The sequence below is a fragment of the Bos grunniens genome, chromosome 23 (genome assembly GCF_055505025.1).
Source record: "Bos grunniens cultivar Pamir isolate PY7600 chromosome 23, Bosgru_T2T1.0, whole genome shotgun sequence".
Taxonomy (NCBI): Eukaryota; Metazoa; Chordata; class Mammalia; order Artiodactyla; family Bovidae; genus Bos; species Bos grunniens.
Genome location: NC_141187.1, coordinates 41,132,570 through 41,355,001, shown reverse-complemented (window position 1 = coordinate 41,355,001; position 222,432 = coordinate 41,132,570). Strand labels below are relative to the sequence as shown.

The 222,432-nt window shown below is 42.5% G+C and overlaps 1 protein-coding gene, 1 long non-coding RNA gene and 1 other non-coding gene across 22 annotated transcripts; all 3 read right to left on the bottom strand.

Annotated features, from left to right (window-relative positions):
- Positions 1-6,141: 6,141 nt before the first annotated feature.
- On the bottom strand, positions 6,142-11,305 carry LOC147347692 (uncharacterized). The gene is made up of 3 exons (XR_015152488.1): positions 11,050-11,305; positions 9,415-9,513; positions 6,142-6,269 (listed from the first exon to the last, which is right to left on the bottom strand). It is a non-coding gene; the product is annotated as an uncharacterized LOC147347692 (long non-coding RNA).
- Positions 11,306-11,480: 175 nt separating this feature from the next.
- On the bottom strand, positions 11,481-214,406 carry KIF13A (kinesin family member 13A). 20 transcript variants are annotated; one of them, XM_086370162.1, is made up of 42 exons: positions 213,882-214,098; positions 213,498-213,588; positions 129,293-129,305; positions 113,090-113,150; positions 96,588-96,680; positions 95,385-95,565; positions 92,710-92,797; positions 90,648-90,782; positions 89,636-89,748; positions 76,123-76,234; positions 75,528-75,740; positions 72,963-73,073; positions 70,437-70,571; positions 68,669-68,799; positions 64,602-64,688; positions 64,336-64,502; positions 63,026-63,145; positions 57,825-58,038; positions 55,139-55,301; positions 53,791-53,931; positions 52,587-52,736; positions 49,730-49,891; positions 48,641-48,814; positions 45,234-45,385; positions 43,629-43,761; positions 43,299-43,445; positions 39,219-39,257; positions 37,535-37,634; positions 35,841-35,967; positions 34,469-34,524; positions 32,755-32,879; positions 32,316-32,492; positions 30,281-30,373; positions 29,983-30,135; positions 28,592-28,669; positions 26,343-26,390; positions 25,235-25,340; positions 23,683-23,834; positions 23,066-23,170; positions 22,680-22,721; positions 15,758-16,549; positions 11,481-13,044 (listed from the first exon to the last, which is right to left on the bottom strand). In XM_086370162.1, exons 1-42 carry the CDS (start codon positions 213,934-213,936, stop codon positions 13,024-13,026), a joined length of 5,556 nt encoding a protein of 1,851 aa, XP_086226288.1. In that variant the 5' UTR covers positions 213,937-214,098; the 3' UTR covers positions 11,481-13,023. The 20 variants fall into 20 exon arrangements, with proteins under 20 accessions (XP_086226288.1, XP_086226268.1, XP_086226274.1 ...); XM_086370142.1 differs by lacking the exon at positions 22,680-22,721 and having other exon boundaries at positions 25,229-25,340; XM_086370148.1 differs by lacking the exon at positions 23,066-23,170 and having other exon boundaries at positions 25,229-25,340.
- LOC147347691 (U6 spliceosomal RNA) lies at positions 194,445-194,551 on the bottom strand. Its single transcript, XR_015153333.1, has one exon. It is a non-coding gene; the product is annotated as a U6 spliceosomal RNA (small nuclear RNA).
- Positions 214,407-222,432: the final 8,026 nt, after the last annotated feature.

The following is a 222,432-nucleotide window of genomic DNA, read 5'->3' as shown; positions in this document are numbered from 1 at the left end:
TACTGTCTAGGGATGTTGTGTGTTGTTGTTTAGTTGCTAAGTCGTGTCTGACTCTCTTGCAACCCCCTGGTCTTATAGGGTCACAGACTCCTCTGTCCATGGGATTTCCCAGGCAAGAATACTGGAGTGGGTTACCATTTCCTTCTCCAGGGAATCTTCCTGACACGGGGATCGAACCCACGTCTCCTACATTGGCAGGCGGATTCTTTACCACTGAGCCACCAGGGAAGCCCAGGACATGCTGCCTGCACACATGAAAAGCAATAATTTGTGGATCTAGCTTGCCCCTGAAGGGACAAGAAAACTCCCCTGCTCAACCTGGAGGAGGAACTGATGATGGAAGCATGATGTCTACTCAAAAAAAAAGAAGGAAGTTCTTCTCCCCCTCCCCACATTTTTTATTGTAAAACTGTAGCCCGGTAAGTTCTTGGGACACAGCATTTCTCACCCACCCACCTGTCAGCCTCACAAACGTCCTATTCTAATAAATCACTTCTTATCTACCGCTTTGCTCTTGCTGAATTCTTCTCTGCGCTGAGACATAAAGGACTGTGGTACCAGAGCTCTTTGGAGCCTGGTTTCAAAACTATTTCCCAGAGACCTAGATGCTGCTTGGTTCTTAGGAAGAATCATCAGCAGATCTAAGCATCCCAGTTTTTCACAGCTTGGGGATACTTCCAGAAGAAAGGCTTATACGATTAAGATGTATTCCCAACACATGTAAATTACAAAGGAAGGTTCTTAAAAAATTGCTTGTATTGATTTGTTTAAATTATTGTTAAACATTGTTAATTTATTTGGAGAAACCAGTTCACCTTTCTAAAAAGTGAATATGGCTAGGTAGGACATGTCAGGTTGGCAATGTCATTGGCCTATTTTTTTCTACAGTGTGATTAGGAGTACTGAGCTAAGTTGGGGCTCTTATAGGATTACATCCTAGGGAGTGATAATAGATACACTAACTGAAAATCGTTCACAAGTAATGATGGGAAGCACTCACTCCCTGGGATGGTAGTTAATATTTGTAAAAGTCAGCTATGCTTATTGACTTGATTCAACAAAAAGTCATGTACTGTTACTATGACAGCAGAATATCACTCCACATTAAATAACAGGACAAAGGTTCTGAAAAAGGAGGAGGGTGGGCAGACTGAGCAGAAGCAGAGAAGTGAATGTAGTCTAAGCAGATACCCATGATTCCTTTTTCTTGGGAAAGTAAGTTTACACTGAATATCTCATCCCAGGTTTAAATTATTGAGAAATGTATCCTTCCCTTTAGTGTTGATTAAGCAGAGCCTTCCCTGGTGGTCCAGTGGCTGAGACCCCACGCTCCCAAGGCAGAGGGCTCAGATTCAAACACTGATCTGGGAACTAGATCCCACAGACCACAACTGAAGACCCCACACGTCACATCTAAGACCTGGCACAGCCAAATAAATTAATTAAAATAAATAAAAGAGATTAAGAAATGAAAGAAAAACACAACTATTGTATGATTTCAATTATCAGTGGAATCTAAAAAATAAATGAATTAACAAAATAGAAACAGAGTTATGTATAATAGAGAACAGTCAGTAGTCCCTGGAGGGGAGGGAGGAGAGGGGAATAGAAAAATAGGACAAGGAGATGAAGAGGGACAAACTTCCAGTTGCAAAATAAGTGAGTCCTTGGTATGAAATGTGCAGTATGTGGAATACGGTCATTCCCCAGAGGATGAGATGGCTAGATAGCATCACCAACTCAATGGAGATGAATTTGAGCAAACTCCTGGAGACAGTGGAGGACAGAGGAGCCTGGCATGCTACAGTCTATGGGGTTGTGAAGAGTCAGACACGACTTAGTGATTGAACAACAACATCTTTGTATGGTGACATACTGTAACCAGAGTTATGGTGGTGAACATTTTGAAATATCTAGAAAAAAATCACTGTGTTGTGTAACAGGAAATAACGTAGTGTTGTAGGTCAATTATACTTCAAAAACAAATACATATACAAACTCAAAGGGATCAGATATGTGGTTACTAGAGGTGGGGATAGGAGTATGGAGAGAGGGGGAATTGGATGCAGGTGGTCCAGATACCTCAAACTTCCAGTTATAAGATACATAAGGCCTAGGGATATAATGTACAACATGATATATATAGATAACACTGCAGGTGGCACTAGTGGTAAAGAACCACCCCCTGCCATTTCAGGTTAGACATAAGAGATGCTCTAGCATCCCTGGGTCGGGAAGATCCCCTGGAGGAGGGCACAGCAACCCACTCCAGTAATTCTTGCCTGGAAAGTCTCGTGGACAGAGGAGCCTGGTGGGCTGCAGTCCATGAGGTCGAACAGAGTTGGACACAACTGAAGTGACTTAGCACACACGTTATATAAGACTGTTGTTAAGAGGATAAATCCTAAGAGTTATCATCACACACACACACTTTTTTCTGTTTCTTAACTTTTGTATCTGTATGAGATGATGGATGTTCACTAAACTTTCTGTGATATCCTTCATGATTTTAGTCAAATCATGGTGTACACTTTAAATTTACACAGTGCCATGTATCACTCACATCTTGATAAAATTGGAAGAAAAAAAGTCAATTAAGCAGCAGTATCTGTTCAAAGCTGATTGATCAGGAAATATTATAACAGATACTGTCTACGGAGCACACTGCTAGATGCTGTAAATAAAGGAAGCTAGCTTTCCTGCACAGAGTATCCAATTCTTTCCTAAAAGGTCGACACAGACATGGAATTAGGAACGAAAGAAATCAGACCTCACAGGTTGAAACCAACCATCAAGTTTTGCTTAAGCCAGTCGCACGAGTGGACTTTCTTCAACTTTGTAAGTGTCCGTTGTACTGGGGCTTTATTGTTTACAGAAATGAAGATCCGTGCTTCCTGAGGGGTGGAGAGTGGCCCTGGCTGGTGACAGCTGTTATCTCCAGTGGGAGTTGGGAGGAAGAGGGCCACTTGCTGCTCCTTGATGAGCTCTGGACCTGCTCTGGGGACTTGGCCTGGATGGACCTAATCTCCAGGGAGACTTCATCAGCAAGTCTTGCCAACAAGTGCACTCTTTCTCTCAATACTTGCGTTGTTTTATGTATTTACACTTTAGATATATAAACTTCGCTCTCTGTGATGGCTTGCCAGATTTTGAAGCATTTTTTCCACTCTGTTATTTATTCATATGTTTTTTTTTTAATTGTGTTTCATTATAGGAAACTGAGATCCACACTGGTTAGGCTATATACTTGAGGTCACAACTTTGTGACTTAGTAACAGGATGGATGGAGAAGGCAATGGCACCCCACTCCAGCACTCTTGCCTGGAAAATCCCATGGACGGAGGAGCCTGGTGGGCCATAGTCCATGGGGTCGCTAAGAGTCGGACACGACTGAGCGACTTCCCTTTCACTTTCACTTTCATGCATTGGAGAAGGAAATGGCAACCCACTCCGGTGTTCTTGCCTGGAGAATCCCAGGGACGGGGGAGCCTGGTGGGCTGCCGTCTATGGGGTCGGGCAGAGTCGGACAGGACTGAAGCGACTTAGCAGCAGCAGTAGCAGCAGCAGCAACAGGATGGATATCTCCTGACTCAAATTCCAGTGAGTTTTACACTATTTGGGATATGTTCTTACTTTGTTTTCATTGAGTAATTAAAAAAATCTTACTATTCCTTTTTTATTAAATTTAATTGGGGAATACTTTACAGTATTGTGATGGTTTTTGCCATACACCAATATGATTTGAGAGAATAGCACTGAAATATATACATTGCTGTTTCTTCTTAACATTCGTCTCTTATTTCTCATCAGTGCAACAGAGGATTAACAGAACTGGTAAGTTTAACACTTGTGCAGTCCATAGGGTTGCAAAGAGTCAGACATGACTGGGCAACTGAAAGAACGAACAAATATTGTGATTATGGATTTATTTAGATTTACTCTTACCATCTTGTTTTGTTAATTATCTACCCTGTTTTTTTCTATGTTGCTTTTCCCTTCCTTTCTTGCCTATTAATGGATTAATGGCTTTGTTGTTTCTGCCTATCCTCCCATCTGTTGGTTGGAAAGCTGTAACATTTCCTTCCTTCCATTTTAACACAGATCATATGAAATCGATCAGTCTTTCCTTTCCAGGACATATAAGCATTATAGAATGCTTTCACTCTAATCACTCCTCTCAAATGTTGACCATATCTTTATCCCACATCATTTTCACACTTCCACACAAGTTTTGTTCTGTTGATGCTTTGTTTTTCCTTTTGTTTTCTAGCCATACCACGCAGCTTGTGGGATCTTTGTTTCCTGACCAGGGATCACACCTGGGCCTCCTACAGGGGAAGCCGGAATCCTAACACTAGACGACCAGGGAAGTCCTGGCTGATGCTTCTTTAGATTTAACCATGTATCAGCCAGTTTCTTTGCTCATCACTTTCTTAGCTTTTATTCCTTCCTTCCGGTTTAATTTTCTTCTTGAAGTACTTCCTTTAATCGACTTTCAGTGGGATTGTCTACAGGTGGTAAATTCTATGTCTTGGCCTAAAATGTTATTATTTGCCCTTGTTCTTGAATTATTAACAAACCAGAAACTGAAGCACAGATTGACTTTCTCTCAGAATTTTGAAGCTATTCCACTGCTCTCTTCATGAAAGAGCATGAGTCTTGGAGATCTAGTTAAGCATGGTTCAGATAGTTAAACACAGCACAGGGGCCCCGGAGCAAGGGTATGACCAGTGAGCAGTAGACCTGAAAATGTGTTTGGGGTCAGGTCAGACAAGATTAACCTAAATCCACAGAAAGATCTGGGCTTTTTTTGGGGGGGGGGCAGTTGTCCCCCACTGAGAATATAACTCACCTCTTGAAGTGAAGTATTAGTCATTCAGTCGTGTCTGATTTTTTGCAACCCCATGGACTGTAGCCCACCAGGCTCCTCTGCCCATGGAATTCTCCAGACAAGAATACTGGAGTGGTTAGCCATGCCCTCCTTCAGGGGATCTTCCCAACCCAGAGATCGAACCCAGGTCTCCTGCACTGCAAGCAGATTCTTTACCATCTGAGCCACCAGGGAAGTCCAGAGCTGGGCTTTGACATCAAACAGACATCAGGTCTGGAGCTGCCATTCACCTGCTGTCTGACCTTGAGTGATTTTAAACTAGAATAAGCTTGATTATGTCAAGTTTTGTAATTTGTTGGTTTTTTATTTCTTGATGAATGATCCAACCTATCCCTTTACAGAATCATCAGGATGTCCCAACCTTTAGTTAAGAGCTCTGTTTCATTTCCTTGGAGACTGGAGATCACCAATGATGGTGGTACAGATGGCAAAGTCTCTGACTAGGAGAAAGGAGGAATGCCACACCACCTGTAGGTTTCCATTTTCCGCTGGAAAGTCAGAAAACTGGGAGTCAAATATATCAGGGCAACCACTATACCAGGATTTGGGGACTGACAGCCTGATTATGACCATCTAGCTGGATCTGAAGCTCACACAGCTCCATCATTTTCTGGCCCTTATGATCTTGACAAATGCTTAACCTAAGATTATGTTTTTCATCTACAAAATAGGGAGTGATGACAGTATCTACCTCACAGGGTTGTTGACATGATTTCAGGAGACACTACATGCATAGTTCTTTATGCTCAGTAATGATGCAATGGGGATGTTTGTTAATATTAAACAGAGGTATCATTTTGCCTACAAATCATGGTGCCCTCTGGTTCTCCACTGTCTGTCAGTGCCATGCCTTCCTTCACAGAGTGGTGGGTGGTATCCTGAACACAGCTTGGCTTTCAGACCTCACCCAGGTATATAAGTAACCTTGAGAGCCGAGTTTCACTGAATGAGGAAAGAGTTGTTTTAATTCCAAGAGCCTTCCTTTACATATTCAAACCTAGGTGGTCTGAGCATTTTGTTATGAGTTAGAGTGTAGAGAGAATGGCTCTGTGGTATAAAGGCGGTTCCTGTGAGACCGGAAGGGAAGGAGAAAGGAGGAATTAAGAAAGGGGACGTGAGAAGAGACAGAGACAATTAAATGTTGAGAGCACTGTGGGGATGCCTCTTGGTCTGTGAGAAGAAACCCAGTCCGCCAAGCCTTCGGGATAAGACATTAGGAAAACCAGTAGACGTTAGGACAGCATGAGAGGGAGTTTGAGACTGGTGAGGCTGACGTCTGCTTCTCCCCGTTGGTGCCCTCCCAGCCTTGCCTTGGATGGAGGGAAGTGATGGGCTCCAGAAAGCACCCCGCTGGTCCTTCTTGCGGCACAGGTGGTTTCTGAAAGACACCACGAGTAATGCAGAAGCATTAAGTCGCTGTGAGCATCCAGGGCTCACCTGCCATGCATGGGCATGGCACAGGAGTGCCAGGGCAGGGGCTGTGTGGTGGACAGCCCAGCCCCTGGAGCAGGGGGAGCTGAGCCTCACATGTTCCAGGGCTAGGCCAGCGAGGGAAGCAGGCCAGTAGAGAACATTTGCCAGGCTTCCTGCGAACAACCATCCTGCAGAAAGTCTCTTAGAGGACAGACCATCGCTGACAACAGCGGTGGATGAAGACAGAAATCTGTGCCCCAAAATTAAAATAAAAGCTACTCTTCAGCTGGGGTATGGTGGCCCAGATGGTAAAGAATCTTCCTGCAACGCGGGAGACCTGGGTTTAATCCCTGGGTTGGGAAGATTCCCTGGAGGAGGGCATGGCATACCCACTCCAGTATTTTTGCCTGGAGAATTCCATGGGCAGAGAAGCCTGGCAGGTCACAGAATCAGACACTACTGAGCAGCACACGTGCGCGTGTATACACACACACACACACACACACACCTGGGGCCAGCAGGAGGCAGCAGAGGGCAGCAGATTACAGGCGCCTCTCCTGGCACCCGGGCACAACTGAAGCGACTTAGCAGCAGCAGCAGACCCTTCTGGGGACTGGAAGGCAGGGTCTGGGGACAGAGAGAGGGAGAAACAGCCCTAAAGCAGTGTTTGACCCTACTCTAATTTTAAACTGGAGAGGGACATGGCAAACCACTTGTTTTCTTGCCTGAAAAAAAACCCCACGGACAGAGGAGCTGGTGGGCTACATACAGTTCATGGGGTCACAGAGTCGGACACAACTTAGCACACGATTTTAAACAGGAAGAAACCACGCAGCATTCCTTTTCTACACATCTGGACCACTTTTTGTTCACCTTCTTTTACTTTTCTAAACTGTTTTTTCTTTAAATGATTTTTAAAAGTCCCTTTATTTAAAAGTTGTTTCCCCCCCACCCCCCTGTCATCCTCTTTTGGACTTAAAGTTTTATTTTATAAGCTTCAAGAGCCTTGAACCAACCACTTTGCATATTTCCAAACATTTGGATATGTGTGACATTTTCATAGTAAAATAATGTTACCTTTCTCAGTATCTTCACTGAAAAAAAAAAAAAATCCTAGATTCATTCCTAGATTCTTTTGCTGGCAGTTTGATTTCTAAAGCTGCTGTTGCTGCTGCTGCTACTGCTAAGTCGCATCAGTCGTGTCCGACTCTGTGCAACCCCATAGACTGCAGCCCACCAGGCTCCTCTGTCCCTGGGATTCTCCAGGCAAGAACAACAAGGAAATGGCAACAAGTGGGTTGCCATTTCCTTCTCCAGTGCATGAAAGTGAAAAGTGAAAAGTGAAAGTGAAGTCGCTCAGTCGTGTCCCACTCTTAGCGACCTCATGGACTGTAGCCTACCAGGCTCCTCCGTCCATGGGATTTCCCAGGCAGGAGTGCTGGAGTGGGGTGCCATTGCCTTCTCCGTTCTAAAGCTAATCACTAATATTGCTTGCTTTCATAAGTAATGTATTTGAATTTCCCAAGATTCATTTTCTATTTTGAGCAAAGCCATCAAATGTATTCATTGTTCCTCTAATGAAGCAAATCTGAAAAGAATCAAAGGTGAAAATATAACTATAAATTAATAGTTATATTAATTTATATATAAACTATATATTAATATTATAATTAATATAACTATAAATTAATATTAAGCATAATTAATAGTTCCTGATCATTTGCCAGGAACTATCTACCAGAAACATTGGTGCAGTATGATTACTGGCTATAACAGATATATTCAGATAATTCTAGTATTTTCCCTTTTTATTCCATGTGACCTCACTGTTTATAAATGAGCTGGATTCCCACATTCATTTATAGGTTCTAGTTAGCTTCGCTTTGGCCCCATGGTCTCAGCCATATAACTCCAAACAAATTATGGCCATTTTAAAATATGCCTACAAATTCTTAGATGTTCTCTTTTCAAAAGGGAGTCTGGGAATTCTCTGGTAGTCCAGTGGTTAGGACTCCATGCTTTCACCGCAGTGGGACACGGGTTCTATCTCTGGTCGGGGAACTAAGATCCCATAAGCTACACGGTGCAGCCAAAAAAAAAAGATGAAGACATGGAACAGCCCACCTCCCTACCCTGGATTCCTGACTCATTTAAAACGAATAGAACATGGTATGATTGACAAAAGATGATGTCTGAGGCTCTGTGGCTTGTGTTGGTGGGGAAGCCACCATTGCACCATGTGATCAGGACACTCAAACAGCCCAGAGAGCCCTGTGCGGTGAGGAAGACCAGCTCACAGGCTGCGTGACTGGATCACCAGAAAAGTGGGTCCTGCCAGCTCCAGTCGAGCCTTCGGATAACTGTGGCTCTGGCTGACATGTTGACGGCAACCTCACGAGCAGGCAGAGGCAGAACCACTTACAAGTGCCACGCCTGAATTCTAGACCTGCAGAAATCGTGAGATAATAAATTTTTATTGTTTTAAGCTGCTGAGTTTAAGGGTAATTCATTTTGCACTAGACGTTAATGCACTGGCTTTCTCACAAATATACACCAATACATATAGAAGAACTGGAAAAAATATTGGTAATTTGGGATTCTCATACCGTTATTAAGATGGCCTTGGATACAAGTGCTACTGAGGTTAGATCTGAAATCATTCTCGGTGAACTGCTCTCTTCTTGGGTGTTGCTGTGGCTAAGTACTTTAACTCCAGTGTTTCTAAGTAGCTTGGATTACTTGTGGTTAACCATACACTTGGTAAAGATGATGCTGATTCAACAAGTGTAACTAATCAGTCACGTGAAGGTGGGGCTTTTGGCTCAGATTCATTCTCCAAGGACCTTCAGTCAAAGAAAATTACATCTACTCTGCTGGGACAGTTCCCCAAACACATGCTAGATTAAGACAAGACAAACAATAACAAACCTAAGAACATCTCTTATAAACACCAACGTTCTCTGGGTTTAAAACGTAAACAGTTACAAGTGTTTTAGGTATCATGCAAGGGTCAAGTTGGTCTGTGCGACTCTAATTCTAAACCAAACTGGACTCCCCCCCCAACCGCCCTTAAAGTTGATCTTCTTCCCCAGACTCCAGTTCTAACTTACCTTTTGTTGTGTGTGAAACATTTATTGTTCTATTCATCTCAATGTCTTCTTCACAAATAGGGTTCCACGATTTGAGAGTTCCTTTCTCGGAAAGGCCACCTGGCGACGAGATACCCACAGTAATAAGCTCCAAGATGGTGGCTGTGACCAGCTGGGTTCAGATTCGAGACTGAGCCATCCCAAGCATCTTCTTGAGCTCCAGTCTTAGAACTGAACACAATGATCCAGGCACCCCTCACAAAAGGGAGAATAACTTGTCTTTCCAAAAAATACACAGAGGTGAGTGTGTGCCTGAGAACATCAGGAAGATGAAGACTAAGTTTTATTTCAACCTAAATTAACTCAGTGTCTGCAAAAAAAAAAAAAAGACTATTATGTGGCACTCAAGCCTACAATTAATTATATTTCCCCTCAGCTCAGGGGATTAGAAACAAAGGATGAGCAGGTTGATTAGAAGATTTTAGGATTTTTCCACTCCTGTTAGCTCCAGTTCATACTGTATTAAAGGGCAGAAGTTGCCTCCTGGCATTTTCATGGTATCTTCCACATTCCAGGTTCCCCCGCCAGCAGGATGCTGTCCACCCCCAGCTGTCTGGGCATGAGAATAGACTGCCTTTCCTCCAGGTTAGGAGAAACCCTGAGACAAACTGCTATACATTACAGACTGACTTCCTGTTTGCTTTTTAATTCAGGAAGTAGGCTCAATATTACAGAAAGACATTTGTGCTAGGGCAGTAAGTTCAAGGCTTAATACAGAAATCTCTGTGTGGCTGTGTACTGGTAGCATCCTTTTCTACTTTTATCTCTTGGTCTAGAAAAAGAAGCAAGAACTCTTACTCCATTACGTCTTCTTTTAAGACTTTTCAAATGTACGTGACCAGGAAGCTTTACTTTTAAAAAATAAAGAGTAACCATGTAATTAGTCGCCTTCCCCCTCCGCCACACACAGTTCTAAAGCTGAATATTATAATTTTCAAAATAAGTATTGGCTAGAAAAGGTAATTTTTAGAAGACCATATCTAGCCCTTAGCTACCCTAAAGGTACTTTTTTCTTTATGAACAGGTTTTCTTCCCACAAGTTGGTGCCTTAGAAACACAAAGCTAAATTTTTGCTATGATATGTGTGTCCAAACAATGATAAACATATGCAATGACAGCAGTGTACTTTGGAAATGAACTGGTAAACACAGGCCTACATTTAACTATCCAGTACATCTTAAAACCAGTGTGCCATCCCATAGCCAATGAGAAATGACAATGCCCATGACCAAATACCACTTATCTCATACTAGTAAAGGCAGTTGTGACAATTTGCTTATTTTGTCTTAAACTGTATTTGTGGTTGTCATGATTTAAACATTAAACAGCTGCTTCCCTCCCCCAACTCCCATTCTATAAAATGAAAATAATTTGAATTTTCTTCCCCATCTACTTTCTTCTGGAAATCTACAAAAGTCATGCTCTGTCCAGAACAGGCTAGAACTAGTTCCTGATCACATCAGAAAGGCTCTTGTGAATGGAAGTTTTTCTGAAAGGATTCTGGAAAACCATTTTTAGATAACTGCTTTCCAGGGTGGCAGGCCCTGCTCCTTTCTCTAAAGAAGTGCTGGAGTGTCGGGACCTCGTGTAACCCACCTCGGCCTGTCTGCCGCAGTGGCTCCTTACTAATGTTGGTCAGTTCCAACCTGGGACTCTCGCCACAGCCCTCCTGCTCTCTCCTCCCTTCGGAGGCTTGTCCCTCAACGCCACATCATCAGACAGAGCACCAGGAGATGCTGCTGGAAGCGTGGGTTGATTCCTGGCTTTGCCACTTGCCCCTGTCACCAATCGTTGTACTTCTGTTTTCCTTTCGTCCAACACTTAATAACAGCAGAACCCATGGCATCCGCTGCTGTGAGGATTAAGCAAGATAAACATCAAAAGGTGGGAATAGTGCCTAGTACATAGTAAACCCTCAATGAATGTTTGCTGTTACTATTATTTAAGCCACAGGGACTTGCATACAAACAAATTTGGAAAATTGATCTGAAGCTAGTGGCAATGTTATTAAAGACAAACAATGGATGTTTTAAAATCAGAATTAGACAGTCTGTATTCTAAAACACACACACGCACACACAATCTGTACCAATTAAATACAATAAAGTTGAAAGGGGATATAAATTACAGTCTTTCTCTTTTTAAACAGTCAATAGGAAAATACTACAGTCAGCTCACTATACACAAAAATCATGAACAGCAGCTTCGCATTAAAATCTCCAATATCTTACTCATTCACGGATGCTACGAACTTCAAGGGAAAAGGTACAGCAGGCTGTACGCCCTCGCTCGCTCCCACGACACATTTATTGCTGTACATCTGGACCAACTGTACAAGCATCTACACAATAGGTACAGAGAGTACTTTTGTAAAAACTTCCACACACATAATTCTTCAGAGTCTCCACCGGTAAAAGAATTTTACCGATGAAGACACGCAGCAGGGCCATCTGTCTTCAACCATCTCCTGCGAACACTGTGAAGCGGGCACCTGTGGACTTCACAGCTCCTGTCATCCCTTTAGCGTCTTCCAGAAATGAAATAAAAGTACGGCAGAACCACACCACAACAAAAACCTACCAACCCCAAACAAAACCACAGAGACGAAAATCCCCCCAACCCCACTCTTGGTTTGTCCCTGTGTTTTCTGTAATACTGCTGTCTGCATCCCACCTGCCTGGCTGGGCTGAGGGACAGGGAAGACTGGGATCAGAGCCCCAGTCACTGTCAATGGTTCCCGGACCACATCAAGTCAGCAGGCGGCGGACCAGGTGGAAGACCAAAGAACGGAGCCGTGAGATTTTTCAGTGTGCTTAGGAAACACGACAGAGAACGGCAGCACGTGGCCTGGGAGCCACAGGGCATATGGCACCGAACTTGCAGTCAAACACGTATGTACACATAAAACAAGAGTGGACAGCAAAAACATTCAGTCTTAGCTAAGTTCTTTGGTTATAAAGAACGGCATTCTGTAACCCCTGCTGCAGAGAGGGATTTGCAACCTCATTCTCAGGCAAGACCATCTCTTTCATCTGCTTGTGTTCTGAGAGATCGCCCGAGCTGCTTTGTAAGAAAGTCCAGTACCTTACGATTTTCTACAAACTACTTTTATCCATTTCAGTGTGTAGTCCTGTCTCTCCAGACATACTATAGATATACATTTCATATACATAATATATATTATTTATAAAAAAAAAATTAGAGCATTGACTCCAGATTCTATAGTAAGAACTGATTAAAATTGTACAAGAATAAAGTCTGGTTGACTCTGTGGAGGTTTCTACACCGTGGGGGTGTGTAGTGAGTGCAAACAAAAATACTGTCACTTTGTGAAGCCAGGATTTTCGGTTCTCTGGAAGGAAGCAGAGGCTGCCGAGTCGCCCGAGTGACAACGTGCTGCTTCTCCGGGCTCGGGAGGGGAGAGGGGTGGAGGTGGCCCCGGAAGCCGCGGCTTCTCTGTGCTGGTGTGAGGTCCGGCTGAGCTGCAGCGTGTTTGATAGATGGGCTGGTGCTCTGGGAGGCGACCGGAGCAGAGATGCTGTGGCCTTCGGAGGAAGTGCTCACTGCCTCTCACCGAGCAGTGCCGCTCCCCTGGAACGCAAAGGCGGGTGAGTGCAAGCTCCCGTCCCCACCTGCCCTCCCCACCCACGGGGACCACCCCCCATGAGGGGCTCTTCCTAGAGGAAACCACAGGATCCAGTTTACTGTGGAATCCAGTTCTGGAGCTTACACTGTACCGGAAGACTCAAGCTCCAAGGTGAAACTTCTAGGAAAAGTAATGACCGGAAGACCCAAAGTGAGAGTGAAAAACACGTCACTCCTGGGTCCACACTTGAAGTCAGACCAGGGTGAGCACAAAAGTCAACCTGAGGACTTCAACAGTCCTCAGGTTTTAACACAGTTAAAACTGTGTTTTAATGAGAAACAACTGATTAAAACCAAAATAATGAAAATACTAAAGCAATTAAAAAAAAAAGATAAAACTCACCATAGTTCCAACAGTACCCTGATGCAATAACTATTTTTGTAAATTTCACTTTTAAACCAAGACCTTTGACAGGGGACCTTTGACAGGGACACGCTATTCTGGAGCAGAATTCAGGCACTGCTCCCATTACTGGCTTCTAAATAATCGAGGCAACAAAACAAGAAATGGGGGGTGAGAGGGGTGCAGTCCCCTTCCGTCTTCTCTGGGCCATGCCTCAAACAGTGCGGCCCTCAGACAGCCTACCCCATTTTCCTCCAGCAGAGGGTTTGTGAAAAGCTTATCCCTCCCCCAACCTGGTACTGAAGCACAATCTGAGGTGTGCAGGGCAGCCACAAATGGGAATCTGTATTTGTTTTTTTTGCTGCTGTTATAATTTTATTCACGCGTTTATTTTTGGCTGTGCTGGGTCTCCGTTGCTGTGTGGGCTTTTCCCGAGTTGCCGCAGGTGAGAGTCACTCTCCAGTCGTGGTGTCTGGGCTTCCCGTGGTGGTGGCTTCTCTCCTTGCAGAGAACAGGCTCTAGCACACTCGGGCTGCAGCGCTCTTGGCTCCTGGGCTCTAGAGCACAGGCTCAATAGTTGCGACACATGAGCTTAGCTGCCCCGCGGCATGTGGCGTCTTTCAGGGCCAGGAATCAAACCCGTGACCCCTGCACTGGCAGGTGGACTCTCTACCACGAAGTCACCAGGGAATACTTAGTCGCACAGTCATGTCCAACTCTCTGTAATCCCGTGGACGGTAGCCTGCCTGGCTCCTCTGTCCATGGAACTCTCCAGGCAAGGATACTAGAGTGGGTTGCCATTCTTTTCTCCGGAGGATCTTCCCGACCCAGGGATTGAACCTGGGTCTCCTGCATTGCAGGCAGATTCTTTACCAACGGAGCCACCAGGGAAGACCCTGGGAATCTGTATTTTTAAGAAGTTCCCTACAACCCCCAGTGGGTCTATTGTGCATTTAGGTTTGAGAAGCACTGTTCCAGACTGAAGAATTAACCCCCGGACCACATTCTTCCTGGACTTCTTGGAAAAAGGACTGAAAAGCTGATGTACCAGCAAAGCAGATTCTGCTTTCAGTGTAAAAGGAAGCTGAAGACTTTGAAACAAATGAATGTTTACCTTGTTAGAAAAGTAATGAGTGACTTTATGCTTATGTTGGGCAAAGAAGTCTTTTTTGAGTTGTAAAAGAGAGCACTCTTGGGTATTTGCAGTTTATTTATGAATACGCTATATATTTGACCACATACTGAAATTTTAAGGGCTAATTCGGAAAACTTGGTGGGGGGGCAGGGAATAGCACCAAACTGGGTTGTTTTGCTTCCTCCACAAAACAGAGAGACTGAAGGGCATCCCGATCATCTTTGCCTTCACCAGCGCCATTGTAGTTCTGTCAGCTCTTTGCTTTGCTAAGCCTGGTGCTCCCATACCCTTTACACAGCTGCGGCTGGGGTCTGGGACCAAAACAATAGTCCTCAGAAGCACATCACCTCTTATTTGCGTAATTCACTGGTTTCCTTGGGAATATTAGCAAGACCCCATTTTTTTTGTTCCACTATTAAAACCAGCCTGGGTAACTTCCAAAGCCCAAACTTTAATTTCTCAGGGAACCCATCTCTGTTTTTCCAACGCATTTCTTATCCAATGGGCACCAAATGTCTATATTCTATCAAATCTGTGAGGCATACCTTCCCCCTGCCTGCGCTTTATAACTCTGAAATTGCTGATATGATTTTAATTGGAAGTATTTTTTTTCTTAATGATACATAAAATAATGGTGTATCTTGGGACTTCCCTGGCAGTCCAGTGGTTTAAGACTCTGTACTTCCAGTGCAGGGGGCGTGGGTTCGATCCCTGGTTGGGAAACTAAGATACCACATGTCTCACGGTTTAGCAAAAAAAAAAAAAGTGTACCTAATAAAAGAAATCATTGATTTGATGAAATCTACCATATTTCATATCAGAATCCTTTGAGATAGCCAGGAATTAAACATCTCAGGGAATGGATATGAGATCAATCCTTATCCATGTGAATGCTTAATTCAACAGGAACCTATACGCCAGGTAAAAAAGCCATGGGTCCTATGTAAGTCATAGTTCTTCTCTGAAACTAAGAAAGTAGACTTACAGACTTGTTCCCCCATAGCCAGCTAGCTGGGCAGCATGTAAGCATGGTCCAAGAGGGCTCATCTACCCTGTCAGAAACACCTGGATGAATCTCTCCTACTAAGTCACTGTGAGGAAGGGCCTCTGCGGGTTGGGGCATAGTTAGCGGTCATCACTGATACCACCAAACCCAAAGGACCACCCCTGGAATTTATCACCTGGTCATTCTCTGCCGAGGAACACAGCTGGCCAGGGTCCTGTGGCCCATGTGAGAAACTCCTACTGTCCGCTGTATTTGGTAGGTTCCTCCTACTCGAAAGTTCTCCAGCAGAAGAATCCGTCAAACCATCAAAATCTTTCCCATCTGACACACCCATAAACTCTGTGAAAGAGTGATCCTCGAGGATGTTTGTGGTGTGTTCCACGGTCACCTCCCTGGGGCAGAATTCCCTGGCCGGCTGGCCGTTTTTGCTGGAGCAGGCATCCTGCTCTGAACACGAGCTGGTCCTACAGAGGGTTCTGGAGTTTTTCTCCGGGATACTGGGGGACAATGGGCTCCCTTTGGCTAAGGCACTGTTTTCCTTGAGTGGCACCACGGTCATCTTATCCTTTCCCAAGCCTCTTTCTAGTTCTGTCAACTCTTTGTTTGAAGATGGTCTGAAATCCTGCCCAAGGGACGGTCCGGGATGCTCGCTGGAATCTGTGTCCTTCGTTGGAAGGGCCAACTGATCTGAGCTGTCACTGGAAGGGACCACCATGTCAGACAGGGTGGCGTTGGAGGCACTGTGGGAAAAGTAGCCGCTGGTGATGCTGCTGGTGGTGGGGCTGCGGGACACCTCCTTCTCTAGGACCTTTGAGTTCGTCAGATCGCCTTTAGACGAAAACCACTCTCTGTTCTCCAAGCTGGCATTGTAAACGCTGAAGTCAGCGAACTCCACAGGTACATAAGGCTGTGAACTTATCAGCTTCCGGCTGAGACCTTCTAGATCATTTTCCTCCTCCTCAGAGTCCTATAAAAACAAACCAAAAGTCAGCCATGAGCTCCTTATAGCGACTGGATGGTTGAGACAAGTTTTAAATACTTAAGTGTTAAAGACACTTGCCTTCACAGGTTTAGGATTTTTTTCTTTTTCCTTCCTGAGTTTGGTTAAATCCCATCACCTATTTGTGGACACAGGTACCTTATCCTCAGAGATCTATGAGCATGAAACTCTTACCATTCAGGATGAAGGAGATTTATTTCTTTGGTGCTCACTCAATGCTGATAATTAGAAACCTTTCCTGCTTTAAGGGCAAGGATGGAAGGAAGTGCAGTGGACTTCTGATTAGTTTCTCATGATTAGTTTCCAGTTGGAGGTTTTCCCTTTTCTAATTAAATGAGCAGAGGGACTGCCAGAGGCAGGGAAGAGCTGCTGTTTTATTCTTACAATCCTCACCTTGGGGAGCAAAATACAGAAAAATAAGATGATTTGCAAACGGTTTCTAGGCTATATTATGAGAAGGAAAAGCAGGAAATAAAGACCCCCACGATAGCAAAAGGGCAAAGAACACAATTTCAACAGCCATTCTCAGTATACCACCAAACACTGTAAGTCTATAAAATACTAAATCTGACAATGACTGTTTTCCAGGGTTTTTGAGAAGCAGGGATAGAGCCTTTGACTACAAGATGAGGAAGACAGTAAGAATTATATGAAAATCTCCTTTGTCAAACAGCTTTAGGATTCTGTTCATAAAGGTTGGTAAATACGCAAGAGTAGGTATTATCAACTTCCAGTCTCTCTTCCCAAGTGAACGATTCTTTTATATGAGGTGGAGAACAATGTAGAACACTTTTCAAATAAAAAATAATATTCCTATCTCATTGTTGTTCAGTCGCTAAGTCGTGTCCAACTCTTTGCGACCCCATGGACTGCATGCAGCATGTCAGGCTTCCCTCTCCTCTACTATCTCCCGGAGTTTGCTCAAGTTCACATCCATTGAGTCAGTGATGCCATCTAACCATCTCCTCCTCTGTCGCCATCTTCTCCTTTTGTCTATTACTATTTAGTCATTTCTAACTAACCTTATAAACATCTGGTGACACAGCAAGTATTCCTTTTCTCTTCTAAAATGTGACTTTCGTTCAACAAACATTCATTAAGCATCCTCTCTGTGCCAGTTGTTGTCCTAAGAACCAGGAATACCAATGCTGAGTGAAGACAGGTATGGCCCTGCCCTCGGGGAGTTACAGCAGTGGGCCCTTGCTCTTAGGACGCCCCTGGACGCTGCTGGGTGGATGACATTCCACTCAGTATAACAACAGGGTGACTGTAAAGGCCTGAAAACATTACCCTTATTCATTTCAAGAGAGCGAAGAGGTTGGGGAGAGAGAAGGATGGGGAGGGGAGGAAGAACACACTCCACAGATACGGCAGATGGAATTCACAAATGAACATAAATTTCATCCACTGAATTTCACAGCAACATTCCCTATCTCACAAGATGCTAAATACCTAAAAAATAGCTTACTGTGTTTTAATGCTTCTTAGATTTTAAAACAGCCTGAATATAAATGATTTAAAAGTATCACTAGTCTTCATTCCTTGGCTGTTAATCAGAGGTGACTATTACATATCAGTGATAAAATTCCAGAAATTAGCAAACCAAATTTTTGGCAATACTAACCTTGCTATCTTATTTTTAACTACATTTTAATTGAGTATTAACAGCACTGTTTCAATGGGGGGTGGGGTAGAGCGTTCTGTCCCCGGGGGCTAGGGGGAAACGTTTGTAAAAAAGGGCACAAATTGGACAGAACTGTCTGAATCTGTACCTTTCGCTCTATTTTCTAGATTCTCTACTTGACTTGATTCCCAGATGGCTCAGTGGTAAAGAATCTGCCTGTCAATGCAGGAGACACAAGGGATGAGGGTTCTATCGCTGTGTTGGGAAGATCTTCTGGGGTAGGAAATGGCAACTCACTCCAGTATTCTTGCCTGGAAAATCCCACGGACAGAGGAGCCTGGAGGGCTACAGTCCATGGGGCCACAAAGAGTCGGACATGACTGAGCAACTGAGCTCACACACTACTAAACTTGTTCAGATTCCAAATTGGATTTCAAGTGTTTGTTTCTCTTATAATTCCTTCTAATTGAAGCTGGCAAAGAAGTGTAATCCCCAAGCCCAAGAGTACATGATGCAATTGATTACTAAAAAGTTAGTTGTTGCAATGAAAACCAAATTTGAAGATGAGAATTAAATAATCTGGGTCCCTTTTTATGCTTGAAGCTATTTCTTCTGAACGCTGAGGAAAGGTCAACCTAAAATATAACTTTGCTGAGTGAAATATTCAATCACAAATTTAATGTGTGGAAGTAGGTATACATATATTAAAATCAGAAAGATAAACGATTTAGAACAACCTTAGTAAGACTGAAGGGTCTACAAAAACAAACAGGGATCAGGACAAAGTTAGGCACTGGGGTTGGGGTTGGGAGTGGGGGAGTGACCTAAAGAGAAAGGCTAAAGGAATAGGAACACCTAGTTCCAGAAAAAATACAAGTGAGTAGAGATTAATAATTTTCAACATGTAAAAGGAGACGGAAAGTTTATGAAGTTATGGCTTCCAAGGAGAAAAGAGGACATAAGTGGCTTAAACTGCATTTTAAAGGAATTGGGTTAGACAGACTTTTTTTTGGCAGTATCTCTTCACTCTGTATATTTTATTAAATTTTAAATGGAAGCATAGTTGATTTTGGGCTTCCCTGGTGGCTCAGAGGTTAAAGCATCTGCCTCCAATGCAGGAGGCCCGGGTTCGATCCCTGGGTCGGGAAGATCCCCTGGAGAAGAAAATGGTAACCCACTCCAGTATTCTTGCCTGGAGAATCCCACGGACAGAGAAGCCTGGTAGGCTACAATCCACAGGGTTGCAAAGAGTCGGACACGACTGAGCGACCTCACTTTCACTTTCATAGTTGATTTACAATGTTGTAGTTTCTGTTGTACAACAGAGTGAATCGGTTATACATACATACATACATACATATATATATACACACATTCTTTTTTATATTCTTTTCTATGATAGGTTATCACAAGGTACTGAATATATTCCCTGTGCTATATAGTAGGACCTTGTTGCTTATCCATTTTACATATTAGAAACATTTTATGCCAGATATATTATTTATCATTTTGCCTTAAAGGAGACTAAACTAAGCACCTCCCTACTATGTCCTGAGGACAGAGTGAAAACTCATCCTAAAAGTAGGACACTTCTCTATGGCTACAATGTTCATGATTTGATTTTTTGAGATTCAGTTTGTGCAGCTGATATTTACCTCTAGACAAAACACCTTGATTTTAAGGAGGGATCAAAACTCACATCAAAGCAGGGACCTTCTGTAAGGACCTTCCCCGATTAAAGTCATTTTCACTCCCATTCTCATCGGATATCCATCAGAGAGATGGTCTCTGTTTTCAGAAAGACTCCATCCACCAAGGGGCCCTAGTACTTCTGTCCATGGTACTAAAGGAAGGGTGGACCCTTTGAAGAAACAGCAGCAGCAGGGCGATGAAACTGCCCTGTGACAGGAGCCCCGGGAGTCACTGGGGTCAGCCCCATTCTAATGATGGATGGGGCTTCTGTTCACATGTTCTCGTTTCCTGTGAGACCTTGGGTGAATCACTCAACAAGTCTCGCGTTTCTTCCTCTGTAAGAGGAGAGACCAAAGCCATACACTGTCTGTGCAGGACCCAGGAGAGGGAGAGTTGACTTTGTGCTCTTCTGTCTGCTTCGTGACTTTAAAACAGAGACTGCCAAGGCCCACTGTTACTTTATCTTAGTCATGGAAGACACAGAGTGCATGTGTCTATCTTCCCAGGCTGATGAGACAACAAAACATTGCTTGAAGAATCAAGCACAGCTATATTTACTGTATTTTATGTGAAAGGAAAGGTTACTTTGGTAATTGGATGGGCTGAAAAATAAAAGGAACAATGTCCTGACGTTGCTTCTCAAACATGATTTCAAACTCCTTTGATCAGAAGGAACCACTGATTTGCTCTCTACTTTTCCAACAGTGGAAAAGGAAAGAAAGTAAATAGGAACTCAGGAAGGAAGCAGTTTATATCCACTGATAAGAGGAGAAACAAAATGAAAGCTTCCCAGAGAAAGCAAGTAGTACCCTTAAAATCTACTGAAACACCCCGGAAGAGCTGCTATCTGAAATAAATTAAACGGTTCAATAGTTTCAGAGATGAAAAGTGTGTGGTGAGCCAGATTTCTAAGAAAGTACATGCAAGTCTCTCAAGTAAGACCCCAGCAAGAAAAATGGCTCCATTGAACCCTGATTAGTGGGTTTCATGGTGTATCTGATCACAGAGAATCTAACTGCTGATCAGAACTTCTTGGATCAAGAAAATCTGGTTCTATCCTACTCTCTGTTAGCTAACAGTTCTGAGATGGGTTTTATTTTAAAATAATAAAAGGAAAGTGAAGAAAATAACTACGAAGCAAATTGTGAACTGTGAGACTATCTGCAGGGCAGCCCGGAAGGGTCATCCAGCAATTTCTTGATGGTGTGTTCTACCAAAACGTATGGTTCAAATAGGTTACAACATAGTACCCATGCACCATATAGATGGGTGCCATGTCAACAAACAGATAGTCAGCCAGCCAGAGAACTGAAGGAGTAACAAAATTAGACCCTGGTTCCTTTAACCTGGGCCCTCCCAGGTGGCACAGTGGTAAAGAATCCACCTGCCAATGCAGGAGATGCAGGTTTGATCCCTCGGTCGGGAACATCCCCTGGAGAAGGAAATGGCAACCTGCTCCAGTATTCTTGCCTGGAGAATCCCATGGGCAGAGAAACCTGTTGGGTTACAGTCTATGGCATTGCAAAGAGTCAGACACAACTGAGTGACTAAGCACACACACACACACACACACACACTCTTTGGCCCATGCTGCTACTGCTGCTGCTAAGTTGCTTCAGTCGTGTCCGACTCTGTGCAACCCCATAGACAGCAGCCCACCAGGCTCCCCCGTCCCTGGAATTCTCCAGGCAAGAACACTGGAGTGGGTTGCCATTTCCTTCTCCAGTGCATGAAAGTGAAAAGTCAAAGTGAAGTCATTCAGTCGTGTCCGACTCTTAGCGATCCCATGGACTACGGCCTACCAGGCTCCTCCGCCCATGGGATTTTCCAGGCAAGAGTGCTGGAGTGGGGTGCCATTGCCTTCTCCTTGGCCCATGCTGCAGCACTTATCAATTAAGCAGGGGGAAGTCAAGTGCGTGACTGGAGAGCTCACTAACATCAGGGGAGACAAGGAGCAGCTGTCGGCGTGCATGCTCTTCTCCAGCAGGGATTAGGGAGGGGAAGAGAGAGAGAGATGGAATGGGACAATGGTGCCTTTTCTTCTTTCCTCAATGGACATGCGGAATGAGCAGCTCATTTCTCATGATCCCCGAGCGCTCCAAGCATGCAGGAGCCTGGCTTGCTGCACATCCAGGGGGAGGTTCTAGTTACCATCACACCATGTGCATCAGCAGCATTTTCTAGAATCTAGAGGTTCAAACAAAAGACCCCACGCTGATGACACTCTGGAATGAATCTGACATGGCATAGCCAGGGAAGGCCAGGGCCCACCCTGCAGAGCCGATCACATGCAGATGAGAGCAGCAAGCAGACCCCTCCTGCTCCAAGCTGCCTCCCGTTTTCAAAGCCTGGGAAACCACAGGAGAATGAAAGCTGAGACACAGAATCTGAGAATTCTCCCCAGGCCCCAGAACATACACTTCCGTTTTTAAATTAAGGTAGCGTTTATGATCTCCAGTGCCTAGTATGTAGTGTTTTAAAAAAACATTTCTCAAATTTGAAATGTGAAAACCGAGCACTAGGGAATGAGGTTTTTCAGGTAGAGTTTCAACCTACCCGTGGTAAAAACAGAGACGCCATCCTGAAAGCAAGACTGACACCAACAGAGCTGGAATCTATTTTGCCAGCAAAGGTAAAGAGGCTACCTGAGAGGTCCAGATGATGGGGATGGCCAGCGATGGATGGCGGAGCAGCTACAAACTACAGGATAATCTTGGCAACAGCATCAGGCAACACAAGAAAAGCTACCACACACCCACACCTAAATGCACGATTACTTACTCCAAGTAAGTGCAATTCCTCAAGGTAGATTAACTTCAGAATCTGGGCAACGTGTACAGGCTCATTAGAAAGATTCAATATTAGTTCAAGTTATTGTTACACATTTGAAAGACTAGAATCATTAAAGGTGCCTTTTTCTTTCTAAGCAAATTTATACTAAGCAAAATAATAATAAATCAGTAAATGGAACACAGAAAAATCACAGGTCACGGCCACATTCATGCAAAATTTCATTACTGATGGTCACATGTGTAAGAAGAAGAAAAAAAAAAAAAGCCAAGACTCAATACATCTCTTAATTTCTTCTAAAGTATTTGGATGATTGTCTGTGAAAGGGCCTTAAACCCACCACCAGGCAATAGGACAGAAATGGTTCCAAGACTTACAATCTTCTTCTCACGTTTGCTATTGAGTTCTACTGGCATGCTGCTGCCATTGCTTCCCGAGGGCACAATGCAGCCAGGATTATGTGCCTGAGATGGAGACATGCTCTGCAAAGGTTAAGACACACAGATGCATCACACAGGAGACGGCGATGGCCGAGATACACCTTAAGTACGTACGTGCATGTTAGAAAAGCAACGCAAACCCTTGTATTACGTGTGAGTAGTGCAGCCAACAGCTCTGCAGGCTTGAGGTCAGCTACTGATGAAATCTCCCAAGACTACACAGATTCTATGCAAACAGTGTAACTGGATTTATCACATTAAAAAAAAAGCCTTTTCTATAGGCAAAACACCGAGGGAACACCTCTTTCTCATTTGAAATACTCTGAAAAAAGCTATAAGCACAAGGAAAATAATAGCAATAACAACAAACAAGAAATTCTACCATGACCCTGTGTGCTTGAGAAAGAGGTTATTTATTCCTGAACAGGATCCATGGAGCGATAACCCATACATGCCAACCTGTGGCATCTGACTGTGTTAATGCAAAGCGTTACTTCTGCAGGGCACAGCGTGTCCATTCTATTGTACACGGTACAGACAAGTCAAGCATTTACCTCCTGGCTTAGAAGAGGCCTTGCTTCAAGCGCTATCCTTTTCTTATGCTCCTCTTTTACAGGCATTAGGGGCTTGAAAAACTTTGGTGGCTGAGGAGAGAATGCTTTGAAAGGGCTGACTGTTAAGGCATGAGGATTCTCTGATGTACAACCTGGGGAAGACAAAAGGCACGGGTTTACAGGCACAGAGCACTTTAACCAACCCACAGGGAGCGAGGCAGGGATGGAGCCAGAAGGAATATCTGGCGGAACAGAAGAATTAATGTGTGAATGCAGTTGACCTTGAACATCGCAGGTCTGAACTGCTTGGGTCCACTCACACATGGATTTTTTTTCATTAAATGTACAGTCGGCCCTCAACAGCCTCAGGGTTTTGCCTCCAAGGATTACGGAGGACTGACTATGGGACTTGTATGCAGGGGCTCCGGGAACCAGTGGCCCTCAGATACCGAGTGATGGCTATATTTGGTCGAGCATTAAAACAGGTCGGCAAGAATGGAGATGTATCTACAAAGTTAAAAAGAATCGTCATAGGCCTGGACAGCAGCAAAAAAATCAGGAACCAAATTTTCTACCTTCTTGTCAAGATCTAGCTTGAGCATCACTTCACAGACCAATTTCAACTCACGCTGATTTTCTATTTCTCTGAATTCTCAGAGCCCGTATTATCTGTAAATGCATTTTGGCACTTTCTGATTTACTGGCTTATTTTCTACATATCTCATTTTCACAGCTGGATTTTAAGATCTTGGCATCTTTTGGTTTCTGTCCCTGCATAAGGCAAGGAGAGGCTCAATCTTAACTCAGTGACTGAATACTTTAAAGTTCTCTCGCAAGCCACTGTTCCCTCAGGCCACCTTGCCCCATATGACTAAGGAAGGACAAATCCTCGTTTCTTGCTTTTACTCATTTTTTACTTTTTGGGGCCTCTACTTCTCCTTCTATATTTTTCTCTTCAATTCACTGGTACAAAGGAACATAGTAGGTAAAATATAAGGTGTAGGTAAGGTAATAGAGCAGATTGACAAATTCTAAGAATGCTATTCCTTTCAGGGCACTAGGAAATTACATATTTAGGCAATAATGTTGTCACTGACCAAATTCATTTCTGGTATCATTTTTTAAATTTCCTTAGGAGTCAGAGACATATTCTCTTAAAAACGTACTTTGATTTGAGCACAAAACCATGATGGAAGTGGATATGCTTTTGGTAAAGAATGAAATCTAACCATAATGTAATAATAAGATTTGTATGTGTCTCAAAACTGATTTCAAAATCAGGAAATGATACATGAAATGTGACTTGAAAACTATAAGTGCTACACAAAAAGCCTATTATTAATTGGATGATATAATGGATACAAAGAAAAGAAAATCAAATAAGTGAGCAGGATATGTTCTATTCAAGAAGACACTTTTGGATCATCTAGCAAACTAGAATTTCAGCTTTCTGTCTTATTAAAGCCATCTAGAAAAGAATCCTGCCCCCCCCGCCCTACGCCTTTTCTATGAAATTATAAACAGGTAACACAGAAAAAAATCTCACCACTACCTTCTTTACTCCTTCGAGGTGAATCCCTAGGCAAAGTTCCATAACATGATACATCCTGGTAACTCGGGCTGTAGTCAGACATGTCTAACTGGTTCTCTGGCCAACCCTACAAGGTATAAACACGGGTTAACTGTAATTACGTTCCTCTAAAATGAGAAAAGAAGCCTGATTGGAGTTTTTTCCTATTTCTTTTTATGGCAGTATGTGCTCTTCTTTTTTTAAATTATAAAATAGATCTAACATGTAGAAAAGTACTGAACGATATGACAAGTGCTATCGTAACCAAGTGAAGAAATGTTGATAGTTTATTCTATTTGTTCAGGATTTAATAAAATCATTACAGATTTAGTGAAATCCTCTTTTGGACCCCTACAGGGCTCATTAAAGCTCCACTTTTATAAATCTGTTATGTACCCAAGATGACCAGATAATTTAAAGATCAACCTACAACACTTGAGAGTGAAACAGTTCCATTGATAATTTTTCTAGGTGGCAGGCATAAGCTTGGATTGCCCCAGGCAAATTAGGTGGTATGGTTACTCTGTATATACTTGATATGTAAAACTTCCAAGCTGGCAAAGACATTGGTATACTAAAGGGGGAAACCTCCTTTTTATCATATACACTTAGCTAATCTCACTTCAGCTTCTCAGGAAATGTCATCTCTAAGGACTAGATTTTAAAATGCTTGAAGGCATAATCTGTTTTGATATTTTCTGAATCTATAGTCCCCAAAATAATAATTTACATATGAATAAGATAATGCTGTACAATATCCTTAATTTCAAGTTCCTAATTTTCCCCATTTGAAATAATTTTGATTTTGCTATGGTGGATGTAGTCATTTAGAGTTAGATCCATAAACACATATTTATTTGATTATGTATGCAATGATCCTGATATGGAACATATCATGCTAAGTAACACTGTAATCCTCAGAGTGCATAGCAATTTCACATCAAGTACTTGAACTTGGAAATGGACACGTGGAGACAATGATCTGCATCAGGTTAAGGTGGGAAGTTCAGAGATTTTAAAAACACCAAGATAACCTAAATTTCCAGACTTAGATCCCATTAATAACCTGGCCATGCCCACAGGCACATACCTTATCATCATCGTCAAAGCCAGAAAGGTCTGGTCGACTGGAAGAGACCTGTAAGAGATGAATGGTTTCATCAGTGTGGTTTATACATTTAACATAACTAACTAGATAAAATATCACACATACAGTTGAAGGTTGTATGACCTTCTCCTTCCCCTCATTCTTTCTCCTAATATTTATTATTTCCTTATTTATTTGAATTTATCATAATTGTGCTGTAATATTTATCATTACCTTTTAAAAAGTATTCAGATTTTCTTTTTCTAACTTAAAATTTTTTATCCATAAATATTTCTCTATGACTCTCTAGAAGATAAGGAATTCCTATTCTCTTTGTGAAACCATAATACCATTATTGCATCTCAAAAGACTCAGCAATTCCTAAATAGTATCAGATATCCCAGTAGTGGTTAAATGTCTATAAACACTATCAGAGCTAATTCTGAGTCAGGATCAAAGCACAGCATCCACTGCAACTGGATGATATATATCATAAGTCTTTTTTAATTTATGAGTTTTCCTTTTTTACCCCCTAATAATAGCTATAGTGCTCTCATTTTTTCTACCATCTAGCATTCTGCAATACAAATGAAATAACAGGAAAATTAGGGCTAAAGATGGAGAAGGAAATGGCAACCCACTCCAGTGTTCTTGCCTAGAGAATCCCATGGACAGAGGAGCCTGGTGGGCTGCTGTCCATAGGGTTGCACAGAGTCGGACACGACTGAAGTGACTTAGCATCCATGCATGCATTGGAGAAGGAAATGGCAACCCAATCTAATATTCTTGCATGGAGAACCCCAGGAACAGAGGAGTCAGGTGGGCTGCTGTCTATGGGGTCGCACAGAGGACATGACTGAAGCTACTTAGCAGAAGCAGCAGGGCTAAGGAACTCCCTCTTTAACTGCATCCCTCAAGTACTGGTATATGTATCATTGGTTTTTTTTTTATCATTCAGTTCTAAATACATCCTAATTTCCATTATGATCTCTTCTTTGATGCCTAAATTAATTAGAAACTGTGTCCCCCCCACCCCTGCAATTTGTAACTTTATGAGTCTCATCATTAAAAGAACTGAAATGTGATCAGAAAAAGTGATCTGTTTGAAAGTGACTATAGGGATTTGCTTTTCGGTCTACTGTAAGGCAAGTTTCATGAATGTTCACCAAGGGGACTTCCTTGGAGGTCCAGTGGTTAAGACTCCACACTGCCAATGCAAGGGCACGGGTTCAATCACTCATCAAGAAACTAAGACCCTACACGTCACGCAGGATCAAAAAATATTAAATAAATGTTCATCGTGTTTGTAACCATTATCTGGCAATTCTTGAGAATGGGAAAGCAAATCAGTTTTCCTTGAGAGGATCTGTCTTTCACTCTCTGCTGCTTCAAGAAGGAGGCTACTTTGAAGTGGTCCACGCACTCCTCTGTCCTTTCTTCCTACGACGGTGCCACCTTCCACTAGACACAGTGTCTGTCAACTGGGTTTCCTCGCTGAAATGATTTGTTGAGGAAGGTCATCAACATGAACAGCAGGCACCACGGGAGGGTCTACATGGAGATGCCTGGCGCCCTATCACACCGACAGTGAGATCCCTGGGGCAGCTAGAAGCAGGCACAGAAACAGTGGAGAGCAGTACTCAGAAGCGCTGGCACGGGACCTCTGACCCCACCATCTTTAAACCAACATTTAGTGCACATCCCAAGAAACTTCTTCCAAGGACATGCACTCTATGTGGAGAAATTTGCAAGATTCCACTAAAAGCTTGGGGCTTCCCTGGTGGTTCAGATGGTAAAGAATCTGCCTGAAATGTGGAAAAGCCAGGTTGGATCCCTGGCTTGGGAAGATCCCCTGCAGGAGGGAATGGCAATCCACTCCAGTATTCTTGCCTAGAGAATTCCCATGGACAGAGGAGCCTGGTGGGCTACAGTCCATGGGGTCACAGAAGAGTCGGATACGACTGAGCAACTAACGTAGACACATACACACCACACTCTAAAAGCTCAGTCCTGTTACCTGTAATAGCTTGTGGGCAACATACACACATATGAAGCTCAGTCCTGTTACTTGTAATGGCCCTCTGGTGGGCATCTCCAGAACAGAAGAACAGGCTTGGCACCCTGGGAGGCCCACACCTGAGCCAAATGTAAATCTCCCTGCCGACACACCCTGACCTGGTTCCCCTGACACGCCACACCCCAAACCCTGAGATGAGTCACTGGGACGACAGCCCCGCCGCGGGTGAGCTCACATTGTGAACGTTGGGCGTGCTGAGGCTTCGCCGTAGGTGCCGAGCTTTGGTGGAAAGCGCTTCTTTGACCGTCACCGCCTGCAAATTTGAAAATGACATTGATTTTTCTTCCTCCCATGACAAAAGGAATATATGTTTATTGTGAAAGATTTCAAAAGTATAGAAATAAATGTCATTTCAAGCCTATATTACCAGCCCTACCCACCCTGTATTTACAAAACTGGAATCTTATTGTTTTCACTAATTTTTTTTTTTTTTTGCTTAATTTATGAAAAATATTTTTCATAAATAAAACCAGGAAGACTGATGAACTAAAGGTATTTTATGTTGTAGCTTTACATATAGGTGCGTAGAGGAAACACGGATGAAATACCACTAACTATATATGCTACTTGTGAAACTACAATCAACTTTCATGCTGCTTGTGTTTCACTCCGCCACAGTTTGGGTGGGACTTCCACTAAAGGAAGATTTTTCTGAGAGATGCCCATCTGGATCCTCTTTTTGCTCAAAGCACACTTTTCATGACTTCTACTGCCTCTATGGGTGACACCTCCTCTGGAGTTTCATGACCTAGTGGATTCTTTTCACCTGGCAATATCTTGCCACAGAGGTTAACCTTGGTCCAAACACTAGGGGGAGAGAGAGAATGTGGTTAAGGATGTGGACTTCAGAGTCAAGCCTCCTGGGTTTATATCTGACTTTGTACCGATTCTTAGCTGGGTGCCCTTGGGCGAGGTGGCTCACAGCTGTCAGCCTCAATTTTCTCATTTACAAATGGAAATGATGACAGCATTTACCTTGCAGGGTTACTTATTTATTTTTAGAATTTCTTTATGGTACAGTCACATAATATACAACATACTATCTTACCCATATTTAACTGCACAGTTCAGTGGCACAAAGGACATTCCCATTGCTGTGCAACTCCCCCCATCATCCATCTTGAAGATGAAATAATGGGGCTTCCCTAGGAGGGTTCAGTAAAATGCACTCGTCTGAATTTGTGTCACTCTTTTGTCAAAGTAACTATTTTGTCTAATGAGATGGCTACTCAAGTCTTCCTTCTCTCATGGGTTGAGAGAGAAGGTGTGTTGGTAAGTAAGTTCATCTTTATCCATTTGGGGTGAAGGCTGGTGATCTGTCAGATGGTACAGAATCTGCCTGCAATACAGGAGACCAGGGTTCGATCCCTGGGTTGGGAAGGTCCCCTGGAGGAGGGCATGGCAACCCACTCCAGTATTCTTGTCTGGAGAATCCCACGGACAGAGGAGCCTGGTGGGCTACAGTCCACGGGGTTGCAAAGAGTTGGACAGGACTGAGCAACTAGCACCATCAGTTTTCACTTGCTGGTGATCTCACCCTCCCGTCCAGACCCTGCAGTTACTTGCCTGCCGGAGTCGTTCCAGGCTCAGAATGTTCTCCACCTGCAGCACGCCCCGCGTGTACTTCTCGATGTACGTCTCCCCATCCGACGTGCCTTCATTCTCACTCCTTGCAGCCATGAGAGCCAGCGTCTCCCGGTCCTCAATCTCCTCTGTTGCCTAAGGAGACAAGCAGACACTTACTGTTAGGTGAACAATATTTCTCTCAAAACTGTGGTGAGAAAATGGTTTAAAAGTTTTGAGACCTAACTCCTTCTCCAGTACTCAGATTCTGACATTTCAAAAAAGTAATATGTGCTTTTACCTTTGGTATGTTGGATACTATTTCATAGGTTACACCACAGGAATAAAATATATTCTTCAGTGATATTCTCCTCTTCAAACTCTGGGTGAAACTCTGGTAGAAAAGGAAAGTTGAATTAAGCAATGTGGAAAATACAAGCTATTTAGTATTATATAAATTACATAAAAAAACCAATGACTATATTTTTGATACATATACACTACACAATAAAACAGCAGAACACTGAATGGAAAAATCTTTGTCCTCAATCCTGAAGGACAGTAACATCCAGCTATTAAATCTGGGGATTAGATGACAGAATCTGCAGTCCAGCCAGGGCTTTCTGTGGTTGCTTCTCTTTACCGTGTGTGTATTTAGTCGCTCAGTTGTGTCCGACTCTTTGCGACCCCATGGACTTTAGCCCGCCAGGCTCTTCTGTCTATGGGATTCTCTAGGCAAGAATACTGAAGTGGGTTACCAATTCCTACTCCAGGGGATCTTCCCCACCCAGGGATGGACCCCAGGTCTTTTGTGTCTCCTACACTGGCAGGCCAATTTTTTACCACTGAGCCACCTGGGAAGCCCAGGTTATACATTAACATACTATACATCATCATGATATATAATTAACATTGCCTATCAACAAATTTTACCACTGTTTAAAAAAAAAACCTGAAAGTGATTTTTACGCTGTACATTTTCTTCAAGAAAAGAGATTCCTAGCTTTTACTCCAGGGGAAAAAGTCCAGGGGAAAAAGTACATTTGGAAAAGTTTCTTAGGAGAAATCTGGAATTCACTGCTTCTCTTTCCCATCCCATCTGCTATCTTTCTTCTTGATGCTGTCAGGGTTTAATCAGTCCATCCTGGCAGCATCAGAAGTCAGCTCAGAGCACCTGTTCTGCTGACAGTGCCTCTGAGATGAGATCCAGGGAGGCGTTAGGAGACGGACTTGCATGCAGCCTGCCTTTGTCCTGGTTTTGTCATTAACCTGCTTAAGCCAGGCACTTAACCTTTTTCAAACAGAGAAATATCAAAAGTTCACTGCCTCCTAGGATTATGGGTCTCAAACTGGTCAAGGCGGAAGAGTTCTTTGCTGGATGGCATTTAGTTCTGCTATCCTCAGACCCTGTCATCTTAGATAAATGAGAATCAGATTATAACCTGGTAGCGACTTGCACAGCCACTGAATTAACACCCCAAACACCACTTTGTGATAGCAAGGAGCAAGAAACTTAGTGCTCATACAAAGGTGGCGCTAGTGGTAAAGTGAAGTGACAGTCGCTCCGTCGTGTCCGACTCTTTGTGACCCCATGGACTATACAGTCCATGGAATTCTCCAGCTCAGAATACTGGAGTGGGTAGCCTTTCCCTTCTCCAGGGGATCTTCCCAACCCAGGGATCAAACCCAGGTCTCCCACATTGCAGGCGGATTCTTTACCAGCTAAGCCACCAGGGAATCTCAAGAATACTGGAGCGTAGCCTTTCCCTTCTCCAGCAGATCTTCCCGACCCAGGAATCGAACGAGGGCCTCCTGCACTGCAGGCGGATTCTTTACCAGCTGAGCCAACAGGGAATCTCAAGAATACTGGAGCGTAGCCTTTCCCTTTTCCAGCAGATCTTCCCGACCCAGGAATCGAACCAGGGCCTCCTGCACTGCAGGCGGATTCTTTACCAGCTGAACTACCAGGGAGCTGTCAGTAAAGAATCTGCCTGCAATGCAGGAGACGTAAGAGATGCTGCTCCATCCCTGGGCCAGGAAGATCCCCTGGAAGAGGAAATGGCAACCCCCTCCAGTAATTCTTGCCTGGAAAATCCCATGGGCAGAGGAGCCTGGCAGGCTACAGTCTGTGGGGTCACTAAGAGTCAGACACAACTGAGCGACTTCACTTTCACGCATTGGAGAAGGAAATGGCAACCCGCTCCAGTGTTCTTGCCTGGAGAATCCCATGGGCAGGGGAGCCTGGCGGGCTACAGTCCACGGGCTTGCAGAGTTGGACACGATTGAGCGACTAAACAACAACAACACGCAACGGCAGAATCAGGCCCTGTCACTACCTGTTTGTTGTAAATGTTGGCTGCAATCCGTTTTCGTAAGACCAGCTCCATAGCCGCCGGGTGGCTGAGCTGGACTGTGGTCTTCACTATCAGGTAGATCCTCTCATTCTGCGGGGTGACCCTGTTCAAGTGAACGGAATCATGCACCGAGGAGTCCCAGGAGGCTGTGGCTGAAACCTAGGGACCCAGGAAGGAGGGGGACATGGAAATAAAACAGCTCAGCTGTAGCAGTTTTACATCATGAGCTAGAAAACCACACACAACTCTATTGAATCACAGATGCTTTCCCTCACCTTTTGGATAACACATATATTCTATTTTTTAAAGTTCCCAGTCCACTTCTCCAAAAGCCCAGACCACAGCAGCTTAATGGGCAGACAGGCCCACAGGCATGTGCATTAATCTGAAGCCCTTTAAGAGACTCTTTAAGGCCCATTACCTCCTCGTCACTGTGCTTTATGATGGGCAGGTAGAAAAACTGGCTGCCGTGCTCCTTGGGGAGGATGGAGTTCACGCCTGATGCGTGGGGGCCCACGAGCTGCTCATTGGCACTGAGGTCATCCGCTGACGAAGTCCAGGGAACAGATACAAAAGTGGGGGAAAGATCAGATTTCTTTTAAGCAAGCACCCCAAAATTTTAAATATGCTTTTTACTGATGAAGTTTATAGCTAATGCTATTTATTTTTTTCATCCCTTATTCTGCAGTTAAAACAGTGATTCCAGTGCCCACAACAGTTTCTATCTTTTACAGAAATAACTGTGGGAGCCAAAAGGGTGTCTTTGAGACTCTTCTATAAAATGGACTGAATATATACCATATGTAGTCCCGGAAACAAACATTTTTACTACGTAAACATACCTTACAATTGTACTGCTTTCTGATGTCAGTACCTCTCATAACCTAGTGTTAAGTTTATGGTCCTACTTATGTAATTTACACTAAATTAGAGATTTGTTGGAGAAGGAAATGGCAACCCACTCCAGTACTCTTGCCTGGAAAATCCCATGGATGGAGGAGCCTGGTAGGCTGCAGTCCATGGGGTTGCTAAGAGTTGGACACGACTGAGCAACTTCACTTTGACTTTTCACTTTCATGCATTGGAGAGGGAAATGGCAACCCACTCCAGTGTTCTTGCCTGGAGAATCCTAGGGACGGGGGAGCCTGGTGGGCTGCCGTCTATGGGGTCACACAGAGTCAGACACGACTGAAGCGACTTAGCAGCATCAGCAGCAGAGATTTATTTGGTTAAATTACCAACTTAGCAATAAAGTTCTATGCATTTGGGAGAACTTTGACGGCCATCCTCTCCAATGCCCTACCCAGTGTAGGATTCACTCTTTACAGATCTCTGGATACAGTTATTCAGCCTTTCCTTGTATAATGGGGAACCTCCAATAATGGGGAACTCACTGCTTCGTGAAGTAACAGTCTACTTCTAGGCTTTTAAAAAAATTGCCTGCATTTTTTTAAAAGAGACAAAGCCAACCTCCCACGTCTTCATCGGTTACTGGTCTTCCCTCCAGAAGAGAGGTTCTTAGGCTGTGCTTTGAGAATCCCAAGGGCCCTGCAGAAGGGCCTGCCTATCCCTAAACTCAGCAGCTCCACTCTCATATTCCACACGTGGGGTTCCATTCACGAGTTCATATTGAAAATAGATTTTGCAGCTAAAACACATTGAAAACACTTGCCCCAGGTTCACCCAGGTTCAATCTAGATGCTATAATAACGGACAGCCCTTCATGTAGGGTTACAAATCATCACGGTCTAGGAACACCACCATTGGCGGTGGGGAGCAAAGGGAACCAGTCAGAAATGCAGATTCCAGAGCACCGGCAACATAGAAGGATTCAGAACTGTAAGGGTGATGACTTTCTCATGTAATTTCCATGTCTGTTACTGTTTCCCAGCAATAACTCAACTGCAGTTTTTGTATGCAGCTCTCAATCTCTCGAGTGTTCTTTTTTGAAGAATAAATTTCTACATCTGTCTTTCAGTGATTCTATATGTCATGGTTTTATACATTTGGTTGTTACCTCGATAAGGCATGTGAGTGATCAGACAAGTCATTTAAGGGCTAAAGTGCTGTGGGTTTGACTAGATTGCAAACCTCATTTAGGGTGACAAGCCTCGGAACAATAGGTGTCTACTTACCGTTCAAATCAAGGAAGAGAACCGGTATGTGGGTTTCCATTCCAGGTGGTGGGATCCTAAATTTAATAACAATATTTCATCATAACAAAATATGGGTTTTGCCCCTTGTTAAATAACTAAACATCACAGAGGCAGGGAAGCAGAAGAGAATCATTGTGGAGACAGATACAGCTCTTACAAATGAAACCTTCTCACAATTCTTATCATCCTTATTTAACACAAATCATGGGATTTGTGTGATTTCTATAGAGAACTACCAGTTATATGAATTACACGTAATTAATTGAAACAAAGATTATTTTGTCTTTCTGAGAATAATTCTAGTGATGGGAAGAAGAGAAGTCACTATTTTAGAGGTGGTACAGAAAGCTGGATTGATTTGCCTAGCTTCTTTTGAGCATCAGGACTGATAGAAAATCAGTGCTTAAGTGTTGACTCTATGCTAGTGACCAAACTAAATAGGCATGAAGACAAAAAAGAAGACATTTCTGCCCTTTTCAAATATGCTCAAGAAGCACCCTTCTTTTAAGTCAAGATATGAGAATTTCTTGACTGCAGTCGTGAAATTACAAGGCACTTGCTCCTTGGAAGAAAAGCTAAGACAAACCTAGACAGTGTATTAAAAAGCAGAGACACTACTTTGTTGACAAAGGCCATCTAATCAAAGCTATGGTTGTTCTAGTAATCATGTACGGATATGAGAGCTGGACCATAAAGAAGGCTGAGCGCCGAAGAATTGATGCTTTTGAACTGTGGTGTTGGAGAAGACTCTTGAGAGTCCCTTGGACTACAAGGAGATCCAACCAGTCTATTCTAAAGGAAATCAGTCCTGAATATTCATTGGAAGGACTGATGCTTAAGCTGAAGCTCCAATACTTTGGCCACCTAATGTGAAGAACTGACTCATTGGAAAAGACCCTGCTGCTGGGAAAGATTGAAGGAGGAGGAGAAGGGGATGACAGAGGCTGAGATTGGATAGCATCACCGACTCAATGGACATGAGTTTGAGCAAGCTCCAGGAGATGGTGAAGGACAGGGAAGCCTGGTGTGCTGCAGTCCATAGGGTCACAAAGAGTCGGACATGACTGAGCGACTGAACAACAATGAGAATTTCTGGAGATCAGGAAGTTGTGTCCGAGGTGCTCATTCCGGGGAACCGAGGAGCGTGGTATCTGATTCCTGGCCAGTGATAACTGATCTCTGGCTTCCTGAGAGAGGACAGTGGTTGCAGCAGGCAAGGACAAGAGGGATGGGAGCACTGGGGCTGGGCGGCCCTTCCCTGGGCAGCTTGTAGTACTTAACATTTTCTGTGACAATCTCAGCAGGTCACTCGCCTGACCCGCCCCAGGCCACCACAGGAGAGGGGTCTCACCAGTCAGCAGGCGCCCCGGGGATCCCGCTGCCCGGCGCAGGCACCAGCACGGCGTTCCTCTCCTCCGTCAGCCCCACCCACTGCTCCACCAGCCGGGCTTCCCGCTCCACGTCATCCTCCGTCTTCTCTGCGGGCAAAACAGGGGCATGAGCACCAAGGGGGAGGAGAGACGATTTCTAAATTTAAATCGGTTTGCACTGGGTGGTATCCAGGAGTGGCTTAACCATCCGTGATGTCCTCCCCCGCAAAAAAAAGGATCTGAGGCTCTGAAGTTTAAGCCTGAGCAGCTCATGGGGGCTAGAACACCGGACTAGCAGAGCCTAAGCTAGGAAGAATGGAAAGAGCAGTGGAACAGGAATGAGAAGACTCGGGTTTTTTTAAGAGTTCTGTCATTTGGGAAAGTTATTCCACAGACGGGTCTTCATTTCCTACTTTGTCAAATAGGGATCCTACAAGTCATGTAGATATCATGCACCTGTCAGAAGGATCCAGTGCAATAATGGAGAGGGCACTGCTTTACGAAACCACACATCATTTTACAGAGGATTAAACATGGTCTCTTGCACTCTGCAAAATGAACTTATTCTCCTTCAGACTTGTAATGCAAGGGATTTTATTTGATCTATTTTGCAATCCTCTTAGCCTAATTTAACTCTGGAGTGAGTTTGTTTTTTAAAGATATGTTGAAGTTCTAACTCCCAGCACTTTATCATTTTTTGAAAAAATTAATTTATCTATATTTGGCTGTGATGCGCCTTCATTGCTGTGCTCGGGCTTTCTCTAGTTGCAGTGCACAGGCTTCTCATGCAGTGGCTTCTCTTGGTGCGGAGCATGCGCTCTAGGGAGCTCGGGTTTCAGTCCTTGCAGCTCCTGGGCTTTAGGGCACAGACTCAGTAGCTGTGGTGCACAGGCTTAGCTGCTCCATGGTATGTGGGATCTTCCCAGGCCAGGGACTGAACTGGCATTCCCTGCATTGGTAGGCAGACTCTTAACCACTGGACCACCAGGGAAATCCAAAGTGGGCTTTCATTAGCAGGCTGAGCGCATACAAAAACTGACACCAAGCTGTTTTACGGAGAGAGGATTTTTGCTGCCTTCTGTGTGAAGTGGACTCACATTCAAGGACATGTCCTTTGGTGGAGAATCAACCACACTGAGTGAAGCACACAATCTGGATGAGAAACTGGCGTTTTAAGAGCACATTTCTGCTCTAGAATCCGAATGGCTGTTGCCGTTGGAAGCAAATGGAATCCTGGAGGTTGGGTAGTGGTAAGCAGAGCTGCAGAGCTGACTTCTGGCTACCCTCAACAAGCTGAGCACATGGTTTCCAACCAGTGGTAGCCAAGGCCCACCTGCCACGTGTCGTGGGTTCAAAAGTGACCCTTTCACTGCAGTTCTAGGATCTGGGCCTGGAATACCTCATATGGACATGTTGATATTGATGGCATTTGCATTCATCAAAATGAAAACTGAATTTAACATTTAATGTCATAGTCCACTCAAGTAATGAAACTTACTACTTTCAAATTTAAGGCCTGTTTAAACCAACCTTGCACAACAACAATTCACTAATATCTATAATTGTAACAGGGTCAAAAATCTGAGATACTGTTGTGTAGCTAAGGGAGGAAAACAGCCTACCCCCACTATCCAATGGAAAGGCAACTCCCAGCCAAGAGTTACATCTCATGTACCTTTTTTGTTGCTGACTTTTTTAATCTGTTCGTCTAGGTATTCTCGCCGTTTAATGAGGGCATCCGACCACCTCTCTCTCACGCAGTTTAAGTCTTCTTCCTGGCATCAGGAAGGGAAAACATTTTCCTGTAAAGTGCACAGATAACTCTTTCTTTTTTTTTTAACAAAAGGTGTTTCAATTGATTAGGAATCTTTTCATTAGGAAAGGCCATTAAACGTTGCCGTGTGATTAATATGCAAGAAAGCACAGAAGCCTTAGGAACCCTGCATGCTGATTGAGGATCCTGATTTTCAGAAAATCAGAGCCCCTGGACTTCCGAAAGGATAATTATACTTAAAAGCAAGAGAAGCTCCAACTATACCAGCTGTTATACAATATGTGCATCTATGTATTTAAGTTGTAGCTGTTTGTTTGAAGAGGTTTGTGATTCTAAGAGGAAGGGCACCAGAAACAGACCCCCAGTTTCAAAACAGCAAATGGAGAATCACATTTTCACCATTCATAGCTCAATGGCTTGGGTAACATGTATTTTCTGAAAGGCAGAGAATAGATCAGCGGAGAACCTCTCGCACTTGCTGCAAAGATCTTACCTCTACCTGCTACCATGAGGCTAACCAAAAACGCCCCATGCAAAAAGCCAACATGCAGTCAGCCATGCTGAGAAATCCCGGAAGCGGATGCTGGACCTGACTGTGAACCACAGGGCAGGAAGTGCACAGCCAGCCACGGGACGTTAGTTAATGGCGTTGCTAGATTCAAGGGGAGACTGGTATTTACCCTAAGATTTGTTTTTACTTGTTTGTTTTCTTTCTCAGTAAAGCTACGAGGCAGGAAAGACACCTACCAACCCTATTCAGAAGGCTTTGACTGCCTAATTCCAGTCTAACCCATAAGATGGTCCATTAAGAGCAGACACCTGAGGACTTCTGAGGTGTCCCCTATGACGGATCCACACTTTACTTAGAGGAAGGCACACCAGAAAACATGCTCTTGACATTTATGTAGAGAATCAGTACAGAGACTGGGAACCAACCCAGAAAGCTTCATCTTGGTTCGTCACCTTGACCATTACTGTAATCCCACATTCCACTGACTGCAGGATGGTCAGCGCTACTTCACCTGTGCACTTTTTCCTCTAGATTTCCAGAAAGAGTTAAGGCTGAGAGTTAAGTTCTCCAGGTTATGAATAACTAAGTTTGGCTTTACAGAAAGAAGAAAACTGGCTAAACAAAACCATGTGCTTAAAATGTCTCCAGTTTTTCTGTCTGGCAAAAATCTTTAAAAATCAAATCGCATGTTAGAACAATGTAACTCGCTCGGATGTAAGGTGCTAACTGCAGGTTCACATAGGAAACAGGTCTATTTAAAGATTATGGATGGATAACTACAGTTCTTAAGATCAATTTAATACAGCGATTGTGGTCTTGTTTAGAAAGGCTTTACAAGCTAGCAGTTCGAGATGGCATGGCAAAACGAACTATCTGCAGATACATTTTGAACTGATGGGGAAATCTGTAGAAACAGGATTGTGTCCCTGATTACGCTGAAAGCAAATCAAAAGCGAGTAAAAATGGCATATTCTTGCTCTACGGCCCTTCCTCCTCCCTGCCCTCGGCTTTGCGGATGCTGGCAATTAGCAGCAGCTGTGCCCCATGCCACAGGATTGACAGCAACAGTAATACCTGATAACTATCCATATCATCACCATCCTCATCATCTCTCTGGTAGGAAAAAAATAAACACAAAGGACATGCATTTTGGTTCTCAAACAGCACACAAGGAAAACAGGTCTCTAAGGTTAACACACACATTACAAAGGACAGCACACACGAACAGCATCGGCATAATAAACATTGAACTGAATCTCAAAAACTGGATTTCATTCACTTGCCTATAGTTAACTTAGCGAATTTAAGATTCTACTTTTTTTTCTTTCATCGAGAAAGCAGTCATTTAAAAATAGGAACTGTCTTAGATTCTCTTAGCTGGGGAGAGGAACCAACCCCACTGGGTCAAGACTTACCCCACTGTTATGCAAAGTTGCTATTAGTTTCTGGGTGAGCTGTCAATTGAGATTTAGAGTGGGCAAAGTTAGAAAGGACTTTGGAGAGTTTCTTGCTCAGTCTCTTGGTTTTAGCTATGAGGCAGCTGAGGCCTGAAGGATGAAATGATTGAACCCAAGGCTCACACGGAGAGTGGCAGGGGTCAGGACTGAGGCCAGGTCTGTGCCCTTGACCTGGCACCACACCTCAGTTACTGTGACATGATCCCAGGGGAAAAACCACTGGGAAGCTAAGACTCCACGTACAGTCAGTGCTCTGTATCCACAAGTCCCCCATCCGTAGATTCAACCAACCACAGAAGTTTCCTCATACAGAGGGCGGAATGTACCGGGCCATTTTATGTAAGAGACTTGAGCATTCTCGGACTCTCATATCCAAAGCAGGGTTCTGGAATCAATGCCCCTGGATACCAAGGGAAGACTGGAGAGATTCTGTATACTAAACTGCTACAGTAAGAGTTTATGACTACGTGGGGCTACCCTGGTGGCTCAGATGGTATAAAGAATCTGCCTGCAATGCAGGAGACCCAGGTTGGATCCCAGGTGGGGAAGATCCCCTGGAGAAGGAAATGGCAACCCACTCCAGTGTTCTTGTCTGGAGAATTCCATGGACAGAGGAGCCTGGCAGGCTACAGTCCACGGGGTCGCAAAGAGTTGGACAGGAGTGAGCAACTGTTACTCACTCATGGTAAGAGCACAGCCCACGATTTTGGATACACAGCTCTATCATCCACCACTGTAGGACAGACCAGTATTCATGTATCAGTCAGGTGAGAAAAACCAAAACTGTCTAGACCCATGACAACACTTTACAATAACTACATAAAATAAGCATTTTTGGCAAAAACATTTGCCAAACAAAATGATTGTGTTGAAAATAAAAGGGTTTTAGTTGAGACGATTTTCCTTAGAAACAAGAATAAGGAGAGAAAAGGAATTCGCTGGTGGTTCAGTGGTTGGGACTCTTGGGCTCTCACTGCTGAGGGCCTGGGTTTGATCTTGGGTCAGGGAACTAACATCCCAGAAGCTACGAGGCCAAAAAATAGAGAAAGAAACAAAAATAAAGAAATCCCCATTTGTAGAGAATATCCATCTCTATGGAAGCAGGTTCTACTTAAAATGAAACATCCTTCTTTCATTTTTCTGGGGTTATTAGAGGGTTAATGTTAAAAAGGAAGTGGAGTGGCCTGGTCATATAAAAGACTATTTTTTCCAAGCACTTTAAAAAATATGATTACACTGTTTTCATATTGAAGTATACTTCAAAATATACTGCTTTTCAAAAGTGCTTTAAAAAATACTGTTAAAATTATTCTCTGTGTAGACTTTAAAATAAACTTCAGCTTTAGTTTAGTAACCATCATTTTCATTTGGATAACTAACTTATTAAATGCAAGCCAATACTGAAATAATTTTCCTCGAATTAATTCCCCATACTAATGAATAAAGTACAAACAGCCCTAATTTATCATTATTTCTTAGACCAAGGAGATACTTTTATTCGCTGAAAACCAGCTTGAGCTTTCATGATGTAGAACTATTGTGAAATCAGCTTTTTCTGGACTGGCTCCAGCTATCACATCAAAATAATTCTAATGTCTTATTCCACCAACAAAAACAGTACTGGACATGACTTGAAGCATGGTGCAAAGAAAAACAAAAGCTTTAAAACTGTCACGGCTTAAATTTGCATGGCAGGTACTATATTCTTTGAGGTTTTAACTCAAGGGGTATAGCTGCTCTAAAAAGTGCAAATAATCAACCCTTATAGTGTCCCTTTGGGCTCCCCTTGTGGCTCAGCTAGTAAAGAATCCGCCTGCAATTCGGGAGACCTGGGTTTGATCCCTGGGTTGGGAAGATCCCCTGGAGAAGGGGAAGGCTACCCACTCCAGTATTCTGGCCTGGAGAATTCCATGGACCGTATAGTCCATGGGGTCGCAGAGTCAGACACGACCGAGCGACTCTCACTCTCACAGTGTTCCTCAAATGAGAATAATCAATCAGTTAACGATATCCATCAGTTAATGATCCATGTCTGGAGTCATGGTTCAGGACACACAGATTCAAGGTTTTATCTACGATCAGAGATTCATTAAGCCACAAAATCTTATGGCAGAAAGGGACCTCAGAGAATTATCATAGTTTTGGAGGAAAAGAAAAGGGAACTCAAAAAAAAAATATATATATATATATTTTTAATATTTATCTATTCGGCCGCATTGGGTCTTAGTTGTAGTACGTGGGATCTTGGTTGCATCATATGGGATCTTCCGTTGCAGAACGAAGGCATGTGGGATCTTGGTTCACCGACCAGGGACCAAAACCCGTGTCCCCTGCGTTGTAAGGCAGATTCTTAACCAGTCAACCACCAGGGAAGTCCCAGAACTCAAAGTTTAAATGACTCAGTTAAATCAAACAAAACTAGGTATCCTCACTCCAAGTCTGAGCTCTTTCTACCAGGCCCTGTAGCTGCCCTCAAAGTTAATGGCCAAGTGAGGGAGAGCCTATTAATAACATCTACTCCACACACAGGGAAAAGTCTGGTTGAGAAGCCTCCCAGAAACAATAGACTCCAGCCTCACAGCTCCATTTACACTCTTCCCAGGCTTTGAGTCTGAGGCAGTTTTGGCCTGGGGTGAAACTCACAACTCACAAAGTTGTGCCTTCCTTTTGGCCGAACAGTCCAAGTCAGTGTCCTTTTTAGCTTTCAGGAAGAAGCCAAAAGGAAACTGCAGGAAGATGAATCATTCTCAGGATAGTCTGGGCTTCTGCCCAGACTCTATAGAGAAACTTTTTCTCCCCATCATGACACGGAGCATGTTGCCTTCACCTGTGGCAGTGAGGGAACCAGGATTCAACGATCTGATTCTTCCAAGTCTCTAAGTTGCTGTTGTTGAGTTGCTAAGTCGTGTCTGACTTTACGACCCCATGGACTGCAGCCTGCCAGGCTCCTCTGTCCGTGGAATTCTCTAGGCAAGAATACTGGAGTGGATTGCCATTTCCTTCTCCAGGGGATCTTCCCCAACCAGGGATGGAACCTGGGTCTTCTGCATTGGCAGGTGGATTCTTTACCACTGAGCCATCGGGGAAGCTTTTCTCTAATTATAATTGATAGCAAGCCAGGGACTCAGTGAAGCACGTGAGTTCTTTCAGGCCCCTGGGGACAAGTCCCTGATCTCAAAGTTTATTGTGATTGGCAAATGTGATGAACTCTTAGATGGTTCCACCTTTTAATTAAAAAAAAAAAAAAAAACAAGATTTAGCAAAAGGAGATTTAATGAACATAAACGATCATGAGGACAACTTTCAATTTAAAAAAAAGGAAAGCTTTCAGAGAGCTTGTTAATTATGACAGCATCTGGGGGCAATTTTATATTAATAAAAGTGGAATCAGGCCAAAGCCAGCAATGTCACATACCCAACATAATTTGGGCCTGATGTAAAATAAAACCTGCCTAAAATAAACAAGCACAATAGCGTCAATGTGTTTTTATAAATAAAATTATTACTACGCAGCACTAAGCCAATATGGTATTTTAAACCTAGTAAAAAGGCAACGGATGGACATATGAATGGGGTGGGGGTGGGACAGATACATGGTTACAGATACAAAGAGCTTGGTTATATTCCTAAAGAAGACTACCTTAGTTCTGTATTAACCAATCTTTGTTAAACTCTGCTTCAAACCTGTTGGTCTCACCTGGTAACTGTCCAGCCCTCTCTGGAGCTTGGTTGACCTGGCAGTGATGCAGCCGATGGAGATGGACAAGATGGCTTCAACCATGAGCGGCAGTGTCCCGGAATGCTGGACAGGCTTCACTGTGACTTGGACTCTCCGGGAATGACCCTGCAGAGGCGGGGGTAGGATGTGGAAATGGGTGCCAGGAATGGGAACCGGGAGGGACAGGCGAAGAGGATAAAGGAAAGGGGGAAGAATGAGGGAACAGACAGGCAAAGAACTAGAGCGCTCCAGAAACTGTGAGAAGGGGACAGGGAGAAAGCATGAAGCAAGCTGAGGCAGACCGAGTACCTGTCTGAGCTGAAGGACGCCGCCTGTGTTGACGTCCTTGGCCTGGTGAAGCTCCACGGCGGCGTACTCCCCCAGCTCGTTCAGCTCCAGGATGGAGATCCACATCTCTATTCTGCGAGTAACTTCATTCCACCTGCAGAAACACGTCCCAGCAAACAACCAAGTCATTATTCTTTTAACATTTATTTATTCTTATTTATTTGACTTTGTTGGGTCTTAGCTGCAGCATGCGTGTGTGCTCAGTTGCGTCCAACTCTTTGCAACCCCGTGGATTGTATTGGCTGCCAGTCTCCTCTGCCCATGGGATGATCCTGGCAAGAATACTGGAGTATGTTGCCATTTCCTCTTCCAGGGGATCTTCCTGACCCAGGGATCAAACCTGCACCTGCTGCATTGGCAGCTGAATTCTTTAGCAGGGCACCACCTGGGAAGCTCCTTAGTTGCAGCACCTGGGCTCAGTAGTTGCACAGAGTCTCTACTTGTGGCTCATGGGCTTAGTTGCCTCTCAACATGGTGGAGTCTTACTTCCCCGACTCTGGATTGAATCCATATCCTCTGCACTGGAAGATGGATTCTTAACCACCGGAGCCTCAGGAAAGTCACATCCATGACATTATTAACCAAAGACATTATTAGCAATAGGAAGAAGCCCCTAGTCACTGAGCATTTATTATGTGTAAGGCACTGAGCTATGTGTATCACAGGTTATTTTCCTATTTAGCTCTCAGAACAACCTCGTATGGTATAGGTTCTTTTTATTTGATTGAGGTATGACACAGTGAACTGTCTAGCTCTCAAGTGTAGAGCTGGATGAGTCGTGACAAATGCACGCATCTGTGCCCCTTGTCTGGCCATGACCACGGCAGGCTTGCTCAGGCCCCTTCCCACTCAATTCCCACACCATTCGCAGTAGCTGTATAACCTCAGATTCGTTTTATCTGCTCAAGAACTTCATATAAATGGAATCATGCAGTAGTGTGCTCCTCTAGCTCTGGCTTCTCTGATTCAGTACAATGTTTGTGAAATTCGTCCAAATGGGTAAGAGTGGGACACAGTCCTTTTCCTTTTTTTTGTTGAGTAATATTCTATTGTGCAACTACTAACACAGTTCATCATTCTCACACTGAAGGACATCTAGGTTGTTTACAGTTTGGGGGACATTATGAACAGAACTGCCATAAACATTTATGTACCAGGCTGCTTATGGACTTACATTTTCATTTTTCTTGGGTAAATACCTAGAAGGAAGATTGCTGGGTCATGGGAGAGGCAAAGAATCAACTTTAAAAGAAGATACCCTCCTGTTTTCTTCTATAAGCTATATAGTTTTATCTTTTACATTTAAAGTCGTGCTCCATCTCCAATTAAGTTTTGTGGAATCATGTGAATTAAGATCAAGGTTGTTTTTTCCCAAGTAGGTACCCAGATGTTTCAGCCTCGTTGAAATGATGTTCCTTTGCCTGTTGAATTTTCCCAAAACCTGGTAGTTCCTTTCATTATTCCCATTTCACAAAGCAGGAAATAGGCTCACAGAGTCCTAATTCTCAACCGCTGTCCAAGCGCAAGCCTTGACCCCGCGCCTGAAGCCCTCAGCCAAGCACACACCTGTCATGCAGCGTTCTCGTCTTAGCATGAAGGGAATCGACTTCCCAGATGGAGCTGCCGTTCCCGGTACACCGGTGGCCCCACACTTCGATGGCCAGTGCTCCATCTGAAATGAACTCCAGGAATTCTTCCGTTACGTTGACCACGTAATCCTGGGATAAGTAGGGAAAGGGAACAGGACAGGAATTATGCAGAAAGGAATCTGTGAAATTTCCTTGTTACCTTTCACTTTAGAGTATGTAAGCTTGATCCCAACCTTAAACCCATCACTGCTGCTGCTGGACAGAAAATGGCAAAGAAACCAGCATATTAGATGGGAAGGGATACCCGAGATAACTGAATTGAGTTCCTTTCTTTAATACAAGAGGACACTGAGGAAAGTAGCCGCCCCATATTACACGGCTTGCTGTTGCAGAGCTGAACCTATCCTCCCTTCCTTGTGGTTCGGTCTCTTTTCCCCAGACCACTCCGACTTTCAGCTGGAACAGACCAATCAGCACAGCAAAAAAAAAAGAGGAATTTATGATTGTTCCTTGCTATGGCTTAGGAGACTAAAAACAGAATTAAATCTTATATGATTATCTCCACCAATCTGCACTCTTGCTCTTAAACGCTCCCACTCCAACTTTTCAAGAAATGTTTGTTTATTTATGTCAGCGCTCGGGCTTCTCACTGTGGTGGCTTTTCTTGCTGTAGAGCACAGGTTCTAGAGTGCACAAGCTTCTGTAGTTGTGGCTCCCACATTCCGGAACACAGGCTCAGTAGTTCTGGCGCACTGGCTTAGTTGCTCCTCGGCATGTGGGATCTTCCTGGCTCAGGGATTGAACCCATGTCTCCTACACTGGCAGGTGGGTTCTTTACCACTGAGCCACCAGGGAGGCCCCACCCACTCCAATTTTTCACAAAGAGATGAGTGAAGAGATAGACACTGAATGGACGGAGCAGTAGAGCAAATCACCCAGAACAAAGCAGCAGGCAAGGAACCACTTTCATTTCCTTCCCATTAGCAGGAAAGGGAAGGAAACGGAAGGGCTGTGCTGTGCTGAATTGGTTTAACATTATACTACCTAACTTTTTATTTTATTTGGAGACCAGTTCAGTTCAGTCGCTCAGTCTTGTATGACTCTTTGCAACCCCATGGACTGCAGCATGCCAGGCTTCCCTGTCCACCAACTCCCAGAGCTGACTCAAACTCATGTCCATCAAGTTGCTGATGCCATCCAACCACCTCATCCTCTGTTGTCCCCTTCTCCTCCTGCCTTCAATCTTCCCAGCATCAAGGTCTTTTCTAATGAGTCAGATCTTCCCATCAGTTAGCCAAAGTATTGGAGCTTCAGCATCAGTCCTTCCAATGAATATTCAGGACTGATTTCCTTCAGGATTGACTGGTTTGATCTCCCTACAGTCCAAGGGACTCTCAAGAGTCTTCTCCAACACCACAGTTCAAAAGTATCAATTTTTCGTCACTCAGCTTTATGGTCCAACTCTCACATTCATACATGACTACTGGAAAAACCATAGCTTAACTAGATGGGCCTTTGTCAGCAAAGTAATGTCTCTGATTTTTAATATCCTATCTAGGTTGGTCATAGCTTTTCTCCCAAGGAGCAAATATCTTTTAATTTCAAGGCTGCAGTCACCATCTGCAGTGATTTTGGAGCCCAAGAAAATAAAGTCTGTCACTGTTTCCATTGTTTCCGCATCTATTTGCCATGAAGTGATGGGACCAGAAGCCATGATCTTCGTTTTTTGATTGTTGAGTTTTAAGCCAGCTTTTTCACTCTCCTCTTTCACTTTCAAGAGGAGTTCCTCTTTGCTTTCTGCCATAAGGGTGGTGTCATTTGCATGTCTGAGATTATTGTATTTCTCCCAGCAATCTTGATTCTAGCTTGTGTTTCATCCAGCCCAGCATTTCACATGATGTACTCTCCATATAAGTTAAATAAGCAGGGTGACAATATACAGCCTTGAGGTACTCCTTTCCCAATTTGGAACCAGTCCGTTGTTTCATTTCTGGTTCTAACTGTTATTTCTTGACCTGCATACAGATTTCTCAGGAGGCAGGTCAGGTGGTCTGGTATTCCCGTCTCTGGAGGAATTTTCCACAATTTGTTGTGATCCACACAGTCAAGGCTTTGGCATAGTCAATAAAACAGATGTTTTTCTGGAATTCTCTTGCTTTTTCTATGATCCAGCGGATGTTGGCAATTTGATCTCTGGCTCCTCTGCCTTTTCTAAAGCCAGCTTGAACATCTGGAAGTTCTCTGTTCAGGTACTGTTGAAGCCTAGCTTGGAGAATTTTGAGCATTACTTTGCTAGAATATGAGATGAGTGCAATTGTGTGGTAGTTTGAACATTCTTTGGCATTTGCCTTTCTTTGGGATTGGAATATTTGAAGATAGAGCCAGAATTTTAAAATGAAAATAAATTTAATGACCAATTAGGACAAACTGCACATTTTAGGGGTGAAAAAAAACTCCAGGTCACATAGTGAGTCCAAGGCCTCTGATACTAGTACTTATTAAGCCAGTTTTTAACTAGGATGTATCTTAAATCCAGGTTTCACCCTTCTAAAGGAGCAACTTTTTGACTGTAAAGAAATATGAGGAATATTTAAAAGAATATTCAGAAAACAACAACAAAAGATTAATAAAGAATTAACAAATAGACTTGGTAAACACAGCTTAAAAAAAGTGGGCTACTTGTTTTCATAAAAATAATGACTTGACAACTGATGAATTTATTTACAGGGCAGCAATGGAGAAACAGACATAGAGAACAGACTTATGGACACGGGGAGAGGGGAGAAGAGGGTGAAACATATGGGTAGAGTAACATGGAAACTTACACTACCATATGTAAAATAGAGAGTAGGAATTGCTGTAGGTCTCAGGGTACTCAAACAGGGGCTCTGTATCAACCTAGAGGGGTGGGATGGGGAGGGAGATGGGAGCGAAGTTCAAGAGGGAGGGGACATATGTACACCTGTGGTTGATTCCTGCTGAGGTGTGACAGAAAACTACAAAATTCTGTAAAGCAATTATCCTTCAATTAAATAAATATACTAAAAAAGGCACACACGAAAAATAATGACTTAATAGACTTTACATATGAGAAATTTTACAAGTGGTGATATGGATGTGTTTTCTAAGTGTAGAACCAGAAAAAACGGACACAAATTTGAAAAAAAAGTAATCTCGAGAATCTATTACAAATTGCCCATGGAATATAATTGTAATATATATAGTGGAACTGTATGTAAAAAATAAAGTACACTTGGAGGTTAAAAAGCCTAATAAATGTGTTATGTTTCATAATGGGGAAAACCTCTAAGTTACAAGTAGACTTCTGAACTGAGTCCCAGCCGGCAGCCTCCCAAGTAGTTCATTTTGGAATGGCATTTGTACCTGACAGTGGGAGAAGGTCACGGTGTACTGGGCGTCCTTGGACTGTGGGGAAGGCACCTCAGGATCCACGACAGGGGCGGCCACCGTGGGCTCACACTGGTCCCAGAACGTGTATTGACAGAAGACGAAATTTGAGAGGTTTAAGGGCAGCCCAGTTGCTTCTTTAATTTTTACCTGAAGAGGAAAAAACAAACCAACCACAAATATAACTCACATAAAGAGAACAAACTATGCATGCTTTTCACAGGGATGAAATAAATCAGGCATCCATTTGACATCTGAAATATTCTTGCCTGGGAGATTCCATGGACAGAGGAGCCTGATGGGCCACAGTCCATGGGGTCGAAAAGAGTCGGACATGACTGAGTACACATGCATACAAGAGCATCTGTAATGAAATCTGTACCACAGTTTTGTAACTACAGTATATGAGCACAGCGACAAATGCACACATCGTTCTCAAACTTTCCTAATGACCGAGTTTCAGATACAGCTGCAACCTTTACTAGAAAAGCATGATTCACTAAACAATATACACTCCTTGCAGCTCACATACATAGAAACTTTCAAAACTTCACACAACTGCCATCATAAAGTGTGCTGTACTTCTGGAAAAAGTACTATCCATCACCATGTTTGCTGTCAGAAAGTTTAACTTGTGCCATGTTTTATGCAGGGGCTTCCCTCATAGCTCAGTTGGGAAAGAATCTGCCTGCAATGCAGGAGGCCCCGGTTCGATTCCTGGGTCAGGAAGATCCGCTGGAGAAGGGATAGGCTACCCACTCCAGTATTTCCAGGCTTCCCTGGTGGCTCAGCTGGTAAAGAATCCGCCTGCAATGTGGGAGACCTGGGTTCAATTCCTAGGTTGGGAAGATCCCCTGAAGAAGGGAAAGGCTACCCATTCCAGGATTCTGGCCTAGAGAATGCCATGGGCTGTATAGTCCATGGGTCGCAAAGAGTCGGACACGACCGAGCGATTTTCATTCACTCACTCACTCACGTTATATGAAAAATGCCCAAGATGTTCCATCAAATTGTTTTGAATGGAAAAGGTCACTCATCCGAGCCTCCGCAGCCCCGCCCTCTTACCCGGCATGTCAGCTTCTTAACTCGGTGAATGATTTCCCCGGTGCTGTCTACGACTTCAAGACTCCCGCTTTCACTGGAGTTCTCCGAGGAGTCGTCCTCCGCCATGCGCTCCGGGACAGCGCCTGTCACTCGCATCACTTCCACGTGGAGACGCCCTGCAACCTGGGCCAAGGAGCCAGAGCACCGTGGGGTTAAAAGGCAGCCTGTGGACAAAACCAACCTGAGACGGAAAGCGTGCAACCATAACCCAAGTGAGCAGCTCCACTGGGACTACCAGGCCGCCTCCAGCAACAGGAAACTTCCAGAGCTAGTCCACTCCATCACCTGCTCTGTAATCACCGGGCTTTCTTGGAGCGAAATCTGCCTCCTGGAATCATCTTCATTCTTACCCTTCTTCTACAGGACAGTTCATGAACAGCACAAAGGCAGCCAACACATGCTACTTGGTGTCATCTATTTCCCTTATTCATATTCATTCATATTATTATTTATTCATATCATTCATATTCATTCACATACTCATCTGATCAAACACCTGGCATCGTGGGGAACACCAAGATAAAGACACAGGCTCTGCTATCTGGATGTTCACAGTCAAAAGAGGAGACAGCAAATTAAAAACCCAGGAACAACAGTATAGATTAACTGCTCTAACAGAGATATGTGTGGGTTGTCACAAGATGAATGTATCCACTCGACAAATATTTACGGAGAAGTGACTAGGATGCCAGGGAAGGACTAAGCACTGCGTTTACAACAGCAAACCAAACAGTCAGGCCACTGGGCTCATACAGCCTCTATTCTCTTGGGAGCAGAGAATGTGAACAGACCTCACACGGTGGCCAGAAGCAGGGTCAGGGGTGAGACCTACTCCAGGAGGGAGGACAATTACAAAGCCACTAAGTTATAAGGAAACAGTTCCTTTAAGATGGTTTTTCTAAACAAAAGGGTGGGTGGGTGGGGTTTGAAGTCTCCAGAATATCTTAGTGGTTCTCTGCATCATTGAGAGTTTAGCAGCGTCTCTCCTGTAACTTGTAGCACAGAACTGAAATTAACAGGAGGAATGACCCCGACCTTCGCAGACTTGGAGGGTGGTAATCAATCAGGTTTATCTTGGATACCGCACTTTAAGGCTGTAACGACAAGTTGTGAAAGGGATACACGCGCTGGGGGTGCTGCTGTCATCTTAAACAGTGAGGCTCATTCTCAAAGATAGCTCAGAGCACCTTCTGCAGAGCCACCGGCCCTGGCACCCAGGCCCTGTGAGAAATTAGTTGATGGCATTTGACATGTGAGACAAATGTGGAGGAAGGAATACGAGAAAGGGAATAAAGGAAATATGAGAAATCAGTTAGAAGATGGTACTTCTTAAGCTTTTTACTCCTAATGTTTTTTGAGAACCTAATACATTTTTAGTAAAATTTTAGGGGTATCAATGGAACACTCAAAGCCCACCATGGACCCTAGCTAGCTTAAGTAACCCTGACTAGGGACTCAGCTACTAGGTCTCTTTGAAATTGGAGTTGTGCCCATTTTTAACATGGGAAAAAGTAAGTTAGCTCACTAGTCTCCCACACCATAGTGTTCACAGAGGGGGTTACACATGTGGGAATATGAGACATGTATTTACACATCACAGCTGGGAACCTAGGGTTTATTTTCTGGGTTCACTTCAGGCAGAGTGGAGCCCTATACTCAGCCTGCTCTAAGAACCACCATGAACCATATGTAAACTACATAGTCAGAGGGAATTTGCTATATGATGCAGAGAGCTCAAACTGGTGCTCTGTGACAACTTAGAGGGGTGGGACGGGGTGGGAGGAAGGTTCAAGAGGGAGGGGACATATGTTTACCTAAAGCTGATTCATGTCGATGTATGGTAGAAACCAATACAATATTGTACAATTATCCTCCAATTAAAAATAAATTTTAAAAGTAAAATAAAAATGTAACTTAAAAAAAAGAATCATGAAAAACAACTTAGTATTTCCAAATTTGCATGTTATTTAAGAACAAATTACTTTTAAATTTAGTAGCATCATGAAATATTGATGCTACTAAATTTAAAATGAAGACATTCGTTGATGAACTGGGTAATAAAAAAAAATGTTTGAACTTGAACATTTTCTGAAATGTTTCAGGCTGACATAAGGCCAATATAATGAAATAACTGATATACAAGAGGCATTTTTTTTAAGAGGTGGTAACAATGGGATGGTTAAGCTTGTTTGCTTTGAATATTTCAGATTTCAAAATAATCCCCTCAAGTTACATCTTATAAGGGCTTCCCTTGTGGCTCAGATGGTAAAGAATCTGCCTGCAACGCAGGAGACCTGGGTTCAGTCCCTGGGTTGGGAAGATGCCCTGGAGAAGGGAACAGCTACCCACTCCAGTATTCTAGTCTGGAGAATTCCATGGACAGAGAAGCCTGGCAGTCTATACAGTCCATGGGGTCGCAAAGAGCTGGACATGACTGAGTGACTTTCACTTTCACTTTTATATTTTGTAAAGACCACTTAGGGGCCAGGAAGGAGCTAAAGGGTATTATGGAGGTAAGAGATTAAAAGAGAAATCAATGGGGGGCACAGAGCCGAATCTGGTTTCCAAAAGATTTCTAACTTGATTAAAACAAAGAAAATCCTGTGAACCACAAACAAAAAACATGTTCTAATAATCTTTTAAAGCCATGAATTAATGTTGATAGTTCCTATTCATATTAGTAGGGAAAAAAGAACGTGATCCTGAGGCTTCACCCTAGTTTCTGGATGTAAATCAAGAACATAACTTAAATCGAGTTAAAACAACAAAATCCTCACTTGGGCCATAGTCATTTTCTCCCAGCCTGGCTTGTCCTTACCTCCCCCTGCTGGCTGATGATAGGAACTGCATACTGAAGCTTCACATCACAGAAGAGACACTCCAGGAACACATTCGCCACGCCAATCAGGTTGTGATTCTCTTGGGCTTCATAGAAAGGGTCACCTCGTTTCCCGCAGAGTCGCTTCGCCTGAGTGGCAGGACAGGTTGGGGGATTGGGGGTAGGGGGTGAGTAGGAAAAGAAAACATCAATCTAATACTATTTAAAACTAGCTATTTTGAAATGTTTCAAAAAGAAAGCATTTATCCACATTGATTAAAAGTAAAATCAGAATCATGTCATACAAATAAATCAAAACTAGCACACGGGAGGGGCTTGTTAGGGCGATAACTGATGAAAAGGCTGGAAAGCCCTTCTATCAGTTATAGCCCCACCTACGACACACCCCACCCCAACCCTCCCCGTCTTCCCTGGCACACCCTACCCTGCATGGTTCTACTCCCTGAGCTCTTCTTCATTTCCTTCGTTGAGTCGTTTTTTCCATTACTAGTGTACGAACAATGGACCACGCTCTCTAAAATTATTCTTAGCATGTACCCAGCCATGAATACCGCTAGGACAGCATGAGCATATGCTGATGAACACAAAACCCATGCTGGCCCATCTAAGCTGATTTTTAACACCACCGACAAAACAGCACAAATTCACTTTGTTCCACTTCATTTCACTTGAAATGTACTAAAGATGCAGAAGGTGCTAGGTGTTCTCTTCACGTAGTTCCTATCTGTGTGAGGATCACATATTTTATGATGCATCCAACTGACTTTCACTTTACATTTCTAATATAAATGTCCCCAGCATCACTGCAGATATTCAGTGATGCACATGTGTGTGTTCTGACAACTGTGTGTTAGTCACTCAGTTGTGTCTGACTCTCTGTGACCCCGTGGACTATAGCCCCCCAGGTTCCCCCATCCCTGGGATTCTCCAGGCAAGAACACTGGAGTGGGTTGCCATTTCCTTCTCCAATGCATGAAAGTGAAAGGTGAAAGTAAAGTCGCTTAGTCGTGCCTGACTCTTAGCGACCCCATGGACTGCAGCCTAAAGGCTCCTCCGTCCATGGGATTTTCCAGGCAAGAGTACTGGAGTGGGGTGCCATTGCCTTCTCCAGTTCTGATGGTTAAGTTACTCATATTCTGTCCTTTTAATGCAACCAAACGCCTTGACATTTTGTCCCTTTTACCTCAGGAATCTTTTCCTTCCATTCTTGATAAAGGTCTCTCATATCAATTAATTTATTCTCCAGCTTCTCAATGGTCCACACTTGGGTGCTCTTTCCTTTCCTCCTCACTTGAATAGCTGGCTCACTCACTATGGCTCCTCTCTGTAGAATATAGGAAAACAAAAACAAAAAAACAAACACAGCAAATCTTGTTATAACGTTTTTGGACTGCTGAAGCAATGTGCGTTATCACCAAGTAGAAAGTTTAAAAAAGACACATAATGTATACAAAGAAAGATGAAATCTACCATATACGGAATATTCTAGTTTATTTTCAATCTTCTTTGTAGGGCCGTGCATGCACGTTTTATTTTTAATCACACTTAGAACCAAGCAAAAATACAAATTTCCCATCCCAATTCTTTCTCCACAGTTAACCTTTTTGTGTGGTTAAATATTCTTCAGAAACATAATGTTTAATAGCAACAAAGTGATCTGTTATGGGGATGTATCACTCATTTGACTAATTAGTCTACTGCCCAACATCATGGCTGTTTCAAATGTTTGCTGTTACAAAGGTAACTATGATAAGCATCCTTGTACAAAAGCACATAAACCTTTACAAACACTTCTGTAAGTATGGATTTACAGTAAATTTCGCAAAGGAGAACTACTTGGTCAAAAGACTGAAATGCAAGAAGGCCGATGAGATACCCTCTGACTCATTTCTCACTCACTTGTCGGAGGGAAAAATGAATGGAGAAAAAATTACTTTTCAAGGTTTCTCCCTAAAGAAAAAAATCTTGAAGTTTACTGATGGAAACTTCCAAGTGGCTGCAAAGAATCCTTCTGTGTATATAAAACAAGGATCATAGGAGTTTTCCTTTCTTGTCACTCTCTCAGAATTGTACTATTATAAGATATTTACACATCCCCCATTTTCAGGAGGCATTTATATGAGAGAGAAAAGCAAGAGGAGTTAGTTATATCCATTTCTGGTTTCAGTGTTTTCTTATTTATTTCTGGCTGCAGCGCGTAGCTTGTGGGATCTTAGTTTCCCAACTAGGGAGTGGACCCTGGACCACAGCAGTGCAAGTGCAGAGTCCTAACCACTGGACCACCAGGGAATTCCCAAGTTGCAATGTGTTAAAGAAAGCATTTAAACTAGCAACTCTTTCAGCCCTCCAGATTCTCATATTCTGATCATATATACCCAAAGAGGTTTCTAGAGGGGGTCTTTAAAAGAACAAACCCTCCGGCTCACGTCAGGGTCTCTTCACAGATGTTCTGCGGATGTCAGGGTGATGTTCTACCTCTCAGAAGCTACTGCTGTGCCTCTTGCCCTCCTCCGCTTTGAGAGCATTCTTACCTTCCTGTTGGCACTGAGGTTCGCAGCAGGGATCTGCAGAGTCACCTGGTAGTCGGTGAGCTTGCTCATCTCCTCGGCTAAGAAGTTTGCCTCTCTCACCAGGGTGTTGGCTTTCACCAGCTGCTCCCGCAGTTTTGCCAGACTTTGGCGAAAGAGTTCGTCCCTGTGAGCAACAGAGAAGGAAATGAGAGCATCTGGAGGAAAACTGCAATCCCGTTTTCCAAGTGAGTCATATTATTAGAAAGTAGTAAGAATCTCCTCTCAGACAATTATCTGTCAACCTATTTTTGGCAACTCACCTCTTATCCTCCCCTCTTCCCACCAGGGTTCCATGGGCTATCCACTGGTAACCAGGGATGAGGAGCAAAGGTGTGGGTAACTTAACTTCCAACCATGTTTTAAATCATATAATATTTGAAAAAGAATAGATTTTGATACGAAAATGCAAAATAAAAGCCCAATAAAGCATTCCTTTAGGAAAAAGAAATCATTATGACTTTTGTAAGCTTTGTAGTAGAGGAGCTCTAGCATAAGGAGAAGTGTTTTATGTGATTTCTTCATTTGGTAGATGTGAGAAGTAGGTACTTTCCGGGCAGCAGCAGTTTGCTTTTCAACTCTAAATGAGTGCTTCTTGATAAATATGTCTCTAACATCCTGACTGAGGAGGCAATGGCACCCCACTCCAGTACTCTTGCCTGGAAAATCCCATGGATGGAGGAGCCTGGTAGGCTGCAGTCTGTGGGGTCACTAAGAGTCGGACACGACTGAGCGACTTCACTTTCCCTTTTCACTTTCATGCATTGGAGAAGGAAATGGCAACCCACTCCAGTGTTCTTACCTGGAGAATCCCAGGGATGGCGGAGCCTGGTGGGCTGCCGTCTATGGAGTCACAGAGTCGGACACGACTGAAGTGACACAGCAGCAGCAACATCCTGACTAGATCCAAACCCTATTCCATGTTTTCCCAGAGCCACATCTTTTGCCTCAGTAGTCTTTGTCATGTAGCTCAGCTGGTAAAGAATCCGCCTGCAATGCGGGAGACCTCAGTTCGATTCCTGGGACGGGAAGATCCACTGGAGATGGGATAGGCTACCCACTCCAGTATTCTTGGGCTTCCCTGGTGGCTCAGCTGGTAAAGAATCTACCTGCAATGCGGGAGACCTGGATTTGATCCCTGGGTTGGGAAGATCCCCTGGAGAAGGGAACAGCTACCCACTTCAGTATTCTGGCCTGGAGAATTCCACGGTCTATTCCATGGGGTCACAAAGAGCTGGACACGACTGAGTGACTTTCACTTTCAGTCTTCGTCATAGTTTCAGTTTTTCACTTATTTGTATAATTATTTGACTAATAACATCCATCTCCCCTATGAAGCTGTAAGCGCCCCTAGGGCAGGAACCATGTCTTTTTTTTTTGCTTGTCACTACACCTAATTCCTGGCCAAGTACATGGCCCATCATAGAATATGCAAAAATTACCCACTGAATGAAAGAAAGAGTAGAGCTGACCCTTGAACAACATGGGTTTGAACTGCACAGGTCTGCTTAGATGTGGAATTTTTTCTTTATGATCCACGGTTGGTTGAATCTGTGGATGTGGAATGTAGATATCAAGGACCAACTGCAAAGTTACACTCGGATTTTCTGGGGTATGGAGTGTCGACACGCAATAAATGCTTAAGAAATGTCCAGTGCTATTATTATTACAACAGAGGAGTTATTAATGGACTGTCAACAAAGCCTGGCCTTTACATTTACTGAATGCATGACTGAGAGGGTATTTCGATTGATTGAAATAATATTTCCCATGACTTGGTGCTGTTGGGATCATAAAAAAGCACCATTCCTAGACTGTGGCAAGAACACAACAGAGCTTTGTAACAATTTACTATCTTTACTGTTGTTACCATTTCCTCCACTACTGCCTCAGTTCTGATACAAATATTTTAAAGTTGTAAATTTAAAAAATTCACAGATTTCTTAACATTAAAACTGCATTTAAATTGACTCCAAAGTAAGAGAAATAAAAGAACAAGAAACGCTTTTTATGCTTTGAGTGAGTGAAAGTCGCTCAGTCATGTCCAATTCTTTGGGACCCCATGGACTGTAGCCCGCCAGGCTCCTCTGTCCATGGATTTCTCAGGCAAGAATACTGGAGTGGGTTGCCATTTCCTTCTCCAGAGGATCTTCTGGACCCAGGGATCAAACCCGCGTCTTCTGCATTGCAGGCGGATTCTTTACCGTCAAAGACACCAGGGAAGCCTGCTTTTATGCTTTAGAACTATTCAATTGTTCTTTACTTCAAAACCAAACAGTGATATTCTAACTTGGCACCATTTTCACTGAAGGGTAAGAGGGCAGGTGTAATCTTTAACAACTGACGTCACAGTAAACATACTTGAAAGTGAAAAAGTGAAGTCTCTCAGTCATGTCCGACTCTTTCGGACCCCATGGACTGTAGCCTGCCGGGCTCCTCCATCCATGGGATTTTCCAGGCAAGAAGACTGGAGTGGGGTGCCATTTCCTTCTCCAGGGGAACCTTCCTTGAAAGACAAGGCAACCACTAACAATTCAGACATGGAAGTAAGATTTCCCTCTTTGCTAGGTTTGTCCCCCTTTGACGTGCCTTACAATAGCCTCCCTGAGGCCCCGAGGCCTTGCCCCGGGCCCCTGGGTCCCCTTCCTACCTCTCCTCGGCCCACTGGGTCACCTTCTGCTGCGCCGTCTGGCTGCTGTAGGCCAGGCGGTCGGGGCCGCTGATCTGGGGCTGCCTCTCCGGGGACAGCTGCTGGCGGAGCTGCTCCAGCTCCCGCTCGTACATGAGTCGCTGCTCCTCGAGGGCGCTTCGCTTTTCTTCCAGGTACTGTTTCTCCAAGACCTGCACCACGTTCTGAACTGGGTCTGGCAAGCCAAGAGAGAAGGCAAGGGGCCCTTCAGCGGTGGCTCGGACCGGCAGCGCCCCCCACCCCCAGCGAGGCTTCTAACGAGGACCGTCTCCTCCCCCAGATGGAGCCTTTCAGTGCTCTTGTCTGGGAGCGGCCGGCCGGGCCCAGTCAGGTGGAATTCTCTCCATTTCCTTTTTCTTAACATTTCAGATTAAACACGTTGTATGGAAACATTCCTCACATCTACTATTACGTTCTTCAATTTGATGAGCTCGCCCTGATGCGTAGAAAGGTGGCTCAACTACAAAAAGAAGAGGGTAGAGGAAAAAGGGATGGTATTCTATCCACCGAGAAGAAAGACTCAATGAAATCTAAGGTGATTTCAAAGACAGAGCCACACAAGATTTTGATTTTATGTCGTCACTTTTTAGGTGCATTTAGCATTGGTTTTAGTTGACAAAGGGTTTATAGTTCCCATTGACAAACCCATTGACAAAGGCTTTATAGTTCCGATTTGGCTAAAAATTTGTTTCTCCTGAATTTCTCTAATGTGGGAGGAAACTTACAGATTACAGCATCTGTTTGAAAATATGAATTGAGTATATGGTCTGCCAATTTCTCAGGTGTTAATAGCCAAGAAAGCAATTCACTTACAAAAACAAAAGTCTACTGCTTTTTTGCTTTTGCAGATTGAGAGATGACCAACATACATGTGGGTGAACAAGTATTAGAAATACTAATAGATCTTGTTTAAAGGGGCCCTGACTATGACTAGCGGTGGTTATGGTGTAGGTAGGACTCAATCCTAAAGAGCTAATTGGCTGTCCCGGGACATTAGCTTGGTAACGGCCAATGACCTGGATGCAGTGCACAAAGTTTAAGGAAAGCACAGACCATGCGTACAAAAGAGAAAACTATGACACATGTAAGTGAGGAGGCCATAATGGGGAAACAGTATGTTAGACAATCTGGATGGTAAACAAAGAAATTTACCATAACGGTAAATATTTCCTTGAAGTACATAAGACCTAGGAGATTTACTTGTATTCTCAGACTAGCCTGCGATTTACACACTTGCCTATTACTCAGCGCAGTGTCCTATTTCTACAAATTGACTCTCATTTTAATTTCTGGACTAAGAGAAGGAAATTAAGAGGAATCTTCACATCACCTGATGATGGATACTGACTGACTAGACCAGAAGACCCTATCAATTTGTGAAATAAGCATTCATATTTTACTAGTTTTCTATATGAGAAGGGGGGGGGGTGGGGAAACAGTACTTTAGCTTAAAAAAGAATGAAAGAATACAAAACAGAGTAAAAGTAATTTTAAAAATCACTAGATATACACAGTATAGGTGAGCTGTTTTAATAAAAATGATGACCACAACAGCAATAATAATTCTACTATCTGTTGGCTTATGTCTCAGGGTAGAGGCACTATATGCTTTTCATGCATCATCTCATGAAAGCCTTGCAACAAAGCTAGGGGTGGGCAGCATTCCCATTTTAAAGAGGAGACAACTGGAGCTCAGAAAAGTTAAGTGGCCAACCCAAGATGGCACAGCTAATAAGCAAAGCAAAAGAGCCGGGTTTTGAACTCAGACCAGAGTTAATTATCTGGGGTAGGAAACAAACTTAGTAATAAATTATACTCTTACCTCCAATGTTTTCCTCAGAATTAGTACTCTGCTAAAGAACAGATGTTTAAAAAAGACTGTTCTTTGCTGATGTAAAATTCTAAAATTCATTTCTTTTTTCAAAGAAGAATACTTTTCTTCATAGAGTCCTGACATAAGAGTCCCTGAAATGCATCACCTGAAAGGCCAGTGGAAAATGGACTCCAAAAAAAAACCCTTCTTACACAAAGACAGACCATGGCTGGGCAAGACCTCTCCCACAGTGAAAACTGATAAACTCCAAAGGATGAGAACTTCTGATACAGCCTTAGAGCCTCTGGAAGAAAAATTGTAAATAATATAGTAATGTTTTTTGAGAAAGTTTTAAAAAATTTTACATTTAAGGGCTAGAGAAGTTCTCTCAGAATTTTATATATATATATTTCTCAAACAGTGATATATATATATATATTTTCTATTTAGGCTCTAGGTGTCAAAAAGAAAGGACAGGGTCCTCACCATCCATTTACAGGGCCCTAAAATAACCTCAGATATGCAGATGACACCACCCTTATGGCAGAAAGTGAAGAGGAACTCAAAAGCCTCTTGATGAAAGTGAAAGTGGAGAGTGAAAAAGTTGGCTTAAAGCTCAACATTCAGAAAACAAAGATCATGGCATCCGGTCCCATCACTTCATGGCAAATAGATGGGGAAACAGTGTCAGACTTTATTTTTTGGGGCTCCAAAATCACTGCAGATGGTGACTGCAGCCATGAAATTAAAAGACGCTTACTCCTTGGAAGGAAAGTTATGACCAACCTAGATAGCATATTCAAAAGCAGAGACATTACTTTGCCAACAAAGGTCCGTCTAGTCAAGGCTATGGTTTTTCCTGTGGTCATGTACGGATGTGAGAGTTGGACTGTGAAGAAGGCTGAGCGCCAAAGAATTGATGTTTTTGAACTGTGGTGTTGGAGAAGACTCTTGAGAGTCCCTTGGACTGCAAGGAGATCCAACCAGTCCATTCTGAAGGAGATCAGCGCTGGGATTTCTTTGGAAGGAATGATGCTGAAGCTGAAACTCCAGTACTTTGGCCACCTCATGTGAAGAGTTGACTCACTGGAAAAGACTCTGATGCTGGGAGGGATTGGGGGCAGGAGGAGAAGGGGACGACAGAGGATGAGATGGCTGGATGGCATCACTGACTCGATGGACGTGAGTCTGAGTGAACTCTGGGAGTTGGTGATGGACAGGGAGGCCTGGCGTGCTGCGATTCATGGGGTCGCAAAGAATCGGACACGACTGAGCGACTGAACTGAACTTGGTGTGTATGAACCTTTTTTCAGAGAAAGAAAACTGGAAAACACACGATTTTTTTTTTTAATAAAATCATAGTCTAGGGCTTTGGCTAAAAGACACTGAATAAGATGTTTAATTCTTATTTCTACTTGCTGGTCAATGGTGTGTGGAAACACACATATCCCAAGTGGCTGAGGAGGGAGTTCCACGCCAACGCACAGGTGATGCGACTGGCCATGACACAGCACCCCTACTGCTCACCAGGCCTTCTCAGAAGCCACAGAACAACACACAGATGTGCCAGAGAGCAACTCCAAGCATCCTTCCCCTCGCCTGCCATGGACCAGCCCGGAAAGCCCTGCTCGGGGACTCCAGATGTAGCCGGCATACATAGAACCCAGGAGATGTACAGAGGCTGAGGTTTCTTTTTCCCTCTGATCCCAACACAAGTCTGGAAACACTTTTCTCTGGATAACATTTTCTTTCCGAATTAATTGACCTGTTTTAAGCCTTTCTCAGTATACAGCATATTCTTTTTATTTTGGCCACACATCACGGCTTGTGGGGTCTCAGTTGCCCGACCAGGGATTGAACCCAGGTCCTTGGAGGTAAAAGCATAGAACCCTAACTGCTGGGAATTTCCTGTACAGCATATTCTTTTTTGTTTGCTTGTTTTTAAATTCAAACTTTTTATTTTGTATTGGGGTATAGTCAATTAACAATGTTGTGACAGTTTCAGGTAAACAGCGAAGGGACTCAGCCATGTCTGTACATGTATCTGTTCTCCCTATATCGCATACTCGTAAAAAGATCATTCCAATCAGCATGTCAGTCTGACTCTGTGATATGGGCAAGGACAGAAACCAAAGATGCTCTGGCCTGTTCTCAAATCACCAGTCCACTATCAAGAGTGTTAACAGTTTCCTTCATTTCCTTATCACTTTGTTCCTCTTGAATGAACTGTTTTAAAACTCAGTGAGCCTGGAGCCTCAGGCCAAGAAACCAAAGGGGTAAGTGTTTTAGGAGAGAAAGGACCTCTTTTCCTTTGGGCATAGCATGCTCCCTTCTTCCTTACTTTATTCTCTGCCTGGTACATAACTATGCAATGAGTGCAAACTTGTTTGTCCCGTGTATGGGAAAGAGAGAGGGTGATGGTGTAAAGGTTGAAGGGCATTTACGTGACCCAGAGGAAAGTGAAAGTGAAAGTCACTCAGCTGTGTCCGACCCTTTTCGACCCCATGGTCTATACAGCCCATGGAATTCTCCAGGTCAGAAGACTGGAGTGGGTAGCCTTTTCCTTCTCCAGGGGATCTTCCCAACCCAGAGATCGAACCCAGGTCTCCCACATTGCAGGCGGATTCTTTACCAGCTGAGCCATAAGGGAAGCCTCAGGATCCAGAAAATTAAAAAAAAGAAAAAAAAGTGACCCAGAGAATTAGAATTAATTCGTATCAAGATGCCTAAGGCACTGAATCAAAGGGCAGAATAGATCCTTTGAGGGAAAAAGGAACCTTTGAATTCCAGATGGAATAAGCTCTGGGACCATTCAGCAGACCCTCAGTTCTTCTTTACTTTAGAGCTGCCACTGACTCTGTGAAAACAGTTGTTGTCGAGAAAAACATATTATGGTCTAAAAATACTAGGTTTGCTTTTACTCTTAATTCAAATGAACTGGGTTTTAGACCATTAATTATTCTAGAGATTTGAAGATACGCTATTTTGGTTTATCACTGAGATAATGCAGGTGACTATTTACCCAGGAGTACCATATCCTGAACTCCTGTGCTGTCAACAGAAATAAAAATACTAGAGACACTTCTTGCTGTCGGATACATGAAGAAAAGAACAGCCACCAGGTTCTAACCATTGGGAAGGCCATGGAATTTGGAAACGGGGAGGAAGCGGTCATAACTGAAAAGGGAACATTGCTCCAACAAGAATTCAGAGCACCTCTGCCAGGCAGAAGACTGCGGTGTCTTCCCCGTCATGTTAGATCTGGCCAAAGCATGAAGCACAAGCACCAACCAGCAGCCCTGCTAAAAACCAGTCAAGCTCCTTCAAGCTAAAGCCAATCAGTTAAAACCTTTATCCCAGTGTTTGTGGAGGAGCTTCGTCTGAAACCACATGAGAGGGAAGAGAATCTTCAAATAGGACCACCAAGGGGACGACCACCAGGCAGACAGGCTTATGATCGGGAAGCCACCTAAGCAGTAGAGGTGAAGAGTATGAATTCTGCCCGGCCGCCAGCATTTCAGCATCGTATCAGAGCACGTCGATGTGCCCTACAGGGGAGCTTCACTTAGCAAGGGGAGTGGGTAAAGCAGAGTGACGGGGAAATATTGCTTTTAAATGAATGAAATCAACACTAGAGATCAAAGTCTGATCTAGAATACAAATGGATACTTACATTAACACCACGAGCCAGGCCACTGATGACCAACTGCTCTGCCTAAGAAGACTGGAGGGATTAACAAATACTACACACTCACTGGTTATCCAGGGGGACCGTGTGTGTGTGTGTGTGTGTGTGTGTGTGTATAAATATATAAATAAATATATGATAAGCAGGTAGTGATTGGAGAAATTAGAAATGTGTGCCATGGGATGGTAGATGATTAAATGGATACCACTTAGATGCTTCGCAGAGTTGGAGAACAGAGACATCCAGAAGCCTGTAACTGCATCGAAAGCAAGAAGCTCTCTTCTAATGAGCGTTCCTTCACCTGGAGTTTGGAACTGCACTCTCCTGTCACACCCTGCACCTACTGGGGCTTCCAAACAACCGCTCAGAGGAGACTTGCTGCTCAGGCATGTTGTTAACCGACCCACTAACGTGATCCTGTCTGAGCATGAAATGTCTGTCGGGACTCCTCCCAACTTGGCGAGCAAGTGGCAGAATGGGCTGGAGCTTGGGTCCCGGCTGTGGTCCTCCCTGTGCTGCGCTGTCAGGAGCCCCCGTAGTTAATCTTAATCTCTAATCTTTTTTTCTTTTTAAAATGTTTGGCCACAGCATGGCACGTGGGATCTTAGTTCCCCAGCCAGGGATTGAACCTGTGCCCTCTGCACCAGAAGGAAGAGTCTTAACCATTGTCATGGAAATCCCTTAATCCCTAATCTTAATGATGCTCTTTTCTGTTGTTCTATACTCTACATAGTAATACATCACACTTGTTTTTTCATCTGGCCTTTTCTTGATACTTCATTTTTATAATTAAAAAGAGAGGTCCTTGAAGCGAAAAATCCAGAAATAAACAAAAAAGGTCAAAAGCTTTATTCCTGCAACAGAATACCCAATTTGATATGCCAGAAATCTGACAATTCTCTAGTCATGCTCAAATTCCTCTTGGAGTCATTTAAAGAGGAGAGAGAGAAAGTAACTGTGTAGGGTCTCACCATTGCTATTCAGCGTTTTCATGATAACCTCCATCTGCGCAAATTCGTAGTTATAGTCTGGTTCTGAGGAGGCTTCACTGGCCGCGTCCAGGTCGTGCTCCGGCGGGCCTGTCTCTTTCTCAAAGTCTTTCAACCAATCTCGCCGTTTCCTCTTGGGCAAATTAATCCTGTGGGGTTTTGGACCATTAGAGAAAATCAGTGTGTTTCACACTCAGGTAACAGAAAAGACATGTCAGTGAACATAATCGTGAGCACAAGGTGCTTACCTGAAGAAGTGGTTGTTTCCCCACAGGATTCGGTCCCCATGCCACAGCTGGGTGGTGCTGCACACGAGGGTGCCATTGACACAGGACCTGGGGGACACGACGTGGGGGGATGTGTCAGCTCAACAGTAAAGAGCAGAAAACTCCGACCCAGGGGCTCAAGAGGTAAGCGGGGGAGCTCTCTCTAATAGACATAATGGGTCATGCAGTGTCCTTTATTATCTAAAATAATTATTATTTTAAATAATTTTAAAGGATCACTACTGAATGATCCTTCTAAAAACTCAGTTTCTCATTCTCACTAGCCATATGTCAATTCTCAAGAGCCCCACCTCAGTGTGTGCGCGCCTGCTCAGTTGCTAAGTCATGTTCAACTATTTGTGACCCCATGGCCTGTAGCCCTGCCAGGCTCCTCTGTCCGTGGGATTTCCCAGGCGAGGATAATGGAGTGGGTTGCCAATTCCTACTCCAGGGGATCTTCCTGACTCAGGGACTGAATCTATGTCTCCTGCATTGGCGGGTGGATTCTTTACAGCTGAGCCACCAGGAAAGCCCACACCACCTCGATAGTGGCTACCAAAATGGTCTCAGGAGACAGAGAACCTTTCCATGGTCTCAGAGAGTTCTACTGAGCAGTGTTATTCTAGAATAAAACTAAAAACAGTTCCAGAGTAAATCAGAGAGAAATATAATAATATTTACTTCTTTTACTTATTACTTCTGTGATCATCTGCATCTTTAGATACACTATTCTAGGTGCTCGCTTATACACACACATACACAAACATACACACAAACATATCATGCTCTCACTACAATAACATAAAAAAGAAAAAGTTATGGAAACTTTTGGCAATGTACCAAAGCCAAGAAATTAGCATAGAAGTAATTTCCACTTGGACACATGCCAGGGGTACATGGAGGAAGCAAATATAAAATCTCTTCGCAGGAAATTATGTAGCCTCATCCAGGCCACAAGACTCCTACAAACCACTGAAGAGGAACAAATCTAAAAAATCATGAACTGCTTTAGGAAGCAAAGTTATCAGCAGATACAACAAACAGTTGGACTGAAGCCCCAACAACATCAAAGAAAAGCATTTCCAAATAAAGGCAATGAAATAAGTAAAAATAAAATTACTAAAGCATATAATGGAGTAAAAACAAAATTCTACCAATAGAGACCAGGCATATCTTAAAAAAGACTTCTTAGACTTCTACAAGTGAAAAACAGAGACACAGATTAACACTCAATAGACTGTAGTTAAGCAGCAGGTAAGACATGCGAAGAGAGACCTGCGGAAGATTCAAGGAAATAATGACTATCCCTTCACCCCACCTCCTTCTCTTGCTATGTCTCCAATCCCATTCCCATCTTCACAATCAAGATTCTCCACCCACTTCCTCACCTCCTAGTCTTCCTTCTTTGTTTACTTTCCTTCCATACCCACAACTGCCTGGTACCCAAACATCCACTGGCTGTTAATGTCTTCCTAACTGCTATGTCCCACAGAAGCTCTTTAGCTTCTATACTGACCTCTTCTTTAAATGTGCTCTTTTCTTGGATCCCATCATCGTACCTTGCCTGACTCCCTGTCTCAGCCCCCTTCCTGGATTACCTTCAGATCATCCCACAGACATTGGTTTAACGCTTCCACTATTCATTCTAGATCCACTTTCAAAACAGGCAACACATAACGCCCAGCTGTGTAACTTTAGTGTAGGGTCTACAGTGCTAAATCCAACGTGCACCTGGAAATCTTCACACCGATATCCCAAGGACAGCTCAAACTCAACATATCCCAAACTGAACTCATTACTACTCATTACCTATCATCCTGCAAGCCTGTTCCTCCTCTAATATACCTTATCTTGATTCAGTAGCACCACTGTTTACCTCATTTCTAAGACAGAAACTTAATAGTGCTGACTTCTTTTCCTTTACTGAGTTCCTATGCTGTCTCTGAGCATATCACTAAATCGCGCCAACTCTTACATAATTCTAAAATATATTTTGTTCTTCACTTCTTTTGCTACTGTGCATTCCCATGACAAGAGCATATTCTAAGTCCTGCAAACCCCACATACTTTTATAGTGATCATATTTGCAGGTTATAAAGATCACTTTAGAAGGAGCGCTTAGCTTCCTGTAAAATAACTGTTGTTTCTATACATCCTCCCCCACTAGGCTTTGAGTCACTATTCTTGGACATTCCCAGCACAGAGCCTAGAGCAAGTATACTGAATGAACGAACCACTGGCCTCAGGTCATAGGAAAGGAGGAGACTGAGCATGGTGGGAACGGAAGAAAAGTAGGGTAAAAAGACTTGGAGGTAAAATCAGGTACGAGGAAATCTCCTGAATAAGATCATTTTCAGATATAGAGTTGAAAGAGAAAGTGATTAAACTGTCACGTTGTGTGTGTGTGTGTGTGTGTGTGTGTGCATGTGTATATACACACGTAATTTTGTCAATTAAAAAAGTAGGAAAAAAACTCCAGAGCTTCTAATGGAGGGGTATAGCACAAAGTTCAATTTTATTTGAACTTGGAATAAATAAAAATTAAGGACTAGTATCACCTTATCATTAAATATGTTAACAATATATCACTTTAACATAAGACCTACAGATTTCATGAATCACGCATGTTGATGGTTTCAGTCTCAGGTTTTCATCACTTGGAAATGTATACGGCTGATATTAACAGAGTAATTTGACAAGAATGTCGTTTTCTTCATAAAAACGTATGTTCTGAATTATAATGCTGTGCGTTAATGAATATTGTTTTAAGCCTTCATTTTATACGTGCTTATAAAATAATGGAAGACATCATTTAGTAGAAAATAAAAAGTAAATATATTACCCTGTCGAATCTCAAATTTTTACATATTATAGCTTAGCTTAGGAATTCTTCATATAATGGGGTTATCTGATTTTAACTGCTTTTCATATAATGCATTATATGGGTAACAACTAACTTTATTCAATATTTATGTGTGTCAGGCACTGAGGGAAGTGATTGGTATGTTTTGTCTACCATTAGCCTAGGAGTCGGACACGACTGAGCGACTTCACTTTCACTTTTCACTTTCATGCACTGGAGAGGGAAATGGCAACCCACTCCAGTACTCTTGCCTGGAAAATCCCATGGACGGAGGAGCCTGGTGGGCTGCAGTCCATGGAGTCACTAAGAGTCAGACATGACTGAACAACTTCACTTTCACTTTTCACTTTCATGTATTGGAGAAGGAAATGGCAACCCACTCCAGTGTTCTTGCCTGGAGAATCCCAGGGACGGGGGTGCCTGGCGGGCTGCTGTCTATGGGGTCACACAGTCGGACACGACTGAAGTGACTTAGCAGCAGTAGCAGCCTTATTTATCACATGAGGGAATTGAAGATTAGATAAAAGAGGTATCTTATCTAAGATCACCCAGCTAGTAAAGGCAGAATCAGCCACGCCGAAGCTGGTGCTCTAAATTTTGCTTACACAGCTCTCTATAAGCAGAAAGCAAAACCTAGTGTGGCCTTAACTTTGATAACTGAACAAACAGAAAGGGGCAGTCTACTCCTGAAAATGAGGCACTTAAGCTATGTTAAGGTACTTTTATTTTTTTGTTCTTCTCTACCATCTCTTTATTTTTATTATTTTAAAATTAATTTTTATTGGAGTCTAGGGCTTCCCAGGTGGCTCAGCAGTAAAGAACCTGCCTGCCAATGCAGGAGACACAAGTTTAATCCCTGAGTCTGGAAGATCCCCTGGAGAAGGAAGTGGCAACCGAATACTCCAGTATTCTTGCCTGGAAAACTCCACGGACAGAGGCGCCTGGTGGGCTACAGTCTATGGGGTTTAAGGAGCTGGACAGGACTTAGCTACTCAACGACGACAATAGTTGCTTTACAATGTTCTGTTAGTTTCTGCTGTATGGCAAGGTAAATCAGCCATGTGGATACATATATCCCCTCTTCCTTGGACTGCCTTCCCATGTAGGTCCTCACAGAGCATTTAAGTAGAGCTCCCTGAGCTACGCGGTAGGCTCTCATTAGTTATCTATACGGTACTTTTCTTACCGTGCATTTTCTTTTGGAGTGAGGCTGACCTCTCCATCAGAGCCAATGTCGATCTCACAGTGCTCAGGCTGAATTCCTATCCCAAAGAGCTGGATGTCCTGAGAGGTGTCGGCACCTACCCTGGTGTGGTCCTGGTAACAGATTGTTCAAGACAGAAACACCTACACTTGCAGGTAACTCAGTAAAAGTTTATCACAGTCAATTTGAATAACCCAACAGACCACGGATAACAACATTAGGTGAACCAGACAGGAGATGCGAGATCTGGTGCATTGTAGGTCAAAAGCTTACCTTAACACTCTAAATTTAAAACATGTTTAAACACTATAGAAAAAAATACAAAACAAAACCCTAATCAACAGTGATTAGCTAATATTTTGGAACATAAAGAAGTCAGATTTGACAATAGAAAACCTTGAGCTCCAATTTTAACTTGATAACTGTTTATGTGACCATGGCCAAGCCATTTCATTCTAAGCCTGTCCCCCCCTCCTCCCGCAAAACCAAAACAGTATTATTATGATCTAATGAATAGGATTCTTTCTCAAGAATCACTTGAATTAACAGTGAAAGTCTTTGAGAAAAGCTATATAAATTCAAGAAACACTGAAAATAGTTTCATGGAGAATCATATTTTCAACTTTTAAAATGATAAACAAAAGTTGAGTTGCTAATACTAAATTACAGAGTATTCATGCCTGTGGGTTATACAGTGTACATGTTAGCATGATTCTTAAGTACTTCAAAACTCAGACATGTGAGGACTGTGATTCCTGCTGGTTGAGCCCAGTGTGCAGCCCCTTTGCCTGTTCTGTTGCTCTAAAAGTCATGCAGTCTCTGTGACAATAAAAAGACTTCCCTGTTCAACAGAGAAAGCGCAGTGCATGGTCTTTCAAAATCAAGAATTCAGAAACAATCCCTTACCGCTTCATCCTTTCCTAAATGAACAGATCTTAAGTCTGTGAGCGGACTCTCAGTAAGTCAGGGGCTATTTATGTCATATTTGTTTCTGGAAAAAGTAGAATAACAAGGATTCTAGAAGACTGAGGCTCCTTTCTTCACTTCAAGTTTATTCTCCACTGCATTCTGCATATTCACGAGGCAGCTCAGAATCCCTAACGAAGGAGTTTGACAACCGCTGCAGTGACTGCTGCAGTATGGTCAGTGACATGACCTTGAGGCCACAGGGCCAAACCCCAAAGCACACACCCATCTCCACACCTGAGGGTGATCATGGGACCAAGAGTTACTTCCTAAGGACGCAGGTTTAGAAGGGATGGATATGGAAGAATCCTAGGGAAAAACCCTAGCTGTGTAATTTCCCATCATAGTCCGCTTTAGGCTTGTGCTGACCTCAAGATCCCCTTAGGATTACTCAGACGCATAATGGTGACTCTCCAGAGCTTCTCAGAATCCTGTCGCCATAGCCAGAGATCACCCTGACACCCCTGGTGGCTCCCCCTGCCCCTCTGAAATCAGCCCAGCTAGGCAGCCCCAGTATAATATTGGTTGGTCCAGAAGTTTGTCGGGGGTCTTTCCATAACATCTTATGGAAAAGATGTTTGGCCAACCCAAACTTTTTGGCTGACACAATACAAAACAGCTAGTTCTCGCTCAGTGGTAACTCGACTGAACTACCATTCCTCTTACTTTTAATGAGAGCTAAGCTGGATACAAAAAGCAAGATCATGGGGACAGGTACCCAGACCCAAGTGGGATCGTACACGAAGGAATCAGGATGGCAGCTATCTGCTCATATACTTCTTACCTTTAAATAATAAACCAGAAGTTCGTTGAGAGCAGGGTCTGCGTTTAGGTTGACCAAGTAGCACTTGTCATCTCCCACTTTGATACCAGAAGTCTCCAGGGAGATCCCCATGCTTTCAAGTTGCCGCTGCCTCTCCTGTGCAGAGACACACAAAAGCAGGAAAGCTCTGTGTGTTGCTCGAGTCAGGAGATGTACCAATGGAAAGTCACTATTTCTGGGGACAACGCCAGTGAAACGACACATTCTACTCAGCTCAACCAAGTTTCTGAGCGTCTAAGACATGTGACATCTTGTGTCAGTGTCATAGGAGCACCAAGGGTAAACCAGGTACCGGCCTGCCCTTAAGGGGCTTCCAGTCCAGTGGAGGGGATGAGACCACAGGGCTAGAGATGAAAGAGGAGAGCCCCGAGCCTCTGAAGAGGAACACTGTGCTGCGGGACTTCAAAGGACGGAGATTGTGATGGGTTAAGAGTCCAGGAAAGGCTTCAGGAAGAGAATACATTTGAGATGGTTCTTGAGGCACAAGAAGAATTTCAAGAGGAAGAAACAGGGGAGTTGCAAGGTAAGGGCAGAGGGAAGTACGGTGAGGACTCAGGATGTGGTGGATGAACGCAGGTGTCAAGAACCCCTAGTCCAAGGACCCCACGTATAACACAGGGAGCGCTGCTCAATGTTATGGGCAGTCTGGAGAGGAGGGGAGTTGGGGGAAAATGGATACGTGTATAAGTATGGCTGAGTTGCTCTGCTGTGCACCCGAAACTGTCACAACATTGTTAATCGGCTAGACTTCAATGTAAAATAAAAAGTTAAAAAAAGAAAAGAATCCCTAGTCAATGTGGGAAAGTAGTGGGAGATGGGGCTGGAAGAGCAGGCCTCTCCTTTTTGCAGAGGGCCTTGAATTCATTCGGGCTTCCCTGGTGGCTCAGAGGTTAAAGCGTCTGCCTCTAATCCGGGAGACCTGGGTTCGATCCCTGGGTCAGGAAGATCCCCTGGAGAAGGCAATGGCAACCCACCCCAGTATTCTTGCCTGGAGAATCCCATGGACGGAGGAGCCTGGTGGGCTACAATCCATGGGGTCACAAAGAGTCGGACACCACTGAACGACTTAACTTTCACTTTCACTTTGAATTCATTCAAGTTATTCATGAAATGTTTTTTGTGTTAGGTACTAACCTAGGGCTGGGAATACAAGAGCAAACAAAACATAGTTACTTCTTTCACCAAAAATTATATTCTAGTGGAAGGACACAGACCATAACAAAATAGACAGGTAAAATACAGAATTTCCTAAGGTGATATGTGCTATGAAGAAAAATAAAGCCAAGTAGGAGTTACAGAAAGTTAGGTGTGTGCTTGTGATATCTAAAAAAACATATAAGCAGAAGGCTGGCCCAGGTTCCAGTTACTGATTTCCAGCTACCTGATTGGGATGGTTCAATACTTACAAGTGGTCAGTGAGATGAAAATGTCATGAAATGCACAGTGTAGAATTCACATCTCACGCATACAGACACTCACACATGTGTGCATGCTCAGTCCTTGCTTTTTATCTCAAATAAATTTCATAACAGCATTTTCTAATGAGCCAAAGAATCAAACACATTGAAAAGCCTATGATGTGCTGCTGCTGCTAAGTCACTTCAGTTGTGTCCGACTCTGTGTGACCCCATAGACGGCAGCCCACCAGGCTCCCCCATCCCTGGGATTCTCCAGGCAAGAACACTGGAGTGGGTTGCCATTTCCCTCTCCAATGCATGAAAGTGAAAAGTGAAAGTGAAGTCGCTCAGTCGTGTCCGACTCTTCACAACCCCATGGACTGCAGCCCACCAGGCTCCTCCATCCATGGGATTTTCCAGGCAAGAGTACTATTATAAATTCTCTGCCAATGCTTTGCCAGGTGATCTGAAATCACAGATTTTTGTTTAAAATGTGAAAAGCAGGACACATTAAAGATGATTCCTATACCATGCCTGCACAAATTTTGAACTCTCTTCTAGCAAACACAGGGACCAAGTAGTAATTGATACAAGACAATGAAGTCAGTGTCTAAAAATGGATTTTTGTAGGCTCTAGTTCAGTAGAAAAAGCTCCTTAAGGCTTTTTTTTTTTTTTTTTTTCCTGGCTGTCTTTTTTTTTTTCTGGCTGTCTCGGGTCTTAGTTACAGCGTGCAGGATTTTCAATTGCAGCACGCAGGGTCTAGTTCCCTGACCAGGAATTGAATCCGTGTTCCTGCATTGGGAGCACAGAGTCTTACTCAACGGACCACTAGTGAAATCCCCTTAGGATTCTTTGAGGATGACAAGTCGTTTTACAGAAAAGATGGCAAATGAAGAAGAATCACTGTAGCACAGGGAACGATACTCGATATCCTGTGTGATAAGCCATAATGGAAAAAAAAATTTTTTTAAAGAATGTCTATATGTGTATAACTGAGTCACTTTGCTATATGGCACAACACTCTATGTCAACTGTACTTCCAAAAAAAAAAAAAAATCACGGTATTTTAGGCCCGGGTTATTAAGCTACCTGTGCAATTTCTTCTGTTTTCCTGAGCTTCTCTTCCCAAGTCACTGTTAGCTCTTTTATCAGCTTTTCAGACTCTTCCAGCTTCTCTTTCAGTTCAGGGGCCTTCATAGCCTTTAAAATGAAAGCAGAGATATCTGATTTTCTCATTTGTTCCACCATTATGTACAAGACAATCCCTTATTTTCCTTCTTAAGAGGTTATCAACTGTCTGTTGGAAGCAATTAAGCCACACACTGTCAGGGGGGGTTTTAGATCTTTATTAATCAAATGATGTGAAAGAATAAATGGCTGCTCTTCTTAAAGCCAGAAAAAAGGAATTCCAGTGCCCTGAATTAAAGTGATATAAATCGTCCCAGAGTAATTTTATCCATCATACTTAAATTTCACATTTAAAGACCTCAAAGATGCTAAAGTTCACCTTCAAAATAGCAAAGTATGAGAACAAATTACTTGACTAGATTTGTTTTTCAATAAAACAAAGACCAACACACATCACTAATAAACACATCCCAGTTATATTAACCTACCAGCAAAGGTAGAGACTCTTCTCAACCATTTTAAAATTTGAGTCTGGGCCATTTGAACTACTTTTCTTACTGATGGTAATAAACTTAGCATGCTTATTACTCACTTGGAAATAGGACATCTGGTTAAAAAGGCAGTAATTTCCCTCTGAGTTTGCTCAGTGAGAATAATTAAGAGGTCTAAATATAGACATGCAGCTTAAGAAATCTCAGGGGGCCTTTCCTTGGCCCCCATATGTTTTTATGACACTCTGTAGTAACATGAAACATGAGGCTCTGCAAAGGATAACCCTACAAACAAGAAAGATGGCAGAACTCGGACTGGAAGCTGAAGTGGCAATGATGTGGGTCTGGCTGAGGATGTTGTTAACTGTGTCTCACTGTGTTAACAGAACCTGAGAGTGATATTCAGTGCTGGGTCCAAGGGGACACACATGAAAATTCTATGTGAAGTCTAAGCATCAAAGAATTGATGCTTTTGAACTGTGGTGCTGGAGAAGACTCTTGAGAGTCCCTTGGACAGCAGGGAGATCAAATCAGTCAATCCTAAAGGAAATCAACCCGAATATTCACTGGAAGGACTCATGCTGAAGCTGAAGCTCCAGTACTTTGGCCACTTGATGCAAAGAGCCAACTCATTAGAAAAGATCCTGATGCTGGGGAAAGATTGAAGGCAGGAGGAGCCAGGGACAACAAAGGATGAGATGGTTGGATGGCATCACTGACTCAATGGATGTGAGTTTAAGCAAACTCCAGGAGATAGTGAAGGACAGGGAAGCCTGGCATGCCACAGTCCATGGAGTTGCAAAGAGTCAAACACGACTGAGCTATGACGTGAACCTGCTGTGGTTCCTCTGGTCTACCCCTTTGGCCAGGCACTGTTCTGGCTACCAGGCCTGGATTACAGGGTCACAGCAGAAATGCAGATTCAGAGACAGTAGGGAGGACAGAGATGATCCACCTACAGACAAACTCCAGAGTCATCACGCTCCTCCGAGGAACGACTCTCATCACAGTTTATCAGCATTTTAATTTTCCAAGTGTTCTACCACCCTGCTTGGCATCAATGAAAAACAAATTAAGCTTGAGGCTCTCAGTGATGATTAGAATGATAATAAAAAAGAGCACCATTTATTGAGCACTTCCCATGGGCAACCCATTGTGCTAAGTGCTTTCCAGTATCGCTGTTGTACTAGGGATAAACACAATTAATAAAACATGCTTCCTGCACTTGAGGAACCGGTGGCCCAGAAGAGGAGAAAGACATGTAAGCAAACAGTTACAATGCAGCTCCATGATCAGCAGTAGGTAGAATCTTCAGGTCCCTAGCTCTGACCTCCCTTTGTTTGTGGGGTCAGAAGACAGCAGTAGGAAGGAAGGTGAACTCAGAAGCCTGGGGTACACACCCGAGTCCTGGCAGGCAGAAGCATGTAACCGAAGTTGAGGCACTTGGCCCCCATCTAGTGCAGTGAGACAGTGCCTCCCCTGGCAACAGCTATTGGGAAGTGGGTATGATTATGAAGTCTGGGTAAAGCCAAGGAAAGATGGTAACAATGTAAATGTGATTTGGTTCCCTGTCAGGAGCTGATACAAATGAACCAAATACAAAATGAATTACTCCTAATGCTAATTATTCTTGACTACCTTGTCTGCCCGACTTAATAACGAGATGATACAGAGCTAACCTCTCTGAAAATGGCAAGGCCACGTGGAAGTTGTCATCTACAATGTTAATCAAAGCAGCATCTTTGGGTCTTAGGATTTCACACTGGAAGAGTGTGAAGGGCCAACTGACTGCCTGAAACGGTCAGGCAGTGGCAGCAAGTCTCTTAACTGTCTGCTTCCTCGACTGTCAGTGCCTAGGATGCAGCCTTGCATTTCATGTTCGTTGTCCTCCCCATGCTTAGCACGGAGAAGATGCTCATCGGCTCAGCACTGCTGAAGGACATGAGGGGAGCTGAACTGCGAGCGAGCTCATCTTCAACACTCAGATACCAGGAGCCAGGGAGCCGGATCACAGGGAGTGCTGGGCTCACCATACCTCAGCCTGTGAGAGCTGCTCCCTCAGTTTCTCCACCTCTTCCCGCAGTTCCCGGATGACCTTCGCGTTGGGATCCTCATTCACGACGGCATGGTTAACGATCCTTTTGGCCCGATCTGCGTATCTCAGCGTGGAGAGGGTCTCTTCGTAGTTGTCTGCTGCTGGGCTAATGGTGGCGATCATGGAGGTCTGGCTGTTGCCCCCCAGATTGTCCTGCAACATATTTCAAATAGCATCTTAGAAACAGGGCCTGTTCCAGGCACAACGCAAGAGGGAAGCGGCAAATGTGTGCAGATGACCTTCTCTGTGAAGAGAACCTGATGTGGAAACGGGCTTGTATTTCACAAAAAATTTTGTGACAAGAGAACGGTGATCTCTCTCTATTCACATCAAAGCACAATGCCTGTCAAACAGCCTTACAATGGAAAAATGGCAACGGGAACGAGCCTTCGTCCTTGCGTGTTTAGGGATCATAGTAACACTACTGTCAGAAGTTCGCTGTGTTGTCTTTGGTTAGCTTTGCACACATCTCTCAGCTGTCACCACTGAAACAGCCAATTTCTAGTTGGAAAAGAACACGAGAGCAATAAATTACCTTAAGCAGCCAAGTGAGGACTGAGTCGCGATAAGGCACAAATTTGTTTTTACCCTTGCCAGCTGCCTGGTCAGCCAGCGATGAGATAACCAACCCCAAGGTTGTAAGTGATCTGCCAAGAGAAAAAGAAAAAAATTAGTTTTATGGAGAATTTATTTTGTTTATATAATAATCCTTCCAGGTACTAAGTATAAAATTATGCAAAACAGTAAGTCCTTAAAGTTGATCTCATCAAGTCTTCATTCGTGGAGAAGCTGAGAAAATGAAAAACAAAAAGTAACTCCTTTAGTTTAAAAGAATGAATTTAGAATCCCTGTAGAATCTATTTTGTTCAAGAGACAGGAGCTGTGAAACATTTCAGAACCTGGAAACATACATTTAAAAGATTCCTCAAGAGAATTATAATTTACTCTGAATATTATGTTTAAAGTCTCAACCATCTGCTCTTTGAGTCTAACCAGGACTACTCTGGCCTCTGATTTTCTAGGAGTAACCACGTAACTTGTAAAGCATACTTCCATCACAGGTTACAAGGTATATCCTGTTCATCTGCTTAAAGCTGGCAAGCTTTTTTCAATGTGGAGTTACCACAGTTTAACAAAAACAAAGAACCACCCAAACAGAATCCTGGAAGCCTTCCCAGGCCTACTGAGTCACAACCAGTTAAAGGTATCTCCAGGCGATTCACGTGCACATTAAAATTTGAGAAGCGCTGGCTGAACAATACCCAAAGTGATACATACATTCAGCTGCCAGACCTATGAGTCTCAAAATGGTGCTGGGACCAGCAGCATAACATGACCTGAGACCTTGTTAGAAACACACTATCTCCAGACCCATGCAGACTGAGTCAGGAAACTGAGCTTCAACAAACCTTCCAGAAGATTCTAATGCAAGTAGAGTCTGAGAACCACTGGTGTAGGCTAATGAACTTCCCTTGGTGGAAGTGAAAGTGTTAGTCACTCAGTTGTGTCCAACTCTGTGACCCCATGGACTGCAGCCCGCCATGCTCCTCTATCCATGGGCTTCTCCAGGCAAGAATACTGGATCGGGTTGCTGTGCCCTCCTCCAGGGGATCTTCCTGACCCAGGGCTCAAACCCACCTCTCTTATGTCTCCTGCATTGGCAGGCAGGTTCTCTACCACCTGCGCCACCTGGGAACCTCCACTGGTGGTTAATACATATTCTCTGTACTTCGAAAAAAGATTACCATGGAAACAACAGATTGTGGTGTTGAAGAATGAAGGACAGCCTCATATCATAGTTAAGTATTAACTGTTCTTTTAAAAGAAATCAACTGGACTCCAAGTTTAGCAGCCAGAAAAGATCAGTCTCAGGACATCTCTTGGGACTGCTAGGAAGGTAACATGATACCACAAAGACAAAAGGTTTTGTAAATGATGAAAAAATTAAATGCTATTACTTATTTATAAAAACCAGGAAGATCAGCAGGCGACTAGAGGTTAGCAAGTGAACGACAACACAGCTTTCTTCCTAACGTTAACAGTAGATTTCCATTAAATAAGCTGAAGGGAGTAAAACTGTATTTCCCACAAAATAACATTCCCCAAAGGTGAGTCACTGGAGAAGTCACTGAAATACAAAGCAATGCAGAAAATGAGCCAGAAATTTAATAACTAACAGCCGTTACTGCTAAGTGACATAAAGATGTACATCATAATTGACAAATTTAAAAGTTAAACAAATCCACCCCAAGAGAAACAAAAACATATGTCCATACAAAAACTTGCATAAGAATTTCATAGCAGTGATAGTCACAACAGCCAAAAGTGTGGAACCAGCTCAAATGTCCACTGAATAATGAAGGGAAGAATAAAATGCAATATGTCCTTGCAGTGGAGCAGTATTCAGCCGTATGAGAGGAATGACGTTCTGACACGTGCGATAACATGAAGAACCTTGAAAATGTAAGAGAAAGAAGCCAAACAAAAAAAGCCACTGTCCTGGGTTATACAGTGCTCCCCACCATCCAATTCATGTCCAGCAGAGCCTCAGGTGCGTCCTCTTTTGAAAATAAGGTCCTTGCATAGTTATTGGGTTAGCCAGAAAGTTCATTCAATTAGTGACTACGTTGTTAAATAAAGTTCTTGGTGAAAATGTCTTTTACTTTTCTTAAAGCTGAATGAGGAACTTCCCTAGTAGTACAGTGGATGAGAATCTGCCTGCCAATGCAGGGGACATGGGTTCAATCCCTGGTCCAGGAAGGGAGGTCCCCAACCAATGGCTAACAATTTTAAGAAAGAAAAATGTGCATGACCTATATGAAATAGAGGAAAAAAGAGTTCAATATAAGGCAAAAACATGTTTCTGGCTAGATAAAGAATATAGGGCATTTTTCACATTTTGCAACTATTGAAATGGAATTCTCATTTGGAAGCAATCCTTTGGACTATCCTGATTTTTAATACCCAAATGCAGCAGAAATTACTTTAATTCATACCATCCATAAAGAGCTCAGTGACTCAAGAGTCAATATCAGCAACTCTGAGGTTAACAGTGGTCCTACAGCTCTATATAACTGAACAAGTTTATATATAAGCTCTATATAACTATACAAGCCAACAAAGGTCCATCTAGTTAAAGTTGTGATTTTTTCCAGTAGTCATGTATGGATGTGAGAGAAAGGAAGGCAGGAGGCAAAGGGGATGACAGAGGATGAGATAATTGGATGGGATCACCGACTCAATGGACGTGAGTTTGAGCAAACTTTGGCAGTTGATGATGGACAGGGAAGCCTGGCGTGCTACAATCCATGAGGTCGCAAAGAGTCGGACACAACTGAGCAACTGAACTGACAGCTCTATATAACTTGCTCAGTTAGAGAAGCTTATCACTCACAGAGGCCACACTCTTTACCTAATAGTGTGGACATCCTCAAAACAAGAACTTCATCTAAACCTATTATGCTCTCCTTGGAACAAAAAGAAATAAGCTGCAGAGTGAGTGGGACTCAGTGATGACTGAGAGGTCACCAGATCACCAGTGACAAGGGGTCCGTGCCAACACTCCCTACCAAGTCTCACCTAGAAGCAGTGATCTAGGGGCTTCTAGAATCCTAAACACCATTTGAAAGTCCAATGTCTGAAAGTTGGACACCAGGCTTATATATTTTAATGGGAATTTTACTTCCAGGGATCTTAAAATATAACAAAATCACTAATTATGGATCCTGGTAGTCCTGTCGTCTTAACCTGGAGGCAAATGAACAGCTCACAGATATCAGAATGGGTGGGAGTTCCTTGGTCAATTTTAGGGGCTGAAAAGGAATCTTTCTAATTCTAGCAGATCACTGTTCCTTTTCTGAACTTGCTGGAGGTACAGATGGTGTGTGTGTGTGTGTGCTTAATTGCTTCAGTCATATCTGATCCTGTGCTACCCCATGGACTACAGTCCGCCAGGCTCCTCTGTCCATGGGATTCTCCAGGCAAGAATACTGGAGTGGGTTCCCATTCCCTCCCGCAGGGGATCATCCTGACCCAGGGACTGAACCGGCATCTCTTATGTCTCCTGCATTGAGTGGCGGATTCTTTACCACTAGTGCCACCTGGGAAGCCTGGAGATAGTGAGGAAGCTCCTAATCGGTAAATCTCTCACCATAAATTCTTGGCCATGGTGCTGGGGAGGAGAAGGGAGAGGGGCTGGCTGAGAACAAGGAAGACTTAAGCCAGGAGATGACATCTATAAACAACTATCTATAACAAGGGAGAATTCGGGACCAAAAAGAAAGTAAATAAAACTTAGGTGGATCAAAAGCAAAATAAAGTAACTCATTGAAAAAAAATTGTCATATTCCAACTTTTTTTTTTTGCTTTTCTTTTGTCTAGTCAAAGCTATGGTTTTTCCAGTAGTCATGTATGGATGTGAGAGTTGGACTATAAAGAAAGCCGAGTGCTGAAGAACTGATGCTCTTGAACTGTGGTGTTGGAGAAGAGTTTTGAGAGTCCCTTGGACTGCAAGGAGATCCAACCAGTCCATCCTAAAGGAAATCAGTCCTGAATATTCATTGGAAGGACTGATGCTGAAGCTGAAACTCCAGTACTTTAGCCACCTGATGCGAAGAACTGACTCATTGGAAAAGACCCTGATGCTGGGAAAGACTGAAGGCGGGAGAAGAAGGGGATGACAGAGGACGAGATGGTTGAATGGCATCACCGACTCAACGGACAAGAGTTTGAGCAAGCTCCGGAAGCTGGTGATGGACAGGGAAGCCTGGCATGCTGCAGTCCATGGGGTCGCAAAGAGTTGGGCACGACTGAGCGACCAAACTGAACTGATACCTTCCTTAAACCTAGTTCCCTTGAAACTCTAACCATCAGATTCCTTCCCATAGGAGTAGATATGATGTGACGTGAGTTACCTGTATTGTCTAGGATGGATTTCAAATTTATTTTACCATGTTTCCAGTTACTTTTTTCTAAGATCCTAAGTGTAGTACTTATGAAAGTTTATCAGAGCCAGGTGTGTATTTCTCTTTCTATAGATTGTGACCACCTCAGGAGCAGAGATGACTGTGCCTTGCTTAAAACATGCACGCATTCAATATTTGCCAAATTACAGGGAATCTAGAATACACAGAAGAACAGAACATGAACCTCTTTCTACAAAGGACTAATTCAACGATGGTTTTGGTACACACTGTGGCTATTGGCCCAATACTCATTTTCCCTTTTCTCACTTGCTAATGGACACTTGAATATGCTGGGAAGCACACGTCAAGCTAAGAACTCTACAGAGTCCTCTCAGCTTGGAGAAGCCATGAAACACAGTTCTGGCCAATGAGATGCAGAGAGGGAGACATTTGTGGGAGGGGCTTCTAAGCAAGTTATGGTTCTCTGGATAAAAAAGCACATATTCAGCTTATAGAAGCTAGAGGTCCTTCCCCATCTTGTTTGGAACAAAGATGTGGATACGATGCCTAAAATAGTAGAGCTGCCTTGGGGTCAGGAGAACCACATGAACACACACTAAGGTTAGTACAGCTGTGTGCCTGATGGCATTTCTCAGGTGCTGGACCAACCTCTGGACTTCTTTTTAAGTAAGAAGGATGAACTTGTCACTTGGTTGTCACTGGAGTGGTTTCAGTTGCCTGCTGCTGCTAAGTCGCTTCAGTCATGTCCGATTCTGTGCAACCCCATAGATGGCAGCCTACCAGGCTCCTCTGTCCCTGGGATTCTCCAGGCAAGAATACTGGAGTGGGTTGCCATTTCCTTCTCCAATGCGTGAAAAATGAAGTCACTCAGTCATCTCCAACTCTTAGCGACCCCATGGACTGTAGCCCACCAGGCTCCTCTGTCCCTGGGATTCTCCAGGCAAGAGTACTGGAGTGGGGTGCCATTTCCTTCTCCTTCTGTTGCTGACAGCAGAAGGCAATCCTTGGCTTTTACAGAATCAGTTGAAAGGTGATCAAGTTAGTGGCACTGAGTTTAGCACTCCTCCCCAAAAAGTACCCCCTCCTTACGGGAAAGGAGAAATGCAAAATGTGGCAAATTATAGGGAAAGGACAGCACCGCCATATGACAGGACAGGAAAGAAAACAGTGATATCTACAGTATAGGCCTCACTTCCACTCACCGCTGTTATCCAGTGACTGATTAAATCATTAAATCCAATGTTCACCCAATGAGTGTCATTCCCAGTCTCATTTCCATTCCAATGATTGTGCTATAATTCAAAAGCCTGTCCTAACATTTCCAAAAACAGGTTCTTTTGTACATCTGTTCTGGACACATTAAAATGTTATACCTAGAATTCTGACATCAAGTAAAATCAAGAATGAGAGAGTTATATGAGATTCATTGCAGGTTCTCAGAGCGTTTAGCACTGGGAATCTCCAAAGGAAGATTTGTTGTTGTTTTTTAAATATTTAAAAAAATTATTTATTTATTTATTTACTTTTGGCTGTGCTGGGTCTTCACTGCTGGTCGGGCTCTTCTCTAGTTTCGGAGAGTGGGAGCTACCCTCTAACTGTGGCATGTGGGCTTCTCATTACCGCGGCTTCTCCTGTTGTGGAGTACGGGCTCCAGGGAGGGTGGGCTCAGTAGCTGTGGCTCACTCAAGAGCTTAGTTGCCCCACAGCATATGGGATCTTCTAAGACAAAGGAGCAAACTCATGTCTCCTGCATCGGCAGGCAGATTCTTTACCACAGAGCCACCAGGGAAGCCCTGAAATATTTTTTAATTTATTTGGCCATGCTGAGTCTTAACTGTGGCATGTGGGATCTTCAGTTGCAGCATGTGGGATCTAGTTCCCTGACCAGGGGTCGAACCCGTGCCCCCCACATTGGGAACATAGAGTATTAGCCACTGGACCACCAGGGAAGTCCCTCTGAAGGAAGGTTTTATGAGTAATCTTTCTCCAAATTATTTATCTAGGGGTCATTTTCTCCCTAGAGCCACCTGAGGAACTAGTATTTCACAAGAATTCTTTGAGAGAGCCTAAAGGGACAATGGCACATTGCCCCAAAGATGTGGCTGCTACCTTCCCAGGAGCAGATTTTTGCTGTGTCGTTTATGGGTCTCTTTGTGTTAAGATATGTGGATATCTTTCTTCACATACGGGGACCATTCAAGGTACAAGTGGTAAATTAACAAGTACCACCACCTGCCCTTGAATAATGGACAGAAGGCAGGCCACTTTTACTCTTCCGAGATACAAGCTCATGTCGAGTTATGCAGACAAAACCCACTGACATGAGGCTTCCGAGAAGAAATCAACAAGCGTCGTGGAGGGTACTCAAGAAGAAAAAAAGGAGGACGGGGTCACATGAAACATTAGAAATACTGTACTTAAAATTTATGACAATATAAATTATAAGACAGAATCCTAGGGATAACATATATTAATATCCCTCGAACAAGTATTCAGTAGAACCCATTTTTTAGAAATGTCTGGTATATACTCTATTAACCGCAGTAACTGAAATAGAAAAAAGGCTGGGAAAGATACTCATTAGATGAATACTATTGGCATTTAAAGGTTGGCTGTTGCTGGGGATAAAACAGAACCGTCTTTGGTGACATCCCTTGGGGTATGAGAGTGTCCCATGATATAAGTGAATTCTCAGAGAAGCTGAACCAGCCAGGCTCCAGCAGCAGGGAAAGACGTCGTCCTTCCACCCTCAGTAGAAGGGCGAACAGCAGACGGAGTCCCAGGTGTGTCCTCTGCGAAGACGGTCTCCAGACGACCCCTCCTCCCCAGCCCTGAACAGGCCACGGTGGAGCAGCCACACAGTGCCTTGGCGCTCCACGTGAAGGAATAACGTGCGCTGTTAAGCTCTTAAGAGCTTAAGGAGAGATGGAGCTCTTAAATCCACAGCCCATTAAGCAGACACTAATGTCTGTGTGAAGTCCCCGCCAGGTCTGCTTCAGAGGATTATTTGTGTTTCATCCAAAGAAACCCCAATAGGCGGCCGAGAGAAATCTCAGGAAACATGTCAGAGTGCCTTCATTTTAGCCCTCCACTGGGCACTGACGTTAAGGCTTACAAAGCCATTTGTGGAACTAATGGGCAGCAGTTTTGATAAATGATTTCTTTTCGTTACTAGGACACACTTACAGAGTCCTATGGGTAGGCCTGTTCTAAGTGGGCGACAAGTCGTCACTAATTGAATCCCCACAACAGCCCTACTCAGAGTGTTTCCTCATCCACATTTTACAGGTGAGGAAACTGAGGCACAAAAGGGTCACACCCTTAGTTTCTGTAACTAAGAAACTCCCGTGTCTCCTCTGGGAAGCCTCCCAAATCTTCCAGCTGTGTTGTCATTCATGACCCCACCACACCTTGTGTGTAAGTTTTATGCACTTAATGTATTAATATCACTCCCTCCTCCTCCTCCACTCCGCCACCAAAGATCTCCTTCCCCACCGGACCTTGAACTTCCCGAGGCCAGGGTCTCATCTTAGTCACCCCTTTCTTCTTATCCTCAAACAGTGTTTGACACTTATTTGCTAGACGGAGCAAAACAGTACAGGTCCATTTATCTCTTATCTGATAGCCTTAGGGCCACGTTTGTTTCGAAATTCAGAATGTTTTTGGATTTTAGGAAGTTCAGTGCATACACTTTTACATATGACCACCAGGGGGATCTGGGACAGCAGCCCACAGTAAAATCCATGAACATTTCTACAGCTAAACATATGAATGGCCACATTAAATAAGTAAATAAAGACCATATGTGAAGATAAAGACCTCATCCGAATTCAGATGAGGGTTCACCAACAAGTGAACTACGAAGGAAACAGGAAAAGCATTTGGTTTTCAGAGCACTTTGGCTTCCCTGGTGGCGCAGATGGTAGTCTGCCTGCAGTGGGGGAGACTGGGGTTCGATCCCTGGGTCAGGAAGATCCCCTGGAGAAGGACATGGCAATCTACTGCAGTATTCTTCCCTGGAGAATTCCATGGACAGAGGAGCCTGGAGGGCTACAGTCCACGGGGTCACAAACAGTCAGACACGACTGAGTGACTTCACTATGGATTTTGGAACTGCAGGTAAAGGCCTGTGGGCCCCTCTTTCTATGAAGATCTCTAAGACAGCTGTGCAGACCTCATGGCAAGGTCATACTGTGAGATGTCCCATTAAACCGGTGACCATGTGGAGAGCTGGAGGACACCTGGTGGAGACCTGGATCCGTGGTGGGCGCCTGGCATACACGGACCCACTCAGGGACCCGAGAGAGACAGGTGGGGGGTGAAAACAGCCCTGGACTGAGCTTCAAGGGAAAGGGTTCAGACGCAGCTCCACTCCCTTCGAGCCAGTTATTTTAGGAAAAGCACAAGACCAACTTGGCAGACACCCACGGGCTGGTAAATGTGTCTTAAAAAAAAACAGTTTCATGCTTCAGTGCTGGGGGATGTAGCACTTCTAATGTGCCTTTTGGTTTTTCAGATAAAGTATTAATAACTTACTGTATCTCAACCTATGTGTTCCTCTTTGAGAGCAGTGATGATGCTATAACAAATAATCACAGGGGTAGTGGCTCAAAACCACACAAATCGTCTTATAGTTCTGAAGGCTGGAAGTCCAGAATGGGTTTCTCTGGGCTAAAGGTTTCCTTGCCTTTTCCAGCTTCCATGGGTGCCCCCATCTCTTGGCTCATGGCCCCTCTCTCCATCCGCATGTGAGCAGTGAGCTATGAGGTTTTTCTCACCCCATGTCACTCTGACACTGGCTCTCTGACCTCCTTTCACTTGTAAGGAGCTCTGTGATTACAACAGATCCACTCATCTCACATGCTAGCAAAGTAATGCTGAAAATTCTCCAAGCCAGGCTTCAACAGTATGTGTACTGAGAACTTCCAGATGTTCAAGCTGGACTTAGAAAAGGCAGGGGAACCAGAGATCAAATTGCCAACATCTGTTGGTTCATCGAAAAAGCAAGAGAGTTACAGAAAAACATATACTTCTTCTTCATTGACTATGCTAAAGCCTTTGACTGTGTGGATCATAACAAATTGTGGAAAATTCTTAAAGACATGGGAATACCAGACCACCTTACTTGCCTCCTGGGAAATCTGTATGCAGGTCAAGAAGCAACAGTTAGAACCAGATATGGAACAACGGACTGGTTCCAAATTGGGAAAAGCAGTATGTCAAGGCTGTACATTGTCACCCTGCTTATTTAACTTACATGCAGAGTACATCATGTGAAATGCTGGGCTGGATGAAGCACAAGCTGGAATCAAGATTTCTGGGAGAAATATCAATAATCTCAGATATGCAGATAACACCACCCTTATGGCAGAAAGGGAAGAAGAACTAAAGAGCCTCTTGATGAAAGTGAAAGAGAAGAGTGAAATGGCTGGCTTAAAACTCAACATTAAAAAAACTAAGATCATGGCATCTAGTCCCATCACTTCATGGCAAATAGGTGGGGAAGCAATGGAAACAGTGAGAGATTTATTTTCTTGGGCTTCAAAATCACTGCAGATGATGACTGCAGCCATGAAATTAAAAGACACTTGCTCCTTGGAAGAACAGCTATGACCAACCTAGATAGCATATTCAAAAGCAGAGACATTACTTTGCCAACATAGGTCCGTCTAGTCAAAGCCATGCATTTTTCAGTAGTCATGTATGAATGTGAGAGCTGGACCATAAAGAAAGCTGAGGACTGAAAAGGTGCTTTTGAACTGTGGTGTTGGAGAAGACTCTTGAGAGTCCCTTGGACTGCAAGGAGATCCCACCAGTCAATCCTAAAGGAAATAAACCCTGAATATTCATTGGAAGGACTGATGCTGAAGCTGAAGCTCTAGTACTCTGGCCACCTGCTGCGAAGAATAGACTCATTGGAAAAGACCCTGATGCTGGGAAAGATTGAAGCGGGGAAAAGGGGATGACAGAGGATGAGCTGGTTGGATGGAATCAATGACTCGATGGACCTGATTTTGAGCAAGCTCTGGGAGTAGGTGATGGACAGGGAGGCCTGGTGTGCTGCAGTCCATGGGGTCACAAAGAGTCGGACAGAACTGAGCAACTGAACTGAACTGCACTGAACTGACCCAAATAATCTTCTCATCACAACATCTTTAACTTAATGACACCTGCAAAATCCCTTTGTGAGGTAATGTATGCACGTTTTGGGAATTAGGACTTGGATGTATTTGGGGGGCAAGGAGGCAATATTCTGTCAACAGCAAAGTTCCTCTTGCATCCCAACATCTAATGTTCCAGACACATAGTAGAGGCCTACTCAGCTTTTATTCATATTATATAAATGTATATTTCCAACCATCAGTTTCCTCATCTTTAAACAGAGATATAAATACATATAATGAACCTCACATGAAATAATGCATATGAAAGTGTCCACAAACTAAAAAGAACCCTAAAAATGTAGGTATCTCACAGACTAGTAGTAAGGAATACATACATCCATTTGTGAAAGAGCCACATAAAGAAAGACAGCAGGATGCTAAGAGAAATCCATTCAATTTATTAAGTCATAATGGAAAAGAGCTAGTAGCTGGAATATCTAAATCATGTTATGTGTGGCCTTGAGGTAGTCCAGTTTGAGACACTATACAATTTAGTGTCCAAATTGGGGGTGGGGGGGCACTATTAATATTTCCTCTGGGACAAATATATCAATCAGGACTCCTCCAGGCCAACACAACACTTGGGCAGCTGAGTGTGTGAGCCTTGGCTCTGGAGCCAAATTAGCTACAACCAAGTCTAAGATCCACGCTTGGAGCCCTGTGACCTTGGATGTATTACTTAACAGCTCTCTGCCTTGGTTTCCTCGTCTGTAAAATGGTGACATGAGGCTCAGGTGAATTATTACATACAGAGTACACAGTACAGTGCCTAGGATCCAGTAAGAGGTCAATGGAGTTGGTGATCCTTACTCGTCAAGGCCAGCCGTACTCTAAGTTTCCACGAATTCAGAGAACTCTCAGCGTGTTTCCCCAGGCGCAGCCACGGGCAAACAGCTGGCGTGGCTGAGCGCCAGTAAACAAACCTCCAGGCGGGGTGACAATCTTTTCTTTGGTGCCTGCTTCCTCACACCCCCATCTCTGTTTCTCCATCCTGGTGCTTGCTCTCATTTCTTTATTTTTTTCTGTATTTTTAAAACTTTTAATTTTATATTGGAGTATAGCCGATGAACAATGCTGTGAGAGTTTCAGGTGGAGAGCAAAGGGACTCAGCCACACCTACACCCGTATCCATTCTTCCCTAAGCTCCCCTCCCATCCAGGCTGGCACAGAACACTGAGCAGAGTTCCCTGTCTTGCACCTTTTTTAGAATGCAGAGCTGTATGCCGGTCTGGGCTCCTACAATGCTTTGTCATGCAGCAGAGCAAAATCCTTTGTTATCAGAGCAAGAGACAGAATGACTGGGAGTTGGCCCCCTCAAGCAGCGGCCTGTGCAGTGAGCACAGCTACGTCCATTTGATAGAGGGAGTGATATTTCACCACTACTTTTGCAAACTTCTGTGAGATTATAATGTGTTAGTGCCATTTTGCAATGCAAGCTGCACAAAGATGTTCCTGAATCTATTACCTCTTGTCACCTTCTGTCCTAAACAAAACCCTCAAGTTATTTCTTTTTCATTAATTTTTTTCTTGGAGTACAGCTGCTTTACAATGTCGTGCCAGTATCTGCTGTACGGCAAAGTGAATCAGCTATACGGTATACATATAAACCCCAACTTATTATGTCTCAAAAGAAACATACAAGTACAAACCATGTTTCTTTCTCCTGAACCTGAAATAATGATTATGCTGTTTACACAAGCTATAAAAATAATAGCTAGAGCCATTAATATTTCTTCAGTGCATACTATGTGTCAGGCTTGTTCTAAGCACATTCCGGGCATTTAATCCCCAACAACTCAATGAAGCAGATACTGTTATTGTCCTCATTATACAGATGAGAAAAATGAAGCACACAGAGGTACATTCACTCGCCCAGGATACATATGTGTCTAGTAAGTGGAGGAGAGGCAGGAATGAACCCAGGCAGTCCTGCTCAAGTACACACCCCTAAAAGGGCAAACTCCACTCCCTCTCATGCTGGGGAAGACAGACGTCTCTGGCTTATCAGGGGCATCCTTGGGTAGCACGTCCCAAAGAACCAGTCCACCTTCCAATGCAGGGGACGTGGGTTCGATCCCTGGCCGGGGGAACTAAGATGCTACATGCTACAACTAAGACCAATGCAAACAAATAAATAATTAAAAAAAAATAAAAAGCAAATCCTTCATCTGCGCCTTTGCTGTATCTTCCAGGTGGAAAACCTTCACCTCCTTGTCCACTGGGCCAGCTCCTACACACCTTGTACCCCTCCGCTCTCCTTCAGCCTTCACCACATCCCTGGGCACGCTACAGGCACTCAAGCCAACTAATGAGATTTCAGGATGGCAGTTACTCTGTAACTGTTACTTTTGGGGGGAAGTTATTGTTTTTGTTGTTTAGTTGCTAAGTCGTGTCCAACTCTTTTGGAATCCCACGGACTGTAGCCCACCAGGTTCCTCTGTCCATGGGATTTCCCAGGCAAGAATACTGGAGTGGGTTGCCATTTCCTTCTTCAGGGGATTTTCCCAATCCAGGGATTGAACCTGCATCTCCTGCATTGGCAGGTGGATTCTTTTACCACTGAGCCACCAAGAGAAGACAAGTATTAGCCTTATGAAGGGATTTGAAGTAGATTTTCTCTTTAGAATAAGCTCCTAGAGTTAGATCTAAGATATGATTTGATTTATAAAACTGTGACTTGCATTGACCTAAGAGAAATTACATTATACAATGATATTCTGAGCGTTTGTATGGACAATGTTGGAGCCCGGCTGCCTCGTGCTGTTTCACTTAAATAAACCTCATGCATCTCAACAGAGGCAGGCTGATGTTTTTCTTTAACCCAGTTCAGTAAAGCTACACACTCTGAATCACCTGTGATCAGAGCCATCTGACCCCTGATAAGGGGACCAGTTGCCCAGACACACAGGAAGCTGGTGGGACGTTGGGGTTTACCGTGGGAATCGCACAGGCCCCTTACTTGTTAATGTTGCTGCCTTCTTTCAGGCGCTCTCCCGCAGCTCCAGTTTTAGACACTCTCTCGCTGCCCGCCAGGTCCACCAAGCTCACCTTGCTCACCTTCTCCCCTGAGTTCTAGTTGTGGGAGACGAGAGAGAAACAACAGACACACGTGAGTGCAGAAACCACACAGACACCTGCGTAGATGTCAGCACCACCACTGAAGCCATCTTGCTTTAAGGAGGCAAACTTGAGAAGATCTTAAATGGTAAGAAGAGTTCTTTGGACTAGCAGCTTTAGGGTAAAAATTAAAGTTGGTGTGGCAGCCTGGGATTCTGTTCTGTAGCTGGATAGCAAGTGCATTGGCCTTTTCAGAATATATTCAGAAAGCTTTTATGCGTCTATGAGTACATTCCAAGACGTGAGGATTCCTGCACATTCAGGTCAAATATCTCACTTTTTTTTTAAAGGCTATCTTTAGGCTGAATGTCGTGGTTTCCTCTTTCATATTCTTTAATGACTGTGAGGTAAACCCAGCTGTTTCTAGGGGAATTTCACTATGGAAAGATACATATTAAAGTGGTATGGTGAAAGCATCATGTCTTTAGAGAGTTTATACAAGGATTCCAGATTTTTAACCTTATATATAAAGTTGTTGCTTTGTTTAGTCGCTGAGTCTGACCCTTTTGCGACCCCATGGACTACAGCCCACCAGGCTCCTCTGTCCATGGGATTTCCCAGGCAAGAATACTCGAGTGGGTTGCCATTTCTTTCTCCAGGACCTCCTCGACCCAGGGATCAAACCCACATCTCCTGCATTGGCAGGTGGGTTCCTTACCAAACAGCCATCAGGGAAGCCCTACATATATAAAGTAAGACCTAACAAATTACATGATGTAAGCAGAGTAGCTGCTCTAGTAACCAGAAGAGCTGGCTTAACGTTCTTGGGAACCGAATCCAGCCACGGAGCAGTTCACCCAGGCAGATACTGTGAGTCCCTTCACCGTCACCCAAAGTTCTACCCGATGGCTCACCCCAGACTGCAGGTCGTACAGCGTCTGCGTGATGACGATGTTGAACACTGCATGGGAGCGGCTGCTTTCTTCATTCATGTTGGTCGCAGCTACCGTCCGAGACTTGTTTCCCTCAGACATCAATGACTCAATGTCCTAGAGGCAGGCACAAGAAAAATATTATGAACGAAAAGCCCCTCAGAACAGCGTCCTGCCCACCCGTGGATGTACTCATTATGATGCATTCCATCACGACCCTTGCATGTAAACCTCCTACCTCTCTTCCACAGAGCCCAGCTCAAACTCCCACTCCCTCAGCGCTTTCTAGTGGATGAAATGTTTCACCCATTCCTTCCAAACTGCAACTGTCTTCTTCTCTGTTGAGTACCTATTTTTCCCTCTGCAAGTTCCTAAGGAGAAAAGAGCTAACATTTACTGTGCTCAGATACTCAATAGCAATGATGACTTTATTTTATTCTGACTCTCTCGCACAGCTCTCTCCTGTATGATTAGTAACCTCCCTTCTCCAACAAGGGGCTTCCCTGGTGGTTCAGATGGTAAAGAATCTGCCTGCAATGCAGGAGTCTTGGGTTCAGTCCCTGGGTTGGGAAGATCCCTTAGAGAAGGGAATGGCAACCCACTCCAGTATTCTTGCCTGGAGAATCTCATGATCAGAGGAGGCTGGCGGGCTACAGTCCATGGGGCTGCAAACAGCTGGACATGACTGCATGACTAACATTTTCACTCAGTGAATTTCCAATGCCATGGCTCTCCCGGGACAGGGAATTTTCCTTATTCAACTCTATACAACTTGCTTGAGAACACCCGGAACCTAGGACTCTTAAACAATGTTTGACGAATATTACAAAAGAAGTATCTACCTGATTATACACACAGGACACTGAAGTTCATGGAAGTCAAATAACTCTTCCCACATCTAATAAGAGGCGGTTGTTTGCTTTTTAGTTGCTAAGTCATGCCTGACTCTTTTGCGATCCTATGGACTGTAGCCCACCAGGCTCCTCAGTCCATACGATTTCCCAGGTAAGAATACTGGAGTGGGTTGCCATTTCCTTCTCCAGGGGATCTTCCTGACCCAGGGATGGAACCCACATCTTCTGCTTGGCAGGCGAATCCTTTACCACTGAGCCACTTGGAGAGCCCAATAAGTGGCAGAACTGGATACAAATCACGGATGTTCCAGCTCTTACTAATAAGTGACAGGAGGAAACGGTCACTGCCCCCAGTGACGCTGAGCCAGGCACCTAAGCAAAGGGCTGACTTCGCACTTTCCCGCCAGAGGCGTCTTTGTTGATTTCTGGATCTCACTGATGACGGAGTGATAACTGCCCTTTATTTCTGATTTAAGCAGTACTAAAACTATCTACATTTAAATGGCTGAAGAGAGTTACCTCGTAGATTAATTTTAGTTCTACTGAGTCTGAAGTGATGTAGGGACAAATAACACAGAGATGGCGCTTCTAAGTAGATGGATGTGTTTACTCATTTATTTATCGGCATTCTTTGGTAACAGATAGTGCTTTCTTTTATGGGATTCCCAAAGCAATGACAATAAAAATACAGACAAAATATCAAGCCAGTATGTGAGAAAGCACAGAAGTCAAGAAGTAGGAAAAAGAAACAGATCAGTCAACAGAGGGAGATCAATTCAGAAAAACAGAAGAATCAGAAGAGTGAAAAGTAATGCAAACTACGATTGGAGACACTGTCAAAGAGAAAGGGTTGAAATAACTACCAAATAGTGTTTACATCTGTCCAGAAGGACATCACTGGCAACCTCACGGAGAAGAGTTTCAATAGAGTGTTATTCATGAAAATATTCAGCAACCTCAGGATGCTGGGCCTCCTGACAACGCTGCAAACCCTTCAAAACCAAGCGGCTTGAAGAGACTGTGATTAAAAGCCTTTATTTTCTGTTTGGGGTGGTTGATACTGGGTTTCTGAGACCATGAATTGTAATAATATGCTATAAAGCATTCACATAAAAATATATTGAACATGATCTATACACTTCAATTTACTGTCAGCTTTTAATGTCTTTTTTTTTTTTAATGACACTTACCTCAAAACTAGTGACAGCCAGTTGGGATAAACCATCTACATATGGTCCCAAAACTTTATGCTCTCGAACTTTAAGAGACTGTCTACTCCTTCAAGAGAAAGGAAAAAGGAATGAATGAATCATACCCAACCTGGAGCTTTTCTCTCTAAAAAAAAGTACTTGCAAAAGTACTCAGAAATTAAGATTGCAATTTCAAAAGAATTTTTCTTTTAATGATCAAAAACTATTCTAAAAGCTACTTTACTTGGATTAGCAAAACAGCATGCCTTATGAGGAGTGTCTTTTATACTCTGATTTCTATTTAAAGTAACATACTATTTTAAAAATTCTCTCTCTACTCCCAAACTAAACAACCAGCACACAGAATACTAGGTTAGGCTAACTTGTTTTAGTAGATGAACTTTAATTGCACATGGAGTGGGGATAGGGGAGCGAAGCAAAGAACAAACGGAAATGAATTTAACCTTCAGGCTGTTTTATAAGTAAGCATATTCTCAATAAGTAATGTCTCACAGTTTTAAGCAAGAATTGAACAATATTAAAATGTTTTACTTTTAAGTTACCCTTTCATATTAGGAGCATTGATTTATGCTGATCTGTGCTGACCATTTTAATCAAAAAATGATGTTACAGGATAGCAGTTGTTTGTAGTTACTGATATTTATCCTATATTGAGAACTGGCTCTGCTGGTCAAGATTTAGGACTCTTGAATTTTTAAATGGCAAACCTGGTTTGGGACCCACTTGAAGAGCTTATCAATAGACAACTGAGATGAAAAGTAAGACTATATAATATATTTTATGGCCATATTGCATTATGTCACATATTTCATGGCATCAGACACTGATCACTTTTTCAAATCAAGAGTCAATGCCTAGTGTCACTCAAGTGTGGAAAGAAGAAACTAACAATGAGCACATCCCTAAATCTAGACCTTGCTCCCTAAAAATTTCTCAATCTTAATCTCACAACTCCATAAAGCAGGTTTTACTAACTTTATTTTAAGCTTGAAGAATGCAATATGACAATGAGCAATTCTGTTGTACTCAAAACAAGGGCAGACCAAGTGCACAATTTCAAGAGAGCCGCCTAGCTGCCCATGCCTCCAGAACCTGGCTCACTCTGTTTGCATAATCAGAGATTATCGCTATTCGTGGGCAAGAAAAAGTAAATCAAGCACAATATTAAATCCTTCTGATGGTGTCTAACATTTGGGATTCTTGTACACCACTAGGGGGAGTGTAAATTGGTACAACTATTTTGGGGAACAGTTTTGCAAAACCAAGGCTGAAGGTTCCACAGCTTGTGACCCACAATTCCACTCCTGGATGCATTCCCTAGAAACTCCTGCATTTGCACACCAGGAGGAATGTACAGGAATGCGCAGAGAAGGACAGTCGTGGTAAAAAATGGAAACCGCAGGAACAAAAGGAGATAGAATAAATAAATTATGGTATCTCATACAATGGAATATCAAAGAGCAGTAAAAATTAATGAATTACCACTTCATACATCAGAACAAACAAATCATTGAGGGGGAAAGTAGCAAGTCATCAAAGGACACATGTATTATGAAGCCATGTACAGGTAAAAACTGTGCAAAATTATGCATAGACTCTTAAAGAGAAGGAAGATAATGAGCAACATAAAAACATTCCATTTATTAAGCCAAATGGTGAGCAGAACAGTCATTGATTTTTATTATTCTTTATATCTTACATGTATTATAAATGTTCTTTCATATGCACTACACAGTTATTAGCTAAAAGTAAAAACATTTCTGATGACTGGGTCACTTCCTTGCCATCCATAGTTTTTATCTTATACCTCTGATTATACCCTTGATTATACAGCTGCTGAATGCATTTTTAAAATACTTTTAATAACATGAGAAAGTATTTACCATATTACATAAAAAATTCAGGCTACTGAATTGTATTCAGAGAAGAACCTCAACACACACACTACATACCTACTCCATAGATCTGAGACACCAAAATGTATCATAAAGTGTTAACAGCAGTTATTTTTGAGTGATGGGATTATAGGCCATTTTTATTTCTTCTTACACTTTACCTACTTTCTAAATTTTTATATATGTTATTCTTAAATCAATAAAGATTTTAATTAAAAGGTAAATGGCCCTTTCCTGCCTCTATGAATCAAACTCACCTAGCTTTTAAAAAATACAGATGCCTGGGTTTCCTCCTGGGTCTACTGAATCATCAGCCCTAAGGGAGGGGCTCAGGCCAGTGTTGCATTAAAAAGCCTCCGAGTGATTCCAATGTACATTCCCAGAAGAGAATGGCTTGTCTAGGCCAGGTCGCTCAAAACCTTCGACCGCTTTACCTCCAATTAGAGCAGATGGAAAGACCACTGTGTCATTCTTAACTCAACAAATAAATATGACTAAACCATAGTGGCAAAAATACCAAAACAGTAAAAACAGTCGTCTAAATGGCATAGGTAAGCAACTTTATACATGAGTGTAGGATAAACTATGAATCCTGGGTATACCGACAGGCTTTAAGAAGCTGATGATCTCTCAGTAAACGAACTGAAATGGGAGTGGTGACCAAGGGCTTCAAACACATAAACTCACTTGCAACTTTAACTTCAGGATCATTTAGAACTACTACCCCCGTTACAAGGTTCATGTCAACCACTAACTTACCCTTTGGGGTCTAACAGGTCCCGGACTTTCTCATTATAAATTTCCATATAGGATACTTCCACTTTAAAGGTCTGTGACTCATTCTGCTCCAGAGAGATCCTTTGAAATAAAGCACAGCAGAGCCTTGGGATGAGGCCTCGCTGCTCAGCATTGCCCATCATGGAGAAGGATTTTCCTGAGCCTGAAGAAAGGTGAGCAGAAAGAGAGGAGGATGGAAGAGGAGGCGACGTGTCACACTTCAAACATACAAGTGTGTCCAAACATTGGCCAAGGTCACACAGCAGAAGCAGACAGACAGTCTGGCCCCCAGAGCCAGGCCCTCGGACACCAGAGTTACTATTCCTTCTATTACGCTCCTGACCACCAGTGTGACTTTTACTGTGAGACCCGGAGGGTACCTCCTTTACAGATGGATGCGTACTAACGGAAGCACTACCAATACATAATCTTTAAAAGTCTATTTAGTAAAAAGGAACTACAGTATAGTAGAGGGAACTCTGTTTGAGATTAGGTAACAGCCTAAACATGTATAACAATCATTTGGCTGGACACCTGAAACTAACACTGTTAATCAACTCTACTCCAACATATGACACAAAGTTTTTAAAAAGTGCGTAAATAGTCAACTATACATCAAGTAACATTAACATATTTGACCCACAAAATATTTCACACTTTTGAAAGTGCTTCGCTATATATTCTCCTTGATGTCCCATGACATGACAATACACAGTATTGTTATCATTTAATTAACTTATTCCAACTTTATAGTTGAAATAATGGGTGGCTCACAGTGTTAATTTCTGAACTACTAGTCTAGTTTTGTTTAATAACCTATCATCACTTCTATATCCTGGTGAAGTCCTCCGTATAGGATGATAGATACTAAGAGTTTTTCTACAGTTTTTCACTATAACATTTGTACTAAGAAACTGGTAATTATTTTCCTAGCTCAAATACAGGTTAAAACTATAATTTAGGAAAATGACACTTAATAGTTTGAAACTAGCATGCTCACTAACACTTAAATTACTTCATTCCACAACTGTTGAACCTTCAAAAAGATTACTTTTGATCATTTAATTCAGCTAAACCTGTGAAGTCAGAAGCATTTTTCTACAGCTTCCCAAAGTGTTTTCTATTTCTATGTTTTAAGAAATGCACATTTAATATCACTGACTATAAAGAAAAGCAGCTACTTACCTGTCTGTCCATATGCAAAAATGCAAGCATTATACCCCTGAAAGGCTTTTTCAAGAATTCCTTCCCCAAGGCACTTGAAAACCACTTCTTGACCTAAAAAAACAAAAATAAAAAGACTGATTTTTCTTGACATATTTGTGTTAGTAACTGAGCCCCCGTCACTAATAACACGCTCTCAATCCAAAAAAGATGTTGAGTGTATTGCATACCTACTATGTGCAGGGCTGTGGATTGAGAGCATAATGAATGCAATTTTATTATTTATTCTTCTACACCATAACCCAGTACCTGGGACAATTTATCATTCTACCCACTGCTTCCCTCTAAGACATTTCTCTTAAGTTTCCTATCCATTGTCTGTGGGTCATATGGAAGCATCATTTGAATTTGGTTTAGTTCCTTTTCCTGAGTTAGTATGAAAGTGTCATTCAATATAAACTGCCTTGTCTCCCCACCTGGATTCTGAGCTTCTGATGAGCAGGAACCATGTCGCCCACATCTCGGTATGTGTGTGCCCCTCTGCACCTAGAGTGGTGCTAAGTACATGCCACGTGCTGAGAAACCGTTCATCGCTGGTAGAGGGGGTGTGCTGAGCACAGATAACCCACATGTGTTCCCATGGGGGTTAGGGAACAAGTTCTCATCTGTGAGTCTTTCTACAGCTAACTGCGACTCCTAGGGGTGTTCTGTCATGGACTATTTATGTCACGTAGTGCCCAGGTAAAGAGTAAAGGTGTGAAAATCTTTTTAAAACATTTAATGAGGCATTTACCGCCTTTTAAAATTGATGTCTTTCTAACATGCAATCCCCACCATCAAGAGAATTAAAGTGATTTTCTCCTTCCTCTATGCAGAAATTACTGGTTGAAGTACCTCTTTCCTCTACTGGAGCCCCTGACTGATGTCAGTCCATAATCTGTTTATCTCTGTAATCCTAGTGCCTAGTATGAAATGCTTAATAAATGTTTGTCCAGAGAATTAGTCAGTTTAATCTTTTTATCCAAATGACAATTCCTTTTACATTTGGAAATAATGCAATATAACATAAGCTCTTGAGTGTATGTTTTTCTTTCATGCATCTGATTTTAGCAGTCTCATTGTGTTATGACATATCACAGCTGCAGAATGGGACTCAAATTAAAAGTGTAAACATGAAACAATATTTTCAATCATCATGCTGGCAAAAAAAAAAAAAAAAAAAAACACGCAACACATGACAATATCCAATATAGCTGAACTGAAGAAATAGGTATTTTCATAAACTGTTGATGGGAGAATGAATGAATGCAGCCATTCTAAGGAAAACCTCACAGTACCAAGAAAAAGGAATATGTCCTCGCTCTCTGGCCCACTATGGGGCATCTGCCCTAGAGACCCAATCCCCAAGAGACCCCAGTAAAAGGATGTTCACACAGCATTATTTATAATACTGGAAGTTGGAATCAAGTTAAACGCCAATTAGTAAGGGAGTAGTAGATGCATAAAATGTATTTTATATGATGGAATATTTAAATACACCATCTTAAAAAAACAAGCAAAACAAATCTATGTGTTTAAGCAATGCTATGGCACCCCACTCCAGTACTCTTGCCTGGAAAATCCCATGGACAGAGGAGCCTGGTGGGCTGCAGTCCATGGGGTTGCAAAGAGTCGGACACGACTGAAGTGACTTAAAAGCAGCAGCAGCAGCAGCAGCAGAATTCAAAAACATTGTTGAGTTTTTTAAAAAGTTGTGTTCAGACTGTACATATAATGTAAAAATTTATGTCCAATAGAATGTATATGTGTTCTCTATGTGTGCTAAAGTTAAAGAAAAAATTGGATCAGAAGAAAATATACCAAATTTATATAAACTTATTTCTCAACTTCTGACTTCTACCAAAGAGGCATTTAAAACATGTTGGTAGAATATGTGGATTTTTTTTTTTTAGAAGCCTATAACTGTAAGGGGCTTCCTAAAAATAAGGGTTAGGAAGACTACCCGAAGACTATGTGTCTGCGCACATACACAAATACATGGAGAAGAATAAAGGACTGTCAAAATTCTTATCCACTAAAGACACATTTCCAAAACTGCCTTTATGTTATAGTTAAGTATAAGAGTCTTGTGCTCATTAAGAAAATATCCGGAAACTGGAGCCTATTATACAGAGTGAAGTAAGTCAGAAAGAAAAACACCAATACAGTATATTAATGCATATATATGGAATTTAGAAAGATGGTAATGATGATCCTATATGCGAGACAGCAAAAGAGACACAGATATAAAGAACAGACTTTTGGACTCTGGGAGGGTGGGATGATTTGAGAGAATAGCATTGAAACATGTATATTACCATATGTGAAATAGATCACCAGTCCAAGTTTGACGCATGAAACGGCGCTCAAAGCTGGTGCACTGGAACAATGCTGAGGGATGGGATGGGAGGGAGGTGGGAGGGGGGTTCAGGATGGGGGACACATGTATACCCATGGCTGATTCATGTCAATGTATGCCAAAAACCACTACAATATTGTAACATAATTAGCCTCCAATTAAAATAATTTTTTAAAAAAGAAAATATCTTACCCACCCTGTTGCCAATCTTTCATATCCATTGATATTTTTTTCTCATATATTTCCTCAAAGGACTTTCCCTATTCCACGTGTATTCCCAAGGCCCATGCCAAAACAGGCTTAAATCTGGACCTGAGCCCTGTAGTGCAGAATTACATACACCCCTGTTGTGTAGGGGAACGAAACACAGCTTCTTCTCAGGCCTGTGCGACCTGATGGTGGTTCCTAGCCAGGACCCAAGTGCCATCGAAAGCCTTCAAAAAGCACCGCTTTCTTGGCACAAACAGATGAATGGAGCAATCTCGTTTGATCTTCCACACTGGTTAACCAGCCCCCAGGAAGGGAGTGGGGTGAGGGTGGGGACAAGATGCTTTAAGACTTGGCTGGATCAAACATCCTGACCATAATTCACGATTTTGACTCATATTTAGTAACTTGAAAAAAAAAAAGCAAGAACTTGACTCGATGAAAAGGACTTAACTGCAGAGAAGCACTGTGGTCAAAGAGCTTTTACTCTGGTTTCATGGAGTTTGAAGTCATTAACTTATCAAGGATTTATATCTGTTCTTTTATCAGGGAGTGAGATGGAATACTTTCTGGTTTCTGCTCTGATGCTGAGTAGGCTGGAATTATGAGGGATTATTTTCTCAATGTTTTTTTTCAAGGCCAGGTCACAAGGTTTCATTTACCTTGGTAGGAAAAGCCTTTTTAAACCAAAGATCATTAACAGAAAGAAAGAAAAAAAAAACCCACTCAAGAATGAATGCTATATATAGAGCTATATGAAATAGGTTTATGATGAATCAATTGATAACAACAACTCAGGGTATGTAAACTCAAGTTGCAGTAAAAATAACAAATGATAAAAGAATGTTCCAGGTAAAAATACAAGAATAAATTTCAGCTTGACCTATTTCTAAATTATTGCAAATATTAAACAGTATATGAATTAACCTATTTAACCTGTATTATTGTTGCTATTTAGTTGCTAAGTTGTCTGTCAGCCAGGCTCCTCTGTCCATGGGATTTCACAGGCGAGAATACTGGAGTGGGTTGCCATTTTCTTCTCCAGGGGGAAGAGGTCTTCCCCACCAAGGGATTGAATTCGTCTCCTGCTTAGCAGGTGGATTCTTTACCACTGAGCCACCAGGGAAACCCACTAAACCTACATACCTTTATTATTTATGTTAAGAAAAATTAATCTTTTTGTCAACTGCTCTGTTTGCAGTACAATTTACATATTCTATCTATATCGCTGAATCTGTGCAATACCCAGATGAGGTAGGTACGGACCGTGATCAATAAGGAGATAAGGGGGCCACTAAGAAAGTGTAAGTCATTTGCCCCAGACATGGCCACCAGAGAGAGGCAGACCTGGGTCTATGGGTGGTGACTCCCAGTGGACTGAGGCCCATCCATCATCAGTGACTCAGGCTGCACGACACTGGAAATCAGTTACTCCCATCTCTGGTTTCCATGGTAATTTTTTTTTTAAACAAACTCTCAAAACCCATTACACTCCAGTACCTTTTTCCCCACATCTTTTTAGACCACTGAATTGTGAGTTCCTTTGAAAACAAGAGCTGTGGCATCTTAGCAGAGTACCTGGCACACGTATGCACTCTTAATTATGGAATTGTCCCTGGTGACATTGCTGTTCTCAGATTAATGTGCATTTTTTTTTCAGAGAAAACTTTTATTTAAATACATTATAAACATAGCATGAGTAGATCGTATATGGAAGCTGAAAAGCTTTCAGTGCTACCCAGATCCTTCATCGTCTGTCTAATGTGTATTTAAATGGGGGCCCCTTTCCTTGTTAGTGATGGCAAAGGTTTCAAAATACTGTTTGTTGAACTTAAAAACGTTAATTGTAGGAGTTACACTTTGGTCAAAATACAGCTGTTTCTGAAATTCCAATGAGCCCCAAAGACCACAATAGTCTTTGTTGAACAAGGTGCTAGGGTGTGAACACACATGTTAACATCATCTGTAACTACTAATTGAATAATTTTGATAAAAATTACAGATACTACTGACACCCACATTACCTCCTAGTCATTAAAACAAAATCTATGTGACTGAAAAAAAATAAGTCTTTTTGATGTTCACTAAATGTATACGTAAGTTTTCCAAGAAGTCAAGGTCTTTTAGTTAAGTACTTAGTTACATTTGACAGACACAATGCAATTCAGACTTACTGTATTTAATAAAGTTTTGGTTATAACTAGGAAAGGAAAAAAAACTGGAAACACAAAATGGAATATGAAAAAGTGGAAAACAATTATACTCTGTTTCTGAAAAGAATCTTTCTTCTTTCTGTCTTTAAATAGCTACCCCAAAGCACAATTTATAAAAGGGTAAATACAAAGAACCATATTGTAAAGTCCATGGATTTTTACAAATCTAAGCAAGGCTGGATTCTAGCGAGACTAGAATTCATTTTATCACCATGGCTTCATGTCTCAAGGGAAATTTACTCTTAAGACAAGAAATAATGAACACTTTCCCTGTTCTACAAAAATACATCAACATTACATTTTTTAATAGCCCCGCTTAGTTTCCGCTGTATGCATTACTGATGCAGTTTCCTATTAGAGATACTCAGATTGTCTTCTTTTTCTTTTTTTCTGCAATATTTATCCTTACATATTTATCTATGTACACTTTTCTATTAACTCTACTAGGCAAAACTCCAAGAACATTGAATTACTAACTCCTCTAGCAATGCAAGAGTCTTTCTTTCTACAACTTCAACAATTCTATTATCATTCTTCCTGATTTTGATTAACAGAAAAAGCAAGCTCCTTGCTTTGTTACATTAAAATCTTCCTTTCCTTAGTTTATTGTCCATTTGTATTTGCTCTTCAGTAAAATGACTGAGTCCTAGGTTTACTTGTATAAATCAATTGGTTTAGTAACTGGTTAAGCATTCATTCAAAAATGCCCATCATATATTAAGGATGCTAGCCTTTGGTCTGTCACATGCTGTACATATTTCTCCCAGGCTGTCATTTACCTTTCGGTCTTATGCTGTTCTTTGTCATACAAAAGCTTTTGGTCTTTCACATTCAAATCTCTTATCTTTTGCTTTATGATTTTCGTTTATGGTATACATTACACTTTCAAAATCCTTCTGGATTATCATTACCCCAAATTACATAGCTATTCACGCATCTCTTCTTCTAGTCTTATTTTGGTTTTTCCAGTTTTATTTCCAAACTTGAATGCTGCTTATTAGCTGTGTAACCTTGGGCAAGATCTCCTTTATTAATAAAACAGGAATAATACTTGTTCTCTTACTGAATTGCTGGTGTGATTTAATAAGGCAGTACAGTAAAGCACTTAGCAGAGTGTCTGGCCATTGTAAGTCTAGAATATATTTTAGCTAATATCCATAATTAATATCATCTCTTAAATTTTTAACCAACTAAAACTAATTTTGGTATAAAGATGGAGGTACTCATCTAATTATTTTCCCTTAAATAGCTCCTCCATCTTTGCAACAAATCTGTGAGACAATCCAATCCCATTTTAAAGATAAAAGACACTTATTCTTAGAAAAAAAAATTAAAGGAATCATTTGTTGCTATTTCTCTAGCGCCTCTAGGGGTCCCACTTTCAAAGTTTTATGATGGTGTACTCACATGTGAGAGAAAAAAAGGAGCATGTGAACAAGTGTGTGTGTGTTCCGGGTCATAATGAGAAGAGGAAGAAGAAACAGTATCATTAATTATTCGGAGCTGTATATGCCAACTCAGGTTGTCCAGTGGAGGAAAGATATTTACCATTTTTTAATAACATTAAGATTTCTCAGAAAGGTTCAGGGGAAAAAGCAACTTAATAAATCATATCAATAAACTAAACAGAAATATTCTCTACAGAGCGCCCCTTATTTTTTTTTTTTTTTTATTCTGGTGCCTTTGTAGCTCTATGAATCCCTGGCTGGAGTTATACTTAATCAATTCTTTGGTTTGGTGACCTTCAATCACCACTGGTACAATAAACAATCATTTAAAAAAAGCCAAGACTGTCTCCCAAAGCCTAAAAATTCCATGTAGGTGCCACACGCTCTTCTGCCCTCCCCAGCATAATCAGTTTTCCGTGATACAGGAACAATGGCTACACTTCACTCTGTGATGGACAGAGAATATTAACCATCAAAGACCATTACACAGTCGAGTAAGGACAGTCTGCTTTATCCAAAAGACCGAAGGTGTTTGTTTTTACTTTGTTCCTTTTTAAACACAGGAATCCCTTTTTTTTCAGTGCAGGAAAAAGTAACTTGTCCACTGCTTTTAGAAGCTTAGTTAACGAACAAAAAAAGAAAAAAAAAAAAAAAAAAGGAGCTCATTATGCTGGATGGTGGGAATCGGGGAATCCATAAAAGATGCTCTACTCCCACCCTTAATGTTTGCTGACTCCAGTTCACAAATGGAATGAAGTGCCCTTGTCTAGAAGAATGAATGTCAGCCCAGAAGGGAAAAGCCAGAAGTCCTGATGGAAGCAGAAGGATCTATGAGAATTTCTTTCTGTCCCAGACAAACCACACCTAGGCACAACCTGGTCCAACCCAAGAGCCTGTGGCTTTTCCGCAGGATCCCTGCCCAACAGGAGACAGCCACTCTACTGATGCCAGCTCCACGTGCCAGGTGTGGGGAGTCCACAGGGCAAACGTGATCTCACTTGTTCAGAACCATGACCAAGATGCCAATTTCCTCTGTGGGGCTTATGATTAGACGCCTATAACCGTGTGGACAAGTCTTAAAACACAGGCATGCCCGCAGCAACCCACAACACGATGTCAGAACGGTAGAGAGGGTTCCTGATTGGAATTTCTGCAAGCCAAGCCACAGAAGACCTGACCCACCCAGCCCTGAGTCACACATGGTACAGACCTCTGCAATGCTAACACCCTGAGTCTCCACACTTGTACATAGCCTGTCCCTCCTGGGAACAGCAGCAATGGCCTCAGAGCTACCAGGCATGTGCACTGGGAGCTGAGGAAACAAGGGAATTCTCTCTATAACAGGGCCCTGATACTGAAGTACAGAGGAAGAGAAGTCAGGGGTGGGAGGGAAAGTGCATACCATACATATGCCAACTCTTCACAGTGGCTATGCTCTAGGAAAGGTGAGAACAAAATAAGAGGGCATAACCTTGGGACTTCCTGGTGGTCCAGTGGGTAAGACTCTGAACTTCCAATGCAAGGGACATGTGTTCGATCCCTGGTCAGGGAGCTAAGGTTTCACAGGCCAGGCGGCGTGGCCAAAAAAACCCCCCGAAACTCAAAAAGGGCATGTGCATGCGTGCTTAGTCACTTCAGTCGTGTCTAACTCTTTTGCAACCTCATAGACTGTAACCCACGAGGCTCCTCTGTCCGTGGGGTTCTCCAGGCAAGAATATCAGAATGGGTTGCCCTTTCCTTTTCCAGGGGATCTTCCCCACTCAGGGATTGAACCCGCATCTCCTGAGTCTCCCGCATTGCAGGTGGATTCTTTACCACTGAGCTACCGGGAAAGCCCCGAAGAGGGCACAATCTTGTCTCATTCACAATCTGCATGAATCAAGCCAGCCTCACACACATCAGGGCTGACCAAAGCACTCAGTCTGGAGATCCAGGGCTGGACACGACATAAACACAGAATATTTCTAAAGTAGTGACCTGGAAGAGCAGTCAGAGTTTTAACACCATTTTATCACTTTAAACAGAACCTCCAGTCTTTCTTCTTTCTCCCATCTCTTTTCTCACTGGAGTTAGAGTGAAAAAATAAAATACATATATTTATGACCTGGAATTCCTGGGCTTGTGCGTTTGGGACGGTGTTTTTCCACTCCTAACCGAGGCTGACAGCCCTAGCGACTGTGACGAGTCTGGACTTGGCAGGTGGCACGGCTCCCAAGCCAAGCACCTGGACAGGGCGAGAGCCGTCAGACTCCACACACAAACCCGAAGGAGCGAGGGTTACGTTTCAGTAAATCTCTCCCTCAATTAGCACAACTCTCAGAAACGGTCACGGGTAGAGGCCTTAAACCTGGTTTACATTAAATGACCCCAAACTACAGACTTTAGACAGAAGAGCTAGGGCTTTCAAGGCTTGACTCGGTGACACGAGATTTAAGTTTTAGTCAACTATAGAGGGTTGCCCTCGAGGGGCTGGGTAAGAACCAGGCCCCCGAGAACCTAGGCCTGGAGCGTAAAGCTCGACGCGGGCCGTTTTCCACAGTGGCCTCTGGGAGCGGCCAGCCCCGCAGTCCGCAGCAGCCTTCCTCACAGCACGGCCTGGGTGACTCACCCAGACAGACGTGCCCAGCCCAGCGACAGCACTGGGGCCCGTCACCAGCTGGCAGTGAACTTCAGCGCCTTTTTCTGTCGCCTGATAAAGTGGCTGAGTCATGGGGGGAGGAGGGTCAGGCGTCAGGGCCTCAGAGGAAAGACCTGTGAGGCCCGCGCAGAAAACGCATTTGGAGTCATTTTCAGGAGGGTGCTTTCACATTCAACAGCTGCTGAAAAAGTCACTGTGTTTCAGCTCCACCTGTCCGATGGTTTGCCACAGTCTCTGACACAGAGGCAGGCCTGACTCAGTATCTCTTCTGGACTGTGGGGTGCACGGAACTGACAACACTTGAGGGGAGGGGAGAAGAAAGCCAAACCAAACACAGGCAATCAGGATTCCAGAGAACTTCCGACAGGAGGGAGAAGGCGAACAGTATTATTCCTGGCTAGATGCCAAGCCAGAGCACTTCAACAGTATGATTTCCTAAGCACAGCCTCCTGCTGGGATGAGAGAAAAGAGAGGAGGGCCCAGTACTGCGGCAGAATCCATAAAGTCCTCACGCCTACTTGTCATGGACCCAAATCCACCTTTACCACTGCTTTCAGCTCTCCTACCAGTGGCAGGGCCTCTCTGAACCTCAGTTTTCTCTTTTGTAAAATGGGGCCAATATCAGATTCTACTGATTGGGCATTTTGACAATTAAATGATCTCCTGCAGGTAAAGGAATGAGCGCAGTGCTGGGAACCTAGTGCTCAGGATTCTATTGTCTATTGTTGCTATTATTATCCACCCCATGAACGTACTCAACTAAGTTAAGCAATGTCTCTGTGTGCCAAGAAATAACTCTAGGGCAGGGTTCCCCAACCTCCAGGATCTAATGCCTAATGATGTGAAGTGGAGCTGATGTAACAATAATAGAAATAAAGCACACAATAAACGTAGTGTGCTTGAATCATCCCGAACTCCCCGCCCAGTCCATGGAGAAATTGTCTTCCACGAAACCAATCCCTAGTGTCAAAAAGCTTGGGGACCGCGGCCCTAAGGAATGTGTATGCGTGCTCAGTTGCTCAGTCATGTCTGACTCTTTGCGACTCCATGAACTATTGCCCACCAGGCTCCTCTGTCCATGGAATTATCCAGGCAGGAAAACTGGAGTGGGTTGCCATTTTCTCCTCCAAGGGATCTTCCCCACCCAGGGATCGAACCCACATCTCCTGCATTGCAGGTGGATTCTTTACCTCTGAGCCACCAGGGAAGCCCCAAGGAATAGATGTGGACAAAGAAAGGAAAGTGGAAGAAGGTAGGGCTGGGTGGGATTAAAAAATCTGGGAGTAGAGATGAGAAAAAAGAATACACATATACTCTTTTAAAAAATTTAACAGTATCAGCCTCGCCTACTCCAAAAAATTTTTCTTAACTGACTTTCACCTACCCAATTTTCTGAATTAACAAACATTCTCTCTTCCCCAGTAAAATACACTGGGGCATGCCCGCTGCATACTAAATCATCCAGCTGGAAGACGACTCTCTAGACTCCCAGCAGATGAGTTATGTTCTTACAAAGGGTCAGTTGTGTTTGCTCCTAGACTGGCTTATATCAGTTGCACTTCTCCACAATTACACAATTAACACATGCCAAAAGGGAGTTGCTAGTTTTAAGAAAACAAAGTTGGATGTTTAGGGACAACTTGATAAAGGTGAGTCACTAAAAGAACTGTCAAATCGGGAATGGGTGAGAATTTGGAAAAGACAAAGAAAAATCTAGAAGGATTCTACAGATTGTTTTATAAACATCTTTTTAAGATGGCATGCTCCACTTCCAGTGAATCTCTAACTTTTCACATCGTCAAGTACTATTGCTTCTCATAATCACAGGGAAAACTTCCACAGTTTTGACAAACTGAACAGCTAACAATTATTGAGTATTAATTCTATGCAAGGTACTTGCTGAGGGTTTACATACACGTGAAGATTTTTTTAAAAAGAATACCATATGCTAAAATGAATATTTTGGAACTCTGCTTAAATTTGGCAAAACTAATACAATTATGTAAAGTTTAAAAATAAAATAAAATTTTAAAAAAATTAAAAAAAAAAAACTCTTCAAAGGAAAGTGAAAAAAAAAATCGGTTTTATTTCGGCTACTGTCACTTTTTAGAATGTAAATTTTGATGCACAGTTAAATAATATAAAACAGAAATCGTTTCTACCTCTGAGCACATAAGCTTTCCCATCAAGAGAACAGACTCAGACATGGCTACTCTCCCCACAGAGATTGCCCATGGCTAGGGGGCGCTCAGCCGGCCCCTCATGGTACAAAGAAACATTAGCAGAACAAGAATCAGATGAAAAACATTTGTCCTGAATTGCAGGGTATTACAAAAACTGAAAACACAGGCTTCAGCAAATCTGAGCAACATACCATATGGTGAGAACTGTTATACAATTTCTAAGTCAACAGTTTAGACTCTCAGGTCAGGAAACGTTCATGTCCACATAGATTGCCCAGAAATGCCATCACAGACCAATTTCTATTTGGTATGAAGATTTATAGAAAAACAGGTTTATGAAAAATACTCTCCTAATAGGAAGAAAAGTAAAACCAAGGTTACTGGAAGTCATTGATATTTACCAACCTGACACATTTTAGGCACATGATAAAAAATGTGTTGGTTTATGGCCAAGAAGTCCTTAAATGAAATTAGCAGTGATTTAAACATTTACAAAGACCTATTATCTGTTATGGTGCTCTAAAGTTTCACTATAATAACCTTTTTCTTATTACTGAAAATAATGGAGAAGTAATGGTTTTCTTAATAATGGGCCTTCAGCAGGATCACTTGACTTATACCGACTTTTTAATCCCGAGTGTGGATCTATGTTTATGTATATATATTTATGGGCTTGGGAAGGGGAGGAGAAATGGGTTTATGTAGAAATGCCATGTTTTGAAAGACTAATTCTGCAGGTTACTTGTTTTTTTTTAAGCCCTGTCACAAAGGTTTTTGCTGAAAGATTCAGAACAATGCACAGACAAGTATTATTATGACTCACTAACCAAAAGGTAGTAATAAGCGATAATATAATTAAAATGTGCAATGTCTCAAAGCATGATTCAATGCCATTCAAACGGCTTAACAAACAAGCCTTTGATTTGCCTCTGAAAAGTCCACTGCAACAGCTGTGCGGCCAGCATAAAATGTCTGATTCATGTTTAATCCGAGAGCTGGAGGAGATCTGAGACCATTCCAGGCCATAGATCCTCCCTCTACAGATGAAGAAACAGACACTCCCGAAGTTCAGCAGTTTGTGGCAAAACCAGGTCTCATAGATACCAGCACGTACAATGCATTTTTTCTCCAAAGGACTGATGCTACTATCCTTACTACTGCTACAGCGAGACAGTGATGGCGATGATGATAAGTATTAAGTGAGCTTTTCCTATGGTTTAAGGTACTTTACATGAACAGGTCATTCAGTTCTCAAATCAACCTATGCGAGCAGGATTAATATAATTATGTAACCTAAGAGGAAACAGAACTTGCCTGACCTGACACAGATAAAAAGGTGCTGGAGGCGGGATTGGAACCCAGGCAGTTTGATTTAAAAGCCCACATGTTTCCACCACTCCACCCAACCCAGCGCTGTGCCCTTAAACCTACTACAGAATTACGGATTTCTACATCAGCCTGAGAGTGGAAGCTCTTGCTTGCGGTAGTAGCCTTTAATAAATAGAGTAACATAAAACATAACTTAGAATTGAACATTGACACACCCCGTGAAATCAAGAGCCTCCCTTTGCTCTTTCAGTCCAGGCACTCATCTCGCTCCCTCCCACCTCCTCTCTGCCCTCTGAGTTTTGAGAGCTGCCTCAAGAGCTCCGATTCAGTATCAATGATGCCATTCTTTATTGAGCCTGACAAATAGGTCGGTTTCAGGAACTATGTGCTTCCCTTTCTCCGTTTCCTCTATGCCTGATCAGAGAATGAATGCTTCTATCTTAATGTTTCCATTCACAATTAAGATGGAATCACGTTTTTTTTTTTTTTAAACTAAAGAGAAAAGAAATCAAACTATAATTCAATATAAAATAAAACGACTATATGGCGGAAACCAATACGATATTGTAAAGCAAGATCTTCCAATTAAAAATAAATAAATTTAAAAAATAAATATTGAATTTAAAAAAAGTAAATCAAATTAGTACAGAAACCACTCAACTAATCTACTAGCAATATATTTACTAGGCAGATTATTTGCAATAAGTGCCAAAAAACCTGAGGGAGTGGTGAGCAAGAATTTTACTGCCGAGGTAGTCACAGCATTTGTACTGTTCAGGAGTGTCTAAAGAATAAGAAACTTTCTCCCCACACTTTGTAAATAGATGCTACTCTATCAATCAAGAAAATCTTGTTTCAGGCTAATTGGAACATGGAATTTACGGTGATCATGCAAAGATTTAGTAAAGTTTAGGCTATCAGTATGTTTAGAAAGCATTTTTATCTCTTTATATATTCATCAACATACTATATGTAGTGAAAAGCTACAGAAATCTTGACTTTCACATTTGAATTTTATCATCTGTACTTAATAAAGTTATTTCCAGTAGGAAAAAGGTTTACATTCAGAGGCATAAGTGATACATTGCAGAACACCAGGATGGTCTCTATGGGCAGTTAATGGAGGATATGATTGTAGAGATGTAGAAAAGGAAGAGAAAAACAATCTTCCTAAAACATTCTATTAACCACATCACTCCAACAGCCTCTTTTTTTTTTTTTAATGGTTCTTAGCCTAGCTTTTTAAAATTTCCTGTTATCTGGCTTCACTCAACATGTACAAGGAAGTCTCTCACTGATTCCCCATAAGATGCATCTTCCGCTTGGACCAGTGTTACACACCATGCTCACTTCCACTTCTGCACCCTCACTTATGAAAAAGCCAAATGAAGTATTTATGGGCACCTTCCACTGGTCAGCTCATGCAGTTACCTACTGAAGCCTTATAACAACATCTAAGTACTATCATTGACATGCTTCCCATTTTACAGAAAAGAAACTATAGCTCAGAGAGATTAAATTGTCTAAGAGAATCAAAGCAAGCGTCCTGAGACTTAGACCAGAGTGGACTTCAGAGTCCACATGCTGTCCCTGACACCATACGCTTCCTCTCGTCTGGATGCCCTCCACACTGTGCATGTGCTCAGTCCTGCCCAACTCTTTGTGACCCCATGGACTGCAGCCTGCCAGCCTCCTCTGTCCATGGAATTCTCCAGGCAAGAATGCTGGAGTGGGTGGCCATTTCCTCCTCCAGGGGCTCTTCCCCACCCAGGGATCGAACTTACATCTCCTGCATCTCCTGCACTGGCAGGTGGATTCTTTACTACTGAGCCACCTGGGAAGCCTGCCTTCCATACTGCCCTTTGGTTAAATCTATGCTAAACTTTTATGTCCAGTTACAGTCCCATTTCCTTTATGATTTCTTCCCAGGCAACTTCAGTCTTTCCAGATTTTTGCCTCTCCTTGGGTTTTCTATAGTACTTATAAACCTGTAAAAATTTGAGCTTAAATACTATCTCCAAATGTTTACTGTTGTTTGTTTGCGTTCTTTTGCTTTCCAACTTAGGTTTTAATTTCTCAAGGGCTTCCTTGGCTGCACACACAGTAGAGGTTTAATGAATATTTAAGGAACTATTCTGATTCTTTCTGGCTTCCTGGGTTAAATAAGAAGAACAATCACACCGGGATGGAGCACAGAATGGATGGTAGGGAGACAGGGAGCAGCGGGTAGGGAAGGTAGATGGGGTTATATATTAATAATAAAGGACCTTAAAAGTCATCCAAGGAGTATAGATTTTATCTATAAGTGATGAGGAGTCCTCTAAAGTATTTGAGAATTTCATAAGATTTTTAATCCAGGGAGCTATATCTGACTACATCCGGAATAATATCAATTGAACAGAATGAGAGACTGTGCTTTGTATAGCCATAGCATTTGTCCTCATTTGTTTCTGTCACAGTATGAAGTGTTTTTTTAAAATCCAAAAGCACACATCCAGAATACTCTTGCCTGGAAAATCCCATGGATGGAGGAGCCTGTTAGGCTGCAGTTCATGGGGTCACGAAGAGTCGGACACGACTGAGCCACTTCACTTTCACTTTTCACTTTCATGCATTGGAGAAGGCAATGGCAACCCACTCCAGTGTTCTTGCCTGGAGAATCCCAGGGACGGGGGAGCCTGGTGGGCTGCCGTCTATGGGGTCGCACAGAGTTGCAAACGACTGAAGTGACTTAGCAGCAGAATGAAAATACACACAGTGCTAACAGTCAAGGCAGACTCTGTAGAATATATTATCTAGCATCCCGAAGGACTAATAAAAAGACAAATTAATTACAGCCAACATTAAAAATTATCTATTCACATTAACAAAATACACTGCTGAAGTTGTAGGAATGATGTTTGGAAAGAAGGCTTATTTACTCAATGAGAGCCCCAGAAGGAATTTTCCAACTTCAAGATTAACTTTTGCAAAAGCTATATATCAAATAATTTCTCAGCAGATTTTCTTTATGCGGCAAGGAAAAGGTTATCAAGAAACAAAATTTCCTACAAGCAGATGACTTCCTTTGCCTTCTAATCTTTTAAGATCTACAGCCTCTCCATCATCCTCTTGCCCTTTCGTTCAGTAAATGGAAAAATAATTCAACTGAGATTCTTTTTTTTGAATATTTATGCATGTATGTATGTATTTAGCTGCACAGGTCTTAGTCATGTGGACTCTTAGTTACGGCATGTGGGATCTAGTTTCCTGACCAGGGATGGAACCTGGGCCCCCTGCACTGGGAGCTTGGAGTCTTAGCCACTGGACCACCAGGGAAGTCCCAGCTGAGAGTCTCATAAGTAAGGAGAAAATACTCATTAAGACGATATATTTAAGAAAAGGGGTCACAGTCAGAAGGAGAGGAATGAAGACCTCCTCCACTAAAACAAGCGCTTCCCTCTTGAGCTTACTTAAACTCCTAGGAAAAGTGAAGATTCACCTGTGATCACAAATAATAAAATTATTAATAGCAGTCATTTGTATTTAATGAAGTAGGGATAAAATGCCTCAAAAGGAAGGAACAGTAGCAAAATGTGGGGCCAGGAGGCCATGTTTCCCTGAAGAAAGAAGAGCTTTAGTTCACATCACCACTGACTACCCTAGAACACTCAGGACATGAGAGGGTCCTGAAAACCAACAGCATCTGTCGTTGCTTGTTTACATGAGCAGAGCATCCTCTACAAGTCAGAGGTGAGGGAAGACAGGACACATTAACCTCCTTTTCGTGTGATAACCGCAACACAGCTTAAGGTGGTTCCCCGTCATCTCCAATCCTTGGAACACCTCTAAAGATACGTCATACCCCCTTCACAGGTGAAGAACCTGAAGCTTAAGGAGCTTGGGGGCAGAGAGGGGGAACCTGTCTGCAGTTTCTTAGCAAGTACGTGGCTGAGCCAGATCCTGAAACCAAATCTTACTGGCTTCAAAGCCCACATGCTAGAATTGGAAAGAATGAGTGCAAATTTTATGGAAAAAAACAGAACTCTGGAATAATTAAAGAAAACAGACGTAATGCAAGAAGAGGCCAGAGGCCCAACATCAAGTAGAGAGAGACAATCAACTTACCAGCATATTTTGTAGTGTTGGATTCATCCATGGACCAAAAGCAATAATCAAATGCAAATACCTGGATGAAAGAACAGAATATTAAACTTAAAAACGTATTAACTTCCATGAGTAAATCAGACTGAAAAACAATTCACTGATGAGGATGCCTGCTTCTGTCTGATTTAAAAGAAAAAACAAAAACCAGAAGTATGACTCTTTATTAACTCTGAAGTTTCTTTCAGACTAAATTGGCTATTTTCTTGTATTATAAATACAAGGTTATTTTCTTATATTAGAGTAAATTATATATGAAAATTGCTACTTACTCCACATTCAAACAAGCAGACCTCTTAGCCAAAATATTTTAAATTATACTTTTAGTGAGAAAAGACAATGGCTTCTCTCCCAAGTCTGCAGTTTCAGCAGATGCTGAAATGGTGGCCCAGGTAGACCTTCCATGGTTTCACAATACTAAAGTGATCAACTTTCACTGAAATCAGTCCCACCTAACTTTCCATGACCTTATCATTTCTAGCATAGCTAAAGGTTTGTCAAAACTTTCCACATTCCCAGAAATCTTAAGACTCCCAATTCTGGGCCAGGTATTGTTAATATATCAATTCGCTCTTGCATGCTTTAGCTTTTTGTATAGTTATGGAATGCCTACTATGTACTAGGAATGGTTAATGCTGCTCTATCAGTTCAGTCCAGTCGATCAGTCGTGTCCAACTCTTTGTGACCCTATGGACTGCAGCACTCCAGGCTTCCCTGCTCCATAAGGACACACCTCTAACCACTGTTTTCCATGCATACGACCACCACTCATGTTCCAGCCAACTTTACCACATGCACAGGGCCATGCTCCCCAAAGTACGCACCAAGGGACGGCAGTTTCCTGAGACAGTCCGTGAAATAAGGATTATACCACGTTGGAAATGGTGCATATTTTACCCTGTTTAAGGTTTTCTATGCAATTCTCAACATTAAAGGTGCTGAAAAGTCTTCAGCAAATACACCCATTTTTTAAAAATTCATTTTTATTGGAGTATAGTTGCTTTACCATGTTGTGTTTCTACTGTACAGCAAAACGAATCAGCCATACATATATGGAGACATATATGGGGATTTATATGGGGACATACATCCCCTCCCTTCTGGACTGTCCTTCCCATTCAGGTCACCACAGCACATTAGGTAGAATTTCCTGTTCTATACGGTATATTCTCATTAGTTATCTATTTTTCAGATAGTATCGACAGTGTATATGTATTAAATATCAATCCTGACCTCCCAATTCTTCCCACCTCCCCTTTCCCCCTTGGTATCCATACATAAACCCATTTGGTTGTGTAACTTTATTTCTCCAATTTCTTTTGATGAGGAGACCTTTCTTGTTGTTTAGTCACTAAGTCATGTCCGACTGTTTGCGACCCGTGGCCTATAGCCTGCCAGGCTCCTCTGTCCATGGGATTTCCCAGGCAAGAATACTGGAGTGGGTTGCCATTTCCTTGTCCAGGGGATCTTTCTGACCCAGGGATTGAACCTGTGTCTCCTGCTTGGCAGGCAGATTCTTTACCACTGAGCCACCTGGGAAGCCCAGCGACCCTTTCTGGAGTAACACCCAGTACCATGCCCTGAAGCTACTGTTTCTCAGCATCACCATCCTATTCCTCAAGCTAACTGACTCAGGGGACTCAGCATCTGTTTTCTTGGCTCCTTGGCTCCAGCCTTCCCTGCTCCCCCATGCAACGCCAATAGTAAAATGCAATCCTCCTGTGGACAGAGACTCTTGAACATTTAACCATTTCCAAGGGATTGTAAGCACTGGGCAGTCAGAAACAAACACTCTGACCTGGCCCTAGAAACTGGCCCTAAGGGAACTTTCCAGCCTAAGTCTCCCAACAGCCACATGCTTCAGCTGAACTTGTCCATACCTCGGAGTTACTAGTACAATTCCACCCGTCATTTGCTTCGTTTCCACCCTTCAAAATGCTCCACACTCCTTAAGGCCCGTGCCAATATATTTTTTGTCCAGGAAGCATTCTTTGGTTAAACCCAAAGGGATCAGCTTTCTCTTCTCTGAACTCTCAAAATACTGTTAAATCCTATTTTTGTGACTCCTATCACAATTATTTTTTCACTTACCCTGTATATGATCTGTGCATAGGTTTTACCTCTACTGCTAGACAAAGGTAGCATAGGAACCGTACCTAATTCTTATTTGTATCATGCAGTGTCCACAGTAGTTGCTTTATAATTATTTATTAAATGATTACTGGCATTGAGACCTTGGAAGAAAGCAGGTACCTTCCACATCACCAAAAGACAATGTTACACTCTGAATATTTTCAGCACCACCTGTACTTCAGTGCTTTTAAATGGATTCAGGTCCACACACAACTTATATCATCAACCTCAAATCCAAATTCAATTTTGTTATGTATACAAACATTCACTCTGGTCTCAGAATAACCAAGGTTAAAATGAACAGCTATGAAACAACAGTTCCAGCCAACAGAGTGTGAAATATTTACTGCATTCTAGGGCTCTTCCAAAGACTTGAGAGACCACACAGGCATAATCCAGTTAATCTTCCTGCCTCAAGGCAGGACAGAATTTCAACACTTCTCCTGAGAGATGAAGATCTGTCTTGTTTTTAAACATTTCCAGAAAAGGAGATTCCACAACCTCCCTTTGATGGCATCTTTATAACACTTAACTTTCAATTCCAGGGTATTTTCCTTTCCTTTTGACTTAAGTCAACTCTTCTGGCTTTAAACAGCCAACAGAGGCTCCTGTCCAATTTTTAGGTACTGTTTCCCTCTAGACTCCAATGAATTCCTCTTAGTAGCTGCTACATACAGTGCAATCATAATTTATCTCCTGTATGTTAATTTTTCATACCTTCCAGAAACTTACGGGTAACAGTTTGCTATTGTGCATATAAGATTAGAAAGCTAAGATCTATATTCACAGTAATGTCACTTGAAATAAAATGAAATCCACTCCAAAACTGGGGGTCTACCCTTAACAACAATCATTCCAAATTCTGTGCCAACTTTCATTTCTAACAAACTAGTTAATAGTCTAAAGTTGGTTTTGATCATAAAAAGGAAGATGAAATTTTCATTTTAGGCACTTGCCCCCACTCCCAAATTCAGACAAATGTTAAAAGCGTTTTCTCAAAGGGCTCTTATAGTACTGGCAGACACACTTGTTCTTTGCCTGCCAAATACTGGCCTCTCCCTGAACTGAATTATGTCTCAAATTTCAAAACCTGTGATCACAAGCATTTTAGAATAGGCACGCCTCAAGCCAGTCACGGAGTATGGGTTATGATTTTACTCAACATTTATCATAAGAAAGTTAAGCCTAGAAATCTGAAGGATTTTCCTAAAAACTCAAAGCAACTGGAAAGATTTTTGCTGTCATTTTTTTCTTTAAGAAAGGCTGCCAGTGATTTCCCCACCAATCCTTCTTTGAAATTTCAGAGCACTCTTCATCGCCCACGGCACTAGTTCACATGCGGTCCTGTTCCATGGCTTAGTTCTTCTTGTGTGGGTCTCAGCTCCACTTAAAGGCAAACCTGGCGGGGGCAGGGGCTTTGTCTTAGGCTGGTGTCTGGGTCATATCTCATACAGAGCAGTCACTGTACGTAATACTTTCTCAATAAATAAACATAATACCAGGAGAAGAAGTTGAAATGCAGACAAGAACATGGAATGGACATGAGGAACTCTTAGGAAAAAGTAGAAGTTCAAACTGCAAGACAGATTTTTAAATGTTTCATTACTTTCAGATGCAGTTTTTCAGGGAACTTGTGGCCTTTAATGGTCAAATAGAGATTCGGTCACTAGATGAGTCCTCTCCGGCATCATCATTCCAGGGTTCACGAGCATAAACTAGTATGACCACATCAAGTATAATTATTTATTGTGAGAATAACTATTTGGTATGACTTACAAAAATAGTGTGTAAAAGTTTAAAATAATTTATCTAAGGTAGCATGATCATTTCCCCTGCAATCTTGTTGCTGCTAAGTCACTTCAGTCGTGTCCGATTCTGTGCGACCCCATAGACGGCAGCCCACCAGGCTCCCCCGTCCCCGGGATTCTCCAGGCAAGAACACTGGAGTGGGTTACCATTTCCTTCTCCAATGCATGAAAGTGAAAAGTGAAAGTGAAGTCGCTGAGTCGGGTCCGACTCTTCGCAACCCCATGGACTGCAGCCCACCAGGCTCCTCCATCCATGGGATTTTCCAGGCAAGAGTACTGGAGTGGGGTGCCGTTAGTACTATAAATAAACTAGTGTTCACAAACAATTATCTTTCTTTTCCTGGCTTAAAAAAATTATTTAACTTAATCACAAAGGTTTGTAACAAAAGAGGACATGGTTTTCTTAGGTCTTAAAGAAATTTTGATTTTCTCATACAGAAATCATTGACATTTCCAGTTGCCAATGGGAAGGGAGAGTTAGGGAGTTTGGGATGGTCATGTACAACTGCTATATTTAAAAGAGATAACCAACAAGGTTCTACTGTATAGCACAAGGAACTCTGCTCAATGTTATGTGGCAGCCTGGATGCGAGAGGGGTCTAGAGGAGAATGGACAGATACGCACATATGGCTGAGTCCCTTCACTGTTCACCCGAAACTATCACAAGGTGGTTAATCGACTATACCCCAAAACAAAATAAAAAGTTCAAAACAAAATCATTGACATTTCAAAAGAGATAACTAAACTATTTTCCTGAGAGCTACTCTTTGGAAACTAACCACTTCAAATAAAAAGGAAATACATCATTTTTTCTGAAGCCAGCACATTATACTAGAGAAAAATATTTATTCAAGACTTCTAACTAATTTCACTAGAATTCCTAAATCTTTATTTTACCTATTCATTATGAAGTCACTGGTATCTTGAGTATAGGAGATGGGGGACTTTTTAAGGCATACAACTGACCCCCCCAAAAAAATCAAATCTGTATAAACCAAGTATAATTTTCATATTTCACCAATGCCAATCAATATTGTTAACTTTTTTGTAAAGCAACCCACATTTTCCAAGAGCCTTCAACTAGAAAAAGAACCAAAGGTACAGATGCTCCCCAGTTGTTTTTAAAATCTGAAAACCACTGTCTTCACTGTTTTCAATGAAATGCAACTCCACCTGCTTGGAATCCCACTCCCTCCTCTTAGTTTCCAGCTTGTAAAACTCAGACCAGCATTTAATTCCCTGAAGCTTGATGGACACATTGGTCCCACCTTCAGCACACTCCTAAAAATGTTCACTTTGCATCTCTGTGAACCACTGATCATCCTGTAAAGGGATCACAAGCTGTTTTCAATAAGGCAGATGTGTTGGGTGATACACACTCTGAGGCAAACGTGCCTTAGGACGCAGAGGCAGGATGCACCGCAGAGAAACTCCACTCTTATTGAAAAGTCTCATTTCACTGGCAGGTCAGCAAAATTCAAGTTGCCATTTTAAAAAAAAGAAAAAAAGCATCTTTTATGTTCCTTGAAGAAAGAGCATCAGGGTTCTAAGAAATGTGACCTGTAATCATTTTTCTGATCCATAAATACCAAATGTAAAGGTACTTTCAACTGCATACCTCTTTCTACTTGCACACTTTCACTAATTGCACACTTTCTCCAATTATAAAACAGTTGATCCAGAAAGCATTCTGGCTAATTGCCACTGCTCGCGGTTTGAGGTACTACGGGGAACTCAGAGACACATTAGGCATGTGTTTCTGTCCTTTAGTCGCTTTTGGTCTAGTTATAGAGACAAAACAAAAGAATTCTTGAAAATTAAAAAGCATGTTTTATTCCCCAAAATAATTTTTGTACTTTTCAACTCCTCTCTAGGCAGAAAGTGATTAACCCAATACTTTTCTCAAGATAACTGAATTTTAGGGAAAGAAACACCTCCAAACATACACATCAATTTTTTGCAAAATGCATCAAAGCATACTCCCTTTCTAATTTCTCCTTATTAAATTATTTCAGCATCATCTCAAATGTCACTCCCTTATGAACCTTTCTTAAGGACACTACTTCTTCTTACTCTGAATTTCATACCTCTCTGGCCAGATTGTATGGGTTAACATGTATAAGAGAGTTCCTTTTTTCTTCTACATTACTAATTCTGAGAGGTCAAGACCTTGGTTTTCCTAATGATTTTATTGCCCACAATTCCACCAAACAAAAATACTCTGAGAATTTACTTTTTAAAGCAACTTCACAGTGAATGACCATTCACTTAAAAATGATCTCGTAAATCTGTGTTGTCACACATGACAGCTGCTTAAATAAAACAGGCCACACCAGTGAGTAGGGTAGTAGATTACCCAACAGTACTTGGTTGAAGGCTGTTCCCACTCGACTGTGAAAGTGACAAGACCAATGTCACCCTACAGACATGATCTGTGTGTTTACTGGATTCCCACTCATTTCCCAAAAGACAGGAGCAAGTTCCCCTATTCACTTACAGATTATGTCAAGAGTCAGGCATCTCTCCAGCTCTGAGATGTTCCACCAATGACCAAGAAATCTTCCGGGTGGATGAGCACAGTGGGAAGTCCAGGGGGAAAAAGGAGAAGAGAAAACATGGAAGTCTAAGAAAATCTCCCCTCTGATAACCCCTTGGCTCTCTTCACCCTCTGGCCATTCTTCAAGACCTGCCCAAAGGTCACCTCCTCCAGTGCGTCCTCAACTTCCCTCCTCTGCGCTCTTTCACTCAATAGCTTCACCTCTCAAATACACAGTCCACCGAAGTAAGCACACATTTTATACTAAATGACGGCTGTGGGCATTTAAGCAAAGTGTCTACCAATACAATGCATGGTGCACAGTAAAACTCAGTCTATGGCAGCTACTGCTATCCGTTTTGACAGTCTCTACAGACGGACTCCTCTCCCAGTTAACAGAACAGCACAGTTTCCATTTACAGAGTGTTTATTATGTAGCAGGCACCATCCTAAGCGTGTTACTTTCTCATCAAGCTTGGAGGTTTCCTCAGCCAGGGACTGTGCTAATTCATTTCTTTAATCCTTACAGGCACAGACACAGTAGATAGGTGCTCTGTATTTGCTGAGTCAAATAAAGAAAGAAAAATGAAAAGGCAAAGAAGGTTCGTACGACCATGAGAAGAGAGCTGCTATAGTTCACCAAGTTCCTCGTCAAAAGGATCAACACAAGCCTCACTGTGTACTTCCTAGCCCCCAAGTCCAGAATGAAAAGGGCTTCCCACAGAGGGAAAAAAGTCCACTCTATGTGGGCTGGCTGGGCTTTGCACGAAGGAGTGTGTCTCCCTGTGCTCACACGATCCTGCCATCCTCCTCTCTGGGTACAATTCACCCACTGTTCACATCTGCAGACTGAGCTGCTTGCTACTCACAGCTTGTTCTGACTCTGGAACTGCACCTGAGATCTCTCCACAAACCCCATTTCTCCGGTTTTATAAATATCGGCGAGCCCATGTCCTGTTGGTGGTTACTTCAACTCTGTTCATTTGAAAGAGTACAATGACTACGAGAGACGTGGTGTGCCAAATGTGTTCACGTGTCAGCACGTGAACTGGTGGAGAACTGAAGCAGACCAAAAAGAATTAAAGCCCTGCATTCATGCCATGTCGAAATGAAGATGTTTAGCGTGATCTGTTTTCCACCACTTACAATGCTGTACATGTTTAATCTTCCTCACCATACTGTGAGTTCCAGAGAGCAGGAACCACTAGTTAAATTGCCTCTTGAGCCCCACAAATTCTTCACACTGTACCTTCCACAAATGTTCTCAATTATAGGCATCTAATAAATGATATTTGAATGAATACAGTAAAAATGCCTCCTAGGAAAAAACGCAGTGGGGTAGGGCTCTGCTGCCATTCAATTCATGCAGCTGCAACACTCATGGGCTCAGATATAAAGGCAGAAATGTAAGGGGTGACAGCAGAGTGGCTGCATTTAACAGGGTAAGAGAAACAGCAAAAACCTCAGGATGGATGCTAAAAAGAAGTTCCACATTCAGCTATATGTTTGGTCTGAAACAGAAATATGATCCAAGCTACAAATGTAATTTAAATTGCGTCTGTAGGCACACTCAAAAGTCAAGAGATAAAACAATTTAAATAATGTTTTTATTTAACCTAATACACTTGTTAAAATATTTACTTTTTTCCTCATACTAAGTCTTTGATGTCTGCTGTGTATTTTTACACTCACAAAAATCTCAGTTTTGACCAGCCACATAGCACATGTTCAAATGCTGCGTGTGGCTAAGTGGCTGCTGTATTGGACAGAACAGGTCTACAACTCACCTCATTTCAGGCCACCACTCAGTTTTCAGAAATGCACAAAGTGAATGATGAAAATGATGGAGGTCACAGACTGTAAAATGAGTCTGAATGAAACTGCACTTCAGATGGCATAAGCTGTATAGAGTGATTTCTCCCTCCTTATTTCCGAGCCTTTTTCAGTAAAGTCAGGTTTTTTGGCATGGCAGTATGACTCATTAAAGGATACTGCCTCCAAAAAGTAACAATTTTATTTTGTTATGCTGTCATTTTCTCCTGTTCAAGACTTTGCCAACAAACTTATGTAATTAGAAGAGGGATTAAACACCCTTAAATTCAATAGTTCTTAACAGGGCTTGTAAATAAAAAACAGGAAGATCCCCTGGAGAAGGGCATGGCAACCCACTCCAGTATTCTTGCCTGGAGAATCCCACGGATAGAGAAGTCTGACGGGATATAGCCCATGGGGTCACACAGAGTCAGACACAACTGAGCTACTAAGACTTTCACTTTAAAGTGAGTTTAATTAGTAAGATCAAATTGTTCAATGACTCTTACACTAACTTATGGAGATCTTAAAATGATGATCATGGCTTTAAAAATGAGCAAACGGTGTAAAGAAGAATGTGATTGTAAACAAAGTGATCTTGCAGATATTTACTTTTGCTTCAGACTCTTCCTTCTTACTCTTTCCTGCTTTTTTCACTTCCATAAAACCCAAAAAACAGAAAAACCGCTTTACAAGCACATGGTGTAACAGACAGCAGCAGCAACCAGAAGGCCTAGAATTGCAGCCCAAAGCTCTCTCACTGGATGGCCTGGGCCGATCACTCCTTAAGCCTCCATCTCCTTAATCTCAGACTCTGAATGGGCTCAGTTCAGACATTTCTTCCAGCTCCAAAGTGCTCACTTGGCACATGGACAGTTCTCAACAAATACTGAAGGGTGAAGAAGAAAACAGAAAAGGGAGGAAGAATTCATTTGTTTTCCTCTGCATGTGTTTCAGTGTAGCTCCCTGGGAAAGTAAGATACTTGCGCCAGAGATGACAGAGGCATGAAAAGGAAGTGTCCGAGAACATGCCTGACGTTCTGAGGGCCGTCAGGGAGACTGGAACTGGGCTTCTAAAGGCAAAGCTCCCGTGACCGGGACATTTTCCTGGTTTCCATCAACAGAGCGTGCATAACACATATCTAGACAGAGATCTTCACACACACACACTAAGGAAAAACACACCTATCTGAAAATTCTGAAACAAAGGCTCTTTATTTTAAACCAATGAGGAGGCATAAAGCAGGTGTCTCTATGTTTGTCTAAAAGCTTATTTTTCTTTTTAAGGGAAGTAGAACATGCTCTAATAAACATTGCATGATATGCTACGGGGGAAAGGATTAAATGGTATGCGCTAGGCCCATGCTGAAATAAATGTTTCTCTACTCTGGAGGACAAATTTACAAAATGTAACACCAAAAAGAAAATCCAAATAAATAGTACAAAACAATTTACACAAGGATACATTTGTGGAAATTTCTTTATTCTACACGCACGTGCAATATGAAAAAAATGTTCAATCTTACTCTCAAGTTCAACCAGAAGAATATTTTTTCCTTGTCCTAATACAACACTAGAAAAATAACTTGTAAGAACAGAAGAAACACAATTCGACGAGAACTAGTTTAAGTGTCCGCGGTGTTGCCATGAGCAGCAGCACCACAAGGTACTTGGTTTCTCTTCTGAGTTTTCACTGGCTCTTCCCCTTCCAGTCCCGAAAACAGGATGGGTCCCTGCTCACCCCTATTTTCTCACGTCTTCTATCCTACTTAATCCTTTTTTCCTTGACCACATAATCAATAGCTCTTCCTTTACCTCCTACCTCCTTCCCATCAGGATGTACCCGACCTTTCTAGGGCAGACTACAAACTGTGAGTTACCTGCTAGGCGTCTCTCAGATGCTTTGCCATCATTTCTAATTCAATTCACTCTAAAACTGTACTCTTTCACTTTGCCTTGCACCAAACAGGTCTTTCTTCAGTTCCTGCTGAATTTTCAATTACTCGGCTTCAAATTCCAGATCCATCTCTGCCTCCTCTTGTGGCACCGTCTTCTCCCACATGCTATCAGCATCCAAGTCCTGGATACTTCAGTTCTGCAATGTTTTGATCATTCTTCCCTTCCTCTTTTCTCATGGCACCACACCAATGCAGGCCCTCATTATCTCTCATTTTATTGAAAAAGAGGTAATGAATTTTCTTCATTCCTGGCTCATTTTATTGAATATCATCCTTTTCCCACCCACTGACCAAACCCAATTTATTTTATGCTCTGCTTTCAGATTAACCTGAAAGGGAGTTTGAATCAGGCCACTGCTTTGTTCAAAACAGAGACATGGAATGTATCGAGATGCAATCCTGGTATCAAGGTCCTCCACAGCGGGATTTGGTTTCAACCTCCTCCTTTTTTTTTTTTTTTGGCCATGTCACACAGCTTGTTGGATCTTAGTTCCCTGACCAGGGATCGAAATCATGCCCTTGGCAGTGAAAGCTCAGAGTCCTAACCAGTGGACCGTCAGAGAAGTTCCTCAACCTCCTAGATGTGTCCCCCAGGATTCCCTTCCATGGACCAGCAGTCCAACTCTATGCTATGTCAGTCTCTGAATACAGTTGATATTTTCTCCATCTCTTGGCACATCTGCCTACAACCCAATGGTCAACTATATCTGAGATGCTAATAAAAAAGTATTGTGCATTTTCAACTAAGTATATCCCTAAATATCTAATGTTTTTGAAGCTACTGTAAATGATTGGGTTCCTGTTGATTTTTATTTTCTAATTGCTCATGCTATTTTAAAGAGGTACAATTTGTATTTTGACCTTTTTCCTGCCACCCTGCCACCGGTAAGTTCTAGAAGCTTATTCAGAGATTCATTAATGTTTATCAAATATATGACCTTACTGTCTACAAAAAAATATGCTTTTGCTTCCTCCATTCTGATCTGAATTTCTTTTTCTTGCTTAATTACACTGGCTAAGAAGCCCAGTCTATGCTGAAGAGAAGTGGCTAATCCTCACCTATTTCGCATCTTGGATGGAAAGTGTCCAGTCTTTTACTGTAAATATGACGACACCTGTGTATGTTTAATGCATGCCCATTACCATCTTGAGGAGGTTTCTGTCTACTACAATCTGCTGCAAGTTTATGACATAAACAAGTGTTGAACTTTGTCAAATGCTTTCCACATAGCTTTTTCTATTTTATTCTGTGAATATGAAGTACATCTTTTTTTTCATAATTAATAGTTTATTTTTTAAAGCAGTTTTAGGTTTACAGAAAAACTGATCAGCTAGTGCAAAGAGTTGCCATATACCCCCTCTTCACAAACATCCCCTCAGCAGTTTCTGTCATTACTAATAACTTGTATTAGTTATGCTATATTTATTATAATCAATAAACCAATATCAATACATTATTAAGAACTAAATTCCATACATCAAGGTTCACTCTTTTGAGCTATACAGTCCTATGAGTTTTGATAATTGCATAATGTCATATATCTACCTTTATAGTAGCATACAGAACAATTTCACTGCTCTAAAAATCCTGTACTTCACCTATTTATTCATCTCTCCTCTCCTCTCACTCCTCCTGGCAACCACTGATTTTGCCCCTATTTCTCTGAAGGCATCCAAGTTTGCATTAAACTTTAATTTGGATTTAAAGTGGATCTGGCATATTGTAAGTGCTGAATTAAAGACAGCTATTATTAATAGAAACAATGAAAATAGCATAGCATTCTAAGAGTACAGTTCCAAAGATAGATAAAAAGACTGCAAGACTTCTTTCCGGTATAACAGTTGGGTAGGAACAATGATAACTCAACCAAATATTCCAAGAGACACCCCCTCCTTTCTCCTAATCACACCTCTACCTTAGAATATTTTTAAGTAAAATGCGCAAAATCCTCACACATAATACAAACAGAAAATACAATAGGGAGGTGATTATTATTTACCATCATCATTAGGCATAATTTCAATAATCGTCCGAACGCAGACTACAGGAAAAGGCAGATATTCCTCAGGAAAACACAAATTAATGTCATGACAAGAAAATCCAAATTGCTGGTGAGATTTGTAAGGTCCAATGGGCACTTTCCCTCTGGGGACAGGCCACAGAAGAGGATCAGGATTACGACCCAGCCGGGCATTTGGGTCTCCTTGAGAATGGAACTAGGACAGAGTGTTTCCTCTGGCTCAGTTCAGTTCAGTTCAGTCACTCAGTCGTGTCCGACTCTGTGAGACCCTATGGACTGCAGCACGCCAGGCCTCCCTGTCCATTGCCAACTCCCAGAGTTCACTCAAACTCAAGTCCATTGAGTTGGTGATGTCATCCAACCATCTCATCCTGTCACCCGCTTCTCCTCCTGCCCTCAATCTTTCCCAGCATCAGGGTCTTTACTAAGAGTCAGTTCTTCACATCAGGTGGCCAAAGTACAGGAGTTTCAGCTTCCACATCAGTTCTTCCAACAAATATTCAGGACTGATCTTCAGGATGGACTGGTGGGATCTCCTTGCAGTCCAAGGGACTCTCAAGAGCCTTCTCCAACACCACAGTTCAAAAGCATCAATTCTTTGGCACTCAGCTTTCTTTATAGTCTAACTCTCACACCCATACATGACTATGGGAAAAAACCATAGCTTTGACTAGATGGACCTTTGTTGGCAAAGTAATGTCTCTGCTTTTCAATATGATGTCTAAGTTGGTCATACCTTTTTTCCAAGGAGCAAGCGTCTTTTAATTTCATGGCTGCAGCCACCATCTGCAGTGATTTTGGAGCCCCTCAAAATAAAATCTGTCACTGTTTCCATTGTTTCCCCACCTATTCTCTGGCTTAGTCTTTAGCAAAGTGGTTCTGTCCACCAGTGAAGGGAACACATAATTTAGCTAAACTGGAACCTTCTTTCTGCTAAACTGGTGAAGTGTCCTTCTGGTACAACAGGTTTTTCTTTTTTTTCTTCATTCATTCAACAGTCATTGTGTAGATGCTATGTAAAGGTTCAAGTATAGGTTTTTAATATCTTGCCTGGTCTTAGCTGTCAGTTCTGCAGAAGTCAGAACAGGACTTTCCATCCTGGGTCTGACAGATAGTTTCCTCTTGATTTTATATTACACTATGCACATGTTCTGTACTCCAACCCCATTAGAATGCTAGGATCTGGTCTGATTCATGCAGCACTTGGCCCCTGCCCAGAATATTTGTTAAATGAAACCAAAATGTCTTCTTTGATGCTTTTACTAATTATGCATGTCAAAATCTCATTGTCTGAATAAATAAAAGTTCATGCTTATATAGTCATCATTAAAAATATGTTTCCCATTTGCTTTCAATATTCAAAGTTTCTGCATGAAAAGACCTTATCTTAGCATCTTTTTAAAAACTTTCAGTTTGTTATGTCATTTATTTGAATTTAAGATGATCTTCATACTTTCTAGATGTGCCTTATGGCATGCCCGCACACACACACACACACGCACATATGTGCATGTGTGTGTGTGTGCGCACATGCGTGTATATATATATTTACATTTAATGTCATTCATTTTATCTTGGAAATTTCATGACACTTCATAGGAACTATTAATAGAATACCTAGTGAACGCACGAAACTTTTATATACCAGGTAGAAGGTAATGCCAACCCACTCCAGTGCTCTTGCCTGGAAAATCCCATGGATGGAGGAGCCTGGTAGGCTGCAGTCCATGGGGTCACGAAGAGTCGGACACAACAGAGCGACTTCACTTTCACTTTTCACTTTCATGCATTGGAGAAGGAAATGGCAACCCACTCCAGTGTTCTTGCCTGGAGAATCCCAGGGACGGGGGAGCCTGGTGGGCTGCCATCTCTCGGGTTGCACAGGGTTGGACACGACTGAAGCGACTTAGCAGCAGCAGCAGAAAGTAACCAGTACATTTCTGTATATAAAGCAATTAGTGATTTTTTTTAAATGTGGTTTTGTGCCTCTTTTTCATTTCACTGCTTCTCCTGCATTAAGTAACCCTATGTGGAACTGCTCAGGATTTTAGTGCCTTTTTCTGTAAGGAGAGAATTAAATACATCACAAGGTTGGCTGTCTGTTCTGAAACCTTTAGGAACCAACAGCAAGGGAAGAAAGAGCTACTTAAGGGGAGCTCACATCTTTCTGAGTAGCAGAGACATTTTTGGTTATACTTTTCCACATCAATAGGGGCTTCCTTGGTGGCTCTAGTGGTAAAGCACCCGCCTGTTAATGCAAGAGATGAGGGTTCAATCCCTGGGTTGGAAAAATCCCCTGGAGTAGGAAATGGCAATCCTTCAGCATTCTTGCCTGGGAAATCCCATGACAGAGGAGCCTGGAGGGCTACAGTCCAAGGGGTCGCAAAAGACTCAGAAATGACTGAGCACATACCACGTCAATGATTGCTCAGGAATAACCTTCTAATCCCTCAGATTTGGCCAGGATGCGAGTGCTTATATTTCTAAACATCATACACTGCCTCTTTCTTAAAAGATTTCATATTATTTGTTCAATGCATGGCTTCCTTACTGGAGATGGAACTCTTAATGCCAAGGACAATTGCTATACTGCTATCAATAAACATAAAGGATAACATTTAGCATTTTAGGGAGGTCTCAATACTCCAAAAACCAAGTTAGATTTTCCTTCATAATCCCAGAGATAAGTAAGTCTAATCTATCCTGGATTTCTTCCCCTTACCTGTGTCTTAGATTCTGACTATATAATATATGTGGGTGTAGCCTGACTTGATCCCATCTCAAAAACCAAACCAGCATCACTGATCAGAGGCTGGTTGCATTTCTCCTTCCTTTTGATAACCAATAAAATACTCACCAGTAATAAAAATCAGCCTTCACTCATTCAAGAGTTGATCATTCAGATGATGTCGTGCTTCTCATTGTCTTCTTTTTCTACCTACTCTTTAATTCTTAGGCTTCTCACTGGCACACATGCCAATGAAGGCTGGCCAGAGCATGGGGGCTAGCTCTAATTAGCGGACTTTGCAATTGGCTAGAAACTCCAAAGGGCCACATAAAGTTGGCAGACATCTGAAACTCCAAAAGTTTGGAGAATTTTTCTGATGATATCAATGATTCTTAGTAGGACACAGAAAAGATAGTTTGTCCAGTCAATAACCCAGTTACCAATCTACCATGATGTTACCATTTTTGTCTTCCCATGTTCTAGGTGGTGATGTTATATAGTTCTGCATTACTCTATGAAGGCTTCCTTCATAGCTCAGTTGGTAAAGAATCTGCCTGCAATGCAGGAGATTCCGGTTCGATTCCTGGGTTGGGAAGATCCGCTGGAGAAGGGATAGGTTACCCACTCCAGTATTTTTGAGTTTCCCTTGTGGCTCAGCTGGTAAAGAATTCACCTGCAACGCAGGAGACCTGGGTTCAATCCCTGGGTTAGGAAGATTTCCCTTGGAGAAGGGAAAGGCTACCCACTCCAGTATTCTGGCCTGGAGAAGTCCATGGACTGTAGTCCATGGGGTGGCAAAGAGTCGGACACAACTGAGCAACTTTCACTTTCACTCTCCATTACCCTATCCGTGAATTATTGTTATTATCATGTTATTTCCTCTCTCTGGGCCTCATATCATCATCAACAAAATATAAACAACAGCCAGATGGGTTTGTTCTGAAAACCCACGCATTAGTTCCAAAGATGAAATAATGTATTAAAGTGCTTTATAAGATGTAGAGGCCCAACATTACCAACATTAACTGTTCATGGTTTACGTTTTACATTAGAATGCTGAACCGTCTTCTCAAAAGCAGAGGTGTTTCAGAGGGGTCACTGTGATAGATGAAATTCGAAATTTTGGCACACTTGGCCAGCATGCACACCAAATTCTGTGTAGGTGCTTACCTTGGGAGGTTTCCTGAATGATGGAAACAAAAAATTTCAGCAGCAGAAGTAGAGCGTTGTCCACACAGCAGTGATATATCAGGAGGAAGCAATGAAAGAAAAAAAAAAAACAAGGCAAACTCAGTATCTTGATTACATGATCTAATATATGCTCTACTTCACAAAGATCAGAAGCAAAATTTACTCCACTGCCTGAAGCAATAAACTCTTATAGTTGCTCAAAAACACAGTGTGGGCATAAGAAGTTTCTTCCTTGGCTTAATAGAATCTATCCAGTCATTCAGAGGTATTTTTAATGATTATAAAGTAGCCAACAAAAAGAGCATCAGAAAAAAAGAAAAAGAAAGAAAGAAACATGCTGCAATCATATTGCTTGTGGTTAAATACTTCAAAATCAATTTTCATATTTGAATTTTTTTAATTGACACATATATATATATTTCCTTTGAAAAATAATATGGGATTTCTCCCCCACTTAGAAAGCATTGTTTAGATGACAATTTTCACATATTTCAACCCTGAGTATAAATTTAAAAGGAAATTGCATCCTTATCATCAACCACACATGAATTTTTTTATCATTCAATTTTGCATTAAAAAAAAAACTCTGCATCCAGTAACATCTCTGAAAAGGAAATAGTCTTCAAAGTAACAAACCATTAGACTAACTTCCTCGGTAAATGTTTTGATTGTGTACAAAGTTAAGGAGCTGAACTATGATTTATATGGTATGTAATCCTATCACAGGGGTTTGGCCTTCTGGATGTGGTTATTCTTAACCAGTCTCTAATACCGATTCAGAAACTCCAAAATGATTGTTAAAAAGAAATGGGGGGTTTTTCCTGTGGCTTTAATCTTTCTTCATAGGGAACAGAACCATGAGAATTTTTTTTTTAAAAAAAGGATTTTCCTGGGCAGAGGGCATGGGAACTCAAGGTATAGGCACGAACAGCTCGGTGCCCTCTCTCCATCACTGTGTTCAACTGCGATCAAGATTGCCGGCAGAAACATAAATAACCTCAGAAATGCAGATGACACCACCCTTAAGGCAGAAAGCAGAGAAGAACTAAAGAGCCTCTTGATGAAAGTGAAACAGGAGAGTGAAAAAGTTGGCCTAAAACTCAACATTCAGAAAACTAAGATCATGGCATCTGGTCCCGTCACTTCATGACAAATAGATGGGGCAACAGTGGAAACAGTGACAGCCTTTATTTTGGGGGGCTCCAAAATCACTGCAGATAGTGACTGCAGCCACAAAATTAAAAGACACTTGCCCCATTGGAAGAAAAGTTATAACAAACCTAGACAGCATATTAAAAAGCTGAGACATTACTTTGCCAACAAAGGTCGGTCTAGTCAAAGCTATGGTTTTTCCAGTAGTTGTGTATGGATGTGAGAGTTGGACTATAGATAAAGTCTAAGTGCCGAAGAATTGATGCTTTAGAACTGTGGTGTTGGAGAAGACTCTTGAGACTCCCTTGGACTGCAAGGAGATCCAACCAGTCCATCCTAAAGGAAATCAGTCCTAAATATTCATTGAAAGGACTGATGCTGAAGCTGAAATTCTAATACTTTGGCCACCTGATGAGAAGAGTTGACTCATGAGAAAAGACCCTGATGCTGGGACAGATTGAGGGCAGGAGGAGAAGGCAATGACAGAGGATGAGATGGTTGGACGGCATCCCCGACTCAATGGACGCGAGTTTGAGTAAACTCTGGAAGTTGGCAATGGACAGGGAGGCCTGGCGTGCTGCAGTCCATGGGGTTGCAAAGAGTCGAACAAGTGAGCAACTGAACTGAACTGTGTTCAGTATCCCTCCCAGAACTATGAGGCCCCCAAATAAAACCCAGAGTTCAATATCAAGAAAAGAAACTCCATGGATTCCACAATTAGGTAGATAACCCTAACCTTTAAATCTATGGAAAGAAAATCATAACCTTTCTTATAATGATAAAGAATTATCTTCTTGAAATTCCATGAATTAGCTAAAAAGAAATGAATCCTTATGTCATGACCGCAGGCAGGGACAAGAGGAATGTGATTTTTGTCTTCAGGTTTCAGAGGGAAACTACCTAGAAAAACTGGTATCTCAAGCTGCTATTAAGAAGTTTCAACATTCTGTGCATCTATCCTTTTAAACAAGACAAACATTTATGGATGTGGTTATAACAATGCACGCATGGTTTCAAATATAAGAGAGCCATGGGTCTTTGCTCTGTACATAAAGCTTGAGGTTTCTTCCAAGAAAATTTCTTTAAGTGGAACAACGGCTCTAAAAGGCATCTATTCTGAACAGGTAGAACAATAATTAATCATAATAATAAAACCTCACTCACAGTACTTTTGATAAAGCCCTCTCTTATACTGCCTGCTTTATTTTTTTTTTGACATCTGAAATGATTTTTAATCTTCATATTATTTTTTTTTGAACAAGAACCACCTTTTTGAAGAGCTCTATTTATGCTATGAAACACAGGTATAGCCTTTTTTGGCTCCTTCTGACAACAGAAATAAAAACAAAAACAGTTTCCAGGGGGTATAACTTCAGTAGAATCAGCCATAAACACGGGAAATTGATATCTCAGCAAGGGGACCCTCCAAAGCTTCCCTTACAATACGATAATAGTGGGAAGCCTGATCTTTTTTTTTTTTATTTTATTTTTAAACTTTACATAATTGTATTAGTTTTGCCAAATATCAAAATGAATCCATCACAGGTATACATGTGCTCCCCATCCTGAACCCTCCTCCCTCCTCCCTCCCCATACCCTCCCTCTGGGTCGTCCCAGTGCACTAGCCCCAAGCATCCAGTATCGTGCATAAAAGCCATTTAAATCACGGCTTTATTTAACGGGGGAAAGAAAAGCCACTTGACTTGGCCTACAATAAAGCAACCATATGAAACAGCATGGGACAAATTAGTAAAATGTATGTTTCACATTAAGGCTACAATGAACCAAGGAATCTAATGGGGGTGGAACATGCTCACAGGAATCCCAGGGATTTCCCCAGGGTTCTCCTGTGCTTCATGACTGTATAATCATCATCACCAGCAGCACAGAGTAAGTGCTGGCTTTTAGCCAGTAGTGCGCTGGCCTCCTTTGGCACCCAATAATAGAGCGATCCTTTCCTTATTGACATTTCAACACAGTTTTCTTTATTCCTATTAGGAAACCAATCCTATTTCAGCATTTTAAGTACTTTGTAAGTGTATCTCTTTGTCTTAGAAAGAAACCACATAATATGGGAATGCCAGGATAATTCAGCTACCTTCCTTTATGTTTCTAAGGATGGTTTGTTAAGAGTAAATGGAGGGACTTCCCGGGTGGCCCAGTGGCTAACACTCTGCACTCCCAATGCAGGTGGCCTGGGTTTGATCCCAGGTCAGGGAACTAGACCCCACATGCCACAGCCGAGACCTGGCGCAGCCAAAACAAATAAATAAATATCAAATATTAATAATAAAAAATGGGAGACCAGGATGCATGGGGAAAAGGCAGGTCACTAAGTGAAAACTGCCACTACTCAAATTACTCATCATTTAGTTTAGATCAAGGATCCTGGCTGCAGAAGGAAAAGTAAGTCATTTGGATTATTACAACTGTACTTCATTCACTGATAAACATTTCTTGAGGTTTGAATTAGCTGATAAGAAACTAAGCATCCTAATCCAGAACCATAGTTTACTGCCCCATCTCCAGAGGCTCTGTATCATTTTCTGGTAATTGTGAAGAGAAAGTTTTCCAACATGAGTAATACTGATACTATAACCAAATGCAGCACGTTATCCTTTGAGGGGAAAAAAGGAAAAACTAATGTGATATTGCAATGTAGATAAAAGTTTTCTTTCATGTATCTATGTATCTATGAAAAAAGATGAATATAAACATCTATCATGAACATAATCAATATTAAAAGTATATATTTTTAAGTTACAGCCTTTGTTGGTTATATCAATGAAGTCTTAACAAAGAGTTCCGTCTAACTCTCAACTAGGTCCAGGCTATTGCTGATACCTAGGTGGTTCCTTTAGAGAAAGACGCAATATTCCTAGCTAAGCAAACATCCAATGAACTATAAAGAACACCCCATCAAAGAGAACTCACTGACCTGCAGACACAGGCTTAGAGAGAAAATAAGAACGTGTGGTTCTATGCTGATTGACGCTAACTCTACTTTGTAAACACCGAAGGTTCTTTCCTCTCTCAGGACAAAAAAGTTAATGGGTCTCTTCAAGGTCACCCACACTTCATGCACTCCCCACACAACTCTTATAACTTCCATGCCTTTCACCGACTCGGTCTCTCGCTTCTGCCTGAGCAAATCGCCCCTCTCCAAAACCCAGCTCCAGGCTCCAGTCTCAATTCCTCACCAATTGTTTGAGACCACATTGGCCTTCACCAGCTGATAGCTGAGGATTCCTACGGTCAACAAAACAGCCTAACATCACGGCCACACATAAAGTCCTATAACCTTCAGTGATCCTGTCTGAATTCGAGTCTTGTGTATCCTTAAGACTTAAACCCTTGAAAGCAGAGGCCACACCAAGTGCTACTTGCATGATACCTCAGTCCCCATCCCCACCCAGTTATGCAGTACTGAAATCACAGGAAGAACTCAGAAGGAAGTTTGTACACTTGTGGCTTAAACATAATCTAGGTGTGAAGCCTTTCTTTCATCACCACCACAATCTCACAATTCCAAAGTTTGGGGAAGGTGTCAAGGACTGTCAGAAAATGGAGACCATTTCCTATGTCTTATTTAAATATAATTATTTCTCTAGAGCAGCATTTCACACAGAGAAATTCAAAGGGATGTTAGCTAGGGTCAAGTCCTCAAGAGCTTCAGAAGTCAACTAGACTCAGAAATGCAGGTTCAGTTTGATGACACAAGACACACACACACACACACACACACACACACGGATATGGGACTGTAAAGATAAGCTGGACCTGTATGTGGCCAGGTCTTGAAATGAGGAGTAGGTACTGAATTTAGTAAGCTATATAAGAGTTTAACAAGACAGTGAAATAAATAAGGCAGTATAAATAGCATATTACAATGACAACAATCCTATGTAGCTATCATTCTCTTTTCACACCTTACACCAAAAGATGATGCTCGGGCAAGGAGTCTTTTGTCCAGTATTTACAGCCCATCAACTACCCCAGTCAGTGCTGCAAGAGACATGAATGATGAGTGCTTTCTTCAGAAACAGAAAATTCTCTTCCATGTGCTAAAAAATGTTTTGATTAATTGTTGGAAATTGCCAACTTACATCGGAAAGATACAGAATTAAATGATATTTGACTCTTAGAGACTACTCTAACGACGTATACTTTATGAAGCCCTTGATTTTCACCTTCCACTTGGAGAACTAAACATCAGAGTCCAAGCAACCCTGTTAAACCAGCAAGCATTTACTGCATACCGATCACTACACTGAACATCATAGGTGCTTTGAGGGATAAGAGAGGAATGAGGCATAGCCTCTGACCTCAACACCTTGTGAGAGAGACAGATACATTCATGAAGAACTAATATCCAGTAGACTGGGATGCCTGGGATGGAGCACAGACAGAAGCAAAGAGCTATATTCAAGTCCACAAATATTTAACACATACTGTGCACTTTGTTGAGAAACAACTTAGACATGCTGCCTTGCAGACATCAATAAATGCAACTTATACACACAATTATGATACAATGCGATGTGCACAGCAGCCCCAGAGGGAAAGATCACCTGGGGAAGAAGGGAAGTTTCTCAGAGAAGGAAACCCCTGCACCATATCTAGGAGGTGAAGAGAGTCACCCAGCTGACAGGGTAAAGAAGTGGCCCTTCAATTAAAAAAAAAAAAAAAAGAAGTGGCCCTTCAATAGGGAGAACTGTGAGTGAAAAAAGTACTGGAGCACACAGCCTGCTCGAGGACCACAGCATCGTGTGAGCTCAGTAGTTTGTCCACAGAAAGAGACTGGACCCAGGGTTGGGACTGTGTTTGATAAGTGACTATAAAGGTTCATCTTCCACTATGATTTATTAAGTGTAGTTTGAAGATAAGTTCATATACTTGTAAACCAACAAATGAACACATTCATATATACAAAACTATATAGCAAGCACTTCTATGAGTTATAAAAAAACAGATCCAGTGAAGTTGCTCAGTCGTTTCTGACTCTTTGCGATCCCATGGACTGTAGCCTACCAGGCTCCTCCATCCATGGAATTTTCCAGGCAAGAGTACTGAAGTGGGTTGCCATTTCCTTCTCCAGGGGATCTTCCCGACCCAGGGATTGAACCCAGGTCTCCCGCACTGCAGGCAGAAGCTTTACCGTCTGAGCTACCAGGGAAGCCCAAAATGCAGATGGGGTTACATATACATTTTGAATAGCCCTTGACACCCACCACAAGAAGGCGGCAAATGGCAAAAACGTTAATGAACTGGTTAATTCAAATAGATTGCTACAATAAAATGCAAAACTTGAGGGGACTACACGAGCATATCCACAGGAACTATTAACTCAACCTAATGATGTTCATTCAATATATGTGTGTGTGTGTTTCCAAAATTAAAATGGATACACAAAGCAAATGGAAAGTTTAGCAAGTTACAGGGCATTATTTGGTGGAATTACTATCCACTGATAATAGCCTTCCTGCCTTTTTTCTCCTGATATTTGTCAAGGAAAATGCCTGAATTAGTCCCCCTGACTAACGAAACACAGCCAGCTACTGCTGTGGGCGACAGGCCTCTGAGAAGCCCCTGGCCGCCTCTGTGGAGAGTTCTCCAAGCCACTGCACAGAGCTCCAGCTTCTCATCACCATGGATGCAACTCCCAGTGGGGGGAGCCTGGCAAGAACTCACACTAGATTAACCAAAACAAAGTTGAGCAGAGAAAACATGGCTCTTGTGCAATTTTCTTGCTGTGTCTTCAAAAGGACCATGCAGCGAAGCTTAATAAAAAAAAAAAAAGGCAGCAGTAAGCACCAATTCTTGATTTTAAATCAAGAATCAGGCCCCTCTGTGAGGCCATTCTTGGGCTAGTTCTCAGTGGCTACTCCTAGACAGGATCTCAATTAACATGCTGTCTGGAAGAAGCATACATCTTATCAGTTTTACTTGTCCTTCCAGGATTAATTTTCCACTTATGTGAGAATTTGTACCTAGATAGCATATACTTCCTGGAGGAGGGCATGACAACCCACTCCAGGATTCTTGCCTGGAGAATCCCCATGGACAGAAGAGCCTGGCGGGCTACAGCCATGGGGTCGCAAAGAATCGGACACGACTGAGCGACTAAGCATAGCACAGCATATACTTATGATATCAAGCTTATAACTGCATGAACAATATTTACATTTCCTACATTAGGGAGTCAGAACCAAACATCACGCTCCATGCGACAGCCTCATGAAAGCAGAGCCATTAGCTGAGTAGTAGAGACAAGTAACAGCCTTTTCTGAGAGCCAGTCGAGCATGGTAGCTAAGAGCAGGGATGCAGAAACCAGATGCCACGGTTCTATTCTTGTCACTACCACTTTCCAGTGATGGAATTCTCCCACCTCCAGCCATTTATTTTACCTATTTAGCCATTTATTTTACATAATCTCCTTCCTTCCATCTGCCATAGCAACAGCTGCACTGCTGACGCCAGATGCTTGTGGACTTTGAGAGCCTGTAGGACCCACCTCCTTGAGGGCTGTGGGACCAAGACATCCCTGACTCAGCAGCCCACATGTGCTGAAAGATGTCTGTGCAGAACCATTAAGTTTCAAGGTCACCCTGAGTTGAATCATGATGGCAGGAAAATGACAATTCAACCTCCACTGTAGACAGCCCACTAGGAACAGTTTGATTCCAGAGCCCAGGTGTATCTAAAAACAGTCAGGGCAGGATGCATGGGTCGATATTAAATTACACCTAATCTCAGCACTAAAAAGAAATGATCTATCAAGCCAGGAAGAGACATGGAGGAAACTTACACGCATATTACTAAGTGAAAGACGCCAATCTGAAAAGGCTACATACTGTGTAACTTCAACTGGAAAAGGCAAAACTATGGACACGGTAAAAAGATGGGTGGCTGCCTGGGTTTGGGAGGAAGAGATGGACAGGCAGAGCACAGAGGATTTTTAGGGCAATGAAAACGTTCTGTGTGATCTAATGATGGATACATCTCATTATACATTTGTATACATTCGTCCAAACCCATAGAACGTACAGCACCAACAGTGGACCCTTCCCGATGGAAACTACAGCCTTTGGGCGACTATGACGTGTCAGTGTAGGTTCTTCGGCTGTAACAAATGTACCACTGTAGCGCACAACGTTGATGATGGAAAAGGCTATGTACGAGTGGAGGCAGGGCCACACGGGAAATCTCTACCTTCCTCTGAATTTTGCTGTGAACCTCAAATGGCTCTAATAAAAGTTTTTACTCAAGATTTTTTTAAGCTAAGCCGGAAAAAAACAAATAAACCCCCTCAAAACCATAACAAAAACAAAATAACAACAACAAAAATAACACCATCTAACCAGCACTGCATGTGTAAACCTCCTTACAATGCCTATCCATCCCAGGGCAGAACTGACTACGGGTTAAGTCTAATGCCAATTCATGAAGGTTCAGGATTCCTAATACTACAGGCATCTCAAGGGCAGCTGCTACTCTCCTGGGTCATATTTATTACCCCCACACCACTGAACAGCATTTTCTTCACATGTTTTATTTACATCATTAAAAACAAATAAACCTTGCACCCACGAGGCAAACTTGTAACATGAACCCTCAAGAGTGTATAAGAAACTGATCATTTACAGAAGATATTTAGAGATTCAAAACAACAAGAACGTCCAAGCAAATCAAGTGAAGAACATGTCTTTTGTCTAAGTCAGAGTCTCAGATATGAACAAGAAGCAGGAAGGTTTGTAGATCCTCCTAAGAGAGCCCAGAATTATCAGTGAAAGGGTAACAGTGGTGCTCCATTTGCAACTTGGTTCTTTCCTTCAAAGGGCATCGAGAAAAAAGGAGAAACTCGGTGAAACTAAATTAATCATCTCAATTGGAACAAGCCATTGATAAAGCCTCCATTATTAGTCCAGTTCTTGAATGGGCCAGATCAACCCTGAACTTGTTGTTCAATCACTAAGTCATGTCTGACTCTTTGTGACCCCATGGACTGCAGCATGCCAGGCTTCCCTGTTCTTCACTGTCTCCCAAAGTTTGCTCAAACTCATGTCCATTGAATCACTGATGCTATCCAACCATCTTATTCTCTGTCACCCCCTTTTCCACCTGCCTTCAATTTTTCCCAGCATCAGGGTCTTTTCAAATGAGTCAGCTGTTCGCATCAGGTGGCCAAAGTACTGGCGCTTCAGTATCAGTCCTTCCAATGAATATTCAGGACTGATCTCCTTTAGGATGGACTGGTTTGATCTCCTTGAAGTCCAAGGGACTCTCAAGAGTCTTCTCCAGCACCACAGCTCAGAAGCATCCGTTCTTCAGTGCTCAGCCCCACAGCGGGACATGGTGGCCATCACCTCATGGAGCTGCCACTGGGTTCAGTGAAGCTGGCCCCAAGGCCAGCAGAGACGGACCCCAGAACACTTTGCTCCTGGATTTTACTCCATGGGAAGGAGGGAGAACAAGGAGGGCACTGATGTTATTGAGCATATCCTGGTCATCGCACATGGTCTTGACACCTTATCTTATTCACTCAATCCTCACCACAATAGGAGGTGGACTGTATTACCCTCATTTCTCAGATGAACAAACAGCCTACCCAGCTAAGTAAACGGCATGGCTGGGATAAAGACCCGGCAAAAACTAGGATTAGGATCTTTTGGTGAATCCCTTAAACCCTACATCTAACCTTGTGACTAAAATGATATGTTGAAAACAAATTTCCTACCATTCTCCTTGTTTAACACCCGCAATAACTTCCAGTTGCACTTGGAATAATGTCAATGAGTTCTTTAATGTCATCGATAGGATCTGGCCTCTGTTCATGTTTCCATCTTTCGTCTCCTCTTTTCTACCCGCCGTGAACTCATAAAACTCTTCTCTGACTCAGAGCCATCACCCACGCCCCTCTCTCTGCCAGGAACGTCCTTTCCCCTGATTCTTTTTTCACACTAGGTGTGACCGTCACCTCCCCAGAGAGCCCTTCCCTGACCATCCCATCTGGAATTCCCCATCAGTTTTCTTTAAGCATCCATTGTACTTTGTCAGCGTCGTGATTTATTGTCTGTCTCATCCACTTGAAGCTGAGCTGCACTAGGGCTGTGCCCAGGTCTGCTCTGCTCACGACCACTGACTCTGCACTTGGCACATGGTAAGCATCTGGGCTGGTCACAGACCCCTGCCTCTTCCCGCTCTGGGTGCCCCCCAGGCAGAGGCTGGGTCACGATCGTCCTGGCTCCGTCCTTCCAGTCTCCACGGCGCCTGCTGCACAGGACGGAACATGTGTTTACCAAAGATACACACACAGGCATTAAAAAATAACCTCAGAACCACGTTCAGAAAGTAGGCTGGTGTCCCACAAGGCCATTTATGATGGTCATACTTGAAAGGAAGCCTATTTTTATGCAAATAACTGGATTCATTTATTTTACTACTGCAGAAAAGTGACTGTTTTGGTTAACCACTAATTTGAAAGCCCTTTTAATATGGATATGTTTACTGGCTTATTTACTGGCCCACTCGGTAGCTCTTAAAGCAGCAGGTACCGGGCAGGAGGCTAATTTCGGACTCTGGGTGTCGGGAGGTACGTATGTCAGATGAATTGGCTGGACTGCACGTTCTCTGGGGCCGCCTTCCTAAAAGTGAGAGGCAACCCCCCCTGCAGAGAACTGGCATCCAGGACACCTGCTCAGAAGCTCCCCCTGCCTGGAACCCCCCCTCCCCACGACCCTGCTCCCCTTCCTGGGGAAGCCTTCTTTCACTTTCATGTTAGCTGTCTGCACCAAATCAGCTCCACCGTCCCACAGTACTTGGTTCTGTTTTCCTCAGCACCTTGCACCACCTTAAACCACCGTGTTTATTTACCTACTTACCTATCTACAGACCTTCTCCCCTGGACCTGATGGTTATAAGATTCATAGAAATAGGGGCTTCCCTCTAGCTTGTCCCCAGTGCCCAGAACATTGTCAGGCACCATAAATATAAGTGAATGAACGAATATATGAAGACACATCACCAGGTCACTATTAATAGTACCATTTGAGACAATGGCAATGTTTCCCTGAGTAACTCCATTCTTTCAGGTTTGTCTGAAGACCAATCAAATATATATGCAGTGTTGCATTTTCACAAAAGCTTTACTGGGGGAAATTTCAAACACGCACAAATGGAAAGGGAATAAGTGTAATATAGCATCAGGGAACATCACACCACACCCACCATATAACAACAGAGCATAACAAACCCATCCTTAAGAAGTATGCACACACAGCCAGTCTTGTGTATATAAGGAATAGCTGATGCTCCTGAGATAAGGCTATTAGAGAATTTTTAAAGTTCTGTTAACGTCTGAGTCAAGGAGGATGCACACGCAGATTGGAGAAACAAACAAGTAGATTACAAATTTCCAAAGGTTTTACAGGGAACTGAGAACAGCAGGTACTCCATTCCCAGGGACCTCAGTCCTCCTGTGTCCAGAGGAAAGCGTAAGAGCCCCAGAAATAGATGTTTGACAGCCCCAAGGGGTCAGCCACGCCCCTACTCCTAACTCATCCATTCTGAGGCTGCAGTACTCACTCCCATCTGTTATCTGGCTTTCCTGCACGCAGCAGACGCGACAGCCACTACACAGGGCGAAAGGGAGGAGACAGCGGGATGGGTCTCCTGACAGTCCATCACTGTGAAAAGAGATGGGAGGTTGAGAGCAAGCCAAGCTCGCTTCACCGCACGGACAGTAACAGCTGCTCGTGATCACGTCCAGCCACCTCTGGCCTCTGCTTAGGACAGAGCAGAAAACAGGACAAAATGGTTAAGATCTGGTGTTTGAAGGAAGAAGAGCCAGTTGGCTGGAAATTTTACTCACGTTAAAATACTTATGGGTAAGAAAATCTGAGCAGCAGGAAGAACTGAAAAAAAATTTTTTTTTAATCAGGATAAATATTTTAAATAAGGATTAGACCCAATTTTCAGTTATTCAGAATTGAGCTTCTCTGCTTTGAGGTTTAAAATTTTGGTGGAAAAGGTATAACTAGATGCAGTTTTCATTCCAGTCTCCATAATACATTCAAAGTCAAGGGGATATAGAAAAGTAACCAACAGAAGAAAACATACTCTGGACAAAGCCCCAAATAAAATCTAATATACCCCAATCAGCAGAGCGTGTACCTGTCATAAAACAAAGTCTTTTAACAAAGGATAAATCAGTGTCCTCGACTTCTTCACCTTCACTTCTGCCCCCTTACCAAAAAGGAAGGGAGAGAGGGAGGGATGGTGGGAGGGAAGGAGTGGAAAGAGAGTAGAATTTTTGATTTACCATCATTAGGAAGATCAATCATTTCATAGTATTTTTACGTACAAAATCTTTCTCTGCCTGGAGACATTTACAAAAAGATAATTTTGGTGTGGGCCCTTTCTGTTACTCTCCTACTTTCATAGAATATAATTCCAAGGGCAATGAATATCCTTTAAAACCTGAGACTTTATTCTTCTTGTCAACTTCCCAAATTCCTTCTTTGCCCTGCTGTCATTCACACAGACACACACACACACACAGACACACACACACACACACAATCGTTTGGCCTATACACTCTAAATCAAATGTAAACTGAAAATTAGTTTGCCCTTAATGGTTCACATTCTCCCTCAAGATAAATGGACTTATCTTAAGGTACTAGAAGATTCCACCGCAATCCTGAGATCTAGGTAAAAGGAGCCAATGTAAACAAACGGAAAATATATTAACGATGCCTTTCCCAAAGAGTATTCAGGGGAGGGTTACTACTGCGAGATACACTAAGACAGGGGTGGAGCAGAACATCTGCCAATTTCTGATGAGAAACAAGGAGGGCACGGAGCGGAAGGAAGGAGAAGGCCCTTAGGAAGCCAAGCGCAGGAAGAAGAAAGCCTCAGTACCTTCCTGTGCTCTGAAGACTAGCCTTCTTCTAGCTGGAGCATCTGGTTTCCTAGCTGTTCCCCACCCCCAAAACAGATCAGCCCTTAAAAGGAGTGTGGTGAACACGGGGAAGGACTCAGACACAGGGAAGAAAGCCTCGGGAAGATCCTGCAGAAAACAGGGCTGTGATTCCGGACCGAGTAGAATCAGGTCAAGAGCTAACAGCCCCTGGAGAAGGCAAAGCAAGTCCATTCTCTGGAAAGTCTCCAGAAATGAGGGCCTTCACCATTCCCACAAATGAAAGCAAACCACTTGGGAATTTGGCTAGAAAGGGGTCAATCTTTGAAGCTTTCAATAGCTAGCTGACTTGCTGAATTTGGGGTCCATACTGCTTTCCAGGGGACTTCCCCAGTGATGCCAGTGGAAAAGAGCCTGCCTGTCAATGCAGGAGAGTTTAGAGACCCAGGTTCGACCCCTGGGTGGGGAAGATCCCCTGGAGGAGGGCACAGCAACCCACTCCAGTATTCTTGCTGGGAGAATCCCCATGGACAGAGGACCCTGGTGAGCTACAGTCGACAGGGTTGCACAGACTTGGACATGACTGAAGCGACTTAGCTCAGCACAGCACATTGCTTTCCAAACGCCAGTAAAGAAAGAAACTGGAGAATGGAAAAATACACAGCGGTGATCCACTGTGTGATCCTTTGCAGCAGTGCAAGAACGTGATACAGTCACTACACATCAATCTGAAGGAATCTCAAAAACAAACGCTGAGAGAAAGAAAAAAGTCCCCCAAAATATCCAGCATGATTCCATTTCTATAAAGTTCTCCAAGAAGGGCAAGAGTAAACAAAGTATTATCCAGGGGATACAGAGCTAAAAGTAAAACTGTTTTTAAAAAATGAAAGAAAAGAGCTAAGGAATAATGAACACAAAAATCAGGAATGTGGTTATTTTGAAAGCAATACTGCTTTCTGTCTACTCGCCTTTTCTTAAGCACGGGTAATCTGTTTCTTCAGATGAATAGAGCATATGGGTGTTCATTTTTATTATTATTAGTCATCATGTGTGTTTTATATGCTTGGTGGATCAGGCAGTAAAGAATTTGCCTATAATGCAGGAGACCCAGGTTTGATCCCTGGGTTGAGAAGATCCCCTGGAGGAAGAAATGGCTACCCCCTCCAGTATTCTTCCCCGGAGAATTTCACGGACAGAGAAGCCTGGTAGGCTACGGTCCATGGGGCTGCAAACGGTCGACAGGACTGAGCAACTAACTCATACACAGATGTGATATATTTCAAAACTTAAAATAACTGACTTTCCTTAAGTTTTTTCAAAAAAAAAAAAAAAAGTTTTGTTTTTTTTTTTTAAATAAAGTGGATGAGTCAGGAGACTCATCAACCAAGGTGAGGTCAAAAACGCCCCAGGAATTCAATCGGTCTTTGCAATTAAAACAGGAAATTCCATGACATCTTCCCTGTACCGAGACTTGGAGGCTGCCAGATGCAAGTCCCTGTGGTTTTTTTGGTAGTTGGCAGTCTAGATTTTTTTCATGCTTGTGGAAAGACAATATACGGTGATTAGGAGCGTCCTCACATAATTACTGCATGAACAGACAATATTTCAGGTGAACCACACAGACAAATGGCAAGGGGCAGCAAAAAGGCAGAGGACCAAAACCCTCCTCCGGTTGCACTTGAAGGTTCACATAAAAGCTCTTTAACTCTTTCCCAACATACCCCAGTTCTCCAGTCACCTTTCACCAGCATCTCAGCTGGGAACATGCCAGCCGTCTTGGTGTCTGATCTCAGATGGGCGGGGAGGGCAAAACTCTCAAGACTGTTTCCCTGAGATTCATCCAGCGTAGCAGCCCCAGGAAGACACTAACTGGTGTGCACATATACACGTAAGCACTTTACACACAGTCAGCAGGTCAGGTCGGCCACACCTCGGTCCTACAGCATCTTCAGCAGCTTCTTCAGCAGCTGATGCGTGGAGGTGCTCAAAACTTTTACGTTACAATAAGATTCTAGGATTTTTAAATTCATTCTATTTAAAACTTTTTTTAAAACTCAGGATTATTGAATAAATGTTAAAACTAAAAGATGTTATCGTGAGCAGAGATTATATTTCTAGTTATATAATACTAACATTTTAGAAAAGTCACACCCATAGGTTCCAGCAGGACCTGTATTTGGTCTGGAATATTTTCAGACCAAATACAGGAACAAGTGTTGTAATTAATGGCAGGAATATTTTCCTGCCATTAATTACAACACTTGTTAGAGCTGCTTACAATAGACATTTTGGGGATTTTCTGCATGACTTCCAGTCTTGGACTTGAAGTAAATTATGCTATGGGTCCATAGGATGAACTTCATGCTGCTAATTTACAGTTCAGTGTATAAGTGTGCCTCGTTCTCCTTTTGTCTAATTTAAAAGCTTAATTTTCTCCTTGTGTTATTCAATAAAAGTGCTTTTATAAGATTTTTTTTAGTCCCTCAAGTAATAGGATTTGGCAGGTAAAATGAAAAGTCTATAAGCAATAAACACATTTCTACTGAGGACAGCATCTCTTAAATAAAGCTTGCATTTCAGGGGACTAAATATTCTTTCTTTGCCCAAAGAAAAAATTTGTCTCTGTTAGAGACAACAGAACAAGGACAAAGAGTTATAGAAAGGTCAGCACTGTGATCTGAGAAGACATGGATTAGAAAGGGCGAGACGGAGAAAAAGACCCTTCAAAGAAGACTATTAAACAGCAAAGTTTCCCTGTGTAGGTGGAAATATACATAGCGTAATTATTATTATATTTTGTGTACAATTTTTTCTCATATTATTGATTGTAGGTGGGTATGATATGAACATTTAGCAACATTTAGTTGGTTCAGAAGTGATAGCAACAGGAGACTTCCCTGGTAGTCCAGTGGTCAGGACTGTAAGCTTCTAAGGCAAAGGGTGTGGGTTCGATCCCTAGTCAGGGAACTAAGATCCCACATGCCATGTGGCATGGACAAAAAAATAAATAAAAACAGAAGCGACAGCAACAAATGCATAAAACCTGGGTTAACTGACCTCCCCTACACCTTATGATGGGCAATATCTAAGAAGAAAAGGGACAGATAGTCTAATAGTCTTAAGAAAATGTATTATCTCTACACAGGATCTCCATATAAGAATCAAATTAAATTCACCCCTCCCCAAACATGCCTTTCAAAAGAAAAAAAAAAATCAACAAATGCTTCAAATCCACTGACCAGAAACCAGGGAGGAGGAGATTCCAGCTGGAGGGACCGACAAAAGCAAAAACAGAGGCAAGTCCACATTTGGGGACCAAGATGTTAAGTGTCACCTTCAGGACATGTTCTGAAGTTAGAGCAGAGGGATGTGCTGATGAACCAACGTGCAACGTCTGGGAAGAGAGGAACTGATGAGACTTGTGCCTCCACGCGTTAGACCTGGGCAAGAGGAAGCCCAGGGTCATCTTTTACTAAAATGGGAAGACTGTGAGAAGAAAAGCAGGAGTCTGAAATGCCAGTTAGACATCTAAGTGGAGAAGGCAGGTGGGCAGTCTAGATATACAAGAGGTCAGAATAAAGACGATCCTCCAAGCTTCGTACTTGGATGACATTATATTCTATCTTGTGTAGATGGTTTCTCCATCACTACAGAGAGACAGTCTAGTGGGTGTTTCACATCAGAAAACAGAAGAACGTCCCAGACACTGAACTTAGAAGAACACCTAAACAACACATCCCTGGCGGCAGGGGCAAGTCTCAGATAGTGTGTGCATATGTGCCCATGGCATTCAAGCAGAGTTCATCATCTCAGCGTGCCATTAGGAAACAGGTTCAACTGACTGCAGTCATTCATGGAGGGTAGACATAGAAAGACAAAAGCAAACAATGCTACGTCTTAGAAGGGCAGGGGACACTTATTAAAGAGATACTTAGATGTCAGTTTGCTCTGGAAATGACTTACTTAAAGTGACTATTTGGCTAGGAGAGAGGCAAATCAGAAGGAAACCTGTTTGCTAGTACAAACAGTGACATTTACTAAAGTTGTCAGTTACTTCTACCTGCCCCTAATCCAACTCTTATGAGAATCTGCTGTGCCCATCACACCAGAAGACGCAGGCCTGTTTACTTCATCCTTGAGTAACCCACTCATCTTAGAATGAAGACGTCAGGCAAACGTGGAATGAGAGTGGTCATTATGTCCAAGTTTCTGTTAAAGAAAAGAAAGACGTTATCTTTTGTTAAACTATAAGCCTGCCAAGAAATTCAGTTCTTAAATAGTTCCGTGAGCTCCTAAAACTTATCTATCTCCTGGTGCATTTCTGAGAACACAGTTAGACATTTTTTCCGGTATTGAAAAGAAAGTTTAGCTAGCTGCTTCTTGACTAAACCATATTCCTAATTCCACACTCACTGAGAAAGCGGAGGACTAATAAGAAGGAAGCTGATAGTTTCTGTGATGTAAAAATTACCTATAATTTAAATGCATAATAACTAGAGAATGCTTAAGTAAACTAGGGAATATTCAGATGAAGACTACCTTGTGGTCAGATCTGAAAATGGTGTCTTAAAATGTATTCAGAATCCAACAATCCCACTTCTGGGTACGAACCCCAAAGAACTGAAAGTAAGGACCCAAAGAGATATTTTCATGCCCGTGTGCATAGCCGTGTTATTGGCAACAGCCAAAACATGGAAGCAACCCAAATGACCATCAGCAAAAGAATGGATAAACCAAATGAGATGTCTACACATAAGGAAAGATTATTCAGCCAAAAAAAGGAAATTCTGATACATGCCACAACATGGATGAACCATTGAAGGCCTTATGCTAAGCGAAATAAACCAGAAACAAATACTGAAATGACTCCACTTCAATACTTGCAATACTTGCAATACTCAGGTTCACATGGACAGAAAGCAGACTAGTGGTTACTAGAGCCTAGGAGAGGAGGAATGGGAAGTTATTGTTTAACGGGGACTAACATGGGTTTGGGTGAACCCCGGGAGTTGGTGATGGACAGGGAGGCCTGGCATGCTGCAGTTCATGGGGTCGCAAAGAGTCGGACACGACTGAGCGACTGAACTGAACTGAAAGCTTCTGTTTGAGATGATGAAAACGTTCTGAAAATGGTGATGGCTGCACAGCAGTGTGAATGAACTGAAAAGCACCAAATTCCACACTGAAACAGTTCAAATGACAAACCACATGTCGTGAATATTTCACCACAATAAGCAATCTAACCAGAGTAATAGATAATTCCTTACTTTCATAGTCACTGAGTTCAGAGACAGATAAGAGAGCAAGATTTCTCCTAGAAGGAACAGGAAGGTGTCGATCCAGAGGAATCTGGCCCAGGCAAGAAGACTCCTGGTATAAACAAGTCACGTGCACCCCTGAAGCACTGGCGCCCCAACCTCCAAACACCCCGGGGACAGATGCTGGCGAGCAGTGACAACATTTGAACTGTTCACCATCAGCAGCCAGGTGATAAGTGAGGACAGACTTAGAAGAGAAAAGCTACTCCGAATCGTCCTATTAGGTACACTGGGTACAAGTGCAAGCTGTAAGAAAACACCATACATGAAAGCGATAAATCTTCCGCAGAATTTGAGGCTTCTACTTCCCAGGCTGGTTTAAGCATGAAAATAAGTCAGAGTCAGGGAGCTGTTGATAGTAAGCTGAACCAACACATCTCACCTTCAGATTTTGCCAAATACGGTTTGATGAACCAAAATGAACAACACTTGTGTATGTATATGCTTCCCTACAGCTTGGGTATTTTGTGTAAACGTATTCTTGGAGCTTCATTTTTATTTGAAATGAAGTAGAGTTGATATAAAATATTAATGTAAGTTACAGGTATACAATATGTGCTATTGTGTCCTCGGTCACTAAGTCATGTCCGACTCTTTGCGACCCCCTGGACTGCAGCCTGCTAGGCTCCTCTGTCTGTGGAATTTTCTAGGCAAGAATACTGGAGTGGGTTGCCATTCCCTACTCCAGGGGCTCTTCCCAACCCAGGGATCAAACCCGCATTTCCTGCACTGGCAGGCAGATTCTTCACCACTGAGCCACCTGGGAAGCCCATAGTACATTTACAGTTATTACGAAATACTGGCTGTATTCCCTGTGTGGTACAATACATCCGTGTAGGTTATTTTATACACAACAGTTTGTACTCTTAATCCCCTACCCTATACTGCCCTTGCTGTCTTCACGTCTCTTATTCTTCAAAATGTTTGAAGTGCTCCAAACCAGTCTTGGATGGAGCTCAAAGGAATCTTTTCACACCAGTTAGCACAGATAACAAGAATCAGGATGGTCTCAGGAAGCCTGGGATGGTGGTGGCAGTAGGGCCAGGGAGCTAAAAAGCTGGGGATTGGGTGAAACAAATTATTAGCTGGCAAAACCAGTTTGCTTGCTACATCAGAGGCCACCACCAAAGGACACTTTGGGAAACAAGCTACAATGAGTTCTACTTCACTGACCAGAGTGCTACTCAGGGAGCAAAGGAAGGGAGAGTCCAGAGTTCATTTTATTCCGCTATAGACAGTCATCCCTTGGTTTCTGCAGGGGATTGGTTCCAGGACACCCTCCAAATACCAAAATCTGCAGGTGCTCAAGTCCATCCCTTATATAAAATGGCCAAGTACATTTGGGCCTCCACATCTGCATGCTTCAAGTAGATGGCAAAGCAACAAGAGCCTCACTATAAATACCTTCTCTTTGCTGCTCTGTATCATGCAGTCCAAGACATCTTACTATTACAACAGTATGAAGCAAGAACTGCTTCCCTGCTCCAAGTAAGGCCATGCATGCTGAAGGGCGGCAGATCGTACCACCCCAAAACATGTTTCTTTGGCATAAGGATTATTTTGAGAAATAGCAGATGTAGGGAAAGCTCAGAAAACAGAGACGTTCCTCTTTTTTCAGGGATATCTACGTTTATAAAGGAAATAACCATTGTTTAAGATTACCTCTTTCACTGTACCAGGAAGAGGAGGACGACTTTAAATCACAAGAAACTCAATGGAGATGGCATGGTCTTCAGCCTAACAAACCTTCCTCTTTCTTGTTTATACTGTTCTTTTCCTGGTAACTTCACGTAACCGCCCCACCACACACACACACACACACATACACACACACCCTTTTCTTTTGTCTTTAGCGGAAGATGATATTTAAGGTATGTAACTCAGGGAGTTACTCATTTTTCCCTTGGGTCTTCTCATGTATGCGTGCGTGTGTGCTAAGTCACTTCAGTCGTGTCTGACTCTTTGTGACCCCATTGACTATAGCCCACCAGACTCCTCCGTTCATGGGATTTCCCAGTCAAGAATACTGGAGTGGGTTGCCATACTCTCCGCCAGGGGATCTTTCTAACCCAGGGATCAAACCCACGCCTCCTGTGCTTCTGCATTGCAGGTGGATTCCCACCAAGCCACCTGGGGAAGCCCCTTCTCACGTATGCTGCTGCTGCTAAGTCACTTTAGTCATGTCCGTCTGTGCGACCCCATAGCCAGCAGCCCACCAGGCTCCCCCTCCCTGGGATTCTCCAGGCAAGAACACCGGAGTGGGTTGCCATTTCCTTCTCCAGTGCATGAAAGTGAAAAGTGAAAGTGAAGTCACTTAGTCGAGTCCAACTCTTAGCGACCCCATGCACTGCAGCCCACCAGGCTCCTCCATCCATGGGATTTTCCAGGCAAGAGTACTGAAATGGGTTGCTATTGCCTTCTCCATATACATGTTCATAAACTTGTGTGTTTTTCTCTTGTTAATCTTTCATTACAGGGGGTTTCAACCATGAACACAAAAGGATAGAGGGAAAATGATCTTTCCTTTCCTACAGTGTTAAATATCATCATAAAATAACCAAAAAAGTGATAATATTTTAAAAGACATTAGCAAAAACACCTAATAGAGGTCACATCAAATCCTAAACTTCAACTTCAGAACAATTTGAGTCACGCTAATATTTTAAAGGTGAACTTATTAATAGAAAGACCAGTATGCAATGGAAATGCTGAGGAAGAATTTAAGGTAAGATCACTGACTCTATAAATAACACAAAAGCTAAACAAGATGACAAACACTGCGGGAGCATTCCAGAACAAGCTCATGTCGTAAGCAACAACGCCAACAGGAATTTCTCCAAAAAGTAGAGGAGCTCTTCAAGAAAAAGGTGTAAGACTCCCATAATTAACGTTCTAAATCATCAACTGCTTTGTGGAGTTCAGAATAATGTACGTTTTAGACTAAAAAGCATACTCCAGTCGCCTGGTTTTACCTGTTTGTCCTCCTTTTCCAGCAGGAATGAAGTACTGGCACGTGCATGTCTTAACCAACCCTCCTGACAGCAACAACCCCAGGACTACAGACCACAGCAGTGAACAGACTACAACTGAAGGACAGCCGATGAGCAGGAAGACAGTTACACAAGACTCTCTAGCCCTTAAGACAAAGAAAAGGAGCTGCACACGGTGCTCAGTCTGCTGGCAATGCTTAAAAAGATGGCACCACTCTTGAAGTGCATTACCCTTCTACTCTGAAGGATAGAATGAATTGGGCAGAATGAATTAAGAGGTACCACCAACCTTGGCCAGGAACTATGGGAACCAGAAAGCAGAGCAAAACCACCCCCTTCTTAACAATTCACCATTTTGACATTTTCATCAACGCACATCAAATCATTCTGGAACATTTATTAATACTTAGGAAGTGGACGGATGAAGTGTCAGCCCAGCCGGAACACTGACGAACAGTACGAACTTATAAGGGAGGGTTCACAGAGGCCTAGTTCCCTAGCTTCCTAAGACAGGGAGTGAACAATGAAGTGACAAATTCCTCAGGTGAGAGATCATTTTTTTTTATATAACAGATTTATGGATTTCCATAGAGACTGTAACTACTTTAACTTCCTGGAGACATCATAATTGGAAAGGAACTTAACAGTGTTATCAGGAAAAACACCCTTCAGAAAAGATCTTGCTTGTTCTAAAGCTGTCTGACTTCAGAGGTCATCCAGAGGTCAATCAGTGTTACTGCCAGAAGGGCTGGGCAGGATGGAAGGTGGACAAGTACCTGGATCTGCCAAGCTGAGCCACAACCTTCTCCTGGGAACAAAGACCACGAGCTACGTCAACTCCCACAAGAGACCCCCGGGCTGGGGAAGAGAAAGGGCAGTGCTGGTCTCTCTGCTCAGACCACACCACTGCCTTAGCTTGTCAAACATTTTCAACCAGCTTTCCCGACAGCTGACTCACCTGATCATGGTAACTGGCCAGGGTGTTCACAGGGCCGATATACCCACTGACCCACTAGGGTTTAATCCAAGGGGCTCACTAATGTGCCTACAGTTTGATAGAGTTGGACACAGAAACTTGTTCTCTAGATTCTAAGTACTGTGCTTTCTCAGTGAGTCAACATCTAAACATTTTCAATTAAGAGAGGTCCTTTCTGAAACATCAATGGAACTCATATATATGCATCATACCCTTGCTATTCTTGTGTGGCAAAGCACTGCATTCTTGAGGCTTTGCTTTTCATGTCTACTGTTATGCACATATTATTTTTAAAACTGTTAAGGGGTGAACTAGGGAGAGCCTTTTACATAATGAAGTGATAGTTCAGTTCCGGGGTTTTTTTGGTTGGTGGCTGGTTGATTTATTCTGAGGTCAAGAGAGTTAACATGATCATTTCGGTCTCGACTTATTTTGGTTGTCTTAGACAAATTTCTTACTCTCTTTTCAGATACTGAGGAGACTTTCCTCTTCCAAAGGCATGTCAAATACAATTTGGATTCACGAAATAGGATCCCATGGGGTCTCGGGAGAATTGATGTGGCATAAAAGAATCTGATATTCTAGCTAACTGAGCCACTGAGGACCTACTGAGCAGGTCATGTTTGGCACCACGACTGGGAAGAAAAACTCCATGTGACAAAAATGCCCCGCTAAACAATCACATCTTGGGAACACAAAATAAAGACAAGGGACACGAAACACTGACTTCTCGAAACTTTTAATGGCAGAGGTATAATGGAGAATAGACTCCATGTGTGCTCATCAGCATAGAAATACTAGAACTTTAAAGAAAACTGTAAATGCTGTTTCTTCTGATGATAACAGTAATAGTCATGGGGGGTGGGGTGGTAAATACAGAAAAGCATAATGATAAAAATAAAAAGCCCTTGTAATCCCATTACCCAGAAATGAGGTTAACTACTGTCAACATTATGGTACGGCATCCTTGAAGACTTTTTTCTATGCTTCTCTTTCCCACAATAGTTCTCAAAACGTGGTCCCCAACTAAGAGCGTCAGTATGTGAAAACCTATTAGAAAAGCAAATTCTCCCAACCCAGACCTACAGAATAAGAAATCCTATGAATAGATAATTCTGATGTGTGCCAAGGTTTGAGAATCTCTAACATAGGACACAGACACACACACCACACAGACACCTTTCTCTCCCCAAAATGGGGTTATGATATACACATTATTTAAAATTTTAAACCCATATTAAACTTCTACTTCGTAAGCTACCTAAATACTGCACACTCTCTATGCCTGAATGTCTTCTGCCTCAGTGAAAAATATCACAAAATGGTTCATGTAACAAATGCAATTAAACATCAGAGTCAGCCAGCCTAACACACTGATGGCTGAATGATAAACAAGTCAGTTAGCAACGTGGGGACCTAACAAACTCCACTTTTTAAAAAATCCCTAAACAGTTTCATAAGGTTTTTAGATCTTTTCTTTTTTAAACGAAATAAGTAACATCTGTAACAGCTTCTCTATCCTGTCCATGACTCTATTTTGGGGTTACTTAGAAACTTACTTATGTTTTCCAACACTCCAGGGTGAGAAGCAGCTCCGTGACCTGCCAGTCTGCACACACCGGAACTGTCACCCAAATATTGCTGGTGTCGCCTCCGCCCACCAGAGCAGACCACTGCAGCACAAATTCCAGAAAAGCACCACAAGCTCTGGAAGCCTGTGTTCAGGCCAGGGTCCTTGAGTGAGATAACCAGGCAAGGGTCAAAGCAAGAAGGAAGTCTGTGAGAACAGGAAGAAAAGAAAACCAGAGCGAGCGGCACCAATATCCAATGAGGATTTTGCTCAATTTCGCCAAGTTATTTCTCAAGTCCCGGAACACATAACTTTTGAAAATCTCTGCCAGCCCCCGGGAAACCACAATAGAGGAAAGCAGAGGAAAAAGGCAAGCTTTTTATTTGCTCAAGGTTATCCAAAAAGCCTAACTGGGAAAAAAAAAAAAAGATTGCATGGTAAGATAAGAATATCTGTACTCTGTCCTTGAGATGAGATTAGGTGAAGTCGCTCAGTCGTGTCCAACTCTTTGCGACCCCATGGACTGTAGCCTACCAGGCTCTTCCATCCATGGGATTTTCCAGGCAAGAGTACTGGAGTGGGTTGCCATTTCCTTCTCCAGAGGATCTCCCCTACCCAGGGATCGAACCCAGGTCTCCCGCTTTACTGTCCGAGCCACCAGGGAAGTCACTCTGTCCTTATTACTTTATGAAACACATAAGCTCGGTGACCTTGGGCACGTTGTTAAATCTCTCTGGGCCTCAGTTTCCTCTTCTGTAAGAGTCATATGATTGGAGGAGGTGACCTGAAGAGCTGACAAGTGATGGCCACAAAGGAAACCCAAGACAGGGCTACGAGTAGAGCGAGACTTGCAGCCATCTGTAAAAGACTTACTGGCTCGCGCTCTCTCCTTCAACAACAAAGAAAAGAATCCATTCCGAGTACATTCTTCTTTGTGAGAAACTTCACAAGTAGAGCTCAACAAGGTATTGCAGGCATAGGATGAAAGGCATGGTGGAGAGCAGCTAACATGCAGACTGGAGCCAGAATGCCCAGACGGGAGAGCGGGATTTACCCCTTACCAACTGGGTGAACTGCCCAAGTCACCCATCACTGAACCTTGGTTCTCTCCCTTAGAAAATGGGATTGACAGAGTTTTGTGAGGATTAAGGGATTGTGAAAAGTACATAAGATGACTTCTTATCTATATGTCTTAGCTATAAGAATGATCAACAATATTGTTAGTAATACTACTATGTTTTAAGAGGTAGAAACTACGAAGCAGCTATGCCCTGCAAGCACCACTAAAATGAAGCTTGTGCCAGAAACCATATAATATGTACTCAGATGACCTGGGACCACCAACAAGGATGATGGATTAGGTCAGTTAGTCTTAAATCCTACCGGAGACTGCCTACTCCGTTTACGACAGCACTGGTTTTCAAAGGGCAACTTGCCCACCCGCATCTAGAGATGGCTCCGAGGTCTGGGGGAGAATGGATGCATGTGTATGTATGGCTTAGTCCTCTTGTTGTCTGCCTGAAACTATCACAACATTGCTAATCAGCCATTCTCCAATACAAAACAAAAAGTTAAAAAACAAAGACAAAGTAGCTCACTGAAAAGACTCAAGGCTGCAGGTCAGAAGAGAAACTGAGTTCAAAACCCGGCACCTCCAGTTCTGAGCTGTGTGGCTTCCAACAAGTTGCTTAAACTGAGAGTTATGGCCTGTACCAGGAAGGTGATTAGGCAGAGATGACCCAAAGGGAGCGCAGCGGTACTGACCAGACCCAGGTCAAACCACAGAATCCACGGATTCGCTCAGAGGTCACCCTTCTTGAAAACCAAAACTGAGCACCGAAATATTTTTTTTGTCTTTGGGTTACAAAAATAGCTATGCTTCTTCTGTTTTAAACGTTTTATTTTGCTTTCATTGCACACTTTGTGTCTTTAAAAATTAACCATGTCACCTGTATTAATAATAATGGCAATTTGTATTGGGTTGGCCAAAGGATGTTATGGAAAACCTGAACCAACATTTTGGCCCGTCCAGTAGTATCACAATCTATAGGCCAGGGCCAAAATGATTGGAGCCACCACTCTCCATATCAAGTAACTAAGAAACAAAAGACAAAACACAACTTCCCCCATGAATGTCTGCCCCATCCATAATGTGGTTGGCTCTTCTTATCAGGCAGTGATATGACATGATGAAGAATTTCATTCATGGAAAGCCATCTTATTTGATTCTGCAATAAAATCATTTTATTAATGGCTATTTTTCAGGCAGTAGGCAAATGTCATACACAGTTTATTAGATGAAGGCTCCTGAAAACGACTTCCAGCAACAACCCCTGGTAATACAAGCACAATATAAGGGTAGGAAATGAGTGATGTTGGCCACAGGGAGAATCGCTTGGAAAGAGGGACAGAAAGTTAAAAGAAGGAACCGCAATAAATAACTGAAACCAATACTAAATAAATTGGAACCATAAAAATAATTAGGCTCTTGCCCTGGAAATAAACCCATGCTTATAAAACATTTTATGTGAAAAATAGGAAAAGTTCTGAGCAGCTACTTCCTGAAATTAATCACAGGAAAAAAAGCAGAGGGGGGGAAATGGAAGGAATTTTATACTTTTCTTCTTAAGAGAGTAATTCAATCAGGTTTTCCAACCTCATTTTTTACCCTCAGACATTTTATGCTATTAAAATGTCCTTTTAACTTGATGCCATGGATAATAAATGGTATACTTCCCCTGCTTAGGGGAGAGGGATGCTTTAAAAAAAATAGGGAATACCTTCCATTTTCTTGTAAATTAGAATAACTATTATCCTACAAAGCAGATTTTTAAGGAATGATCATCCATGAGATTAGTAACTTCGTAAAGGATAAAATCCCACTCATGGCCTGTTTAAAGTTCCTGCTTCAAGTTCCAAAAACATCTTCAGAGTTAGTTGTTTATATTCTCATACACAAAATACATCAGGCTGACTTGTGATATGTCAAACAGAAAGAGCAGCTATGAATCTCCGAAAACAGCATAAATTAATCTATAAACTATGGACAGCTGTGCAAACAAGCACCATTACCAACCCTCAGAGCAGCGTATTTGCCCTGGTCCAGTACGGGAGGGGTTAAAGGTAGGTAGGCGCTTCCCTGGTGGCTCAATGGTAAGGAATCCGCCTTCCAGTGCAGACGATCCCTCATGCCACGGAGCAACTAAGCCGATGCACCACATCTATTGAGCCTGTGCTCTCGAGTCCGGGAACCCAACTGCTGGGCCCACAGGCTGCAATTACTGAAGCCCTTGCACCCTAGAGCCCATGCTCTGCAGCAAGAGAAGCCACGGCAATGAGAAGCCCGAGCACCACAACTGGAGAGTAACCCTCACAGCAACAGAGACCCAGCACAACCAAAATTAAACTATTAAAAAAAAAGACTGAGTTAGAGGTAATTTATGAGGGCTTCCCTGGTGGCTCAGATGGTAAAGAATCTGCCTGCAATGCAGAAGACCCAGGTTCAATCCGTGGGTCAGGAAGATCCCCTGGAGAAGGCAATGGCAACCCACTCCAGAATTCTTGCCTGGAAAACCCCATGAACAGAGAAGCCTGGCAGGCTACAGTCCATGGGGTCACAAACAGTCAGACACAACTGAGTGATGAACACTTTTATTACAACTCTATAGTGGAGACTATTAATCACTATTGAAATCTTTATACCAAATCTCGAATCTATCCTTTTTGAGTTCCTATTAAGCTTAGAAAATGAAACAAAAATCAAACAACTTGGATGACTTCACACTAGTTTTACTATGAAAAACAATAATAAATGCTTCAAATAGAAAATATTATTGTTGAATTTTTTGATCACATGCCATTTCCTCCTCACTCTCCCACTCCAGGTCTCATCAAGAAATCTAATCACAAAAGCACATCAAATAACTTTTTAAAATTAATGCCATTTATTTTTTAATCTTTATTGAAATAGTGTTTATTTACAATATTGTATTAGTTTCAGGTGTATGGCACAGTGTTTACTTATATATATATATGTATGTACATACATTATATTCTTTTTTTAGATTCTTTTCCATTATAGGTTATTACAAGATATTGAGTATAGTTCCCTGTTCTATAGAGTAGGTCCTTGTTGGTAATGCTATTTGAATAAGCAGAATAAAACAAACAAAAAATTTGGGTCCAGTAAAGTAGGAAATGGCAACCCACGCCAATATTCTTGCCTGGACTATTCCGTGGACAGAGGAGCCTGGTGGGCAATAGTCCATGGGGTCGAAAAGAGTCGGACACGACTGAGTGACTGAGCACACGCGTGCATACAAAAGATACACTTAGCCTAAAGTCTCAGGACTCACGGAATAAAGAAAATAATGAAATGGATGGGAGCTGAAAAGGGGTAGAAATTAGAATGATCAAGCTGGCACTTAAGATTTTCATTTTATTTATTTCCCGCACGGGGGAAGAACACTGGGTACATTTCCAAAATGAACAACATTAGCAAATTGTGTTTCTAAGTATTGGTAAAATACAAATTCCCAACACAGAAGTAATGGTCCAAGTTTTCTTGATCCATTTTTACCTTAAACACAAAGCATCAGAAACGCCTTTCTTCCAATGCGAAATTTCAACCAGTTCAGCCTGTCCGCCGAATGCCTGACGAAAATCCTGGCACTGGCTGCTTTCTAACCACATTGATCTCCGTCAGCTCGTGGAGTGCCTTTCCAATCTTTCAGCCTGACTTTTATCTTATTACAATACAGTGTAACTATGGAAACACAGGACTTAAGAGTTGTATTTTCTCTTACAAACAAAAAGAGCTGCTTTTTTATCACTGAGTTCCATGTATATTGTGTCATTTAGGGTCAATTTCATTTTTTTTAAAAGATGGAGGCAATAAGCATTTAGGTGGAAAAAAAATTTTTTTAAGGGAAAAAATTTTAAATAAAATCTAGGGCAGATTTTCATTGTTAAGTACAAAGGAGGCAATATCTTGGTCACTACTGCCTCATGGCCAGAGGGTGCTGCCCTTCTTCAAATCCTTAAGTGACCCCAGTGGGGTCAGAGCAGAGTCCAGACTGCAGTTCCTACTCCCTGGCAGGTGGTCATGTGAGAAACCTCAGCCAGCTGCTTACTAAAGACAACCAGGCTGAATACCACCCCATTCCTAATTTAGGAACTCTGAACTCTCCCCATGATACATGCTTCCACAGCTAGAATGTCAAATGAGATATTCTGGCAATATTCTAATATTATAAACACAGACTCCCCTATAATGTCATAATAGAAAGACAACATCTAAAAACAATACTCCTGTGCTAACTGCTGCATGTCATAACTATGGCCAATGTCCAATGTAGAATGTGACCCAGTTTGTTTTTTTTTAAGCAATACACAAATATAAATATATCCATCTCCCAGGGATCAGAACCCCTCACCTTGCAACCAGGTAGATCCTGTGTTGGCTTCTCAGCTGCAACACCTGGGGCAAGTTCCTTTACACCTTGAACTTGAGGCTTTTCACCACTCTAAGGGTAACAGCCCCTTCACTTGTTGGCCCCAAATGAGTACTCAATAAATGAAAGGTGAGTTTTGCCTGTTTGTGTCATTTTCCTCATTTACCTGGGCAAGATGAAGGGCCATTAAAAGGCCAAAATGCTAATGGTGGTTCTCCTTCATGGAGGAGGGACTGCAGATACTTTTTCCTTTTCTTATCTCTGCTTTTCCACAGTTCTTAAATTCTCTACAATGAGCATTTTAATGCCTTAGTATTCTTTTAAGACAGGTACTCTCCTGAGTAAATTTCACAAGCAGATGCTAAAGAAACATTTATACTCTTCAGGAAAAAAAATTCCTGCTTAACCACCTCCTGTCCTTAGCAGATAATTCCTGCTAAGTATAGCCAGTTTGGAGAGAAGGCAATGGCACCCCACTCCAGCACTCTTGCCTGGAAAATCCCATGGCAGAGGAGCCTGGTAGGCTGCATGCAGTCCATGGGGTCGCTGAGAGTCGGACACGACTGAGCGACTTCACTTTCACTTTTCATTTTCATGCATTGGAGAAGGAAATGGCAACCCACTCCAGTGTTCTTGCCTGGAGAATTCCAGGGACGGGGGAGCCTGGTGGGCTGCCGTCTATGGGGTCACACAGAGTCGGACACGACTGAAGTGACTTAGCATTAGCATAGCCAGTTTGAGACCCAAGGCAGGAGGAAGCAGAAAATCCCTGAGTCCCCAGGGGCTCAGGGGAGGAAATTCAGTGCCCCTGAACTCTGGCTCAGTTGCAGCTTTGCCTGAGGAAGAGGGTGGGGAATACCTGGGCATACAATCCTCCCAAACCACCCGACAAAAGCAATTCATCTTGTTATCTTTCTGTCCTCATGAAGTGATCAGAAGCTCAGAAGCTGTGAGGATGGGCTATGCAGAATATGTTTTTAAAAGCACCCAAGTGATTTTAACATGTAGCCAGGTATGGAGAATTAATACCTTTAGTAGGTCCATGAAGCTCCAAGCACCAAGTCCCCAAGGGAGAAGAAATTGCAGTTCTTTCAAAATCCAGGACTCTTGCCCTAATCTACAGAAGAAGAGAAGGGAGGACGGAGGAAGACTACCCTTGACAGTTTTATAAGATTATCTTGTAAATAAAATTTTGTTATCTTCTTCAATTTATACAGGTATAACAAATACTGGCTCATTTAGAAATTCAGAAGTTAACTTCTACTACACCTATTAGTATAAATGAGGCTTTTAAAAAGAGAAATTATTTGTTTCTAACCCAATTTCTGAGTTAAGACAGAATCTGGTGGTTTACTTGGCTTTAAAGAGATCTTAAAACCACATGACCTCTACTTTTTAAACCTCATCTCCTTTCATCTTAGTCCACTGACTGTGCAGAGGTCATTCTTAAATGAAAACAGAAATTTCCTCCAATGAGAATAACACAGAAGCCCCTACACGACCAACACAAACGAAGACGAACAACTAATCGTGACTCCTTATCACTTATGTAAAAGTCAACAATAAATCGACACTATTAGAACAGTTGATCAGACATCACAGGAGAGAGCTGGGCCGCCTGTTCATGTCCTGTCTAGAAAAACACCACTGTTCACCCTTTACTCTCACACTCGCAGCACTTCCGACACTAGGTCTGTGGGTTTCCCTACCACACCATTCTGACACAGTCTGCCTGGAGTGAGCATCAGAACCCTGAGGTTAAGGGCTCAGGTCCCCATGACTGCCCCCCGCCTCCCCGCCACTGCTTCAGCCTCCAGATGCAAGTCCAGGTTATCGCCTGTTCTTCTGAACAACCAGCTCTAAACCAGGGGTTTCCAACCCTCCTCCTCAGGCTCAGTCATTTGCCAGAACAGCTCACAGAGCTCAGGGAAATACACACACACTGGTTCATTGGGTAATAAAAGGTATTATAAAAAACCACTGCAGATGGTGACTGCAGCCATGAAATTAAAAGACGCTTGCTCCTTGGAAGAAAAGTTAAGACCAACCTAGACTGCATATTAAAAAGCAGAGACATTACGTTGCCAACAAAGGTCCATCTAGTCAAAGCTATGGTTTTTACAGTTGTCATAGATGGATGTTAGAGCTGGACTATAAAGAAAGCTGAGCACCAAAGAATTGATACTTTTGAACTGTGGTATTGGAGAAGACTCTTGAGAGTTCCTTGGACTGCAAGGAGATCCAACCAGTCCATCCTAAAGGAGATCAGTCCTGGGTGTTCATTGGTAGGACTGATTTTTAAGCTGAAACTCCAATACTTTGGCCACCTGATGAGAAGAGCTGACTCATTTGAAAAGCCCTGATGCTGGGAAAGATTGAGGGCGGGAGGAGAAGGGGACGACAGCGGATGAGATGGTTGGATGGCATCACCAACTCAATAGACATGAGTTTGAGTGAACTTCGGGAGTTGGTGATGGACAGGGAGGCCTGGCGTGCTGCAGTCCACGGGGTCGCGAAGAGTTGGACACAAATGAGCAACTGAACTGAACTGAAAAGATATGGATGACAAGCAGATGAAGAGGTACATAGACAGAGATCCACAAAGGTCCCAAGTATGGGAGCTTCTATTCCCTGTAGAGTGGGGACGGGCCACTCTCCTGGCACATGGATGTTTGTTCACCAACCTAGGAGCCCTCTGAATCCCAAACTTTTGGGTTTTTAATGGAGGCTCCATTGCCTAGGCATGATAGATTATTAACTACATTTCCAATCACCTTTCAGAAGTGGGGAAAGGTGCTGAAGGATCGAAGTTTCTATTCTATGGTTTGGTCTTTCTTGTGAACAGTCCTCAACCAGGAGCCCACCAAGAGTTCCTTCATTAGAACAAAACATGTCCTCATCACCCAGAAAGCTCCAGTGGATTTAAGGAGCTCTGTATCAGGAACATAGGCAAAGGCTATTTACACAGTTCTTATTTCACATTGCCCTACCTTTTCAGTAAGCCAGTAAGATGTCTCTGTACCTCACCCACTCCCCAAACACAAGCCTCACAAGTTTGAGAGGCTTAAATGTAAGCACTGTCCTAGGCTTCACAGTCATGAGCAATGTTGTAAGAAGAGAAAGGGGATTTAAAAAATTGAAGATGGTACAGAAAACCCTGAACAAATTTTTTGGCCAACCCAATACCACGTGCCAGGCCTGGTGCCAAGTATCGTCTCATTTGAGCACCATAATACCATGATGTCACTACTATTACCCCAGTTCACAGAGGAGGTTCATGAAAATTGACAAACCTCCTGAAAATCAGCAAGGCAACAGTCTCAACTATATTCACAAGTAAAATTAATGAGCAACACTAACTAGCATATTAAAAAGCAGAGACATCACTTGCTGACAAAGGTCCATGTAGTCAAAGCTATGGTTTCTCCAGTAGTCATGGACGGATGTGAGAGTTGGACCATAAAGAAGGCAGTGTCAAAAAACTGATGCTTTCCAATTGTGGTGTTGGAGAAGACTTTTGAGAGTCCCTTGGAGAGCAAGGAGATCAAACCAGTCAACCCTAAAGGAAATCAACCCTGAATATTCATTGGAAGGATTGATGCTGAAGCTCTAATACTTTGGCCACCTGATGCAAAGAGCCCACTCATTGGAAAAGACCTTTATACTGGGAAAGACTGAAGGCAAAAGGAGAAGGGGATAGCAGAAGATGAGATGGTTGGATAGCATCACTGACTCAATGGACATGAGTTTGAGCAAACTCCAGGAGAGAGTGAAGGACAGAGGAGCCTGGTGCGCTGCAGTCCATGGGGTCACAAAGAGTTGAGCAAACTCCAGGAGAGAGTGAAGGACAGAGGAGCCTGGTGCGCTGCTGTCCATTGGGTCACAAAGAGTCAACATGACATAGCAACTGAACAACAATAACACTAACATACTATTTTTAAAAACACTCATCTTTAAATGCATAGTAGGGCTTCTATGAAGCAGATTTATGTATTACATTTAAATGTGTTTTCATTTCCTTAGGGGTAAAAGGAGAACAACAACAAAAGGAAGAGCAACAGCTGGAAAGTTTGTTAGGGGAAAAGAAAAGGGAGTCAGGATTTCAGAGAGGCCACCAACAACCCAAAGCCAAGAAGAGCAATTTGATGTCTCTGGTAATTCCAAGAGTTGTTGCTGCTGGCTGGTCCTACACTCTAGTGAAAGCACACCCTCAGTGCGGATTACATTCTGACGTACTAATAGCAGTGATCTGTGTCTGCTTTCAGAGAAGGCAATGGCAACCCACTCCAGTACTCTTGCCTGGAAAATCCCATGGCAGAGGAGCCTGGTGGGCTGCAGTCCATGGGGTCGCTGAGAGTCGGACACGACTGAGCGACTTCACTTTCACTTTCATGCATTGGAGAAGGAAATGGCAACCCACTCCAGTGTTCTTGCCTGGAGAATCCCAGGGACGGGGGAGCCTGGTGGGCTGCCGTCTCTGGGGTCACACAGAGTCAGACATGACTGAAGCAACTTGGCAGCAGCAGTGTCTGCTTTACTCTGTTGCCCTTGTGGATGTTTCTTGCAACTCCTGAGCATAGCTCGCGAGAGCTTATTCCATAGCCCTGAAGATAGTGTGTCTAACTGCATCGTTTGGAAAAGTGGCAGAAGGTCTCTTCATGTAGTTATGGGAAGTAAACAAAGGTGACTTCTAAGTGCAGAACTAGGGTGATTTATTGAGGCCTTTGACAAGTGAAATTAAAGAATTCTAGAGATAGACCCATCAGTGTTCCTTAATTATTAGTTGTGTGAGGTAAGAATGGTCAAGAACCTATCTTGCTTTTAAACAGGTGACAGTCCAATTAGGAAGCAGGATGCCTGACACACAGTAGGTGCTCAACAGAGACCTGTGGAAGGAAGAAGGAAGGGCTGAGGGACAGACGGAGATAAAACAAACATACCAAAAAAAAAGGTAGAATAACATAAAATGTGAACAATGGGATAAGAAAGGTATGACATGTTCCTGAGGTTTGGGGGATGGAGGCATAGATGACAGCAGAAGAAATCAGGAATGTCTTTAGGAAGATGGACTATACACCTTGGCCCTGGAAGATGAGGGAATTTGTCAGTCTACTGTTTCACCTAATGAAGAATAGGGCTTATTCTATTCTGGCAGCCTTGAAACACACACTTATGACTTGATCTAAAATTAATTTCATTCAAAGAATAAAGAAGCACTAATTGAAATATCTTTCCCTCGAAACCTGGCAACTAAGTCTCACCGAAATGTCAGAAACTAGTACCTTAGTTTTCTGAACTATAATGGATTCAATATGGTACTTAAAGAAAAATCTCTTTCCTCTATCTCCTTGCCATATGTAGGTTTTCCTTAAAATGTTCTCTGGGAACTGAAAGTCTTTAGAATCTAACTCCCGAAGCAGCTACGTCTTTAACCAGTAAAAGCACTGTTTTAATATGTAGGATGTACTCAGTTAATTTTTATTTACTCATTCTGTAAAATCAGTTCAATTTAGTTAACCAATCACACTCAATTTTATAGTCTTTACATGTCAAAAACCCTATGATGATAAAGACAAGCGTCATTTCACCCTAATATATATACAACTGATATGCAAACAAGTTGGCACAAATCTCTTCTTCTTTAAGACCTCATTATTTGTTCTTATAGAATAAAAATTCAAAGAGAAACAAATTTAAATCTTGGAACAATTCTAAGGTGCTCAAGGCTGCGTCCCCCTTCTCCCCTACCCGTCCCCTCGCTGCCCCAGGCATCTGCTACATATTAACAATACTAAAACAACAGAAGATGTCTATAAACAACATTTCCTGTGAGGAAGACATAAGGCATTCTGGTGCATATCCTAGTAACAGATGTTTTAGTACATCCGAAATCCAGTATCATCCAAATCAGGGATGATAAACCTCACTGTGACATAACAAAGAAATAGAAGTTATATTTGATGTGTTTTGACTTATATTTACTCCTAGAACAGAAGCTTATCATTCAACTCTTCTGCTGTCAATGTCTGAGAGTCTAACCATCTGAAATGGAAATGAGGCTCACGGAGGTTGTACTGGCTAGAATGCTACTGACACCCAGAATCAGAACCATAGCGATGATGGCGTCCAAGCTCATTTCACGTGTGTGTAAATTCGCTCAGGTCAGCATGGCTGGTCAATGATACACAGTAGCAGAGCCCAGGTTTCTGGACTGCCAGCTGTACCAAATACATGTGCATCGTACTGTTGCAGCCAGAACTTCTCTGGTTAAGGACACAACAGTTTCTGTTAAAGAAATCCCAACCAAACACAGAGCTTGAGTTTCTTCATGGGAGACAGGCAAGGGAAAAATGGATGGTTTCATGCACACTTTTTCTCCACTAAGCTTTTAAATATTTTGTTATAATTTGGTGTTTCTTTCAAAGAGGGGTTTACAATCCTGGGTGAATTATCTGATAGGTTGGTATGACATCTGTACTCATGGTAGGGATTGCTCTTCATAAAGTAATCGTGACATTTATCACTCACTTCTGTAGTAGGCATTTTACTAGACTAAGTAGTTGCTGTTTGATTTGGTTATGGTAGCAGTAGTGGTGACTGGTAGGAATAATTAACGAGGATAATAATGACAACAAAGTCAACATGACTGAACTCACTGTGCCCTGCCTGTTCTAAGAACCCTAGGTACATTTACTCCTGTAATCTTTCCTAAGATCTTATCTTCTAAGTGAGGGAAAAATGGAAAGGAAAACAAAGTTATATAGTTGCTAAGTGAATCCTTACCAACAAGCTACAACTTACAAGCCACAGAGTCCCCCAGAATTCTGCTGAGACGCACTGGATATAACACGGGAACAGAAAGCAGAGATGAAGCACACCGCAGGACTTTTTTTATTTTTCAAAAATTCCATAAAGTCCTGCTGCTATCATCACTCAAAGCGGGGCTTCTTACACAAGACTATGCAACAGATTACCTGTGAATCGTGTAAAAACACAGGTTTCGGCTCATGAAACCTGGGACTGGGGGCTGAGATTCTACACTTCTCACACGTGTCACAGTGAGTAATGAGAGACGAGGGCACAGGAGTTATTTGCCAAGAAGAAAGCTTTACTGTTAATGGATTTTACACATGGGAAGAAAACATTGTGAGTGAACCTAAGATTCAACCTAACTAGTAGTCAAAAGTCAATCATACACAGCGTATACTTTGTCCTGCCAATGACTGTTTCCCCTCTTTCAAGAATCACCAGCAGAGTGTTTTCAGAAGCTGCTCTCATAGGAGGGACATATGTAAAATACAGCTGAAGGCATGACTTGGAGTAATGACTGAATAATTAACCTGACATAAAACAGGATTATTTACATTTCAAATCCTACAAGTTTGTTCCCTCTATAATACGAATTCTTGTAGTTGGCAGTTTTTATAATGAAATTTTAATTGGTTAGGATTAATGCATGTGTTTCTAAATCATCAGAGTCTTTAATTGGTTTTTGAAGGATGGAATCCATTCTGCTACCCAAATATATGACTCTCCTAAAAGCCATTAAGAAGCTGGTTTGCTCTTACCTGGATTTCGAATTAGCCTGGTTCCATGAACTCTGTTCTAATTGTGTTGGAAAAAAAGGGGTAAGGACATTCAAACCTCAAATAAAGGATCTTGACCTTCTGGAAAAATTCTAATGTACCAAAAGCATCTTAGTTGTTGTTATGGCTTAACTGGGTCTCCGCAAAATTCTTAAGTTGAAGTTCTAATCTCCAGTACCTCAGAACATGACTAGATTTGGAGGTGGGGAGGTCTTTAAGTTAAAGGAAATCGTTGGGCCCTAATCCAATATGGCTGCTGTCCTCATAAGAAAAGGAGATGAGGATACAGGCGCACACAGAGGGACGACCACGTGAAGACAGGGAGCGGACTGCAGCCAGATATAAGCCAAGGAGAGCCGTTTCAGAGGAAACCGACTTTACCCACACCTTAATTTTAGAGTTCTAGCCTCCAGGACTACAAGAAAATAAAGTTCTGTTATTTAAGCCACCCAGTCTATGGCACTTCATTACAGTAGCCCTGGCAAACTAATACATTTGCTTTTTGCTTTCATTCTCAAATCAGAGTGAAACACAGCAGAAACTCACTATACTCCTACATGTATGATTCAGAGAATACTATTCACTTTCTTATTATGAAATCTTTTAAGTTAACCATGTTAAGATTTAGGGCTTTCCAAGTGGCGCTAGTGGTAAGGAATCTGCCTGCCAATGAAGGAGACATAAGAGACACAGGTTCGATCCCTGGGTCAGGAAGAGGCCCTGGAGAAGGAATGGCAACCCACTCCAATACTCTTACCTGGAGAATCCCATGGACCGAGGGATCTGGCAATTTACAGTCCATAGGATCACACAGAGTCAGACACGGATGAAGCGATTTTGCACAGCATGTGAACATAACCCTGGGGCACAGGGAGCCCCTAGTGAGAGTTAGAAGGCCTTGTCACAGATACCAAATTATTTGCTCTCTTTCTACTTAATGATGCTAGGTATTCTATATCAGTATATACGTCTGTTCACCGACATTTACACAAAGCCACCAGCAGAACAACCTGCAGCTCACCTAGATTTAAATTTTGGTGCTGCCATTTGATTAGCTGTACAGTCTTCAAATTTGAGCCCCATCCACCTCTAAAACGGGTACCTACTTCATAAAGGTATGATATGGATTAAACGACACAACAGATTTCAGAACAGACGTTGGCTGATCAACTCTTCCAATATGTATTAGATGTCTATCAGCCCTGGTTATTAGATTTATCAAACAGAGTCAAAGCTTTCCTCACTTACAGACTCACTTCAGCAGCCGAACAGTCAGTGGAAAAAAGAGATTAAAGCGGAGAATCATAAAAACTCATACTAGCACTTCTAAACACGTTTATGTCAATTGATGTCATATGCTCATTCATTCCTCAACCTTAAGTTGTGAGGCGAAGGCCATTTCTTTGAAAATGGTCTGCTGAATGAAGTTCTGGTTGTTTTTTCTATGTAAACTACACCATGATTCATAATCAACTTTTGGCTTGTGTTTCTTTAAAGACACTCAAGAACTAAAAGACCTTTGAAACACAATCTGAGTGCAGAAGCTTCCTATATTTTTATAATCCCTCTTCCTTCCTGTACTTAGTTCAATGGCAATATATTTGGCCATGCCATGCAGTCTGCAGGATCTCAGTTCCCCAATCAGGGACTGAACCTCTGCCCTTGACAGTGAAAGCCCAGAGTCTTAACCACTGGACCCCCCAGGGAATCCCCCAACTGCAGTATTTCTCAGCACAGTGGTTCTCAAACAGCATGCTTCACAATCAGCTGGAGGGTTTGGTAAAACAGAGATTCCTGGGCCCTTCTCTCAGAGTTTCTGATTCATTAGGTCTGTGATGAGGCCCAAGAATCTACATTTTTAACAATTCCCAGAAGATGCTGACGCTGCCAATTTGAGATTTCCATCATTCACAGAATGGGAATCTTTCTGCATTCATATTTTATTGACCTACGTAATATTTTCTTAAATTCCACAACTTGAGGACAAATGCTTGGTAGCTTCCACTGGGAGGGGTGGAAATGCTTGGGGGTCCAAGTGGAATGTCCATTAACATTATACCTACCATGGACATCAGTTGATTTGTGGTACAGAGAGAGCAGGAAACACCAGTCAATGCTGCAAATTGGGCAAATGGAGATCAGTTAAGAAAGCTTCAATTGTACTAAGATGATGCCTAACGCTCTCCCACATCCACTCTCAACACATAGGGGGAAAGAATCATGACTTAGAAATGTGCTTTTCTAATCATCACATGCTTATTTGAGACTTTTTTCACTACTCAGCATCTCGAGGCATAATTACATTACTATACAGGTGATCGATTCAGCTTTCATTTGTAGGTAAAAAAATTCCCTGTTGAGACTTCACAGGTGAGCCTTACTGTCTTTATCATTGTCATCACCTGAGAAATCACATGGTAACTTGTGATTCAAGACTTTGTGTGACTTTAAGTTTCTTTTAAAACTTCACCTTGTTTTCTAGGAGTTTTGACTAATTCATATTAACTGGAGTGCCTCAGATGCAGATCCAGGAGACTGGAACTTCCTTGTGCCTTTCTGAGTTCAGTGCATCCCAAATCTATTTTCATTCAATTAAACAACAAACATATGCTAGAACACAGATGACCTCCACATCCTTTGGCTCTCCAACTGTACTGGTAAACCAAGAACAGAGTAACCAATTATGACAGCCTGGCAAGATCCCCAGGAAAAAGACTCATTTCCGGTCACACACATGTGAACCAGAGGCTAGAGGCAAAGGAGCTACTGCCCTTGGTCTCACCGACTTCAAGACTCCCCTGTCCAAACTGAACAGGCACTGGAAGGGAGCAGAACTCAGGGCCGGAAAAAAAAAAAAAAACAAAACTAGAAATTCCAGCCCACTTTCTGTTCCAAGGTCTAAGGAAAACCTGTCTAATTTATTCAGAAAGTACATATCCCATGATTTTCACTTCTGGCTTCTCTTATGCTGGTTTCTTACCTTAATCAAAAGAAATGAAAGCTATAAGGACTAAGGGGGGGGAAACCCAAAATAGCAAATCAGTCATTATTAACAAACTATATGAGCAGCTGTAAAGAAAGCCTCAAACCGTCTACCAAGAGATAGGAGAACTGACGAGAATTTAGCAAGCTTACAGCCTATAAAAATCAGTATATGCTATAGTCATTAGCATAACAAAAAGACTCAGAAAATGCAACTTAAAATGACCACTTGTGGTATAGGCACACAGCTGAATACTACACACTGAGAATCTATTGTACATTTATAACTAGATGAACACAAATAAAACTCTGAGCAAAAGAAGCCAGTTAGAGAAGAACACAAACCCTCTAATTCATCTACATCTCAAGTCTACAAACAGGCCAAACTGACCCATGCTCTCGGAAGTCAGGACAGTGGGCAGCCCTTGGGGGGCTGGCAGTTAAAGGAATATGAGCAGAGCTGCTGCAGAAACTGCTGGTTCTTGATCAGGGTGCTGGTGATTTGACTCAGCAAACTGTGCATTTATACATACAGAAAAAAAACTGCACATCATATTACATACTGCAATAAAAGTTTTTAAAAGATACCATTTAATAATAGCAAAATAACAAATTTAAGGACCCATGTGCAAATCTAAGAAAATCTGTGTAGGAACTTTATGAAGACTTTTGTAATTTAAAATCTATTGTTAAAGAAGAAATTGAGAAAGACATCAAATTCTCGGGTTAGAAAATCCCATACTATAAAGATGTCAGTTCTTTCCACCTTGAGCTATACACCCAAAGCCATCACGACATAATTTCTTTTTGTGTATTTTGGGAATTAAGACCTTGGTCTCACCATCTGCAAATATCTTCTCCCGGTCCCTAGGCTGCCTTTTTGTTTTCTTTATGGTTTCCTTTGTTGTACAAAAGCTTGTAAGTGTGGTTAGGTCCCATTTGTTAATTTTTGCTTTTATTTCTATTGCCTTGGGAGACAGACCTACAACATAATTTCTTCATGGAAATCTATAAGGACCAATCTACCCATGAAGCAGAACAAAGAGGGGAAGCTGGCCCTATGGCTATCAGTAATTGCAGAGGATGGAGTATCCAGGGAAAGATACAGAGGGCTCTGAAACAGAATCAAGAACTCAGAAAATGATCCTTGGTTATCTGGAAACTTGATATGACAGAATTAGTAGAACAGATAAGTGGGGAAAGCTGGGCTATTCAATAAACAGTGCTGGGCAACAGGTTATCTATATAGAGGGATAATTAATCCTTACCTCAAACCATATTTTTAAAAATCAATTTCAAGGATTTAAATGTGAAATTTCAAAATTTATGGAAGAAAATTCAAGGATATTTTATAGCCCTCAGGCAGTAAAGAACCTTTTAAAACAAGACACACAAGATATTAATCTTAAATAAAGATAAAGAGTAGATTTGAGTATTTTTAAAACTAGAGCTTCTGATGATCAAAAGCAATTAAAACCAAGTGAAAAGAGAAACCACAAGCTGGGGAAAAGATATTTGTATATGACAGAAGAGTAATATGAACAGTCTGAAATAACTTCTAGGACTTGATTAGAAAAAAGGCAAAAAATAAGGAAAGTGGGCAAAACAGTGAGCAAGCACTTTAAAAAAAAGCAAATTAATAGCCAATAAATACTTGAAAAGATGTTCATCAGTCATGAAAGAAAGCGAAAGCGAAAGTGTTAGTTGCTCAGTCTGACTCTTTGTGACCCCACGGACTGTGTCTGACTCTCTGCGACCCCATGGACTGTAGCCTGCCAGGCTTTTTCCATGGGCTTTTCCAGGCAAGAATACTGGAGTGGGTTGCCATTTCCTTCCCCAGGGGATCTTCTCAAGCCAGGGGAGGAACCCGGGTCTCCTGCATTGCAGGCAGATTCTTAACCGTCTGAGCCACCAGGGAAGCCATTAGTCATAAAGGACATGCAAATTAAAACCACAACTGAGACAGTATTTCACATGCTCCAAATTGATAAAAATTTTAAAGTTGCATAATATCAAGTACTATCCTTGGCACAAGTAGTATCATTATCCTATACTACTGATGGTGATATAACCACTTTGGAAAAAATGTTACACACACACACACACACACAAGCATGCACATATCCCACAATCCAGCAATAATGTGCATAGCAGCATTGTTAATAAAAGCCCAAACCTGGCAACGACCCAAATGTCCATCAACAACAAAAGGATAAACTGTAGTATATTCGTACAATGGAATACCACACAACAGCAGAAGTGAAGAAACCACACCTACTTGCGTCAACATAAACAAATGAATCAAAACAAAGCTGACTGTGGAGATGGCTGCACAATGGTATACATTTACCAACACTCACCAAAAACTGTACATTATGTGGGTAAGTCTTACCACGTGCAAATTATGCCTTAATAAAGCTCTCCCCCACAAAAGTTAAGCAAATGAAGTGGGGAGGAAAGTACAAAGAATATCAGTCCATTTAGAAAAATATTTAATTACATGATTATCAGGCAAACAGAAAATTAAGTCTAGTTACATCATAAAGAAAATAAAGAGAAAGAAGTACATGAAAGTCAGAGAGTAGTTTCCTTTTGGGGCCATGGAGAGGAATGGAGTGAGGAAAAGTCATTACAAGGGACTTCACAAGTACAAACTCGGTAGTGATACTGGGTACTTCAACATTTTTCTTTGCTGTTAAAACCCAACATATATAAATGATGTACTCCTTTACTACACAGGCAATGCTTTAAAAACTTTTTAATAAAGGTAATTTACATAGTTCTGTTTTAGAGAGCTCGACTGTAAAAGAATAAATTTATCTTAGCAAAATGTGATAACAAATAATTAAGGCTAGCTACTTTGTTTCCAGGCTTCTCTGGTAACTCAGCTATTAAAGAATCTGCCTGCAATGCGCGAGACCTGGGCTTGATCCCTATTTTATTTCCACATTCCCCCTTAATGTCAAAATTTGATTGTTAAATTTTCTAATTTTGGTTATATTCTTAGAAAATACACCCTGAAATATTCAGGGCTAAAGGGCTAAGATGTATGTAACCTATTCTCAAACAGTTTAAAAAATAAATTATATATATGTTTGATATATATATATATCTCATATACACAGAAGCAAAAGCAACAAAGGCTTAAAAGGTGGAAGCTGCAAAAAAATTTTTAAATTGATGCCCAAGGAGAGACTGGGTTTCCCTTGTGGCTCAGCTAGTAAAACATCCGTCTGCAATGCAGGAGACCTGGGTTCGATCCCTGGGTTGGGAAAATCCCCTGAAGCAGGGAAAGGCTACCCACTCCAGTATTTTGGCCTGGAGAATTCCATAGACAGTCCATGGGGTCACAAAGAGTTGGACATGACTGAGTAGGGGAAAAAAAAAGGAGAGACTAAAAACTCAGCATAGGAAATGTCACTGGAGACTGAGGATGCTTTTTTTATGCCTCGATCCTATTCTGATCATGCTGGATTGTAAAGAATTGCAGAACTGCGTTACCTGCTCCTCCCTGGTCTCGGATGAAGAGACTCTGGAATGACCAGACTAAAGCACCCGACAGGATGCTATTAAGGGGTCCTGGCCTAAAACTGTCATCCAACAGTGAAGCTCTTTCTTATGACATTACAAGTGCTGGTGCTTTGGATAAGGACACTGTGGATTCACAAACGCCTGTTTACAAAGAGCACTGCTTTCTTTGCAGACTAAGAAATACAAAAAGATGCCTGTCAACTTCTGAAAACAGTGAAGGAATCAATTCACTCTCTCCAGCACTGTGGGTTTTTTAGAGCAAAATAAGTTATACTGCCTAAACACTGAAGGGAAATGTTTTTGTTCCCCAACTTGACACAAAGTGGATCACAGGTCCACTTTCACAGCACAGAAGGGCTATGCAGGAGATTACCAGCTCTGTGAAAGCAAAAGCTAATGACAAATAGCTTCTTGCTTTAGAATATTACATTCACTATGAATACACAAGTCAAATGTACACTATACAACACGGCCTAAGGAAAAACAGGACCAGATGAGATGGGGGTGTATACCATCTCAAAGGAAGTGCTGAAACTCACCTACCGTGATACATCATAGCTCATTAGAAATTTACATTAGCCTCCTCTGGGTCAAAAAGGCATTTTGCATAGAAAAATTTATCATGCCCTGGTTTGCCTTATATATAAATCTTTTAGGGAAACGTCACCAGAGTGTGCCATAGCTCACTGATAGGTTAATTACTAGTGAGACAAAGCACGTGACCAATGGCTTTTGGGGAAGTTCTGATTAATATTTATTATAGTGACCACAAAGGCCTTTCTGCAATGAATGAAAGCCAGCCACAACATTTTAATTCTGGCTACTGAGTGATTAGAGAAATAACAGGCAGCTGCTGTTATATTTCAGCACTTTGGTAAAAACAACAATGTAACTAAAGTCTAGAGACCTTGGCTCTCTAAATGTATTCTGTTGTTAGTGAAGCTGGAATAAGAAACCAGTTAGGACAGGAAAAGAAAAACATGCTTCTAAGCACAATCATAAAATACACCTGACACCAGTGTTCTTAATTTTCTGGAGTTGTGGAGATCGTTGATATTTTGATGAAAGATATGGACTTTCACCCTTAGAAATTACACATGCATCCACAGACACATCTGTGCGTGTGTGTGTGTGTGTGTACGCGCGCCACGACTGTAGCCCACCAGGCTCCTCAGTCCATGGGAATTTCCTAGGCAAGAATACTGGAGTGGGCCATTTCCTTCTCCAGGGGATCTTCCTGACCCAGAGATCGAACCTGCATCTCTTGTATTATTATAGCATTTGGGTTCTTTACCATGGAGCCACCAGGGAAGCCCTAAGCACAGTTAAGAGATGACAAATACACTACTGGTGGACTTTAAAAGTAAGCATAATTATGGTTGTCAGATTAATAAAATTCTCTGATTAACCAGGATGATACAAAATGCAGTCACAAACTTCTTTTAGTTAGCTCCCTTCTTCCTAAACAAAGAATAGTACTAAGACCATTATTAATTACAACCAATTTACTGGGCACTCACAATGCAAGAGCCTGTTGAAAACAAAAACTATTGACCCAAATAGTTTTCCTAGGATATAGTCTGTAGCATACTGCTCTAATTGTTTAACTTAATCCTTGTCCTTTTGTAAATCCTTGTTCAAATGTAAATTACATCTGGCAGAGTCTCAGAGTGTGGGGCAAATGATCTTTTCTGTTGATCTCTGTAAATACAAAATTACAAATCTCTGCTTCCTAAAGTATAAGGAAGAGAGGAGCTATGAGCAAACCGATTCAATTCTAACAAACCAGAAGGGATTTGAACAAATCTGACTGCAAACTTTATTTCTGATTAGAGAAACAGAAAATTTAAAATATAATTATTCAAATACATGTGATGTAACAAAATAATTCATTAATGGACTACCAAATAAAGCACTGTAATTGTGAGTTTCACTGGTCAAACTTACTTTCTTACATTCTTTAGGACCAACAGATAGTACAAGACATGCACACAAACACACATTCCTTTCTTATACCCTATTTTCCGGATGAGTGCCCCATGGAATTTTAACAAAAGCATTATTTATTCAACAGTTGAGCATCTGCAAAACCACAAAGCAATAACTATCTCTCAACCTTAGGAATTTACCCTTATTCCTCTAATAATCCTCAAGTATACTTTAACCATACCTAACCAAATCCAAATAAAACATTTTTAAAAATACTTATAAAGATTAGAAATATCCCTTAACCATCCACCTAGAAAAGCCTCTAAAGGACTTTTTTTTTTTCCCTTGATTTTAAATATCTTAAAAGAATACTATTGGCTGTGAATGAGTAAATATGTGGGCTATTACTGCTGCTGCTGCTGCTGCTGCTGCTGCTGCTAAGTCACATCAGTCGTGTCCGACTCTGTGCGATCCCATAGACGGCAGCTCACCAGGCTCCCCCGTCCCTGGGATTCTCCAGGCAAGAACACTGGAGTGGGTTGCCATTTCCTTCTCCAATGTATGAAAGTGAAAAGTGAAAGTGAAGTCACTCAGTCGTGTCTGACTCTTAGTGACCCCATGGACTGTAGCCTACCAGGCTCCTCTCTCCATGGGATTTCCCAGGCAAGACTGCTGTAGTGGGGTGCCATTGCCTTCTATTAACTCATGCCTAAGGAGCTCCATGCTGCCAACATCCACTTTCCATATCTGTTCTGATGCAATTCTCCATACACTTCATTTTTTAAATAACAGCTTTATTGAGATATAATCCATATACCATACAATTCACCAATTTAAAGTATACAATTCTTTGAAAAGTGTTAGTCACTCAGTCGTGTCTGACTCTTTGCTATCCGGTTGACTGTAGCCCACCAGGTCCCCCACCCATGGAATTCTCCAGGCAAGAAACCTGGAGCGTGTGGCCATTCCCTTTTCCTAGGCATCTTCCCGACCCAGGGATCAAACCCAGTTCTCCCGCATGGCTGGCAGATTCTTTACCGTCTGAGCCCCCAGAAAAGCCCTGGGTTTTGGTATAGTCACAGAGTTGCATAGTCATCACCTCAATTAACTGTAGAACATTCTCAACACCCTCAAAGAAAATTCTACTCCTGTTTGCAGTCTCATTCCCTCTGAACTCCCTCCCTCCACCAGGCTTAGACAATCACCAAGCACACTTTGTCTCTATGAATTTGCCTGTCTGGACACTTCATATAAATGGAATCATATGCTATGTGGTCCTCTACGACTGGCTTTTTTCACTAGCATAATGTTTTAAAGGCTCGTGAGTGTTGTAGCACACATCAGTTCTTCATTCCTTTTCATTGCCAAGTAATATTCCATTGTAGGGACAGATCATGTTTTATTTATCTAGTCATCAGCTGTAAGACATTCAGGGCCTCATATTCATCAAATCTTTTTCTGTTGAAAAATTTAAAAAAAATTTTTATTGAAACAGTTGATTTATAATGTGTTAGTTCAGGTGTACAGCAAAGAGATTCAGTTACATATATATGTATATATACATATATATATATGTACACACATATATAGAGAAATATAGTTGATTTATAATATATTAGTTTCCAGTATAAAGCACAGTGATTCAAAATTTTTATAGACCCTACTTCATTCAGTTATTTTAAAATACTGGCTATATTCCCTGTGCTTAAAATTTTCTGAACTTATTTACATATACTTTAATTTAAAAATTAAAAATGAACTTTTTGAACAAACTTTAAACTTTAAAAAATATTTTATATACAACTTTTCTGCAAGCAGTTTGATGGCTTGTATTTAAGTTGTAAATGCTCATAACCTTTTACTCAGGTTTCTACATCAAAAAACTTGTTCTAAGGAAATAATTAAGAAGGTAAAGATAAATATACGATGATGTTCATTGGAATAAACTTGCCCCGTTTTGTACTTTGGTGGAACACAACTCAAGTGCTTCTTGGGTTTGTGTCTCCTGGGCTGCAGTCCTAACACACCCCAAATAAACTCATTCTTTGGCTTCTAAAGGAAAAATGATGCTCATTAAAGTACTGTTTATAGTGAAAGTTATCCATGTGTTTCCATCAATAGGAGAATGAATAAATAAATGATAATTCTTCCATAAAATGAAACAGCTAAACAGATTGAGGTAGCTGCATATGCATTCACAGAGAAAGGAAGGCATTATTCTGTTAAGTTAAAAAGCAACTTAGAGAACAATTCATACAGATGATCTTATTTAGGCAAAAGGGCTTCCCAGGTGGCACAGTAAAGAATCCACTTGCCAATGGAGGAGGTGCAAGAGATGCAGGTTCGATCCCTGGGTTGGGAAGATGCCCTGGAGAAGGGAATGGCAACCCACTCCAGTATTTTTGCCTGGAAAATCCCATGGACAGAGGAGTCTGGATGGCTGCAAAGAGTCGGACACGTCTCAGTGACTGAGCACACACACAAATACATGTAAACACACGTGCCTGAATACACATCCATAGTCCCTCTCTTTCTCAAAGGATACAAACTTTTAAAAACGATTGCCTTTAGGGAATAAAAGGGAGAGCGGAGGTTTCTTGTTTATCATTTATTCTCTTAATAACCAGAAGGAAAGGCAAGGGAAAAAAAAAAAAGTTTAAGCCTTTGTGCGAGGTATCACTTAACTGAAATTGCAAAAATTCTTTGGAAACTAGATAATTATATCAGCAACTCTGAACAGATAATAAACTCCTATGGTTCAAAGACAACATCTTGCCCTGCTTTTTGAGGGGAGGAGCACTAAGGTCTTCACAAACTTCATCCTTCCTTGGGTTTGGAACAGCTGCTCAATAAATGCAGCTTACTAAACATGCCCCCAGTGTTACATTTTAAAGTATAACATACAGCATAATTTAAAACACAGAATGGGAGAAGGGAATGGCAACCCACTCCAGTATCCTTGCCTGGAGAATCCCCGTGGACAGAGGAGCCTGGAGGGCTACAGTCCACGGGGTCGCAAGGGTCAGACACAACTGAGCGACCAAACCACCACCACCACCAAAATACAGTATTAAGGGCTTTCCTGGGGTTCCAGTGGTACAGTATCCTCCTGCTAATGCAGGAAACACAGGTTTGATCCCTGCTTGGGGAAGGTTCCACATGCCATAGAGCAACTACACCCCTGCTCCACAGCAAGAGAGAGCCCTCGCAGCACCAGAGACCCAGGACAGCCAAAAGCAAAGAAAGAAAAACACAGTATTAGGTTTGTTCAGAAAACCTTTTCTTAGTTTTCATTGCAATTACCTGATTTTGCCTGGTTTTCAACATTGTATCTTCCTTGATCACAATAAACTGTGGAAAATTCTGAAAGACATGGGAGTACCAGACCACCTGATCTGCCTCTTGAGAAATCTGTATGCAGGTCAGGAAGCAACAGTTAGAACTGGACATGGAACAACAGACTGGTTGCAAATAGGAAAAGGAGTTCGTCAAGGCTGTATATTGTCACCCTGTTTGTTTAACTTATATGCAGAGTACATCATGAGAAACGCTAGACTGGAAGAAACACAAACTGGAATCAAGATTGCCGGGAGAAATATCAATAACCTCAGATATGCAGATGACACCACCCTTATGGCAGAAAGTGAAGAGGAACTAAAAAGCCTCTTGATGAAAGTGAAAGTGGAGAGTGAAAAAGTTGGCTTAAAGCTCAACATTCAGAAAACGAAGATCATGGCATCCGGTCCCACCACTTCATAGGAAATAGATGGGGAAACAGTGGAAACAGTGTCAGACTTTATTTTTCTGGGCTCCAAAATCACTACAGATGGTGACTGCAGCCATGAAATTAAAAGACGCTTACTCCTTGGAAGAAAAGTTATGACCAACCTAGATAGCATATTCAAAAGCAGAGACATTACTTTGCCAACAAAGGTCCGTCTCAAGGCTATGGTTTTTCCAGTGGTCATGTATGGATGTGAGAGTTGGACTGTGAAGAAGGCTGAGCGCTGAAGAATTGATGCTTTTGAACTGTGGTGTTGGAGAAGACTCTTGAGAGTCTGTTGGACTGCAAGGAGATCCAACCAGTCCATTCTGAAGGAGATCAGCCCTGGGATTTCTTTGGAAGGAATGATGCTAAAGCTGAAACTCCAGTACTTTGGCCAGCTCATGCGAAGAGTTGACTCACTGGAAAAGACTCTGATGCTGGGAGGGATTGGGGGCAGGAGGAGAAGGGGATGACAGAGGATGAGATGGCTGGATGGCATCATTGACTCGATGGACGTGAGTCTCATTGAACTCCGGGAGTTGGTGATGGACAGGGAGGCCTGGCGTGCTGCAATTCATGGGGTCGCAAAGAGTTGGACACGACTGAGAGACTGATCTGATCTGATCTGATCTTACATTGAAGACATTTTCACAATAGAATTTTACTGATTCTATAACCCGAGTTCAACTGGTTATAGTACATGCCCCTTTACAAGGACTTTCAAACAATTCTTTAAATTCAGAATCGCTGAACATGACAGTCAGATGAGGCCTTAGGTCTAACCACCTCAATCTGGTACAACCTCCTCAATTCACAAACTGGGACTATTTTTACTTGTCTAGGATCAGGCAGTCAGCAGCCGAGCCAGAACTAGAACCTGGGTTTCCATCTGTTTTTATTTAAACATAACAAAACAACAATAATAAATCTATTCTACCAATTCATTGAATGGCCATTCTGCTTTCTTTCATCTCTGAACCACTCAGGTAAAAAACTGATTAGACAAAGTTTCATGTGAATTTCTCTCCCTGCACACCAATCTGGGTATCTGGCTAACAAATCACATAGACACTAAGTAAAATCTCCCTTGTAATTTCAGAATATTCTTGAACAAGTGCCTTTCTTAAACAAACACAACAATATGCATTTACTCAGTGTTTGAAATACAAGAAGTATCCATTTCTGGGTCAAAATTTATCTTACTTCAATACACCAACGGAACTAACGTTTAATGATTTGGCCATTTGGATGTGATAACAGCTAAAAGGAACGGCATGGTTTATTACACCAAAGAAGGTGTGGGCTATGTTTAAGGGAGCAATCCCCCATTTACTGCGACTCCTTGTCAAGTCCCAGGAAGAGGTTGCACCAAATCAATATGGTTTATTTCCATGCATTAACCTGTGAGTTAATTTATGCCAACTTGGTGTTCACACATCCATATAATTGCTTAAATACATGCAAATTTATTCATCACACCAGTCAACCATTGTCTTTTATATTTAAGATGATGCCATTGATACTGACTGTTATCCCTGTGCACAGGTTTCTCTGAAATGACCTCCATCTGTTTCAGATATAAATACAATTTTTAAAAGTAAATATTACTTTAAATCTTATTGGCTAACAAGTTGAGGGTGAACAGAAAGCAGAGCAAGCTGATATACAGATTCAGTGCCAGGTGCTGTTTTTTTTTTTCTTCTAACTGCTCTGGGTCTTCACTGCTTTGTGCCGGCTTTCTCTCGTTGCAGAAATCAGGGGCTCCTCTTTGCTCCTCACGGCAATGGCTTCTCTTGCTGCGGCGCACAGGCTCTAGGTAGGCGGGCTTCAGTGGCTGCAGCTCGCTGGCTCAGTAGTTGTGCTGCACGGGCTTAGTTGTTCTGTGGCACGTGGAATCTTCCCAGACTAGGGATCAAACCCATGTCCCCGCATTGGCAGGCAGATTCTTATCCACTGCACCAGCAGGGAAGTCCCAACAGGCACCATTCTAAACACTCTTCAAGTGTTGACTCTTGTAATCCTCACGTCCACCCCAAGTAGGTCGTGTCATCCTCACTGACATGAGGAAACGTTGCATGCAGAGGTCGGGGAACTTGTCCAGGGTCACACAGCAATATTTGAAAAGAGCTGGGATTTGAACTCAGATAGCCTGGCTCCAGAGTCTGTGCTTATAACCACTGCTCTATGGGTCCACTGTGAAGAAGGTCCATAGAAATCCAGTTGTGTACACACTCTTTTAAAGACTATCAATCATGCAGCTATGAGTGCCACCTGCTTATGGTCCAACCTTTCCAAATGAATTAGCACAGTCTTATTGATCACCTACTTCTTGCCTAGCACTGTAAGAACAACCAACATAGAAACATGGAATCCAAGACAGGATCTCAATATACATGAAATTAGTCATCTAATTTAAGGAGACAAGTTATGCCTAAATGAAACAATTAGTGAAAGCGGTGCTGGGGTTCTCACATTTGAAGACATGATATGTATGGAGCACCTAACAGCCTGATAGAGGTTTGTTCCTTCCCATTCACAACTGTCATGAAACTGGCTACCACAATGGCTCCCACGGCTTTTCAAAAAGCTTTAAAGGAGCACTCTAAAGTCTTGGCACCGGTCTTATTATAGGAAACAATCACAGAGAGACATTTCAACCATGAAAAGTCTCTAAAAACTATCCCCAAGCCCTGCTATTGAAGCAGCCTTCTGTCCGAAACCTGACACAGAAATAGAAAACTCTTTATATAACAGACGCCCGCCTCTACAAGCCGCTGCATTTTCATCTAGTTACAATTATACCTTATTGCACAATGAGGGGTTTAACCAAAGCACAGTCACCATCCGTTCTAATCAACTGTAATTTGTCTTCGTGAAACTGATTTCATCTACTATGTCTAGATGACCCCTCACGTCAACCTAAACTCCTCAAAACCCACCAAAGTGGCTTGCAAAAACTCTTCCCTGGAAAATGTGACCTCTGGCCCCTCTTAGCAGAAAAATTTCTTCCAACTGTTCTTTTAGAAAATTTTTTTTGCATACAGGGTTCTGCACAGCACACGTCTAACTCTAAAACTAGATATATCAGACTTCCAAGCACTAAAATTGTCAAGTAAAATCACTATAAATATCTTAATACATAGTTTCTTGCTTATAACATTGGTTCTCAAGCTATAAATAGTGAAGACTATTCTCTATAAATGTAGTACAGCTGTTGTTTGAATTTTGAGAGGCAAAGACCACAACAATTGGATATTCTAACAACAACTTACTTTTTCCAATCTACTATCCTCATAGCATTTCATATTTCAAACTTCTATTCTATTGCTTCATCATCACCTTGAATGTATAACATGATACTTCAAATTAATTCTTGATGTATGACTTATTCTTGTATTTTCATTTCATTTACTCCATCTAACCCATCGTCATAGTTTCAATCACCCCAACACTAAACTGATTTTCATCCCCTATTTATTTTCTTGAATGTATAAAAATCCAACTATGAACTTACTTTGGCAATGCGAACATTTCATGTATTTATTTCTAAGTAAAAAATGAATAGGTTGGTAAGTCATGTTTAGGAACTATACACATCTTACCATTCATTCAAGGTTTACTGTAAGTCTTTGTGCTGAGTACACAATGACAAGTGAAGGTGACATGATGCCAGAAGCTCATGAGTGCTTCCAGACAGAAAGTCTCGTCTATGCTCACAGAGCCTCATGGAACATTCAATCATACTCATACAAAATCATGTATGTTACGTACATTTGCAAATTGCTCTTTATTAATCGTGCTCCATTATGTTTGGGAGCTAGAATACAAACAAGAGTGTTATAAAAATATTCAGTTGCCACCAAAAATAAAATTCTCAGAATACCAGATGTTTCTCTGTATGGACACATACAAGTCAAGAGCTGGAAAGCAGGAGAGGAAAGAATGTATTCTTAGAAAAATAAACCAGCTGGAAACAGCCAGTCACTAAACAATCCCCAAATAAGATGATCCCAACCCCTTTGTATTAGGAGTTTTCTCCCCAACAAGTAGAGATACATCCTGTGTGTGCCTGCTCAGTCTCTTCACTTGTGTCTGACTCTTTGTGACCCCATGGACGGTAGGCTGCCAGGCTCCTCTGTCCATGGGGTTTTCCCGGCCAGAACACTGGGGTGTGTTGCCATTTCTTCTTCCAGGGGATCTTCCCAACACAGAGATCAAACCCACATCTCCTGCATTGCAGGCAGATTCTTTACTGCTGAGACACCATTCTGCCTGAAGTAAAGAGTACTCCTCTGTAGGCAAGATAGGTATTTTCAATGTACGCTTATTAAACCACTGCATTCACCCCCAAAATGAAAATGAATGTTGGAGACACTGAATGGTAGGTTTCTTCATGCAATTAAAAGTTCTCCGTTTCCACCAATCAGCATGACCCTTTCAAGGGCACTTATGGGCACAGTCTGGGAAAAGTTGCATTGTGCATTCATTTTGGATGGCATTTGTGATTCCACAACCAGCAGAGAAATGTTAGGAGTTAAAAGTTGCCAACGGTAGAATCATAAGAAAAGAGTATGAGTCAATGGAAATCAAAAATAAAAAAATTCTTCAGAGCAAAGGAAACATTCAACAAAATGAAAAGGATGAAAATAGAGTGGGAGAAAATATCTGCAAACCATATATGGGATAAGGAGTTAATACCCAAAATACATAAAGAACTCATATAACTCAATAATAAAAACCAAACATCTGATTTAAAAGCTAGCTAAGGAACGAAAGAGACATTGTCCCAGTGGCCAACAGGTACACAAATAGGTACCAACATCACTAACCATTAGGGAAATGCAAGTCAAAACTACAATGAACTATCATCTCACATCTGTTAGAATGGCTATCATCAAGAAGAAAAGAGATAACAAGCATTGCCAAGAATGTGGAGAAAGAGGAACCCTTGTACGCTGTTGGTGGGAATGTAAACTGCTTCAGCCACTAAGGAAAACAACACGCAGGTTTCGCAAAAAACTTAAAAACATAACGACCATGTGATCAGGCAATTCCACTTCGGAGTATACACCCAAAGGAAATAAAAACAAGATAGCAAAGAGACATACGCACTCCCATGATTACTGTAACACTGTTCACAGCAGCAAAGATATGGAAATGGAAGCAACCTAAGTGCCAGTCAATGGATGAATGGATCAAGACAATACTGTGTGTGTGTGTGTGTGTGTGTAATATTAGTCAGCCATGAGAAAGAAGGAAATGCTCCCATCTGCAACAATGTGGGTGGCCTTGAAGACATTATGTTAAATGCAATACGCAGACAGACAAATAGTGTATGCTATCATACATGCGGAATCTAAGAAAAGCCGAATTCAAAAAGAATAAAATGGTAGTTATCAGGGGTGGGGAAGGATGTTGTTTCAGGATACAAACTTGCAACTAGTAGATAAATAAATCCTGGTGATCTAATGCACAGTGCAGCAATTATAGATAACACTAAGTAATAAACATCAAACTTGCTGAGACTAGATCTTAATTTTTCCTCCACAAAAAAAACAATGATAATTATGTGGTATGATAGAGACAGTGGCTAACACTACAGTGTCAGTCATGTTGTAATACATAAAGCTATCAAATCAATATGTCGTACACTTTAAACTCACACAATGTTATATGACAAATATATTTCAGTTTGAAAACTTTTTGGGGACAGAGGGTCATGAGAAATAATTTTGGATTTTACTTTGACTGGAAATACTTTCCTAGCATCAGAGTCTTTTCCAATGAGTCAGCTCTTCACATTAGGTGGCCAAAGTATTGGAGCTTCAGCATCAGTCCTTCCAATGAATAATCAGGGTTGATTTCCTTTAGGATTAACTGGTTTGATCTCCTTGCAGTCCAAGGGACTCTCACGTCTTCTCCAGCACCACAGTTCAAAAGCATCAATTCTTCAGCGCTCAGTCTTTCTATGGTCCAACTCTCACATCCATACATGACTAACGAAAACCATAGCTTTGACTATATGGACCTCGTCGGCGAAGTGACGTTTCTACTTTTTAAAACGCGATCTATGTTTGTCATAGCTTTTCTTCCAAGGAGTCAGCGTCTTTTAATTTCACGGCTGCAGTTACAATCTGCAGTGATTTTGGAGCCCAAGAAAATAAGGTCTGTCACTCTTTCCATTTTGTCCCCGTTTATTTGCCATTAAGTGATGGGACCGGGTGCCATGATCTGAGTTTTCTGAACGTTGAGTTTTAAGCAAGCTTTTTCACTCTTCTCTTTCACCTTCATCAAGAGGCTCTTTAGTGCCTCTTCACTTTCTGCCATTAAGAGTGGTATCATCTGCATATCTGAGGTTATTGATGTTTCTCCCGGTAATCTTGATTCTAGCTTTTGATTCATCCAGCCCAGCATCTCACACAATGTACATATAAGTTAAATAAGCAGGGTGACAATATACAGCCTTGTTGTACTCCTTTCCCAGTTTTGAACCAGTCGGTTGTTCCATGTCCAGTTCTATCTGTTCCTTCTTGATATGCACACAGGTTTCTCAGGAGACAGGTAAGGTGACCTAGTATTCTTATCTCTTTAAGAATTTCCCAGTTTGCTGTGAACTTAACAAATGAATATAACTAAAAATAACCATGATGAACTTCAAAACCAAGACCTCTTTGTTTAGCGAGACTTTCTCCACAAATACAATTTTTCCTTCCATACCCTAAATATACATTTATGAATGTAATCAGGTTGGCCTAAAAAGCGCCATTATTTTAGAGTAATAACCTTCAACATCAGTAAGTAAGAGGAGAGTCGTTATCAATTATAATTGGGAGAAAATAAAAGGATTCTCCCTTCCTTTTCTCAGAGGATACATGAGAATATTGTCTCTCGGGGGGATGTGAGGTTCTCAGGTTGATCCAAAAAGGGCCTTGGTTTTAAATGTTTGAGAAATACTTTTTTATGTCATTGCTCAGGAGAAAAATGTTATCCACAGAAAATACGGGTAAGAATTCCCTGGCGAATTCAGGTAAGTAGACTCATGATGTACTGTCCATCATAGAGCTGTGCATGAGAAACAGCAAAGCAAAAGTGAAGGGAGCTGGAAAGAAGGCCCTACTGACTCCACCACTAAAAAGAAAGTTCCAAGCACCGCAAATCACCAGCTCCCCCACTATGCTGTTGAGGGCCCTCTGTCACACTAGACACCTTTGATGCATCAAAGTGAAGGCAGCTGATAAGCTTTCTTTCAACAAGCTTATAATTTGGGGGGCTTTTTAATTATAAAAAGGTAAGTGAACGAATTCATGATAACATGGCTAAAACTAAACACCATTAAGAGGATTTGAAGTTAAAACAAGGGTCATAGAAAAGAGGCTGGATTTTGAATGAGATGAATTTTGAATCAATGATCTAGACGACGATCTAGAAGGAATTAATGAACATGAATGGACAGGAGGCTAAAAGGGCATTTCAGACTGGAGAGAATAAGAACGGAAGAGCTTGAATGTGTAACTTCATCAGATGTGGGCATGGTAAGGGGAGAGTCTTGGCTGGAGGAGAGAGTTGGAAGCCCAGCAAGGAGTTGAGATGACCAAGCTGGGAAGCAGCAACTGGTGTGGAGATAACCAAACAAGTTATTAAGATATAAGCTAAACCAAATCCCAGCAAGCAAGTCAGAGACTCAAAATCACCACAAAATTGGCCCAAAAAGCACCAAACGTATTTTAAGCCCTTTATATTATCCTTTAATTAGGCCAAACCAAGAGAGGCAAACGGCACTTATTATCGACTATTACACATGAAACAGACAAAAACAGTCCAAAGAGACTATATTTAAAGTTTGGGATCTACCGCATGGCAATGATAGCTAATAATACTCTATCACATACTTGAAAGTTGCTAAGAGACCACATCTTAAATGCTCTCAACACAAAACAGAATTATGTGTCACGATGGAGCTGTGAGCTAAGTTAAGGTGGTGATCATTTTGCAATATGCAAATGTATCAAATCAATACATCAAATCAAATCAAACACATTTGAAAAATAGGCAAAATGCAAATAATATTCAAGTAAGTCCATTCACCTACTTCTCAGAAGCTATGATCATTCATTGGCCTAAAAGGATGTTTTAATAAGTCTGTCTGTGGTTCTCATAAATTAACATCAGGAAACTGTACCTTATTCCCTATTGCCCTCAACTGTAGAAAAAGCAAAGATAATAAGTATTGAACCCCATCACTAATAAAGTGGAAGTAAATAAAATTCATCAAAATAGTTACTGAATTAACACAGAGAAAGAAAATAAAAGTAGAACGCTGTCAAACTGAGTGTACATTGATGCGACTTTCACGAAAAGAAACACAGAAGTTTAAAGTTTGTTTGTTCATTTATTTTTTGGTTTGGGTTTTTGTTTGTTTTCTATTTTTGTTTCTGGTATTAATTGGATAAAAATGATACTAATCTGACAAATTTTTCACAGGCTAAGGTGATTACCATCTGAAGATCTTCAAAGCTTACTTGATTTTGCTCCAGATAAATGTTTTTAGAATTTTGAAAGGTATATTAAAAAAAAAAAAAAAAATCAAAGGAAACTAAAGCACCCTAACTGAAAATGCTGGATTAGTATCCTCTGCTAGTTCTTAGTTTTGGTCAATCTCTAGATACGGTCTGTCCACATATTTAATTTGGTCATAAAGAAATGCTTCCAATAATGCTAAACATATTAAAACTTGACTATCTGAGAACAATATTCATATATTAAAAATCATAGGTGGGGAAGAATAAGGCTTTTGTTCTATTTGATTCGAATCTCCTAAAGGCCATTTTATTGGCCAGTATTTCAACAATTATTGAGAGAAACTCTGTTCAGACAGAAAAACTCTTTCCCTGGCCCTTACAAAATTTCACATAGCTTTTACTAAGTCAAAAGTTCCATTCTTTTTTTAGAAGCAGGAAGGGAAAGAAATTATTACAAGTGACTCAAAACAAAGTAATTTAACTTTGCTTCATTAGGGAAATGTTTTCCAAGCACAACCATCGAAGACATCTGTGATGCTAAATCTTATAACTTATTCAGTAGTTTTATTATCAGGGTTGATGTTGACCTTACTGCTTTATTTTAAATTTACCTTTGTGAGGATAAAGCACACGTTAGCCTTTGTCACAGTTTTAGATTAAGGAATAATCACAAGCTCATCAAATAAAAAAGAAATACAGCAGTGGGGCTAAAACCCTGCAGATAGGGAAGTAGTGTGATCGTGGTGCTTCAGGTCAGTTCAGTCGCTCAGTCGTGTCCGACTCTTTGCGACCCCATGGACTGCAGCACGCCAGGCTTCCCTGTCCATCACCAACTCCTGGAGCTTACTCAAACTCACGTCCAGCAAGTCAGCTGTGCCATCCAACCATCTCCTGTCATCCCCTTCTCCTCCAACCTTCAATCTTCCCAGCATCAGGGTCTTTTCCACTGAGTCAGTTATTCTCATCAGGTGGCCAAAGTACTAGAGTTTCAGCTTCGGCATCAGTTCTTCCAATGAATATTCAGGACTGATTTCCTTTAGGATTGACTGGTTGGATCTCCTTGCAGTCCAAGGGACTCTCAAGAGTCTTCTCCAACACCACAGTTCAAAAGCATCAATTCTTGGGCTCTCAGCTTTCTTTATAGTCAAACTTTCACATCCATAGATCAGTTCAGTTCAGTCACTCAGTTGTCCCCAACTCTTTGTGACCCCATGGACTACAGCATGCCAGGGCTTCCTGTCCATCACCGACTCCTGGAGTTTACTCAAACTCACGTCCATCAGGTCAGCTATGCCATCCAACCATCTCCTGTCGTCCCCTTCTCCTCCAACCTTCAATCTTCCCAGCATCAGGGTCTTTTCCAATGAGTCAGTTCTCATCAGGTGGCCAAAGTATTGGAGTTTCAGCTTTAGTATCAGTCCTTCCAATGAATATTCAGAACTGATTCTCTTTAGGATGGACTAGTTGGATCTCCTAGCTGTCCAAGGGACTCTCAAGAGTGTTCTCCAACACCACAGTTCAAAAGCAACAATTCTTCAGTGCTCAGCTTTCTTTATAGTCCAACTCTCACATCCATACATGACTACTGGAAAAACCATAGTTTTGACTAGATGGACCTTTGTTGGCAAAGTAATGTCTCTGCTTTTTAATATGTTGTCTAGGTTGGTCATAGCTTTTCATCCAAGGAGCAAGCGAACTTCTGTCCAGAGTTCTTTCACGCAAAGATGATCATGGAAAGGTTAAAATTAAAATTATCAATGTCAACTCAAAAAAGTTAAACAATCTACACGTGTAGATTTTTAATTCTATCTCTAAAGTGACTTAACATAGCAAGTTTGATACAAGAAATAACGTGGTACATCACTGGAATTTGTCTCTAATATTCTTTTCACTAAATGAGTTTATAGCTTGACACAGTTAGTATTCAAGATTCTGGAACATACTTTTGCCAGTAAGCAAAGTACACTTTCAAAAGTTCTGAAGCATAGCTGAAAGAACACAATTCAGAAGATCCTTACTGGTGACCATCTGAGCATTTACAAAAAGGAGAGTATGAATAAAATCAGATCTAATCCAAATACAGTACACTGTTTGTTTGTTTCAACATAGATCAGGCACAGACAACTGCATCCTCCCATCAAATAACTGAGAAATTATCTCACAGTACTTTTGTTCTTCTCATCATTACTCATCATACATCAGCACCATCCTCTCACAGTTCTTACTATACTGCATTAGGGACAATGCACCAATAAAAATAGCTAACACTGTATTTTCCAGGTGCTAGAAATTGTTTTAAGTGCTTTATCTATTTTAAACAAAGTTGGGAATTGAAGCTCGGTGAGGTTAAGCAGGTGCTGAGATTGACACCCAGGGAGCCCGGGTTCCAGAAGAGCACTAATGCTGTTTCATCTATGAGGGAGGGAACATTCCAAATATTCCACAGATCATGCTTGGCTGACTCAGTAGAGGTTCTATTCCCTGTGGTGCTGGGCATTTTCTCGAGGAAAAAGTAGTCTGAGGAGTTGAAGGCTTTGGTGAAGGGAGATACTGAAGCAACACACAGGTAAAATGTCAGTGAGAACTCATTTAGACTAATTCTGAGCTGAAGTTAGTGTTCTGAAATTTTAGACAGCGTCACAGCCTAGAGGCAGTGTGCAACCACTATGTTTTCATAACCCCACGAAGTAAGTTCTTCATTCAGCGGTGTAAAATACCACCTACGGGAAAAGGGAATTGCATCAAAATATTAACAGGATGATGAGCAAATTTTATTTACATCTCTCTAATAGGTTATCTTTTCTAAGTTTTTTAACAGTGAATGTGCATCACTTTTATAATTAGAAGAAAAGTGGTATTAAAAAAGTTACTGGAGATTCCAAAAGGAGAAGGAAGGATATACGCCTTCTACTTCCCTGCATTTGGAAGCCCTAAGCCATGCAAAAGTCAGCTGTGAGCTCCCAAGAGGTCAGCCACACATCCCCTTGGGTTAAAAAAACTAATAATAAAAGTAGAACAGATTTATTTGTTACTCTGTCATTTCAAAAGTGCTGTGAAGAAGGAAAGACAGCAGAAGCCCATCTTACACTTGATTGCTCAAGGATTGGAAAAACTTGCCTAAAGCAGAGAAAATTATCTGAATTCCAAAGCTTTCCAGAAGCCTGTATGTTCTGAGGGCCTGGATGCCTGGTTCTCTCCAGAGTCAAGAAATACCTGACCATACAGACTGCTATTGGCAACAACGCCCAGTAACTGCCCTGCCTTTCTCACTGGTAAGACCTGCAGCCAGGGTTCTCTGCTGCTCTCAGCTAGCTCGCCTCTGAGCCTTCTGCCTTCCTGCTCTGATTTCTGAAGCAACAAGGCTCATCCATGGGACTATTACTAGTGACTGTTTGGTAATCACTGTGAGATGTATCAAAAGTAACTTGTTAATAAAGTGCTTATGTAATAAAGTCTGTATAGACTTCAGAGAGGCAATAAAGTCTGTAAGAGCTTACTTAAAATACAAAAAAAAAAAACAGACTGGCTATTCCTACAGAGGGCCATTCTCACATGACTTCCACTCCCGTGTGCATTCTTGGACAAATTGGTACAAATTGACTACCACCCTCAAAGAACCCCTGGGGCAGTGATAATCTTAGGAGCGTCCTTTGGTGTGTGTGCTTCAGAGTTAACAACAGAAACACTGCCTTGAGGACAAGCAGAAGATGTGGTATCAAGCCAACTGCCTAGGAACCAGAGGATGAGGGGTGCCCCTAATCCACCAGGAGAAAGTAGAGGACGTGGGCCAGCAGCCCCTGCCACCCAGGGAGCTGACCCAGGTTACCCGGCACTGGACTCCAGGTAAAGCTGGAAGCAGATGCACGGGCAACGCCCCCACCCCAGTATCTTTCCTTCCTCTCGTTCTGTCTCCCCACCCCTCTCTCCCCATGACACTTCCTCTCTTCCCATATTGACTCACATCAGTGCCAAGTCAGCCTGCTGTGGGACCCACCCAAGTCTGGGACCACATACTGCCTCTGGGGCAGATAACAGCTCTAGCGCTACAGGAAGTGAAACGTACCTAGCCTCATGACTTTGCCCAGAACAGGGTTCTCTTCTGCTAGTTACCGGTACAAAGCTCGCTGCTGAGGCTGCCACGTATGTTGTGCTGCTGACATAAAATATGCAAACTCTGTCAAAGTCTGGGTGACACCTTGGCTGGATCAATCTTTACTTAAGTGACACTAAGCAGCTATGGGCTTCCCTTGCAGCTCAGTCGGTAAAGAATCTGCCTGCAGTGCAGGAGACCCTGGGTTGGGAAGATCCCTGGGTTGGGAAGATCCCCTGCAGAAGGAAATAGCAACCCACTCCAGGATCCTTGCCTGGAAAATGTCATGGACAGAGAGGAGCCTGGTGGGCTGCAGTCCATGGGGTCACAAAGAGTCAGGCACGACTGAGCGACTAACACTTACTTACTTACTTAAGCAGCTATGTCTCTGCCTGTCAGCCCCAGGCAGTGTTAGTCAAAGTTGTAAGACTCAGGAGACGTATTTGTACTACTATTATCAGAAACAAACAAACAAATCACAAAACAGTGCAGAGCCTATTATTATGTAACAATAGAAGGCAAAAATTAAAGATCTCGTAGGGCCCGACTAGAAGCAGCAGAACCGCTAGTGACATGACAGACACAGCCTGAGGATCAAATACAATCACTCCAGCCATAGACTCACGCACCAGGCCCAGCTCTTCCTGTAAATGCACAGCCATACCTTTCACATGTCCAGTCATAAACATCTAGAGAGCACCTACCATGCACACGGCATGTGCTGGCTGCTAAGGGGAAGGTACATAGGAAACATCGATGATAATTAAGACCAGGCGTTCTTCCCCACGCTTACATCTAGCAGGGGCAGTGAACTGTTTGCACAAATTCTCCAGGGCCATGGAATTGGTTATTAGTCTCTTACACTCAAGTATTTCAAAATATTGACTCAGGACTCCATGACAGAGCTCACAGAGCTACAGTGAACTGCCGGCAAGTGAACACCAGGCGCTAGACAAGTATCATTCGGCTTGTAAATAAGCTAAACAAACAAATAATCAGCAAGTACAGACGCATGCACGCGTGAGCTAACAGGATGTTCACAGTAAGCCAGGTCTCAAATCTGTAGAACACTCTAGAAACTAGTGGGGAAGGCCCGGAAGCCTGGAATAACTCTTCACAGACCTACGGTTCCTGAGCCATGTAACCCGAACCCCCTGGGTGCCCTCTTCAGATCAAGTCTGTCCAGATGCACCCACCCTCCCAAGGGAAGGAGGTGGCAAGTGGTCAGTGTACTTTGACCAGGGTACCCACGTGATTCCTAGATGTGCTCTGTCTCTTCTCTACCACCCACAGAGCTTCCTAACTGCCAGCAAAGAAGACTGGATGGTCTATTCAATGTAAAAATGCCATGCTCCCTCCCAGAAGTCCAGCCCAATGTCAAGGGGATGCAGCCTGCCAAGATGAGAAACAGGTGCCTCAAGTTCAGAAGATTCCACACCCCAAAGATCATTCACTAAGCCATGCAAGACAGCAAGGTACCCCATTAGCATCTATCTGCCACCCCCGTCAGAGGGAGTATAGAAGATTCTAGGCAGCTTCCACCTGACTGGCCTCCATGCTACAGCCCCCAGAGCAGGTAGCACCAGACCCTGGCCGGGGCTTCTGGCCCCACTGACAGTTTTCACGCAGGGACATTCACAGTCAGGACGCCAGTGCCACGTGGCTCTGTGTACTGATGGAACAACCTGCTTTCAGTGCACAAGTCTTTTTTCAAAAATTAATTTTCTATGTATTTATTTCCTGTTGGCTACGCTGCATCTTCCGTGCTGCGTGCGGGCTTTCTCTAGTTGTGACGAGCAGGGACTGCTCTCTAGTTGACACGCGAGGGCTTCTCATTGCAGTGGCTTCTCTAGAGCCCAGGCTCCAGGCACGAGGGCTCAAGAGTTGCAGCTCTTGGGCTCTAAAACGTGGGCTCAGTAGCTGTGGTCCAGGGGCTTAGTCTGGAATCTCCCCAGACTAGGGATAGAACCCATGTCCCCAGCATTGGCTGGCAGATTCTTAACCACTAGACCAGCAGGGAAGTCCCAGAAGTCTTCTTTGTTTGTGTTTTTTTTTTTTTTTAGTTTTATTTAACTTTACAATATTGTATTGGTTTTGCCATATATCAAAATGAATCTGTCACAGGTATACATGTGTTCCCCATCCTGAACCCTCCTCCCTCCCCATACCATCCCTCTGGGTCGTCCCAGTGCACCAGCCCCAAGCATCCAGGATCGTGCATGGAACCTGGACTGGCGACTCGTTTCATATATTATACATATTTCAATGCCATTCTCCCAAATCATCCCACCCTCTCCCTCTCCCACAGAGTCCAAAAAACTGTTCCATACATCAGTGTCTCTTTTGCTGTCTTATATACAGGGTTATTGTTACCATCTTTCTAAATTCCATATATATGCGTTAGTATACTGTATTGGTGTTTTTCTTTCTGGCTTACTTCACTCTGTATAATAGGCTCCAGTTTCATCCACCTCATTAGAACTGAGTCAAATGTATTCTTTTTAATGGCTGAGTAATACTCCATTGTGTATATGTACCACAGCTTTCTTATCCATTCATCTGCTGATGGACATCTAGGTTGCTTCCATGTCCTGGCTATTATAAACAGTGCTGCGATGAACATTGGGGTACACATGTCTCTTTCCCTTCTGGTTTCCTCAGTGTGTATGCCCAGCAGTGGGATTGCTGGATCATAAGGCAGTTCTATTTCCAGTTTTTTAAGGAATCTCCACACTGTTCTCCATAGTGGCTGTACTAGTTTGCATTCCCACCAACAATGTAAGAGGGTTCCCTTTTCTCCACACCCTCTCCAGCATTTATTGCTTGTAGACTTTTGGATCGAGCCATTCTGACTGGCGTGATATGGTCCTCATAGTGGTTTTGATTTGTATTTCTCTGATTATGAGTGATGTTGAACATCTTTTCATGTGTTTGTTAGCCATCTATATGTCTTCTTTGGAGAAGTGTCTATTTAGTTCTTTGGCCCATTTTTTGATTGGGTCATTTATTTTTCTGGAATTGATCTGTAGGAGTTGCTTGTATATTTTTGAGATTAGTTGTTTGTTGCTTCATTTGCTATTATTTTCTCCCATTCTGAAGGCTGTCTTTTCACCTTGCTTATAGTTTCCTTTGTTGTGCAGAAGCTTTTAAGGTTAATTAGGTCCCATTTGTTTATTTTTGCTTTTATTTCCAATATTCTGGGAGGTGGGTCATAGAGGATCCTGCTGTGATGTATGTCACAGTGTTTTTCCTATGTTCTCCTCTAGGAGTTTTATAGTTTCTGGTCTTACGTTTAGATCTTTAATCCATTTTGAGTTTATTTTTGTGTATGGTGTTAGAAAGTGCTCTAAAAATATGCAACGCTTCATGAATTTGTGTGTCATCCTTGCGCAGGGGCCATGCTAATCTTCTCTGTATAGTTCCAATTTTAGTATATGTGCTGCCAAAGCGAGCACCCAGAAGTCTTCTTTAAAGGGCTACATTCTGCAAGTGAGAAGCCACACGCAACTGAAGACCTCTCACGAAAGACAGCTTTTCAGAAAACTAGAAACATGAATAAGAGCTTCCCAGGTGGTCAGTGGTAAAGAATCTGCCTGCCGATGCTGGTGACACAAGAGACTTGGGCTTGACCCCTGGGTCAGGAAGATCCCCAGGAGGAGGAAATGGCACCCCACTCTAGTATTCTTGCCAGGGAGATCCCATGGACAGAGGAGCCTGGTGGCCTACAGTCCATGGGGTCCCAATGAGTTGGACACAACTGAGCTTGCGCGCGCGTGCACACACACAGAGAAACATAAACGGCACCTTTTTTTCCCCCATGTACAGGTCTCAAAATGTACAGGACTGGAAAAGGTCAGTTTTCATTCCAATCCCTAAGAAAGGCAAAGCCAAAGAATGTTCAAACTACCGCACAATTGCACGCATCTCACACACTAGCAAAGTAATGCTCAATATTCTCCAAGCCAGGCTTCAACAGTACATGAACTGTGAACTTCCAGATGTTCAAGCTGGATTTAGAAAAGGCAGAGGAACCAGAGATGAAATTGCCAACATCCATTGGATCATCAAAAAAGCAAGAGAGTTCCAGAAAAACATCTACTTCTGCTTTATTGACTATGATAAAGCCTTTGACTGTGTGGATCACAATAAACTGTGGAAAATTCTGAAAGAGATGGGAATACCAGACCATCTGACCTGCCTCTTGAGAAATCTGTATGCAGGTCAGGAAGCAACAGTTAGAACTGGACATGGAACAACAGACTCATTCAAAATTGGGAAAGGAGTACATCAAGGCTGTATATTGTCACCCTGCTTATTTAACTTATATGTAGAGTACATCATGAGAAATGCTGGGCTGGATGAATCACAAGCTGGAATCAAGATTGCCCGGAGAAATATCAATAACCTCAGATATGCAGATGACACCACACTTATAGCAGAAAGTGAAGAAAAACTAAAGAGCCTCTTGATGAAAGTGAAAGAGGAGAGTGAAAAAGTTGGCTTAAAGCTCAACATTCAGAAAAGTAAAGATCATGGCATCCAGTCCTATCATTTCATGGTAAACAGATGGGGGAACAGTGGAAACAGTGACAGACTTTATTTTTGGGGGCTCCAAAATCACTGCAGATGGTGATTGCAGCCATGAAATTAAAAGATGCTTACTCCTTGGAAGAAAAGATATGACCAACGTAGACAACATATTAAAAAGCAGAGACATTACTTTGCCAACAAAGGTCCATCTAGTCAAAGCTATGGTTTTTCCAGTAGTCATGTATGGATGTGAGAGTTGGACTATAAAGAAAGCTGACCACCGAAGAATTGATGCTTTTGAACTGTGGTGTTGGAGAAGACTCCTGAGAGTCCCTTGGACAGCAAGGAGATCCAACCAGTCCATCCTAAAGGAAATCAGTCCTGAATGTTCATTGGAAGGCCTGATGCTGAAGCTGAAACACCAATACTTTGGCCACCTGATGAGAAGAACTAACTCATCTGAAAAGACCCTGATGCTGGGAAAGATTAAAGGCAGGAGGAGAATGGGAAGACAGAGGATGAGATGGTTGGATGGCATCACCAACTCAATGGACATGAATCAGAGTAAACTCTGGGAGTTGGTGATGGACAGGGAGGCCTGGCGTGCTGTAGTCCACGAGGTCGCAGAGTCGGATACGACTGAACTGAACCGAGCACAAACACACAGAAACATGAATGGCATTTTTCCCCGCAATGTACAGGCCTCAAAATGTACATCAATTCCTGAACTACAGCTTCTCTCAACTCCACGCTACTCAGAGAAAGGACAGCCTTCGATGTCCTAATGACGTGGGACACCTGTGCGACGAGCAGGGCTGAGGGAGGCTCCAAGCGTGGGGATGAGGGGCTCCCGCCAGTAAGCACCTGCAGTGCACACATTACACGTAGGATAACCTCACCTCATTCTACCCAGGGGCCGGGTCAAATAGAGGAGGAGATGCCAGAAAGAGGTAGCTTTGGTCTGGTTAAGTTTGTACATGTCCAAATACTAACAGGAGTTTTCAGTCCCCTCACGAATGCTACCTGACTCCTACTTAACCAAACCTTGAAACACATCAAGGACCAATCTGCTTGCATGTTCACAGCAGCCCACAGAGCCGAGCACTGTGAACAAGCTGGCCTTCTGAAATGCTTATTTCTGTCTTCACTCAGGGCCACGGGTTTTGACCACATGGATGGAGGAAGGGCAGAGTGATTCAAGGCTTTTAAAGGACTGTACTCTATTTCCGCTCAGCACTCCTACAAGGGCCGATCAATGACATCCCTAGAAAGAATTCACTAAATAAGAGGCTTAAGGAGGAGTTTCCTCACTAACACTCAGAGCCAGGTCTACCCAGGATCCAGATCTTTCAAAGGCTGCGTTGAAACTGATCAAAATCAAACCACACTGGCAACTGAAGCAGGCCAACTGCTGTAAGCATGGAACTGATCTGAAATCTATTCACTTTCCGTGTTTTCATTAGATCTCCTGTTTCAGAATCCTGAAAACTAAAATGTTCCTCTACATCCAGAGGGAATATCTGGAATACCTGGCTCTGACTCATGCGGATCAACAGCCATTTAATCACGAAGGGCTAATCAAGTAAAGGGCTTTATCTTCCCAACTGAAAACTCAAGATATCTAATACATACCTCTGATAATTTAAAAATCATTCCGGCTGTGGAATGGAACACACAAAGTCTGAGCCTGTCCCCCCTAATCTTGGCCTAATGCTGACCCCAGATCACCAAGAAGGCTTTGGGAAGGGCCTGCAAGGCTTGGGGCCAGGCCAATCAAATTCTTTAATTCCTCCCCACCGCCCCCATCACACTCTCTGCTTCCAGGGGTGGAACAAGGGCAGCAGCCCTGAAGTTAGGAGAGCCTGGAAGACATCAGACAGCACAGCTGAGAGCAGGGCGAGGCACATGGGAGCTACACGCCTATGTTTTCCCCACTTAACAAAGAGACGGGCCAGGGATGTCGGCTGAGATGTTTTACACAACAGGGAGAAAGGAGAAGAGCAAAGCACACACTTGATGCTCATTCATGTAAATGCACAAAGTATTTACGACATCAAAACTTTTCTTCATCTTCCTCTTTAGTTTTCTGTATTTCTGCACACAGGAAATTAAGATAATTGGATCAAAATTTCTGAGACTGCTTACATCTCTCCCTTATTAAAAAAAAAAAAGAAGAGAAACACCAAACATCTGCATGTATTCAGATTTCCATATTTGTACATCTTTTTGGAAAAACGTTGAAGACAATGACTAGCAAGTTCATAGGAAACTCGAATGTTTCTATGAAATATCCCTAAATATATTTTCTGAATTTTATTTATTTTTTTTAATTTTCTGAATTTTAGAGTGCCACTAAAAGGCTATTAAAAATCAAAAGATCACAACAAACAGATAAATAAGAGAGTTCACGATAAAATATACTCACTTAAGGCATGCCAGAGAACCAGATATACAAGTAAAACTATTTCTCCACTTTGAATTTTTAATAGAGAGGCCGTGAGTCTATGTCTCCGTATGGTAAACACTGGAATGAGAGTCAGCAGCCTACGGACTGGGACAATAAAGTCAGTTTCCTCAGGAAAAAAAAATTAAAAAGTATAGAAACCCAAAATTATTGAACACAACGTTTTGTTAGTTTCAGATGTTCATTTCCTCAGAAGTCAATTTATTACTAGGTAGTACTAACCATCTACAAATCTCCTATACTAAGCACAGCCTGGTAACAAATATCCAATTAATAGGTATGATTAAATACAACAGATATTTACTGAGAACGCATTATGTCTAAGGGAACAATGAAATACCTAGAACACAGAGCTGAAGCTGCAGGATTAGAGCCACAGTCCCATCCCTAGGGCCCAGGGCAGGTCTCCAAACAGGCTCTCCTTTTACTCAGATAGTTTGGTGATGGGTCAAATTCCAGGGCAGGCTCTTTGCCATGAGGTTTCCCCTTCAGATCTCATTCCAGGGCTCCGGGGGCCCTCCCATCACCAGCCCTTCATTCTTCCCAAACACACTTTTACAAAAGTGTCAAAACTGTCAGGCTTCACAGGTGGTTCAATGGTAAAGAATCCACCTTCCAGTGCAGGAAACACAAGAGACACATTTGATCCCTGGGTGCAGAAGATCCCCTGGAGAAGGAAATGGAAACCCATTCCAGTACTCTTGCCTGGAAAATTCCGTGGACAGAGGAGCCTGGTGGGCTACAGTAAATGGAGTCGCAAAGAGTCGGACACAACTGAGCGTACACACGCACACACGCACGCGCGCACACACACACACACACTTGTGTCCAGAACATTTTACTTCTCAATGTATTCACATATGATTTCTGGACATAATACTCTTTACCCAAATGAATGACTGCCAAATGACCAGACTGGTGAACACCTGTTATAGAGGGAATTTCCCTTTCAAGAAAATTCAACACACCCATCCCCACAGAGCAGGTCTGTCAGCTGAGACATGGCAAATGGCTGATTTGATACCACAAAGGTGGTCTTTCAAACATACACTGCATGGAGTGTCCACATTTAAATCAAGTGTTCGACTGCGACCCATGGACTGTAGCACGCCAGGCTCTTCTGTCCTCCACCCTCTCCTGGAGTTTGCACCAATTCACGTCCATTGAGTCGGTGATGCTATCTGTTTCATCCTCTGCCACTCCCTTCTCCTTTTGCCGTCAATCCTTCCCAGCATCAAGGTCTTTTCCAATGAGCTGGCTCTTAGCATCAAGTGGCCAAAGTATTGGAGCTTGCAGACATATTTTTGAGTCCACCCACCCAGGTGGAGGATGGAAATGATGTTGACCTTTGCCCCAATTCTATGCTGAATTCTCCTGGCTCAAGCCCCTTTATGAATATGCATACACTACCCAAGCCCCCTCACCCTGGGCTTAAAAATTCCCCAATTCTGCTATGGGGGAGCCACAGTTTTGGGAAAGATCCCTGATGTTCTCCTTAACTGGCTAACAAGTAATAAATCCTCCTTCTCCTGCTCTCTCTTGATTGTGTCTTTTGGTTTAACACCCACCAACAGGTGAACCCAGTCTTTTGGGTAACTAATTTTCAGAATCCCTATGGGTCTGTAATTTTATTATTCCCATTTTACTGGTGAGGAAACTCAAGCGTATAGGGTTAAAGCACTTGCCAAACATTTCGCAGCTAGTAAGTTGCACAGTCAGTTTCAAATATAAGCAGTGTGTCCCCCCAAGTCCTCTGAGTGGCTCTTGACCACCACATCACTCTGTCACAGTACTTGACAGTGTTTTACAAAACTAGTTATTTACACCCAGTGGACGGCCACAGAAACACACAAAAGGCAAACACAAGATTTCCTCTCACTGAGTAAAACCTCTGGCTCAAACACAAAGTAATTCACATGCTTATGAATGATTCAACTTTAGGCTAATTTTTAAATAGCTAGGTGAGGTTAGTTCAAGGTATCAAACTACAAAAGCAAAGATGTACCCTGCCATTCAAAAAGTTTAACACAAATAGGAAAGAGTCTTTGTTCAATATTTAAAAGGAAAATGGGGGAAATTATTTCCACTGTCTAATTCGTCACACACACAAAAATGCATACTAAGCTGTCACTGTAGAGAAGGAAATACTATTCTCTCAAAGCCAGTAATACTTAAAGGCTTAAAAAAAGAAAAAAAAAACTTAGTTACCTTACCATGCTAATGTTACCTATTTGTTACAGTAACTCTAGATCAAAAAAAGCAGATGCTTAAAACTGGATAAGGCTGCTCAAATTTAACACCATTCTCTTGATAAGCTTTCCCCACCACTCTCCTCCCTCCTTACTCAAAACATTGCTCTTGAAACAAGTAATTTTAAGGATCTTTCTCGAGGCAATAAAGTAACCATCCCCACTACAATTTGGATAGTGACTACTAAACTTTAATTAACTATATAAATAGAAGTCGTTAAGGATAGAGAACAAAAGACAAAACAAAACAAAAACCCTTAACAGTTTGTTATCCAATTTAAAAAAAGGGCAGTTACAAGTTTAGCTCCATGACACATTCTCTACCGAGCTGGGATTAGAGACTGGTGGGCACACAAAGCATTGATTCTGAGGACCTGTTTCATTAAACTACAAAACGTTAAGTACTAAAGGCTTGTTAATCTGCTCAACGAACCACATGAGGGTTTACAGCATGGCCCTTCCAAAACTGGGGCTGAATCGACTCAGGACTTGTAGCGGAATGCCTGAGCAGCTCAGCATGGTTTGCCCTTTCTGATTTTCCCCACACGAATGGTTGTGGTCATTCCTGGTGGGTAGACAACCTAGGGAGTGTTTTTTTTTTTTCTTCAAGACAGCACAAAGAGCCCACAGCAAAGCTTCCCTTTCCTCAAAGCCTTCCTTCCTGATCCTTGTCTGTTTTTTTTTAAAAAAAAGAACTTCTTCCCTCAAGGGACCTGCCCAGCTGCTTTCCTCGGCCTCTTCTAACAGCAGCAGAGCTCATCACACCTACAGATCCGACTCTAAAGGGCCAGACAGAATCAATAACTCCACTCTGCTTTCAGAAGAATGGCTGAGAGGACACAGACCAGAAGGGAAACACACACCCACTCTCCCTTCCTCTCTCTCTCTCACCCCATCTCTCTCTCTCTCTCTCTCGCCTGTTGATCGGAATTCATCTCACAAAGGAAGGTAAATGGCAACCCACTCCAGTGTTCTTGCCTGGAGAATCCCCGGGGTGGGGAAGCCTGGTGGGCTGCTGTCTATGGGGTCGCACAGAGTCGGACACGACTGAAGTGACTTAGCAACAGTAGCAGCAGCAGCAACCATACTTTTAGTAGGGTGACAACAGAACCCTAAGAAACAAAACAAGCTGCCCAAGGAAGTGGTAGGCTAACAAGCTTTGGAAATGTCATTTCTCCACCCCCATATACATACTTATCACATAAAACAGCTGTATGCCTGCAAGAATAGCTTTAAAATCACTGGTTTCTCCCAACAGAACACAAGTGTACCAGAAGAAAACTGAAAGGTCCAAGTCAGAAGATTTATAACGCCCTGTAGGCACACGAAAAAGCTGCTGTCTGAGCTGAGACAAGAGACTCGTAGAATGTGTGCAAGGAGCCCACGCTCCCTGGCTGGCTAATACCGGCTTCCACTATCTGGAGCTTGTGGCTGCCTTCTTTCACTTGACACCTTCCTCTCTCCCATCAGCTACTGCAGGCTAACTCAGCCTCCCAAGAACAGTGACCTTTTCTCCCTGGTTTTCCTAACACTCTGATAAGAAGTAAATTACAACCCAACCATTTCAGCTGCTGTAAATGTTACCTATGACTCTATTTGACTCAAGTCTACATGTAAGTTGGTAAATCATCTGCCTGCAATGCAGGAGACTTGGGATTGGGAAGATCCCCTAGAGAAGGAAATGGCAACCCACTCCAGTATTCTTACCTGGAGAATCCCATGGACAGAGGAGCCTGGCAGGATACAGCCCATGGATTGCAAGAGTCAGATGCGACTTAGCGACTAAACCACCACCACCACCACCTACATTTGAGTACAGTTGAGATAAATCTGAATTTTAAAGCTAAAAAAACCTTACAGGACTTCCCTGGTGGTACAGGGGATAAGAATCCGCCTGCCATTGCAGGGGACCCTAGTCCCGGAAGATCTCACATGCTTACGGAGCAACTAAGCCCAGGTGCCACAACCACTGAGCCCGAACACCCTAGAACCAGCAAGCTGCAAATACTGAGCCCATGTGCTGTAACGACAGAATCCCGTGTGTCTAAAGCCTATGCTAGGCAACAAGAAGAGCTACTGTGATGAGAAGCCCACACACCACAACTAAAGAGTAGCCCCCCGCTCTCCGCTACGAGAAAGCCCACGTGTAGCAACGAAGACCCAGCCCAACCAAAAAAAAAAACCCCTTACAGATCACCTAGTTTAGCCTGCAGTTTGACAGATGAAGACTCAAATGGAAAGGATTAATTACTAGCCCAATGGATACAGACCATGTTAGCGGCAGGACCAGGCAGTATCCAGACTTCCCATCCAGCTCTGACGCCATCCTGATCCTCCACATAGAAGGGGTGCCTGGGATCCTGCAGTGATACAGGAGCTAAGGCTAGGAATGCCATACAGTTCCAGGGCCTGAAGCAGGGAACCGTGGTCCACAGGCCATTCAGTTCAGTTCAGTTGCTCAGTCATGTCTGACTCTTTGCAATCCCATGAACTGCAGCACACCAGGTCTCCCTGTCCATCACCAACTCCCGGAGTTCACCCAAACTAGTGTCCATTGAGTTGGGGATGCCATCCAACCATCTCATCCTTTGTCATCCCCTTCTCCTCCTGCCCTCAATCTTTCCCAGCTTCAGGGTCTTTTCAAATGAGTCAGCTCTTCGCATCAGGTGGCCAAAGTATTGGAGTTTCAGCTTCAGCATCAGTCCTTCCAATGAACAACCAGGACTGATCTCCTTTAGGATGGACTGGTTGGATCTCCTTGCAGTCCAAGGAACTCTCAAGAGTCTTCTCCAACAAAAAGCATCAATTCTTCGGTGCTCAGCTTTCTCATATCCATACATGACCACTGGAAAAACCATAGCCTTGACTAGACGGACCTTTGTTGACAAAGTAATGTCTCTGCTTTTTAATATGCTGTCTAGGTTGGTCGTAACTTTTCTTCCAAGAAGTAAGCGTCTTTTAATTTCATGGCTGCAATCACCATCTGCAGAGATTTTGGAGCTCCAAAAATAGTCAGCCACTGTTTCCATTGTTTCCCCATCTATTTGCCATGAAGTGATGGGACTGGATGCCATGATCTTAGTTTTCTGAATGTTGAGCTTTAAGGCAACTTTTTCACTCTCCTCTTTCACTTTCACTAAGAGGCTCTTAGAAAGATGAAAAACCTGTGCCTCCCAAGCACAGGTGAAGCGGTTGATTGAAGAATAAGCAAGTACCCTGCATCTAGATAACTGAGGTAATTCCTTCCTTCTCTGCCATGCTAAGTCACTTCAGTCGTGTCCGACTCTGTGCGACCCCAGAGACGGCAGCCTACCAGGCTCCCCCGTCCCTGGGACTCTCCAGGCAAGAACACTGGAGTGGGTTGCCATTTCCTTCTCCAATGCGTGAAAGTGAAAAGTGAAAGGGAAGTTGCTCAGTCGTGTCCGACTCTTCACAACCCCATGGACTGCAGCCTACCAGGCTCCTCCTGGTAAAATCCATGGGATTTTCCAGGCAAGAGTACTGGAGTGGGATGCCATTGCCTTCTCCGCTCTCTGCCATAATTCCAAGTAAAAACAAATAAAAAGAGGCATTTTGATGAAATATACCTGGCTTGAGAATAGGAGGCTTTTTTAAAAAAATGGGACAGAATTTAACTTTGTGAGGCTTCACTTTCACAATATACCCTTGGCACAGGAAGACTCTAGTAAATTTCCGTAAGTTGCCTTAATAGGGAAAACACTTAGGTAAATAAGGTAAAATAAGGCTTACTGTCTGAGGCTTTCAGATTTTAGTTTTGAGAACATTAATGGTTCTGAGAATGTACATACATGATCACAATCAAAAATAGGAAAATAAACCAAAGGACAACTTGTGAAACCAGGCTTTAAAACCTAATTTATTAAACTAGAGCAGCGTTTATCAACCTTGGCTACACATGAGACTCAACTGCCAACCGTGTGAGTTAACCACCTCAGATATTCCACCAGCTCAAGCCCTCTGATGACTACACCTGCAGATTTCTAGTCTTCAGGATGAGACTCCTACGCCATGGAGCAGAGACAAGTCATGTCTACTTTGTCCGATTTCCTGACTCACAGAATTCAGGGGCATTAAAAAATAATGTTTTCAGACCACTAACTTTGGGGCTGATTTGTAAACAATAATAGTAACTGGGACACCTGGCAAGTGTTTAAAAACCCCAATGCCAAAGAGGCACTTCAGTCCGATGAAGCCAGAAATGCTAGGGGTAGGAGTGAGGCAACCATTTTTAAAGCATGCCAGATGATTCTGACGTGCAAGCAAGGTTTAGAACCATGTCCAGGCGTGTACTGTCCAAAACAGTAGCCACCTGCTGTTTAAACTAATGGGCTTCCCTGATGGCTCAGTAGTGAAGAATCCGCCTGCCAATGCAGGAGACGGATTCGATCACTGATCCAGGAAGATCCCACGTGCCCCGGAGCAACTGGGCCCCTGCGCCACAACTACTGAGCCTGCACTCTGGAGCCCGGGAGCCACAAGCACTGAGCCCATGGGCTGCAACTACCGAAGCCTGCAAGCCCTAGAGCCCATGCTCTGCAAAAAGAGGGCTTCTCACCCCAATGAGAAACCCATGCACTGCAACTGGAGACTGGCCCCTGCTTGCCGCAACTAGAGAAAGCCAGTGCAGTGAAGACCCAGTGCAGCCATAAATAAATAAACAAAATTCTAAAACTAAAATAAATGTAATGAAAATCAAATAAAATTTAAAAGTCAGTTCTTTGGTTGCACTAGCCGCATTTCAAGAGCTCAGTAATCATACATGGTTAGCAATTACCACAGTGGACAGCAGATGTGTAGAATATCCCCACCATCACAGAAAATTCTAATGGACCAGCCCCGGTCTAGAGCTGCTGCTGCTGCGTCACTTCAGTCATGTCCAACTCTGTGGGACCCCATAGACGGCAGCCCACCAGGCTCCCCCGTCCCTGGGATTCTCCAGGCAAGAACACTGGAGTGGGTTGTCATTTCCTTCTCCAATGCGTGAAAGTGAAGTCGCTCAGTCGTGTCCGACTCTAGCGACCCCATGGACTACAGCCTACCAGGCTCCTCCATCCATGGGATTTTCCAAGCAAAAGTACTGGAGTGAGGTGCCATTGCCTTCTCCGTGGTCTACAGCAGTGATTCTCAAAGCTTGGTCCTGAGCTAAGAGCATCAGCATCCCCTGGGGACTTGTTACAAGTGCAAGATCTCAGGCCGAGGTACGGCTCAGGACTTTTTGGAGTGAGGCTCTCCAAATGAGCCTAATGCACTCTCAAGTGTGAGAACCCCTGGGCTGTTACTGTCCACACAAAATCATTTTTTCCATGGCCTAACTCACACCTACATATGAAAGCTATCAACTTGAACTCCATAGTAATGTAAGGGAAAGGTTCATGTTGTCATACAATTTCAGAGATGCATTTTTGTGTTGAGTAAGTTCACTTGGGAAGAAATGCCTTGCAATTGGCAAAGGAGTCTTTAAAAGTTCCAGTTATTTTTATGCTCTCAGTTATTTATAATTGTTCAGAGAAGCAACTTTCAGGTCCAGAAATATAGAAATATGGTTTTAAAGTTATGAAACTCAACAGACTATAGTACTCAACTATTAAAATTATAATTATGAAAACCATGTTGCATGACAAAATATAAATGGGACAAAAGCAAAACACAAAATTTTAACTACAAATATTTGTATTTATGGACAAGGACAAAATGAAGGAAGGGGAAAAATAAGAATAATGGATTTGTTAGGGGTTTGTTTGAATAACGACACTTTCCCCCTGCCCCCGCTTTTAAATTTCTGCCATGCTTCTTATAAAACATTTTAGACTATCTAAGGAAGCAATCTTTTAAAAAGATACAATTGTGCTTTGATGTGAAAAGTTCATTTCAAGAACAATTTGGTAAAATAGTTCTAGTACTTTATTAGTGACTCACCGAACTGTTCATCTCATAGTAAAATGAAATCAACAGCAGAAACTAACACAACACTGTAAAGCAATTCCACTGCAGTGCAAAAAGTAAAATCGGGGGGCTTCCCCGGTGGCTCAGCTGGTAAAACAGTAAATCAAGACTGCATTCAACAAATGATGAGGCTTGGACTGTTTATCCTCCTAATTCTGAGGGTCTATGAGGGCCTATAAAAAAAAAAAAAAAAAAAACTTTCCATTTTTTTTTAACCTTAGATCTTACAATCAAATAAACAAATTACTCATTTTTACAATAAAATTTTAGAGATATGAAAACCTGACATTTTTCCATGCTTAGTTTCCATATCATTGTTGGATAAAACACCAAATAAACTAATTTCCAAGGAAGAATTTCTGATATTTTCTTCTTATATTTGCAAAGCTAAATTCCCAGAGATATAATATTTTATAGAGTGATCTTGAAAAGATAGCTCTTGAATTCCATATAAATCAACTCTTGTTTTCATGTGAATTTTAGTATACTTCCTTTACCGATAGCTCTGTTGTTAGTAAATTTCATTTTTGTTGTTAAGGTACAAAATTCTCTTTGAGTGTTTCTATATATCTTGTTGGTTTCTCTGCCATTCTGTTTCCTCTGCCAGTAATGTTCTCCAAAGTCCTTTAAATTCTAAATGCACAAACACCTTCTCCGTTGTAGCTCCAGGGAAGATTTGAGAAAGGGTAACTGTGGCTGAATAACTGAGAAACCTTGATGTCTTCAGAAAGCCTACTATTTGGGGAAGATGTTTTCTTATAAATGTTTTTAAAATATGAGTGCATAGCATATGTTTCAATTTTATTGAAAACTGAGAAACCTTGATGTCTTCAGAAAGCCTACTATTTGGGGAAGATGTTTTCTTATAAATGTTTTTAAAATATGAGTGCATAGCATATGTTTCAATTTTATTGAAAACTGGAAACAATTCAAGGTATCCACTTGTCTCTGATTAGATTTTGCCAGAAGAATCCAAGTGGTAGAATGATAAACTGGCTAGTTTGGTATCATTTTGAAAAATCTCCCCAGTCCAACAAGCATATATATTTTAAACTTAACAATAACCAAAAAAAGAAAAAAATTCAACTAACATTTTTGCAATAGTAATACAAAATTAGGATTTTCTAATTTTTTTCAACTTTTGTACTGATTACAACTAATTATCTTCATGAATGTTAGTAAGTAAGAGTTGCATAAGGCAACTACCACCTTTAATTATAGCATTTATACTTGCTCTTAAGAAAAAAACAATTTTATTTCAGTTGTTGAAAGTTGAAAAGGGATTTGACAGAACATTTAATAATTTTTTAAAAAACAACAAAGAATTTACAAAAATTCTTTCTGTCCACTGGGCACTGTTGAATCTAGGCCCTGAGAATACAAAGATAAATCATATATAGTCCTTGTCCTAGAGAAAGCCCGAAATCTATGTATTTGAGAAAAGCCTTTAACATAAAAGACAGACACCAACACTAACAAAACTATGCACTTGAAAAAGAAGAAGAAAGAAAAGGCCTACTATACAGAGAAAAATATCATTAGTGTCCTCAGAAAGACAGCAAATGCCACAACTAGAAAATAAGCACAGGATGCTATGTTTTTTTTTTAAGTCTAGAAGAGTTCTTGGAAATTAAAAATATGATATCAGGGGGAAAAAATTAAACATAAAGTTTGGAAGATAAAGTGGATGAAATCTCCCAGAAGGCAGAACAAAAACAATAGATGAAAAGCAGAAAGGAAAAATAAAATAATCAGATGACCAGTTCAGGAAACCCCATGTCTAAATAAGTGCTCCAGAAAAGAATAAATAAAAAGAGAGCATTTGCTAATGAATTAATTCAATCAATTTTTTCAGAACTGAAGGATACAAGTTTCCAAGTCCAAAAGGCCCACCACTGTGATTTCACAAAAAAGGAGAAGAAAGAATATTCTATAGGATTCCAGAAAAGAAAATCTAGGTCATGTCTTAAGGGCTGGAAATCCAAATAGCTTCAGACTTCTCAACAGAAACACTGGAAGCAAGAGGACATTAAAGCAACCAACATCTTTAAAATAGAATTTGTTACCCATCCAAACTATTAACAAGGTAAGTGGGTGGAATGAAGATATTTTCATTTTTTAAATGAAAAACTTCACCTCCCAAAATTCTTTCTGGGGAAGCAACCACAGGATATGCTCTACAAAATTGAGGCAGCAAAGAAAGAAAGAAAAGAGAACCAGAAAAACAAGAGAGTCCACACAGAAAAGAGTCTGTAAAAGGAATTCTCAGAATGATGTGGCAGGAACCCCCAGGATGACAGCTACATCAGGCATAGCCTTTATAAATTATAAAACTACTCCACACTTCAAAGTATTTACACTGATTTAAAATATTTATACATATGTATGTATGCAGAACCCAACTTCTTACCCACTAAACTTGTATTTTTCAAATTTAAACTTGTGACCCTTTAGCAGGTTTTGAAGTTAATTTGGTAAGTCACAACCAACGTTTCTAAAATGAATGAGAACAGAAAGGGGTAGAAAAATAACAGAGATATTGCAAATAGTAAATTTCTTCATGAACCTTTATATAGGTACACACAACAGTGCATAATGTAAATACATTTTTAACTGTGAACAAAATAATTTTAAGTCACTAATCTTTAGTACATTATAATTACTTTTAGGCTTGTCTTTTAAAGTGAGAGATGACAAGCTATTTTAAAACAAAAATGGAAAACGTGGACATCTAATGAAAATATTCCATTATAACATTCATCAAAATACCACTGATATCATGCATGAAGAATGCTCACTCCTATATTAGTGAAATCTAAATACTCTGCTTTCTTACAATCAACTTTGTAATACTGAGCCAGAGAGAAGAGTAACAACACAGAAAACACAATAAAACTCAAAGTCACCTAGATAATGTAGAATATTACTGCTTCTTTGGTAATGGATCTTTTTCACTTGATATGATTTCAACTAATTTTTCAAGTTTCACTCTACAGTTTTACTTGAGGAGAAGAAACCATCCTAGAAACCACTGTAATAGCAGGGGAAACCAGTCTGGGGGAATAAACAATCAAAAACTTGCAACATATAATTCATAAACTAGAAAATATAGATGCAGTCGAATCGACCAAGCTGTAGCTTTCTTCCACTGACCGACCTTTGTGTACCTTGTAAGCTACACCGCCCACCTTACAGTATGGAAAAACTGGGCAAGAGGTTAAAACTTTGATGCTCTTTTACTAAGAGCCTAAATTTATCCGGTTTTTCTTTTAACTTAGCTAGGTTATATCTGCACATTGCTTCAGTTGCTTACCCTACAATTTACTTACTTTAAAATGGTTTAAAACAATCAAGAACAAAAATTTCTGTACAAAGCCAGTTCCATTACATTCTGATGATAAAGCTTCACTTCCTAAAAGCTACAAAGATCAGATTGATATATACATGGGTATATATATTTTTTAATGGGCTTCCACAGTGGCTCAGCAGTAAAGAATCCACCTGCAAGGCAGGAGATGCTTTAGATCCCTGGGTTGGGAAGATCCCCTGGAGGAGGGCATGGCAACCCACTCCAGTATTTCTTGCCAGGAAAATGGGGGGCAGAGGCGCCTGATGGGCTACAGTTCATAGGGTTGCAAAGAGTTGGACATGACTGAGCACAGATGAACATGTATATTTTTAAAACTGCAACTACCACCCATACTGGATTTTTTTTAAGGAGTCAACATACTGTTATTAAAGGATAGAAAAGATACTTGTGGAAAATATATATATACATTTGTGTGTGTATTTGAGAATATGTATGGGAAATCAATAACTGAGGTCACCTTTTTTGTTTGGGGAGAGGTGAGAGGATATTAAGCGTAAGGATGACAGCAAGAATGAGAGGAAGACTTTGCAATGGACACCTGGTTATACTTTGATTTTTAAACTATTATGTATTTTGGCAAGTTAGGGGTTCTCATTCTGTCCTCCTTCCTGGATTGCCTGGCTTCTGCACCCGGCTTCACATTCTGCACGCACACACACACACTCAGCCAGAAGTAATCTGTGGCAGGTATGCGTTCAGTTTCTTTGACAAAGGACTTTCTGCCGATCTTGAAAAAGTGAACCTGCACTCTTAGCATCCCCCATGACCAGCACAAATGCCACCCGTCTTTACAGGATGCCAAGACCCCGGGTCACATCCACAGCCCCTCCTCAGCGTTCCCATCACAGTGCAAACCATCACCATGCAGACATTTGCTGAGGGTCTGCTATGTGCCAGGTGCTCTTTGGAGGTATGGAAGACAAAAGTCAGTAGGACCAGGTTCCTGCCTTCCCAGAGCTCACAACCGAAAGGAGGGGAGACAGAAGGGGAAACAGGCAATTTTCAAGTGATATGGTATAGACAATGGCAAAAGTATAATTTAAATAATCTACCGTACTATATTTTAACTATTTGTACTTCTCTCATCTCTCAAAGGTGTAAGCCTCTGTCATAGGCTCTGGGTCCACAGTGGTCCTTGGATTGTAATGCAATGGTATGTTAAGAAACCCATATATATAGCTCTTAATGTTTCAGAATGGTTTATTAACTATCAACTATTAATCTAGACGTCTGTGGTACATTATAATCTTAGAATTTTAGGACCAAAACAAACATCTTTAACCTCAGAAGCCCTGTGATCTTTTAGACCTTAACATGTAGGCTTGGCTTTGATTCCATAAAGGGGGAAATTATGAAAGCTAAGCCTGTTTCTTTTCCTGGAAACCAATGTACTCTTGCTTGTTTTTACTAGTAGGACTGAAAACTTGGACCTAGTAACTTAAAATCCCAATCACCATTAATACATTAGTAATTTCCTGCAATATTTGGAAAAACAGCTATTTCAACGATAAGGTTTACCAAGATTCATTTCAAAACTTCTTACACTTCAAGCCTTGGACTTCTAGGTAAGAAAAACACTAGTCTCACCTTGCTCTGATTCCAAAACAAATGAAAGAAATGAATTACAAACAGAACATGAAGCACTGTTGCAATTAATCAACCTAGAACCCAAGGGAGAAACTGCTTCTATTTTTAAATGCACTGTTGCTTTAAGGGAAAACCCACTGGAGAAAGATGAAACCAAGCTGCATAATGAAAATCAAAATGCATTTGATGTCTCCATCCTTGCAAAGACAGTAATCCTAACGCGCAAGCAGTACTGCTGGGCTGAACCCTCCCAGTCTGTCTATAAACTGAATGACAGGTACCTAGGCAAAACCCACACAAAGAGCCCATCCACCATTCAAAGAATCCTGTCAGGAGGTCAGAACATGTTTCAGCACTATTCTTATAGCTCCGGATAACGGGCTATTCCAAGAAGCAAGCATATGGAGAAATCCCCAAATCACCCTTCAAATCATTACTTAAAAGATCCTGATTAGTAACGACGGTGGTGGCCCTAAAAATGATCAACTGATTATTTAGCCTTTCCAGCCAAGTGTCTGCAGTTGTAAAGTCTATCCACATTCCACAAAATTAAATCCCTGTCTGTCCACAATGGCCAAAGCTTCATAACATTAAATAGTAGCTAATAGTAACAATCCTTATGGTTAAGAGTGGCAAGAAGCAGGTGCCAAACAAGCAAGGAAAATAGAAGCCACAGAAAACATAGGAGTTGACAATTCTACCTGTTTCCTAGATTGCTTTGAAGAATCTGACCCAGCAGAATTTATTTCTGAAACATGAGAAAATATTCAGTTTGGGCGTGGGGGGTGGGGGAGGGATGGGGGAAATGTATTGGTGATCTAGGCAGCCAATGTAATCTGTAAATATCTTCATTTACTCAATAAGTTTACTTGCTATTAACATGAAAAATACAACTATATTGCTATAAATGGATCTAAAATACTATAAATATTTAAAATGTATCTAAAAATATTATCCAAGGATACAACCATTACTGTTAAAAAGCATTTAACACATTTTAAATATAACTTAGCTATTTACTATCACCATAACAATCTGCTATAGGAAGCAGAATGTTTGCACACTGGATAAAAATTTCTAGCCTCAGCACAAAAAGCAAAAAATTCTCAAATTTACCTCCTGATAATTTCTTCCCCCAAATTCAGTAAACTATGCCTGGATACTGCATGATTATAGAATGAAGACAGTTGCTTCCTTTAGCAATAAAGTAACAAACCCTACTTCAGAGCTGCTGTTCAGTTAAAAAAAAATCTCCAAAGAGTAAAAATGTCACTAAATTGTATCACATCAATCAACAGGTAACAGGTGACTTTTAGAAACAAAAACTCACTCCGGAGGAGTTAATTTTTCAAATCTCCCTGGTTTCTCTTTCCTATTTTTCCAAGCTACTGCACTGCTATACTGAATGAATTCCAACCGTTTTCTTCTCAGGGGCTTACCAGAAAAATGCCAAATATTCAAATTATTTTAGGGCATTTTCCCATACTGTTCCGTGGAATAGAGCAGAATTAATAAGGATCCAACAGTTACCACTTTTCAAATGCAAATATGTTGCCATCTAGTAAATGCAGCCCCTCTTAAACATCCCCCCAGTGTCTACACAGCTCCGGGGCACTACTTTTGTTTTCCTGAAAATCAAAATTCGCGCATTACATTCAGGCATTATCTCAACCTAGCACCAACAAAATAATAGATCTTAAATGGTCCAGGCCTAAGCCTGCATCGTACAAAACTGTTTTGCTTTACTGCAGGGGTTGGGGGGGGGGGGGGGGGTCCCTCCCACTCCCTCTTTTACACAAAGTTCCTTAACAAGTCTGCCAAATAAAGCCAACAGTGCAGCGGTGGAAAGAACCAGGGGCACCGGGTTCCACGGTGCCGGCCTTGGGTGGTCATTCCTCGCCTCAGGCCTCAGTTTTCTCATCTGTAAAATGTGGCCATGGGACCATCATCTCGAGGGTCTCAGCCGGCCCTCTCGGGGTGTCTCGCCGCAGGCCGGGGACACAGGACTGGTCCCGGCTCTGGCCCGGGGTGTCCTGCCTCTAGATGGGAGGGGACAAGGAGGAGGGGGGCAGAGGGAGGAGAGAGAGGAACTTGGACTTGCAACAGCTTTAGACAGGAGCGTGCGACAAACTTGAAGCCGTCCTCCTAACAATAGGAAAGAGCACTCCCATTTTCCTGGCTCAAACTTGCAGGAGGCGACGGGGCTGCACCCGCCCGCCCTCGGCACCCGCTTTTACCTTTCTCCCTGTTTGGTGTTAGAAGGAGGAGGGTGCAGGACCGTTTGATTCCCTTCCATCTCCACCACGCACTTGGTGTTGAGTTCCAGTTCTGAAAGCAAAAGGGGAGGAACAGCGTTGCAGAGCCGAGCATCCGCGCCCGCAGCCCGCCTCTGCGCGCCCGCGCGGGGCTCTCCCCCGGGAGGCGGCCCGAGCCGGGAGCCGGCGCACCGGGTCCCGCGGCCGCGGCGGGCGCCGCCTCCTCCCCGGAGAGACCCCGGCCCCGGCTCGCCTCCCCGCTCCCGCCGCCCCCAGCCCCGCGGCCCCGCAGTTTTCCAAAGTTGCCCCCCACCCCCCGCCTTCAGCCCCGATCGCAAAGCGCAAAGGAGAGGAAAGCTTGCTCACCTCGTCGGTTCAGGGGCCGGACCCGGACGGCAACTTTTACCTTGGTATCCGACATGTTGGCGGCGCCCGCTCGGCCCCCAGGCGGCCCCTTCACGCGCGCCCCCCGAGCGCGGCCGCCGCCGCTCCGCCGTGAGCTCCGCGAGGCAGCGCCGAGGCGCGCGGGCCATCCCGGGGGAGCGCGACGCGGGGCACGGCCGGGCCCGGGGAGGGGCGGGCGCGCGGGCGGGCGGGCGCGCGGGGCGGGGCGCGGCGGCCGCGGCGGCGGCGGGCGGGGAGGAGGCCGCGCCGCCGGGCCCAGGCGCCGCTCTAGCCGCGCCGGCCCAGCCGAGCGCACAGCGCCGCCGCCCCTCGCGGCCGCCCCGGGCCGGGCAGCGCCGCCATCTTCCCCGGCTCGCGGCGCCCGGAGGCCCGGCCGGCACCCGAGGAGGGAGCGGGGGCCGGCGGGCGGCGCGCGGGGCTGGGCGGGGGAGAGGGGCGCTGCGATCCGGAGCGGGGCGCTCGCTTTTCCCCCGGGGCCCGGCGCCGGCGGGGGCCCCACGGGCACCGCCTTGAACTCGAGTCACCTTCTGGGGCCGCTGTCACAGCAGCCCCCGGGAGCCCCTGGGCGTGCCGGGTGGGCAGGCCTTACCCACCGGCTGAAATGCGCCTCCACCGGCCGGCCGGCCGCCCCCTCCGCCCGCCCCTCACTGCAACGCGCCCAGCGCGCAGCGGCGTTTTCCGATAGTGAACCGAGGCTGGAAGTCAATCCGTGCCTCCGCCACCAAATGAGCGTGCTTGCAAAGATTGCTCTCGCTTCCTTCCCGGCCCTTGCGCTTCTCCGACGGGAGAGATGTCCAGTGTGGGCTGGGAGGGTCATTAACTGTTACATAAGAATTTAAGAGCCATGGATTTTGGTGGCGCTTGCCAAAGACCGACCTCGCTGCCAGGGCGGAACTAGGGGGGGATCTGATTTATTCTGTGCGGTTCAACAAGTGCTTCTTGGGCGTGCACTTCTAGGTGCCGCGTAGGCCTGTTGAAGCGAACACAGAGTCTATAATCCCGAGCTGAGATCAGGGGAAATCTTTCCAGCTCGCTTAAATGTAGAAATTCAGTCTTTCATAAGGTCATTCGAAGTTGTCTTGGGGGCCAACTGTGTGCCAAGTACTGTGAAAGACACACAAAAACGTGAATAAAGTCATGCATCCGGTACTGCAGACGCACACTCTGGCGGGAAAAACAGCACCGAGTCAGGTGTGACGCTAGTCTGTTGGCAGATGCCCTGAGATGTTCAGTTCTGTCTCCAACAGGTGCCAAGTAGGGGCTTGACTCTCTCCCCACCCGACCCCCTATCCTCTGTCATATCATGAAAGCCTGGAATACCTAAGAAATTTCAACTTTATTCTAAAGGCAAGGGGAAACTGAATGGAGACTTTGGGTTTGGAGCCGGGGACCAATAAGACTATTTCATGAAGATAAGAGGTGATGATGGCTAGAGCAAAGCCAGCGGTGGTAAAGATGCAGGAAGCAGGACTTACTGTGGAGATAAGAGTGAAATAACTCAGCAGCACTGGGATGTGAGAATTGAGGGTCTGGGAGGATGCTGGTGCACGTGTGAGTGTGTGTGTCGTTCGATCATGTCTCTGTGTACCTATGGACTGTAGCCCGCCCACCAGGCTCCACTATCCATGGGATTCTCCAGGCAAGAATACTGGAGTGGGTTGCCATGCCTTCTTCCAGGGGATCTTGCCCACCCAGCAATTGAACTTGGGTCTCTTGCATTGGTGGCAGATTCTTTATCCTCTGAGCCACCAGGGAAGCCCATGCTGGCCCATAACACACCATAAATAGATAAGCGGTCTTAAGGTGAGAGGGGCATGGTTAATTTGCTATTGCTGGTTAAATAGTTTCCTCTTGTTTTTTCAGTTGGTTGATTGGTTGGGGTTTTGTTTGTTTGTTTTTGCCAGGTAGTCCTTCTGTTTTTCCATCTTTCCCAACTCTCTCCAGCTTGAAAGTCCCTCACCTCCTCTGAGAAGAGTTTACCAAATGTTTCTTCTTCAAAACAGTTTTAACCCTAACTCATGTGAGATTGGGCTTCCCTGGTGGCTCCATCCACAAGGAGTCCACCTGCAATGCAGTTTCGATCCTTGGGTTGGAAAGATCCCCCGGAGAAGGGAATGGCAACCCACTCCAGTATTCTTGCCTGGAAAATCCCATGGACAGTGGAGCCTAGTGCACTGTAGTGCATGGGGTCACAAAAGTTGGCCATGACTTAGCTGTCCCTACAACTCTCCTCCCAAATGGTCATCCTGCTGCTTGAGTTTGTTTGCTGGCGGAGTGCTCTCTCATGGGTGACTCTTAACATTCTACTGATAGCGAAGGGCTTCCCTCCTAGTTCAGTTGGTAAAGAATCTGCCTGCAATGCAGGGGACCAGAGTTCGATTCCTGGGTCAGGAAGGTCCTCTGGAGAAGGAAATGGCAATCCACTCCAGTATTCTTGCCTGGAGAATCCCATGGACAGAGGAGCCTGGCAGGCTACAGTGCACAGGGTTGCACGAGTCGAACTCGACTGAGCAACTAAACCACCATGAAGAATCAAATTTGCCTCCTTGTAAATTGCAACTGTTGATTTCAGCGCTGCCTCCTGGAGCTTCCCCCACTGCAAATTAAACTCCTCTTCTACACCAACAGCCCTTCAGACACTTGAAAATGGCTCTCATGCTCTTCTGAAGACCTCTGTTCTTCAGAATATGCTATACTAGGGACTTCCCTGGTGGTCCGACGGCTAAGACTCCATGCTCCCAACGCAGAAGGCCCGGGTTCCATCCTAGGTCAGGGAACTAGAGTCCACATGCCAAAACTAAGAGTTTGCAGGTCACGACTAAAGATCCCACATGTTGCAATAAAGATAGAAGATCCTACATGCCACAACCAAGAGCTGGCACAGCCAAATAAATAAATAAAAACAAATTTTTTAAAAAAAGAATATGCTGTTCTAGTTACTGTGGTTATATAACACATCCTCCTGGCAGATTAGCAGCTTAAAACCATTTGAGAAGGGCTCATCTGGTTCAATCATGAGATTGCAGAGATGGCAGTCAGGTGGTAGCTGGGGCTGGAATGTGGGAGTTGGAGCAGCTGGAGCAGGACAGGCATTCCGCTTTCTCTAGGTACTTTCAAGCTTTCTCCATATGGTCTTTCTGCATGGGCGGCTTGCGCTTCCTCACAGCATGGTGGCTAGGATCTAAGTGTGAGCATTTTAAGAGTCACAGTGTAAGCTCTTCCAGCTTTTATGACCTTACCTTAGAAGTTCTGTAGAGCCACTCCTGTAGTCTCACAAGCCCTCCCCAGTCCCAGGAGAGAACTACAGTCCCCTTCTCTCAGTGGGGGAAATGTCAGAGTTAATCTTTCAAGATCGTGTGATGTGGGAGACATTTGTTGTAGCCCTTTTTGGAAAATGCAGTTTGCCACATATTGCATTCTCTCAACAGTGGTGGGCATCCTTCTCTGGAACTAGATTATAACAAAGTGAGGGGACTTCCCTGGTGGTCTAATGGTTAAGACTTCTCAGTCCCAAAGCAGGGGGCATGGGTTTGATCCCACATGCCACTCCATGCGGCAAAAAAAAAAAAAAGAAAAAAAAGAAAGATAAGGCTTAGAGGAATGAGACAAACTGTATTTGAATCTTGTCTCACATGTAGCCTGGAACAAATTTTGAACTCCCCACAAGGAATTTTCAACTGGTTCATGAGTAAGTAAGAACTATGAACTCCTCTCCCACAAGATGTACTAAACACCTTTTTGAGTAAACGCCCGGCATACAATGTTCACTTTTTCTGAGAACAGCTGTTCCCCCTCCCTCCATCACCCCTTGACTTCTGGACCTCAGCTACCGTGTTTGTACTGTATAACCCCACATTCCTGGTAAAATTCAGTGGACCCCAAGGGCCATTCCTGCCACAATCTATCAGTTTCTTCCCCCCTGGAAATCTAGGCTTGGGATTCAGAGAGTTGTGACTGAGAGTACGACTCTTGGAATCAAATTGTCCGGTTTGAATCCTGAAACTTCCTTTTCTGAGCAAGAAAATCTGGGCCTCAGTTCCCTTATTTGGATGATGTTGTGGTTGTTTAGTCTCTTAGTTGTGTCCAACTCTTTTGCGATCCCATGGACTATAGCCTGCCAAGCTCCTCTTTCCATGGCATTTTCTGGGCAAGGTTTCTAGAATGGGTTGCCATTTCCTTCTCCAGGGGATCTTCCTGACCCGTGTCTCCACATCTCCTGCATTGCAGGTGGATTCTTTCCCACAGTGCCACCAGGGAAGCCCATAAAACCCAGTGTTTACTTATAAAAATTAGATGCATTCATGGAGAAAAAATTTGGATGATGGTAATTGATGATGGAAAAAGTCCCTACTACATAGGGTTGTTATGAGGATAAAAGGAGTTCATATCTGTGTCAACCTCACCCCAGCATTGTAAGTGGAAGTTGGCACCTCCCTGTAGTCAACCTGAGGGCTGTGGAGAGACTGTTCTTCATGATCACAGGGAGGCCCAACCGCAAAAGAAGCTGTTGTGCAGGACATTTAGGGAAGTGAGAACTGTTTGGGTTTCCAGGTTTCTAAAACCCTTCTAGGTTCTTCTTCTAGGCTCTGTTAAGCTGAGCTCTATTCCCACTCCTAAAATCTACACCGAGAATAGAATTAACCTGGGGAAAAGTGCAACGGGCCTGAGAAGACAGAAGATGCTCATGAGCAGTAGCAATGGTATTTTGTCCCCTTGGAGAATGTTGATAAGTGATGCAAAATATTGTTGGCATTGACCTGCGTCCAGAGAAGGGGAGTATGTGGAGGAAAGACACAGATGATAAACTTGATGAAGAATGAAAGGCAGCATGGGGAAGGCAGTGAAGGCATTCTCCCTGGGGTCATGCAGCTGGGGTTCTGATTCCAGCTCTGACATGTACAAGTGGCAACACCTCAAACGTGCACACTGCCCACTCAAGGCCACAAAGGAGCCTGTTGTCCTGCCACAATTGGCTCTTCAGGCCAGTTTGCTATGAGGGGATGAGGTGGGGGCCATTCCCAGGGCTCTTAGAAGTTCCCAAAGGGTGTGAGGGGCGCTTATGGGAACCCCAACCTCAGACATTTGGCAAGCGGAAATCCCAGTGGTTATCCATCTAAGAAGGTGTCAGAGGCTGTAGACCAGGGATTTTAACTGGATGGGCTTATTAAAAAAAAAATCTGGACTCTTCTGTTGCATAAGGCTTTGTTGATTTTGCTGTTGTTTATTCTTATCTTTGTTTAATTGAAGTAAGCAGCAAAAAAAAAAAAAAAGCTGATAAAAGAATGGGTGTGCTTTTCTCTAGTGGCAGCAAGGGGAGTTCTGGGACCAGACAGACTGTCACACTCTGGAGCTGGTCTAAGGAAAAAGCAGCTCAGGGAACAGCAAGACAGCATCCTTCTTAGATGGGTAACCTCTGGGATTTCTGCAGTCACGAGACTGGCGTACAGAATTAAAGGTTCATCAGAGAGCTAGTCTAGACTGAGAAGATCCTGGTTGTGGGTCTGAGCTATGCACAGGCTTTGAGGGGGCTTTGCTGATAGCATAGCCTGGCCCAGACTTTCTTTTCAAGCATCTCTACAATCCCCAAAGTCCAGCATAACCAATGAATACAGTTACTGCATCCTCTAGACACACCCCCATCTACCCAGTCTATGTAGTTTACACATATGCTCTTTGTTAGGAAGAGCTTGTTAGTAGAGCTTTACTTTAGAAACCAGAAATGCCCTGGGATCTGAAGAACCTGACAGACGCCTGATCACAAACATCCCAAGGACTCCGGAATCATCCGATTTCAAGCTATTTCAGCCAGAACGGGGCTGCCAGGCTGATGTCAAAACTGCTAATGGCTTAAGTCTACAGAGGATCAAAGAGTAATGATGGCATAGGCAAATACTTAAATAAGAGGCTTTCCATAAATCTACTTTAACAACGGTGTCCATCAGCCTAGGCTAAGTCATGCCATGGTAACCCCACAACCTTTGAATCTCAGTGGCTTATGTAAACGAGGCTTTATGCCCAACTCAGGTGACTTGTCCCCCAAAGCTTGGTTGTGGCTCTGCTCCTGTCATTTTCAAGTCCCAGGCCAATGAAACAGCCTCCACCTGGGACAATGTCAGTTTTGTGGCAGAAGGAAAGAAAAAGATGGCAGACCACACAATGGCTCAAGATTTTGCTCAGAAATTATGCATATCATTTCTCAATTTCCACTGGACCAAGAAGCATCTCAATTCATGCACCTTCTGCATTTTGGATTATTAAAGCCAGGAACAATTCCCAGAATGCTGAGAACCAGATAGGAATGTATTTACACCTGGTGACAAATTGCTTCCCAAGAGAAATGGATAGGAAAAATTACTGCCATCAAAATAAAAGTGTGGCCATTCTAGTGCATCTTTTGTGTTGTCATTTTCTATCAAAGATGCAAAATGTTTTTTAAAGAAATATATATTTGGGGGTTCATCATGGGTCCTGGCTCACGACTCCTATAACTCTTGTAATTAACTAGGTGATTAGAGCATAGGCGCATCTTTCATTATAATATTTGGTTTTAATCCTTCATTCCTGAAATAGCTCCAGAGCACTAAATGGGAAATGAGGTGATTTTTGGAAAGATAACCACAGGATGAGGGCTGGTTGCAAGGGAAACCGACCATGTGATTACAAGGCTGGAAATTAAAAGCTCACCTACACTCTCTACCTCTATCTCAGAGGCAGGGAGGTTGAATCAAACACCAATGGTCAGTGATTGAATCAACCATCTATATACAAAGAGTTCAGTTCAGTTCAGTTGCTCAGTCATGTCCGACTCTTTGCAACCCCATGGACTGCAGCATGCCCAGGCCTCTCTGTCCATCACCAACTCCCAGAGTTTACTCAAACTCCTGTCCATTGAGTCGGTGATGCCATCCAACCATCTCATCTTCTGTCATCCCCTTCTCCTCCCACCTTCAATCTTTCCCAGCATCAGAGTCTTTTCAAATGAGTCATATACAAGGAAGCCTCCATTTAAAAAAAAAAAAATGATGGTGGTTGGGAATCTTCTAGGCTTGTGAGCATGTGGAGGTGCTGGGAGGGTTGCTCGCTGTGGAGAACACGGAAGGTCCATGCCACTTCCCACACGCCTTGCCCTTGTGTCTCTTTCATCTGGCTGTTTCAGAGTTGTATCCTTTTACGATCAACCAGTGATCTAGTAAATAAGCTTTTTTCGTGAGTTCTGCGAGCTGCTCTAGCAAATTACTGAACAGAGGAGAGGATCGTGGGAATGTATAGGATGACCTGGACTTGCTATTGATGTCTGAAGTGGGAAGGGAGAACAGTCTTGAGGGACGGAGCCCTTAACCTGTGGGATCTGATGCTATGTCCAGGCGGATGCTGTCAGAAATGAATTAAATTGGGCTTCCTTGGTGGCTCAGACAGTAAAGAATCTGCCGGCAATGCAGGAGACCCAGGTTCAATCCCTGGGTTGGGAAGATCCCCTGGAGAAGGGAATGGCAACCCAGTATTCTTGCCTGGAGAATTCCATGGACAGAAGAGCCTGGTGGGCTACAGACTATGGGGTCACAAAGAGACAGGCATGACTGAGTGACTAACACTTCTGTAGGGCACCAGTTGGAATCTCCTGAAAACTGGAGAACTGCTTAGTACGGGAGAAAACCCTACCTGTTTGGAGTACAGACGTATTCAGTAAGTAGATGGACAACAAAGTAGGTTTTTTCCTTTAGAGAAGGGCTCTAAACCATCTACCACAATAATATTTATATCTCACAATGGTTCACGGTAGCAAATATTTATTCAACATTGACTACCTCCCAAGCACAGGTTCATTATTTATTCTCACAGTACCCTCTGAGACACACACTATTATTATCCTTCATTGTATGATAGGTTAACAAATAAAAGAGAAAATTTAGGTAAGCTGTTCAAGGAAGGGAAGTGGCAGCCTTGGGATTTCCATGCACATACAAATTGAAACATGCATGTGAGTGATTTTCATAAGAAGGATAATAGAGTTCCCCTGACTCACCTATATTTTTCTGGCACCAAAAAAAAATGAAATAGGCAATATAAATAAGAGTCTGTTACTATTATGATTTACAGTTTAATGCAGTATGTAGCTCCAATAAAAGGGTCATAAAACACTGTGGGAGACAGATGAGAAAAATGGGTGATGACGGGGCATTATTAGCAACATCATTAGTAATGATGTTCAGTCTGGATGATGCTTCTGTCAGTGAACAAGGACTGATACTTTTTTTTTTTAAGCAACAGTTTTCTTTTAGTCAAATTAGTATCAAGACAGACTCAAGGCATTGAGAATTCCACGGGAAATTAGTAAACTTTGGAGTTAGTTAAAGGCAGCTGTAATCCATTGGTTTGATTGTCTGCCTCTTAGACTGTGAACTCCTTAAAGAATTAGAATCTACAAAGTGACAGGCACTTTGAAGGACCCCAGCAAAGACAGGTATTTTTATCCTTACTGTTGTTGAGTATGGTAGAAACTTGCCCTGCTCGT

Coding starts and splice junctions, on each gene's coding strand:
- KIF13A (XM_086370161.1), bottom strand. CDS start 213,936: ATGTCGGATACCAAGGTAAAAGTTGCCGTCCGGGTCCGGCCCCTGAAC. Junction 75,741..76,122: donor TCCTCACTTGGCTGCTTAAG/GTAATTTATTGC, acceptor AATATGTTGCAG/GACAATCTGGGGGGCAACAG. Junction 45,386..48,640: donor TGACCTTCTCCCACTGTCAG/GTACAAATGCCA, acceptor TACTTATCCCAG/GATTACGTGGTCAACGTAAC.